This window comes from Sinohyriopsis cumingii, unplaced genomic scaffold (assembly GCF_028554795.1).
Source record: "Sinohyriopsis cumingii isolate HCF-2022 unplaced genomic scaffold, ASM2855479v2 utg000229l, whole genome shotgun sequence".
Taxonomy (NCBI): Eukaryota; Metazoa; Mollusca; class Bivalvia; order Unionida; family Unionidae; genus Sinohyriopsis; species Sinohyriopsis cumingii.
Window position 1 is genome coordinate 7,153,700 of NW_028315879.1, and position 243,793 is coordinate 7,397,492.

Genomic DNA, 243,793 nt, shown 5'->3' on the forward strand with positions numbered 1-243,793 from the left:
ATAATAGTCATGGATTCCTTTAAATTTATATATTCAATTTCAGCACCATTACTTACTGAATTTTACTCAACATTTATTTTATGCTGATGAGCAATAAAATAAAATGTGATTTGACATGACTCTGTATCTTACTTTTGTGCTTTTATGATTAGATGTCCAATCTGATAATGAAACATGTAAATTATATCCCATGGAAAAAATATTAATATTAATTACCATGATATTGAATTGTTTTCTATTGAAAATGTTAATTAATATTCATTGCAAAATGACAATATTTCATACTCTGTGTGTGTGTGTGTGTGTGTGTGTGTGTGTGTGTGTGTGTGTGTGTTTGAAGTTTAAAAAATGGAATATTTCTACAACTGAGTAAATGGATCTGATAGCCAAATGGTAAGAAAGGATTTGATTCATGGCCCATACATATTATACTACCTACTCACAATGTATGGTATCCTCCATTAAATCTGTACTGCTGACCTGGTCATCATTTGACTCAGACAGGGAATCCTGCTCTAATGTATAATACATGTCAGTGCTTCCTGCTTCATCCAACATCCTCACACCGACCTCCTCACTGACTAATAAAGTAGAAGCAATACCAGAATAAACTTACTTAAAATTTGGAAAAGAATATAAAAATGAATGAGAAGACAAATTCAATTGAGAAATCATACTAACCAAAAAAGAACATTTTCTCATGGGTTTACCACAACTGACAGTGTTAATGTATTTCTTATACAATACCGAAGAGTGGTAATTTCAAATGAATCTATCATTTGCATATACGGAACTAAATTTGTATTCATAAATCCATTCATAGTACAAATTTGGTCTTATGCAGAAAACTGAAAGTAACAAAAACGATTGAATAATAGAAATAATTTAACTACACGCATTACAAAATAATGAATGCTTAACAATTGTGGTAACTTCACACAGATTTAATTCTCCTCGATAAATACTACCTATGTGGTGGAAGTGGATGATATTATCAATTCAGTTATGTAATGCAAATTTATGTTCCCAATTAATAATGATACCTACAAGGCTCATCATTGTCAAAAAGGCGTCTCCTGGCTTGTGGTGCTCTGTCTGTCAGGAGTGACTTCTGCTGCAGGAGGTCATCTGCATACTGCCGACGGATCATGTCAATGCATCTCTTGAGTGCATGTATGCTCAGGCATAGTCTCTTATGGTTCAGTCTAGCAAAGGCCTGTGAACTATAAAAAGGTTATTAATGCATGGTTATATATTTAACATTTAACTTTATGTCTTTATTCTTGTGATCGTTTGCATTTCTTGTTAGAATATACCAAAGTCAAGTAAAGAATAAGTTTATTACAATATCTATTTATTAAATCTTGTCTGATAGATATACAAGATCTAATGAAATTAGACAACTGCTTCAGTGTGAGTAATATTTCCTACTGTTTTTGGATCAGACATTAATTGTTTTTTTATGGTGACTGAGATTCACTTTTAAAAATTATTGCCCTGAAAATGTATCCTTTCACAAATCTGTTGGCATGATATTAATATTGTTAAAAACAGGAGCTCAAGTGATTCAAGCGATAATCTCAGGTTGACCTGCTCTACCTCCTGAAAAATAGATGGTTTAATCCTCAGCAATTATTACTTACTTCTCTTGAACAACCAGCAAGCCACATCTCCACCCCAACCATCTGTTGCAAAAGCTTCATGTGACCAGGATTCCTCATGAAGACTATCTGGCCTATGATAGCTCCTATGTTTGGAGCAAGCCAATGAATTCCACAGGCAAAGCTTTTTTTCGGTCCTGCTTTTACTTCCTGCTGCTTTCAGCAATGACAACAGCACAGGGCATTTCTCTTCACTTTCAGCAAGGACTTTCTGCCAGTTGAAGCTGCTTGTCTGTAAGTAAGGGTCACCACTTGCTCGCCATACTGACTTAAAGGCAGGGTGGCATACTGCTTTCATCTCCTTCTTAATTATGTCCCCCACTACCTTCAGAAGGGCCACCTTAAATGTCTTACTTTTCTGCAGGAGAAGATGAAGTGCAGTCACATGTCTGCTTTTCTTTATGAGGCTGGCTGCATTGGATATACGCTTCATCTTCTTATTTATAGTAACCTTTACATTTGTCTGGAAGTTAAAAAAGGAGAACTTTTAATTGTGAAATATTTATTTGAAAATTAGTAATTCCTATCAAGTACAGTAAGTTGTTGTGTGAGATTAAAATTTTATATGTTAATAACAGCATGTAGTTAAACAAATTGTTCTAAGTGATAGTCCACATAAATACATTTGAATATGTGCAGTCTAAAAGACTGTAGAATGTCTAGCAAGATTATATCATAACAGTTAATAAAGCCAAACAAATATATTAGTGCCTAGTACCATTTTCATGTTGAAGATGTGTGAGGCCACCTAGCATCAGTAGTTCTGGATTGTAGCAAGCAATATTATGTCTAAAAATCTAATTCAAGCTTGATTAACCTAAGCCAGGAGGTTATGTTTTAATATATTCTGAATAAATGTCTTTAATATAAATTTTCACTGATTTATTAGGTGCATATATCATCAACATCAGATCCCAGGGTAAAAGGTATACAATAGAAAGAACAGGTTCGGTGTGATAATAAAAGTTAAATTTTTGTAGTTATTTGAAAGGAAAAACAATGACAGTTTTAATCCAACCTAAAGTTCATATATTAAAGAAATATAATTTCCAAATGGGAAATGTAGTAAAATCAAAAGATGTGGAAATTTAATAAATATTACCATTATTACAAATCTCAGTTTATTCTTATCTCTCTCTCTTAACTTTCAATATCTCATAATTCTCATTATAATATAACTGTGCTGCAAGAACTCAATGACATTTATAATTATTCTGGTTACCTTGATTGGGGTGCTGGTAACAATTTTTCTTCTTTTGCTCTTCTGGGGGGTGGAAGGGGCTGTAGCTAGTACCTTCTGTCCAACATATCTGTCCCTCTTAGACGATGACTTCAGGTCCTGGATAGCCTCACTCCATATTCTCTTGCCAGCAGAAATCTGTTTTGTTTCAACAAAATGCACAGTATAATGATACTTGTATTGTAAAGGTTTAAGTAATTACAGAAGTCTAATGTAACTGATGTATATATTAGACAATGCTCACATTAATTTGAGAGGTTGAACTGCACTAATGGTATTATCACTTATGATAATGCATTTAGTACATGTTGACATGAATAAGCATATTATGTTGTTAGCAATATATTGCGTCCAAACGCATCAAATTTATTGGCAATCTGTGCTGTATCCATCACAGATAACAATTATCTGTTAAAGAACTAAATGAAAATATCTCATTTGAATTATAGTATTAATTAAATAAACTGTATGACATATTTTTATTATTTACAAATAGTTAATTCAAGATATTAAAGTTCAAGTCTGTTATCTTTATTTATTGATCTATATAATAATTATTAAAATATCACAAATGTGTTGATAGTTTTTATAGGAATTGGGCAGTTCTTAAAACCATACAAAACTTTAATCAACATTTTATCTTTCTTTCTTTTCATGCATCAATTGATACCTTTCACTACTGTTTATTTCTCTAAAAAAATATATGTATCTGAAATTTACTGTCAAAGGTTACAAATAACATTGAGAGAGAGAGAGAGAGAGAGAGAGAGAGAGAGAGAGAGATGTTTATGATATGGAATCTGCATTGACATTATGATTTAGGGTCAACATTGTTTAATGAGATTTTCCTAATGTTGGGTGTCATATTGATTATTAAGTGAATATTTAATTATTTAATTATTAATTTCACTACTATAGATTAAATAAAGAAAAAGTGGCACCACTTTTTGTAAACAAGTGCTGTAATTTTTTGATATTCTTGTTTTGAATCTCTAAAATTGGATTTAAATGCACCATTATTGGGACCCTTATAACTTGGAAGTTTGTCATTTCACCTTGCTAATCACAGCAGAACAAGCATAACATATATATGCACTTCTGTCTGGAGTAAATGTTAGCCCCAAATGATCATGTAGCACATCTTGAGCTGTTTCTGTCTGTCTCTTCAGTTTTCCATGTAAATTAACTTTGTTGGATCGATTTGCGCCCAGGTGAACACCACAAAGCGAGCATGTATTTTCCGCCATTATTTAATTTTTTGCATTCATTTCGTTCTAATCACGCGTTAACTTAACTGTACGAGAATGGTACCTACAAAGGATGTTTCTTACCTGTCTTGTTTCGGAGTCTGCTTAAATCACGTGTTACATTCACGTTGCTACAGCCGAGTCACATGACCAAGCGTACTGAGTGTTTCGAATGAGCGAACGAGCGGAAGTCGCATCGGATTGGTTGCTCTGTGTAGTATGGTGATCACGAAACTTAAATGTCAACGGTATTTTAGGGTTGTGTTATTCTGCTTGGATTTACAAGTTGTCAAGCGTAGGATTTGATTCGGAAATATACTGTACATATCGCAAAAAGAACTCTTCAGCCGACGGGAGCTCAACAGAAGCGAAAAATACCGGTAAGTGTGTGAAATATACACATATATGTGCAGCCAAAAGTGTCTGCTGATAATTGCAGAGTTCAATGAATACAAGAAATCAGCCCCTAACCCCAACATCGAGATCGTAACGGGTGAAGGGCTGATTTATCGGCCTAGTATAGTACCTACTTAAACTATTTTCAGACTTGGAAAACATTCACACAGCTCAGCGTAGCCAGATGGCACATATACTTAGAAGCTTTGAGATACATGAGGGGTCTGATATGCTTCCAGACAATGACATATACAGGACAAATTCCTCGGATTATTCTACGTTGAATGGTAGCCAAGACAATCAGAATGACAGTTCTGACGATTATGTTGAATTCTTCTACAAATTGCATGATTTTGAAGAGAAGGTATATGTCTACGTCTGGACGTTCCTGGTTATTTTAATGGCTTTTGCAAATGTGCTGATCGTAGCCGTTTTCGTCCGAAAAAGCATGCGAACAACCACCAACCTAATCCTTCTTTTCATTGCAATATCGGACTCTCTAACTGGACTTGTGACCTTACCTACGTATATACATGTCTTCACCAGTGGAATGCACGGATGGGTCAGTCTGAATGAGGGCTGGTGTGAGGAATTTATGATCTCTAAGTTTTACATTTCTAAGGCTTTCCACACTGTGTCCATATGGCAGACAGTGTTGCTTGGATTTCAGAGATTTTTTTGCGTGTGGTTTCCATTCAAAACAAAATCTTGGCTTACGACTCGCCGAACTTTCATCGCAGTCACCGTCATCACTATCTGTGCGTTCGTCATCCATACTTAACATCTCAATAAGAAAAAAGCATTCAAAACACAAGGTTTCTGTCAGTGGGCTCTGGAAGTTCCCTGTGTGGAATCTTGCATATTTCTGTGGATAACTTTGCTTCTTGTGAATATATTGCCATGCTTATTATTACTTGTCCTCACAATCCTAATGATTCAAAAATTGTTTCATCGAGACATTCCAAAAGTGGTCCATAAGTGCTGAGAAAAGTCGAGAGAGGGACCAACAAAATAAGAGAGTCTCCATTATTGTTGTCTGCATTGCCATCATCTTTCTGATTCCAGAAATCCCATACGGTATTGTTCTACTGGCATAGCGGTCAAAAAATACTGGCGCTAAGAGAAAATCGTATTTTCCATGTTGTATACGAAATTGTCTTGTTGATAAGTTTCCATGCAAACTTCTGGGTCTATATAATTATGAACAGACATTTCAGGGACGGGTTGAAATCGATGTTCTTAGATAGTATCAGAAAATTGCTACCAAAGCGTACCACCGTCCCCGTTACTACTCTTTCCATGGAAACGAGCCAGAGTCAATCCACTAGCACAAAAGGAACGGATGTGAACGAACAATCTACCTTTGTGTAGATCTACATTTATATTTAGTTAAAAATATATGGGCAAGTCTGTTTTTGAAAACTACAGTAATCTAAACGTTCTTTTCTAGAGATGTGGGTGGTCCTCGATACGGTCTTTGGGGTTTGTTAACTGAGTTAACATAAGTGGCTTCACGCCGGTATTATCTTCTTCCCCAAACATCGTCTCACAAGTAATCCATACAACAAGAACCTCGTCAGACTTGTCTCTCGCCATAGATTGGTCCCTTTCATATAGATTTTCTCTGTGATGCGAATGATCGAACATGATGATCTGACATACATCAGATAGTGTCATGGTTAAATGCATCTTCGAAATAAGTGTTGATGCCTCTATGCTAGCCATTGTGGTGTACATCTTCACCGTGTTGAGAACATATGAAATAATGGGACAATGCTATTGTGTGTGTGTGTGTGTGTGTGTGTGTGTGTGTGTGTGTGTGTGTGTGTGTATTGGTGTACTTGCGACGACCTGAGTTTGGGATGCACACCAACATTTCGAGGACATTACTGTATTGTGAGGACTTACCAGTCCTCGAAATGATACTTCGGAAACTGGTTGAGAATGGTCATAAGAGATGTACGTGTTATTGTGAAAGTCCTCACAAAATCGGTAATCGTTTGACAGACAGTTCCACTTCGTGTTTCTAGTACAAACAATTTCCTTTCTTACTTTGGCGCTTGATTTGTGTGTAAACGCTTAGTCAATCAGAAGGCGTGTGATTCCTGACTGTTTGTTATCCAATGAGAACATCATTTCTGTGCAGTATCACTTTAAATTTCGTATACCGATAAATAAGACTCATAAAAATAGTTACTAGTATTTTTAGTGATTTTTAAAACAAACAGTTTTGCAATAATGGTAAACAGGTGATTCCATAAGAAAGTACTATATTTTAAGCCAGGTGCGACTGATATAGTGCGGTGATTTTGGTGTGTACATGGATTTTATTCCTTCGAGACTTAATAAACTAACTCATGGAAGATGGCAAGATGTACTGGATCAAACTCTTAAGAAACAAAAAGAGTATTTAAAAAGCTGTTTATTATATTCGTCCTCAACAGCTGTTCGTTCTTCCATTCGTTATCATCTGTGACAACTTGAGTGTGTTCCGTTCCACCAATAAGCTTTATGCACAGAGCATCGTATCATTACTCATATTTAACTATCAGTTATACACATAGTATACCATATTATTATTTTATACTAATGTAGGACTGGCATTTAAATTATTAGCAACGTTACGAGCCCTGTGCGAAGGTCTTGATTATTAGATTCACATCTCACAAACATTTCACATTGATGTCATAAGAGCGGGTTAATGAAGCAGTGGATCTAGCTCTCTCTCTCGCTCTCGCTCTTGTCCGTTTCCTTTTCAACTTGATGTTTGAGAGAATGAGAGAGAAACAGAGCAAAATAAGCTTTGTAGTTAAGTAGAGGACTATTGTGTTTTCTCTTGTTCTTTTGCTATACAAAGTAAGAACATTTAAATAGTCAGATAGGCAAGGAAAAGAAAATTGAATACCTCAGTGTCAGTACCTGATACCCTCGTAAAATAATCAGTTGGTCCCTTTCAAGCTAGTACAGTTCTCACTCTTGATGATACAATATATCCCCCAATCTAAGATAAGGCTCTGTACATGACAGACTCGTTGATTAACAAACTTGGTTACTATAGTCTGAATATACCTCCCCGTATGTTTGTACTATGCCACCGATTTAAATAAAGGAAATCTTTAATGTGATAAACAGTGCATATAACCTAGTCATTTCCTTCATTGAATATCTAACCTGACTGTGACAAGAGTGGCAATAACACTAGCATCCTCCGCACCTTTCATGAGTAACGGTCTTTCCTTACTATCACGGCGGCATACTGCGTACACTATGGGCGAGCCTCTTTTGCTCAGACAACTTTGTGACGTATTTCTTCCTATTTGTAAGTGTCAGATAATTCCGTAAATCAACATAATTTTGAGAGTTTAATTTTGAATCTTTTTGCACACATGAGTATTGAAAGTGCATCGCTTCTTAAATCCATGCGAAAGGCAAATTTGTAGTTGTCATTCATTTATGTTGCTTGATTCGGTATTGTAAATATCGGAAGCAGACAACATAGTATTTTCCTCCTATGCACAGACTAGGGTTGAACTTATAAATCAGGAAATAAAACGATCAAGTTCTGAGTATGTTTGATCTCATTTGTGCTTTCTATTTTTTTAAATGGGGGGGGGTACAATCAAAAGGTGAGGTATATTCAGACTATAGTTTAAGCTCGAGTTAGTGCACCTTGATGTTGTTACTAAATGTGATGGCCATGTCAATACGTTATATATCAGAGCACATTCAAATTAATATGAATATTCCTGCGGAAAAATTAATTCCCAAATTTGGAAACCTCTGCATATTGCTATATATACCTCTACACTTCCACACAAAGCCCTAACGAATGTTATATTACTTAAGACTATCCAATACATATATACGGTAATCAGTGGCAACTGGTTATGAGTCAGCTGTGATACTTCGACTGTAATTAGCAGCCACCATATTGCATACATCAACGTACAGTGTTGACCATAGCTGTCTTGGGCAAATAAGTCTGTTTTTATATTTGTTTCACTTTGTGCTCTGTTACAGTGATACAGAACTATGGAATATTACATGTGCTATCTCCCAGCTATTATTAACACACGATTAACAGTTGGCCTAGATTAGGCATCTTAAAACGTCATTGTCCTGTGCCATAAATATGATATCCGCACACAGAGCTAGGTAACGTTTGACCATAAACATATGTTTCCTACAGACAAATCTTGGTTACGTCGTCCATAAATATATGGCTTCCGAACTACCCGAGATATGATTTGTCACACTTCACACCTTCACACAAGTCTACTACTCCACGCGCCATCGTTGTAATATATGCTCCAGTAGAAAACGATGTTTTAGAGTAACAACAGTAATACGTAGGAAACGCAAATTTACAAGCAAAATGACTCCAAAAGATCACTTTAGCATTTCTAAAGGTTTTCTTATATTTATCATAATTTTGATTGTGGAAGAGATTGTGTCTTGAAAGCAAAAATAATAAAATTTGCGGAAAATCCTAATGGCATTATAATAAATTGCTTACATGTTAGTGAAAGAATAGCCTATCACATTTTGCTTTTGACTCGTTTTTAAAAATGTAATGGATAATGTGCATATGCAACTCATTTCTCTAGAAATGCAGATAATCGTAGGTAAACGACAAAGTTACAGGAGAAGATTTTAATTTCAATTTATTATCATTCTTACCTTTATCTTCAAATGAACTAAACTGTGTAGGTCAGATTAAGTTTAATATCAAGATTCTTTGAAAAGATTATTGAAAATTTACTTGTAAAGTAACACTACTTATCGTCAGATTTAAGATAATACCACTTTCATATGAAAGAAATGTAAAGGACGCTGATACAGCTATGAAATATATCATAACAGTATTTGTTTCTTGTAATATGCACACATTACAGTAAGAAAGAACCACCTCAGAAAATCGGTTACAACAGCTCCTCATGGGACCTGAGAATTCATTACAGTATTCTAAACAGTGTTACTGATGTGGGTGTTCGTTGTCTGTCCATTGCCATCACATGTTAAGTAGATGACTGTTTTAGGCAGAGGTCGGTTTTCCTCATCGAAATAGTTATTATGGACTTTGATGAGAGCTGTACTGATTTAAAATAGGATATTTTGTGAAATTGATTTTTTATGGCAAGTAACTTTTTGTCATTTAGAGATCCATTCTCTATAAAACTGGAAGTTTATGACTTTGGGTCAAAACAGTGCACCATCAAAATGGTGTAGAATGATACTGTTGTAGTATCTGCTATTTCTAAACTTTAATTTCTCATATATAAAGCATATTAATACAGATGCATATCGAAACTGATACAGCATAGTGTTAGGGACGATTTGCATTAGACACGTATAATAAGATGCCGTTGGGATTTTAAAATTACAGCAATTGTCAAATGTCTCTTTAGTATGAAAACCAATTGGGAACCGTGCCTCTGTGTAAGGAGGGCATGCCTTGTCACGTGTAAGGATGGCATTCCTTGTCATGTGTAAGGAGGCCATAGCTTGTCATATCAATAACATGACTGTTTCTACCCATGATGACCGTACTGGAAAATGATACGAGTTCACATATTAAGGATATCCACTTAGTAATATCGATAAGTTTAAATTACATGATTATATCATGTTATCTAAATGTATTATACTCGATTGCTGTGAGCTTTTGCTGTATCAAAATAATTGTATTTCAGAGCATTAGACCGTGAGCAGAAATATATTTATACAAAACCACAAGTTTTTCACATGAAAATAAAGAAATCACTGTTATTGTTAACATCTCAACTTTCAAGATCTTTAAAATAAAAATCGAATATAACTTTATCCCACAACATTATCATGAGTTCATTTTTATGTCAAAACGTATTGTTCCAGTATATCTAAATCAAATTTAGTTAAAGGCACGGTATTCCTGTCTTGATTGCATGTGTTTCTGGAGATGTTAACAATTGAACTTGTTTACTTTCTTTTACTTTATACAATTCATATACTATAGGGCTATAATGCTGAGGTTAAAATTGTACATGATGTTTACTATGCTTGGAGATGATAGTCACTGGTAGCTGTTGCTTTTATACAAATTATTAGCATGTTACAATAATATATTTGTCAGTGTGAGGTCATGATCCTAATGTTATTGTGTCCTATTATCAGTATTGGTTTCTTTACATTGATTAGGGCTGTTCCATTTAAACATACACGATACACAGGGAAGGCAGTTTTTTAAAACTATATGCCAGTATACTTTGATTTCACAGAGTTAATATTAAAATAAGAAAATTTTAAATTGCATCTTTTTGTGGAGAACCCCACTTTAAAACTATCTTCCCTGGGCTCCATGTATGTTTTAATGGAACAATCCTTACATGGTAAACAGTAGAAAAATTCCTTTTTAATATGGTATAAATGTTTGGTGAATGTAAGATCTGAAAGTAAAAGGGATTATTTTTTAGGTAAAAACTACAAGTATGAAAGCAAAACAGAAGAAAATGACTATAGTACCATGGTCTAAGGAGGAGTAGGCAACTGTAGAAAGACAACCGGGACAATTTACAAGAACTGCTTCACTACCAGGAAAAGCAACATGTGAAGAGACAAAGAGGAAGGAACCGATTATAAAAAAGTGCCCACGAAGCCAGATTAAAGTCATATTTAAAAATTTAAACTCTAAAGCTATGTTAAAGCAAAAATGCTAGAATATGTACCTTCAAAATCCAAAAAGAGGATAAATATTTTCTGGCCTATCAGTTGATACGTTTTTATAATAATGTCTGGTCTTCGTCTTATACTCCAAATCAACATGTATGTGGATTATGTCATTCAAATCATGTTATCGTTCATCGTTTATTTTATTGTTATGTAAAAGAATATTTTTCTCCAAAAATATAGAAAAAAATATGCAAACAATTATCATTTTGGGAAGAGATAGCACACTAAACAAATTAGGACCTGACATTGAGAAGGATTTTAAAATATCTACATGATTTTCGGTATTAAATTAAAGTACATCAGATGTAATTGCGCTTAAACAGCATGTACTAGTAATAAATGTTGTTTATATTTGATTACATCTTTGTGCATTAGAAAATTAATAACCATGTAACAGGTATTCTTTCGCAGTTTTCTCCTTGCACCTCATGACCAAATAATATATGCCTTGATATGAGAGAGAGAGAGGTGTCAGGACAATTGTGATCTGTATTGTTAAGATAGTTAACAATAGTGAACATATTCCTGAACAAAGGCAATGCTACATTCCATTATCAATTGAAACCACTGTGTCAACAATTCCTGCTAGTTTTATTTATGATATCCATTGTCTCAAGAACAAAACAGCTTAGCAGTGTGATTTACATGCTAATTAAATACACTAATGCTTGAGTTAAGTCATTACAGTTAAAAACCTGTTTGAGGTCAATGTTTGGCAGACAAGATCAAATTAGAAAATGAGACTACCCATATGGAATTATGAATATATTCCATGTAATGCCAGGTGCTTTCTAGTGCAAGTTTCTCAACCAGTGACTCAGTTTGTACACGTCGACAGAAATGTCATTCCGATTAACAACTAGCATGAGTAAATATGAAAACCACATGCCACCTAACCACCGGAATACGTATGTGCACTTATTCTTATTTGTTGGGATTGGACAGGTCGTCGTGCATACAAAGAAAAATACAGATTATGATTAAATGGTCCTTTGAGGGATTTGACCTAAATAAAGTACATATGGATATATAAATATTGTAAATATTTCAATTTAAAACTGAAGGATAATGGTAGGTATTTTATTAGTTTACATTTATTGTTTAGTTTATTATTGTTTTCCCTTTCACAAAAACTTCAGATAAACAGGGCAGTAATGTAGAAAATAGCATGAAATGCGATGGAATGAACTTGCTTATCATCAAAACAGAACTCTGGAAAACACATTTTAGCATCAGTGATTCAATTTCCCTATTGCCGGTAATCTGATTAGCATACCATTAATATTCCTGATAATAGAAGTTGCTAAAGTGCATTTCACACATCATTGCGAATTTTATCCTATATGTAACTCATGAAACTTTCAGGTCATCTGTAGGTAACAATACCTAATTTGTTTTAAATAGTTTGTGTGAAACGAATTAGATACTTCCAGCTACATTTGATCAAGATGATATGCAAATTTATGGAAAATTCACGATGCTTTGTGGAACAAACAATATTGAAAAAGACAAAATTGAGGTATTGATCTGGCCTTTTCTTACGCTCAGCATCTACTTATATATGGATGAAGTATAGAAACTGTACAAAATTCACAGTGAATAGGCCGACAAATGGGGTAGATTTTTCTGTTGTGATTACAATGTTTTCTTAGATTTCGGTTTTTTAATTTGATTTATTTGTTTTCAGTCCAAAGAAGTTTAAAATGGTTTTCAGCTTTATTGCTTTGTTATTTGTACGTTTTCATATTTTTCCTAAGCAAATATTTTCATGGCAGTGAAGTAGTTCTTATATTTTTGTCATTCATTAAAAAAATTTGCAAGTATTGCCATGTTTCAAAAATGTGAAGCTGAATATTTTGATAACAAAAGAGAGTGTTGTATCTGAATTCATGATTACTTCGGTCTGATTGTTCATTACGGTTTCTTAACATGCTGTTTAAATGTTGCTTCCTTTTACAATTATTCTCTTCCTGTACATATTTGTCATACTAGTTTTAAAGACGTTTGAATTTCAATTTGTATACCCATACTAGATTGAGACATGAATACTTTGGTGAAAAATATACCACAATTTTGAAATGGGACATTGCATACTTTAAATGCAAGTCTAGTGCAATGTCATTGTTCCAACTTAAGTTATTCTGAATATTTTGAAGGCAAAACTTTTCAAACATCTTTCAAATGAATCTATTTATGCAACAGTTCTGTTTGTCAGATGTTTACAATGTCAATAAACGAAATTATGTCGCATCTATATTCTAGACTTGTATTTTAGAACCTGTGTAGTGTGTTTAAAGGTCTGCTGCCCACTCTCATTTTTATCAGTTTTTTGGAGTTAAGGGAAAAATCTAACTGGAATTATAATACAGATAACTTAAATTTCGGTTGCTTATTCCTCTGAATAAGTAAAGATGCAATAATTTTAATTACGCAAATACATTTACGCTTTATAAAATGAAATTGTCTTGCTTCTTGATGTTCTTTCCAATAACAAATTGACAATTTTATGTTGCAACAAGTTTGTAAGGAATTACCTCGTCTGATCATAATATAGAATTATTCATGATGACAGTAAAGATAACTACGATGATGTTTTCATGTAACAACGCAGTAGTACTGTACATGTGTGATGCCGTTTTTACCAAGATTCCTCCACCTTTGATGGAAGTTGATGCTCTTTCGTTCATCAGTCAAAACCCTAGATTACCATCCACGGTAAAGGTTTTTTATACTTTATTTCACTTTAATACCATTGTAAACAACATTTTGAATATTGTTTATGAGTGGGCTCAACATACAGGCTGTGGCCAGCTTCTTGTATTTATTCAATAATCACATACAAATTGACTCAAATAACTTTCTTTGGGTTGCATCTTTTATATTAAACATTTCTGCGGAGATGATGATTATACAGTCATTCACTGTACGCAGGGAACTATGTTTCATATTCATCCATGCTTATCTTGAGGACTTGATTAAATTATAATGCAATTTAATCATTTAACGTTTTTCTTTTTCTTCTCAACTTCTTACCGTTGTTTGTTTTTAACAATTTGGTTTCAAACATTATTGGGTAGGTGGCCATAGCAGCTCATTGGGTGAATCATTCTGTTTCGTAATCCAATGGTCATGAGTTCGCTACACATTGTTGAGGAAAAATAAAGCCGTACTCTCCGCCCTGAATAATGAACACTCTGACTAGATTGTTTCTCAGATACGGGCAATGTACTTGATAATAAAAGACTCTAAGAAGCTCCTGTGTCCCTTACTATTTTAATAGGGATACGCTTGGCAGAATTACCAATAGGTGATATAGAACCTTTCAACATGAATGGCTTATGATTCTCAACAATAAAATGGGACTGATTTGTTTGACCCGACAAATTTATTGTTTTGAATACTGGACTGACATTGACTGCTTAAAATAAGAGCATTTGGAAAGGCTGTCTTTATTATGTTACTTACTTTTCAATCTGTAGCAATCAGAAATAACATACAATTTCTTGTTGCAATAAGTGGACATAGGAAGAGATAAAGATTCCTTATATACCGTGTTATAAGTATCCTATCTAAAACATGCGCCAGACTGAGATTTGAGAGTACTCATACGAAACTGAGATGATTTGTACCAGGAAACTGCTGACAGGAAGACTTACAGACAAAATAAACTTTTGAGTCAAAGTATAATCATCATCTGCATGAGCAGTATTTTCTAGCGTTTCAATCTTTTACTCGCCACTGTAGGTCTTGACGTCACTATGGACAAAATTCTTGAACGTGTCAACTAATATAAGTTGTCTGAAGTTATAGTAATCTTGATCAACCTTTTTGGCCGAGCATCACCGATCCAGCATTGGTTCTTTTTCTCATGTCCAGTTTCCTCTTTGAAATTCCTAACCTGTGCTGATCTACGTCAGGTACCAATTGATAACCCATCTTCTTTTTGTTTCCATTTTCATATCGACAGATCCGGTGGCCTAGTGGTTAGAGCAACTGCTCAGGATCCAGGAGGTCGCTGGTTCATCACTATATACTGCCACACTGTAGAAATCCTAGCGATATGACTCCATTTGCCTACCATCTGTCTCTCTCTCTCCCTCTCTCTCTCTCGTCTTTCTGCAACTCTCCTTTTCTGCAGTTGCATTTGTCCTTCTCTTCTTCAAATTAATTTCAGCATTGCTCCTAACAAATTCCAATATTGAACTTGATTATATGTCAATATCATTGAATGTGATAATGTGCCAACAGTCTTGGTGTATCACGGTGATATAATCCTAAGCGTCTTTGAATGAATTCAGTACAATTCCAAAATAGTAATTTAGTCCAAGAAGTAATTATCAGCACCTTGAAATTCCAGTGAATAATGTAAAGCAATGAATCCACTGAAATATTAAATGAAATACAACCTAAATGGAGTCCTCAACATCTGATGTTAAGACATGCAATAAAGTGATTCTGTTTACTTCACATCGTAAAAAAACTTAGAAATCCTAGTGATATGACTCCATTTGCCTACCATCTGTCTCTCTCTCTCTCTCTCTCTCTCTCTCTCTCTCTCTCTCTCTCTCGTCTTTCTGCAACTCTCCTTTTCTGCAGTTGCATTTGTCCTTCTCTTCTTCAAATTAATTTCAGCATTGCTCCTAACAAATTCCAGTATTGAACTTGATTATATGTCAATATCATTGAATGTGATAATGTGCCAACAGTCTTGGTGATATAATCCTAAGCGTCTTTGAATGAATTCAGTACAATTCCAAAATAGTAATTTAGTCCAAGAAGTAATTATCAGCACCTTGAAATTCCAGTGAATAATGTAAAGCAATGAATCCTCTGAAATATTAACTGAAATACAACCGAAATGGAGTCCTCAACATCTGATGCCAAGACATGCAATAAAGTGGTTCTGTTTACTTCACCCATTGTAAAAAAAAAACTTAGGACATATTACAGGAATCAGGTTGAATGTTATTTTGAGAATATTTTAAGTTTTAGACAAGGTCAGGTCTCTTACTAATGCTTCAGTTAAGAGCATGCAATGCAGCAGGTACACAAGGAATGCCTAAGAGGAACACCAGAGTCCTAATAGCTATGTATACTATCGTTTACACAACAATAAGAGTTTTCAGGTAGTCATTAAACTCAATTACTGACCAAGGTCAATCACACAATTTAGATATACATAACAAATAATCATGGATAAAGGCCAACACATTACAAATTAAATATACATCACAAGCGTTGTTACATGGATTTAAAGTTTCGCTTTTATATGTTAGTAATATCTAGAATATCGGCTACTTCCCACGTAGATATTAGGAGAAATAATCCTTGCATTGTCCACCTGTTTAATATGTACAAGGAGAGACAACCACCAGTTTTCCATTTATTGCAAAATACCGCTGTATCAATGCATCACTTACGAACAGAGAAAAGGAAACTGAAGTTCACAGCTATATGGGGTTCCATTGCTACCATTGGTCTAAACATGTATTCAAAATTGAAATAGAGTATGACGTTGATCAAGGGGAACTGAGAAAGTAAATGGAAATTTACAACTGTACTGAACTCCGCTCCTATCCTTAGTCCAAAAATGTTAGTGAAAAATTTAGACCAATGAGTAGGGAATCTCTAGCACTTGTCATATCCCTTTCAGGTAATGCCTTGTAAATAAGCATTATCTTCTGCTACAACTCAACCTTGAGGATTGCCAAGAAATTTCTCTACACATATTCCAATTGGTTCTAAACGATAATGATACCACTCAAATAAACAACATGGCTAACCAAGCATATATCTTGAAAATATTGTTCTCGCTACTCCTGAGTGGATAGTCGCACCAAAAAGAGTTTCTCACCAACAGACTTCTTGTAATGTCTTGGTCCTAAATTAAAATGGTGTCGATCTAATATTAAGATTGGCTACCATGATAGGCATCTATGAAATCATTAATGATTAGCGACGTATGAAAATAACGAAAAAATGTATTAATAATCTCCTTTTTTGTAAATGAATTTAATATGGTACAAAATTTCATCGTAATCCTTTCTGCTTTCCGCCCCCACCCCATGCATAAGGGAAACTAAATATTCAGAAACCTGGAGTGAGAGGAAAAATAATTTGTGCTGGAAGAAAACCTTGAAATTGAACTTAGACTATGTAATCTACAAGAATATGGTTCGTCATAACTTTATACGTCCACTTGTCTTGTGATTAAGCTGCACTGTTTACATAATCAATGATAGAATGTTGCAAAATCTGTCGACATTATGCGATACATTTCTCGGTTACGCGGATCACATAAATATACTTTATATGTGTGTTTGTGTATGTGATCTGGATTTTTAATGTAGCTTTAACATTTTATCAGTCATATAAGGGGTTTCACAGTTAGTATCTTCCCTTGAAAACACCAGAGGGCATATGGGTGCACCTCACTTCCGGATAGTTCAATCAAATAAGATGGCAGATGTAGATCAAGAAAATGTGACAGACCGCTCCCATTCTGCAAGCAGGATCAATATCACTATCTTAAAAAGAAATTCTATCAATATTTGATCAATTGTTTCTACATCTTTTATTTCATCCCTCACTAACTTGCGTTGCTCCCAGCTTTCAAATAAATATTCTCTGCCCACTGAACTTAGATACAAATACACATCACATTCAAGAGTGCTCTCAAAACTCACTTATTTCGACTGCAAGAACAAACTTAAAGACCTAATAATGTTTCCTACCTTAAATATTCTCAGCATGTTTTTTTATGTTTTCTAGTTTCATGTTGTTTGTGTTTGTAATCATATCATTATACATGTCTTTCATCGTATAGGTGTTGACTAATGTTGTAAAGCGCTTAGAGCTTCTAAAGATTAGGCGCTAATCCTCATTATTATTATTATTATTATTATTATTATTATTATTATTATTATTATTATTATTATTATTATTATGGTTATTATTATTATTATTATTATTATTATTATTATTATTATTATTATTATTTCAGAAATTCATTATCTTTTCATTACTACCTTATGTTCCAATTGGTATTATTTGAGTGTGCGAAAGTGTATCGCTGCGTAAACAGTTCTTGCAATTTATCTCGCTTGAAGAATAATGAAAATATGTTTACTTTATACAGCTTCAATCATAGCAGTTAATGGAGGTTGAACGACAACTTCTGAAGGTTCTTTTATTATTGAATTAGACTGATGATTTTCTATATAACGTTAATTATATTTTTCAAGAAATATCTTGAGTCTTTTCAAAATGTACAAATGTCAACCAGGCCGACCAGTCCTAATACTAACCTGTTAATGCTGAGCGTCTAGCGAGGCAGTTGTTAATACCATTTTTATAAGTCTCTGGTATGATTCGGTCGGGGTTCGAACCACCGACCTCCGGCATCCGAGGCGGACGCTCTAACCACTAGGCCACCAGAGTGGTCCATGCAGATGTATTTAATGTTTAGTTATTGTTTCTTAAACCTATTATAATGTTCTAAAATCGATTTTTATTAATTAAGTATGAAAATGTCCAAAGTCCCCGTCTCTCTTCACACTGTAGCAAGATACGCGCGAAAATGTATGAAGAGACGAGCGTAGAGGATTTACACTTGTGTCATCCCACAGTTTCTCTGGACTTATGAATGATGGTAAAAGTTAATTCAAACCGACCAAAGGATGAGACAGAGAGAGAGAGCATTTTATGGTCGTTAGTTTTGTTATTAAAGTAGAATAATGTCTTAGATCAACTGTAAATATATTAAAATATTTTAAGTACCTCTTGTTTGTTCGTAATATCAATTAGTTTCTCTTCTACGCTAATTTCCATGCGTTGGTACTTGAAGGGCTGAGCGCTCATATCAATAATTGAGCTAACCAAGTGTTTGTAGTGTTCTACTGTTTTCATTAAAGCCATCTTTCATGTTTTAGCATAACTGAATCTTATATTGATTGAATCAATGTGAATAAAAACAGAAACTCGAAAATAAAACAATCAACTTACCAAATTGCAAAGGTGCTTGTAAATAGCAACAAAAGGCACAGACTGCATTTGGTAGCGGATACACTTGGACGTTATATAATGAGTTCATTTTTTTGTTAGTTCAATACATAGTTGCCTATAATCAATCTTAAACTTCATTCAAAGGGCAAATATATGTATTTACATGTGATGTAAGTAAAATATATGTACGCTGTATCAATGATATATCACTCAAATACATTCTTCATGAAAATAAAACTCAGCAAGCCTCGGTTCCTTTTAATGAAACAATTATACATCTCGTGGAATATTATAGATAAAGCGTACATACTATACGTCTATATATAAGGGATCGCGGACTTCAAGACCTAACACAGCCATTGAAATTTTGTGGGCTGCATTATATGCCGAGCTTGCAAACTGTCTGATGTGTTGTTTTCGGCAAAATAACTTAAAATTATATCTATATAGAATTTAAACATGTATTTGTCTGTCCATAGTTTTAATTGCAGATAAATTAGTTCCTACTCTTTTAAATACATATTTTTCCATGTTTTAGCAGGGCAGGCGCAATAAGAACAAAATAGTCAGGTTCTCAGGTTAATGGTAGTCTTTGATTGTGTTTACTTAGTCCTCAAAATGACGGCATCACAAGGAAGGTAAAGTAAGAATAGTTCTCATAATGTTTAAAGAAATGTACGGCAAAAAGGAAGTGATACAGATATATTCTGGATTGCAGTTAAGCTTACTTTCAAATTTCTAACCTATACTTTCCTTCCTTCTTATGGTCCTTGAAATGTAGAGAGATAGAAGGAAAAAATAGAGTCCGTTTTTCATCAGCAGAAATAAACAGGACAAGTATTTTTATTCAACTTCAGTAAGAAAAGGAAAATGAAGAAAAGACGAAAACTTTAACATGTGAAAGAAGGCAAAATGAAGAAAGTGAACACACAACGTTATGTGCTCTGGAAAATACCTTGTCAGGGTTTCCAGGACTTTCAACATCACTATGTGCATGCTCACTGCCAGCAGAAGAAGCAGCAGATACTACTGCTACCAAAGCGGCAACAGTTAGAGGGTGGTGGAAGACGAGGACTTGGTCGTGGAAAGGGCTTGAGACAGTTAACGCTTTAAATTAAGTCAAAGAGTTTGTCAAAACAAACCCCTTTTCGGGGCGACCTACATATCTTAGAAAAGTGATCGTACTCAATGATTGTCAAATCAAGTTCCATTTAAACCCCATTTCCCATGATTGAATGAATAGTGTGTTTGAGTGCGTATTGAGGTAACTTATCAACAGTACTAAAAACTTAAGACAAAGATACACTTCTTTGGTATATTCTTGTTTTTGGAATCACAATTCAAATTTGAAACACATAACACAAGTAAAATTTCCTTAAATTCAGAATATCCTTTTTATTTTTGAGTATAGTTGTATTGATTAAGTTCTGCCACGTTCCATTTTCCTTTTCCAGCAATCTTTTAACCCATCTTATCTTAATATACCTAATGAATGAAAATATGTGTATCATATTTAGTCCTCCCTCGTTTTCTGGGGAAACTAGTATATCACGTTTTATTCTTTCTACTTTTCCACCCCATACAAATTTAAATAACGTGCGATTTAGTTCTGCTTCAACTTTTGCTGATGGGTTAGGAAGTGCTGAAAAAAGATGTATGAATATGGGCAGAACAAGAGTTTTTACAACAATTACTTTACCAACTATTGACAGATGTCTTTGACTCCAGCTTGCCAGTATTCGTTTTGCCTTTATTAGTTTCTTCATATAATTAATTTCCACCATCTGTTGTAAATCTGGAGAAAATTCTATGCCAAGGAGTGTAAAGTTAGAAGAGGACCAAATTAGCCCCATTTCAGGACATATTCTTTCGTTAGAAAATTTCCTGTTTCCAATCCAAATAGCTTTTGATTTTGTTATGTTACATTTAAGTCCAGATATTAGAGAAAAACCTTGCAAGATATTCATAGTTGCTTCAAGAGAAAAACTAGATCCATCAAGAAGAATAAAAGCGTCATCGGCATACTGACCCAATTTATATTCACTGTCGTCAAAGATTACTCAGCGCACATCCACGTTTTCCTTTAAAGTTATAGCTAAAATCTCAACCCCAATGATAAACAAATAAGGTGCAAGGGGATCTCCTTGACGACATCCTCTTTCAAGTCTAGAAATAGATGACATATGGCCATTATTTATAACACAACTATTAGAGTCATTACAAAACAGTTTAAACCACCACTTACAAATGGAATCACCAAAATTAAAAGATTGTAGAACTTCCTCCACAAAGATCCAGTTAATTGAGTCAAAGGCTTTTTCAAAATCTATTAACAATAATAAACCATATCTGTTTTCATTCTCAAGTTGGTCCATGATATCATATAATAGTCTGGTGTTTTCTCCAATGAATCTACCCTTCATATATCCTTTTTGAGTATCACTGATTATTGATGGAAGAACCTTTTTAATCCTAGCTGCAATTGCTCCCGAAGCAATCTTATCATCAATATTTAGAAGTGATATAGGTCTCCAGTTTTTAAAATATCTTCTGTCTTTTTCCTCCTTTGGTAGACATGTGATGACTCCTTGAGTCTGAAAATCTGAAAGTTTTCCTACAGTATGTCCGTAATTTATTGATCTACATATAAATACCCCCAGAGACTTTCAAAAGAATTTATAGAACTCTACAGTGAATCCATCCGAGCCAGGACTTTTTCCATTTTCCATCCGTTTTAGAGACATACCGAATTCATTAATTGTAAGCAGACCCTCGCATGATTCTCTTTCCTCTTGACTAAGTTTAATATTGTGATTTAAAAATCTATTTCGAGTTTCTTGAGTAGCCTCGTCATCAAGCTGAGCAATTCTACTTTTGAACAATTCCATAAAAAACTGTTTTTGAGCTTCTAAAATATCTATTTGGTCAGATATATTTGTCTCATCATCTAAAATAATTTCCTTTATGGTCTTATTAACATAGTTTCTTTTTTCAAGATTTAAAAAGTACTTTGTGCTTTTTTCCCCAAATTCATACCATCTAGCTTTAGATCTTAATATAACACCTTCTATGTATTTTTTCCTAGATTCCTCTAATTCTGCTTTTTTCTCTCGAAATTTTCCAGAATTTCCCCATTTATATTATTCGACATTCCACCCACCCCCCATTTCTATTATTTCCTGCTCAATTTTCTTTAATTTTTCCCGTTTCTCTTTTGTTTTCCTAATAGAATAACATAAAGTTTCAGAACTTTTTTTTCATTTTCAAAATTTCAAAGAATATTTGGGCATTACGGGAAAGAGAAACATTAAGAGAGTTATCTTTATTTCCCCCTACATAATATTCATTTACAGTGTCAGTTATACACTTTTTGACAAATCAGTATACTCAATGTTCCTCAACAGTTGGGCATTAAATTTCCAATACCCTTTTCCCCTTGGAAACGTTGAAAACGCCACACTCAAAACAATAGCTGAATGATCAGTCTTGTACCCTGGTAAGATACATGCATCAGCTGTATTCATATGAACGTCCTCCGATACAAGAAAATAAACTAATCTACTTTGTTTCAAGGGAGATTTTTGCCTCCAGGTATACATCTTTAAGTTTTGGTTGGAATTTCGCCAGGGATCAATTAATTCCAACTGGTTTTTCAGGTCTTGAATCGCTGCCCTAGACTGTTGGTGTTTGTCATGTAAAATATTATAAGTATCCAAATCTAAGTCCTAAACAGTATTCCAGTCTCCGAACATTATAATTGATGAGTTCTCAAAAAATAAAGTCTCCTCCTTTAACTTTCTAAAAAAGCTAGGATTATCATCATTATAACCATACAAATTCACGAGGGTTATTCTGTCGCCATTAATTGTAATATCGAAAATAATAAATCTCCCTTGACTGTCACATCTTTTTCTATGAATTATAAATTCAAAAGTATTTCTAAAAAATATTGCAACCCCAGCACTCTTACTAGAGCAGTGGCTAAATATACATTTGTATCCCCATTCAGCTGCCCAATATATTTCTTCGTTCTTTGTACTATGAGTTTCTTGCAAGCATATTATAGATACATTCTTTTGTTTTACCCAGTGGAAAATATCCCTTCGTTTTAAAACTGAACCTTGCAGGCCTCTAACATTAATAGATATAATTTTTATGTTATTACCCATGAAAAAAGCAGAAATTTTACACATACATGTTCTTGTACAGGAATGTAAGAAGTAATTATCACCTTGAGTTTATCATATGCATGGCTTTCAAACTCACACTCACACAGAATACAAACATCCATAATAAAATCATCCATGGTGTTACAGTAAATGCTGTAGCTTTGGCTGCGTTTAATATTGATACAGTATACTATGGACAACAAGTGAAACAACTCCATTTGCAATAACTCTTATGCACCTCTGACAGACCTTTCCCGAGCTAAGACAGTTTTGCAAACCAAACGGCACAGATTAAAAAGAATATAAATTACAAATTAATGAATGAAAGAAGGGGTAAAAGGGAAGAAAAAGAAAGTGTGAATGAGCGCATACATGGAAGTGGTGGGTAATTGAATGTATGAGCAAAAATGTGAGACAGAAATTTATCGTGGAAGGGTAATGTTGAGAAAGTGAGTAAACGACTGAGTAAATGTGTATATTAGAGTATAAGAGTGAAAGATGATTTATAAACTAGTGAGAGAATTTATTAGGGAGAGATATGACATCGGACCAGCGAATAAACAAACATATTAATTAAGGGCAAAATTGGTGAGGGATAGAAATGTCTTATAAACAAAATATTAAAACAAACTAGAGTAGAAAAAGAAGCATCAAAACGAAAGTTCATCTACCTATTCGGTCAATTTTATAAGTTCACAGAGTTGCGTATTACACTTATAATCTAATTTTCTCATCAATTTCATCATAGATGTCAAATTTTATCCTTTTTCCTGATTTGGTTTTACCATACACAGATCCATTAAAGTACCATGCACTGTCAATTTCTTGATGCCTAGATAATTTAGTGATAAGTTCAGTATTCATCCTGGTTACATCCTCTACCAGTCTAATTCCTTTGTACTGCAGAAAATCCTTGCGCTTCTTGATAATTGGAAGTTTACAATCCAGACTCCAAAATTTGACAATCACTGGCTTTGGTTGTCCCTGTCGAAATGGAATCCTATGCACAACCACTATGTCCCTGTTGTCCAAATTAATCTTTGTGACTTCCTTCACCAATTTCGGAATTCTCTCTCTCAGACTTTCATTTTCCTCCTCCTCCAGCCCTAAAGCTTTTATGTTCAGCTTCCTTGAATATTGTTCGATTTGGTTTGAAGCTGCACTTGCTTGCTCTGATCTCATCTCAGAATCTTTCACGTCACTCCTCATTTTATCATTTTCCTTCTTTGCTTCTTGTAATTTTTCTCGCAATTGGTGGTTTTCGAATTCCAGTGAATCCACCCTATCCATCAACTCTCCTGTCCTCTCCTTTACTGCCCTTTCACTTTCTACAACTATCTCCTTTCTCAGAACTTCCTTCACATTCTCTAACAATTTCCTCACTATAGTTGAGACAATTTCTGTTAGGTCATCTTTTTTCACCAAGTCAGCAATAGCAGATGTGAAATTAGAAGAATTTAGTAAGTTCATTAAAAACAGTTTTTGGAGAGATGTAGTTTTGGCAGTATCTAATTGGAAAGAAGAACCGCAAAGTCCTAACGAGTATCTATCCGTGAGTATTTTAAATTTTGTCCCCCCTAAAATGATCTATCAATACAAATCCTGGACAGAAGCTGGTTTTGAATTTCTGAATGATCTAGTAGATGATCATGGTAATTTAATACCTTTTGAGATAATAAAACAAAAATCTAGAAGCGATGATTTCTTGAAATACTTCTCCTTAATATCCAAAATTCCAAAAGCGTGGAAAGATGCCATAAAACCATCTAGTACATAATAATTTTGATAAGCAGGAGGATAAAATAATGAAATTGCGAAAACAAGATTCACTCAAGTTTGTTTACAAAGATCATTTACAGGAAGCTAAAAGGCATCACACTGCGAAGCAAGAAACTTGGATGCAAGTATTTAATAAAAATATAAGTAGTGAGGAGTGGTCTGATATTTATAGCCGGGCAAAATGCTGTACCAAGGATACCAAGTTGATCTCTTTTAACTTTAAATTAATCCATAGAATAATCGCTACTAACGATTTTCTTAAAAGAATTAACATATTAGATGACAACAAATGACTGCAGTATTACTTCACAGTTTTGGTACCGTTTTATTGAAGTTTTTGCACCTTTTTGCCCAAATATTGTACATCTGTCCAAAAAAGAAACATTCTTAGGAAGTGAACAACTGGACAGTTTGGGTAATTTTCTGCTTATTTTGGCAAAATATTATATTTATACTTGCAGATTCAATACGAAAAATCCTTTTATTTTTGCTTTTAAGCAAATAGTTGCAATGCATAAGAACATTGAAAAATACACTGCTAAGGAAAAAAAAAAGAGGACGAATATCTACAAAAATGGACCTGAACAATGAACATTTAACTTGTCTCTGACTTGATGGTAAACAGGAACAAAATACTGTAATATCACAAAGGCCATGTCACCTAGATTGTGTCATATGCATCTGTGTATGCGTGTGTGTGTGTATTTTTTTCTTTTGTTTTCTTTCTCTGTAGATTATCTGATAACCAGAAATGTTTGATTGTAAGTTGACCCTGGGATGGTTCCCCGACCCATTGGTCAACCTATTACGGGGTTAGTAAATAAAATAAAAAATAAAAAAAAAGAAAAAAATATTTCCACATTAAAAAAAGTAAAATTTCCTTTGTTTTCTTTGTTTCATTCTGTGTGTCTCCTTTTGCTTTTGAATGTCTTCACTGGCATTGGATCATGCTCTGCTGCTGTGTCTCTGAGTTGTCTTGACTCCTTTTGGTTTTCTTGACTGGTCGGGTATGGGTTCTTTTTTGTTTCTGAAGACTACTCCTCCTCTCTCTTCTTCTATCTGTGTTCTCTCTTTTCTTTGGACACTGAAGAATAATGTCCTTATTCCTGACAATTATCATTGTCATATATCTTTGCCTTTGTCTTTCCTCTCTCCTGTCTTTCCTTTGTCTTGAGGTTCTGGGCATTCTGGAGCCCAATATCCATCCTGCTGACAGATTTATCAGATATTTTGACTTTATCTCGAGAGGAGGAGTATTCCGTAGTCTTTGTTACGTATACTTTAGAGCGACGCACTAAAAATCTTCGAGAAAAATGTTAATCTGTTTTGATTCCCTCTTCCTAGTTTGCAATCTGAATGAATGCTATTTATTCTAAAGGCAAGAAACTCGCCTTAAATATATATATATATATATATATATATATATATATATATATATATATATATATATATATATATATAGGGAGCAAATGTATGTAAAACTTAGTCAAATCAAATGTTGGAATCAGATGAAACGATCACACTATTCCTGTGAGAAACCAGAAGAAGACGAAGAGTCCAAAAAAGGAATACGACGACGACTTTCCGGGTCGCCCAATACTTCTGCTGAAATGTCAGACCAGGTACATGCTAGTGATTTAGGAGATGACATGGATGAGCTTGAACCAACACCCGTACGTTCTATCACAAGACTCAAGAGAGTCCAGATACAGAAACTCCATAAAGATGTTCATAAGCGGCCGATAGTTATTGTCACATAAAAAGATGCAAGAATGACTTCCGGAAAAGAAAGTAAAGAAGGCTATCGTTTGAGAGTCTCCATTACTCACAACAGTATGAAGTTGCCTGTCTGTATCAAGTTTACTAGCACATTTAAGAATCCAATGACGATTTGAACACGACCTAAGGAAAAGCCACACTGCACATGGCCAGAGCGGCACCTCCTCAAGTTAGCGGAAGACGCAGAAAAGTATTTTCATTGGATGACATTCGCAGCACCAACCGCAGTATATCGTCCGAAGCAACAACTCCCAGAACCAGATGTGCTTAACCCGTGCCATTGTCATGGGTCTCACAAAAACAATAGCGCTGCATGGAAAAGAGCATAGAAATATATTTGACAATCGAACAGAGTCAAACGACGAAGAGAGCTAGAAATTTTATTTTCAGCAAGCATGCATATCTAAAGATATGGAGTGTGGCTTTCCCGAATTGCAAAGATATAAGATATATTGGGTCTTCGCACGACCTTAAAGGTGCATCATCACTCCTGTTTCGAGGAACCATGTTTCCTAGATGTAAAATACATTCTAGTGTGTCATAAACATTTCGATACCATTACAAGTAGCACATGGTGTCTAATATACCTTTATGTTTGTGAGAAATGAGACCAAGGTTTCTGCGGATGAGAGCAGCAATTTAACTGCGGATAGAGATGCTGAGTTGTTTAGCGTCCAAAATACACATTCCTGAAGTACAAGAACGAATGCATTCTTTCAACTTTCAAGTGAACTTTCGCCAGCCCTAAGTGTTACGAGTAACATCACATGAAACAAGTTAACCAACAGCAGAAAAGTTTTGCGAATTATTGAGATTGTGAACCACTTGTGGACAATTTGAACCAATAGCTTCAGGGCAAACGATTGTGCAGGAAACACAGATGCCGTTTCGTTGAACTAATCGTGGATTTCGAACGTCAATGTTACACCCAGAAATATGAGAATGAACTGGAGAATGACATCGATGAAGACCAGATCAAGACCAAAGAAAGTAAATTTTGTATTTAATGACTTTTATATACACAAACATTTGACACTCACTTCCATGATTGCTGCGTAACTCATCGGACTTGTGAGAAATGCATACAATAACATATAATGTTTCACTGTTCCACTTGTAGGATGTAAATAAATATGTCTCCCCGATTTTGTCCAAAGGATCTTAGACCCTACCGACAACTCATGGGGCGAAGAGGCACGACGTTGCCGAACCTCTACTACCATCGCAAAAGATGCCGTTCGCGTACCTTATCGCTCTACTGGCTACTTTTCTGTTTTAGCGGTAATAGTGAAGTCGTACGTGTACCTATCCACGAATCCCATCCGTGGACTTGATAAGCAAATCAAAGAAGAATACATGTTTTATATTTCTTTCCCTAACTAAAGTGACTTTGAAAGTCAATTCCATACGTTTTAAAAAATGTTCTCGAGTCTGGAAGTATCTATTCCCAAATCTTTAGCCAAAGACAGGTTTGTCTAGTAGGAGGAATGAAGGTACGGTGTTTCTGTAGTGATGTGACATTTCACGAATGTGTGTATACAAGACTCGGCTACCCTGGAACATGCCCAATTGTTTTCGCGGTGAATCTACCTTTCATTGGTCGGTCAAAGATAACATGATCCACTTGGATACTGTGAAGAGTACGTTCGTAGAGTGCCACTTGAGCTAAGAGAACGCATTTACGTATATATTGTCTACATAAATGTAAAACGTAAAGCACAATTCCATCCTTTACGACACAGATTTTTTAACCACTGGTATATAAATGGAATAAGATGATATATTTTTCGAAAATGTTCAACTGGTCAGACACAGAACAACACTTATAGGTCTCCTTAATATAAAACACTTTCCAGTACTTATCACATCAATACCTAATTCCTAGGCGACTTGTCATGTTTAGTGACATACTAATTGAAATGTTTTGATGTCCTTTGCTATCAAATTCCGTTTTGGAAAGTGTGTAACAATTTATTCGAAAATAAAGATATATTTGTGAAAGACTAGTTTAGAAGACTAAGTTGCGAATCTGTGTTTGGAACTAGTGGACAATATTTACAAAGAGTATTTCAAGATTCAAGCGAGGCGCAAACTCAAAATCATTTCTCGAGTTTTAAACTGTTGTTTTTTCCACAGTATACAAAAACTGATTCTTTGGAGAAACGATGACAAACACACAACTCGACTTTGATACAATCTTACCATGCTACCGCATTGGTCTTTAGTGCTGCAATATATTCCTTGGAAAGAAATCGAAGATTGTTCAGAACTTTGAAGATTGCCAAAATCTTTTATAACAACTGTTTCCATCGCCCAAGATTCCACTGAGTTTTGGATGACGTGTAGTGTGCGAGTTATAGATTACTTTTCTCGATTTTGTTTCGCAGCAGATTATTTGTGTATTATTCATGTAAAGAGATCAGGAACACTCAAATTTAACTAAACGTGGAAGTAAAATTGTTAAACCTTTCAGTATACATAAAACATTAGTAAGTAACCCTCATAGCTTTACAGCTGAATATATGCAGATCCTTATGTAGACTGCTCACTGACAAGACGTTCCATACAGTAAATATTTTATCCTACGGTGAGGCATGTATACAACGACAATGTAGCCCTACATAGTCTGTGCGCTTGACGAATCGATTTTCCGATCGAAAGCACTTCGCAAGTGTGGCATAGGATGAACCGATGCTTGGTACCCCATTTAGTTTCCCCCATTGCAACCAATTGTCAAAAGTTTTCATCATAGTACCTCCAATCAGTACGTCTCTCCTCAAATTTAACCAGGGGATATTTTTCACATAGGACACTAGTGAACCTGCTCCAAGCGAGAGTCCACTGTCCTAGTGTGAGTTGGGAGTTCCTAATTTTCGGGACAATGCTACTTTCAGGGCCAGTGCTGTGCGTATTTAACTGAAGTTTGAAACTCGCATCACGCGAGTTACTCAGGAGGGTAGAAAAATCAATGTATGAGCCCGTCCATATGTTTGCCTTAACTTTATAAGGGATTAGAGTGGATGATGTGACCGACGAGCTTACAAATTGTAATTGTGAAAGTGCCCCGGAGGCAGAAACGATTTGGACAACGTTACCTGTTTCCACAGCTGTACTTGTAAGTGAAGCCGTGGTTTCCACAATTGCATGGGATACCATGGATGCTGCTGGTGTGCTGTCTGCTCCTACGAAGTGTTCAAGTTAATAACCAGATTGTGGACTATTTTCCGTGGACGGCTTGAGCATAGCTACCAACTGATCAAATTTGTTATGGATCTCCTGTGTTACTTGGGTGGTAAGCCTGTCGGAGACATCTTGAGTTATAACATTAAGAAGATGGGGATCCATCCAAGCCCCTTCAGAGTTTGCGGCCGTTGGTGTAGACAATAGTGCCTTCTATCTGGTCCTCTTCACCGTCTCTTGGATTTTGGACCTTGATTGTCTAGCTCTCTTCACTGCCATTTGTGATGCTTTCTTTGTAGGAACATTCTTCTAAGTAATGCCACAAAAAGTTAATAATTATATAAATTTCAGTGTATTACTATGTAGCAATCGTTGCAAATGCATATCCCTTAGTGTAATATTATGAACATCACTGCTCACTGTAGCAAGATGAGACACGAACTTGGTAGTAGTAAGAAAGAAATTGTAAGACGGACCAAAATTGTATCATTATAAAAATTATGGGTCATTGTTTTGAGGTGAGGAATGCAACATAAAACCAGTACTAACAGACCAATTACAGGCCATTGGGCCTAAACTAACTGGGCAACACATAAATTGTGGAAGCAGAAAGCATAAATGACTAATCAAGTTTCAAGTAGTTATGTGCGGGACCCAAGTACGCCAAGCATGAAATTCCTATCAAACGTAAAACGTAAGGAGCCAACTGGTAAGCTCACATGCCACTGATACGGAATCAACTGGTAATAATAAAATCAAGTGGTACGGAACCAACTGGTAAATACACAGGCCAATGATACGAATCAACTGGTAATCATAAAATCCAGTGGTACGTAACTAACTGGTAAATACACAGGCCAGTAATACGGAATCAACTGGTAATCATAAAATCTTAAAATCCAGTGTTATGGAACCAGCTGGTAAACACAAAGTCCAGTTGGACAGAACAAAGTGGGAAATGCACAGTCCAGTGGTACGGAACGAAGTGGTAAACACTTAGGCCAGTGATACGGAATCAACTGGTAGTCATAAATGCCAGTGGTACGGAGCTAAATGGGAAACAGAAGTCTAACATAAAATCCAGTGGTGCGGAACCAACTTTTCTAACACACAATCCAGTGGAACGGAACCAGATGAAAACACGATCTAATGGTATGGAACCAATTGAAAGAAAACAAACATGGAGTCGTTTCCAAATCCTGTTCGAAAGTATTTTAACAGTGTAACAAGGACAAGAAAGTGAACAAAGCACTTTTAGGCACATATGTTGATGAAATGAATTTATGCAAGAGACGATGGGACGTATATCTACATAGAGCCTTATGGTTCTCTGGTTTAATGCAGCGTACGACAGAGAGATCGAGCCCGATAATTGTGTCGACTATTCTGCCCCCAACCACATACATATAAATTCTAGAATAGCGCCGAATAATAAAGTAATTTCATAGCTCAAAGGCTTACATTCAGTTGTGAGTAATATGCTTAGTTATACAACATAACGGTAAGATTCGGTATCTTTAAGATTATATTTAATACATTGCGTTAATTGTTTGCCATTATTTAGGGATGTGACTTTCCAAAGTGTTACCCCATACCGTGGCGAAAGATTAGTATTATTTGATGTCATATGTCATACGGCTCATAAATTAGAGCAATATATGATACATTTTCATCCCGCGAGTTTATACATTTAAGTATTGTACAGCACTATTTACAACTCTATCATTTTTCTGATAATGATTTATTTTAGGGCACTGTGTAGCTGCTTTGTCTTATTTCCGTTCACTTTGCGCGACTAATTGTCGTTTCTTACAAACCATTGCAATACCAGAAAAAAAAAATTGTATCGATGTACCAGAAATAAGAGAATCAATGTCATCAGGTAGCTCTACTGTGATACGGATGAGTACATGTCCAGTTTTCGATGGACGTAGAGGGCTTACTTTGCATTTGATGTCACAACCTCTTAACTCGTTCATTCTGTTCAATTATATGTCAACGTCTCGTTTCAAAACAAGACAAAACTACTCAAGAGTAAATTGCAAATAAAACAAAAGACTCGATTGCCAAATAGACGATATCAAAGAGAATTCAAAGAGAAAAATATCTAGTGCTCATGATAAATCATAGAACAAATAAGTATATAGAGATTTTGTAACGACTCTTCATAATTCAGTTGTCACTAGCTTCAATACCGCTGGAAATTGTCGATTAAAAACCAATATTTCTTTCGTCAGTTCAGTACAAATGTTATAATGATAGAGCACTGATTCATAACGAATGATTGAATCTCTACTATTCTCCTGAATTAAAATTGTTTTCTTGTAATTGTACGCTTTGGTTTCAACAGATTACAAAGTAACACTATTGTGTTCGATTCTACTTTAATTAATCTAAAAATAATTTCAATTTCATTAATTTTAATGACCACCGTTAACCAAAGACCATAAAACAGAAGTCGCCAAACAGGACATATCCGAAAGGAATGCTAAAACCCATATATAATTAACAGATGCAAATAGAATAATAAATGCAGATAAAATAGAATATACCCACAAAATGGAACAACCAAGAACGCCATCTAGGTAAATTCTCCACATCAGAATCAAATATGAAAACAGCAAAGGAATGAACACTAGAGAAAACGGTTATATCAGATCAGTAAGTATACTCTTAAATATTAAAAACAGCATAAAGTGGGATCACGAACTATTTAAGTTCTGCAAATATATAAATAATTTTTTTATTAAAACATCAAACACTTCAGTTGGGGAGTAAAATTGCAATATTCCCCAAGATAATATATATGCAAACCAAAAAGAGAAGGGACCAAGCATTCCACACCTAAAATATATCAAAGAAGCAAATATAGTAAGGCTAAGAAACCTAATAGGTAACACGAATTATGCACAGATTGTAATATGCATATACTAGTTTGGGTATACAGTTAAACATGTACCTCAATATACAGAAATTATAGATATATGAAAGTCATAGAACTGCCATACATCTGTAAAATACAAGAAAGATAATGCTTAATCATAGACAGAGAGAATGAAAATGGAAAAATACAGAAGATTTGTACATATATTCAATAATCAAACAAAGCGACAATAGACAGACACGTTTTAAAGTTGAGTTTAATAAACTAGACTGTCAATGGACACGAGTTTGGAAAAATGGGGCGAAAGGCAAATCAAAAACAATTCAAAACAAGACATATACAAATATTTACATGATGTTTGGGTTACACGAGAAACAGCTTTTAACACTTATGGTGCACAAAAGTACCCTATGTGCCCTGTTCGAAAGGGAAATATGCATAAAAACATGTAATAACAAAATGTACAGAATCAGAAATAGTAAGAAGCAAAATCATACACAACTTAAACCCAAAATCACCAATACCGCAAAATAATGTATTATATACAAACAACATAAATAACAAATTACTACATCAGCAGATAATCGAATTTATATTAAATATCATGATATGGTGCGGAAAGGTAAAAATAGTTGATTTCCCATAACTAATGGAATACATTACAACACGTATGAATAAAACATGATAAACGTACAACACAACATATGTATATGGGCATGATATATGAATATCTAATATTTGAGTGACACGCAATGGTATATATATATATATATATATATATATATATATATATATATATATATATATATATATATATATATATATATATATATATATATAAGGCGAGTTTCTTGCCTTTAGAATAAATAGCATTCATTCAGATTGCAAACTAAACAGATGGAATCAAAACAGATTAACAATTTTCTCGAAGATTTTTAGTGCGTCGCTCTAACGTATACGTACCAAAGACTACGGAATACTCCTCCTCTCGAGATAAAGTCAAAATATCTGATAAATCTGTCAGCAGGATGTATATTGGGCTCCAGAATGCCCAGAACCTCAAGACAAAGGAAATACAGGAGAGAGGAAAGACAAAGGCAAAGATATATGACAATGATAATTGTCAGGAAAAAGGACATTAGTCTTTAGTGTCCAAAGAAAAGAGAGAACACAGATAGAAGAAGAGAGAGAGGAGGAGTAGTCTTTAGAAACAAAAAGGAACCCATACCCGACCAGTCAAGAAATCCAAAAAGAGTCAAGACAACTCAGAGACACAGCAGCAGAGCATGATCCAATGCCAGTGAAGACATTCAAAAGCAAAATGAGACACACAGAATGAAACAAAGTAAAAAAGGAAATTTTACTTTTTTTAATGTGGAATTTTTTTTTCTTTTTGTTTTATTTTTTTATTTACTAACCCCGTAATAGGTTGGCCAGTGGGTCGGGGAAACATCCCAGGGTCACCTTACAATCAAACATTTCTGGTTATCAGATAATCTAGGGATAATAAATATAATCTACAGAGAAAGAAAAAAAAGAAGAAAAAAACAGACACACGCATACACACATGCATATGACACACAATCTAGGTGACATGGCCTTTGTGATATTACAGTATTTTGTTCCTGTTTACCATCAAGTCAGAGACAAGTTAAATGTTCATTGTTGAGGTCCATTTCTGAAGAAATTGGTCCTCTTTTTTATTTTCCTTAGCAGTATATTTTTCAATGTTCTTATGCATTGCAACTATTTGCTTAAAAGCAAAAATGAAAGGATTTTTCATATTGAACCTGCAAGTATAAATATAATATTTTGCCAAAATAAGAAGAAAATTACCCAAACTGTCCAGTTGTTCACTTCCTAAGAATGTTTCTTTCTTGGACAGATGTACAATATTTGGGCAAAAAGGTGCAAAAACTTCAATAAAACGGTACCAAAACTGTGAAGTAATACTGCAGTCATTTGTTGTCATCTAATATGTTAATTCTTTTAAGAAAATCGTTAGTAGTGATTATTCTATGGATTAATTTAAAGTTAAAAGAGATCAACTTGGTATCCTTGGTACAGCATTTTGCCCGGCTATAAATATCAGACCACTCCTCACTACTTATATTTTTATTAAATACTTGCATCCAAGTTTCTTGCTTCGCAGTGTGTTGCCTTTTAGCTTCCTGTAAATGATCTTTGTAAACAAACTTGAGTGAATCTTGTTTTCGCAATTTCATTATTTTATCCTCCTGCTTATCAAAATTATTATGTACTAGATGGTTTTTATGGCATCTTTCCACGCTTTTGGAATTTTGGATATTAAGGAGAAGTATTTCAAGAAATCATCGCTTCTAGATTTTTGTTTTATTATCTCAAAAGGTATTAAATTACCATGATCATCTACTAGATCATTCAGAAATTCAAAACCAGCTTCTGTCCAGGATTTGTATTGATAGATCATTTTAGGGGGAACAAAATTTAAAATACTCATGGATAGATACTCGTTAGGACTTTGCGGTTCTTCTTTCCAATTAGATACTGCCAAAACTACATCTCTCCAAAAACTGTTTTTAATGAACTTACTAAATTCTTCTAATTTCACATCTGCTATTGCTGACTTGGTGAAAAAAGATGACCTAACAGAAATTGTCTCAACTATTGTGAGGAAATTGTTAGAGAATGTGAAGGAAGTTCTGAGAAAGGAGATAGTTGTAGAAAGTGAAAGGGCAGTAAAGTAGAGGACAGGAGAGTTGATGGATAGGGTGGATTCACTGGAATTCGAAAACCACCAATTGCGAGAAAAATTACAAGAAGCAAAGAAGGAAAATGATAAAATGAGGAGTGACGTGAAAGATTCTGAGAGGAGATCAGAGCAAGCAAGTGCAGCTTCAAACCAAATCGAACAATATTCAAGGAAGCTGAACATAAAAGTTTTAGGGCTGGAGGAGGAGGAAAATGAAAGTCTGAGAGAGAGAATTCCGAAATTGGTAAAGGAAGTCACAAAGATTAATTTGGACAACAGGGACATAGTTGTGCATAGGATTCCATTTCGACAGGGACAACCAAAGCCAGTGATTGTCAAATTTTGGAGTCTGGATTGTAAACTTCCAATTATCAAGAAGCGCAAGGATTTTCTGCAGTACAAAGGAATTAGACTGGTAGAGGATGTAACCAGGATGAATACTGAACTTATCACTAAATTATCTAGGCATCAAGAAATTGACAGTGCATGGTACTTTAATGGATCTGTGTATGGTAAAACCAAATCAGGAAAAAGGATAAAATTTGACATCTATGATGAAATTGATGAGAAAATTAGATTTTAAGTGTAATACGCAACTCTGTGAACTTATAAAATTGACCGAATAGGTAGGTGAACTTTCGTTTTGATGCTCCTTTTTCTACTCTAGTTTGTTTCAATATTTTGTTTATAAGACATTTCTATCCCTCACCAATTTTGCCCTTAATTAATATGTTTGTTTATTCGCTGGTCCGATGTCATATCTCTCCCTAATAAATTCTCTCACTAGTTTATAAATCATCTTTCACTCTTATACTCTAATATACACATTTGCTCAGTCGTTTACTCACTTTCTCAACATTACTCTTCCACGATAAATTTCTGTCTCACATTTTTGCTCATACATTCAATTACCCACCACTTCCATATATGCGCTCATTCACACTTTCTTTTTCTTCCCTTTTACCCCTTCTTTCATTCATTAATTTGTAATTTATATTCTTTTTAATCTGTGCCGTTTGGTTTACAAAACTGTCTTAGCTCGGGAAAGGTCTGTCAGAGGTGCATAAGATTTATTGCAAATGGAGTTGTTTCACTTGTTGTCCATAGTATACTGTATCAATGTTAAACGCAGCCAAAGCTACAGCATTTACTGTAACACCATGGATGATTTTATTATGGATGTTTGTATTCTGTGTGAGTGTGAGTTTGAAAGCCATGCATATGATAAACTCAAGGTGATAATTACTTCATACATTCCTGTACAAGAACATGTATGTGTAAAATTTCTGTTTTTTCATGGGTAAAAACATAAAAATTATATATATTAATGTTAGAGGCCTGCAAGGCTCAGTTTTAAAACGAAGGGATATTTTCCACTGGGTAAAACAAAAGAATGTATCTATAATATGCTTGCAAGAAACTCATAGTACAAAGAACGAAGAAATATATTGGGCAGCTGAATGGGGATACAAATGTATATTTAGCCACTGCTCTAGTAAGAGTGCTGGGGTTGCAATATTTTTTAGAAATACTTTTGAATTTATAATTCACAGAGAAAGATGTGACAGTCAAGGGAGATTTATTATTACAATTATTGGTGACAGAATAACCCTCGTGAATTTGTATGGTTATAATGATGATAATCCTAGCTTTTTTAGAAAGTTAAAAGAGGAGACTTTATTTTTTGAGAACTCATCAATTATGTGCGGAGACTGGAATACTTTTCAAGACTTAGATTTGGATACTTATAACATTTTACATGACAAACACCAACAGTCTAGGGCAGCGATTCAAGACCTGAAAAACCAATTGGAATTAATTGATCCCTGGCGAAATTCCAACCAAGACTTAAAGATGTATACCTGGAGGCAAAAATCTCCCTTGAAACAAAGTAGATTAGATTACTTTCTTGTATCGGAGAACGTTCAGATGAATACAGCTGATGCATGTATCTTACCAGGGACTGTCGAATAACATAAATGGGGAAATTTTGGAAAATGTCGAGAGAAAAAAAGCAGAATTAGAGGAATCTAGGAAAAAATACATAGAAGGTGTTATATTAAGATCTAAAGCTAGATGGTATGAATTTGGGGAAAAAAGCACAAAGTACTTTTTAAATCTTGAAAAAAGAAACTATGTTAACAAGACCATAAAGGAAATTATTTTAGATGATGGGACAAATATATCTGACCAAATAGATATTTTAGAAGCTCAAAAACAGTTTTATATGGAATTGTTCAAAAGTAGAATTGCTCAGCTTGATGACGAGGCTACTCAAGAAACTCGAAATAGATTTTTAAATCACAATATTAAACTTAGTCAAGAGGAAAGAGAATCATGCGAGGGTCTGCTTACAATTAATGAATTCGGTATGTCTCTAAAACGGATGGAAAATGGAAAAAGTCCTGGCTCGGATGGATTCACTGTAGAGTTCTATAAATTCTTTTGAAAGTCTCTGGGGGTATTTATATGTAGATCAATAAATTACGGATATACTGTAGGAAAACTTTCAGATTTTCAGACTCAAGGAGTCGTCACATGTCTACCAAAGGAGGAAAAAGACAGAAGATATTTTAAAAACTGGAGACCTATATCACTTCTAAATATTGATGATAAGATTGCTTCGGGAGCAATTGCAGCTAGGATTAAAAAGGTTCTTCCATCAATAATCAGTGATACTCAAAAAGGATATATGAAGGGTAGATTCATTGGAGAAAACACCAGACTATTATATGATATCATGGACCAACTTGAGAATGAAAACAGATATGGTTTATTATTGTTAATAGATTTTGAAAAAGCCTTTGACTCAATTAACTGGATCTTTGTGGAGGAAGTTCTACAATCTTTTAATTTTGGTGATTCCATTTGTAAGTGGTTTAAACTGTTTTGTAATGACTCTAATAGTTGTGTTATAAATAATGGCCATATGTCATCTATTTCTAGACTTGAAAGAGGATGTCGTCAAGGAGATCCCCTTGTACCTTATTTGTTTATCATTGGGGTTGAGATTTTAGCTATAACTTTAAAGGAAAACGTGGATGTAAGGGGAGTAATCTTTGACGACAGTGAATATAAATTGGGTCAGTATGCCGATGACGCTTTTATTCTTCTTGATGGATCTAGTTTTTCTCTTGAAGCAACTATGAATATCTTGTAAGGTTTGTCTCTAATATCTGGACTTAAATGTAACATAACAAAAACAAAAGCTATTTGGATTGGAAACAGGAAATTTTCTAATGGAAGGATATGTCCTGAAAAGGGCCTAATTTGGTCCTCTTCTAACTTTACACTCCTTGGCATAGAATTTTCTCCAGATTTACAACAGATGGTGGAAATTAATTATATGAAGAAACTAATAAAGGCAAAACGAATACTGGCAAGCTGGAGTCAAAGACATCTGTCAATAGTTGGTAAAGTAATTGTTGTAAAAACTCTTGTTCTGCCCATATTCATACATCTTTTTTCAGCACTTCCTAACCCATCAGCAAAAGTTGAAGCAGAACTAAATCGCACGTTATTTAAATTTGTATGGGGTGGAACAGCAGAAAGAATAAAACGTGATATACTAGTTTCCCCAGAAAACGAGGGAGGACTAAATATGATACACATATTTTCATTCATTAGGTATATTAAGATAAGATGGGTTAAAAGATTGCTGGAAAAGGAAAATGGAACGTGGCAGAACTTAATCAATACAACTATACTCAAAAATAAAAAGGATATTCTGAATTTAAGGAAATTTTACTTGTGTTATGTGTTTCAAATTTGAATTGTGATTCCAAAAACAAGAATATACCAAAGAAGTGTATCTTTGTCTTAAGTTTTTAGTACTGTTGATAAGTTACCTCAATACGCACTCAAACACACTATTCATTCAATCATGGGAAATGGGGTTTAAATGGAACTTGATTTGACAATCATTGAGTACGATCACTTTTCTAAGATATGTAGGTCGCCCCGAAAAGGAGTTTGTTTTGACAAACTCTTTGACTTAATTTAAAGCGTTAACTGTCTCAAGCCCTTTCCACGACCAAGTCCTCGTCTTCCACCACCCTCTAACTGTTGCCGCTTTGGTAGCAGTAGTATCTGCTGCTTCTTCTGCTGGCAGTGAGCATGCACATAGTGATGTTGAAAGTCCTGGAAACCCTGACAAGGTATTTTCCAGAGCACATAACGTTGTGTGTTCACTTTCTTCATTTTGCCTTCTTTCACATGTTAAAGTTTTCGTCTTTTCTTCATTTTCCTTTTCTTACTGAAGTTGAATAAAAATACTTGTCCTGTTTATTTCTGCTGATGAAAAACGGACTCTATTTTTTCCTTCTATCTCTCTACATTTCAAGGACCATAAGAAGGAAGGAAAGTATAGGTTAGAAATTTGAAAGTAAGCTTAACTGCAATCCAGAATATATCTGTATCACTTCCTTTTTGCCGTACATTTCTTTAAACATTATGAGAACTATTCTTACTTTACCTTCCTTGTGATGCCGTCATTTTGAGGACTAAGTAAACACAATCAAAGACTACCATTAACCTGAGAACCTGACTATTTTGTTCTTATTGCGCCTGCCCTGCTAAAACATGGAAAAATATGTATTTAAAAGAGTAGGAACTAATTTATCTGCAATTAAAACTATGGACAGACAAATACATGTTTAAATTCTATATAGATATAATTTTAAGTTATTTTGCCGAAAGCAACACATCAGACAGTTTGCAAGCTCGGCATATAATGCAGCCCACAAAATTTCAATGGTTGTGTTAGGTCTTGAAGTCCGCGATTCCCTTATATATAGACGTATATTATGTACGCTTTATCTATAATATACCACGGGATGTATAATTGTTTCATTAAAAGGAACCGAGGCTTGCTGAGTTTTATTTTCATGAAGAATGTATTTGAGTGATATATCATTGATACAGCGTACATATATTTTACTTACATCACATGTAAATACATATATTTGCCCTTTGAATGAAGTTTAAGATTGATTATAGGCAACTATGTATTGAACTAACAAAAAAATGAACTCATTATATAACGTCCAAGTGTATCCGCTACCAAATGCAGTCTGTGCCTTTTGTTGCTATTTACAAGCACCTTTGCAATTTGGTAAGTTGATTGTTTTATTTTCGAGTTTCTATTTGTATTCACATTGATTCAATCAATATAAGATACAGTTATGCTAAAACATGAAAGATGGCTTTAATGAAGACAGTAGAAAACTACAAACACTTGGTTAGCTCAATTATTGATATGAGCGCTCAGCCCTTCAAGTACCAACGCATGGAAATTAGCGTAGAAGAGAAACTAATCGATATTACGAACAAACAAGAGGTACTTAAAATATTTTAATATATTTACAGTTGATCTAAGACATTATTCTACTTTAATAACAGAACTAACGACCATAAAATGCTCTCTCTCTCTGTCTCATCCTTTGGTCGGTTTGAATTAACTTTTACCATCATTCATAAGTCCAGAGAAACCGTGGGATGACACAAGTGTAAATCCTCTACGCTCGTCTCTTCATACATTTTCGCGCGTATCTTGCTACAGTGTGCAGAGAGACGGGGACTTTGGACATTTTCATACTTAATTAATAAAAATCGATTTTAGAACATTATAATAGGTTTAAGAAACAATAACTAAACATTAAATACATCAGCATGGACCGCTCTGGTGGCCTAGTGGGTAGAGCGTCCGCCTCGGATGCCGGAGGTCGGTGGTTCGAACCCCGACCGAATCATACCAAAGACTTATAAAAATGGTATTAACAACTACCTCGCTAGACGCTCAGCATTAACAGGTTAGTATTAGGACTGGTCAGCCTGGTTGACATTTGTACATTTTGAAAAGACTCAAGATATTTCTTGAAAAATATAATTAACGTTATATAGAAAATCATCAGTCTAATTCAATAATAAAAGAACCTTCAGAAGTTGTCGTTCAACCTCCATTAACTGCTATGATTGAAGCTGTAAAAAGTAAACATATTTTCATTATTCTTCAAGCGAGATAAATTGCAAGAACTGTTTACGCAGCGATACACTTTCGCACACTCAAATAATACCAATTAGAACATAAGGTAGTAATGAAAAGATAATGAATTTCTGAAATAATAATAATAATAATAATAATAATAATAACCACAATCATAGTAATAATAATAATAATAATGAGGACTTTGTATAGCGCCTAATCTTTAGAAGCTCTAAGCGCTTTACAACATTAGACAACACCTTTACTATGAAAGACATATATAATGATATGAATACAAACACAAACACCATGAAAATAGAAAACATAAAAAAACATGCTGAGAATATTTAAGGTAGGAAACATTATTAGGTCTTTAAGTTTGTTCTTGCAGTCGAAATAAGTGAGTTTTGAGAGCACTCTTGAATGTGATCACTGTGTATTTGTGTCTAAGTTCAGTGGGCAGAGAATATTTATTTGAAAGCTGGGAGCAACGCAAGTTAGTGAGGGATGAAATAAAAGATGTAGAAACAATTGATCAAATATTGATAGAATTTCTTTTTAAGATAGTGATATTGATCCTGCTTGCAGAATGCGAGCGTTCTGTCACATTTTCTTGATCTACATCTGCCATCTTAATTGATTGAACTATCCGGGAGTGAGATGCACCCAGATGCCCTCTGGTGTTTTCAAGGGAAGATACTAACTGTGAAACCCCCTATATGACTGATAAAATATTATAGCTACATTAAAAGTCTAGATCACACACACATACACACATATAAAGTATATTTATGTGATCCGCGTAACCGAGAAATGTATCGCATAATGTCGACAGATTTTGCAACATTCTATCATTGATTATATAAACAGTGCAGCTTAATCACAAGACAAGTGCACGTATAAAGTTATGACGAACCATATTCTTGTAGATTACATAGTCTAAGTTCAATTTCAAGGTTTTCTTCCAGCACAAATTATTTTTCCTCTCACTCCAGGTTTCTGAATATTTAGTTTCCCTTATGCATGGGGTGGGGGCGGAAAGCAGAAAGGATTACGATGAAATTTTGTACCATATTAAATTCATTTACATAAAAGGAGATTATTAATACATTTTTTCGTTATTTTCATACGTCACTAATCATTAATGAGTGGACAGCACACAGTTGCAGGGGCGCCTTTGCAAGAATGTTTATATATGCGTATTATTGCGCCATGGGTGGATCACAATTTGAAAAACCAATATTTTTGGCATATCAAATTGCTTTATACCATCAGTTTAAAAGCCTTGTTATTTTTAACACACACACACACAGATATATTTATTGAAATGTAACTGACGAGTAAAACATAAATATATGGTACCTGTTTTTCAAAACATGCTTCAGATATTCGTGTTATGTCACGGATTGCAAAATGGAAATTATGCACTCTAACAGGGGTAGACTGATTTTAAAAAATTCGGACCATGGCGTTCTATGTAATCATATATAAATGTGATGATATATGTACTTTGGGGAGATTGCAAGGTAGGAAAATTGCAGAACATAAATCATTACGAACTGTTCACGACCTCTCTTAATTTTTTAGTATTGCTCACGGGATAATGCCCGAAACTAATATGAACTTCTTCCTGGCATCAGGCAAATAGATTTTTATAACCCTAATAGCAATAATACAAGAGTCTATTGTTCTGCATCAAATTGAGAACCTGTACTAGTAACTGATGACGAGATTTACAACTATAAAAAGCGTACGAGATAGGGGAGAGGGGAAACATAAAATCATATTCTGTAATTTTTTTATTCCTACTTGTTGAACATCTGACAGCATCAATATTAAATCGTTTAGATGTAATATTTTGCATTGCAATAGTTGCAGACCACATATCGTAAAAATGTGATCCCTCCTCCCTCTAAAAAGATAAAACTAATAGAAACAAAGCAACACTGTTGTGTCCATATTAGACATCAGATCAGCACTATTTTTTATTCAGGACAAACAAGACAACGTACGTTTTACCGTGAAGACCCGATGGCTATAGAACTTTATATTATGGGGGCAGCAAAACGATTTCATAGATGCCTATCATGGTAGCCAATCTTAACATTAGATCGACACCATTTTAATTTAGGACCAAGACATTACAAGAAGTCTGTTGGTGAGAAATTCTTTTTTGGTGCGGATATCCACTCAGGAGTAGCGAGAACAATATTTTCAAGATGTATGCTTGGTTAGCCATGTTGGATATTTGAGTGGCATCATTTTCGTTTAGAACCAATTCGAATATGTGTAGACAAATTTCATGGCGATCCTCAAGGTAGAGTTGTAGCAGCAGATAATGCTTCTTTACAATGTGTTGTCTTCACATTTTTCTATGATAAATCCAATGAGCACGATTCACTTAATGTGATCGAGCATGTAAATGTCTAAACAATTTCATTGGATTTTTAATGCAAAATACCACCGTCGAAACAAGGCATTACCTGAAAAGGATATGGCAAATGCAAGAGATTCCCCACTCATTGGTCTAAATTTTTCACTAACATTTTTGGACTAAGGATAGGAGCGGAGTTCAGTACAGTTGTAAATTTCCATTTACTTTCTCAGTTCCCCTTGATCAACGTCATACTCTATTTCAATTTTAAATACATGTTTAGACCAATGGTAGCAATGGAGCCCCATATAGCTGTGAACTTCAGTTTCCTTTTCTCTGTTCGTAAGTGATGCATTGATACAGCGGTATTTTGCAATACATGGAAAACTGGTGGTTGTCTCTCCTTGTACATATTAAACAGGTGGACAATGCAAGGATTATTTCTCCTAATATCTACGTGGGAAGTAGCCGATATTCTAGATATTACTGACATATAAAAGCGAAACTTTTAAACCATGTAACAACGCTTGTGATGTATATTTAATTTGTATTGTGTTGGCCTTTATCCATGATTATTTGTTATGTATATCTAAATTGTGTGATTGACCTTGGTCAGTAATTGAGTTTAATGACTACCTGAAAACTCTTATTGTTGTGTAAACGATATTATACATAGCTATTAGGACTCTGGTGTTCCTCTTAGGAATTCCTTGTGTACCTGCTGCATTGCATGTTTTTAAATGAAGCATTAGTAAGAGACCTGACCTTGTCTAAAACTTAAAATATTCTCAAAATAACATTCAACCTGATTCCGGTAATATGTCCTAAGTTTTTTTTTACAATGGGTGAAGTAAACAGAACCACTTTATTGCATGTCTTGGCATCAGATGTTGAGGACTCCATTTCGGTTATATTTCAGTTAATATTTCAGAGGATTCATTGCTTTACATTATTCACTGGAATTTCAAGGTGCTGATAATTACTTCTTGGACTAAATTACTATTTTGGAATTGTACTGAATTCATTAAAAGACGCTTAGGATTATATCACCAAGACTGTTGGCACATTATCACATTCAATGATATTGACATATAATCAAGTTCCAATACTGGAATTTGTTAGGAGCAATGCTGAAATTAATTTGAAGAAGAGAAGGACAAATGCAACTGCAGAAAAGGAGAGTTGCAGAAAGACGAGAGAGAGAGAGAGAGAGAGAGAGAGAGAGAGAGAGAGAGAGACAGATGGTAGGCAAATGGAGTCATATCGCTAGGATTTCTACAGTGTGGCAGTATATAGTGATGAACCAGCGACCTCCTGGATCCTGAGCAGTTGCTCTAACCACTAGGCCACCGGATCTGTCGATATGAAAATGGAAACAAAAAGAAGATGGGTTATCAATTGGTACCTGACGTAGATCAGCACAGGTTAGGAATTTCATAGAGGAAACTGGACATGAGAAAAAGAACCAATGCTGGATCGGTGGTGCTCGGCCAAAAAGGTTGATCAAGATTACTATAACTTCAGACAACTTATATTAGTTGACACGTTCAAGAATTTTGTCCATAGTGACGTCAAGACCTACAGTGGCGAGTAAAAGATTGAAACGCTAGAAAATACTGCTCATGCAGATGATGATTATTCCTTGACTCAAAAGTTTATTTTGTCTGTAAGTCTTCCTGTCAGCAGTTTCCTGGTACAAATCATCTCAGTTTCGTATCAGTATTCTCAAATCTCAGTCTGGCGCATGTTTTAGATAGGATACTTATAACATGGAAGGAATCTTTATCTCTTCCTATGTCCACTTATTGCAACAAGAAATTGCGTGTTATTTCTGATTGATACAGATTGAAAAGTAAGCAAGATAATAAAGACAGCCCTTCCAAATGCTCTTATTTTAAGCGGTCAATGTCAGTCCAGTATTGAAAATAATAAAATAAACAAATCAGTCACATTTTATTATTGAGAATCATAAGCCATTCATGTTGAAAGGTTCTATATCACCTATTGGTAATTCTGCCAAGCGTATCCCTATTAAAATAGTAAGGGACACAGGAGCTTCTCAGAGTCTTTCATTATCAAGTACATTGCCCGTATCTGAGAAACAATCTAGTCAGAGTGTTCATTATTCAGGGCGGAGAGTACGGCTTTATTTTTCCTCAACAATGTGTAGCGAACTCATGACCATTGGATTACGAAACAGAATGATTCACCCAATGAGCTGCTATGGCCACCTACCCAATAATGTTTGAAACCAAATTGTTAAAAACAAACAACGGTAAGAAGTTGAGAAGAAAAAGAAAAACGTTAAATGATTAAATTGCATTATAATTTAATCAAGTCCTCAAGATAAGCATGCATGAATATGAAACATAGTTCCCTGCGTACAGTGAATGACTGTATAATCATCATCTCCGCAGAAATGTTTAATATAAAAGATGCAACCCAAAGAAAGTTATTTGAGTCAATTTGTATGTGATTATTGAATAAATACAAGAAGCTGGCCACAGCCTGTATGTTGAGCCCACTCATAAACAATATTCAAAATGTTGTTTACAATGGTATTAAAGTGAAGTAAAGTATAAAAAAACCTTTACCGTGGATGGTAATCTAGGGTTTTGACTGATGAACGAAAGAGCATCAACTTCCATCAAAGGTGGAGGAATCTTGGTAAAAGCGGCATCACACATGTTTAGTACTACTGCGTTGTTACATGAAAACATCATCGTAGTTATCTTTACTGTCATCATGAATAATTCTATATTATGATCAGACGAGGTAGTTCCTTCCAAACTTGTTGCAACATAAAATTGTCAATTTGTTATTGGAAAGAACATCAAGAAGCAAGACAATTTCATTTTATAAAGTGTAAATGTATTTGCGTAATTAAAATTATTGCATCTTTACTTATTCAGAGAAATAAGCAACCGAAATTTAAGTTATCAGTATTATAATTCCAGTTAGATTTTTCACTTAACTCCAAAATCTGATAAAAATGAGAAGTGGACAGCAGATATTTAAACACACTAAACAGGTTCTAAAATACAAGTCAAGAATATAGATGCGACATAATGTCGTTTATTGACATTATAAACATCTGACAAACAGAACTGTTGCATAAATAGATTCATTTGAAAGATGTTTGAAAAGTTTTGCCTTCAAAATATTCAGACTAACGTAAGTTGGAACAATGACCTTGCACTAGACTTGCATTTAAAGTATACAGTGTCCCATTTCAAACCTGTGGTATATTTCTTACGAAAGTATTCATGTCTCAGTCCAGAATGGGTAAAGAAATTGAAATTCAATCGTCTTTAAAACTAGTATGAAAAATATGTACAGGAAGAGAATAATTGTAAAAAGAAGCAACATTTAAACAGCATGTCAAGAAACCGTAATGAACAATCAGACTGAAGTAATCATGAATTCAGATACAACACTCTCTTTTGTTATCAAAATATTCAGCTTCACATTTTTGAAACATGGCAATACTTGCAACTGTTTTTAATGAATGACAAAAATATAAGAACTACTTCATTGCCATGAAAAATATTTGCTTAGGAAAAATATGAAAACGTACAAATAACAAAGCAATAAAGCTGAACACCATTTTAAACTTCTTTGGACTGAAAACAAATAAATCAAATTAAAAAACCGAAATCTAAGAAAACATTGTAATCACAACAGAAAGATCTACCCCATTTGTCGGCCTATAAGTCACTGTGAATTTTGTAGTTTCTATACTTCATCCATATATAAGTAGATGCTGAGCGTAAGAAAAGGCCAGATCAATACCTCAATTTTGTCTTTTTCAATATTGTGTGTTCCACAAAGCATCGTGAATTTTCCATAAATTTGCATATCAGCACCATCCAATGTAGCTGAACGTACTTAATTCGTTTCACACAAACTATTTAAAACAAATTAGGTATTGTTACCTACAGATGACCTGAAAGTTTCATGAGTTACATATAGGATAAAATTCGCAATGATGTGTGAAATGCACTTTAGCAACTTCTATTATTAGGAATATTAATGGTATGCTAATCAGCTTACCGGCAATAGGGAAATTGCATTACCGATGCTAAAATGTGTTTTCCAGAGTTCTGTTTTGATGATAAGCAAGTTCATTCCATCGCATTTCATGCTATTTTCTACATTACTGCCCTGTTTATCTGAAGTTTTTGTGAAAGGGAAAACAATAATAAACTAAACAGCAAATGTAAACTAATAAAATACCTACCATTATCCTTCAGTTACAAATTAAAATATTTACAATATTTATATATCCATATGTACTTTATTTAGGTCAAATCCCTAAAAGGGCCATTTAATCATGATCTGTATTTTTCTTTGTATGCACAACGACCTGTCTATTCCCGGCAAATAAGAGTAAGTGCATGTACATATTCCGGTGGTTAGGTGGCATGTGGTTTTCATATTTGCTCATGCTAGTTGTTAATCGGAATGACATTTCTGTCGACGTGTACAAACTGAGTCACTGGTTGAGAAACTTGCGCTAGAAAGCACCTGGCATTACATGGAATATATTCATAATTCCATATGGGTAGTCTCATTTTCTAATTTGATCTTGTCTGCCAAACATTGACCTCAAACAGGTTTTTAACTGTAATGACTTAATTCAAGTATTAGTGTATTTAATTAGCATATAAATTACACTGCTAAGCTGTTTTGTTCTTGAGACAATGGATATCATAAATAAAACTAGCGGGAATTGTTGATACAGTGGTTTCAATTGATAATGGAATGTAGCATTGCCTTCGTTCAGGAATATGTTCACTATTGTCAACTATATTAACAATATAGATCACAATTGTCCTGACACCTCCCTCTCATATCATGGCATATATTATTTGGTCATGAGGTGCAAGAAGAAAACTGCGAAAGAATACCTGTTACATGGTTATTAATTTTCTAATGCACATATATGTAATTAAATGTAAACAACATTTATTACTAGTACATGCTGTTTAAGCGCAATTACATCTGATGTACTTTAATTTAAAACCGAAAATCATGTAGATATTTTAAAATCCTTCTCAGTGTCAGGTCCTAATTTGTTTAGTACGCTATCTCTTCCCAAAATGATAATCTTTTGCATTTTTTTCTATATTTTTGGAGAAAAATATTTTTTTACATAACAGTAAAATAAACGATGAACGATAACATGATTTGAATGACATAATCCACATACATGTTGATTTGGAGTATAAGACGAAGACCAGACATTATTATCCAAACATATCAACTTATAGGCCAGCAAATATTTATCCTCTTTTTGAATTTTGAAGGTACATATTCTAGTATTTTTGCTTTAACATAGCTTTAGAGTTTAAATTTTTCAGTATGACTTTAATGTGACTTCGTGGGCACTTTTTTATAATTGGTTCCTTCCTCTTTGTCTCTTCACATGTTGCTTTTCCTGGTAGTGAAGCAGTTCTTATAAATTGTTCCAGTTGTCTTTCTACAGTTGCCTACTCCTCCTTAGATCATGGTACTATAGTCATTTTCTTCTGTTTTGCTTTCATACTTGACTTGTAGTTTTTACCTAAAAAATAATCCCTTTTACTTTCAGATCTTACATTCACCAAACATTTATACCATATTAAAAAGGAATTTTTCAACTGTTTACCATGTAAGGACTGTTCCATTAAAACATACATGGAGCCCAGGGAAGATAGTTTTAAAGTGGGGTTCTCCACAAAAAGATGCAATTTAAAATTTTCTTATTTTAATATTAACTCTGTGAAATCAAAGTATACTGGCATATAGTTTTAAAAAACTGCCTTCCCTGTATACCGTGTATGTTTAAATGGAACAGCCCTAATCAATGTAAAGAAACCAATACTGATAATAGGAAACAATAACATTAGAATCATGACCTCACACTGACAAATATATTATTGTAACATACTAATAATTTCTATAAAAGCAACAGCTACCAGTGACTATCATCTCTAAGCATAGTAAACATCATGTACAATTTTAACCTCAGCATTATAGCCCTATAGTATATGAATTGTATAAAGTAAAAGAAAGTAAACAAGTTCAATTGTTAACATCTCCAGAAACACATGAAATAAAAAAGGAATAACTTGCCTTTAACTAAATGTGAATTAGATATACTGGAACAATACGTTTTGACATAAAAATGAACTCATGATAATGTTGTGGAATAAAGTTATATTCGATTTTTATTTTAAAAATCTTGAAAGTTGAGATGTTAACATTAACAATGATTTCTTTATTTTCATGTGAAAAACTTGTGGTTTTGTATAAATATATTTCTGCTCGCGGTCTAATGCTCTGAAATACAATTATTTTGATACAGCAAAAGCTCATAGCAATCGAGTATGATACATTTAGATAACATGATATAATCTTGTAATTTCAACTTATCGATATTACTAAGTGGATATCCTTAATATGTGAACTCGTATCATTTTCCAGTACGGTCATCATGGGTAGAAACAGTCATGTTATTGATATGACAAGCTATGGCCTCCTTACACATGACAAGGTATGCCCTCCTTACACGTGACAAGGCATGCCCTCCTTACAAAAGAGAGGCAGGGTTCTCAATTGGTTTTCATACTAAAGAGACATCTGACAGTTGCTGTAATTTCAAAATGCCAACGGCATTTTATTATATGCGTCTAATGCAAATCGTCCCTAATACTATGCTGTATCAGTTTCGATATTGCATCTATATTAATGTGCTTTATATATGAGAAATTAAAGTTTAGAAATAGCAGATACTACAACAGTATCATTCTACACCATTTTGATGGTGCACTGTTTTGACCCAAAGTCATAAACTTCCAGTTTTATAGAGAATGAATCTCTAAATGACAAAATGTTACTTGCCATAAAAAATCGATTTTACAAAATATCCTATTTTAAATCAGTGCAGTTCTCATCAAAGTCCATAATAACTATTTCGATGAGGAAAACCGACATCTGCCTAAAACAGTCATCTACTTAACATGTGACGGCACTGGACAGACAATGAATACCCACATCAGTAACACTGTTTAGATTACTGTAATGAATTCTCAGGTTCCATGAGAAGCTGTTGTAACCGATTTTCTGAGGTGGTTTTTTTCTTACTGTAATGTGTGCATATTGCAAGAAACAAATAATGTTATGATATATTTCATAGTTGTATCAGCATCCTTTACATTTCTTTCATATGAAAGTGGTATGATCTTAAATCTGACGATAAGTAATGTTACTTTAAAAGTAAATTTCCCATAATCTTTTGAAAGAATCTTGATATTAAACGTAATCTGACCTACACAATTTAGTTCATTTGAAGATAAAGGTAAGAATGATAACAAATTGAAATTAAAATCTTCTCCTGTAACTTTGTCTTTTGTCTACGATTATCTACATTTCTAGAGAAATGAGTTGCATATGCACATTATCCATTACATTTTTAAAAACGAGTCAAAAGAGAAATTTGAAAGGCTATTCTTTCACAAACATGTAAGCATTTATTATAATACCATTATGATTTTCCGCAAATTTTATTATTTTTGCTTTCAAGACAAAATCTCTTCAACAATCAAAATTATGTTAAATATAAGAAAACCTTCAGAAATGCTAAAGTGATTTTTTGGAGTCATTTTGCTTTTAAATTTTAGTTTTCTACGTATTACTGTTGTTGTTACTCTAAAACATCGTTTTCTACTGGAGCATATATTACAACGATGACGTGGGGAGTAGTAGACTTGTGTGAAGGTGTGAAGTGTGACAAATACTACCTCGGGTAGTTTGGAAGCCATATATTTATGGATGACGTAACCAATTTATATGTGGGAACCATATGTTTATGTTCAATCGTTACCTAGCTCTGTTTGCGGATATCATATTTATGGCACAGAACAATGACGTTTTAAGACGACTAATCGAGGCCAACTGTTAATCGTGTGATGATAATAGCTGGGAGATAGCACATGTAATATTCCATAGTTCTGTATCACTGTAACAGAACACAAAGTGAAACAAATATTACAACAGACTTATTTGCCCAAGACAGCTATTGTCAACACTGTACGTTGATGTATGCAATATGGTGGCTGCTAATTACAGTCGAAGTCTCACAGCTGACTCATAACCAGTTGCCACTGATTACCGTATATATGTATGGGATAGTCCTAAGTAATATAACATTCGTTAGGGCTTTGTGTGGAAGTGTAGAGGTATATATAGCAATATGCAGAGTTTTCCAAATTTGGGAATTAATTTTCTGCAGGAATATTCGTATTAATTTGAATGTGCTCTGATATATAACGTGTTGACATGGCCATCCCATTCAGTAACAATATCAAGTTGCACTAACTCGAGCTTAAACTATAGTCTGAATATACCTCACCTTTTGATTCTAACCCCCCTCATTTAAAAAAATAAAAAGAACAAATGACATCAAATATGATCAGAACTTAATCATTTTATTTCCTGATTTATAATTTCAAACCTAGTCTGTGCATAGGAGGAAAATACTATGTTGTCTGCTTCCGATATTTACAATGCCGAATCAAGCAACATAAATGAATGACAGCTACAAATTTGCCTTTCTCATGGATTTAACAAGCGATGCAATTTCAGTACTCATGTGTGCAAAAAGATTCAAAATTAAACTCTCAAAATTATGTTGATTTACGGAATTATCTGACACTTACAAATAGGAAGAAATACGTCACAAAGTTGTCTGAGGAAAAGAGGCTCGCGCATAGTGTACGCAGTATGCCGCCTTGATAGTATGGAAAGACCGTTACGCATGAAAGGTGCGGAGGATGCTAGTGTTATTGCCACTCTGGTCACAGTCAGTTTAGATATTCAATGAAGGAAATGACTAGGTTATGTGCACTGTTTATCACATTAAAGATTTCCGTTATTTAAATCGGTGGCATAGCACAAACATACGGGGAGGTATATTCAGACTATAGTAACCATGTTTGTTAATCAACGAGTCTGTCATGTACAGAGCCTTATCTTAGATTGGGGGATATATTGTATCATCAAGAGTGAGAACCGTACTAGCTTGAAAGGGACCAACTGATTATTTTACGAGGGTATCAGGTACTGACACTGAGATATTCCATTTTCTTTTCCTTGCCTATCTGACTTTTTAATGTTCTTACTTTGTATAACAAAAGAACAAGAGAAAACACAATAGTCCTCTACTTAACTACAAAGCTTATTTTGCTCTGTTTCTCTCTCATTCTCTCAAACATCAAGTTGAAAACGAAACGGACAAGAGCGACAGCGAAAGAGAAAGAGCGAGATCAACTTCTTCATTAACCCGCTCTTATGACATCAATGTGAAATGTTTGTGACATGAGAATCTAGTTATCAAGACCTTCGCACAGGGGCTCGTAACGTTGCTTATAATTTAACTGTCAGTCATATATTAGTATAAAATATTATTTTATACTATATGTATGACTGATAGTTACATATGAGTAATGATGCGATGCTATGTGCATCAAGCTCATTGGTGGAACGGAACACACTCAAGTTGTCACAGATGATAACGAATGGAAGAACAACAGCTGTTGAGGACGAATATAATAAACAACTTTATAAAAACTCTTTTTGTTTCTTAAGAGTTTGATCCAGTGCGTCTTGCCATATTCCATGAGTTAGGTTATTAAGTCTCGAAGGAATAAAATCAATGTACACACCAAAATCACCACACTATATCAGTCGCACCTGGCTTAAAATACAGTACTTTCTGATGGAATCACCTGTTTACCATTATTACAAAACTATTTGTTTTAAAAATCACTAATAATACTAGTAACTATTTTTATGAGTCGTATTTATCGGTATACGAAATTTACAGTGATACTGCACAGAAATGATGTTCTGACTGGATGACAAACAGTCAGGAATCACACGCCTTCTGATTGACTAAGCGTTTACACACAAATCAAGAACCATAGTAAGAAAGGAAATTGTTTGTACTAGAAACACGAAGTGGAACTGTCTGTCAAACGATTACCGATTTTGTGAGGACTTTCACAATAACACGTTCATCTCTTATGACCATTCTCAACCAGTTTCCGAAGTATCATTTCGAGGACTGGTAAGTCCTCACAATACAGTAATGTCCTCGAAATGTTGGTGCGCATCCCAAATCAGGTCGTCGCAAGTACACCAACACACACACACACACACACACACACACAATAGCATTGTCCCATTATTTCATATGTTCTCAACACGATCAAGATGTACAACACACCGGCTAGCATAGAGGCATCAACACTTTTTTCGGAGATGCATTTAACCAGGACATTATCTGATGTATGTCAGATCATCATGTTCGATCACTCGCATCACAGAGAAAAGCTATATGAAAGAGACCAATCTATGGCGAGAGACAAGTCTGACGAGGTTCTTGTTGTATGGATTACTTGTCAGACGCTGTTTGGGGAAGAAGATAATACCGGCGTGATGCCACTTATGTTAACTCAGCTAACAAACCCAAAAAACCGTTTTGAGGACCACCCACATCTCTAGAAAAGAGAGATATTACTCAATCATTTCCATCTGTTTTTGTGTGTTTTATATGTGGTTCTTTATCTCTCTTTGTTAACAACAAAAACTGGAAGTGAAAACCCCTTAAGCCTTTACCCCATTTCCATTTTAACATTGCCATTCTTTTTGAGTCTATGAAACCGTTTGAATTCTTGGCATGCATGCTTGAGGCTCTATGTCCTCACACCTACTACGTACAAGGTCAGAACTAAACGTTGCTAAATAAACACACACACAAACACACACACACACACACACACACACACACACACACACATATATATATATATATATATATATATATATATATATATATATATATATATATATATATATATATATATATATATTTATTTATTTATTTATTTATTTATATTCGTGTATTCATGTGCTATAGAAACTCACACTTTTTATTGAATATTCATGGTTAACATTATAATGACAAAATGTCATCTGCCATGATGACAATCGCTTTATACATTGGAATGAAATATGTAAGGCAAGAGAAGCAAGCTCGAATGCCACTGCGAACTTTATTTTTTCCATTTTGTTTCTCAAATGAATGTGCTTATTTTTTCATCGGATTATGTAAAGAAATTATGTTATTATTCATATTTTTCTGTGCAAATGTACAAATGTACAAAAAAAACAACAAAATAAAGGATAAAAATCCGACATTATCGTTAGAGATCAGTTACTTCATTATGCTATACACTTTAGCACTCCAACACGCTTTTAAGCATAAAATAAAAATAAATTTTCATTGTTTCGAGTAACTAACGGATATAATGTGTTAACATACTCTACGAAATATATCTGAATAATGCGGATTTCATGTACAATATAGTTAGTTATTCTACCGCAAAAGATTATGCATATATACATACATGTTAATGTTTGTGTTTTGTTCATTGTGAACATTGTAAAACACAAATGTGCAGTATACATACAGACATATATACATACATGCATACGCATGCATGCATACATACATGCATGCATTGGTGCGTACGCTCGCACGCTCGCACACACACACATACATACATACATACATACATATGCACGGATTTTTTTAATTACAACAATTAAGGACAGGTATAATTCATTGCTTGCAGAGGCATGATCTTAAGATTTTCCTAAACCAGACCCATCTACGTTTATGAAATAATTTCTTATATTTGCCGATTTTTAATTAAATGTTTCCATTTATTTTATACGGCATGTAAAAGTCCATAAACTTAATATTAATTGGCATTTTTTTTGTGTTTGAATTTTGCATTTTCGACATTTTCCATTTTATCCTGTATTAGTCATTAAAATATATTCCACATTCAATCCAGTTGTACTAGAAAATTAAACGTTCATTCATGTGGATATGTTTCCTTGACCACAAAATTCTTATAATGCATACTCTGCGGAGTTATCTATTTACAAACTATTTCAAGCGGTTATCACATTTATCCATCTGATTAAATTTTAATATCAGTAAGATATCTCGATCCCTTGTTAGAAGCCAACTCTATATCCTCTTTCATCCGTCCACATGTCTAGAAGTAATGTTTTCCAATGTGAATTATTTTGGAGGGTCAAGCAGCATTTTACAGAAAGATAAGACATTGAACCCTGCGCATGGATGTTTTCAGAAGAACGTTTACATTACTGTAGTTTTCAAAAACAGACTTGCCCATATATTTTTAACTAAATAAAGATGTAGATCTACACAAAGGTAGATTGTTCGTTCACATCCGTTCCCTTTGTGCTAGTGGATTGACTCTGTCTCGTTTCCATGGAAAGAGTAGTAACGGGGACGGTGGTACGCTTTGGTAGCAATTTTCTGATACTATCTAAGAACATCGATTTCAACCCGTCCCTGAAATGTCTGTTCATAATTATATAGACCCAAAAGTTTGCATGGAAACTTATCAACAAGGCAATTTCGTATACAACATGGAAAATACGATTTTCTCTTAGCGCCAGTATTTTTTGACCGCTATGCCTTTTGAGTACAGTCACCAGTAGAAAAATACCGTATGGGATTTCTGGAATCAGAAAGGTGATGGCAATGCAGACAACAATAATGGAGACTCTCTTATTTTGATGGTCCCTCTCTCGACTTTTCTCAGCACTTATGGACCCTTTTGGAATGTCTCGATGAAACAATTTTTGAATCATTAGGATTGTGAGGACAAGTAATAACAAGCATGGAAATATATTCACAAGAAGCAAATTTATCCACAAAAATATGCAAGATTCCACACAGGGAACTTCCAGAGCCCACTGACAGAAACCTTGTGTTTTGACTGCTTTCTTCTTATTGAGATGGTAAGTATGGATGACGAACGCACAGATAGTGATGACGGTGACTGCGATGAAAGTTCGGCGAGTCGTAAGCCAAGATTTTGTTTTGAATGGAAACCAGACGCAAATAAATCTCTGAAATCCAAGCAACACTGTCTGCCATATGGACACAGTGTGGAAAGCCTTAGAAATATAAAACTTAGAGATCATAAATTCCTCACACCAGCCCTCATTCAGACTGACCCATCCGTGCATTCCACTGGTGAAGACATGTATATACGTAGGTAAGGTCACAAGTCCAGTTAGTGAGTCCGATATTGCAATGAAAAGAAGGATTAGGTTGGTGGTTGTTCGCATGCTTTTCCGGACGAAAACGGCTACGGTCAGCACATTTGCAAAAGCCGTTAAAATAACCAGGAAGGTCCAGACGTAGACATATACCTTCTCTTCAAAATCATGCAATTTGTAGAAGAATTCAACATAATCATCAGAACTGTCATTCTGATTGTCTTGGCTACCATTCAACGTAGAATAATCCGAGGAATTTGTCCTGTATATGTCATTATCTGGAAGCATATCAGACCCCTCATGTATCTCAAAGCTGCTAATTATATGTGCCATCTGGCTACGCTGAGCTGTGTGAATGTTTTCCAAGTCTGAAAATAGTTTAAGTAGGTACTATACTATCAAAGCTAGATTTCGTTCCATAACGTACATGATTCTAATAAGCATTTAGACGATGACAGCCCATTTCTCACGAATGGGCGTGATAATAATCATTTATTACATTTCTGGATACAGTGTTTCCCCTATTAGAATGTATGACTTTAATTTCCCCAGCCAAATACATATTTATTATGTATTCAAATAGCTTTGTTATAATGTTCCTTCATTACAACGTTTAATTGGTTATGTCGTTTGATCTGTGTGTCCGCCTAAAACAAACTGCATAGTTATAACTTGGACAAATACATAACCATTTTGAAAAAAGACGAAAAAGGATATTAAGTGCATCGGTTATTGCTTTCTAAACCATAGCAGTCTCCTGTAAAACTTTATATATATATATATATATATATATATATATATATATATATATATATATATATATATATATATATATATATATATATAAGGAGAGACAGAGATTACCTTGGCATGTGATATTTAACAGATTTATATAGTGTATATCTAATAACTATCAACTATGCACGTGACAATTAATACGTTTCTATGCAAATAGTAGGTTCGTATGTATTTGGTAATCATAATATTCATATGTGACAAGTAACAAGTAGCTATCAGTATGTACTTGATGACTGGTATGTACATCATCGCTATTGCTTTGTTAACATGTACTTACGTTGATAATTGTCAGGCATTTACTTGATAACTGGCATGTACTTGATAACTAATACTTTTCAAGTGTCTGAAATATTATTATTAAAAGTCTAACCTAGATTGATGTTTCTTTGTTTGGGTGCTTAATCTAACACACAGATTTATATGTGTAAGTGTTTGTGAAGTCACGAGGAATGTCGTCATTGAATGGTGAGGTGCGTTGGTGTAGGCTTAGATGGAAGTCCAAGGACATAAAGTCTTGCCCTGACGTTTCTAGCAAATCTTTACATAAAGAAACAAAATAAACCCACCAAAATTAAAACTAAAAGTATTAAATGCATATCAAGTTGGTTTTAAATATTAGTTGATTAAAATAATTGCCAGCAAATCACGCAAACATTCATTACCAATAGAGATCTTCATGAATATTAATGTATCGCGAAAACGAGGCTAAGATAGGAAGATTGAGAAAAAAATATGGCGTCCTACTGTACATCGAGTAACGATTTGAGCCGTTTGCCAGATATTTCTTTTACATTTGAGAATTTCATCACGGGTGTCTCCAGCAGTTCAGGGAATGAACAGATGACAAAAGGATTCAAGTATTACAGTGAGGGATATGTCCATTCTCTTAAACGTAAGTTGATTTACGTCCTATCTTGAGTGTCCTTTTTCTCTACAGCACACAGCTTATCAGACTCATTGTAAATGTCAAAACATGGAATCTCAAATTCTTCCAAAATGTTGTTATCCACCTTCTCTGCAATTGGTTGTCTCACTGCAGATGGTTTTCTTGCTTTCCCTTCAGTTGTCCACGTAAAAATTGATGGAATAGCATCTCGTTTTAAGCAGCGTCTGTTGGGTGTCCATCTATAGACCTGTTGCTTAAAGTGTCATGAACAGACAACTGTATTTGTGACAATCTAACAAAAGGAAAAATAAACCATGAGTTAATTGCAATAATTAGTTGTAAAAAAAAAACAGTTATTTCAGCACAGGCCGTTGAAATTATATCACTAGTAAATAAAAATGCCAGAATATGAAAACAAAATGGAGGGAAAAAATCACACACACACACACACACACACACACATACACACACACACACACACACACACACATATATATATATATATATATATATATATATATATATATATATATATATATATATATGCTTCCCTTTTAAGGGGGATTCTCTGACATTAACTTACTACAATAATAGAATTTCAATGGCCTGTTATTTAAGTGTGATTTAAGTGTGCGTTTTCCCTTACATTTACACACATCAATATGTTTTATCAACAGTTTCATTAATTCTTATTCTCTCTCTCTCTCTCTCTCTCTCTCTCTCTCTCGTAATTTCATTCAGCTTGTACTATCATCATTTTCATTATCGTGGTCATTTACATTCTACTTTCTATTTTTTTGACAAGGTAATAAAGTTCACTTTTTCTGTACTTACTACTACGTAAATTCATAATTTCCTATATAAATGCGCTGCTTGGAGGTACGCCCAGTTTTCGATGACGCCGTTATGTGGAATGGGATTAGGGGTAACATTGTTAGAAACCTGTCATTATAAAACACACATACATACAATCATTTGCTTCATCAACAGAATCGATCTTGCGTTTGGATTTCTCTTTCTTACATCATTCAGTTGCAAGAAAATATAAACACACCAACAATCATCCAGTTTCTTACCTTAAAATTTGGCTCATCATCATGACGTATTGCAACAATTCATTTTCTACGAAGCTACATCTTCTTCACTGATGGAATATGGTGGAAGCTTAAATCTATGTGAATTATAGCATTCCCATTGCACAACAGAACACAACAATAATTGTCACGATTTTTTCCGTTGCCGGTATCAACTGTAGCAATCATGGTTGCGAGGTAAAATAAAGCTGGTGCCTATCTTAGCCTCGTTTTGGACTCGTTGACCCAGGGTCACATGAATACATGAATACATTCTGAGAATGGTGTATTGTCGTACACTGTAAGAGACTTATAGGTGTAGTAATACGATTAACCTGCAAAAAGTGTTGACACAATAGAATATATAAAAGAGAGGGAAATGGACGTTAGCCGTCTTTAAATACACATATTCAGGAGAAAATCCACGTTGATTTAACATCGTATCTAGTATTTGTATAGTGTCAAGAGAGACTTCGCCACCCATGACAATATAATGTTTCGACTTATTTATTTTATTATAGTTCATAGCACGTATATATCATCTAATTAGCAAAGAACACTCAAACAGTGGCATAATTCTAACGCACGTATTATGAAAGCATTTCATACTTTACCCCGGTTAGAAAGTTTCTGCTTCTCGGAATGATGTGTCTTCTTTTAAATAATTTTGCAACAGTTGCACGTTAAGTGAGGCTCTTTGAATCATCGAATCTGAAGATCTCACAGTGTGTCCAGCTGACACATTCGTTTGTATATATGAGAAAGTGTTTCATTTCCTAAAGTACGTGTGTTTAACATGCGCGGTTCCATGCCTGAAATATTAAAGTGGCAACTCCCGCTCAACCTTTCTCTCAGTAGTTAAAGGGATTTGTATGACTACGTGTTCTTGGCTGAAAGGGAAAGTTCCCACTGGGGGAGCAAAAAACCATAAGGAGAAATTTAACAATTATTACCACTGTTACCACAAGGAAAATGTACTAACAGCATTATATTTTTCTTGAATGTAGTTCTGAAACAAAAAATCTAGCCATATGCGTGGGGATGTAACACAAGGACATTTCGACCTGTTGTCAACAATCTTCGCTTTTGCATCACAACTGGCCCAGAAATCGCGTTACTGTGTTGCCGTCGGCTGTTGATACCTGTAGAATCTTTAGTCGGAATACGAAGGCCATAAAGCTGCCAAAAATAAAAACAAGATTCTCTTTCTGTCCAAAACCAAGTTCAATATGATCCTCGATCACCTGACAAAGGCGATGTAAAACAACGCGATATCCAAGGAATAATTTAAGCTCATCCTAGACAAGAGTGACAAATACGTAGCTGTCACAGACAAGATAATATCCTCGAAAAACAAGGCGCCTTCGACGAAAATACAGAAAACGAGCTATTTCACCCGTCCCCAGCGTGTCCCAATCAAATCATGCGGACTTTCAATAACAAATGGAAAAATATGAATTTAAATGACTTTTTGTTATAATCGTGTGCAAACGGAAATGAGATGATACCATTCACGCACACCGGCATATTTTGGATTGACTAATAAGAGTCACTCTCCCTGAAGAACGTACGATACCAACATATATTACATTTATTGTTAATTTGCCAAGTATATTATAAACATCGGACAGCATGTTTAACCGTGTCAGCTCTTGTTCAAATTATGTACAGGTACATATTAATTGGGTTGTTGAACCGACCTCTTGGACGTTGGAACAGATGGCAAGAGCTCGGCAATCAAACCACTCCACGAGCAGTCAGCATGCATGTAATCCGCTGATGGTGACTGCTGTATTTTGCTATCACCGTAGAGGATGAAGTTGAATGTTGCTACCAATTTGAATACTTGTTAGACCAAGAAATATATTTGTTCTGCACAGAAATATATCATTAAAGCGTGCTATAAATCATTTATATATATATATATCAATATTTTTGCAACTTTGTTACAGGACTGTGCCCACGCTGTGTACAATTTTTGTTCATGATTGTATATTATAGTAATCTAGTATAAACAAAATAATACGTAGTTAATTGTTATCCATTGGTATAGATTCTATTTTCATAGATATTAAGCTAGAAATAGGTGTAGAAAATTTAAATTCAAAATATATATTAAACCTGTTGACAAGTTTGGGGCAATTTCTCATTAGATGATAAATTCTGAAAATCGATGAGTTAGGTCACCTGAGTAGATATTGTGAAATTTTAGATTGAGTAGGAAGTTCTGTGACGTGATGGATATTGTGACATATATTCGTAATAGAGATTTAAAGATGTATATACAGAAAAAAAACTGAGTAATCAAGTCTTTCCTGTTTTGGATTCATACGTACTTCGGATTCCTATTTTGGAGTCATCTTTATTATATTCTTATTGTAGTAGTTTTTGTTGTTCAGAAGCATTTAATCTTGTGTTTACATATTACCTCAGAGGAAACATTTGTTTTTGCAGTATTCGATGGAATCACAATGCGCTCATTGGACCAAAATATTGTTCTAGGATTATTGTGAATTATACAGAGAAGATATGGACAATGTCATATTAATATATCAGGAGACCGCTCCGGTGGCCTAGTGGTTAGAGCGTCCGCCTCGGGTGCGGAAGGCCGCGGGTTAGATCCCCGGCAGAGTCATACCAACGACTTACAAAAATGGTACTAACAGCTGCCTCGCTTGGCGCTCAGCATTAAGAGGTTAGTGTTAGGACTGGTTGGCCTGGTGTCAGGATAATGTGACTGGGTGGGACATCATGCTACATGTCGTAGCGATATGACTGAAACATTAAAGATACGTTAAAAATCTAAATCACACAAACAATATATCAGGACTGTTGGCAGATCAGTGCTTTCGAGGATCTGAAATTTATACCGAACATTCGATTCGTTTGAACTTGAATAGATAATTTTTAACTTTTTAGGATTATTTTGAATTCAATTCATAATACTATAAGTTTCTCTTGATCTGGATATTGCTTTTATAAATGCGATTTAGTATGAAATACTTTATGAAATATATCATTAGAACGCGGGACTATCTGCTCATGACACATATCACAGTTGTTTCATTCGATTTTGTCACTTATAAAATGGAAACCAAATCACGTTTCCCGTCATCATTATCATCATATGAGAAAAGGATTGCATACTACCGCATTATTTTCACTATTGTTTTCATTACTATCACTCCAAAAGCGGCACGAATTGTTATTTCCTTTTAGGTACTCCATTGAACCTCATTTAGCGGCTACTAGTCACGCACAGCGGTAAATGCGCATGCAGAAGAGGTAGTTATTCTCTTGTCTCGAACCACACAAGTATCATTGCGTGTTTGTTTTCATTTGTTTAAAGTAAGTGATATGTGAAAAAACAAAAATATAATAGTATTAAGTTTTGTTCAGTTTATATATATATATATATATATATATATATATATATATATATATATATATATATATATATATATACCCTCTAACTGGTGTCTTGCTGATATAGGCAGTGGACATGCAGAAGCATAATTCAAATGTAATAACATATCATAATCTTGAAAATACTACACAAAATAATTTGTATATAGGTATACAATGTATTAAAACTATAGACACCGATGCATAATGGTATATGTTTGGTCGTTCTTTCATTATTTTCATATCCCACCGATATTTAAGTACAGGAAAATAGCATGATTTTGCAATGCCACAGCCGTGATGATGAATAAATTTTTCTTTTTTAATAATGAAAAGAGATTATATCCATTCTATCGAAGGGCATTAATTATTTGATCTGGTAGTTATACATTTGATAACATAATAATAAATTTATGTATAATGCATCTGACAAATATTCTCATGGTTGATTTAGCATTAGATGCAGATAACTTCCCATGGATACAAACATTTAGCATGATGCACAGACGAACTGACAGTGACTGATTTATTTCGTGACTTAAGGCTCTTTAGGGTTACAACAAACATTTACATCAGTCCAATTTATGAAAGTGTGCCAAGAACAATCAAGGATAATACTTTTGCAATAGCTAAATGATCGCGATAAAGTTTACCTCCACATACTCGTTGCGTGGCTATTATTGGTTTAAGATGTACAACATAAAGCAAGATGGCTACAAGATGAACTCTTGCGTAAGTTGGTCATCTGTCTCTCTCTTTTCACCTGCTGATCTCCGAGCATCCTCGGCGAGATACCAGTTTAAAGGGTTTCGATAACGGCTCTTCCAAGCCTCGCTTGGCTGCGTTTGCTTTTCGAGTTCCGCATTGCAGCATTTCAGAAGTTTCTACTTATTATATTCATACCTACCAAGAGAGACGAAACTACAGCGGAAGGTATATTCCAATATGACATAATCCTCACATCAGTGTAAATTGCTAACTATCCTAAAAGGAATCACGCTTAAAGTAACCTTACCATACGAGTTATCTGTTTTTGTATTATATAACTGTAATCACAACCGTCATAAATAAATATAGATATACCAAAATATGCAATTATTTAGAGTTAGGATTGAATATAAAGGGGGAAGAGTCTGATCTTGACAGCTTTCGGAGTTCCACATTTTCACGCACGAATCAAACTTAACCGAAGTGTGCTCGATGACGAATGAAAGTTGAAGAGAAATCTTTAGTATAATTATAGACTGAAACCTCAACGGTACATTACTATCAGTTATTTTAGCAAATGGCGTTTCCTCTTGCTTTTCTGAGCAAGAAGAATTCGTAAACAGAAACTAATTGTCTCGGATTTAAGTAGTAATGACTTTGACCCCACTCTTTTCACTTAGGGCTCAATAGTTTTACTTGAATCTTATTACGTTTACGGGTGAAAAGCAACATCATGAATGCGTTAGAAGGCCTATGCACTTTTATTCCAAGCTGGTATATTCGCCTTGATTTGCGAGCTTTCGCAGTCCCTTAGAGACCGGTTACATGACCGAACCCTCGAAACTAAATGCAATCACAGCGCAGAAAATGACAACAATAACAGGAAATGGTTATTATTAACTCTGTGGCAATGTTTTTTTTTACGCATATATCAGTTAAAATTTGATACACAGAAAGCAATCAAAATCACCATCTCTCCTGGAAAACTAGTATCGAAACTATCCCGAAACGGCAGATATCGATATTTTAAGCAACAAATTCAAAATGACGTCTTTACCGCTCCAAACCAAATTCGGGAAGTTCATAACTTCTTGTAACTGAATTGCATAGATATTTCCATTTGTTTGAATTTAATTTATTCATTGCATTTTTGTGTTGTTTAAATCACGTTTTTATCTACGGAAACACGGACAGGTCTGAAGTCGGGTTGCTCTTCGTGGAGAGTGATTTAAAAAGAAAAACGCGAGATTAATCTTATTCGAACTTCAAATCCGACTAAAACATGTTTTGATCTCAGTTCGACATACTGAGTTTAAAAATCATTTATATATTTTCTCAATCGATTCTTTACTTTTTCGAAATATACCATGGCTGTTAAATATATTTACAGGATTGTTCTTGGATGAAATAAACATGTACACGTATCTATCTGTCTCTGTCTATCTATCTATCTATCTATCTATCCATCCATCCATAGATCCATTGATCCATCCTTCTATCTATCTATCTCTCTGTCTATTTATCTATCTATCTATCTATCTATCTATCTATCTATTTCCTTCCACTGATATATTTCAAAATCGCATTATTAAATGTAAATAAAAACCTGTGAATATTTTCATGCCTCGAAAAAGGAAGAACTAGAATTTAGTGAAAGTAGTGTTCAGTGTAAAACAACGTTGCAGAATACATCGAAGTTCATCACACGACATTCTACTGGGATCAAAGTTCCCAAAATTATAGTGGCCACTGTAAGTGAAACACGATGTTTTCGAGTATGTCTACTACTGGCTTGAAAACAGTAGCGCTTGATTCTGGACATATATATTTAATGTGAACTCCATGAAGTATATAATGATGGACTGTGAGAGAAATCGTGGACTTTTGTTTTATATCTAGCTATGATAAACAAGCATGCTTTTCAGATGCAATGCCGATTACCAAACAGACATAGTATGCACCGTCCCATGGGCCCCACGCCGTTTAGAGGCAGGCTTAACCAGTATCGAACCGATGGTCATGAGAGCCCAACTCCGGTGGACGTGTCATGTTATCCGTATGGAGGAATCTCGAATGCCACGTCAGATTTTTATGGAGCTCTATATAGTGGACCAAGAAAAATTGGCTGCCCGAAGAAAAGATTCAAAGACTCCATCAAGGACAGCCTGAAATGCTGCTCGATATCTGTGGCAAACATCGAGTCCTGCGCCAAGGATAGACCTGATTGTCGTGCAACTGTTAGTAATGGGTGTAACACCTTCGAGAACGCTCGCAGAACAAATATCGCTGACGCCAGGGAACGTAGCAAGGACTCAGCCTCGAGAAACAACCCATAACTCCAGTGTACACAATGCTGCAGGACATGCGCATCTCGTTTCGGACTCATTAGCCACATGAGGACCCATCAGCAAAGAGCAGCGCAGGATTGACTTCATCGAGCCCGATGGTCAACCAACACCCATATATATTTATAAAGAATTTCAAATATAAACTGATGATGATAGAGATATCCCTGCATTTTTCACTAGGCAGAATTGTTATTTTAATGCAAATAATACTATCTTACAAGTTAGAGAATTTTAAATTTTTAGTTCTTTTTTTACGAGATTCGAGCCCAGGACGGCGGATATACTGCACTCATCTCATGGCCTGCATGCCCCAGTCCTAAGCCATCACGACTAAGCACACATCACCGAAAGATAATGCTACAAAATCGGTAGTATGTGCACTCGTTCGTGGCAGACACACTTGCATATCGACATAGTAATAAATTCTCATCTAAATACAGAGTTATTTCGGATTCCTGTGACAGAAATCTAGGTATATAGAATTAATTATAGAGAATTAAATATACACCAAAGAAAACGGAGACAGAACGGAAAGCGCTATCGCTGGATTCTAGGTCAGAATGCTGGAAAAAGCAAGGCAGAATTATTATTCTAATACAACTAATAATATTATACAGGTTAGATAATGTTTAATTCTTATTCTATGGAGATTCGAACCCTGGTTCGCGTGTAAATGGCACTCATAACTTTCCTGCTCAACAGTCGCATAAGAACACGACTAAGCACACATCAACAAAAGATGATGCTACAAAGTATAGCCACTCTTGTGTTATATATATATATATATATATATATATATATATATATATATATATATATATATATATATATATATATATATATATATATATATATATATACATACATACATACATACATGGATAAGTGCACATTAAGTAAAGGGAGTAATCACTGTATACTACATGAATTTTGTTGTGTTGTTTTGTTTCCCATGATTCTAGTCAACTGAATAAATCTTAAAATGTTGACATGACAGACAGTTTGTGTCATTTGTAGGGCGGCGGGAATAACACAAAGCATGATACTCATAACCTATTACTACACTGGCAACCAACATAATAGCCATCATCATCATCATCATCATCGTCATCGATGTCGTCATCGTCGTCGTTGTAGTAGTAATAGTTAGTAGGAAAGTTACAGTTATAACTAAAACAAAGAGTATACATACATACATACATATATACATACATACATATTTACATACATACATACATACATACATACATATAGACAGTTTGTGTCATTTGTAGGGCGTGGGAATTAACACAAAGCATGACAGTCATAACCTAATACTACACTGGCAAGCAACATAATAGTCATCATCGTCGTCGTCGTCGTCGTAGTAGTAGTAGTACTAGTAGTAGTAGTTAGTAGTAAAGTTACAGTTAGAACTAAAATAAAGAGTATATATAATACATACATACAGACAGACATGCATACATACATAGACTCTACATACATACGTACATATATGCATGCATACATAGATGGATAAGTCACATTAAGTAAGGGAAGTAATCACTGTATACTACATGCATTTTGTTGTACTGTTTTGTTTCCCATAATTCTAGTCAGCTGAATAAATGTTAAAATGTTGATATGTCAGACAGTTTGTGTCATTTGTAGGGCGGGGGTGGGGGGGGGGGGAATAACACAAAGCATGATAATCAGAACCTATTACTACACTGGCAATCAACATAATAGTCATCATCATCATCATCATCATCGTCGTTGTCGTCGTTGTCGTCGTCGTAGTAGTAGTTAATAGTAAAGTTACAGTTAGAACTAAAAGAGTATATATATCTATATACATACATTCATACATACATAAGTGCACATTAAGTAAGGGGAGTAATCACTGTATACTACATGCATTTTGTTATGTTGTTTTGTTTCCCATAATTCTAGTCAACTGAATAAATCTTAAAATGTTGATATGTCAGACAGTTTGTGTTATTTGTAGGGCGGGGGGAATAACACAAAGCATGAAAAAACACGGCAAAGCTATTTCTTGATCAACAGTGTATTGTTGTGTGTGTTACACACACACACACACACACGCGCGCGCGCGCTCGAATATTGGCAGCAAAGTCTCCTCATTCATTCATGCCAACTTCGATATTGAAGGCTGAAATTGCTACCTGGACAAAATAGTGTTGTTTTGTTTTGCTCTCTTTTAGTATCTGCTTTTAAAACATTACGGTTTACATCATGCCAAATAAATGAAGCGAAAAGCCTTTCCCAAGAACAAACCGAGACTACCAGCTCAGGTTCAGGTGGGCAGGTCTCAAACTCGTAAGCCTCGGAATACGAGTCCTACTCTCTAAATAAAACTTAGAATATCGTTTCTCATTCCAGAAAAAGTAAACATAATGTAACAGTATTAGGCTCCTATAGAACAAACTTTAAATACCCCATTTAATCCAATGAAGGCCTTATAAGGACGGTTTGTTTTATACAGTTATCTTACACACTTATTTAGCATCCAACCTTATTCGATGAAGACACTTACCTTACGGATAAAGACAATATATTATTTGAAACAAATGGTTTGGAATAATTAGCCCGAAGCACGCTCTAAAGAAAACAAAAACAGTCGTTCATAAACAAATAAATCTAATGTTTCATAGCATGGAAAATGAAGTTAGAAGAGAAAACATCAATTTAAACTAAATGTCTACCAAACATATTTAATCAGTACTGCAGTGGATATGACTTAACTCTTTTTTCACATAATCTGTGTTAAGTCTAAGTACGGTAAGATTTCCATTTTATGATTCTTACCTGGTATGTTTTATTTAAGATATTTTTAAATATTTATATTAATCGCAGGTAGATTGGTAAGTCGGTAGTAAGGGTCCATTTTTAATCCAGGATAGTCCATGATCTCCCGCCATCATTCAGCGTGGCTGAGACTAAAACTAGAAGAGGTAACACGTTCACTTTCATGTACGTAGTCCTTGGTTTGATCCGCGCTTTCAATGTGAGCAGGTATTTGTGGTATCTCAAGGGTTTGTTTTCCATTCCTTGGTTTTCAGCACGTCAAAAGACTACAGTGCACTAGCGTCAAACCCACTTTGAGCGTGTCATCAGAGAAGACACATCAATTACGTCACATGAAATTTCAGAGGTTGTCACAAAAAGAAGAAAAGAAAGGAAGAAACAGACTGCTGCTATGAAAGTGCTAAAGTTTTATATGTTTTGTAAAAGGTTATGTTTATTGTAAAATTGAAGCATATTTAATATTTGTGCATTTCTCATTTTCTTAGGCCTTTGAATGAAAACCACCAATGAGAGCACTGCTTTGACCCACCTCCCCCCCCCCAATGATTTCTGACCTATTGCAAAAGGACGTAAGTAGTGAAGGGGGGCTGTTTAGCGTCAATTGAAAACCCATTGAAAAAGGTCGTGGGCACATTTAGTGTCAAGACTTTTACTGACTCCCTGAGCAAGTTTAGTGTCAAGGGCATTTTAACATGGGTGGAACGATAGAGGGACAAAAACTATTGTGAATGTATAGGGACAATATGAATGGAACAGGTGGGGTGACGTCACGAAACTGGATATTGGCAACAATGTAGCAAGTGGCTGACCTGAATAAGTGCTGCCTTTGATAAACACGTGTATAACACTAAAAGAAAGCAAATCTTTTCGAGGCAATGGAGTGTCCCTGAAAAGGGCCCTTGGGTTTCTTTTATTTTCTAATTCCTTCTTTTCCTCCTCCAGCATCTCTATTTTTGCATCACATTTTTCTCTACTTTTTCTCATTTCTTTCCGGCTCTTGTTTCTCTTTCTCCTCCTCCTCTTCTTTCGTCCTTATTCTCATTCTCATCTTCTTTTTCTATTTTTTCTGTTCCAGGCTATCATCCTCTTCTTGTACTCTTAATTCGCCTTCTCCTCCTTGTCTTGTTTCATCAGCTCCCTTAGTCTTTCCTTCGTCTTTCTCAAATTGTTGATTTCCATTTTGACTCTATGTGGGCAATAGGAATAGCGATCATCATTCAGTTTGACCAGCATCTCTTCCACCATACCCTAATCGTCTACTGCTTCTTGCAACGTCTTCATTTTACCCATTGTCTTACAATCCATCTTCTTAGATTATTCAATGTTGAATGGCGCGAATGATGAACACTTGACTGCATATTTGTCAAGCACGGACGTGAAGGAAACCATCCCTTGCAATAACTTCACATATTACATATTATCTACACACAAGGGAAGGGTAAAGAAACCAATATACTATTTAAAAAAACAGCATCTACTCAAAGATACAAACGTACGGGCAAGCATACAAACACACACTCGCACACAGACACATCAGTAAAGGGGTGAGTGTTTATAATCACACTACTCTAGATTCACACAAATTGGCAACTTGAATAGTCTCTTTTCTAGAGATTTGGTTTGCCCTTAGAAGGCCTGATTTTTAAGCTTCAGATACACAGGCTTAATGCTGACATTTTCTTGGCCTTGTCCCTCACACGCAGCGTCTACTCCAGTCCTGATCCCAAACTGATGTTTGTTCTTGGGAGCGCAAAGGCGGGTTGAGTGGCCTCATCATCCCAGTCTTCACTTTGTGGGATAGTGAAAACGTCCCTCAGTTGTCGTGCTTGTTCTGGTGGTGGAGCCGTCCTCACCTCAGGCTTGACCTCACACAGAGGTCTCAGTATGATGTGAGGCAGGATAGTTCTTTTGTTTTCCGTCTCCTCTTTTGTCTTTCTGTCCTCTTCCTCCTCCTCTATCCTAGCACTTTCTGTTACGGCGTCCATGGCCAGTTCGTCCGGTATGCGCCTGGCTTACTCCAGATACATCTAAAGTTCCAACAGTTTTGCGATTCTACTAATTTTTCAATGAATCAACGATGGATAGCCAGACTGACGAGCACTTCCCTTTATATTTGTCAAGCCCGAAAGTGGAGGAAAACATCCCCGTGATGCCAAAACTTGCAAAACCCATATCATTACCAAAACAAATATGGAAAGGGCGGACTCAAAAGAAACACTCACCTTTTTACCTACAATCAGAAACTACAAACAAAAACACACTGACTATTTGACAAGACTGGGAAACACAGTGTTGATAGACACACTTCTATACCAAATAATATGATTCGCAATTGAAATAATATCTCTTTTCTAGAGTATTGGGGGTAGCCCTCAAAAAGGCTGTTTTGTGGACGGGGATTATGGCAATCTTTTATCGTCTAAGATTGCGTCCCAGTCTGGCTGCAGGCTATCCCACAGGATAGGGTCTGCTACTTCAAAAAGAGGAGAACTCTTTCGTGTCCATACGACAGTCTACAAAACCTCTGTCTGGTTGCTGCTGCTGTTGCTGCTGTTGTTGCTGCTTTCTCTCTCTGCTCTCTTTGCTTCTGAAATCTGTATTTCTCTGTCCATTCTTCTTTCTCTTTCTTGGTTTTCTTTCCGAAGAGCTCTTCTATCAGGTCTTTGGTCACTTACAACATTAAGACATTCTCTATCTCGTCAGGCTTGGGTATCAGACTTTGCCTGACACGGTGCAAATTCATCTAAGCTTCGTTCAGCTTGGCTAGTCTTGAACTCATTTTCATAGGAGGATCAGTCAACAATGGATGGTCAGACTGGAGTTCAAATGCGGACATGATAGAAAACATCTCTACGATTTTTTGTTGGGTCGGAACGCTATGAATGTTGATTTTAGAGAGAGGGATAGAGAGAAGTCAATTAGCATGTATAATGATAAAAATTGAAAACAAACGACAAACACAATTTTTTCAAAACACAACATTTTTTATTCAAAGAACAAACAACTAACAATTAACCATAAAACATTTTTTCAAACAAACAAACGAACAATTTTTCAAATAACAAACTATTTTTGACAAGGTTGACAACGTTGTGGAGTCAACTAGACTTCCACTGATGAAAGTCATTGGCCCATTGATGTGCACTACGTTTCCTAGCAGAAGTCAAAATATATAAATAATGGACAGAAAACCTTCGATCTACCTTGTCATCGTTTCTAGACGAGTGACAATCAAAATAAGTCACTAAATGTTTAAAGAATATCCAAGACTGTGTTGATGAAGAAATACACACAACATTGTCCACACACCATGGAATCAGTCCCTTGTAATTTCATTCTATTGAATCGTGGCGTCTGGGCACCTCTTTTCATAAAATCGATGATGTCGTCTTGTAAATGGAGGCAATCCATTCGAATCAAAATACTCCACACAACCATATTTAGGAAAGTAGACGGCTACCCAGTGGGTTCCTGGGAGATGACTGTCGTCCGTGTTGATGACATAAGCTTGATGGTCTTGAGGTTTGCGATGAGGTAGTTTATCCATAGCACACACGACAGGATTCCAAGAAGCAGTGTACGAACTGATGTTGAAAAGGTAACAAATTTCCCAGGTATGCATTTTTTCGTGTTGTTTTCTTTCTTCACAGGTAATGATAAGTGATCAATTCAATCATGACTTTTTCTCTAAAAATCTCTGACAAGTAAACGGCTCTTAGCTCAGTCTTCGTACCCTGGGCCAAGAGAGTTTCGATGCAACGGATCTCCAGATTCGATAATGGAGGCCAAGAATGTTCACGCAGGCCTTTATACCACTGATGAAACACGGCTTCGTCCGAGATGAAGCCCCAAACATTGTCCAGATACTCGTCCAATTTTTTTCTTGCCTCAGCATCAGACATTTATCTTGTTCAATTTGACTGTGATGATCGTTTTGACAGCCATAGCAATCTTTCTAAATCAATTCCGTAATTTTATCCGCCATGTGTTAGGCAAAACAGGACACTAAATGTTGTTCTTGTTCTCGCCATCTGGACCTCATCACTATATCCTTTTCTTCTTAGTCTTGGAGTTCTGCTTCCACGGTATCCTCCCATTCCGTTTCAAAAGAGTATCCACTATTCAAAGAGGGATTACAGTCTTCCATTGCTTCTAATAGTCTAGAATGAATTCTCTCACACTGTTGATTTATATCGTATTATCAAATTCGGCATATAGGATGATGTTCACTATCTCAAGTTGAGCCTTACCAAACTGAAGTTCCACACGAATCTGGGGTGATTTTTTAAGGTGGAAAAGTCCCTCGTCGCTGCCTTGGTCTAAAGTGAAATCAAAAGCCCACAACGCGTAGCCTCTTGAATAATATTTGTAAGCAATTCCGTGACTGGTGTTGGTCCCTAACTGTCCGGTGGCTTCGTACAGGGATACGTAGAACCTCAAGTAATTCATCTTGACACTTCAGTCAGGTTCGAAGGGTCTGGTACACAAGGTCTTGCCATCGCGAATGACTTCCATCTTGGACACACGTCGTAGTGCCCAAACTCGAAAGGATTTTGATTGGGGGCTCCGTTGACGGCTGCATTGTTCACGATATCAATGATTAATTGCTTGGGTAACTGTCCTTGGAACAGATGGTCTTCGATCTTGGATCGGAGTCCAGTGACAATGATGAAGGTTTTCATTTCCACGCGTCGTATCGGATACTTGGCGGTCATTCTGTTCAAAGTGTGACTGATGTCGTTTACCACTTTAGGTAACATTCCACGCGTCGGACGTAGAGTCTGGCTTCCTCGATGGTGGTTTTGTAATCGGCAGTACCAGCCATAAAAAGGAAAGCGGTACTGCTGCGATTAAGTGTCCAGCTGAAACTTCTCTTGTAACCACATGTCCAAATGCAAGCAGTCCATCAGTTCTAAACTTCGGCTTCCAACAATTTTCTTTTGACGTGCGTCGAATCCCTTATTGGTGCAATATTTATCTGCCACCTCATCGAACTTGCCCGCTTTGTCAGGTGTCCATACCTCGCAAGTATCCATATGGATTTTTGTGGCTTCTTTCCGTATTTTAAGAGATTTTCCAGGCATTGCTCGATAAGGGTAAGTATCCATGGTGCTGCTGACCAGTTTGTTATTCAAGTACAAATCCACCTCGCTGAACAAGAAATGCATGAAATTGTTGACGGAAGCAACTGCCTTGTCGACATCTAGATCGCTACCATCCGTTTCGTTCACTTTATATTTCAGGTACAGGTAACTGTTGTTCAGATCAATATAATCTTCGGGTTGTCCTTTGATTTCAAACCCGATTGGAGTTGAGGTCGTCAAAAAGTAAATGGGATGAAATTCGACCCATTGATTCTTGCATCGTCATCGTGGGTGGCATGGCAAACAGATCCAGTTCTGACTTGGAACAGAAGCAAGACTCTCTGTGCATCATTTTCTTTCTTTCTATGTGATTTTTTTAATAGTCAAAAACGTCTAAGTCTCGGACAGTTCTTCTTTTCTTAGTCTTTCTAGCTCTGGATGTGTGAAGTCTTCTGAAATGGTGTCTTCCTCGTCTCGTTCTACCTTGTCCTTCCTTTTGCGTCAGGAAGCAGGAATGCCTAACTCGGCACCGTCCAGGGCATTTATAGGAGTTTCTCGCCAACAAAATATCTCTTTACCCATTTGAATCAAGACATTTTTGCTTGCTCTCAATAAAGCTTCTTTAGGGTTTTGTTTGTCGATGTTAAATGTTTGGAGAAATTCTTTGCCGTGGGTCAATGCGACATCAGTCAAGGCGTGCATCCTTGTGTCACCACCTGTTTCAAAAAGGGGACCACCGAACGAAAGGCCAAGTTTAACATATATCCTAAATCATGTCCTCTCTGTCGAGCGACTCTTCGGTGCACTGGATACATGACTTACAACCCATTAAACAATCGTTTTCCAAAGTGGAGTTTCACCGTGACCTTCCCTATGAAGAATGGAATATTTTGTCCCAGATCTCCTCTTATAGCAATGTTGGCAGTGTCTAAATACGACTTACTGACGGACAAATAGTATGGATGTACAAATTTGCTGTGAACGTGATAGGTGTTTCCACATTTGTCGTCAATGACGGTGGTAGAATTCACTTTGAAAGGAATGACACGCAGTAACGGTACAGAGGTGTGTCCATCCACGTTGAACTCCACCACATCGGAGTACACACTGATCAAATTGAGTCCTTCCTTCAGTTCTACAAGGGATCCAAAAGCCCTGTAAAAATCCATATTACTCTTAATCTTCGGGCTCAAATTCTGTGCTACCAACTGTTGAGTCCACCCAAAAATTTAAACAAACTTACCATTAACCCTGATGGACAACGTTTCGGTAACCTGAAATTTCATCAGTAGGCGACAAGCCACTTTATGGTACTCAATCTTAACACCTTTATTTTGCTCTGCTGAGGACTTTGACAAATGTTGCCTCGAGCCTGTCAGCAATTGTGTCCACAAAATTTTCACCGCTAGCATAATAGCCTGCCGAAATTTTCACAGTATATATGCTTAATAATGGATTGCTTGCTGACTCTGAGGCACCTGAAAACCCTATTTTATTCATCTTTTCTTGCAAGTGGACGTTCAGGATTTCGACCTGGAAAGTGTTTTAAGTTTCAATGATGGTTTTGATTTGTGTATGGTAAGTCATTTCCACCAAAGCCACTTCCCAATGGACTTCGTGATCCAATTGGATGGCCTGAGGTAATTTGGCAGTGTAACTACACAAAGTATTGGGGGAGACACCTCTGTGAATTGTCACTTGGCAACGTTAGGTAAAATTGGTTATTGTTGTTCATAATTCCAGAGTTCTTGTGCTATCCAAAGGGTCACTCGAAGTCAGAGGAGAGTCTTAAAGAGGATTGTTGTTGGAGTGGTTATTTTTGGAGTGGTGACTGTCGTTGGACAGAAGTCTCTCGTTGTTCCCGTTTGAGGAGCATTTCAGGGAAAGACTCTTGCAAACTCAAATTGGCAACATCAGGACATAGGACACAATGCACCCCAAAGAATTGACAGAAAAAGACGATTTGCGTTTTAGGCACACGTTCTCCACACCACACCCACAAGGGTTGATTTTGTAGATCTTGCAGAGAAGAAATGGGCGAAGGGATGATAGTTATAGTGGCAGCCGAGGCTGTGTTGAACGGCATGATGGTCACTTCTTTTTATAGTCGATGACTTGCGAAGCGTCGATCCAAGAATCAAAACTGTGTGGATATCATTTCCAACGTACTTTGTTTACTTTTACACTTCGTTTTCCAACTTTTTGGATTCTTAGTTCGAGAATGCTTTTGATGTCGTACACTTCGTCTTATTTTTGGTCACACGTTGTAACTTGGGCAAGTGAAACTTTCCTTTTAACACTTCCCCATTCATGTCTCCTAATTTATAGACGGCAGGATGACTGCCACGCATTCGTCCAGTGACACCAAACAATTCGGTGGACCAGTTGGGTAAGTAACCTCTGTCTAAAGTGCGGTCGGTTTTGCCAATGGGCACCCAATCTCCTGCTGGCATAACTCTACCTTTTTTGGGGACAGTCACCGTCGGGGACGTACCAAACAGGCGCTCAAAAACAGTCACTTCGTTGTCGGGAGTCATTTTTTGGGGGGCACATCCGATGCTCCGATGGTAAGGTTGGTTGTACGCTTGAACCAGGTGCGGTAAGACGTTGATGTGCTTATGTTACGTGTTTAGTCTCTAATAAACAGTAACAAAAGAAAGAGTGAAAAGAACAAGCTTTGAAAAATTTAAAAATTAATTTATTTCCCAGGAACAACACTGTAAAAATGAAAATAAATTTAAAAGATTATGGTTTTAAGAATCAAATTCAAAAATAATCCAAGAATAATTTTATATGTCCTAGTAATGAAAAGTTCTAATGAAATCAATTTTGAGTCCCGACGAAAAATTAAAAATGGAAGGCGATGACGTATATTGTAGTCAGTATGGCGCTGATGTGTTTACAGTTCTTTGTGAACCACAGAAAATAATATTCCGGTGTTTGAATTCCGAATAAATTTAAAGAAATGTCCTTGTCCAAGAATTCTATATGAGCACTCAAATATTTCCAGGAAAAATAATTAATCTTTTAGAATCCAAATCATTTGAATAAAATTATACATAGCATTGTATTTGAGAGTTTGTTGATGCGTAAAATATTTCCACATGCGTTCTTTCAAGGTGCGCTAAAAATGTTCCGCGGTGCTGGCTTTTGTTTACGGATTCTTGGCGGTGAAAAAATGAATTTCACGTTTCTTTAATTCTTCTACGAAAGCTTGTTCAGAAATTTGTTGCCTTTGTTGGTTTCCAATCGAAGAGGGTGACGACCACTTTGTTTTAACACCAGTTGTAAGGCTCGCACTAACTTACTGCTTGATTAGGAAGTCATTGGCACGACCCAGGAAAATTTAGAAAAAAAGTCGATGACACAAAACAAATATTTGTAGCCACGATTATAAATTGTCAAGTGAGAAACATCGGCTAAATATGCTTGCCATTGATTATAGATGCCCACCACTCGGGTGGGACTTCTGGAAAACTTTAGTCGAATGGGTTTTTGTAAGGTGTAGGTGGCTTGTTCTTGTAACCATCGCTGCACTTGAGGTAAACGAAGACTTTTCAGACGGGTTGTGGCAGCACGATACAATTTCTGAACTCCTCCGTATCCCACTGGATGGGATGGATCGTAGTAAATGCTGGCTAACATATTCTCTAATTTTGTTAATAAGTCAACCAAGCTTCAGTGATGCTACTATTTTTCGATTGTAATGCTTTGCGTTCTCCGAGAGCGATAGGTGTCGAGGATGAGGAGGATGTCTGAGCAGGGGTAATCGGTTCTTGTTTCACCTATGTCTTCATCTCCCTTTTGTCTTCTGTGGAAGAAGAGGTGGCGACCATCTGTTTCATCCATCCAATTCGGGATGTAAGAGGTGCTTTTAACTTGCGTACTCTTTTAGGTGGAGTTTGAAATTCTTCTTCTTCCCATTGTTTTGTCTTGGTCATTGTAGTAGTGGTGGTGGTGGACCTTTCATCAGGATCAGGGTCTTAAAATCTTTCAGATTTGTCTGAGCTGTTTCCTCTACAGATTTCTGGCGAAAGAGTTGCACTCGTTGCAATAGCTGACCGTACCTTTGCGATTTTTCTGTTTCGGACAAATCGTTGCGGTCCATCAACGATTGCAATTCGTGTTGTGATTGAGACATCTCGGTCAATTGAGGATTGGGAGGCAAATGCGGGGTCCGTTGTTCTTACCAACGATAGTATTCCATATATCGTTTAAAAGGCACTAAGGCCAGTTTTCGTCCTTTCATTCAATTCCAAAGGTCACGTATGAGATATTTTGACTCCAGAGGTCCCTTTTCTCTTCTTGGTCCTTTATTCTTGGACCCATGAGTAAAACACCTCCAAACAGTCCTCCCACCATGGATCCCACCATTCCGTTCACAAGAGGTCCTAAAACATCAGCTCTTTTTCATTCTGCCATGACGTTCTTGTCGGCATACATTCGTCCCACCACGATGGCACGGGCTAAACACATTTTGTCTTGAGGATTGTTAATTTTGACTAGACTCTTTTTGGTGTTGATAAGGTCGTCCACCAATAACACCTTTTTCCGTCCTGTCCCTTGGGGAAGAGACACGGGGGTCATGAACCGTGTCGCTTTTCCATTGGTGATGTGAAACTTGTTGTTGGATTGTTGCACGTGTTGAATCTTGTCGATCACTTTGGAAGGTGTCAGTTCTGCTGAGCTGCTAAAATAGATCCAAACGGGGGACTTCACACTGTTGTGATGAATTGAAAGTCACAAGCGATCGTATTCTTTGTCTTCACATAGCTGTTTCATTGTGGTTAGCAAAGAATCCCACACATCGGTGACGAACCCCTCTGCTTCGAACTTGAAATCTTTAAACCTCACTGAGTACGTGTAAGCCGTAGTTCTAAACTTTTTAGAGTAGCGCTTTTCCATATCTCGAATGTAGTAGTACTTCTAAGGAGTTGGTGGTGTAATTTGGTTGGGTGGAGACTCTCTCGGTCTGGATTCTGGCTCACTCATGTCATCTTCAAAATCACTGGCATGAATCTGAGTTAAGACTTCAGCTACTGTGCGAGGCGATAAATCACTCTTCTGACTCTTACATTCTACTCCTTTCTCCACGAAATGATGTGATCGTTTCATCTTCACTGCAAAAATTCAAATGACTACATTTAAACGCCATGGTCCCTTATATCCATGTCAGACCAGTGTCTTCTCTATATAAAGGGTCTGTGTCTTCCCTTCTAATGTTCATTTGACTCCCAACGATGGAAGAATCAACACTGATCTAACTTCTGATCAGAGCTTTGCGAGCTGTCATACGAAAGTTTTCTTCAGACAAGCCGACGGACTAATCCCCCTCCTTTCGAGATAAAAGTCAAGATACTTGCTATATCTGTCAGAAGAAAGGGCATTGGGCTACAGAGTGTCCAGACCGTCAATAAAGCAAGACAGGTGACAGAAGAGACAAACGTCAAGATACATGTTTTCATTGTTAAGAGAAACGACATTGGTCTTCAGAATGCCCTACAAAATAAGAGGAACAAGAGGACGAGAGTGGTTCAGAACAGGAAAAAGAGGTACCCTTCCAAAAAAGAAGAACCCAGACACGTCCAGAAAGAGAAAAAAGAGAAGAAACGAAAACGATGAGAAAGTGAGGGAGAGGAGGTTTAACCCGATGAAAGTGAAAAAATTAAAAAAAACAGAGAAAGTGAACAAAGATACAGAAGTCTATGAATTTTTTAAAGTGTTGTGTTGTGAATTGTGTTGTAAAATTTGTACCAGAATAGATCAGACAGAAAAAGTGTCTCTTGGTTTTGGTTTATCTAATCATGAAAAAACCTACACTCGCGCACTCACACACACACACACACACACACACACACACAGAGCAAAAAAGGGATTTCAAGTTTTAATTGATTGGCAATTGCTATAATATCTCTTTTCGAGATAGGTGAGTGGCCCGTTCGATGTTTGCTTTAAAAACAAGAGAAAAAACTCAGGAACATGACGTAATCAGCTTTAACTGGCTTATCCGTTTCCCACGGCCAAGGCCTACTTCTGGACTTGCCCCTGTCGTTGAGTTGGTAGAAATCACTAGGATGGGTATCTCAGGTGTAGTAACAGTGTTGGGCTCTTTGGCTCGGGAAGGTCTTTTTCTCTTGGGTCGTATTAAAGAAGTCTGATGCACTTCTTTCAGACTCCTTAATTCTGCTAAAATGTCTAAGAGTACCGTCACCGTTTTACTTTCACTGTTCTCCTTCCCTCCTAGACCTTGCTTCTTCTCTGCTGCTTCTTCTTCTTCCTGTCGTTTCCTTCTTCTTGTCTCTTCTTCGTCTCGTTGTTGCTGTTGAAAGGGAAAAGCTTGTTCTGCTTCTTTCTACTGCTGTAAAAATTTCTCCAATTCTTCTTTCTGCCTCTGTTTAAAATCCTCGTCGTGTGGTAAAGAAGGAGAAGGTGGTGAAGGTGCTGGTAAGGAACAAATTCTTGCGAAGAAGAGAGAAAATCTACTAAATCCCAATTCAAATCGGTCTCTTCTGGAAGTTGGACTATGTTGACTTTGGTAGCCAATGCTATGCCATGCCTTCTCGTCTCCACGGCCGGTACACCCTAATTTATCGTCTTCTTAGTTTCCGTCATGTTATAACTCTGTCGCATTGATTCACTGCTCACAGACGCTACAGCATCAAAACAGGGAAAGTGACGTCACATGTAGCTCTCTTCGGATTGGAAGACAGACTCCGATCTGTGAATTTTGTCACGCGTCTTTGGATTGGTGAAAAAACTCAATCCGTTTCGATCCGCTCTTCCACTTAAATAACAGCGGTTCACTACATTCCCTTCACCGGTTCTCGTCACATGTGGACTAACGTTAAATAATCTACCCTGGTATGGTCGATGATGTTCCATACAGACTTACCCATGTATGTCAGATCATCATGGACAATCACCCGAATGGCTGATACGAGCGTTTGGAAAAGAAGAATCTATGTGGAGATACAAGGTTGTCTGAAGAGAGTCCTCATCTTCGGTCCAGAAGTCAGAAGATGTTTGAGGAAGAGAAGAAGCCCTATCCGTTACCCTCTATGCTACGGAATGATGTTAACAAAAAAAACTAAAAGGCCCTTTTAGGGCCACTCGTTTGCCTCAAAAAGATATTTATTCCCTTTGCCATATATGTGTGTTTGTGTATTTGTCTATTTCTCTTCTGTATTTGTCTCTCCCTAGAGTATCGCATATTCAGGTAAGCCCCTTGCTACATTGTTACCAATGTCAAGTACCGTGACGTCACCTCACCTGTTCCGTTCATATTATCCCTATGCAATAACCCAACATTCCCTTGTCGCTATACAGGCCCATTACTCCCGATGTTAAATTTCCCTTGACGCTAAAAGTGTCCTGGAGGTCAGTAAAAGTATTGACGCTAAACGTGCCCACTACCATCTTGACCTGGAGTTTCATTGACGCTAAACAGCCCCGACCCCTTCCCTACTGACGTAACTTTCAACTCGCCTTGGAGATTGCTGATTGGGATGCAAGCTGGAGAAGTTGATGTGTAGTCGACGGCCGAACGGTTTTGATGGATACACTATAGCGAATTGAGAAACGGACGAACAGCCATATATAGTCAGAGTGTATCACAATATCTGCTATCGAAAACGTGATAAACAAATAAACGTAGACAATCATTGAAAGAATTCTAAAATTTGTTTACAATCAATGAGAACCAGTTCGCTTTTCATACAAAAATCACTAATTCATAGAATAATGGAACGATATTTAATATTCGATTCTGTCAATTAATTATGTTTTCACAATTTTTCAATATGTCACATCGAAAATACATGTAATGCTGTCTGATAGAATCTTTGACCATGCATCGCAGCTATAAAGCGCTTTTGGAATAAACCTTTTCTTAAAAAAACTTCTAGTGGTTAAGGGATTTAGTTTATATTCCGTTTTCCCAATCCTGATAAAGGACTGTAACAATTTTCTTCCTTTAAGCATGCCTTTTCCACTTTTGCTAGGTAGCTCGTATCAGCTCATATGAATACCGACATATTTGGTAGGTCGCTTTAAAGGTGCAGTGATTGTCGTTATATGGTTGATAACGTAGGGTTTCCAGCAGACATTGATCCAACGGTTATTTCTGATTTGGAATCTTCTAACAATTTTTAAACATCATTGACAAATACTAGGTAAAGAAGAGCGGAAAGTACCCCACCTTCATGAACACATTGTCAATTGTTATAGGCTCAGATTTAATATTATTTATAGTTACTGATCTATAGATATTAGAGTATTATTCCTTAATTACAGTTAGGAGTTTGCCAGTAAATCCCAATAGGGCAAGCTTTATGAAAACGGTCTCGTGCCATCAGGTGTGAAACGCCCTCCTTATGTCCCACAATTTTGGCTTAGACTTTTCATTTCAATTCCAGGTTAGCCCAGATAGCTTCATGTAGATTCATACGGGATTAATGCTCGTGATTTAAACGTGGGCATAATGCTGGAGACTCAATGTTGGATTCATTCCAAACATCATGCAGAATAGTACTTCCCGAATTAGATCATTGATTTTTGCTTCATAATTGAAGTTTCCATTACGATGGAATATATAATACACATACAACAATTTATAAATGCAATGTTAAAGAACACATTTTCACATTTTCAGAACTTTTACTACGCACTCTAGATGGCTTAAATGTTAGTGTAGTGCGCCTTTCTCGTGATGGAGAAAATGTGACACCTAGGCTAATGTCGTTGATTATGTGTGTGCAATTACATTATTTATTTGAATGTTTGAGCTGGGTCTCGAACACGGGATCGCAAATGGTGAATATATCAATACAATATCGACTATTTAGGACTTCAATATTCATGTTGTTAGGACAGGACGCGACCGTTATGGATTGTAAAACACAAAGTTACCATTAAAAATAATACTTATGAGCCAAAACTCAGATAGATTGTCATTGATATAGTAACCTAATATCAAATACGGAGGTTTCAGCATTGTATCAATGCATCAAAACGGTTGATATTTAAGAAATTAATACCTCCTGTTTACACTTACCCTTAATTATTATGCCATCTTGTTAATGATCTTGACGACACGTCACATAAAGACAAAACACAATACAAGTAAACCACAATCATTCAATTTATTTCAATTAAAATTTTTGGTTTGGTCAGGGGAGAAATTAACGTATGTTTTCACTGTCCATTGATATATGTTCAATTAGTCCTGTATATCTGATAAATAGCTAATGCGTGAAATATCCATTACTTCGATTCCACCTTTAAAGAATAAGTTTAATGGATTTTAGAAATGATTAGAAAGTGTATCGTGTATTAAACAGATTTTCAAAAGTAATCATTTTAAGTACTCTCCCTTCCATGTCTCGTAATACTTTCTGCATTATGGATCCATAATAACTCTCGTAAAATCGTATCAAGCTTGCCTATAATATAACATAATTGAACGACAAATACATAAGCACCTGAAAGTGATTTTGTTTTAGGACCGATCCCAAGTTTGCCAGGTTAACGTTTTTTGGAAATGATCCCAAGTTTGGTAACATATTATTGGGATTGATCATAAGATTTATTGCTAAGCCTGGTAAAAATAGTGGAATCGATCTCATGTTTGTATGGAAAGATAGTTTCCTTAAAGTCATTAGCAGTTCGCAACTTCATGGACCATACTACGGATCGTACCTCGAATGTATGTCGATAGCTGCTATTCTGATTATCTAACGTATTTACGAAGTAAGGATTGCTTGAGAGATTAAGAATGATCGAACATGTTTTTGAGTTCGTAACTTCTCTGTCAATCCTACAGTCAATCAAATCTTAGAAATAGCCGAGATTATCCGAATAGATTGAGTTTCTTATGTTTGGAGAATTTCCGGCGAACGAGACGAATGTGTCGAGTCGAACGCCTCATTATTTAATAATTAAGACAGCGAGACCACAAAAGCCGGGCGTAAAGCCGGGCGTAAAACGTTGACATAAAGTGTTCCTAGGTAAAGGTTTGTATAAATCTCTATTTAATTTCACTAAAATTCCGATTATAAATCAGTTAAACCGTCTTATGATACATGTTTGCTTAGGTGGTGCTATACAGTTTCGTATTTTGCATAGGGTTTAGGATTTTAAAGAAAAAGAATTTCCCCGGCTTTCCTCACTGGTTATACTGGCTATTTAAAAAGACCTTGTATATCTTAGGTATAATTAAAAGAACCTTTAATTCCTTTTATTTTGGTGTATGATTGATGGGTGTACTATGGGTTATAGAGTATACAGCTTGGCCTTATTTCAAATGTGCACCTTTCAAAAAAGTGCTAGCTCTACATGGTCATTTTCACATCCTGAACTTCAGAGGTAAATAGTAGAAAAAAGAGCAGATAACTTTTTTTACATTTTATATATTTGGTAATTCATTCATTGCACTTTCAGAAGCTGGTATTGTCTAGCCTGGCAAAATTCATTTTCCCTAGTTTAATAGCTGCTATGTATAGTGTACTTTAGACTAATTCAGGCTGATTTTTTAACACAAGGGAGCAGTCATTTTAGTTAGTAGTGTGCTTAAATCATGTAAAATTTCCAAAAGTACAATATCCAAAGAACTATCATCCACATTACATTACTGTAGCATATAAGTATGCCAACATTCTCTCCATTGTGCATGTTTTAAATGCAAACAACTTCACCTTACATACGTCACTCACTCTAAAGTACATATTAATTGGTGAGGGCCCCTTAGACCATGTGCGTATAGCCCTTTTCGGTAACCTCATTATCTGCCCTTTCTTTCCAAACTCTTTAGTTTATGGAGGTTCGCTAGAAGCATTTCCGGATAGGTATTGCCACTTGTTGACATTCACTGATCGCGACACAGAACGAAGTGAACGAAAATATATTTCACGCCATGGGCTAACTTTCCAATTAGACTCCCTAAATAAATGCGCGAAAAAATAATTATCGAATAATTGTTAGGCACAATGGATACAATCATATATCAAATGGTTTGTGTATAACCCGTCGTACAGATACTTGCAATTGAATATGCATCTGATGAAGAAACCCTTCTGTTAAACTTCGTTATTAAACAAATCACTTACAAATAAAATAAATAATTTCCACGGCGCACTTTGTTTCCTTTGCACGAAAGCTTTATACACTCAAAAATACGGCATTTAACATTATTTTATGTGATCGTTTCCATTTGCACACGACAACTGCGTCCTTTCTCAAAAGGGAAAGTTTCATACAATTATTATCGTCAGATTTGAAAATTAATTATATTTTCTGTTGTGCAGTTCACGCATATATGTATGTATGCATCTGATGATTTAAAGCTTCTTTTGGTTTTTGTAATGGAACAATAAAAAACAAAATAAATATAATTCCCATTGCTTACTTTATTTCCATTGCGTTCCATTTTTTTCATTGTGTATTTTAGACATACTTATCTATAATCGACTGATCACGTTCCACAACAGCTAGACCATTTATCAAAGTTATTCTACAAGCGATGAACAGTATGCTGTTTTCTTTGTGGTCCTTTACGTCCTTTACCTATATAAAGCTTCTGGTCTTTGAATTTCCTCCCCACCCACAGCCATCCTAAACTTTTAAATACTTTTATGTGTTTCTGTATCCCCCATAGTGTAGATGCTTGTTTTTCCTATACAAATTGAAACAAAATGGAAGAAAAAAGTATGCATTATTTTTGTTCAGGGCTTGATCTTTGATATTTGCATTGTATTACCTTACGATAGGCCGTACTTATAAGGACCTTGGAGCTGGTTCTTTTGTTTTCCTTATATTTTGATGACATATACTTCCCTCCTCAAAACACTTGGCTATGCGGCTGGTTTGTGTCATTGCCCCTAAGTTTTAGTGAGCTTGGCCACGGATCAATCTAATGTCCTGTGTGTGTGTCATATGTGCTTGCTATATTGTTACAATCATGCTATATCGTGCTGTTTTAGGAATGGACATTTAATCCAAAAGGCAGTAAATGGTAGATATTCATATAATTTCGAGGTAAGGTCAGTAACATTGACCGAAAAGTTGCGAATGCCTCTTCCGTATAGCGTTAGTAATTAGCAGTAACTCCAAGGAGTTAATAAGAAAGATACGAAATAAATTGCTCACCATTTCTCTCTCTCTCTCTCTCTCTCTCTCTCTCTCTCTCTCTCTGACAAACACACAAACATATAATTATAAATACATATTATTACTCACCAAAACTTTCTCGCAAGATACACAGCTTTCAATAACAATGGAATGAACATGAGCAAGACTATTTTAATTGGTCAGTATTTACTTTTAATTGATCTGTTAAAGCAACTACGATCACCTTAATTAGTCTAATATTAGCAAAACAGCACACATTACATTTCTAAAATAAATCTTTCCTATAGATCGCTTTATGTCATTAAGAAAACAAATCTCAACGATACAACTAGAAATCATCGATGCCCGATGCAAAAGGTTTCATAATGAATAAGAATATATTCGCTATATTGAATTAACTTGAGGAATAATACAACTAATAAGAAACTTGTCAGCTTGGAATAATGATAAACAACATAGAAAACAAATATATACAGTAAATACGTGATATATGCAGTTGATACTAGTCATACGTTGATGTGGAACTACAACATAAGAATGGGAAGGGAAGTAACTCACAAATGTTTTGTGTCACTTTAAAGGTCGTATCTATATAACAAAATATTGTGCATTGTGTTTGTGTCCACAACTGTCTTATTTTTTAGATGTGCTAAGCAGGGGTCAGAGCTGTACTATAACATTCTTTATAAAGTTTTCCAATTGAATCAGTGTAATCACATGATGACACCCACCCTACCAAATGACTAATATTAGACAGAACGTTGTGTCATTTCTATCCGCCACACTAACCCACCAAAATGACTTTAAGGAGACAGAAGGTTTTGGTATCTATAGCTCCCATCCATCAATTAAGGAGACAGAAGGTTTCGTCGTCTCTATCCTACAACCAACACAATTACTTGACGGAGACAGAAGGCTTTGTATGTACAACCCACACCCGTCCAGAATGACTGTTAGGAGACATAAGGTTTTGTCATCTATATCCCCATATCGACCAAGTATCTTGTTGGAGACAAAAAGTTTTATCATTCCTATCCCGCAAAACTTTAAAATGAGTATTAGGATATATAAGGTTTTGTCATCTCAGTCCCCAACCCCACCAAAATGACTGTAAGGAGACAGGTTTTGTCATCTCCGCCATCCATCCCACTAACTTGACTGTTAGGAGACGGAATGTGTTTTGTGGTCGTCGGTGCCCCACCCTACGAAACTGGAAGTTAGGAGACATAATATTATGACATCTCTATCATATACCTTACCACGATGATAGGAGACAGAAGGGAAAGAATTAACGCTTCACTGGGATTTAATGAACAGTTTGGGACCTTTACTCCAAAACAAAGTGCATGATAAATGGATGAAATGATAGATGGAAAAAAAAGCTTAAACAGTTTCGGGTTATGATAAAGAATGGAAAGTATGAATAACCGATGAATGTTTTGATACAGAGTACAAATATTGAAACTGAATAATTCCCGAAAGCAAAAGGCCAATTTTGACCAAATTTTGAAAAGCATATCAAGTTTCATAAGGACATTGTGTTCAGGTTGAAATTGTATTCCAATATTAACGGATATATGTATGGATGTACAGACGACAACAATCTGAATGCTACAGAAACTGTCAATTTGTCAAACAGTTAAAGGTATATCAAGCTTAATAGTCTGATACTTTACCATTTGTCAGGCACATCTAGATTACTAGTCTACTATACATAATTCTTATAATGTTAGTCTTTGATCTTTCTCCATCCAATCCCTATAATGTTAATCTTTGATCCCCCTCCATCCAATCCCTAGAATGTTAGTTTTTGATCCCCCCTTCCAATCCCTATAATGTTAGTCTTTGATCCCCCTCCTTCTAATCCCTATAATGTTAGTCATTGATCCCTCTCCTTCCAATGCCTATAATGTTAGTCTTTGATCCCCTTCCTTCAAATCCCTATATTTATTTGCCTATAGTTTTAAATTCTTTTGTAACGAGCCGCAGTGAAAGTGCTGTACAAAACAGCCCCCGGGGCCCCGAGTGACCGAGTGGTCTAAAGCGCTCTCCGTTACGGATCACTGCCATCTCACCTCTGTCTGCGTAAGTTCGAGTCTCGGATTCGGCCAATGTGGGTATGTGAGAAAGCTTGCCAGTAACTTCTCTCAGGTCGGTGGTTCCTTCTGTGGTTTTTCCGGGTTCTTCCTCCACCATTAATACTGGCCGCCATGTATAGTCTATCGTGTGCTGAAAAATGGCGTTAAACCCTACAACAACAACAATGAAACAGCCCCACTGTTCATCTTCGCAGATTTTGAGTTTTCCATCTTTATCAACTCTAATCAGAAAAGGAAGTATTTATCTTCAGAAAAATTATAACGATTTGTTATTTAATTCTATCAAATCAATTTTTTACATTTTATTTATTAAAGTTTCTAAATAAAATATATATCTACCGTTTCTTTTTGTTTTAAAGGCTTGCAGTGTGTATGCCTTCCGATTCAGTGTTTACATCAGTTACTTTGCAAATGACTCTATATAAAGGAGTAAAAAGTAGTTCTCCGCTTTGTTTATACAGAAATAAACGCAACTGGGGGCGATCACATGGTTATGTCCTAACTAATGGAAATCTTCCCAACATTTATCTGATGCAACTGCAATTAAGTTTGCTTAACCACACAATTCGAATAATACATCTTCTCGAGCTGTGGCGCTGCCTATTTCCAAACAATTTCAAGCTGTTATCACATTTATCCAACTAATGAAATGTCATATCAGCGACATATATCCATTTCTTGTTATAAGCAAAATCTATCTTCTTCTTCATCATTCCGTTTGTTTAGAACTCACGTTTTCCAAGGTGAATATATATTTTGGTGGGTCAATTAGTAAGAAAGGACGTTTAACCTAGCAACTGAATGGTTTCAGAGAAATTCCACATTATTGTACTTTAATAAACGGACTTGTCCATATATTTGTCGCTAATGAAAGGAATGCTGGCTGATTCGGACCGTGGCTGATTCGGACCATAGCTAATTCGGCCCAAAATGACGGTTTAATTCGGCCCAAATTACGGGCTGATTCGGACTTGAGAACGGGCTGATTTGGACCATGTGAACTGTTATAAGAAAAACCGTGTAACACACACATTATTTAGTTTAGTAGTTATTACTGTTTTTGCAGACATACTAAAAGAATATAAAAAATTGATATTCGGCTTTTAAATTTACGTAAGACAGTTGTTAGCAAATTTCTAACCGAAATCAGAACAAACTCATATTAACTATAACATTTAGATTTTTTTAACCAAAATAAAGAATATATATATATATATATATATATATATATATATATATATATATATATATATATATATACATATACATGTGTGTGTGTGTGTGTGTGTGTGTGTGTGTGTGCAAGCAATAAACTGACAACGAACAGTGGAAAAGTAGTATCTAACTTGCCTTAGCAATTACTACTCTTAACGAGTCTTTTTCAAAGGCAAATACAAAACATAGACAAGACAAACAAATAAAACAGAAAAACGGTTATGTTTGCAAAACTTTACATGGCTGTTTCTACAGGAATTAAACATTTAAATTTATATTGTTTCAACTAGTTTATTTCAACTTGTTGCGGATACTGGAAAGTATTTGCATTGACCTAGAAACCTATGAGCCATTACGACATCTGTTATTTTATGTAAATTTATGTCAGCGCAAATTATATCCAGGATATTTCATTGTTATAGTAGTAATTATAGGCTATTAAGCAAATTTTTGAGAATTATTTAAAAGAAAATTGTATTTGTGCATGGCTGTCTTTTTCTAGTCTTCTTGGTTTAAACCGCTTGGTTTCAGTGTTCTAAGGCGGCGTATCCAGTACGATTCCTTTTCTTTCCTGGTTTCGGAACTCTAAACTAATAAAATGCAGTCATTTTTATGTAATGTAAATGTCATATGTAAATCTCAGACGAAACTTATTGATATTTCACATGGTCCGAACAGCCAAAAATCTAGTCCGAATCAGCCAGAAATCTGGTCCGAATCAGCCCGTAATTTGGACCAAATAAGCCTGGTCCGAATCAGCCATGGTCCGAATCAGCCTGTTACCAATGAAAGATGCATATCTACTCAAAGGTAGACTGTTTGTTCATATCCGTTCCGTTTGTGTTATTCGATATGTTCTGGGTCGTTTGCATGAAAGCGGTAGTAAGGGTGACGGTGGCACGCTTTGGCGGCAATTTTCTCATACTATCTGGAAACACGAACTTCAACTCGTCCCTGAACCGTCTGTTCATAATGATAAAGACCCAAACCATATGAACACCGTATGGAAAGCTTTGGATATGTAAACCTTAGAAAGCATAGCTGCCTCAAACCAGCCTTCATTCAGAACGGCCGATCCTTTCTTTCCACTGGTGTAGACATATATATATATATATATATATATATATATATATATATATATATATATATATATATATATACGTAGGCAAAATAACTAGTCCAGTGAGAGAGTCCGTTATTGCGATGAAAAGAAGGATTAGGTTGGTGGTTGTTCGCATGCTTTTTCAGGCGAAAACGGCTACAAGTAGCATATTTACAAAGGATGTTAGAATAACCAGGACAGGCCGTAGATGTAAAACTCTTCAAAATCATATATTTGGAAAAATTATTTGTAATCCAGATAAGAATTGTACGTCGAATTTGATTCATAGACGAAATGATCTAAGATTTCTAAGATGTCATCTGAACCATTTATTGTAGAACCCTCGGAAAAATTTAGCCAGAATGTGTGATTGTCTAGCAACATCTCAGATCCTTCATGGGTTCCAAAGCTTTAACTTGTATGAGACAACTCGTACATAGAGGATATGTCAGTGTTTCAAGGAGAAATAATAAAATGTTTCACTCGTGAAGTCGTAACCTTCAGCCAAGTGAATCCATTTCAACTCTGAAAAATATTTTAAGTGGGTACATTTACTATATTATCAAAACAAGATATCAATCCATTACGAGCATACTTGATTGTAGCGGGCATTTAGATGATGACATGACTACACTCACGTACGTAATAATAATAATAATAATAATAATAATAATAATAATAATTAATAATAAGAAGAAGAAGAACAAGAGCAAGAAGAACAAGAAGAATTTATTATATGCTCGGATAGAAAGTATCCTCTGTTAGAACGTTTGACTTTAATATCCCCGGCCAAGGTTCTAATTATAATGTATTCCAATGGCTTCGCTTTAACATTCCTTTGTAACAAATTTTAATTGGTTATAGCGCTTGATTTGGGTTGTCCGACTGGAAAACATTATTAGCTCAATTGTAACGTTTGTATTGCCTGGCGCGTCCAAGCCAGATCAACAACTGTGTACTTTAGAATCACGGGTTGCAGCTTCAATACAATCATGAAGATAAATGTATCTTCCTTTTTTATACTTTATTAATAAATAAATTAGAAATAGCCTTTAGCTGGTATTATTTATATTTTATTGTAATTGAGTGATTGACCTTTGTCCGTGATTGAGGATATAGCTTAAACCTAGTTGACATTTGTTAATTTGTTTTAGAGATGTTTGTCTCGATTTGAGTTTAATGCTTACAATTATTTATGAACTTAGAATGATCTTGAAATGTAACCTTGTTTACAAGTTCGTGAAGTTTTCTAGAAAATACTATTGCGTCCTAGGTCAGGTGATAGTCTGTACATAATGTATGAGGTAAACAATTATTCATTCCTTTTTATGTTCAGCATGTGGAACCATTATTCTCGTGTGTTCTATATAATTTGGGAGGAATCATTTATTTAAATTATTAAATGGAATTATAACGTGCTCATTGACGTTTTCGTCTTAAACGCTGCTTTTGGATCAGTGTGAATCAATTCAAAGACATTCTAAATTATATAGATGTGATACATCATGACTGTTGGTACATCGACCTATTCAAGACTATTGGTACACAAGCACATTCAATATTGGAATTCATTTGGAAAACTCTACACGTTTGCACTTGCGATAGAACATTTACAATTATTTGGAATTTAATTCACAAGTTGCTCTTAAATTTTCTTTTTTGTAAATTAGAACAAAATCTTATTTCTTAATTAACTTGTTTGTTTTACTTCTTTCTGCTACTTAGTTTAGAACTATAGATTAGTAACAATGAAGTTATAGATCGGCAAGTTTACTAAGTAGGTGTGGCGCAAAGAAAATCTCTCGTAATTATCTTCAGTTCTGACTTTTGTGAAAATGCCTGAGAATTCGCCTGTGAGAAAAATAAAATTAATGTTTCTTAGACACAAAACTAAACTTAAAAAGATTACGAATATAAGTGAAAGTACCTACGTGCTCTAATCAAAAGATGCCTAGCGGACCACGACTGCAATAACCAGAACAAAATGAACAATTAATCATAAATTAAATGTACTGTCAGCAAAAATATGATTTATCGTTCATTGTGTGATGTTGTAGCTGACTGTGTTGCAAACCTTTTGCTAAGACAGGGATTAATGAGCAAACATGTGGTTCTGTTAATAAGGAAGTTGTTTTCCTGGATTATGCAAATTCTGAGAGTGACACCGTCACAACTGTGATACGAAAATGTGTTTTTTATTAAGACATTCCTTATGAAATAAGTAATTTCCAGCAATCAGCAGAGTCATTGAACAACGATGTTTTCACATACAAATGATTTTTATGATTCAACGACTGGATGTTGTTGTTATTATTATTCTTGATGTAATCGTAACGCCATTATTTCAACACATGATAGGTTCAATACATGGCGGCTATGGTAAATGGTGCAGGAAGACCGCGGGTTAACCGCATACATAAGGGAAGCTACTGGCAAGCTTTCTTCAATACCTACGTAGGCCGAGCCGCAGATTCGAACCCACTGGACAGAAATGAGATGTCAGTGGTCGGTAAAGGGGAACGCTTTAGACCACTCAGTCACCATGGGTCCATTCACCAGCTGGTACACGTACATGAATGTTTAGAATTTCATTCCGTAGCAGATTTTACTGATTTATCATTTTTGCTTTCGTCATGGCATGCATTTGTACAAATACATGTAGTTTGAAAATTTTATCACCACTAGTGATAATACCAGTATAAATTGTTTGCTACAAGCATAAGCAACGTCAACAACATGGAAATGTACATAAACATTTTGAAACAAGATGAATTAGGATGTAACGTTCCTCGGTTATGACCTTCTCAACTTCCAGTCCCCTGTGAACCATTATAAACAATATGTAACCATCATCTTCGAGTGTGATAAATAACAGGCACATAACTAATAGCTATCATTTGTGTACGTGATAATATATAATAATATATAATATATAGGTATATATGACAAACTAGTGCCGGATTAAAGCCTTCCAGGGCCCTAAGCACTGAAAATATTATGGTGCCCCTCCCTCCCCACCCCCGACATACCAATTAAGAAACTTAGAAAAAGGAATTAAAAGCTAAAAACAATAATCAGAACACTGGTAATGTCATATGAATTATTCACTCACTTTTATCATCACTAGCTAATTGCAATTTTTCTGGTGCCCCTGTTGCGCTGGTGCCCTAAGTACGTGTTTAATGGGCTTAATGGGTACTCCGGCCCTGAGGACGACCAATAGGTACTTATGTGTATTGTAACCACTACATTCGCAGGTGATAAATAACTGAATTATAAGTAAAGCAATCAAGTGTTAATGGTATGACTAGTACCTAGAGGATGGTTATTACATTGATAAATTTGATTTTATGTAATATTCCTGTAGTATTGTTGTTTCGCTCGCAGGCTTAACTTAAATATATATATATAATTCATAGTTGTATGTGTGCAAATGTTTCCAGAATCACAAAGTCTTTGACTGGGGACAGGTGCGTGGGAGTCGGAGTAGGATTCACGACACAGGGTTTCGAAGTCTTTCCATAGCGTTCCTGGCAAATATTTGCATACTATAGATCGTGTGTGTTAGTGATATTGTTATGATCATATAGCAGTGATATGATAAAATTGTTTACAAATATCTCTTCGCACTAGACAGCCTGTACTCAAACACCTCGAGAAATTGTAACGTTTGAACACGTCTGATGTCGCAATTAGGCACACGCCAATTCGGCAGCGACCGGCATGATCATAAGAATATTGTATTAAAGTATTCATCACTGTCCATTGTCGAAAATCGCAGCTGTTCCTGTTATTTGGAATCAACGATTAAATCATTTTGCGAGGAGTTTAACTACAAGAGCAACAAATGGAAAACAAAGAAAAATACAATTGACCAAAAAACGATAACGAAATGAAGAAAAGAACCAAACAGATTAAGCGAGAAGTAACCTATAAACCTACATAATGCAGGATAACGTATGTAGTAGGTTGGTGTGTCAATGAATTTAGTATGCATAATGAAATGTTTTATTGCGACAAATATTAACGCCACCTGAGTCGTAATGAAAGGAATATCGCCATTATTACGGAACGACTTCGGGGACTACTTTATATTGCCATATTGGAAATCCATCCGCCCATATATAATATATATCCTCCATATTTATTTAATTATTCTTCTTCTTCTTTCTCTTTCATGCTCTCCCTCCATATTTACACCACAAGATCAAATCTTCTTGCATTATTCAGTAATGATATAAATGTAATGTGTAATAATGAAACGTTTTCATTGATAAACAACAACTAGAAAAAAATACATCAAAAAATATTAAATGCGTGAGGTTGATTTTAAGTATTAATTGATTTACAATAATGTTCAGCACGCATAAGGCAAATTTTCATTATCTATACTTGCCATTGCCTGTTTGCATTCGATATACAGTGTCACCTATAATTGTATAAATTTAGCAAAAACTTTAATACAAACAATACAAAATGGAAGGAAAAACTGAATTAAATAATAAAAGCTGGTTTACAATCGATTGTACCTCTCATCGCACGTATGCCTAAATTTGTCAGCATTCGAGCAATCCTATACCGGATGAGTATTGATTGAAAACCGAAATCAAATGACTATCAAATTTTGGATAAAACATATGTTACTGAACTAGACTGCCAAATTCATAAGGCCACATTATTCAAGTTAAAATGCGGAAATACTAAAAATAAATAGGCTGATCATAACATTCAAACTCACAATCATAAACATATTCAGTTAATTAATTAAACGTCGTTACACTCGGAAAGCGTTCAAACTAGAGAGCTCCATGATAATAGGACCCCACCCAAAGCAATCTTTGACATATCAATATGCATCAGTTATGTATTAAGGTAACACTTTCTTGTGTAAAATAGTAATTATCTTGAACAAAAGGCACGATACAATGCATTACATAGAGGGTAACTATTGATAAGTCTTACCGTCTTGCTATATTTATATAGAATTATCGGTGTAGTAATATGGTTTATCTGTCTACAAAGTTAGCAACGTTGAAACACATATAATCATTGGAAAAAATCATGAAAAACTGACGAATGTCGCCGTTAATGATACATATTTAGGAGAAAATCGACGTTTATTTAGTATGACATTTAGTATCTGGATGTTAACACTGATTTCACCAAAAAATACAATACAAAATTATGACTTCACGAGTGAAATTTTTTATTATTTCTCCTCGAAACACCCACATATCCTCTATGTACGAAACAGCAAATAGTAACATGATTCTAGCACATGTATTGTGAAAGCATTTCATACCTTAGCCTGTTTTGGAAGCTCTGAAGTCGCACAATGCAGTGTCTTCTTTGAAATAATTGTTCAGCTGTTGCACATTCCACGACGCTCTTTGACTCATTGAATCAGGATATCTCACGACTTCATATAGGCGTTGTATATATGAGAAAGTGTCTCTCTATTTCATTATGTATTTGTGTTTAACATGCGCAGTTATATGCCTAAAATATTGTTAAAGAAATACACTAAAATCAGCCTTTCTCTCAGCAGTTAAGGGAAATGGTATAACCACGTGTTCTATGGATCCAAGATAAATGTTAACATTTAGCCATAAGGAGATATTTAACACCGGTGTCCACTATAAGCACAAAGAAAATATAATAATTGCGTTATGTTTTTCTCCTTTATTTTTCCTTGAAAAAATTTAGCCAGATAATAACTTAGTGGGGATGTAACACACTTATTGACAATTCAGCATTCATTGCTACCAATCCGATCACGAGAAAAGTCTGCGAAAGTACTAGGAATGCTGGAAAAATGAATACAAAAGTGAACGGATAAAGTTGCCCCCCCCCCCCCCCAGCAAAACAAATCCTGGCAAAATATAGAGTCTATCTGCATTGCAGTACCAGATTCTTCAGTTATAGAAAAGTTTGAATAATATTTCCGATAATATTCAGCCGTATCCAAAAATCGCATCCGTTCCGTTTTACATATAGGTACTCGGAATTAAGATCTGGCCATGATCTTAAATTCTACAGGTTTAACATAACAATATCCTCTATGTACGAACTTTGTACTAGTTCAGTGCTAATTTCAAGCACACGGTAGCAGCGATTGTATCAGCTGCCCCAGTAGATGTTTGAAAATCGTGTTATTGATGCTCTTCCTGAAGGGAAAGTCAGACTGACATCGGGTTTTCACCAGAGGACTTCTTATAATGGGGGCCCCGAGTGACCGAGTGGTCTAAAGCGCTCACCGTTCCGGATCACTGCTATCTCACCTCTGTCTACGTGTGTTCGAGTCCAAGGCTCGGCTAGCGTGTGTACGTGGGAAAGCCTGCCAGTACCTTCTAGTGGGTCGGTGGTTCTTCCCTGGGTTTTTCAGGGTTCTTCCTATACCAGTTATACTGGCCGCCATGTATAGCCTATCTTGTGTTGAAAAATGGCGTTAAACCCTACAACAACAACAACTTCGTATAATGTCTCGTTGGTTGTAAATGAAAATGAAGCCACTGAGGCCTCCAATATGTACATCTTGAACATTTTCTATTACTGCTTCTCTCGCATGATTTGTCATATCAGCTTGGAGTTAGATATTTTACGATGTCCACATGCTCTGAAATTAAAATGATACGGTCGGACATCCAATATGGCGAAAACGGTGCTATCTTGAAACTCCTGCTATGGATCGTCCTGAATGAATGGTCATATGAACGTTATTTTATTGTCGTTAATTCTCCTAGATGGTTGTCCATATCAACATTGTGCTTTAACCGGAGGGCTACTTATCATGTCTAGTTGTTCCAACATGGAGATGGTAAAAGAATGTTGTCAATATTGCAGCTATGTCGAAATTCTTGCTCATGATTTTCCTCCAAAACGAAATGTCATAACAACATTGGACTTTCGCCAGCAGATTTTGTATAATGTTATTGTTGTCCTAAACTAAAATGATGATATTCTGATGTCAAATATGGCCACCGTGTAGGCATCTTAAATTCGTCTTATTGCTACCCTACCTAAATGAAATGACATTTTGAAATGGGGTTTTATGGTATCTAGTTAGTATTAAAATAAATTGATACAAAATATTCCTCAATATGGCTACTATGACAGCCATTTTGGAAATATTCTTATCTCTGTCCCTCGCAGGTGGATGGCTATATTAACCATACATTTTCACCAATAGACTTGCTATGGTACCTAGTTGGTTCTAAATGAAAATGGTCTAAATTGTACAAGCAATAAAACTGTTACACCTTTTGTCTTGACAATCTTGCAGTGACTACCAGACCTGCTAGGATGATCATATTGACATATATTTTTCACCAAAAGATTTCTGATGATGTCTACTTCATCATACATGGAAATTGTGCCTAAACTAAATATAATATGGTGATCATCTTAAACATATCATTATCATTACTCCTTCAAAGCAAATGTCATAAATTTATGATATTTTCACCAGAAGACTTCTTATGGTGTATATTTGGTCCTAAATAAAATTGGTGTCAGTCTAACATCCAGTACATCCACCTCGGCAAATTTGAAAATCTTGTCCTTACTGAAGAATATCAGAGAATGTTTCAACGCTCAGAGTCAAAAGGAAGACCCAAAGATCTTATCTTGTATTCCAGGAAATTCTCTTCAAGCCATCATGGTATCAGTCCAGCGAAGGGACATCTGTGTTTTACACGGTCAGAAATAGTGCACTAATCTTTTGACAGAGATTACCAATGAAGGAAGATTCATAATTAAGGACAGACTAGGTTTTCCAATGACGTTTCAGTTTTTACAAGGGGTAATTTTTGTGTGTATGAATTAACTTTCTGTTTGTCACTGAAAAGTGTACAATTGTACAATTGTACAAATGGATATGGGGTAGAGTTGAACCCAGATTCCCTGTGGATCCACCATGAATTATACCTAATACTTAATCAGTCATAAGAACTTTACTCAGATCAAGTGGCATACGCAGGAAATTGAAAGTTGTAAATAGGAAAATGGTGAGTTATGATAGCAAGGAAGAATAACATGACTATATTATTGTGCCTTTCCTTCTTGACTAATCAGTACAGAGAATTCTTTCCTACTCTCAAGAAAAGCAGGAAAAGTGTTATTATGGTCCACAGTGATATGCTGCAGTTTGCTTAAAGGACGTGACACGCATGTTGTTAAACTGCTGTTTAAATACTGTTTAATATTGTATAAGCCTGAAACATGACAAAACTGAAATTGAATTTTACGAGAGTCAAATACGGTCCACACAATGAGTGCGTGTTTTCTTTTGGAGGATCTCTTTATTTGTTTTCAAAATAACTAATTCTTTATATTGGCATTTATAGCATTACTTTAGTCTTACTCTATAATATGTTTTAACAGATGATCGGTTACATCAGCAGCCACACAGCTTTGATGCGTTTTAATGGAAGCTTGGCATGAGGTCAACATTGTGATCTATTTGACATTTATGTAGTATCAGTCGTCAGCAGTTAAAACGAATAAATGGTTTTATCTTTAATTCAAAGAAATGCTCTTTTGGATGATTGATCATCAGTCAGATTGAGGGACCTTTGTAACAGGCATGATCAGAGAAAGTTTCACCTTTTGTCGGAGAATATCTATAACATTTCATGATTAAAGTTATATTAAGGGGATTATTTCATTTGATGGTTCAGTTTTGACAGAGGGTTATTTGGTTGGCTTCAAATGCTAAATTTTCTGCTGTCTACTGAGAAGCGTAGTATTTTAAAATGTAATTAGAGTTTCATTGAACCGAAACTCACCCTGGATTCGCAATGGATAATGCCTCATACAGTGGTTCCACTCACAATCCACCTTCTGCAGCAGGAAACAATCCTTATATGAGTAGGTGGTAATAACATGAGTCTTAACTTCATGTGAAGCAAGAAAGTCTTTAACATGTAATATTTTCGTTTAAAAATCATATGCATGATGTGTACGTAATGTAATACAAACTGTTAATAATATAATTTCAAGAACAAAATAATAATAATTAGCAATATCTTATTTTAGGTGTATTAATATTGCCTTTTCTTGAATCATTCGACCTGTAAAGTGTAAGCATCATATTTTCGACAAGAACAGTGCAAAACCATTTATAAACAAGTAACTTTAGATATTTGTGCAAGCATCTCTCGGCTCTAACCATCGTTCTTTCTCCGTCCATTCAATGTTCACATTTCTGGAGAATATTTTGGTTATCTTTTACGATTTTGTTTATTTGAGTCTTTCCAACATCAAATGTTTTGTCAAAATCCTTGACTCTCCTCTTTTCAGTGGGTCAAATTACTTTTAATCTTTTAAAAATAAAAGTGTTTGCCCCTCGACAACATGTCGAATTTTCTGCAATAGTTTATTCCAAATTTTACAACTTGATCACTGTTAAATTAAAATGAGCAATTAAACAAAATGCCTTGTGTTTATAAAGGAAGTGGTCTTGTCACTTTATTCGTTGTTCATTTTCTGGAACCTAGTTTACAATTATTTTATTTATTTGAGAGAATCCCAAATGGCTATCACACCAATTTTATATAATGCAAGCATGTGTTTAATAATACAGTGAATTATGTCGGGTAGATTTTGTAATCTTGAAAATTTTCGTGCTTTCTTGTGCTCATCAATACTGCACATTGCAGGTTTGACAAATATCGGCAGTAATAATAGCCAACAAATATCAAAGTGACACAACCTGACATTAGAGGGTCACGTCGATCGTAGTAACGATATTCGGAGTACTAACTTCTTTGTATGGATGGTAGTTTAGTTTTTTATTGGCATGTTTGAAAAAATGACGGGTAAATGTGAGTATGCATTAATATGTTAGCCTCTGGTCGCGTATAAATGGTTGCTGTAGTTCAGTGGCAGTTTCAAAAAGAAACTAGCCGCTAGACAAGGGACTCGAACAATACAGATCTGGTGACCGTCTGTGAAGTAAAAGGGGGACATTCAACAGGGAGACTATTGTACATGATACTTCACAACAAAGCTACTAAGATCAAGAGGCATAATCAGGAACTTACATGTTTTAAAGTTTGGTGCCTCAAATTTTAAATGATAATGGTAGGTCTAGTTTGTACAGAAAGGAATCAACATCTGTCTTTGTGACACAAGAGAAATTTCATTTGTTCGTCTACTACTTTACCAATCAGTAATTTAATTATTTCCTCCTATTAGAACAACAGGAAAAGAACACTTATGCTCCATAGTGAAAAGCCGCAGTTAGCGTAACGGATTATACACGCTCGTTGTTGAACTGCTCCACAAATCTTGTTAAATCCTTTTATCAAGACTATATGATCTTAAAATAGTTAACACAAAAGATGTATACCTCAAGAAGTTTTGTATAATTCAACGAATATTTTTTCCCCAGAATACAAAATAAACAATATAAAATAAATAAATCCAAGTAGTCATAGACTTTCGAACAGAAGTCCTAATGATTAATGGTCTGAACAAAGGTATGTGGTATTCTAAATTAAATCCAGTGATGGAAGTGTTGATTGCTGGTGGTAACCTGTGTCATAGTGATGTGCCAACAGTCTTGGGTGTGTGTGTGTGTGTGTGTGTGTGAGAGAGAGAGAGAGAGAAATTTGCATTAACAATTTTGCAGTCATATCACCATAGACATCAGTCTGCAGTGTGGCAGTTTATAGGATTGCCAGCACATGTAGCATGATGTCCCACCCAGTCACATTTTCCTGACACCAGGCCGACCAGTTCTAACACAAACCTCTTAATGCTGAGCAAGGCAGCTGTTTTATATGTCTTTCGTATGATTAGGTCACAGTTCGAACCCACTGCATCAAACATCTGACGTAAACGCTTTAACCACTATTAAACTGGAACAGTCACAGTCTTTTGTTGAAACACAATAGTAGAGTCCAAGAATATCTCTTTATTTGAACTTTCACTATAAATCCAAGTCTCTATTTATAAAGAGTGTTATTTTGAGCACTTTGTATTTATAGAGAAAAAGCATTAGAATTAAATAATTTGAATTAATTCCAGCCAGAATGATACAGAGAATATAAAAATAATACAACTGATTCTGGTCAGATCGTACAGCACGAATAAATAATTTTTCCAATATACAAGATTTTATATTCCTATATATGACCTATGTCACAATCAGTATTTTCTTTAAAAACAATTACCTAGTGGACAATTTGATTCTAGAAAGTTCCAAAATTTGATTCTAGAAAGTTCCAAATGTTTACAAGATAAAATCTTAGTTATGATTCGAAGGCAATGTCAATGACTCAGACCCAGATAAATATGCTAACGTCTTTTAATAATGATCTTTATATTAATCCCATACTCAAAGAGACAATATTAGCTATGTATTAGTTGTATACAGAATTATACAAATCAAATATTTTGGCAAGACACACAATAGACTTGATTTAGGACAAGGTCATCCACAAACTGCACCTGTAAATAACCCATAGCATATCAAGAAAATAAAGAAATATAAAAACCATGACAAGCATACAATGCAAATTAAAATACATAACACCACCGCTCATAAAGAAAAAAGATTTATGCAATAAAGCTTACATTTAACTAATAGTCAAATGTATTTGCCCTTTAAGCAAGTTTTCATCAGGTCGTAAAGTTATGTGAATAGAAAATTGTATTTATTCTTACTATCCGTATTATATGATATAATTGTTTTATATATTCGTTGGTTTCAGAATTGAACCTAAATTTTACAAATAGTCAGACATATGTCACGTATCGCCATGTTATAGTTTAGAATACAGTCCGTTTAAATTAGTCATTTTTATAACATTACGTCCATAAACTAGATAACAAGAAAATGTAATACTAATCACGTATTATATAATCCAAAGCATTAATTAATTTCCCTTAAATGTAAAGTCAAACAAAGTGAAAGTATTACAAATATCTTATAGGATGTTAAGCATTCCTAGAATTTCCTAAATGTGCTTTCATTTTCACAGTAATCCGGAAACGTTCCAAGAGTATTCCGAATGCAAAATTCTAATACGCCTATTTTGTAGAACCAGAGTAGAATCGCTGTCCTAATATTTGAAAGACTTTGCTGTTTTTAGGAAATTCTAATGAAAGTTGAATGTCACGAATGTCCTTGAATGTTTCATGGTAATCTAAATTGAACTATAATTGTAGAATAAGAACTATGTGCTTTAATTACCCCATATAGTCACCTAATGCCCAGTAAATAAACAAATATGAATTACTAGAAAAGATTCTCTAAGATTTAAATTATTTTGTATTGCAAAATACCTTGATCTAGTCTATCATCATGGCGCTTTCGATACTTCTGCTGCGCCAGTTGTAATTTTACAATTGCCTCATTACGTTTGTAAGCTCTCGTCCTTCGCCCTCAGAGTCAAACTGTGAAAACAAAAGGGCAAGAGAATTCATCATTGCTCCACCTATCATCATACCGACTTCTACTTTATATAAACAATTTATCCTCGAGGATGCCGTAATAAGCAAACTTATCCTGTCTCCCAGGAAGATCACTGTTTTAAAAAATAGACTTTAATGCAATTTGCGCATAGTCCACATGGTTCATTAGTTTAAATCAAACTATAAGCATAATCCGAGATTTCGAAAGAATCAATCAAAGATCCATGCAAAGGCATGCCCCTCACTTGCAAGGGGTGTGGATTCATTGGTGGATTATACCTTCTTTCAAGGTGTCCGCTTTATTCGGTTCTCGTTATCTAGGAGATGATCGCCCTTGGTGTTATTGCCCGCATCGAGTAAACGTAACGTGGAATAAATCGAGATCTGAGCAGATATATAGAACAGAATGACATGAGCCTCAGAACGAAAAAAGAATCAAAATTTAATCAATTACATGAACACAGGAGATAATACATTACATTAGGAAGATACACTTCTTTGGAATAAATATTCCACCGAATTTCAAAACAAAAATATATTTATAAAAATAGCCGATCTGTTTTACTGATAGAATTAATCATCATACGATCGAGTGAACAATCGAAGTCGTTGCATTCTACAACTGCATAACCTGCTTAGCTCTGGTTCCCTCCAATTTCACTAAAGCTGTTCTCTGTCCTTTCGCCCTTTCTTTTTGTCCCTTTTCTTTCCTGTCTACAACATTCCCACTGCTTCGCCTCCCTTCGGTCCTCATTCTTTGTGTGAGTAGGTGATTATGTAAGCATGTAGATACACAGCTAATTGATTGCGCCAGTGCGTAGAAACATCTGAGGATACGTTGAAAGAGCTATTTTCCCTGTGCAATCAACGTTTTTCTCTACTTCAACCAAAAATTGTAACCGTTGAACCTTCAGAACTCCGGTCCCTTGGATAAGTGTTTCACGAGAGAGAATATCTTTCAAATTCCACTCGGAGTTCACGTACGTTTACTCTTACAGCAAAGCTGAGACTAATTAGACATTTTCGATGTGGCGATATTTAAAACTAGAAAATATAGTGTGGGAAACACGCCCATTATTTAGCGTAACCAATCAGGATTATATGCATTTACCGCCTTTTATAACTAGGTGCCAAATCTGTGATCAGTTTGAGCTTCTACGTTCCGACTACGGTTTATGGAAATTTTCAATTTGTGACAATTCCACTATGAAATCGAAGTATAACCGTGTCCCTAATAGTCCGTCTAGCTGCCATATAAACAAAAGTGTAATTAGCCTCACTACCGTCCCCGACGAAACATTTAGAAATGTTTGCAATATAGTGATTAAACAAACGCCTGTCTCCATAAATCTAATTAATTGTTCTCTGGTCTCACACTAATATATTCTTCACAGATCGACATAAATTTACCCCCTCACATACGCCCCTCCTTGAAGAGTAAAATCAGGGATTTTTACTCTCCAAATTGTTGGAGGTCTAATCTGATTCCTTTACACGATCTCAGGCAAAACCTTCACCTCAGACGTCCCTAGTCTACTTAAGCAGTCAGCCCCTACATTCTCGTTGCCTTTAATATACCGTACCTGGACTTGGTACTGTTGCAGAAATAATGTCCATCTCATTAATCGTTCTTTAGTTAGCTTAGCGAGAGCTAAATAGGCGGGTGGTTGGTGGTCAGTTTCTAGAATAAATTTTCGTCCATACAGGTAACGTTGGAATTTAGATATCCCATAGATAATTGCCAAGCATTCATTCTCAGAGACCGAATAATTCCGTTCTGCAGTTGACAATTTCCTGCTACTGTATGCAACTGGGAATAGGTTTCCGTCGTGCTCTTGTAATAACACTGCCCCTAAACCTCAATCACAAGCGTCAGTACGTAAGACAAAATTTCGTGTCAAATCATGCACTTTCACTGCTACGTCTGACGTCAGTCTGTCCTTCAACGTCTGAAATGCTCGTTCACATGTGTCTGTCCATGTAACTTTCATCGGAGCCTTTTTCCGAGTCAAGTCAGTCAATGGTCTCGCAATAGCGCTACAGTTAGCAACATATCGTCGATAATACCCTGCCAGTCCCAAGAAAGATCGAACTTCCGTCTTAATGGTCGGTCGTCCTGCGTCCCTCTTGGTGGTTAACGTGTCTTTGCTGAGGGTATGACCTAGATAGGTTAGTTCCCTAAACCATATATGGCACTTAGCCGGTCGTGCTGTCAGTCCCGATTGTCGAAGTCGCTCTAAAGCGTTTTTCAGCAAAATGATATGAACGTCCCAAATAGCTGTCTCTAAGAGTAAATCGTCCATGAAGTTCTAAACTCAAGTCCCCCTTAACGGTTCAAGTAATTTTCTCATTTTCTCAAGACAATCGGCGCATTCTGGACCCCGAACTGCATCACTACCTACTGATAGGTCCCATCTGGAGTTGCGAAGTCATGTTGTGCTCCGTCTTCACTTCGAAGTGGAATTTGCCAGTATCTATTGAACAGATCATTTTCGAAAAATACTTCGCATTGGTCACCACGGCAAATATGGACTTATGGTCAAGTAACAGTTCTACTTGGAACTCCGTGATTCTGTTCAACTTCCTGTAATCAACGCAAAATCTGTGTGTACCGTCTTTCTTCTGTACCAACACAACAGGAGGGCTCTACGCCGACTCATTTGGTTTTATAGCTCCCAGGTCTATAATAGCCTGAATTTCACTTCAGAAAATTTCCAATTTCGCATAGGGGAACGGATATGGTTTCAACTTCACTGGCTTCTCATCCTGTAATTTAGCGTGAACTCCTCCTACTCCGTCTTGCCAGGTCGTTCTGTCAAGACGCTTGAGTAATCTAGAAGTAATGACTCCACTTCCTTACGTTGCTCTGAGTTAACGTCCCGTCAAGGACAACATCGACGTAGGTTTCTTCCCTCGTCAAAGGAAAACTAGGAGTACTCCCGCCTCTCCTCCGTGTCGTCGAGTTCTTGACTTACCACCGTAGCAACCACGAACTATGTGGATGTCTCTCTTTCACGGTAACGTTTCTGGAGATTTACGTGGTACATCTTCTACTTGTTTCCTACCGGATACGGTAGTTCTGCCCACCTTTTTTCTCCGTTACCACACATGGTCCCCTCCATGAAACTTGAAGTTTGTTGTGCTCTAACGGCAGCAACAACAACACCTTATCACCTACTTCAAAGGGACGTTCCTTCGTCTTTTTATTGTAATATTTGGCTTCATGTCCTGTTCCATCGGGGAGATTTTCCTCAGCAAATTTACAAACCTCTTCCAGCCTGTTGCGGAGGTTAACAACATATTGGTATGTTGTCCGCACTTCCTCGCATGCTTGTTCATCCGTCCATAATTGCTTTAATACAGCCATGGGTCCCCTGACCGTCCTCCCATAGACTGTTTCAAAAGGCAAAAACCCAAAGTAGCCTGTGGTACTCCTCGATACACAAACAGCATCGCGGGAAGGTATCGATACTAATCCCTTGGTCGACCTTCACAGAGCTTCTTCAGCGAATGTTTCAATGTTCCATTTAAACGCTCCACCAAACCATTGCAATGCGGGTGATACGGGGTAGTCGTCCGGTGTCTAATGGACAGCAATTAATTTACCTTTTCCATCAACTGACTCACGAACTGCGTCCCCTGGTTAGTCATGTATCTCCTCAGGGACACCGACTCTCGATCAAACTCCTAACAGGGCCTCGGCTACCGTGACTGAGTCGATGTTCTTCAAGGCCACGGCCTCCGGGTACCGGGTGGCATAATCTACTATAGGTAGTATATCACGATTACCACTTTCTGCCGCCGGCTTTATCGGACCTACCAGGTCCATCGCTACTCTCGAGAAAGGTTCGTCAATCAGTGGGGTGGTTCCTAGGGGCACCGTGCGATTGGAGCTTTAGGTGCCACCCTCTGACACTTGTCGCACCACAAACAAAACCTCCGAACATCACCGTACACAACTGGCCAGTAGAACTTCCTCACAAACCTATCTCAGGTCTTCGCCACGCCCATGTGGCTTCCAAGTAGACCCTCGTGTGCCAGTCTAAGCACTTCTGCTCGCTTCGCTATGGGCACAACAACTTGCTTCAACATATCAGTCCCTTTCTTGGCGTACCGTTGCAAAATACCGCGTTTCGTCGCGAACTTCACCTCGTCGTCTGGCTATGGACCCATCTTTTTCGTACCTGTGTACCTTGTTGAGAGACAAATCATCCTCTTGAAGTTTCCTCAACTCGCCAGGTAGCAAATTGTCTATAGGCGAAGTCGTGGATCGTAGCGGCTTTGACCCTAACATTCGCTTCATAGCCCTCGTCTCAATAGACCCGACGTGTACAGCGGTACACGTCATGGGTTAGTTTGTGGCAACACATACCTACACCCTAAGATAACGTCATGAGACAGTCCCGACAAGCACGCCGCTTGAATTCGTCCATTTACATAAGGCGAATCAAGATCAGTGTTAACGACCAGGAGGGAATATTTCGTCCGCTTAGCAAACTGGATTTCAACTGTCTCGTCTGTGAAAGCTCCAGGCTTGACATACCTACTATCCACCAAGGCCGGATAACTACAACCCGTATCATATAATACAGTTGCCATCTCACCATTAACCGTAGCTACTTCTGTATTTGTCAACTCCACTGTTTTCCGTTTCTTAACAGTATTCGGTGTTACCGAATTAATCTTTGTCCGACGATACTTCCTACAATCCTTAACAACGTGGCCTGGTTTGTTGCAGCCTTAACACACCGGCTCAACTTTCCTCCCCGTGGTATCCTTCTCTGCCTCCTGAGTTTTCCCCGACCCGCGGAAATGTTCACGGCTGAGATTCCAGCCCCTAGCCTCCGGCCATTCTGACCATTCCGTCTTTGGGGTGCCACCTCAGCGGTCTTTCTATACTCGTCGATTCCCGGTCAGTCCTAGGTTGACAATTCACGCTTCGCTAAGAACACTATCAAGTCTTTTATGGATGTACTTAAGACGTTCTCTTTCAAAATAAATCTTTCACCGAATTTCAAAACACAAATATATTTATAAAAATAGCCGTTCTCTTTTACTGACAGAATTAGTCATCATGCGATCGAAGACGTTGCCTTGTACAATTGAAAAACCTGCTTAGATCTGGTTCCCTCCAATTTCACAGTAGCTGTTCTTGTCATTTCGCCCTTGCTTTCCTCCTTTTTCATTCTCCTCTCCAGTTTTTCTTTAGCTTCGCGTCCCTTCGGTCCTCTTTTTGTGTGTGGGTAGGTGGTTACTTAAGCATGTAGATACACAGCTAATTGCTTGCGTCAGTGCGTAGGTACATCTGAGGATACGTCAGAAGAGCTATTTTCCCCACAAAATTGTGACCGTTGAACCTCCAGATCACTTGGACAAGTATTTTACGAGAGAGAATATCTTTCAAATTCTACTCGGACTCTACGTACGTTTCGTCTTGCAGCAAAGCTTACACTAATTAGATTTTTTCGATGTGGCGATATCTAAAACTAGGAAATGTATCGTGGGAAGCACGCTCCTTATTTAACGTAACCAATCAGGATTAAATATAGTTACCACCTTTTATAACTAGGCGTCAAATCGGGGGTCAGTTGGACCTTCCACGTTGCGACTAACGGTTTTTGGAAATTGTTCATATTTGACAGTTCCACTATGAAATCGAAGCTTAACCATGTCCCTTGTAGTCCGTCCGGCTGCTATATAAACACAAGTGTAATTAGCCTCACTACCGTCCCCAACCTGCCATTTAGAAATACTTGCAGTATAGCGATTTAACAAGTACCTGTCTCCATAAATCTAATCAATTGTTCTCTGGTCACAAACTAATGTGTTCTTCATAGATCGACAAAACTTTTCCCCCTCACTCACAATTTGATATATATACATATATATATAATGATGTTTGTCTTAGAAAAACCAATTCACCTTTATGGGCCTACTAGATAAAGGACACTAATTCTTGAAGTGTGATTATTGCCTGCATGTCACTGGAAATTGCACCGACAGATGTTACATAAAAGAAACTAGCTAAAATGTCAGGCAGGTTTTGGGGAAAGGCATACATAGAGAAGGGATGCAGCGATAACATGAGGGACAACTTGCAGTGTGAGGAAGGACAGGCTAAAGCGCAGTAAGTTGGCGTTTGCCGAGTTCCTGTGGGAAGTACATGCACGCTAGTGTGCAAATAAAATGTTTAAGTGAAAGATGTTGTAAAGTATACATTGGTCCTATTGTGCAGCACACTCTACATGAAACATATATTGAGTCATCATCACGATTTATGCCATCCAGAGCATGATCATGAAGAGTACAACCTTGACATGGATAAGGAGCCTTGCCCAAAAGCAGGCATTATAAAAACCCTTTGGAGTGATTGATCATCTGAGAGCAGCCCATGCAGGGCTTGCGAGGGTCAAGAAGGCAGCGTGCACAAAGAATGCAAGATAGGAAGCCTTCTGCCTTAGCGTCAATTTGAGATCCATTTGATCCTGACAAGCCAGCACCTTTCTTTTGCCATGTTTCCAGAACTATTTGGATCTGGGCTGGTAAAACATACAAGGAAGAGCTTGAGGTCAACAGGAATGTGTGCATTCTAAGCAGGGGTGGCTTTGAGGATGCGATCCACTCTGCGACGTGATCACAGCAAGATAAGTTAAATGCGCGAAATCGTATCTTCGCACCCACCTGGCTGGCAGATAATATTACATCCGCGTTAGGTTTATCATCCAAGTTCTGTACGTGGACAAGTGGACAGTAATGGACATGTTCGACCCAGTGAATGCATAAACGCCCAGAAGGTATGTGTTCTCACTTCTCATCGGTATTGACAAGCATATTAAGATACCTTCTCCTGTGGCTTCAGTGGTATACAACCTCTACGGAATGTATGAGCCCAACTGCAGCAACCTGTTCCATGGGAAGATAAACTGAGTCATGCGGCGGGTGTTGGAATTCTTCAAAACAGAGGCAGAGGGCAGAGCCTGACAGAGGTCCGTCGCAGAAAGCTGAAGCAGTGCGAAATGCAAATTTATGAAAGAGGCGTAACCATATCAATCATTTAACAAAGTCCTAAGCTTGTGATTATCCTGAGTGACATTCCTGCAAGAGACGTCTTCAAATGCAGAACTATCATGCATGATGCTAGCGTGAGGTGGAACTCACTGTTCATAACAAGAACGCAGTCAGTGACCCTCACCTTGTGGTGGTGCACAGAGTTGAATTCTATGAAGGTGATGTCCCGAGAACAAAGATGAATCACTGGCTACGGAGAAGGTAAAATATCAGACCTATGATGGTGGAGCAGTTTATTAAGACAGACGGCTTATTATTTGAAACCCAAAAGAAGCACCAGATGATCTTTGGGATCTACAGAGCTTACACATGCATCGCCAAAGTCTTCAGTAAATGTTTCTTACCAGATAATAAACAGAAATGCACTAGAAACTTTGTACCAACGCTCTTAGCCCTGATGCTCAAATTGAAAATGACTGGCAACATGCACTCACTGACCGCTGATAGTGCACCATGCGGCAAAGCTTATCTGATTTTGCCAGAACATCATTTCACATTCTGCATTCCTGAGCCTCAGAGGTTATAAACCTCTTTGGCCTCGAATGAGGGCCACATATACAAATGGAACAAGTCTGGCAAGTTGCTGTTTCTAGATGAAACGCTATTGTTAAAGATGCCGCATATGCAATACTTTGCTTCGGTATTAAATCGAAGTATTTGTGCAATATTATATCATAGTGTTTGAACGATTCTGGCCTGCTACAACTTTTTATGTGGAAGTGAATATTATATAAGCTTATTGTCTCATCATGATAGAAGCACCTATAAGCTCTTGATACGAATTTTAGTTGAAATCACTAGTTAATATACTGCGTACCCTTAGTCCCATCAAATTAAAAATAAGCACCATGTATTATTGTCGTTCTGGCTTCTTTAGCATTGGTGCTGCATGCATTTCTGTGAACATTATGTTAAAAACTTCATTCGTGAGGTTGTGATTCCTAGTACGGTCAGCGCAGTCACGAATGCCTACTTTAAAGATGGGACATATATCAAAACATTTTTTATAAATCTCTGTGTTTTTGCACCCAGCAATCAATGTAAACCAAGACTTAATCGTACATAATGGCAGTACTGCCTATCTAATGCCTCACACGAAAGCCTTTTAACTAACTATGCGCCGTGTTTTGCAGCATAAACTTTATTAATTTTGCAAAGCTTACAACATTCTATCAAAGTTTGGCATTTAAAATTAGAATTGACATATCTTAAAACAAGTCTAGGTGAGTGCAGTTAGGCATGGAATACAAATCATTGATGCCACCTGACAATCCTGACAACGGAGTATTGACACAACTTGCAAAACAATTTGACATCGACAAGGAATACAAGTGATTAGGTGGAAGAAAAATCTGTGCCAGCTGGGGTTGAAATTTGGAAAGCCATCACTTCAGAATGGGATGGAACGTAAATGTAAATCATAAAGACTATGAGCATTGGGTAATATCCAAGTGCCCTGAGCCATCCAGCTGTTATATAAGGGTAATATCACTTGGCATACCATCTAAAAGCACTGCCCTGATGGGGTTTGTGGGCCCGATTGCTACTACAATGACGTTCTGATATTTGGTGAAACTCACTTTGCAATAACATATCCTTAAGGGTATGTAGCGCCATCTATCACTTCTCTCACCGGCTGGATAAAAAGAGTTCTTTTCAAAAAAGATATGTTCTTTCATCTTACATTTATCAGCCAGAAAGAAAGGAGCAATCACTAAACCTGTGAATGGCAAGCACTTTTATTCCTGGCAGATTTAAAATCAGAATCCGAAATCTTCCCATGGATACTAACATTTAATATGATGCAAAGTATCAACTGACAATGACTGATTTATTCCACACAGGGCAGTTTGGGTTTCTATAAAAGTTTTGATCGGTCCTATTTAAAGAAGTGTGACAAGAACAATCTTACATATTAATTTGTAGTAGCTAAAATGTCAAAATAATTTTCACCATCTACCCATTGTGTGGCTTTTTTTCGTTCAACGTGTACAACTTAAAGCTATTTGGCTACTATCTGTATTCATTCTAACCAGTACTAGAAGAAATCTAAAGATCTCTGTCATCTAACTGCTCTACTTCTTATTTCTTCCATTTCATGCTTGGTACTATTGCCTTTGAAATAATAATAATAATAATAATAATAATAATAATAATAATAAACAACTGATAAATCAATGCAACACATTCTTGTTGCATTAATAATATAACATTAGGAAATAATCAAAAGGATCCAGGATTGTGCAATACCCCTCCTATAACCCTAAATATTGTGTAACATCTGCTATGTTCATTTATTTTTAGATCAAGTTTTGGGGAGATTCAATGACATATTATCAAATACAAGATGTAAATAACTAAAACTTATGGAGTAGAATTGCTTCATGTGGATGTTTGTGCGAAACATAAAAATATGTAAGATTATGATATGAAGATTAAAGCAAAGAATACAATAAAATAAGCATAGAAAGAATGAGATCAGAAATTTAAAAAAAAAAAACTAACAATGGTAAGATTGTCTGTCACGGCAGATATGTAGAGAAAAAGTCATGGAACTGAGATATGATATATTATTCTGACTGTAAAAGGAATATTATACTTCATGTGTATTGACGATTATTTGAATGATTTAAGTGTCTGATAAAAACTGATCTCTTCATATCTCTTCAAAGTACTTCCCTATAACCCTAAATATCATACAACATCTGTTAGTGTTAAAATATTTTCAGAACAAATGAAACAATTGGAAAAAGTGAAACTCAGACGCAAGGCATCATTATAAGCAAAATTACACCTAAAACACAATTAATTCCCAAGTGTTACACAATTCATAAAAAGCCTGATTAATTCTTCCTTCAATACCATGAATATTGAAATACTATGGATGACCCATGGAAGAAGATATCTATCACTTTTTGTTTGTGTGTGTATATATATATATATATAGAGAGAGAGAGAGAGAGAGAGAGAGTTGACATAAACGAAAATGACACGTATGTGCTGTGATGATGCTTAAGTATAGCTAAGGAAATAAAATTAGAAAAAAGTTTTTGGAGGAAAATAAATTTGAGGCAGAAAAGTTAGGGCTTTGCTAGATAATGAAAACTTTGAACATTATTCTACATAATTCAAACAATTTGGGCTCTACAGTAAGCAGCCTGCCCTTACTTCACCTATCGAAAGATTCTGAGCTCCGTTTGATCATTTTTTCTTCTTGGACCTAAAGATACATTTTAGAAAAACAAACAAACATACACACCTTTTCTTTTTAATTAATGATTGCCCAAAACCCAGAAGACTCAGGAAGAAACAACTAATCTAAAGTATTTTATTGAACGGAAGACATTACCAGAGAGCAGCGCGGATAATTGTTAAGATATATAATTGAGTTGTTAAATACATGTACTTTATTTTAATACAGAATGCAAGAAAGTATATAAAACAATGAATATGATGTGTCGAGAATTTGCTTCATGTCACAAGCTGGTAATAATTTATGTTATACTGTAAGCTAGATAAGGACTGCGTTGTTCATCATAATATTGTAAATTCAATAATTATATGAAACGATTGCTATCATTGTAAGTGTTCTTCAGTTTGTTAAATAAATATTTGCTTTACATTTCAAATTGTTTGTCTTTTACTATCCTATTCGTCATCCCTTATACACTTTTGTGTCTTCTTCGTCAATAAAAAAAACGAACACAGCTTATGTTTTAAAGTGCTTACTTATCTAACAGACATTCAACATGACCAATTTTTAATTAAATCTGTAATTGTCTTATCTACTGAGGGATGCTAAATATTTCATCTTCCCAGTAATCGTCTCCGGAATGGTGCTGTAAATGCTATATCTACGTCATTACTCTCATGCAATTTTGTTATTATCGGCAAGCATGCTTTTCTCGCAAAGCAAAATTTATTGTTTCATTTCTAATGTACAATAGTAGAATGTATACATTAACCATGTCCTCGACTCATGCATCTTAAATCCACCAAAAACAGGTTTATTCTGTTTTCCACATTTGTTCTTCAGTCTAATTTATTCCTTTTGCAAATGGGTTTTTCATCCTGGAATATACTGGAAGCATACAAATAGTATATTTAATTTGAATATTTGTGCGGTTAATTGAGTTTCCATCCTACCTGTGAACAAACGTCTTAATTGAAAGCTCTTTTTCTGATTGCTGCAAAATATTTCGGGATTTTGGCATGCATATGCTTGTTTTTTTCCTCTTGGAAACGGTTTAGTATCCCAGAATCTGGTAGCCACATACACCTAGCTAATTTCAACTGAAATATAAGAGCGCATGTCCACCTTTACAATCATTCTACCAAACGACCTCATGTTTTAAATAAAACCTTGACTTGTGGTAGGAAGCATAGAGCATGCCAAACTTTGATATGCAAATGCTTCGTCCTCTTTCAACAATGTATTATCCATCCAGGAATGTGAGGGGCTCACACTGCTAGTTATGTTCAATTTAAATATAATGGCAGGTAACTGGTGTTTCATCCTGTCAGTGATCAAATGTTTTCATTAAAAACTCGTGATTTGTGGTAGGAAGTGAGAAACTTCCCGAAATTGTAATTTTTGTGGTATTCATCTTCCTTTTGGCAATCAGCTTCCCGTTCGGGATTCTGGTGGACTCATGCAAACAGTTTACTTCAATTCGAATTTAACAGCAAATAACTACGTTTTCATCCTATTTAAAGTAACTTTTTTCAACAAAAAAAATGATTTGAGGAAGGAAATATGTAGCTTTCCTAATGTTAGCATGCATATGCTTGGATTGTTCCATATAGCAACCATATCTTCTTATCAATCACCTGTAATAAATGTGACAGGTGTTACGAGTATATCCACTTAAAATAAGTAACAGAAAAGACTGAAGGACAAAAAGCTTTACAATAATTTACTTAACTAGAACACCAAGTGAAAAGGAGAAAAAAGAACTTATAGTTTTGCAAATTAGATCCCAAATAATCCAAGAAGTACAAGCACAAGTCCTGAAAATTGAAGGTCCTGAATAAAACTCAGTACCAATCCCAATGAAATCCAAAACTGAAAGCAATCATGTGTCTGCTATAGCTTATAGTGTTGTGTCAACGTTCTTTCGTTGAATCAGATTAATATAATTCAATGTTTGAATTCAGTATAAATTCCAGTGAATGTCTTTATCCAAGTATTTTATCAGAGCACTTTTGTATTTCTAGAGAAAATCAATTAATTCAAAACTGTGAAGAAAAAGATTCATCCCAACTGGACACAACATAATACAACTTGAAAGTGCTAGATGTTAAAGCACAAATCACCACGTTCTCACAATTACATGATTATATAGTTCTCTACTTGACCTTAGGTCACAATTAGCATTTTCTATATATAAAAAATAACCTATTGGAAAATAACCTTCTAGAATTAGAATAATCCTGATGTTTACAAAATCAAAACCACAACCTGGGTTACACTGAGAAAATTTCAATACTCTGACCCGAATAAACATATTTACTTCTTCTATAATAATAATCATGATATTAAGCCCATATACAGAGAATAATTTACCTATGTATTACTTGTTACAATACAACAAAAAAAGTCAATCAGGTCAAGCAGAAATGAACTCAGTTTTGGACATGGTCAAGTCATGTATACAATGTTACATTACAATAGCATGTAATGAAATAAACCAAATATTTAAAATTAACAAACAATTAAATTAAATATACATAACACAGGAATGTCCCCAGGTGGTTGACATAAACACAACTCACACAGCTTAATTTGGCCAAACAAAATAATTCTTCAGTGACTTTGAAACTATCCAAATCAAAGGTGACACAGCAATTTCAGCATTGTTAGAAGCTGCTGATCCAGCGGTTGCGAAAGCTGTGATGTTAGGGGCTATCATAACTGCATCTGTTATAGCCCTGAAAAAGGCAGTGGTTCGTCGCATACAGCGCATCCTGGACCTGGTAGGTCTATAAAAAGAAAAAGGCTCTCCATTACCAGGACAAGTCGCCGAATGCCAGGTTAGATAATGCATTCTTATTAAATCTCTAAAAATCCGATGAGAGTAGACAGAATGTGTGGAGGGCTTGTGCTGACATTTTTTAAAATGGTTTTTAATGTAATTTAAATTCCACGTGTCTGTCCTTTGCTTTAAAGTTTAAAAGGGGTCATCCCGATAGCTTAGTTTGTAATGGAGACTTAAGTTTTAGGTTAAATAGGCTCATTCATTTTGTGTTGGTCCTACTAGCACTTGTAATACATTATTGACTGTAACATGCCAAAATAATGGCAATTAGGTACCATTCCTATGAACACATTGAGGCAGCAGAATCGATCTAGCGAGAGCAAGTAACAAACTTGTGACCAATGAATTATGAGCCCTGCATTCTTGCAAATTAGCTGCGGGTCCTGGCTGGTCAAAAGTAATTGTGTATCAGATCTTTATGTCTAGTCTTTAGTTGAATTATACCACTCTCCATATCAGGCTGTGTTTACTGCGTACAAGATATAATTGATGTGACTAAGTTTTAAGGCATGGTTGATATATTGTAATTATTTGTATAGGGCATAACCGATTTGGGTGTGTGTGTGACACTCTAACCAATACGCCACCAGAGCAGATGGGCATAATTGATATCATGTAACTACGTTATAGGGCATACTTGATATCATGTGTATTTGTGTAACTGTCTTGTAGGGATAATTGATATCATGTATTTGCATAAATATGTGCTATAGGGCATAAATGATATCATGTGCATTTGTGTAACTACTTTATTGGCATAACTGATATGCCCATTTGTGTAACTAGATGATAAGGTGCAGTTGATATCATGTAATTATTGATATAGGGCATAATTGATATCGTGTAAGTACATTGAAGGGTATAACTGATATCATGTTATAGGGCATAACTGATATTACATGCATCTATACAAGATGTTGTTCATTAGTTGAAAGTTCAAAAGGAATATCTAAATTGTAAATTGTGTGACAATGAATCTTAATTGTCGGTGTGGTTGACAGTGTTAAAACTTGCACCTCATGTAAGAAGCAGCATAGTGCACTTTCCAAGGTGATTCATGTATAAGCTGTAGGGAAAGTAATATACTATGACATGTGGCATATGAACAAATCTTTCTTTCTTGCCTTCAGCAGTCACACAATATTTCAGTATTGTTGGCCATAATTTTTATTGGACCAGTATCAACTAATTACATGTTAGAGAGATCCATACCAGGATGCAGCAAGTAAATTTTGATTTAATTATGTATAGCAGTGTTGAATATGAAAATCAAAGAGTTGTTAAATGACATGCATTAAAACAAGCGCTATACTATGATCTTATTGCCAGTTTAACTAAAACTTACAGCTTATATTGTTATGTACAACTATCACAGAATAATCAACATTAACACGCACTTACATGTCATGTAATCAAAATCGAGTATATTTAAAAAAGAATAATTTCAGTTTAAATAATTTCCTAAACAACCAACATTAACATTTACCTATCTGTCAGGCAATCAAACTGTATAAAAATAATTTCTTCTTATATAATTATGTACAATATCACAGAATACCAACCTATCATCCAATGGAAATTAAATATATTCTATAAAACAATACAATTTTCATGCAATGAAAATCAAATATATTTCTGAAAAATAATTTCAACTTAATTATGTACAGTATCGATGAAAAACCAAATTTCACATATGCCTGTCGGTCAATATAAATAAATAAATATGTGTAATGTTAATCTCAGACTATTATACACATTTAAAACATCAGAGAATAATCATCAGTAAGATAAATTATCTTCAGCAAGAGTTTCCAGTGCACTATATTCATGCACACTGATATTTCATTAGGTAAGCTGTATTTCTCTGATAGTTTATGAATAATTAGCATAAAGATTTAACTGAAACGATTAATCTGCAATTTTAAGAGCTCCTTCTGCAGTCTTAACACTTCTGTCTCTTCGATAATTTTCTTATATTTCATCTTGATAAATTCAATTTCCAGCTTTAATTTTTCTTTCTCCAGTTGCATCATATCCCACTCCAGACTTCTAACTGACGACATTCTGGAACTTGAGGGATCCTGCGACTGGATAACTGTTTGGCCATTGTCGCCTGATAGATGGGATTGCACTGATTGTTCATCTAGTCTCTCAACACTTGTATCTAAGGTGAAATAATTTATAGCTATAAAGATATTACTTGTTAATTCAAGCAAAGTACACAAATATAAACATATAATCCCATAGTTTCTCAGACAGAAGAAATCTAAGCCTTATGGGGCTACATTATTAATTATTTTACTAAATGTAAAATGTAATATTATCAAGACACAGCAAAATATATAGGTATAGGTCATGTTATAAAATAATCAAGTGTTTTACTCACAGTAACTATAATTGAACGTATTAATAACAGCAATTTTAGTATTGCAAATGAAAATATTATGTCACAATGATAGTATTTTAAGTAAATACAATGTTGATTAATAATAACTGGCATAACTGGCATAAAATACATTTAATGTTATTGGATATGTTATACAGCTTCAGTCAGTAGTACTGGCTAAGATTGTGTTGCCTCCGTTCTCCGATTGTGACACAATATTTTCATTGTGTTCTGAACCAACCAACAACCATCAGTGATGAAACCATTTGTCATCTGTCCCAAGTGCCAGTCAATGAATCACTGGAAGACCAATCAGCTAGTTAGAGACCGAGAAAGCAATAGAACTGCTCTCTAGTGGAAAGGCTCCTGATTCATATTCATCCTCAAATCCAACAGAGATATACAAAGAAGGCAGTGCAGCTCTGACTCAAAAGCTTTATCAGTTCAGCTCCTATGGAAAATGAATCGATGCCACAGGAATTCAAGGATGCTACTAATATACAACTGTAAAAGCACAAAGGAAATCATCAGGTCTGTGACAACTACCAAGGTATATCTTTGCTCTCCATAATACTAGCTAGGATTCTCCTCAACCATCTCACACCACACTTTGAAGATGGACTCCTACCAGAAAGCCAGTGTGGCAAGTATTTATGCCCAAGGAAATATATCACCATGGTGCAGCAATTCCATAATGGTATGGAAGCTAGAGTCCAGGACAATGGTGAGACATTAAAACCTATTTCCTGTCACAAATGGAGTGAAGTCAGGCTGTGTACTGGCACCATCAGGTTTCCATCTCATGTTCTCAGCCATGTTCACTGATGCCTTCAGATACGGTGATGTGGGAATTGGCTTCAGATACTAGACTGGTGGCAAAGTGATCAACATCAGGGTCCAGACAAAAACCAAGGTTACATAAGAACAGACATTGTCACAGACATTCTATTTGCTGACGACCATGCCCTTAACACTGGCTATGAAGCTGACACACAATGCAGCATTGACATGTTCTCTCATGTGTACACAAATGTTGGCCTTATGATCAACACAAAGAAGGCTGAAGTAATGTTATCAACAAGATCCAGGAAAACCATATGCTGAACCAAACATCACAGTCAACAGTTACAAACTGACCACAGTAAACAGTTTCATCTCTCTTGGCAGCTCTCTGTCCCAAAATGACTTAATCAATGACAAAGTTAATGCCAGGATTGCAGAGGCCAGTGCAAGGTTCACTAGATTTTAAGTCTGTAGGATTTTCATGCATTTTAACTTTTCTTTCATTCTCTCTCCTTTATTTGATTCAAAAGACATAATTAATGTGATAATATAAAGGAGGCCAACCTTTAATTCAGTTCAACAATACAATAAATACTTACGGAAGACAGTTATCAAAACAGTCAGCACTTAATTAGGTTCTCAGAGAAATGCTTGCGGATATAGCTATTATGGTATATTGACACATTTTATGTTTAATTACAAGAGGAAACATTGCATTTATGATGATTACACTTACAAGGAACATAAAAATAGAACTAGAACACAAATTTCAATTGATAATTTCTTTAATTTAATTTGCATTTATTTGTTAAAGTACTGTCTCCACTTGGCATAAGTGACATTATCATTATGAGATTTCCTAGGTGTACTAGGAATGTCATTTGGAAAGAAAATGTACAAAAATGTATGAAATATTTTTAAAATTTATATTGCAATGTGCTGACTAAAAATTCCAGGTCCTATCTATCCATTTCGACAATAAAATGAGTGATACATCACAGTTTCCATTACTAATTTTGATTGCGATTTTCTTCAAGTTCAACAAATAGGGATTCATTTTTATGGTATTTTCAGTTATCAGGGCATGCATTATAAAGTTAGTGGTATATATTGGATGTGCTGAGAGTGTTTCCTTGGAACAGATCAAAATATGACACTGTTCAGCTTAGTGCTTGTGGAAGAAACATGATGGCATTAGTAAATTAACCCCATTACTACACTGCAATTATGATAGGAGAACGTTTCCCCATACAATGTCTTACACGAGTCAAGATGATGACTTATGACATAAAAATATAAAAACTATAACTGGAAATTCATTTGTTTTGGGGGTCTATTTTCCCTGTTCCTCTTTTTTGCATTCTTTCTAATTCATTCCTCACTTTTTCCTTAATTCACTCATGCATCTTCTAACTGTATCATTCTTCTTGATTTGTTCTTTTATCCATACACAGTCTTTCCTTCCTTTATACATTCTTTCCTCTCATTAGGTTGTATTAACTATTCCTAACAGATGCAATCATATTGTGCACTTTAACAGGCAGATATGATAGTCATTGCTAGACAGGTGTACAAGTTATTTAAGTTTCTGGTTGGGATGGAGAAAAAAAAGCAAGTTTGGTTGGCTACTCTGTGTTCACAGTTTCCAAATTACCATATATACTCACTCGTAAGTCAAATCCAACTGCAAACTACACAGACCCTGACCTGCTGGTGCATAATGCATCAGCAGATCTGGGTCTGTGCAGTTTGTTAGGAATAATCAGTAGAACAAACAGCATAGACCCTGATCTGCAGGCACATGATGCTATTGCAGATAAAGATCTTTGTTGCTTTGCTGTTAAACTAAACTTACAAGCAAGTACATATGGTAAGAAACAATTGGCTACTGTGTGTTCATGGTAACCAAATTAGAAAGTATGATTTGCCACTGTTCTGTGTGTTCATGATGTCCAAATTTATGAGCATTACTGAATATTGTGTTTTCATAGTATCTAAGTTAACACATTAACCCCTAGCGATGACTTTAATGGGCAGGAGGTAGTAGCCCACTGCCAAGCTCTGTAGCGTCATGGTCATGCAAGATAAACTAGTGTGGATGGTATTATAGAAAGCTAGGCAGATGTAGCTCTACAATGATACCAAATAATCTGGAATATCTAGTTACACTACAAAATACAGATAAAAAAAACTCATTTTTTGGACCCAACCTTTTTAATGCAAAATTCGCCTGTGGTCGGAATCCCATTTTGTGTCCAGATTTTAGACTTTTTGGTCTCAGATCTAAGGCAAACCATTATGAACTGCAAACAGACAGATGAGTCTTTGCAAAAAGTAGGATAAGATGGGCATTTGGAATAAAGCGTTGTCTCCATACAAAAATAATGACTCCGTTTAGCAAAACAAAAAAAAACAAAAAAAACAAGTCCAACTTTTACCCTTCTGCTCATGCGCGAGTCAAATAGCCAATGAAAAATGATGTTTCTAACACAACTAGGCAGTATGTTATTGAAAGATGACCAGGAATTTGGTGTTTTCAAGTCTATTCAGAAATAGCTTTCAAAATGTGTTTCCTACTTGATTTTCAGGCAAATATGGCGAAAACCTCCAGGGGTTAATGTGTTAAGAAGCATGATTGGTTAACATCAAATAAGGAAGTGTGATATGAACTTTTCTGGATATTATCTATTGGTGAGGTAAGGTTTAGTCCCTAGAACTGTCTATTTATAGACTCACAGAAGAGTGATTAATGAATTCTACTTGATCATCAAGCTGTTATAAATTAAATGTATCAATCAGTACCATAGATAGGGTGCCAACTTCCTCATGAAATAATGAGACCTGTACTTAAGATACTCTTGATAGCTGTCTTTAGTTCTCACAGAATCACTGTCACAATGTATGCAAAAACAAACACTACTAAAGAAATCTCATTCAATAAAGAGTGTTCTGTGGAAAAAAATTTAGAACATTTTATGAAATGGCACAGAAATAAGACCACATAACTTTAGGATAGCATTCATTATTTAGGCATGATTTGTTTTTCAGTATCAAATTCTAAGACAGTTAAAGTGAACTTTCTTTGCTGCTTAAAGGTTACTATGTGTCTTGAAAATGTTTTGGCGATAACATTTAACTTTAGATGAAATATTAATGGATGATTAAAAAGCTAATGTTTGTTGTACCTATTCAGTGACATTAGCTACAAGACAAAGAAATCCCCAATCTTATGTATCAGTATCTTTCTATTGTTGTATCTATTCATTGACATTAGCTACAAGACAAAGAAATCCCCAATCTTATGTATCAGTATCTTTCTATTGTTGTATCTATTCATTGACATTAGCTACAAGACAAAGAAATCCCCAATCTTATGTATCAGTATCTTTCTATTGTTGTATCTATTCAGTGACATTAGCTACATGATATGTATCAATATCCTTCTATCGCTTACACAATGAAACAACTACCGGTATGATCCAAAAACTTTCTTGTCATACTTTTCACCCTGCAATACTACAGAAACAGATTTATACTTCAGGCAATAAATACTCCCCTTCTGACATAAATTAGTTCCCACTTTCTAACAATAAATGGTATGAACTTTCTGGAAATAAATGGTACTTTTCCTGGAAATAAATGTACTCAATTTCTGGCAATAGTACTCAATTTCTGGCAATATATGTACTCAATTTTTGACAATAAATGTACTCAATTTCTGGCAATAAAGGTACTCAATTTCTGACAATAAATGTACTCAATTTCCGACAATAATGGTACTTACTTTTTGACAATAATAATATTCAATTTCTGACAGAAAAAGATACATTTTGGCAATGAAAATTGTATTCACTTTCTGACAATAAATGATACTCACTTTCTGACAATAAATGGTACTCTTTTTCTGACAAATAAATATTACTCACTTTCTGGCAATAAATGGTACTCTCTTTTCTCATGGGTTCTGACTGGTGGTAAATCTGGCATCACGAGAATGTGGTTTTGTTCTTCTTGTACCTCTTTTCTATAAATCTGATCAGGGTTGTTATCATCCTTTCTTGGCAGACACTTTTTCTGTAACTATTTATCATTTCAAAATTAATGAGACTGCATCTCCTGATATGGTCTGTGTGGTCTTGATTATCACCAAAATTTTCCAGTTTTGTTGGAAAATGCACAAATTAAAGCAAAGTTTAAATACCTCAACTAATCATTATTCATACTTACAAAGAAATTAAAATCTTTTCAATACAATAAATATAAATTAAAATTCATTGCCATCTATATCTAAATCACTAAAAGGTATTATGTGAAAATCTGAGATAGACCCACTTAATAGCACAGCCAAGGTTAACCCCATTTTCTATGATGACACTTTACACCCTAGTTCATATGCTCATAGTGAGCTTTCCCATCTACATATAACTAAGAACAAAGTATATGTATGAAACTCACATGATGAAATCCATTTCACTACATCCTATGAGCACACCAACTCCAATACTCATGGATGAATAAGCACACAAATAAACTATCTGTTCTTCATGGAAAATGGAGACAATATTTGAAGAAAAGAGATAAGCACCATAATAATTTTTGACGGAAAAAACAAGCAATTCCAGTAACTGTGTTCTCTGCTTTTCATTGGAAGTAGGGGAGTAAATATTGGTTCAAGAATGGGAAAGGTGACGATGGTAATATAGTATAGAAGTTAAATTATATGTGCCAATGGAAGACACAGTTGGTGAAATAGAACAGTGACAATGGAACACTGACTATACAACAATGACAATAGAGGCAGGGTATACAACTGTAGAGAAACTGTGGCTCAATTATTAACTCAAAGCTGTCCAGCCAGTAAATCTACATATAGGAATATACAAAGCAAGTTCTGTAAAAAGAATGTTGTCTTCTTAATCTTCCTGTTATGAAGGTGAAAGTCATTGTCAAATATATTCATAATCCCATTCTATTCTGGAAAGCCTGACAGAAGTATTCTTCTAATAGAAAGTAATGCTCATTTATATTTTTATGACACAGACTTGGTAACACATGCCAGAAGAAATAAACAATACTATTTCAAACTGCATTTGACCCATATATTGTATACTAAATATTTTCTAAAAGACAACATCATTTTTATTGAATATATTTCAAGCAGCAAACAATGAAGTTTACTGAGATAAGAAAATCAAGGCACACAAATGGATGTTTATTTCTGAAAGAACAAGTTGTTTTTTGTTTGCAAAGAATGACTAAAAAACTTCTCTCTGATCATAAAATATACAGATGACATCAAAGTCTATAAAAATGCGTGTGGTAACAGCAACATCAATGCCATTGGAAAAGAGATTTGTATCTTTTGCCCCTGCCATGCTGGTGAAACATAAAGAAGTTGAAAGACAAAATTAAATTTTACAATCCTGACAATGTTCCAAGTCATGTGTACTCTGATGGCATCGAATTCTTTCAGTATCCAAGAAAGGAAAAACAAACTGCACAACAACATTTTTCTTCGCAATGAAGGAACAAAAGGTTGATGGATATTTTAAAGTATTTCATAACCGATCAAACATTTGCTGTAGCTTTTCGATCTAGGTTCCATCAACGTTTGCTGAAAACAACATCCATTATGCCAGAAGATTTACAATAATATACTACAAAAATAAAACATCAGAACACTATACAAATTTGATTAATTAGTACAATACAAACTGTAAAGAGCCATCATATCAAGAATGGTGCACAGTATTGGAGGTAGGCAATCAATATTAATAAAGAATTCATAACATTTTTTTTGTGGAAAAGAAATGTAACACATTAGAGAGAACAGTATTATACTGGAATGAAAGACAAATAAAATGATCTAGTTGGCAAGGATGCAAACTATTTTGGCAGCAGTTTCAAAATTTATCACCAAATTTACCAACACTAATGACTGCTCTGGTGTGCTAGTGGTTAGACCGCCCTCCTTGGATGCAGGATATCATGGGTTCAATCCCTAGCCATGTCATACCAAAGACTTTTAAAAAAATGGTACTAACAGCTGCCTTGCTAGATACTCAGCATTAAGAGGTTAGTGTTAGGACTGGTCAACCTGGTGTCACGATAATGTGACTGGGTGGGACATTATGTTACATATCTGCGGCATGATGCCCCAGTGCTAGACACATTGCCACAATGCAGACATTGTAGCGATATGACTGAAAAATTGTTAAAGCCTCATTAAAAATCCAAATGACACACACACACACACACATACAGTAACACTAATAAGCACTAAATACCATCCTGAAATCTGAGTTTCATTGTTAAATAAGTTTGAAGTAGGTCTGAAAGCTAAATCTTACCACTGGCATGCTGACATGTGTGCCATGTGAGTCATTCTGTGCCAGCGGCATGGACATGACCTCTTGTGGTGCCGTGTAAAACATCTGGCTTGGCTGATGTTGCAACACTGGATAGCTTGGAGGGTGCATGCTGGACTGGTTAGAGTAGTACAGCTTAAACAAAAAATATCATTTAGAAATTAAAACTTGAGATCACTTAGAACTTACTGTTGTGTTTTGTTAACTTTTCCCAATTGACCTTGAATAAATTCCAAAGTCAGCGATATCAGTTAATAAGACACATGTTGAAATCCATGTCCTTCTCATGCATGCATGCTAACAGCAAACCCAATGGAAATTTAAATCAACTTTGGTGCTCCTCTGTGAAAAGAGGATGGCAAATATTTGTTATTAAAAAAGAAAAGATAAGAAAAAGTACTCATTTTTTATGTTGAAAAAGCACTGATATACAGAAAAAGTTAAATTGCAAAAAAGCAGGAAGGTTAAATGGCTGCTTACATTTGTACATGCAAAACAAGACACGAATGTTAATTTGAGCATATAATTAATCAGTGTTCATAGGAAATTTTGTACATAACATCATTCATATATATATATATATATATATATATATATATATATATATATATATATATATATATATGCTAATATTGTGATACCCAAACTTATTAGCAGTGATGTACATGTTCATGTATCATTATGATCAGTACATGTCTCTTTTCCTGACATGTACAAATTTAAGAATAATGGAATAACACTTTTTGTTCTCTATTAATATTGTTATGAAAGCAATGTGGCCCAATATATAAATTAATACAATGTTGCAGGTAGTGTGTTTCAATATATGTACTTTAACCACTCAAACCCTTGGAACAAAGCTCCTCAAGATGAATTGATCTTCTTCTCTGTCACAATTATGCTGATATTTATATTTGCTTGTCTTGACACACAACCATTTGTATGAAAGATGTAATTGTACCATTGATACACAACCATCTGCATGAAAGATGTAATTGTACCATTGATACACAACCATCTGCATGAAAGATGTGATTGTACCATTGATACACAACCATTTCCATGAAAGATGTGATTGTACTATTGATACACAACCATGTGCATGAAAGATGTGATTGTACCATTGATACACAACCATCTGCATGAAAGATGTAATTGTACCATTGATACACAACCATCTGCATGAAAAATGTAATTGTACCATTGATACACAACCATCTGCATGAAAGATGTGACTGTATCATTGATACACAACCATTTCCATGAAAGATGTGATTGTACCATTGATACACAACCATGTGCATGAAATCTGTGATTTGTATAATAATGATACACAACCATTTCCATGAAAGTTATGACTGTACCATTGATACACAACCATTTGCATGAAAGATTACAATACAGGGGCTAAAATCTTCATTGATCATTATTCTACAAATACTCAGTGATTACCATTATAAAATTAACAAATGCTGTAGTCGTGGTGAAAGTCTGTACATGGTGTATGATGTCATAATTATTTCCTGAAAAGGGACAGTGTCCTAAGGCTGGTCATTTTAACCTCATATAATGCAAATACACCTGAGAAACGGCATATATCAGAATCTGCATTAGGCCATGAGACAATATTCTTTATTAATATTGACACAATAGTTCCTCTTACACATCACACAATAGTCCTTGTTAATCATGACACAATAGTCCTACTTAATTAAGACACAGTAGTCCTTCTTAACTATGACACAATAGATTATTTTTGTTAAAGCTGGAATAACATTATACACTGTATCCAAATCAATGTCAATTTGTTTATAAATATTTTACTGCAAACTGTTTCCGAATTCACACCAGTGTTAGGGACATTCTTTAACCCACATCATCTAATTGTATCGCTTTTTATTTAACATGTATAATTATTGCACTTGGTAAGAATATAAGTAAAGGAAGAAAGTTTTCATACATTCTTTCTATATATAAACCTAAATAGAAAACACATTTTCACACCAGACACAAACTCTGTGCTCAATTTATTCTTAATCCAGTATAAGAAACATCATTTTCTCACATCTTCCTTGCAATGCTTAACCAAACTAATCCAGTATCATTTCAGAAAACTCACTGAATAATGAAACATAAATTATTGTATCAAACTGTATGTAAAACATGAAGCTGACACTATAAAAGGTTTGTTTCTGTTGTTGTAGAGGCTAGAGAATATTTTTTTCAAATAATCTATCCTAAAATATACCACTTCTCTTCACATCCATGTTCAAGAGTTTGTGTTATAAATTCCATATCATCTTTATTGCTACAAAAATAAATTTCTTGTTGACAAGGGAGGGATAAATGGTCTTCCATTTTGTATATACATCATACTTTATTTCTTACATCAAAATGTTACTAATTTAATTTGAATTTAAGATACTGAGAAAACTTGTATCATGCCCATATTTTGCATTAAACAATCTAGCTCAATAACAATTCCCAGATATGAAAGCATATAACCATACCAGTATAAGTAACAATGTGTTGTTGTAGAGGCTGTATAATATTTTTTCTTTCAAATAATCTATCTTAAAATTTTATACCACGTCTCTACACATCCATATTCAAGAGTCTGTGTTATAAATTCCATATCGTCTCTATTGCTATAAAAATATATTTCTTGTTGGAAAGGAACATCTTACTTTATTTCTTACATCAAAATGTTACTAATTTAATTTGAATAGAGGATACTGTGGAAACTTGTATCATGACTATATTTTGCTTTAAACATTATCTAGCTCAACAACAATTTCTGGATATGAAAGCATATAACCATACCAATATAAGTAACTATATGTTCAAAGCATTTCATATTGAAAACTGGTACCTTTTAAATACTTACTAATGCATTCGCCCATAGATTTGCTTTCATTAGATCTTCTATTTTAGTGTATATTTACTGCATATCAAAATATTGACAATCAATAAAACTTCAGTTTTTTTTCACATTTGCTTTAAGCTGTTATTTCCTGACTGACTTGAAGTGACTCCAAAATACATTGATAACCTCTCTGTGCATTTTAGCTTATATAAACTGTGTATCTTTCAAGCAGTGTGTGTGTGTGTTCCATAGAATATTCACAGTTATCTCACCAGTTCACAGTAACTATTTAAACACCAAAGCTATACATCTTGTAAAGGTATACATTTCTCATGCATATTTTCCTTTTAATGTATCTTAAATACAAATAATTTGCTGTTAACAGAAGGTGTGGTCACAAATACCACAGGAAACCTGGAATGGTCATCAGATAGATACAGCATTTCTACAGTGTTAACATTTTTTTCAACATGGTAAATACAGCATAAATGCAAAGACAAGGCAACTAGCACAGTTCTCACTGATGGCAACAAAGGAGACTGGTTCAGAAGCACAGTCAGACTCTGTCAGGGGTACCTCCTCTCACCCAATCTCTTCAACATCTACCTGGAATGGATCATGTCCGATGCCTTGAAAGACCATGAAGGCAGTGTTAGTGTTGGAGGCAGAGCAATCATCAACCTGTGCTCTGATAATAATGATGGCATAGCAGGAGATAAACAAGAACTGGAAATCCTAGTGAACCATCTCAGCCAAGCATCACTAAGGTATGGGATCGAGATCAGAGATGAAAGACCAAGCTAATGACAAACAGCACGAATGGCATCCAAAAGTAAATAAGAGTGAATGGACAAATGCAAGGCACAGTGACAAGATTCAAGTATCTAAATACTATAAACTCTGAAGAAGGTTCAAAACGTGAAGTTCTTTCCAGGACTATACAGACAAGAACTGTACTGGCTATGCTAAGGCCTATTTGGAAGGACAGCAATATTACACCTTGGTCCAAGATCAAGCTTATGAGCTCCTCATCATGTCCATATTCCTATATGCAAGTCTGAAAGTGGAACTTAGAAGAATCCAGGCATTAGAGATGAGATGTTATCGAAGGATCTTCAAAATATAATACTATGGCAATGTCTCTAATGAGGAGGTGGACATTAGAATTCATGGTGCAATTGAAAATCTGCTCACCACCATAAAGAAACACAAACAAACATGGACTGGTCACATCTCACACCCATCTGGCCTTTTAAACACAATCTTACAGGGCACAGTGAGAGGAAAGAAACAATAAGGCAGGCAGAAAAAGATAACATCAAAGAGTGGACAGGCACGGATTTTGTAAAGTCCCAAGCAGCAGTGGAGAATAGTGCCAAACGGAGAGAGATTGTGGCAGATCATCAGTTGTATCCCTACGACTTGCTTGGTTACAGGGAAAAAAATGAAAGTGGACTGTTGTATAATCATTAAGTAGATATGGTATCATCATGACCAAACAACTTTAGAATCAATACATGGTACACTTAAAATAAGTTAAAGGCTGCCAATTGTTGATACATATATATATCAATTACAAAGCTTATTGTTATCATTGGAATTTTGACCTGTGTTCCCACTGAGTTGTACTGGGCATGTGGCATGAACATCATCTGTTGCAGTGTGGTCGTCTGTTGTTGTTGTGGTGTGGTCATACTTTGGTACTGTTGTGCAGTCAACTGTTGGTGTTGTGGTGTGGTCATCTGTTGGCATTGTGGTGTGATCATTTGTTGTTGTGGTGATGTGTACAGCGTCTGTTGTGCTGCAGCATACACTTGATGAGGTTGTCCCATCAAGTAGCTTGTTGGTTGCATGTTCAGGTGATTGGGGTAACCTGACTATAAAGTATACAAGATGTTATGTAGAGAAAAAAAGAATTCCTAAACTTTGTTAACAAGGAACATTGATTTTCCTGATGGGAGGTTGGTGATTGGGGTAAACTGACTTTAAAGTGTAAAAGATGTAGAGAAAAAAGAATTCCTAAATTTTGCAAACAAAGAACATTCATTTCCTGATGGGAGCTTGGTGAATCAGAGGTGGTCAAACATTTTCAATACACTGGGCCACATTACCAAAACTAATATTCGTGGGCCATATATGACATATATTATAGCAATTATAGCTATAATTATCGAACTGACTTTTGTATGAATATGGTTCACAAAGAAATGAAATTTGTCTATCACTCAGATCCCTTGTTAATAAACAATTTGTAATATACATGATGCAGTTATCAATTTTCAACATCGAATTCACGGACATGTTTAGAATAAGAATAGAAAGTTCCATGAAATGTAGGCATTAAATATAGTTTCTCATAACATAATGGAAATTTAAGATTTAAATGATACAATTATTTGCACACTAGTGTGATATTTCATTAACTTGTAATTATGGGGGTGGACTGAAGGATAAAATGTGGGATACAAAACAAAACAGCCTAAATGTTCTAACTAGTTTTTAAAATAGAACAACCAAAATTTATATACTTTTCTTTGCTGAGAAAATAGGATGATCAAGATATAAGGAATTTTTGCAGACAAACTAAACTGTACATTAAAAGATACAATTTGCTGAAAGTTTTTAAAACAAAGTGCATTTCAACCTATTTCAAGGATGTAAACCCATTTCAATCTTATTATAAGGCAGAATATCGAATAAACTGTTACATATTGCTAAGTTTGCTTTCTGCATCTATAACTGGGTGATTTCACATACCAGTATTTTAACATAAAACATCCTAACACATAAAAAATATGACTTTGACCAATTCTTTCTTTTTTATAGAGACCCTTGCATTTCTTTTCTTCAGTTCATTTTGTAGTTCAAAGATCATCAAACTTCACTATTTAGATGTCCTGTTTACATTAACTAAATTTCCAAATGATGTCTTTCAATGAAATATAGCTCTGGGATTCAGGCAATGGACCTGGAACTGTGCTGCCTCCATGCCCACCACCAAGGTCAATAAAGGCACTTAACTTTAATTTCATCATATCACTGACACAAGTTTAGCAAATTTCTAAAAGAAGTAACTTTTATGGTAATGGATTTTCATTATATACTTCTTTTTATTCTCCATTAACTTCATATTGTCAGAATTGTGCAGTATTTTATGATACTGAACACCTTCATATTGCACACACATGCACGACATGTGTACACAATATTATTTTCTTAGTATTTTTTCTTTCTTAGTTGTGCAAATCCGAATTACATGAGTTATGTCATGGGTCTAAAACTTGATTACACGCAGCAAACTGTACAGCGATTGCAACTAAATTTCCAACTGCAATAAAATTCTTCCTACTGCACTCAAAATGAAATTAACATAATATTGCAAGCTCATGCGGTCCCAATGCTATGCAACACAAAAAATGAAACATAATAAAGTAGTGGTCACTTTGCCCCAAAACAATGAATCACCAAACCACAAATAGTGTGGATAACTGCCAAGAGATGTTAAGATAAATCTACCAAGAAAACTGTAGTCATGGCTGTTCTTGAAAGCATTAACGTATTGATCTGATCATTCATTCGTTTGGGGCCCCGAGTGGCCGGTGGTCTAAAGCGCTCTCCGTTACGGATCACTGCCATCTCACCTCTGTCTGCGTGGGTTTGAGTCTCGGATTCAGCCAATGTGGGTATGTGAGAAAGCTTGCCAGTAGCTTCTCGTGGGTTGGTGGTTCTTTTTGGGGTTTTCCCGGGTTCTTCCTCCACCATTAATACTGGCCGCCATGTATAGCCTATCGTGTGCTGAAAAATGGCGTTAAACCCTACAACAACAACAACAACAATTCATTTGTTTAATGTCTTTAGTAGAAAACGGAGCTTATGGCATTGTGACTATTTAAATATTGAACTATCATTCAAAACCGGTGAGTTATCATATCACAGAATGACATGACATTGTTTAAGCATGAATATTAGTTTTGGAAAAATTATCTTGCATATTAGTATGCGCAAATATGATTCAGTCCAATATTATGTGATGTTTAGAAACAAACTTAATGTTGGAGATCATAACCATAAAGTACTATCGAAATATAATTGTGGGGTCTTAACTAAAACCTGCATGTTGGTACAGCATCAGAATCATAATGTACTATGGCAAAACAAACCAGCCTTAACAAAAAAACATATGTTGAGGTCAGCAAACTCAGCCAATAAAACCAAAATGAATAATTTTTTAAAACAACAAATGTCAAGGAAAAACATTAGAAATTTTCCCCTAAATGTGTAGGCTACTTTTGGAAAAATCAATTATTATAACTATTATAAAAATATTACAGGAAAATACAAAAATTTTAAGGAAAACATAAAGGAAAAAAAGAAATATAGGAGACTTAAATTCTTAGCCCAAATTTAAAAATCAGAATGTATTCAAAGAATTGCCTTGAACTCTTAAATTTCATGCTAACACATTTCAAAGATACTGCAAAGCTGATTATTACCAATGGCATTCTGACATGTGTTTCAGTTGAGCTGTAATGAGACTGTGGCATGGGCAACATATGTTGTGGGGTGTTCATCTGCTGTGGTGAAGTTGTGTACATGCCCTGACCTGGCTGAGGATATACCACTGGGTAGCTTGGTGTCTGCATGTTGGGCTGACTGGGGTAGCTTGGTGACTGTACACTGGGCTGTCTTGGGTAGCTTGGTGACTGTATGCTGGGCTGTCTGGGGTAGCTTAATGACTGTATGCTGTGTGGTCTTGGGTAGCTTGTTGGCTGTATGCTGGGCTGACTGGGGTAGCTTGGTGGTTGTATTCCGGGCTGACTGGGGTAGCTTGATGGCTGTATGCTAGGCTTAATTGGATAACTTGTCTGAAAAAAAAACAAAAGATATAAGAAGAAGCAGAAAATTCTTTTAATGTTGAAAACAATGAAAATTGATTTTCCAGATAGCTGCATACTGGGTGGATAGAGAGAGTATGGCTCAAACACACAAATATCATGCTGAACAGACAAAATGCTAACCAAAAAGAAATATACTTTCTTTGTCTTTTGTTAAATTTTGTCCATAATTCATATACATATATATGTAGTTGTCTGCATATAACTGCACAGATAGCACAATCCAAGCTCACAGTGCTAGTGAAAATGAAATATTACAAAACATGCTGATAAAACCTGGACATAACTTTACAATAATACCTGCCAAATAAATGTGAACATTAAGTCATAACAAATAAAAGACAAAAAATAAAAATGTAAGATTCTAAAATGGAACATAAAAATATAAAACATAAATTCCTGAAATTATTGGATCATTTTTTATATATAACAAGAATGTGCTTTACTCTCAATGGACAGTCCAAATCAATATTTGGAATATTCCTTTAGGAAATGGTTGACAAAAGTACAGCTTTGCTGCTTGGTATGTCCTTTCATTACTGGCAATACCAATATGTCTAAATAACTAACATTTGAGACTACTTTTTCCAGATGTTATGAACAAATCAAGTTTCTATGATTCATGGTTTGTCAATTTTAAGGTGTGGCAATACTTTCAGTATAGAAATGGAATACAACATGTTGTTAATTGTGAGTTTTGAGAGGTGCATATATAGTTCAAAGATCCAATTGTGACTAATTTCTGAGGTAAAAAAGAAAGCCTTGTCATGCAAATGGATTCAGATGATGCCATTGCATGTTGTTCTTGCAGGTGACTGTGGTACAACGAGAGGGTTTATCCAGCAACTGGCTTGAGATGATGCCATTGGGTGTTGTTATAGCAGGTGCTTGTGGTAAAATAAGAGGCTTTATCAGGTGACTGGCTTGAGATGATACCATTGGGTGTTGCAATAGCAGGTGCTTGTGGTAAAATGAGAGGCTTTATCCAGTAACTGGCTTATGATGTTGCCATTGGGTGTTGTTATAGCAGGTGCTTGTGGTAAAATGAGAGGCTTTATCCAGTAACTGGCTTGAGATGATGCCATTGGGTGTTGTTATAGCAGGTGCCTGTGGTAAAATGAGAGGCTTTATCCAGTAACTGGCTTGAGATGATGCCATTGGGTGTTGTTATAGCAGGTGCCTGTGGTAAAACGAGAGGCTTTATCCAGTAACTGGCTTGAAATGATGCCATTGGGTGTTGTTATAGCAGCTGCAGACTTGTCTAAATCTTTTGAACTATTGGTATACAGGAAAGATTGACCAAGATAGGAGGCTGTGATTACAATGAAGAAAAAATGAGGAGATTAGTAGAAAATCATTTGTAATGAAAGATAGCACATATTATTGGTAGGGGAGTAAAATCCAAGGCAGCAAGTTCAGAGTAAAGAATTTTGTAGTATTAGTAAGATTGAATTTGCTACTTTTAGAATAGGATGAATTTATATTCCAGAAAGATGAATGAATTTAGGTTCCAACTTCAGATGCAGGGTTAGACAGATTCCAATCAATCAAGGTTTGGTATTATGGCTAAAAGACAATTTCATATACATATAGCCTCCCGCGTCTACCCAGAGTCCCAGTGTGGATTTCGAGCCGGCAGGTCAACTGTAGACATGATCTTCTCACTACGTCAGCTGCGCGAGCAGCGGATGCCCCTCTACATTGCCTTCATAGACCTGATGAAGGCGTTTGACATGGTTAGTCGGAGTGGACTCTTCAGACTCCTGCAGAAGATCAGCTGCCCCCCACGTCTGCTTGCTGTCATTATGTCGTTCCACGAGAACATGCACAGCACAGTGTGCTTCAATGGCGCAACATCTGAAGCATTCCCAGTCATTAGCGGAGTCAAACAAGGCTGTGTCCTTGCACCGACGCTCTTTGCCATCTTCTTCTCCATGCTTCTCCAGTACGCATTCAAGGACTGCAGCGAGGGAGTGTACATCCATACCAGGGCTGACGGCAAGCTGTTCAACATCGCCCATCTCCGTGCTAAGACTAAAGTCACAGAGGTACTCATCCGTGAATTGCTCTTTGCTGACGATGCAGCCTTGACATCACACACGGAAGATGGACTTCAGCAGCTGGTATGCTGCCTCTCCCATGCATGTAAGGAATTTGGACTGACCATCTGTTTGAAGAAAACGAATGTCATGGCACAGGACACAGACTCCCCTCCCTCTGTCTCCATCGATGGGTACAATTTGGAAGTTGTCGAGAACTTCACATACCTCGGGTCTAACATCTCCAGCTCACTCTCCATTGATTCTGAGGTGGGCGGCAGGATTCCCAAGGCAGCAGCAGTGATGGCCAGACTTAACCAGAGGGTCTGGAACAACCCCAACCTCACAGAGAAGACCAAACTGCGTGTCTACCAAGCGTGCGTGCTCAGCTCACTTCTCTACAGCAGCAAAACATGGACCACCTATGCAAAACACGAGAGGAAACTCAACAGCTTCCACCTGAGATGTCTGCGGTGCATTCTGCACATCCAGTGGCAGGACAAAGTACCCAACACAGAGGTTCTAGAACGCACCAACATGAACAGCATGTTCTCCATACTCAGCGAGAGGCGCCTTCGCTGGCTCGGCCATGTCAAGAGAATGGACCCAGGTCGCATTCCCAAGGACCTGTTATATGGGGAGTTAGCAGAAGGTGCACGACCAACTGGACGACCACATCTGCGCTACAAAGATGTTTGCAAGAAGGATATGAAGACAGCAAATATCAATGTCAACGACTGGGAGAGCTGTGCAAACAACCGTTCCAGCTGGCATCTAGCTGTCAGGCAGGGAGTTCAAAATGCAGAGGAAAAGAGAAGAATAAAGCAAGCTGAAAAGAGAGCTAAAAAGAAGGATAAGCAAAAGCGTACTTTGGAGCTATGCCATCGTCTCCCGTATATGGACGGATGCCAAAAAGAAGAAGATATACAGGGTTAAATGAACAGATGTTAGCTTTGTATTATAATAAAGTGACAATTCGTTCATCAAAGTGGGTGTTTATTTGCCTCAGTGCAGAGGTCATCTGATTGGGACTTTCTAACTGACTGCAATGTCCAAAGTCCTGATACTGTATCTATTCAAGCTGATTCACACACAATCGAACTATAGCCAAATTTAGATCTTATGAAAGTCATCAATATGGCCGTTCATACATAATGCACTCACTGCCCATGGATTCAAGACAATATCAGTCTCCATGGAGATTAACAACAACTGAGTGCCACAGTGTGTAATGACAGTAAGGATTAAAAGTGTACTGGTGGTAGAACTGAGAGACAAAACAATGAATCTTTACCTGATTTTCAAAAAGCAAATAGAAAACTAAAATGTCAAATAAAATGTACAAAATGTAGCAATGTTGGCAAAGGGGCCAGTGTTCTTATATAAAGATTTAAAACAAGACAGGAATTCGCATTGTTTGACCCAAGGTAATGCTGAATCAACTCAGTGATGAGATTCATAATGGTTGCCATAGTTTGGTAGCAGACTGGCATCGTCTGTATAAACATGAAAGTTCTTCTCACCACAATGCTTGGTAGAATTCTTTTAAGTGGATTTTTATGTTAATTAATGTCAGTTACACCTGATTACAGAAAGACGACACTGCTTCAAAATGGAAATCCTTTACTCCATGATATTCTTTGATAAAACTGGCTGTAATAGGTGCATTTTCTATTAGAAAGTCACAATCATGATAGCTAATGGATGATGTCATGCAGTTGACAAGGCATGATACATGCCAGAAGACAGGTGCAGGTCTATACTATAGGTTCAAATGGCCTTATTGCCAGATGAGTGTTGACAGGTGACATCACACAGTTGACAAGGCATGATGCATACCAGATGACAGGTGCAGGTCGATACTATAGGTTCAAATGGCCTTACTGCCAGATGAGTGTTGACAGGTGACATCACACAGTTGACAAGGCATGATGCATGCCTGGTGACTGGTACAGGTCTGTACTACAGGTTCAAATGGCTTTATTGCCAGATGAGCTAAAGCCTTTGACCATAACCTTAATGCACTTGACGATGCCACCAATGCCACAACAAGGGAAAAATAACTTCCACGTGTTGTTTTACCTCTACAACAGGCTTGAAAAAAATGCTAAAGGACAGTCTCATGATAATGCATGTAGCTTTTTAAGAAATGGAAGTTCTAAATCCTCAGATTTTACACTAAATATCTAGACAGTTGGAGAAAGCTAAATGCATAAGGGTCCTAATCTCTTTCAGTTGTATGTTTAACAGTTGAATCTGAGCATTATACACATAGCAATCATTGTTTACAATACCCACTTACATGAACTGCAAAGCACCTGCATCAATTTATATCAATTATACATGGGTGAATATATTGTCTTCTCAATAAATGTACAGTAAAACCTGGTATTGGTCACCTCTACTAAGTGAGAACATCTGTCATGTATGACCCAAATCAGTATGCATAATTATATGGAATTTCTGATATAAATGAACCATCTTGAACAACCACACAGTGATTCTCAACTGCAGTAATGACTTTAGTCAACACTTTCAAACACTAGTTTTAATGACTGAATCACAATACATGATATAACATCACTAGCCTTTTTGTAACTGTTTGTAACCATAATCCCTTAAATGGGTCACGTCTGCAGGCAGAGTGCAGATTGTTGTGAATTCAGATGGAGAAAAAGAAGGAAAAAGTTGAGCCTGTTAAGTCTGGCTGCCTTTAAACAACAGGTAGTGACAGAGGCCATAATCCAACTGAATGTGTATGTCACTACCTCCATCGTAGTGCTAGATTCATGTAAACTAAACATCCATTCACTACTTCCATTATGGAGCCAAAGCCATGTTATTATCCCCATTATGATGATCCAGACCATCCTTAAAAAAAATATTCATGGACATAAATATTTCATATGTTTATATTGTTTGTTTGTTGTGAAAACCTGTAAAATGCGAATAACATCAAACAAACTTTTTCTCTTGGTTTTTAGGTCTTTTTTCAAGTTCATATGTTTTATACTCAGTTAATATGTGTTGTTTTGGGTGACTGAGGTCGTTATCTGTGTCTCTTGATAATGAATGGCATTTTATGGTCAAGTTAATTTTATAGTCATTGTAAAGGTCTCCATTATTTCTTTCTACAGTTATTAATATCCACACACCACGCCAAATGTGCCACAGTAACAGATCTCATAACCTGTCTACTGCAAATGTGTCAGTTACATCGTTTGTTTATCGACTTAATCCATTTCTTGTCGGGATAAATTAACTCCCTGACTTGAATTACGGTTTTAAGAATCAAATCCAAAAATATTCCAAGAATAATACATCAATTAAATTTTAGGAGTAATTAATGAAATGTTCTAATGAATTCAAGTACAAGTCCCGACAAAAAATCCAAAATGGAAGGTGACAATGTATACTGTAGTCAGTATAGTGCTGATGTTTACAGTCCTTTGTGAACCACAGAAAATAATATTCTAGTGTTTGAATTCCAAATAAAATTTAAACAAATATATTTGTCCAAAAATTCTGTACAAGCACTCAAACATTTCCAGGAAAAAGCATTAATCATTTAGAATCCAAATAATTTGAATAAAAATTAAAATGTAAATCCAAACTGTCAGAACAAAATGAACACCTTACGTTCCAGTGTTTAGAAGCCCAACTGCTGAATTTCTCTATAAACAAGGGTCATACAGTAACTTGAGACACAAAACAGATTCCTGGATGAGGGTCATGTCATCACATTCTAGAATGGTTTGTAAGGTATCTACAAGTCTAATGGCACGTAGTCCAGTACTGCCTGGATTTCACGATTATCATTCACACATTAAAAATGATTTTTAAAAAAGAAGTTGTTTACTTGATTCTCAATCAAGGCCAAGAACAAGGTCAGCATAAGATACAAAGTTTGGTGTTTATAACTAACAATCAGATCAAACTAATTTCTGGAAAATATCAAATTCCTAGTAAACAAAATTACATTACTTTGACATATAATGAAATTCAAAATAAAAATATTTTAAAACTTACAAACAATTAAATTAAATCAAATATACATAACAACTGAAAAGTATATTGAACAACAAAAAGGATGTAATTACAGACAGCAACATAATACAGTATCCACAACTAATAAAATTGGAGTAAATTTCCTGCCATTCACAGTATACTGATATATTTTGATGTGCTCTACATACTTCATTCTTCTGCACCTTCCCTTCATTCTGCCACTTATCATCCTTCTCTTCCTGTGGGAATTTTCTGGCATCAACCTCTGCCTGATTAAGACTCAAGTTTTTCTGTACTAACAAGTTTTCATTTTTCTCCTGGATTATGCTCTGTCCTGGGCCATCCTTGTCCTTGTGTCTGCCCTGCAGCTACAAGTTGAAAATAATTTACATTTGTAACAATTTACAATAGCCATAAAATTCTAGGGCATATCAAAGTAAAGAATTACAATTGCCAATAGCAAATTACTGTTGTGTGAGTACCAAGTGCCTTGCAGTGTTGACACTGCTCAAATATCCTCTAGAAGATACTGCAAGTTCTGAATATTTCTGGACACTGTTTATTTTCCAATACCATAAATTATGTGCTAAAAATAATATAATAAGCACTTATCCCTCAACAACTTGCACCCTGATAACTTGCACACCCGCTTATAACATGGGCTCAGTGGTGGAACCTACATTTTTACCAGAAAGTACAAACAGTTTTACCCCTATTTGTTAACAAGAAGACACGATCAACTGTAACCTTGATATATCGCTCGTTTTATCATCAAATTCTGTTAATATGACCTGGAAATTTTAAACAATATCATAAAATTATAAACTTTTATTAAGAAGTCATGTATTTTGTTCAAATTTCTTTCCAAACAACATTCTTGATACACTGTATAAAACAGTATGCAATGAAATTTTGATCAATGACAATGTCACTATCACCTAGTTGAAGCAGCGCTTTAATAAATAAATATCAATTAAATCAGTTGTTGTTCTTTTTATCAAGTGAAATGCACATTTTAGCTATATCTTTTAGTTTGGTTTAAGTGTAATGATAATAAATACAATATGCCCTGTTGTATTTAAATGGGAAATATGTCAATCTAATTAAGTGCAGGCGGTGTTTTTATACCTAATTTGTGTAAGTATTTGTTATATTGTTGCATTGAATTAAAAGCTGATCCCCGTGTACTATCACATCAATTGCGTCTTTTGAATCAGATAAATTGGGTGGCCAAATTGAAAAGTTAAAGGGCATGCAAACCCAACCTGTATAAGAGCTAGCAACTCCGGTCTAGTGTCAGGTCAACTCATTTCAAGTGATCAATCACTGATAAACTTTTTTGGGTGAACATAATATAATTAAACTACCTTAATTTAGCATACTCATTCACAAATGTGATCAATGATAGCAAGACAACCCAGTGAAATGAATACTTGAAGATGTAAAATTTTGTTTCACAGATACATTTTATTAATGAACTTCAAGTTTAAGATTTTGTAGTTAATTTGTAATTTCTGAGTTGGCACTTGGAGATTTCCTCACAGATGAGAAGTTTCACTATTACTTGCAAAGAAATCATTGCATCAATATTTTATTATAGAACAATTTTTTAAAAATTACTTTCAATGATGATGGCTGTTTTACAAACTAAATGCTACATCTTTTTTAATAAAAGGAAACATGTTTGATTGTGAATTTGAATCAGAAACTAGTTTGGTTCCCTGCTTAGTATGCTCCTTTTATTGCATTCCACAAGAGTAGAGAACAAGGCAGGGAGCAGATGGATCAGGGAACCAGACTACTCAACAATAACATAAAGTAGTGATGTAATAAACAATATTTTCATGTACACATGAAAGTTGTGGAAACCAGTTAGAATAATACAGATGATCTGTCAGTGATTGGATGTTTTGAAAATAAAGGTCATTTCTACATAAAAGCAAATAACTTTGTTAGGAAAAGCACTTTTAAATTATTGACAATTATTCCCAAAGCGATTTTAAAATGAGTATTCAACCATTAAACAGACCAGATCACCACACCCACACACAGTTTTCTGTCCAGCAAGGATGGTATCATGTCATATTGTTATGGAGGTCCCTTTATAATTTGTGCCCTCACATATAATGTTGTCTATGTTTTTGGACCCCATTGTGTGTGAGTTATCAAGGGAGAGGTTTAATATGAAGAAGTCAGCAGTCTATCGAGCCATACACAGTAAAACACAACATCAAAGTATCACAGTAAAAATTATTTCGTTCTGGAGTAAATTCCCTCACTCAGTTTCAGCCATTCAAATTGTCAATAGCTTCATTGAAATTCTCAGGTGAAAAGCCTTGAAATTCAGCATCACTGCAATCAACATTATCCATGTCCTGTAACAACTTTCCAATTTGAATCGGTGCATTTTCATTGCCACTCAGATGGACACTTGTACCACACATGATGGAAGACTTTATTTTCAGTGTATGCTTTCCTTTCCATTAATGTGTCCCATTAAACAATGGTCCATTTTTGCAGTGGCTTAATCTGTCCAGTACTGCTTTAATCCTTTGCCATGCTGCATCCATCTGGAGGCTTAACTGCCTAATTAAATAATTTGGCATCCCTTTCGAGTTTACTTCTTCTGCAATAATATTCTTTTCAGTGGTATATGTGTTGTGGACACTGGATGGGTATTGGGTATATTTATTTCAGCACGCTGTGGATGAAATGGTTGTTTACCATGGCAACCAAATCCAGCCCAGAATGTGTAAAAATAATCACAAAATTATATATTTTTCAGCATTCATTTATGTTAAGTTTACTACCTTCTTGACAATTGAGTCACATTTTCAATTTTTCAAATTTAATTGAGAGCAGCAAGATATTCTAATTATTTGACATTAATTGTCCAAGTTCCACCTACAAGTAATTTAGGCACAACATGTGTTTTGTTTTCAGTACAGTGGTAAGATTCAACACTAAAGGTCAAGTTTTGGTTGTATATTCTGCCTTTATATTTTTCTTGAATATACTCACATGTTCTTAAACATCTAAAATATAAAAAGGTATGTTGGTATAACATTTAATTTGTAGAAATTTATACCAAACAGCTCAGTCACTATTAAAAACAATTAAACCATGCAGTGATAATATTAAGGTAATAAAGATGAATTTATACCACATCTCCAAATATACGAAAGCCAATATTCAAGTTCAAAAGAAACTGAAAGAAAACTGAAGAATTACAAACAATTCATAAAAGCATGAAAATAAAAGTAGCATAATCAATCTTATATATGTATGTATGTATGTATGTATGTATGTATGTATGTATGTATACACACACACACATATGCATGTACTTAGTACTGCATTATTTTGATTCAGACACAAGGAATATACAACAATTACCACTTATAATGAACCAAGCTCTTGTATCCTAAGATGATAATTTAATCAAGAAAACCAAGATCAGTTAAAAATAAATTCAATGATTTTTATGCTGTTGCAAACTTTAAATAGGTCTAAATTATTGTATAATAATCATGCATTTGTTGTTTTACAAGCAAGCATATTTTATGGTGAACAATTTAACTTTACATACAGAAGAACCACATTAAAATTTATTGAACAATCCTCAAAATCCATGTGTGCTCCTCTTTTAAATATATTATTAATAAAAACCGCATTTCAATCCATCAACTGTACAAAATAAATTTGCTATTTAACTCAACACACTTTAAGTATGTCATTCCATTTGGTATTTCTGTACACAGTATTTGACAATCTTGCTGTTGTGTAGAAGATTTTTTTATATATAAATCATTTAAATGCATGTGTACTTAAGATGTTAGAAAGCAGTACAACCCAAGTTCTAAAACCTTGTCATCAGTACTAGTGATTAACAGGGCATATAAGTGCATAAATTGGCAACTATAAATATTAATTAAAAGCTTGAAGTCAAAAATATGTTTTGGGTACAAGCCTCTAACTGTTGTTGCTTAATGACTGCCTATCATATATTTATTTCTATTCTCAATAAAAAGTAAATCCATTTATTTCTTAAAATATCTCCAAAATCATGATTCTGAAATCATTTTATTATTATTGTTTCTTATTTAAACAACATTAAGTGTTTGTGGGGTAGACTTCTATACTTACTGATTATACAGCCAATGATGAAAAGTGGAGTGTGCGATTAAAAATAGGGCAGATGGTTAAAAGTGGAGTGTAAGGTTACAACACAAATGACTACATTATAAAGTTATGGCTTTACAACATGAATGGCTACATTATAAAGTTATGGCTTTACAACATGAATGCCTACATTATAAAGTCATGGCTTTACAACATGAATGGCTACATTATAAAGTCATGGCTTTACAACATGAATGGCTACATTATAAAGTCATGGCTTTACAACATGAATGGCTACATTATAAAGTTATGGCTTTACAACATGAATGGCTACATTATAAAGTTATGGCTTTAAAACATGAATGGCTACATGATAAAGTCATGGCTTTACAACATGAATGGCTACATTATAAAGTTATGGCTTTACAACATGAATGGCTACATTATAAAGTTATGGCTTTACAACATGAATGGCTACATTATAAAGTCATGGCTTTACAACATGAATGGCTACATTATAAAGTCATGGCTTTACAACATGAATGGCTACATGATAAAGTCATGGCTTTACAACATGAATGGCTACATTATAAAGTTATGGCTTTACAACATGAATGGCTACATTATAAAGTCATGGCTTTACAACATGAATGGCTACATTATAAAGTCATGGCTTTACAACATGAATGGCTACATGATAAAGTCATGGCTTTACAACATGAATGGCTACATTATAAAGTCATGGCTTTACAACATGAATGGCTACATTATCAAGTTATGGCTTTACAACATGAATGGCTACATTATCAAGTTATGGCTTTAAAACATGAATGGCTACATGATAAAGTCATGGCTTTACAACATGAATGCCTACATTATAAAGTTATGGCTTTACAACATGAATGGCTACATTATAAAGTCATGGCTTTACAACATGAATGGCTACATTATAAAGTCATGGCTTTACAACATGAATGGCTACATGATAAAGTCATGGCTTTACAACATGAATGGCTACATTATAAAGTCATGGCTTTACAACATGAATGGCTACATTATAAAATTATGGCTTTACAACATGAATGGCTACATTATAAAGTCATGGCTTTACAACATGAATGGCTACATGATAAAGTCATGGCTTTACAACATGAATGGCTACATGATAAAGTCATGGCTTTACAACATGAATGGCTACATTATAAAGTCATGGCTTTACAACATGAATGGCTACATTATAAAGTCATGGCTTTACAACATGAATGGCTACATGATAAAGTCATGGCTTTACAACATGAATGGCTACATTATAAAGTCATGGCTTTACAACATGAATGGCTACATGATAAAGTCATGGCTTTACAACATGAATGGCTACATTATAAAGTCATGGCTTTACAACATGAATGGCTACATGATAAAGTCATGGCTTTACAACATGAATGGCTACATTATAAAGTTATGGCTTTACAACATGAATGACTACATTATAAAGTCATGGCTTTACAACATGAATAGCTACATGATAAATCCATGGCTTTACAACATGAATGGCTACATTATAAAGTCATGGCTTTACAACATGAATGGCTACATTATAAAGTTATGGCTTTACAACATGAATGGCTACATTATAAAGTCATGGCTTTACAACATGAATGTCTACATGATAAAGTCATGGCTTTACAACATGAATGGCTACATTATAAAGTCATGGCTTTACAACATGAATGGCTACATTATAAAGTTATGGCTTTACAACATGAATGGCTACATTATAAAGTCATGGCTTTACAACATGAATGGCTACATGATAAATCCATGGCTTTACAACATGAATGGCTACATTATAAAGTCATGGCTTTACAACATGAATGGCTACATTATAAAGTTATGGCTTTACAACATGAATGGCTAGCTACATTATAAAGTCATGGCTTTACAACATGAATGCCTACATTATAAAGTCATGGCTTTACAACATGAATGCCTACATTATAAAGTCATGGCTTTACAACATGAATGGCTACATGATAAAGTCATGGCTTTACAACATGAATGGCTACATGATAAAGTCATGGCTTTACAACATGAATGGCTACATTATAAAGTCATGGCTTTACAACATGAATGGCTACATGATAAAGTCATGGCTTTACAACATGAATGGCTACATGATAAAGTCATGGCTTTACAACATGAATGGCTACATCATAAAGTCATGGCTTTGCAACATGAATGGCTACATCATAAAGTCATGGCTTTACAACATGAATGGCTACATCATAAAGTCATGGCTTTACAACATGAATGGCTACATCATAAAGTCATGGCTTTACAACATGAATGGCTACATGATAAAGTCATGGCTTTACAACATGAATGGCTACATTATAAAGTTATGGCTTTACAACATGAATGGCTACATTATAAAGTCATGGCTTTACAACATGAATGGCTACATTATAAAGTCATGGCTTTACAACATGAATGGCTACATGATAAAGTCATGGCTTTACAACATGAATGGCTACATTATAAAGTCATGGCTTTACAACATGAATGGCTACATTATCAAGTTATGGCTTTACAACATGAATGGCTACATTATCAAGTTATGGCTTTAAAACATGAATGGCTACATGATAAAGTCATGGCTTTACAACATGAATGCCTACATTATAAAGTTATGGCTTTACAACATGAATGGCTACATTATAAAGTCATGGCTTTACAACATGAATGGCTACATTATAAAGTCATGGCTTTACAACATGAATGGCTACATGATAAAGTCATGGCTTTACAACATGAATGGCTACATTATAAAGTCATGGCTTTACAACATGAATGGCTACATTATAAAATTATGGCTTTACAACATGAATGGCTACATTATAAAGTCATGGCTTTACAACATGAATGGCTACATGATAAAGTCATGGCTTTACAACATGAATGGCTACATGATAAAGTCATGGCTTTACAACATGAATGGCTACATTATAAAGTCATGGCTTTACAACATGAATGGCTACATTATAAAGTCATGGCTTTACAACATGAATGGCTACATGATAAAGTCATGGCTTTACAACATGAATGGCTACATTATAAAGTCATGGCTTTACAACATGAATGGCTACATGATAAAGTCATGGCTTTACAACATGAATGGCTACATTATAAAGTCATGGCTTTACAACATGAATGGCTACATGATAAAGTCATGGCTTTACAACATGAATGGCTACATTATAAAGTTATGGCTTTACAACATGAATGACTACATTATAAAGTCATGGCTTTACAACATGAATAGCTACATGATAAATCCATGGCTTTACAACATGAATGGCTACATTATAAAGTCATGGCTTTACAACATGAATGGCTACATTATAAAGTTATGGCTTTACAACATGAATGGCTACATTATAAAGTCATGGCTTTACAACATGAATGTCTACATGATAAAGTCATGGCTTTACAACATGAATGGCTACATTATAAAGTCATGGCTTTACAACATGAATGGCTACATTATAAAGTTATGGCTTTACAACATGAATGGCTACATTATAAAGTCATGGCTTTACAACATGAATGGCTACATGATAAATCCATGGCTTTACAACATGAATGGCTACATTATAAAGTCATGGCTTTACAACATGAATGGCTACATTATAAAGTTATGGCTTTACAACATGAATGGCTAGCTACATTATAAAGTCATGGCTTTACAACATGAATGCCTACATTATAAAGTCATGGCTTTACAACATGAATGCCTACATTATAAAGTCATGGCTTTACAACATGAATGGCTACATGATAAAGTCATGGCTTTACAACATGAATGGCTACATGATAAAGTCATGGCTTTACAACATGAATGGCTACATTATAAAGTCATGGCTTTACAACATGAATGGCTACATGATAAAGTCATGGCTTTACAACATGAATGGCTACATGATAAAGTCATGGCTTTACAACATGAATGGCTACATCATAAAGTCATGGCTTTGCAACATGAATGGCTACATCATAAAGTCATGGCTTTACAACATGAATGGCTACATCATAAAGTCATGGCTTTACAACATGAATGGCTACATCATAAAGTCATGGCTTTACAACATGAATGGCTACATCATAAAGTCATGGCTTTACAACATGAATGGCTACATCATAAAGTCATGGCTTTACAACATGAATGGCTACATCATAAAGTCATGGCTTTACAACATGAATGGCAACATCATAAAGTCATGGCTTTACAACATGAATGGCTACATCATAAAGTCATGGCTTTACAACATGAATGGCTACATCATAAAGTCATGGCTTTACAACATGAATGGCTACATCATAAAGTCATGGCTTTACAACATGAATGGCTACATCATAAAGTCATGGCTTTACAACATGAATGGCTACATCATAAATTTATGGCTTTACAACATGAATGGCTACATGATAAAGTCATGGCTTTACAACATGAATGGCTACATGATAAAGTCATGGCTTTACAACATGAATGCCTACATGATAAAGTCATGGCTTTACAACATGAATGCCTACATGATAAAGTCATGGCTTTACAACATGAATGCCTACATTATAAAGTCATGGCTTTACAACATGAATGGCTACATTATAAAGTCATGGCTTTACAACATGAATGGCTACATTATAAAGTCATGGCTTTACAACATGAATGCCTACATGATAAAGTCATGGCTTTACAACATGAATGGCTACATGATAAAGTCATGGCTTTACAACATGAATGGCTACATTATAAAGTTATGGCTTTACAACATGAATGGCTACATTATAAAGTCATGGCTTTACAATATGAATGACTACATTATAAAGTTATGGCTTTACAACATGAATGGCTACATGATAAAGTCATGGCTTTACAATATGAATGACTACATTATAAAGTCATGGCTTTAAAACATGAATGGCTACATTATAAAGTCATGGCTTTACAACATGAATGGCTACATTATAAAGTCATGGCTTTACAACATGAATGGCTACATTATAAAGTCATGGCTTTACAACATGAATGGCTACATGATAAAGTCATGGCTTTACAACATGAATGGCTACATTATAAAGTCATGGCTTTACAATATGAATGACTACATTATAAAGTTATGGCTTTACAACATGAATGGCTACATGATAAAGTCATGGCTTTACAATATGAATGACTACATTATAAAGTTATGGCTTTACAACATGAATGGCTACATTATAAAGTCATGGCTTTACAACATGAATGGCTACATGATAAAGTCATGGCTTTACAACATGAATGGCTACATTATAAAGTTATGGCTTTACAACATGAATGGCTACATTATAAAGTCATGGCTTTACAATATGAATGACTACATTATAAAGTTATGGCTTTACAACATGAATGGCTACATGATAAAGTCATGGCTTTACAACATGAATGGCTACATGATAAAGTTATGGCTTTACAACATGAATGGCTACATCATAAAGTCATGGCTTTACAACATGAATGGCTACATCATAAAGTCATGGCTTTACAACATGAATGGCTACATCATAAAGTCATGGCTTTACAACATGAATGGCTACATCATAAAGTCATGGCTTTACAACACGAATGGCTACATGATAAAGTCATGGCTTTACAACATGAATGGCTACATTATAAAGTCATGGCTTTACAACACGAATGGCTACATGATAAAGTCATGGCTTTACAACATGAATGGCTACATCATAAAGTCATGGCTTTACAACATGAATGGCTACATCATAAAGTCATGGCTTTACAACATGAATGGCTACATCATAAAGTCATGGCTTTACAACATGAATGGCTACATCATAAATTTATGGCTTTACAACATGAATGGCTACATGATAAAGTCATGGCTTTACAACATGAATGGCTACATGATAAAGTCATGGCTTTACAACATGAATGCCTACATGATAAAGTCATGGCTTTACAACATGAATGCCTACATGATAAAGTCATGGCTTTACAACATGAATGCCTACATTATAAAGTCATGGCTTTACAACATGAATGGCTACATTATAAAGTCATGGCTTTACAACATGAATGGCTACATTATAAAGTCATGGCTTTACAACATGAATGGCTACATTATAAAGTCATGGCTTTACAACATGAATGGCTACATTATAAAGTCATGGCTTTACAACATGAATGGCTACATTTACTGGATGTATGGCTATATTCTGGTAGGGGGACATATTACAAACACAATAAAAACTGGCAAACAAAGTCTGTTCTTCATTTGCTACCTATATGTGAATATGTAAAATTTTATCTTTTTAACTTCAATTTTGTTGTTCATGTGATCCTTTTTGTCCCCTGGTTGTTTTCAGACAACAAAAAAATGAAGTCCTTGAATATGATTTCAGGCATCAATATAAAATATTTTTTGCTGGCCAGCAGAAATTACAGTGAGCAGAATATTCCAGTGTTTTATGTTTACCATTTACAAATTAAATGGACTGTGAAATAATCTGGTATTTTTAATAAATCAATGTATAGTCTTTGTTCAAAATATACAGAAGTATATGCTGCTAGTCTTTCATTGTAACTTAACATCTAGTGAAAATGTGTGAAACTATCTTTGAAAAACAACTATCTTGGAAAGACAATTCTCTTGGAAAGACAACAAGTTATGAAAAACTACTATCTTAAAAAGACAACTATCTCTGAAAGACAACTAGTTATGACAAACAACTACCTTTGCAAGACAACTATCTCTGAAAGACAGCTATCTTTGAAAGATAACTAGTTATGAAAAACAACTATCTTTGAAAGACAACAATCTTTGAAAGACAACTCCTTATGAAAAACAACTATCTTTGAAAGACAATTATCTTTGAAAGATCATTAGTTTTGAAAGACAACTATCTTTGAAAGACAACTATCTTTTAAGTTCCTCATTCTAAAGCTTACCAATTGACCAAGAAGTCTTGATGGACAGATGCCAATAGCATTCTCAACACCCAACTTATAAAACAAAAACTTAAAAGTAAGGTACATGCAGTTCTTTTTTACTGGCATTTTCTACATACTTCATTGTTCTGATCCTCTTCCACTTCCACCTCTACCTCATCACCTTCAGCCTCTTCCTGTGTGGATTTTCTAGCATCAACTTCCACAAGATTTAGACTGGTGTCCTTCTGTATTGACAAAATTTCATTATTCTCCTGGTTTGTGCTCTGCCCAGAGCCATCATTATCCTGGTGACTGTTTTGTGGCTGCAAACCAAAAACAATTTACATTTGTAAAAATCTATGTAAATAAGGAAAACATTTCAAGGTATATTCATTGCATGTACTAGGCAGTCTTCATATACTGTTGAAATACCTTACAGAAAACAGCACAGTGTATGTCTATTAAATTAATATCATTACACAAGCATTAGCAAACTGCTGTTGTGTGGTAATAACATCACTTTTCATACTCCCTCTATCATGGCCGTTACATGCATTGGTAGATTTTGTATACTATACCAGTCAACATATTGTAAAAAATATAAAAAAATAAAAGCTTCAGGATTATAATACAACAAGGTATAGTCTGTTATTCAAACTCTACAGAATTATACCCTGATCTTCTGGTAAATTTCACTATATGTTTTGGTTTGGTTTGGTTGTTTTAGAGCATAATTACATGAGCTAGTCATTTAGAGCTCAAGGAAATGGACTAAATGGCTTTGTCCAAGAAGACATAAAGCTAGCTGACCCAGGATGAAGTTTATCTTCTCAGAATAAAAATAAGGTACACACAGTTTTCTGCATACTTGTTTGTTATGACGCATTCTACATACATCAATTTTCTCTAGCTCCTCCTTTTTTTCTTCCTCCTCTGCCCCTTCCTTCTCCTGTTGCTGTGGGGATTTTTTAGCATCATCTTTTACTTGAATTAGAATGTTGTCTTTCTGTATTGCAATGTTCTCATGTTTATTCTGGCTAATGTACCACAGAGAGCCATCCTTACCTTGGCTGCTGCTTTGAACCTGACAGGTCAAAACAATTTACATTTGTAAAAATTCACAATAGTTATGCATAGAATTCTAGGGCATATTAATTGACTGTATAAAGCATAATCTATATATACACCCCATAAATATCAGAAGACATTGTATTTCTAGTTAAAATTATTGCGACTGCTTGTGTGGGACACAAAGTGTTGTGTAAGACAAAAAGTGGTGTTGTGTGAGACAATAAGTGTTGTTATGTGAGACAATAAGTGTTGTTATGTGAGACAAAAAGTGATGTAATGAAATCAGTGTTCACACACCACCTACACCATAAGTGCTTTTCATGGTTTGTATCTTTAATTTTAAACTCATGTAAGACTGCATATTTGAAATCCTGCCACATTTGGAATGCACAGTAAATCAAGAATACCTAGAATGTTTTGGTGTACACAGGCTATTCAGGAAAATGTACTAAATTTTGGTTACACTGTCAAGTCAGGAGCACTTACATGTAGCCTGTATGTGTACATAGGCAGGTCTGGAATACCTGGCATGTTTGGGTTACACCATCAAGTCAAGAATACCTGGCATGTATACAAGGCTCAGATAAACAGTATTCTCTTTACACACAAGGATGATTACTGAAGTTGTTCAGTGCAGAAAAATTATTCTCTTCAAAAACAAGCATGAATATTAAAGTTGTTCAATGCATTAACATTATTCTTTTCACACAAAAAATTATACCTATGTATCAACATTCAAAGACAACAATAAATAAATGCCAATATTTGATTGTACTAACAGCTCTAGAGTATTATATAATGTCAAATAATATCTGATATTTTTAACAAAAATTGTCTAGATTATTAACACTGAAGAGAGCATTTCAAGAACTGATTTACTTTGACACTATTAACATGGAAGAGAGCATTTTAAGAACTGATTTACTTTGACACTATTAACATGGAAGAGAGCATTTTAAGAACTGATTTACTTTGACACTATTTAGATGGAAGAGATCACTTCAAGAACTGATTTACTTTGACACTATTAAGATGGAAGAGAGCATTTCAAGAACTGATTTACTTTGACACTATTAAGATGGAAGAGAGCATTTCAAGAACTGATTTACGTTGACATTATTAAGATGGAAGAGAGCATTTCAAGAACTGATTTACTTTGACACTATTAAGATGGAAGAGAGCATTTCAAGAACTGATTTACTTTGACACTATTTAGATGGAAGAGAGCATTTCAAGAACTGATTTACTTTGACACTATTAGGATGGAAGAGAGCATTTCAAGAACTGATTTACTTTGACACTATTAAGATGGAAGAGAGCATTTCAAGAACTGATTTACTTTGACACTATTAAGATGGAAGAGAGCATTTCAAGAACTGATTTACTTTGACACTATTAGGATGGAAGAGAGCATTTCAAGAACTGATTTACTTTGACACTATTAAGATGGAAGAGAGCATTTCAAGAACTGATTTACTTTGACACTATTAGGATGGAAGAGAGCATTTCAAGAACTGATTTACTTTGACACTGTTAAGATGGAAGAGAGCATTTCAAGAACTGATTTACTTTGACACTATTAAGATGGAAGAGAGCATTTCAAGAACTGATTTACTTTGACACTATTAAGATGGAAGAGAGCATTTCAAGAACTGATTTACTTTGACACTATTAGGATGGAAGAGAGCATTTCAAGAACTGATTTACTTTGACACTATTAGGATGGAAGAGAGCATTTCAAGAACTGATTTACTTTGACACTATTAAGATGGAAGAGAGCATTGTAAGAACTGATTTACTTTGACACTATTAAGATCCTGGGAAGAGAGCATTTCAAGAACTGATTTACTTTGACACTATTAGGATGGAAGAGAGCATTTCAAGAACTGATTTACTTTGACACTATTAGGATGGAAGAGAGCATTTCAAGAACTGATTTACTTTGACACTATTAAGATGGAAGAGAGCATTTCAAGAACTGATTTACTTTGACACTATTAAGATGGAAGAGAGCATTGTAAGAACTGATTTACTTTGACACTATTAAGATCCTGGGAAGAGAGCATTTCAAGAACTGATTTACTTTGACACTATTAGGATGGAAGAGAGCATTTCAAGAACTGATTTACTTTGACACTATTAAGATGGAAGAGAGCATTTCAAGAACTGATTTACTTTGACACTATTATGATGGAAGAGAGCATTTTAAGAACTGATTTACTTTGACACTATTAAGATGGAAGAGAGCATTTCAAGAACTGATTTACTTTGACACTATTAGGATGGAAGAGAGCATTTCAAGAACTGATTTACTTTGACACTATTAAGATGGAAGAGAGCATTTCAAGAACTGATTTACTTTGACACTATTAGGATGGAAGAGAGCATTTCAAGAACTGATTTACTTTGACACTATTAGGATGGAAGAGAGCATTTCAAGAACTGATTTACTTTGACACTATTAGGATGGAAGAGAGCATTTCAAGAACTGATTTACTTTGACACTATTAGGATGGAAGAGAGCATTTCAAGAACTGATTTACTTTGACACTATTAAGATGGAAGAGAGCATTTCAAGAACTGATTTATTTTGACACTATTAAGATGGAAGAGAGCATTTCAAGAACTGATTTACTTTGACACTATTAAGATGGAAGAGCATTTCAAGAACTGATTTACTTTGACACTATTAAGATGGAAGAAAGCATTTCAAGAACTGATTTACTTTGACACTATTAAGATGGAAGAGCATTTCAAGAACTGATTTACTTTGACACTGTTAAGATGGAAGAGAGCATTTCAAGAACTGATTTACTTTGACACTATTAAGATGGAAGAGAGCATTTCAAGAACTGATTTACTTTGACACTATTAGGATGGAAGAGAGCATTTCAAGAACTGATTTACTTTGACACTGTTAAGATGGAAGAGAGCATTTCAAGAACTGATTTACTTTGACACTATTAAGATGGAAGAGAGCATTTCAAGAACTGATTTACTTTGACACTATTAAGATGGAAGAGATCATTTCAAGAACTGATTTACTTTGACACTATTTAGATGGAAGAGAGCATTTCAAGAACTGATTTACTTTGACACTATTAAGATGGAAGAGAGCATTTCAAGAACTTATTTACTTTGACACTATTAAGATGGAAGAGAGCATTTCAAGAACTGATTTACTTTGACACTGTTAAGATGGAAGAGAGCATTTCAAGAACTGATTTACTTTGACACTATTAAGATGGAAGAGAGCATTTCAAGAACTGATTTACTTTGACACTATTAGGATGGAAGAGAGCATTTCAAGAACTGATTTACTTTGACACTGTTAAGATGGAAGAGAGCATTTCAAGAACTGATTTACTTTGACACTATTAAGATGGAAGAGAGCATTTCAAGAACTGATTTACTTTGACACTATTAGGATGGAAGAGAGCATTTCAAGAACTGATTTACTTTGACACTATTAAGATGGAAGAGAGCATTTCAAGAACTGATTTACTTTGACACTATTAAGATGGAAGAGAGCATTGTAAGAACTGATTTACTTTGACACTATTAAGATCCTGGGAAGAGAGCATTTCAAGAACTGATTTACTTTGACACTATTAGGATGGAAGAGAGCATTTCAAGAACTGATTTACTTTGACACTATTAAGATGGAAGAGAGCATTTCAAGAACTGATTTACTTTGACACTATTAAGATGGAAGAGAGCATTTCAAGAACTGATTTACTTTGACACTATTAAGATGGAAGAGAGCATTTCAAGAACTGATTTACTTTGACACTATTAAGATGGAAGAGAGCATTTCAAGAACTTATTTACTTTGACACTATTAAGATGGAAGAGAGCATTTCAAGAACTGATTTACTTTGACACTATTAAGATGGAAGAGCATTTCAAGAACTGATTTACTTTGACACTATTTAGATGGAAGAGATCATTTCAAGAACTTATTTACTTTGACACTATTAAGATGGAAGAGAGCATTTCAAGAACTGATTTACTTTGACACTATTAAGATGGAAGAGCATTTCAAGAACTGATTTACTTTGACACTATTAAGATGGAAGAGATCATTTCAAGAACTGATTTACTTTGACACTATTAAGATGGAAGAGATCATTTCAAGAACTGATTTACTTTGACACTATTTAGATGGAAGAGAGCATTTCAAGAATTGATTTACTTTGACACTATTTAGATGGAAGAGAGCATTTCAAGAATTGATTTACTTTGACATTATTAAGATGGAAGAGAGCATTTCAAGAACTGATTTACTTTGACACTATTAAGATGGAAGAGATCATTTCAAGAACTGATTTACTTTGACACTATTTAGATGGAAGAGAGCATTTCAAGAATTGATTTACTTTGACATTATTAAGATGGAAGAGAGCATTTCAAGAACTGATTTACTTTGACACTATTAAGATGGAAGAGAGCATTTCAAGAACTGATTTACTTTGACACTATTAGGATGGAAGAGAGCATTTCAAGAACTGATTTACTTTGACACTATTAAGATGGAAGAAAGCATTTCAAGAACTGATTTACTTTGACACTATTAGGATGGAAGAGAGCATTTCAAGAACTGATTTACTTTGACACTATTAAGATGGAAGAGAGCATTTCAAGAACTTATTTACTTTGACACTATTAAGATGGAAGAGATCATTTCAAGAACTTATTTACTTTGACACTATTAAGATGGAAGAGAGCATTTCAAGAACTGATTTACTTTGACACTGTTAAGATGGAAGAGAGCATTTCAAGAACTGATTTACTTTGACACTATTAAGATGGAAGAGAGCATTTCAAGAACTGATTTACTTTGACACTATTAAGATGGAAAGAGCATTTCAAGAACTGATTTACTTTGACACTATTAAGATGGAAGAGAGCATTTCAAGAACTGATTTACTTTGACACTATTAAGATGGAAGAGATCATTTCAAGAACTTATTTACTTTGACACTATTAAGATGGAAGAGAGCATTTCAAGAACTGATTTACTTTGACACTATTAAGATGGAAGAGAGCATTTCAAGAACTGATTTACTTTGACACTATTAAGATGGAAGAGAGCATTTCAAGAACTGATTTACTTTGACACTATTAAGATGGAAGAAAACATTTCAAGAACTGATTTACTTTGACACTATTAGGATGGAAAGAGAGCATTTCAAGAACTGATTTACTTTGACACTTTTAAGATGGAAGAGAGCATTTCAAGAACTGATTTACTTTGACACTATTAAGATGGAAAGAGCATTTCAAGAACTGATTTACTTTGACACTATTAAGATGGAAGAGAGCATTTCAAGAACTTATTTACTTTGACACTATTAAGATGGAAGAGATCATTTCAAGAACTTATTTACTTTGACACTATTAAGATGGAAGAGAGCATTTCAAGAACTGATTTACTTTGACACTATTAAGATGGAAGAAAGCATTTCAAGAACTGATTTACTTTGACACTATTAGGATGGAAGAGAGCATTTCAAGAACTGATTTACTTTGACACTATTAAGATGGAAGAGAGCATTTCAAGAACTGATTTACTTTGACACTATTAGGATGGAAGAGAGCATTTCAAGAACTGATTTACTTTGACACTATTAAGATGGAAGAAAGCATTTCAAGAACTGATTTACTTTGACACTATTAAGATGGAAGAGAGCATTTCAAGAACTGATTTACTTTGACACTATTAAGATGGAAGAGAGCATTTCAAGAACTGATTTACTTTGACACTATTAAGATGGAAGAGAGCATTTCAAGAACTGATTTACTTTGACACTATTAAGATGGAAGAAAGCATTTCAAGAACTGATTTACTTTGACACTATTAGGATGGAAAGAGAGCATTTCAAGAACTGATTTACTTTGACACTATTAAGATGGAAGAGAGCATTTCAAGAACTGATTTACTTTGACACTATTAAGATGGAAAGAGCATTTCAAGAACTGATTTACTTTGACACTATTAAGATGGAAGAGAGCATTTCAAGAACTTATTTACTTTGACACTATTAAGATGGAAGAGATCATTTCAAGAACTTATTTACTTTGACACTATTAAGATGGAAGAGAGCATTTCAAGAACTGATTTACTTTGACACTATTTAGATGGAAGAAAGCATTTCAAGAACTGATTTACTTTGACACTATTAGGATGGAAGAGAGCATTTCAAGAACTGATTTACTTTGACACTATTAAGATGGAAGAGAGCATTTCAAGAACTGATTTACTTTGACACTATTAGGATGGAAGAGAGCATTTCAAGAACTGATTTACTTTGACACTATTAAGATGGAAGAAAGCATTTCAAGAACTGATTTACTTTGACACTATTAAGATGGAAGAGAGCATTTCAAGAACTGATTTACTTTGACACTATTAAGATGGAAGAGATCATTTCAAGAACTTATTTACTTTGACACTATTAAGATGGAAGAGAGCATTTCAAGAACTGATTTACTTTGACACTATTAAGATGGAAGAAAGCATTTCAAGAACTGATTTACTTTGACACTATTAGGATGGAAGAGAGCATTTCAAGAACTGATTTACTTTGACACTATTAAGATGGAAGAGAGCATTTCAAGAACTGATTTACTTTGACACTATTAGGATGGAAGAGAGCATTTCAAGAACTGATTTACTTTGACACTATTAGGATGGAAGAGAGCATTTCAAGAACTGATTTACTTTGACACTATTAAGATGGAAGAGAGCATTTCAAGAACTGATTTACTTTGACACTATTAAGATGGAAAGAGCATTTCAAGAACTGATTTACTTTGACACTATTAAGATGGAAGAGAGCATTTCAAGAACTTATTTACTTTGACACTATTAAGATGGAAGAGATCATTTCAAGAACTTATTTACTTTGACACTATTAAGATGGAAGAGAGCATTTCAAGAACTGATTTACTTTGACACTATTAGGATGGAAGAGAGCATTTCAAGAACTGATTTACTTTGACAATATTAACTTGCAAAGTTTCATTTTGAACTCATGCACATCATCAATAGCTAAATGTCAAGACGGATAAACAATCGTTATGGATACATTTCAGCATAGCGTAAATCGTATTAAGATTAGGCTTCTTAAAATGTCTGTGTCGAATATCACTGATTTAATTGAGATAAAAAAGATCAAGATCTACGTAAGTGCCTCATCAAGGTTTTTGAGAAAACTGCAATTACTTTTTTAAACAAATCCATATAACATTTGCAAAACTATTATTTATATTCAGATTGGAGTGAAATTTTAGGATGTGATTCATATCTACATGCAAGTTGTCAATATCTGAGAATTATGTAAACCCTGCTGTGCGTTATTTAAATCAAGTGACAAGTTGGATGTCATCATGCAACTTCAGAATTTCAGGTGCACAACAAAATGCAGCAACAGAATACCAAATATTTCCAGCATAGCTTGATTCCTAATCCAAAATAACATAACCTGGATAAAATTTAGTATGACTCATATCTAATGCAACTGGAATGTTAGCAAAACTGATTATGGTTGGTGAAGAACATATATGAGGAGGTGTGATTAAACCTGGGTTGATATGAGATATAAATGTTGTATATTCCTCTATGAACCAGTTAAGACCTGAAATGAAAATCACAAGACAAATGGGACTAATGATGCTGCAGGGTTTAGCTGCTTCATTTAATTTCTAAATATGCATCAAATGTTATGATCTTCTCAATGGAAACTCATACAAACCATGACTCTGATATTTATGTTATAGATAACTTTGTAATAAATTTGGAATGGACTGCATAAAAGTGAGTATACCAGAAAGATGTTATTATTTTCTATATTTAGTTTCTTTACCTGTCATCTGACATACTAGAAACTGCTGAAAGCATCTTCATGGTTACAATTTAGGTGTCATAAATTTACTTGAGTTCTGTTTTTGGGGATTCCACACTTCTTTTGAATTCAAAATGTCTCCTGTTTTTTCCACACTATCTTCTAAATTAATGGTAGAAAAGTTTGCATGAGTCTGGAAAATACCCATTATGTTCCCTTAACAAACAACCTAAAACCCAGAATGCAATAAAAGCACATCTAGGCCAATCTGAGTACATCTTTTGGGAAAAATAAAGGTGTATCTGTCAAAACGGATGTTGCATTGTCAATACTGTAGACAACAATCTTAACAAAAATAAATACACACTACTTGCAGCATATAATAGTTACATTTTATTACATGCATTCATTAGTAAAGAAATTATAATCAGTAAAACAATGAATACTTACTATAAAGAAAATGATCACAGAAATAGAAGACATTAGGTTTATAATACAGTGATCATAAACTTTTAGCTTTATGGTATCAATATTTACCAAAATCACAGAGGGGTAATTAAAGCCTGAACTCATACTGTATGCATTTAAACACACCCAAGGGATGAGAAGGCAGAGATTGGTAATAACACATACCAGAATCCCAAATGGGTCAATGAAGCCTGAACCCAAGGCACAGGGGCTTCAAAACATCAGTGGGATTTGGCAAACATTGATAAAAGAAAAGATGTATGATCAGTATATTTCAATAAAACTTTGACATTTCCAGAAGGTAATAAACAGTTCCATAGTTTGACATTTCCAGAAGGTAATAAACAGTTCCATAGTTTGACATTTCCAAAAGGTAATAAACAGTTCCATGGTTTGACATTTCCAAAAGGTAATAAAAAGTTCCATAGTTTGACATTTCCAAAAAGTAATGAACAGTTCCATAGTTTGACATTTCCAAAAGGTAAAGAACAGTTCCATAGTTTGACATTTCCAACAGGTAATGAACAGTTTCATAGTTTGACATTTCCAAAAGGTAATGAACACTTCCATGGTTTGACATTTCCAGAAGGTAACTGACAATTCCATAGTTTGACATTTCCAGAAGGTAATTGACAATTTCATAGTTTGACATTTCCAAAAGGTAATTGACAATTCCATAGTTGAATGAGGTGATGCATTTTTGATGAGCTGTAAAACAGATAAGAGTTTTGCAAGGCAGCCATCTTCTAATATATATTCTGATATCACCATTTTAATGGATTTGTGTATTATAATATCACTTCTGTGCAATAAAGCAATGATCAGAGAGTTGATAGGTAATTGCATGAAATTACACAAATTATGTGCTTTAAAGCAATGATCAGATGTCTTATTGACAGGTAATTGCATGAAATTACACAGATTATGTGCTTTAAAGCAATGATCAGGTGTCTTATTGACAGGTAATTGCATGAAATTACACAGAATATGTGCTTTAAAGCAATGATCAGATGTCTTTTTGACAGGTAATTACATGAAATTACACAGATTGTGTGCTTTAAAGCAATGATCAGATGTCTCATTGACAGGTAATTAAGTGAAATTACACAGATTATGTGCTATAAAACAATGATCAGATGTTTGATTGACAGGTAGTTATATGAAATTACATAGATTCTGAACCTTATTTTTATTCATATGCAAATCATATTATACAACAGTTACTCTTGAGCACACAAGTTGAAAAATGTACATCGCATGCATCATTATTTTTATTGCTTTGAATGAATAAGATGCAACAAGGCAAGACAACACTTCTTAATTCTGAAAATCAGACAATTTCTCTCTTCTCTGGAATTTTTAGACTGTAAAAGCATTGCATGTTTTCAGTCAATACACACCATGTAAAATAAGTCTTCGACGTGGTCTTGAAAAAGGATAATCAGAACAAGACACATTGGTATCAATGCTGCTGTTGGTACATGAACATACCCAAAGTGATATGCCTTGTCCAACAGTGACGTGCACATATTGTACGTCCTATTCAGTTAAATCTGGGTAGCTTGATGTTGTGTTTTCAATTTTTAACATAGCTTTAACAATTTTTCAGTCACATCACTATGATGTCTGCAGTGTGACAGTTATAGTGATGTCTAGTACTGGGGCATCATGCCACAGACATGTAGCAGTAAGACCGACCCAGTCACATTATCCTGACACCAAGCCAACCAGTCCTAACACTAACCTCTTCATCTGAGGCGGATGCTCTAATCACTTAGGTAGCTTGAAATAAATTATGTAGAAAATAATAAACAGGCATTTTACCTCTGTCAGTAATAAATGTTAGCAATGTTAATTATTTACGTCCCATCTAATATTACACAGTAAGTCAAATTTAGCCTCAGCTTACCACCTCATCCTCAGCTTACCTCATCCTCTGCCTCTTTAAGCCATTTGAAGAATTGAACAACTTGTTTCAGTGCCATGCTTTTGCTCTCTTGCTCCTGAGGGTCCTCATTTTTCTCCCATTGAATAAAGGCATCCTCAGGAATAATGTCTTCATCATAGAGTATGTCAAAGAGCTCTTGCAATACACCTGGTTAACATAGAAATAAGGTGAATATAAATGTACAGCTTCCATTGTTATGTATACCTGATTTAATTTATTTGTTTGTCTGATGTTTTAATTTTTTTATTTTATTCCATTACATGCTATTGTGATGTAATATTGTTTATTGGACAGAATAAGTTCAGTTCTGTTTGATCTGACGTTTTTTTTAAAAAGAAATTTTAAATTGATTCAGAACCAGTTACAGTTGTAAACAACTTTTTAAAAAAAATTCTTTCTCAGAGTAAGAATTATTAAGTTAAGTCAAGGCCAAGGCCATAGGTGGATTATGTGATATGAAACATGTTTATTGTTACATACTTCTAAATTTTTTAGAAGGTTGACCCCCATCCAGGAATCTGTTTTGCTTCTTAGTTAGACTTATTACTGATATATTGAGAAAGAATTCTCAGTCGTGCCTTAACACTTGAGACATTAAAGTGTTTAAGTTGTGTCCTGTTTGGGCTAATTATTTTATTTTCTTCAAATTATTGGATTTCAAATACTAGTGCTCTAAACAAATTCTTGGACAAGGACATTTATCAAAATTTAAACAGAATTCAAAAACAAGAGACTGTTGACACTGTAGCAGGTTACAACAGATGTTTTCATCTTCCATTTTGGATTTCATTCAGGACTTTTTATTACCAAGACTTCTATTGTTTGATTCTTCGATTATTTTTGGATTTGATTTGGAGAACCATAAGTTCTCTTTTTTCTCATTTGTCACTTGACAGTCTAGGGAAGTAAATTATTTGTTGAATTTTACAAAGCTTGTTGTCTTCATTTTTTTCCTGTTACTTTTCGTAAGACCCTAGACTCCCAACACAGACTTCTACAAAGGACTATCTACATTATTTTGATATGCTTATAACACAGGTCATTCAACATGTAAGCCGAGTTTATTTTTAAACATCTGCATATGTAACATGCCCTCTGATTGGTCACACAACGATTTAATGTACAAAATGGTCATGTCTTGGCTTTCTTTGTGTTATGTAGGTAATAACATTACCAAAACTTCTTTAAAATGTTGATGCTAAACGCTAGCATTGGGATGACAGCTTTGCTGAATAATTTGAGGACACTGATGATGTTTTACTTTAAATAAAATTTGTTACATGAACAAAACTAAACTTTAAAAGCCTTACATGAGATTTGCTAAAACTTATTAAGATATGCGGCAATTTCAAAATTTAAAACACTACCACTTGAAAATGTGCTATTCATGCAAATTTTGCTAGAAATGACATCAATAGAGATGCTATTTACACACAGTACTAGTCTGCTTTGCATGGTCAATATGTCCATACTGATGACAGATGACATTATAGTATCATCTACCCTTGCTAACCTCACATACATTTATCTGATGCAATGCATACATGAAGTGAAAGACCTAGTGCAGAATTGGAAATATCATCTGTTTAAATGACAGTTATGATAATCTGACAATTTCAATTGAAACGGTTAACATGATCAGCTAACTAAATTACTACAATGAGCTTCACTTAAAATAACACTGGACTGTGGTCATTTTTACCTGGTGGGTGTTGAAGCTTGTGTATAAGTGCCTGCAGGGAATACAGAGCCTGAAGCTCAAACTCCAACTGGTGATCCAGGTACTTCTGCAGCAAGTTATTTCTTTTTTGTATTTGACTTTTGTCCACCTTCATCATGTTGTAACCATCAACTGCAATAAAAAGAAATTAGGGTTACCTCCCTTAGAAACAGACAGAAAGATGAAGTTAATTATCAAAAGGAAACTTAAATGAAAAGAAATAACTTAGCTGCATTATTTTGTTATTTCAAGCTAAAATCAAATTAAAATGCTCTGTATATATTTATCAGTTTCATAAAAACTCTTACCAACAAGTCCTCTTGATATCATACATGTGCTAGTTTATGTTTTGTAATGATTCTTCAATTGTATCTATGTAATTGAAAATTATCTTTACCTATATAGAAAAAATTCCAATATATATATATATATATATATATATATATATATATATATATATATATATATATATATACATATTAGATACATAAAATGAAAAGATTTATTTTTATTTTGTTGTACCTCTGATCGCAATTAAAATTGTTTCAGATACTACTGCTATCCAGATGGCACTTTCATAGATGAATATATGCCACATTTGAAGTTCAACTGCTCTCTCTCTCTCTCTCTCTCTCTCTCTCTCTCTCTCCACAACATTAAGTTAAATGACAGTCATGGCAATATTCCAGACAAATATAAGCCCAATTGATTGTTACTACAGTTTCTAAACATTGGGAATGAATTCCTTCTGCTATGCATATATGGCTGCAGACAAAGAATGATATGACTGTCTCTCTCTCTCTCTCTCCCCAGCACAAGTTCACTAACATATCTAGATTCTTAAACCTGATATAGCACTCCTACAAACAGCTGACATCAAGGCATCGATGAAATCTTTGTCCTTTGTCATGGGTTTATCCACATGTCTGTTAATCCAGTCAAACACTTCCTCATTTGAGCAACTCAAGATTAAACTGTGCAAACTTCTTTTGATATCATCGATGCTCATGCTAGTGGATGACAGGTTTGTGAGAACTTTGATGTATTCCAGTTTCTGTAAAAATCAAAAACAATCTCAGCAAGGGACAAGAAACTATTCCGCCATGTCACAATTGACACACTTAATCAAAAACAATGTAAACAGCAAACTTTTCATTAGGTAATTTCATTTCACAACAACCATGGTGATGAAAGAAATGTTGAGGCTTGTTCTGTTTGTCAATTTCAGCATAAAGCAGAGTCACTGCTAACCATTAGCTTATGTATTGTTTTTTGGTTTGCATTAATGGGATGATGTGCACAGCACTCAAGTTGAAACCATCTTGCGAAAATGTATAATTTAGCATCAAGCAAATATTTCTTAGATTCTAATGAAAAAATGACCTTGGATAGTAGCCTGTTGTGTTGCAGGTCTATGTCCAACTAAGTCCAACCAAGTCCTCTTGGGATTAAAAAATAGCTGATGTAAAAGCTGGAGAAAGTTGTCTCTGATCACCATCCATCAGATTAGATGCTGTTAGGTAACAGGTGTATTTAAGTGCTGTGTTGGTGGCAACTGCCCTAAATTCATAAGTCCATACAAATAAGAAATTAATCTGGTCTTGTGATAGTTCCTTGAAGGCAGAGTGGACAACCCAACATATCCAGCACATCAGAACATTATAGACTCTAAGAAGATTTATTGCCCTTTCCTCACCAGAGTGGTCAGAACAATCAAGATATTACTCTTCTGATAAACTTAGTTCACTTCTGAGCCCTAACACGTTCACATAGAAAATGACGCACCTGACAACATTTTCTTAAGTCCTGATTATGGACTTTTTTAATTCAAATCTAGACTATATCTGGACTAACATAAAATATTCATACTAATATCTGACAGAATTCATATTCATATCTGACAGAATTCATACTCATATCTGACATACTTCATACTCATATCTGACAGAATTCATACTCATATCTGACAGAATTCATACTCATATCTGACATACTTCATACTCATATCTGGCAGAATTCTCTGACAGAACTCATACCAATTTCTGACTTCATTAATGCCAATTGTTACAGAACTGAGTATTCCTAAAGTTTGTGCACTATATCCGAATAAAAATTTGCTCCTGTTTTGTTTCCTTGTCCAGATTTACCCAAGAGTGGTTTATTCAGGTCAAACATTATTTTAAAATACTAAGTTTGGTTCACCTCATGTAACAAAAGCAAGGTTCTTGCAATGATAAACTTATAAATTTAAGCTCTATGGCCATGGATTGCACCATAGCAAGGGTACTTATAGACAAGAGTTAGGCAATAATTGTGGCTTCTTGATCATCTGACAGAGTGGTGAGAATGAAGACACTCTGTGGTCATCAAATGATCTTATATGTTGTGTTTGTTGTGAATTTATCAGTATCACTATCTGAGTGGAAGTCATATATATTTGTATATGTCCTACTTGTGGATCAAATATTATCTGTACTTTTAAACATTTCATGCTTTATTCACCATGGTGAGTAATCATTACACAGTCATAACTATTTAAATCCATCATTTGATCAGCCAAGTGGTTGTTGTTGTTGTAGGTTTAACTCCATTTTTCAGCACATGATAGGCTATACATGGTGGCCAGTATTAATGGTGGAGGAAGAACCTGGGAAAACCCCGGAGAGAACCACTGACCCACGAGAAGCTACTGGCAAGCTTTCTCACATACTCACATTGGCTGAATCCGAGACTCGAACCCATGCAGACAGAGGTGAGATGGCTGTGATCCTTAACGGACAGCGCTTTAGACCACTCAGCCACTCGGGGCCCCTCAGCCAAAGTGGTAAATTATTGCTAATTTGTGTTAATTTCTAAATATTGATCATACATGGTATTAGATCCTTTTTCTATTCATCAGTTCTTGATTACTTAAGTTACTTGCTATGATTTGTTCAAGTTATCAGCAGTATATTATTCTTCCATATATCGGTCTTTTAACATAGTGCACATCATTTTGTTCAATCCATTGTTAGATTTTATGTTTACAAGTTTGGTGTCAGATTTAAGTATTTTTCAATCACATTATAAATAAAGAAAACTTCATTCCCAAGTATGTGCCTTTCAACTGGTGGACCATCCTGTCCAAGTCATTCTGTCCACCACTTGTACATTTATTGTACCTAAATGAAATAGTATATGGACAGATTGATGGACAGATACCACCATGCCATAATACACTTTACCTTAATGGCAGGGTGTATATAAAATGATGTAAGATTAAACATACCTTGTCTGCAAGAAACTGATCAATTCGCTTCTCAGGAACGAAATCTGACCAATGCAGTCCCGATTCAGCCCACAACCTCGCAACATTTTTATGACCCTGAAACAAAAATGGATTTGGTTAAATATGTTAAAAGTGTTAAAACTTGACATCGTTCATGGATCTCAGGCACTGCAATTCAATAACATCCAATTCTGTTACGCTTTTGGACGGGTAGCTTTTGCATTAATCACAGCTTTATTATTTGCTCTCTTTTCAAGTGTTATGACAATATGCAAAAATCATGATAAAGTAAAATGTGGCTTGTAAGCAAATATGTGAAAACAAAGTGTTTATCAAACATAACTACACATATATGCCTTCATGAATTTTTGTCAAAAAAACATAGCAAAATGCACCAGATCTAAGAAAACTAGAGTACATGCAGTAAAATTCATTCTTGTGATCAATAAGGTAGCAGTGGAAGTAATGGTAAATGAAGGATTTAAGGGCACATTAGCACAACACTGGCTATATGGTGCCAACAAATCAAATTTAAAAGCATAAGTACAATAGCTAAAAGAGATTAGGCCTTCCAAATAAATGCAAACATTAAGTACCAGAGGATAAAAAGGTAAAAGCTATGGATTTTAAAAACCTAAACAACACATATCATCTAAGAGATTGTTGTTGTTGTGGGGTTTAATGCCATTTTTCAGCACACAATAGGCTATACATGGAGGCCAGTATTAAGAGATAAAGGTTAAAATGTAAACTCCTTACAAAAGATGGCCAAATACAGTCCACATCCCTCCAAAGATTTTTACTTGTCGTACCATTGATCAATTTACAATACCTAAGTCTTGTATTGCCGATCATTTCTGGCACCATGGCGTATAGCTCTGACTAAAAAATGTAATGAATTTTTTTTCAAAAGTTGTATTGTGTTGCATATATTATTAATACAACTAATAAGCTTCACAACCTTCAAAAATACTTATCTGTTAAATATTTATATTACTGGAATACTACTGGAACACTAATAATTTTCATGACTTCATCTGTTACATATTTATATTACCGGAATACTAATAATTTTCATGACTTCATCTGTTACATATTTATATTACCGGAATACTAATAATTTTCATGACTTCATCTGTTACATATTTATATTACCGGAATACAAATAATTTTCATGACTGCATGGATACTTATCTGTTAAATATTTATATTACTGGAATACAAATAATTTTCATGACTGCATGGATACTTATCTGTTAAATATTTATATTACTGGAATACTAATAATTTTCATGACTGCATGGATACTTATCTGTTACATATTTATATTACCGGAATACAAATAATTTTCATGACTGCATGGATACTTATCTGTTAAATATTTATATTACTGGAATGCTAATAATTTTCATGACTTCATCTGTTACATATTCATATTACTGGAATACTACTGTAACACTAATAATTTTCATGACTGCATGAATACATATCTGCTAAGGGCTTTTCCATTTAAACATACCACTACCCCACAGATGGCAAAATAAAAAACTTCCATGCATGGTCATCAATAAACAATAATCACTTCTGTGCCATGTCATATCAAAAGAAAAAATGCTTCTATCGGTGGTGCCTACTTTATTTTAATAATATGTTTCTATAATGCCACCATTGTGTTTGTTTTCTCTTCTGCCCCCCCCCCCCCCCCCCCGTTGTTAAAAAAAAATAATGTCATTGCGGATTACTCATCGTAATTCACGGTATTTCAGGGAAAAGAAACTAACTTGGCAATTTCCGATGAATTGTAATGGAAATATGGAAACAATGGGAACGTGGATATCCGGAAGTCTTCAGATGTAGCCATATATGATAAGGATGCTGCAGCCGAATATTTAGAACATGACATAAAATGGCGACAGAAATACAATGCAACATATGGTCCGTCGAAGATGTGGGGATATGGCTGACTTTTAGAGGTGAGAACTTGACGATAGACAGACACAAGGTTGAGACATTCTTCAGCCTCAGAATTAAGCTTGAAAATCGTACATTTGAAACTCCGCAAACTTGGAAAAAGTCCCCTTCTCTTAGCTTCCATTTGATTGGTTAGAACTATTTGTATGACAAGTATGTGCTTCCAAAAACAACACAACCTTGAAATAAACTGGATTGCGCACTTTCTCACACGACTTCATGTGATCTTTTAAGTTAAACTGCATGTAACATAATAATTTTGGTACCTATGTTTTGCTCTGACAGGCATTCGACTTTGTATGCATACTAAAACTTCGACGTACTGTTGTTCATTTATGGAATGCCAGGCCATTTTCCCTACACTATAGCTCAACATGGCCATGATCGCACCTACTTAATATGCAAGTGCACCGCACAGAACGGAATGCTGTCTTCTCATTGGTTGACTGAAAATGAGGTACTGAACCTAGGCATAAACTGATTTTCAGTTGACTATAACGGGGACAGTATTCCATTTTTTGCGTTGCATGAGCACATTAAATGGGCGCGATCATGGTCATGTTGAGCGATAGCGTGGGAAAATGGTCTGGCATTCCGTAAGTTTATAAATACTACGTAAAAGTTTTAGTAGGAGTATGAAGTCGAATGCCTGAGCAAAACCTTGCTACCAAATTTATTATGCTACATGCAGTTTAGCTTAAAATATCAGTGTTGATTCTTCAATAGTTAGTAGCAACAGGGGACGCCGCTAGAGGGCACTGGCGATCAAGATTAACGTTTTCTCAAAATGTTAACCTCATTACACCCAGTACTTTCTCAGCTTTAATATGTAAAAAGCCGATATTATTACATCAGAATGTATTCATGGTTGAAAAGTCAAATGTCTATATTTAGCGTATATGACATTGGGTCATTTCTACAACGTATTCAGCGGAGGGAAAAAACGAAAAAGAAATTTTTCAAAACGCTGGAAAACTAAATAAATGACCATATACACTCACCTACGCCTACTTTTTAAATACTTTGTAGTTCTTTTTATGAGAATAATGGTAAAATGTGTGCGAATATTTGTGGAAAACCCACCAATTACGCCTATTTCAAAGGTCACCCATGCTAGCAAAAATGGTAACTCTTCCCGGCACATGGGTACGTACAAAATGTAAACAATGACAACAATACGACATAATTTGGGTTCAAAAACACACAAAAACGATTGTATGAAAAGGCAGACATTTATACCAAGGAATCAGATTATACAGACGTACTGTCATTCATTATACCAAACTTATTACAAAATATTTGTACAACTTTTGTTGTGTAATATATTTTCGAGGTTAGAGACTCGACGGGAGTATCACTCACTGACTCAGTGATACTAGACGTATTGATAATATGTATGTGATTGTGATCACTGAGATATTATCGATGTTAGGTCATCTGTTCTAGGTAGGATTTTTATCTAGAGACACTGGTGTTACAATTAAAATGTTCATGTTTAGTAAGGACAGAAAAGAGGTACAAGTTCAAATATCTTTCAGAATTTTGAAGAATGAAAACAAATTCATTTAAAATTTTCATGCCATTATTTTGTGAATATCAATATGAATATTGTCATCATAAGCCAAGAAATAGAGAATCAATCTGTAGTATTTCTCCATTTAAACAAATACATAATCATAAATGTTTCTTGAGAACCAACTTAGTGCCAGTTTCTTCTCTATCTCTGACACCACAGTTTTCTTTACTTCACGAACTGTGCAAGATTGCTCAAAACAAGGGTCAGAATTATTATGAAAATATGCAAATTTAGGACATCCAAAATTTAATGTCGCACCATCCAAGAACACTATGATGAATATGCACTATTGGTTTTAAGTGTAACATACAATTTCAACTTGGTATGACTCATGATTATGCTATTTCATGCAAAAATGTTAGGGGGCGTGTGATAAAAAGGCAAGAAAGTCTTCAGAAGTACATGGAACATAGAAAAAGTGAATTTATTCTTGAAGCTGAATGTTCATGACACATTTATATAAAACGATATGTAAAAAATATGCAACTTTCAGCATGAAATAACATGAGGTCAAGAATTTTCAAAAAGTGACCAAAGAGCAATATTAAAAATGGTGGACGGTACATGTGTTTGAACGCTTCCTGTGAATTTATTTGAAAAGCTCACACTTTTCTATATAAGCCGGAAATGGACTGGTTCCCAGCATGTTGTTCTTATCTTATTACTCACTGTGGGTTTGCCACTGGCTGGCCAAATACAGTTTGGTACTCTCCATAAATAATGCACTGTTACTTAAATCTGTTGTGAGTTGTAAGATAAAAGACCAATTCCAGCCAGTTAATGTAAACATTCATAGAAAAGTCACAAGTTTTGAAGTATTTCCTCTAAAACAATGATATTTCTGCATTCTCACTGATTTGAAGAGAGCAAAGTTTAGAGATGAAATGATAAATTATTGAAAATTGGACAAAATATTCACAAATCACTGTGAAAATAATGGTTTTTATGGTTCTGCAAATATGTCGACCTTGTAAAAAGTTACCATATTTCAAAATATTACTCTTTGTCATGGGAAAACTGTATTGTGGAATTGTTTTTGGTTTCTGAACTACATGCATCTGCTGATCCAATGAGTTTTGTGTGGTTGAAAATTGCAGAAATTTTACAGGTGTTATAGTTGACTAATTAAGGCAAGATACAACAATAATGCCTGGGAAAGACAACAACCTTGTATATATATATATATATATATATATATATATATATATATATATATATATATATATATATATATATATATATGGTAATGTTTTTGTTTTGTAATGATTGTTTGAACATATAAACATGTAAAAACTTCAAATGGGTTGGCAGAGTATCCAATGATACTGTGTGTAAAAGGTGTGACACGAGACATGTGTCATCTTTATATAAGACAATTAAAGCTGCATGTTCGCAGTCTGTTGGGGAACATTTTCCATGTTTACAGAAAATAAAAGTAATTCAGGCATCTTGTGGTTTTAATATTTCTTTAATCCCTTCATATAAAATACATAGTACCTTGTCTAACCTGAGAATAATTTTTAAAACTTACATGTATGGCCCTGCTATCCAATTTCATATATAATTTCTAGGTACTATTGTTTAGGTGCTGTTAAACATATTGATCTTAAACTATGTAAATATTGTGCTTTTAATCCAAAATAAACTGTCATGGCAATGTTTCATCCTTAAACTTGAAAACCATAAATACCCGGTTGATCAAAAATGAACAACTCATTTTATTATTACTATTCACAAAATATTTTTTATTTATCATATTATCTTTAATTATAAATATTAATTAGATCAATTATGTTTTATTTCTGACTATTAAGTTTAATACTTCTATTCAAGTTAAAAATAATAAAAATTAACACATAATTCACTTTTATTAAAGTAATTTGTATGCATGGTAATGAATTTCCAAAATTTGCTTCTATGCATGGGCATGGGTGTCCCAAATTCACTGCTATGACTGGTGGTGGTAGAAAAAAATCACTTCTATGGGTGGTCACCCATTTTTGAATGTGCCTTCCCACCCAGGGGTATGTTTAAATGGAATAGCCCTAAATATTTATATTACTGGAATACTAATAATTTTCATGACTTCATGAATAATTATCTTTTAAATATTTATATTACTGGAATAATAATCATTTTCATGACTTCATGGAATATCTATTAAATATTTATATTACTGGAATACTAATAATTTTTATGACTTCATGAATAATTATCTATTAACTCATTCGGCCCCAGAGGTTTTTGTCGTTTTTGCGAAATGTGCGTAGGAAAGACATTTGGGGGGCTGTTTCTGAATACATCATAATACATCGGCTTTCAACCAATTTTCCATGAGACTAAAGCCTAGTTGTATTAGAAACATCCTTTTTCATTGGTTATTTTGCTTGCGCATGAGCAGAAGGGTAAAAGTTGGAGTTCTTTTTTTTTGTTGCTAAACATCATTTTCGTATGTAGACCACAATTTATTCAAAATGCCCACCTTATCCTAGTTTTTGCAAAGAATCACCTGTCTGTGTGCAGTTAAGACCAGTATGCCTTAGATCTGAGACCAAAAGGTCTCAAATCCGGACACAAAATCGCATTCCGACCTCGAGTGAATTTTGGGTGAGAAAAAAAAACGGGTCCAAAAAATGAGGTTTTTCCCTCTGTATTTTGTAGTGTAACTAGAACCTCCAGATTATTTGGTATCATTTTAAAGCTATATCTGTCTGCTTTTATTTAATACCACCCACGCTGGTGTATTTTAAATGACCTGGATGCTCTAGAGCTTGGAAGTAGGGTACAGCCTCATCACGCCTACAGACAGGATCGGGGCCGAATCGGTTAAATATGTATATTACTGGAATACTAATAATTTTCATGACCTTATCAATACCTGTCTATTAAACACTTCTATCAGTGGAATATAAATATCATTCCATTGTACCTGAATATCAACCCAAAATCAAACCATAACTGGATAGATAGGCACACAAGGACAGTACCATATGCCCAACCACTATCCTGTTTGGCATAGAAATATCAACTGTCCAAAGGTCGATGCCATGAAGAAAAAAAATTAGTTTGTGGTACATATGACCTAGAGAACTGACCTTTCTATGGCTGGCATCGTGGAGAATTTCTGCAATGAGAATGCCTGACTTGCCATTGGCTCTGAGGGGTTCACAGACTTGTTTGAGGAAACTAAGGGGCATGCAGCCATCCTGTACCATGGGGCCAATAAGACGACCCAAGAACTCCCAAATCTTTGGAATTTTGATCTCCATGTCTTCTGCATGCATCAGGATCTCATTCAACCTGCAGGATGTGAAAAATGCAGATTTCATGGAACTACAAATTGTTGGATTTTATTAAATAGCTGGCAAATTTAAATACTAACATAAAGACAACACACACACACACATACACAGACAGAAAAATGCCAATTGCTTTTCATCTCCTTCAGTGGCATAAAATAAAATAAAAATGTAACATGCACTCCTGATGTTCTAGACAGTATTTCTCTGATGTCAGGACAAGGTGTTTGGCCTAATAAATACATCACAACAGGACAGAACGAGTGTATTATCAAACAAAGATTCCCTTGGTAATATTCATCAAAATATTATATAACATGTGTGAGTGTAATTACCATTACATACATACAGTAATGTAATTGTTATACAATATGTGTGGGTGTAATTACCATTAGATAAAACCAGTAATGTAAATGTTATACAACATGTGAGGGTGTAATTACCATTACATACATATAGTAATGTAAATGTTATATGTAATGTAAATGTTATACAACATTTGTCGGGTGTGCTAATCATTGAATAAATACAGTAATGTAAATGTATATGACACGTGCATGGTGTCCTTATCACTGAGTAAATACCGTAATGTCAGTGAGTCAACTATCCCAGCAAATCTGATATGAAATAAACCTTGATACCTACTCACCCTCTGACATAAGCATCCACCAAAAGGACATTATTTTTTACAAGATCATGCAGGAGAAGCCCAGTCTTCCTTTGATCGAACTCTGACCTTTCAACAACCTGATTCAGTGCATGGTACACAAACAAGTGAAGACTACCTGATGAGCTAAGCTCCTGGATGCATAATACGGCTTCCTGCAAAACCAATAGTAAGATATTGGAATGGAACTAAAATCCTCACATTTATTGTGAACTCACTTCTCTATTTGTGAGCTACCAATCTGAATGGATTGTTCAAAGAATTTAACTATTCTCAAGACAAATATTGTTTGCATTTTTACGAATGAATGATCCAAAATGCATGCTTTCTATGTTTATGTGCTGTTGCCAGGTGACAGATCTATGGTGATGTGATGTTAGGCAGCAATAAACTTATTAGGTTCTAGGTGTGCATTAGGACACCCAATAAAGACTTTAAAAGGTCCGATTAGAGGAAATATACTGGGCCGTCTCAAACAATACATCTGCATATGAAACACAATAAGATGATACATTATAATGGCATATCAATCTGGCTTTGCTGCCAAGAACAAAAGCATGCTGCAGCATATAAACTGGTTTACCATAAAACAAATAAATTTCTTCTAGTAAAATATGTTTCTTCATGAATACCTACCCAATCATACCTTACATCCTCGATTAAAGTGGATTATTTGCTCTGCAGAATAAGAAATAACTCCAGCTCAGATGAATAGGTTATGCATTTCAGTTCACAAGGTTAGAGCAGCCACCACAAGCATAGCCTTTGACCAGAACTGCTCTCTGACATTATCCATGTGGTGGGAAATTTTTACCCTTTTGGAAACCTCTCCTCAAGAGATGGAGTTGCCTCTAGTCAGGTTACCTCACATACCATCGGGGACTGGAAGTAGTACCTCTGAGGTAAGTGGATGTCCCTCCATCTCTTACCTCATAAGGTATTGTGATTGGGTAACGTTTTGAAGAAAAAGCTGATCTTTTATCGTAACATATGTCACTTCATGAACACTTGCCCAATCATAATACACATACACCTCCTGGCCATCCCCACAGTCATATCTATATAGAGTATGTGCCTTATGTTCCAGTATTAATTGAGATATTCATGGATTTTGCTGTCAATCCCTATATCAAGAGGAGAACATGTTGGCAGATAACGTTTAGCTCTTTTAGCTAAACGAGTTCCCTGGGAGGGCTGGATTTGCAAGGTAGTAGTAGTTCTCCAAAGGTTTTATGATTGGGTAGCATATTTATAGAAGAAATTTGTAGTTATATAGCCTATGTCCTGACTATAATTTAAGCCAATTCCCAAAATGTTTGCTAATGTCTACACACTGATGTAATATCAAGTTTCACTGTACCTAACTGAGTATTTATGTGGCTATGTTCAATAGATTATCTAAATAAGCATACCCACCTACCCCCTCCAAACTGCTGTACCATATCAATTCTACTATTGACTGAAAAATCACAAATTATGGTAGAAATTGGCATTATCTTTTGGTTGCTCCATGTGGTCACTGCTTGAGATTTCTTCTTTTCACACCACTATATGACTACACACTAGCTTGGCATGATCAACAGTCCAAACATATAGTCATACAGACAGTTAGAATAAGCAGCTTAGAGCAATGTAAAACACTTGGCTGACGAACTGAATAAGCCTAAAAGATGGAAAGAACCTGTGGAGGCTTTATCGTTATGGGAAAAAACAGTCTGCCCCTTGAATCTGTACTTTGAATTAGTCCTTATTTTGGTGCAAACAGGTCCACTCTAAACAACTCAAGGAAATCATATGTGTCTGGAAACAAATCCTATGTTCAAACAACCAATTTAACACTTCAGACCAACCCTGGCCTTGATATTTTGTACCGTCTTTCCCAATAAGACTTAAACAGCTTTTACACAAGTTCATTCTTTACTCCCTTTTGAACAATATCACAAAAGGACATTACCGTGACATCCTGTTTATGCAGATAATTATCCATGATAGCATGTGTCTTGCTTAAAATCTGGTCATCTTTGAGCTCTTGGACAGGAGTGGATGGTTTTTCCATGGTCTTGTCATGTTCAGATTCAAGCCTACAACTCCAATCTTCAGACAGTCTATGAGCAACAACAGACCTGGAAGGGACAACTATTGCATTGAAACTTTCTGACATGTAAAATTTTAATAATCTCAAGACCAAATGTAAACTCTGGCTAATACTTGTCAAGATAAAGCGCATGCATCACTGAGGTCATTACCCACATGTTTGTCTACCACCCTCTTGTCAAGACTGAACATTATGTATATTTATTATTGCCTTCTCAGGCTCAACCAATGTGGATATGTGCCGGTACCTTCTCGTTGGTCGGTGGTTCTTTCCGGGATTTTCCCGGGTTCTTCTTCACCACTAATACTGGCAACCATGTATAGCCTATATTGTGCTGAAAAGTGGCATTAAACCCTATAACAACAATAACAACAGCCTTCTCTAAAGGAAAATGTCCTACTGAGGTGTTCAGTGTTAAATAAATAGTCATTTGTAACATCGACTATTAAGGACTGACCAACATTTACACCAAGACATGCGTGTGGGCAATAATATTTTTTATAGGGATAAGTCACTTATGATACTCTGATGATCTGAGGAGTCTTTACAGGAACCAATTTTCAGTGGCATCTCCCATAATTTCACTTTAAGAAAAACACTACAGCTTGCTTTAGGAACACATGTATTTTATTCTTAGTCTTTCTTAATATATTTTACTAAACAAAGTATTGCCAGTCATGTTGTATTACAACAAGAATTGCAATAATTTTCCTTGATAAAATATTACCATGACAGTATCACATATATAAATAAACCTTAGATGCAACATGACAGAACTATAGATCATGAGTTGTAAATCTTGGATGCAACATGACAGAAGTATAGAGCATGAGTTGAAGCCATGAATGCAACATGACAGAAGTATAGAGCATGAGTTGTAAATCTTGGATGCAACATGACAGAAGTATAGATCATGAGTTGTAAACCTTGGATGCAACATGACAGAAGTATAGATCATGATTTGTAAACCTTGGATGCAACAAGACAGAAGTATAGAGCATGAGTTGAAGCCATGAATGCAACATGACAGAAGTATAGAGCATGAGTTGTAAATCTTGGATGCAACAAGACAGAAGTATAGATCATGAGTTGTAAACATTGGATGCAACATGACAGAAGTATAGAGCATGAGTTGTAAAACTTGGATGCAACATGACAGAAGTATAGAGAATGAGTTGTAAATCTTGGATGCAACAAGACAGAAGTATAGATCATGAGTTGTGAATCTTGGATGCAACATGACAGAAGCATAGATCATGAGTGCAATCCATGAATGCAACATGACAGAAGTATATAGCATGCATTGTAAACCTTGGATGCAACATGACAGAAGCATAGATCATGAGAGCCAGCCATGAATGCAACATGACAGAAGTATAGAGCATGATTTGTAAATCTTGGATGCAACATGACAGATGTATAGAGCATGATTTGTAAACCTTGCATCCAACATGACAGAAGTATAGAGTATGAGTTGTAAACCTTGGATGCAACATGACCAAAGCATAGATCATGAGTGCGAGTGATGTATGCAACAAGACAGAAGTATAGATCATGCATAGTAAATCTTGGATGCAACATGACAGAAGTACAGATCATGAGTTGTAAAACTTGGCTGCAAAATGACAGAAGTATAGAGCATGAGTTGTAAATCTTGGATGCAACATGACAGAAGTATAGATCATTAGTGCAAGCCATGAATGCAACATGATAGAAGTATAGAGCATGAGTTGTAAATCTTGGATGCAACAAGAAAGAAGTATAGATCATGAGTTGTAACCCTTGGATGCAACAAGGCAGAAGTACAGAGCATGAGTTGTAAATCTTGGATGCAACATGACCGAAACATAGATCATGAGTGTGAGCAATGAATGCAACATGACCGAAGTATAGATCATGAGTTGTAAATCTTGGATGCAACATGACATAAGTATAGAGCATGAGTTGTAAATCTTGGATGCAACATGACCGAAGCATAGATCATGAGTGTGAGCAATGAATGCATCATGACCGAAGTACAGATCATGAGTTGTAAATCTTGGATGCAACATGACATAAGTATAGAGCATGAGTTGTAAATCTTGGATGCAACATGACAGAAGTATATATAGATCATGAGTGAAAGCCATGAATGCAACAACACAGTAGTATAGAGCATGAGTTGTAAAATTTGGATGCAACAAGACAGAAGTATAGAGCATGTGTTGTAAACATTGGATGCAACATGACAGAAGTATAGAGCATGAGTTGTAAACCTTGGATGCAACATGACAGAAGTATAGAGAATGAGTTGTAAATCTTGGATGCAACAAGACAGAAGTATAGATCATGAGTTGTGAATCTTGGATGCAACATGACAGAAGCATAGATCATGAGTGCAATCCATGAATGCAACATGACAGAAGTATACAGCATGTGTTGTAAACCTTGGATGCAACAAGACAGAAGTATAGATCATGAGTTGAAAACCTTGGATGCAACATGACAGAAGCATAGATCATGAGAGCCAGCCATGAATGCAACATGATCGAAGTATAGAGCATGATTTGTAAATCTTGGATGCAACATGACAGATGTATAGAGCATGATTTGTAAACCTTGGATGCAACATGACAGAAGTATAGATCATTAGTGCAAGCCATGAATGCAACATGATAGAAGTATAGATCATGAGTTTTAAATCTTGGATGCAACATGACAGAAGTATAGATCATGAGTTGTAAATCTTGGATGCAACATGACAGAAGTATAGAGCATGAGTTGTAAATCTTGGATGCAACAAGACAGAAGTATAGATCATGAGTTGTAAATATTGGATGCAACAAGACAGAAATATAGATCATGCATAGTAAATATTGGATGTAACAAGGCAGAAGTATAGATCATGAGTTGTAAACCTTGGATGTAACCTGACTGAAGTATAGATCATGAGTGCAAGCCATGAATGCAACATGACAGAAGTATAGAGCATGAGTTGTAAATCTTGGATGCAACATGACAGAAGTATAGATCATGAGTTGTAAATCTTGGATGCAACAAGACAGAAGTATAGATCATGAGTTGTAACCCTTGGATGCAACATGACAGAAGTATAGAGCATGAGTTGTAAATCTTGGATGCAACAAAACAGAAGTATAGATCATGAGTTATGAATCTTGGATGCAACATGACAGAAGCATAGATCATGAGTGCAATCCATGAATGCAACATGACAGAAGTATAGAGCATGCGTTGTAAACCTTGGATGCAACATGACAGAAGCATAGATCATGAGAGCCAGCCATGAATGCAACATGACAGAAGTATAGAGCATGATTTGTAAATCTTGGATGCAACATGACAGATGTATAAAGCATGATTTGTAAACCTTGGATACAACATGACAGAAGTATAGATCATTAGTGCAAGCCATGAATGCAACATGACAGAAGTATAGATCATGAGTTGTAAACCTTGGATGCAACATGATAGAAGTATAGATCATTAGTGCAAGCCATGAATGCAACATGATAGAAGTATAGATCATGAGTTGTAAATCTTGGATGCAACATGACAGAAGTATAGATCATGAGTTGTAAATATTGGATGCAACATGACAGAAGTATAGAGCATGAGTTGTAAATCTTGGATGCAACAAGACAGAAGTATAGATCATGAGTTGTAAATATTGGATGCAACAAGACAGAAATATAGATCATGCATAGTAAATATTGGATGCAACAAGGCAGAAGTATAGATCATGAGCTGTAAACCTTGGATGTAACCTGACTTAAGTATAGATCATGAGTGCAAGCCATGAATGCAACATGACAGACGTATAGAGCATGAGTTGTAAATCTTGGATGCAACATGACAGAAGTATAGATCATGAGTTGTAAATCTTGGATGCAACAAGACAGAAGTATAGATCATGAGTTGTAACCCTTGGATGCAACAAGGCAGAAGTCCAGATCATGAATTGTAAATCTTGGATGCAACAAGACAGAAGTATACATCATGAGTTGTAAATATTGGATGCAAAAAGACAGAAGTATAGATCATGCATAGTAAATCTTGGATGCAACATGACAGAAGTATAAATCATGAGTTGTAAATCTTGGATGCAACAAGACAGAAGTATAGATCATGAGTTGTAACCCTTGGATGCAACATGACAGAAGCATAGAGCATGAGTTGTAAATCTTGGATGCAACAAAACAGAAGTATAGATCATGAGTTGTGAATCTTGGATGCAACATGACAGAAGCATAGATCATGAGTGCAATCCATGAATGCAACATGACAGAAGTATAGAGCATGCGTTGTAAACCTTGGATGCAACATGACAGAAGCATAGATCATGAGAGCCAGCCATGAATGCAACATGACAGAAGTATAGAGCATGATTTGTAAATCTTGGATGCAACATGATAGAAGTATAGATCATTAGTGCAAGCCATGAATGCAACATGATAGAAGTATAGATCATGAGTTGTAAATCTTGGATGCAACATGACAGAAGTATAGATCATGAGTTGTAAATCTTGGATGCAACAAGACAGAAGTATAGATCATGAGTTGTAAATATTGGATGCAACAAAACAGAAATATAGATCATGCATAGTAAATACTGGATGCAACAAGGCAGAAGTATAGATCATGAGTTGTAAACCTTGGATGTAACCTGACTGAAGTATAGATCATGAGTGCAAGCCATGAATGCAACATGACAGACGTATAGAGCATGAGTTGTAAATCTTGGATGCAACATGACAGAAGTATAGATCATGAGTTGTAAATCTTGGATGCAACAAGACAGAAGTATAGATCATGAGTTGTAACCCTTGGATGCAACAAGGCAGAAGTACAGATCATGAATTGTACATCTTGGATGCAACAAGACAGAAGTATAGATCATGAGTTGTAAATATTGGATGCAACAAGACAGAAGTATAGATCATGCATACTAAATCTTGGATGCAACAAGACAGAAGTATAGATCATGAGTTGTAAATCTTGGATGTAACATGACAGAAGTATAGATCATGAGTTGTAAATCTTGGATGCAACATGACAGAAGTATAGATCATGAGTTGTAAATCTTGGCTGCAACAAGACAGAAGTATAGAGCATGACTTGTAAATCTTGGATGCAACATGACAGAAGTATAGAGCATGAGTTGTAAACCTTGGATGCAACATGACAGAAGTATAGAGAATGAGTTGTAAATCTTGGATGCAACAAGACAGAAGTATAGATCATGAGTTGTGAATCTTGGATGCAACATGACAGAAGCATGGATCATGAGTGCAATCCATGAATGCAACATGACAGAAGTATACAGCATGAGTGCAAGCCATGAATGCAACATGACATAAGTATAGATCATGAGTGCAAGCCGTGAATGCAACATGACAGAAGTATAGAGCATGAGTTGTAAATCTTGGATACAACATGACAGAAGTATAGATCATGAGTTGTAAATCTTGGATGCAACAAGACAGAAGTATAGATCATGAGTTGTAACCCTTGGATGCAACATGACAGAAGTATAGAGCATGAGTTGTAAATCTTGGATGCAACAAAACAGAAGTATAGATCATGAGTTATGAATCTTGGATGCAACATGACAGAAGCATAGATCATGAGTGCAATCCATGAATGCAACATGACAGAAGTATAGAGCATGAGTTGTAAATCTTGGATGCAACATGACAGAAGTATAGATCATTAGTGCAAGCCATGAATGCAACATGATAGAAGTATAGAGCATGAGTTGTAAATCTTGGATGCAACAAGAAAGAAGTATAGATCATGAGTTGTAACCCTTGGATGCAACAAGGCAGAAGTACAGAGCATGAGTTGTAAATCTTGGATGCAACATGACAGAAGTATAGATCATGAGTTGTAAATCTTGGATGCAACAAGACAGAAGTATAGATCATGAGTTGTAACCCTTGGATGCAACAAGGCAGAAGTACAGATCATGAATTGTACATCTTGGATGCAACAAGACAGAAGTATAGATCATGAGTTGTAAATATTGGATGCAACAAGACAGAAGTATAGATCATGCATAGTAAATCTTGGATGCAACAAGACAGAAGTATAGATCATGAGTTGTAAATCTTGGATGTAACATGACAGAAGTATAGATCATGAGTTGTAAATCTTGGATGCAACATGACAGAAGTATAGATCATGAGTTGTAAATCTTGGCTGCAACAAGACAGAAGTATAGAGCATGACTTGTAAATCTTGGATGCAACATGACAGAAGTATAGAGCATGAGTTGTAAACCTTGGATGCAACATGACAGAAGTATAGAGAATGAGTTGTAAATCTTGGATGCAACAAGACAGAAGTATAGATCATGAGTTGTGAATCTTGGATGCAACATGACAGAAGCATGGATCATGAGTGCAATCCATGAATGCAACATGACAGAAGTATACAGCATGAGTGCAAGCCGTGAATGCAACATGACATAAGTATAGATCATGAGTGCAAGCCGTGAATGCAACATGACAGAAGTATAGAGCATGAGTTGTAAATCTTGGATGCAACATGACCGAAGTATAGATCATGAGTTGTAAATCTTGGATGCAACAAGACACAAGTATAGAGCATGAGTTGTAAACATTGGATGCAACATGACAGAAGTATAGAGCATGAGTTGTAAACCTTGGATGCAACATGACAGAAGTATAGAGAATGAATTGTAAATCTTGGATGCAACAAGACAGAAGTATAGATCATGAGTTGTGAATCTTGGATGCAACATGACAGAAGCATAGATCATGAGTGCAATCCATGAATGCAACATGACAGAAGTATACAGCATGCATTGTAAACCTTGGATGCAACATGACAGAAGCATAGATCATGAGAGCCAGCCATGAATGCAACATGACAGAAGTATAGAGCATGATTTGTAAATCTTGGATGCAACATGACAGATGTATAGAGCATGATTTGTAAACCTTGGATGCAACATGACAGAAGTATAGATCATTAGTGCAAGCCATGAATGCAACATGACAGAAGTATAGATCATGAGTTGTAAACCTTGGATGCAACATGATAGAAGTATAGATTATTAGTGCAAGCCATGAATGCAACATGACAGAAGTATAGAACATGAGTTGTAAATCTTGGATGCAACATGACAGAAGTATAGATCATGAGTTGTAAATCTTGGATGCAACATGACAGAAGTATAGAGCATGAGTTGTAAATCTTGGATGCAACAAGACAGAAGTATAGATCATGAGTTGTAAATATTGGATGCAACAAGACAGAAGTATAGATCATGCATAGTAAATATTGGATGCAACAAGGCAGAAGTATAGATCATGAGTTGTAAACCTTGGATGTAACCTGACTGAAGTATAGATCATGAGTTGTAAATCTTGGATGCAACAAGACAGAAGTATAAAGCATGAGTTGTAAACCTTGGATGCAACAAGACAGAATTATAGAGCATAAGTGCAATCCATGAATGCAACATGACAGAAGTATAGAGCATGAGTTGTAAATCTTGGATGCAACAAGAAAGAATATTGATCATGAGTTGTAAATCTTGGATACAACAAGACAGAAGTATAAATCATGAGTGCAATCCATGAATGCAACATGACAGAAGTATAAAGCATGATTTGTAAACCTTGGATGCAACATGTTTCGGGACATCTAACTGCAGACGTTTGTAAATAAAATACATCTTTTCTGTTGGCAAATATTTACACTGAAACAATAATGATGGCCATAACATTTTAGCAACATATGTTAATTATAAAATCCAAACTTTGTTGGCATTTGTTTAAGATTACCCCATAAACAACTGGACTTTTCTTGCAAGTTGTTATAAAAGACAAGGTCCTATCAGTATTTGTTGATAGCAGCCTAATATGGAAAGACGATATCATATCCAAATATACCCAAACATTACTAAGAAAGAAAACCATTCAACTGATTGCATCTCGAAAACCACTCAACACAATTCTGAACAAATTAGAAAGAAAGCATCATCACATAACATCATTAAAAATGTTTACAAATAATTGATACAGCATCTTAAAATATGGCCACAACTACTAAAAAGACAAACATTTGACAACTTTTTCTTAAAAGATGTTGAAAAAATGAGAGAAAGAATGAGTATAATCTGTACAAATCTTAAAGCTCTACAAGATGTTTTCTGTTAAATTGTGTCAAATCTTGTTAAGCAATTTTTAAGAAGCTTAATGTTCTTCTATTCTCTGAAATGATAATTGCAGTGGATGGTAGATTAGTGTTATTTGTACAAAAAATTTAAGATTTACATGCAAAGACGTTTTTAGTCAAGTTTGGTCAAAGTTCAATATTAGTTTTTAAATTCTTTTTTAAAAAAACTATTATTATATAAGCTGCATATATTTTTAGTAACAGCTGCCATCTTTGATTATGGATCTGTATATTCTGAAAACTACTTAAAAGGCCTTACCCGTACACTAAAATTCTTTTAAAAAATTTGGTATACTTCTACCTAACATTTTGTGTTTAGATGCTGATGAAATTTCTTTCTGTTTAAGTACCATTTAATATTTTGACATGCTGATGTTATTTGTGAAAACTTAAAATGCATGCATGTAATACTTTCTACCAAATTCTGAGTGATAAGCATTAATTAAATTTGGTCAAATTATCTTTCAGAGATGATGTTTTTTAAGTTGTAATATTTTTTACTCAAGATGACCATATATAATCACAGATCAGCATCAAGTTTTAAAATTTGTGAGGTACCAATGTTTGATTCCAAGCCTGGTTAAAAATAGTGCATTTTAGCAAGTTTAAACAGCAATGTTTGCTGGACCGTCAATACAGGACCATACCATAAGCTCATGAAGCTCTATGAGACGTGAGTCATTTATAAATATGATCAAAACAAATGAGTCTATTTCCTCAGGACAAATCATAGGTTTAGCATGGCTTCATGTCTTCTATACAAACCATAACAGACTGCTTTGGTCAACGACCAATTTCACTAATACCTCTTATACATTTATGCTGTTTTCTAACTACAACAGTAGAATTGAAAGGGAAGTAACTCTCACAAGTGTTTTGTGTCACTTTAATGTTGATGTATAAAGCAAAATACAGTAAATTCAGTATGGACTGTGTGGGGTTTGTGAATAAAAAGACAGATTAAACAGGATGTTTCTCGTAACCATTTACTTAAGCATTTTTTAAAAAAAAGACATTTTTAATTAAAAAAAATTACAAACTCTGCCACAAATATAAATCAATTTGAATCCCACACAAATATAAAATTTCCTCATTTCTGCTTTCATCCAAAGTTTTAAGCTGATGAAGCTTACTTGGCAGCTTTGGTGGATTTCTCTCTCTGTCCATCTATGTGACTGTCTTTGTCATCAGTCATGTGTGCCTTACTCAAAGCAGAAAACCTACAGAGGTGAAACATATAATACAATACATGACATGAATGATCAAACCTTACCATTGTGTTGGTATCCATTACTGTCTTGTTGTTAGGCAGAGGTCAGAAAGGTATTTAAACATACTTCTAAAAGTTTTCCAATTAAACATACGGAATCAAATCAGGTGTTTATTAGAATACTGACACTGTCATATCATATAAATAATGCATTCACCTTTTCTCATTAGTGCTGACTCGATGTCTGTAATAGTTACTACTACCACAATCACAATGAACAGTGTGGGAGACAAAAGAATCAATCAAAATCTAGTTAAAATCTACTGGTATTTCAACACATTGGTTCTTTTATCCGTGTTTTTTTAAAATCATTAGCATAAACATGTCATCTATATCCACTCACCCTGCCAAAAATGAATCTTAAGAGACTGAATGTTTTGTCATCTGTTTCCCCCATACCGCCAAAATGACTGACTGTCAGGAGACAAAGGTTTTGTTATCTATAACCCCCATCTACCAAAATAACTTTCAGGGGACAGAAAGTGTTATAATCTCCATCCCAATACAACCATAATTTCTGTTAGAATACAGGTTTTGTCATCGTTATCCCACCACCACCACCACCACATAAAAAACATATAGAGTATTAGGAGAAAGAAGGGTTTTAGTCATCTCTGTAATAATTATCATCGAATTTCCTCTAAAAAAATTTAAATGATAGTGCAATGGTTGCAAGCAAGAGGTTTTCTAAACTCTGAACTAACAGAGCAAGCAAACAAAATGAAATCTCATGCTTTTTACTACAAGAAGCAATTCAAATAAGAATAACACCCATTAAAAACTAACACAGAAGTTCTGAAACTTGCTTATAAATATAAATAAATCAAACTAAAATATACAGTTCCTATATATAAAATATTGAACTCTGACATGCTATCTATATATAATGAACACTAAACATAGACTTGTACCTGAAACTTTATTAACATAACTTGAAGAAAATCAGTAAAAAGGTATTAATGCCGACCACACATGCTATTTAACAGATAGAGGTGAAACTTTAACACACAGTTCCTTCTTACAAGTAACAAACAAAACCATACACACAAATAAATGCCAGAATCATGATATAAGCACTTGACTGTGTACTTTGTACAGGCAATCTATAAATGAGGCATTTTCATAAATGTCCTCATAATAATTGGTGTAACAATGTAAGAATGTTTACACATTGATTACCACTCTGGAACAAATGGACACCTAATTTTCAAGTTCACTGACCAAATAACTAGCATGAATACATTCTCAAACCAGAAAGAAGAAAGATGATTGTGCAGAAGCACAAATAATTTAGGAAACAAATATATACATGTGGAGTTTTCTGAAGAAGTAAATATGCAACACCATTCAAAAACTGAGTGCATCTTTCTTAATTTTGATCCATTTGTAAAGTATATCAATGTACCTTGCAATCTATATTACCTATTGATGGGCAAATGTGTTTTCTCTCCCTCCTGTGATCTGGACCTATCTTCAATACTGCCCCTGCACCAACCCAACTGTCCAGTTCCACCCCCGCAAATAAGGCTAATGCGATCACTGTTAATCAGCTGAAATCATGATGGAAAAGAATAAAATTGAAGAAATCTCTTTCTTAGTACACAAAAATTTAAATGCTCCCCATACATGCCAATTGTAAATTCAAACTACAATGGCCTTTAAATGACTGAATGCTCTCTAGATGTGTTGAATGATAATATAAACTCTTATGCTCCCTAGATGTACCAACTGTAAATGCATACTGTAATGGTCTTTAAATGAATGAATGCTCCCTAGATGTACCAACTGTACATGCATACTGTAATGGTCATTAAATGAATGAATGCTTCCTAGACGTACCAACTGTAAATGCATACTGTAATGGTCTTTAAATGAATGAATGCTCCCTAGATGTACCAACTGTAAATGCATACTGCAATGGTCTTTAAATGAATGAATGCTTCCTAGATGTACCAACTGTAAATGCATACTTTAATGGTCTTTAAATGAATGAATGCTCCCTAGATGTACCAACTGTAAATGCATACTGTAATGGTCTTTAAATGAATGGATGCTTCCTAGATGTACCAACTGTAAATGCATACTGTAATGGTCTTTAAATGAATGAATGCTCCCTAGATGTACCAACTGTAAATGCATACTGTAATGGTCTTTAAATGAATGAATGCTCCCTAGATGTACCAACTGTAAATGCATACTTTAATGGTCTTTAAATGAATGAATGCTCCCTAGATGTACCAGCTGTAAATGCATACTGTAATGGTCTTTAAATGTTAGTTATGCAAACTTGAATGCTCTGTAGATGTCTTCATTGTAAAAACAAACATGCACAAGTTATGAATAACAATACATATTCTGTTCCATTGGTTAGCAAGAGTTTATGTTTCAATCTTTCCAGTAAAATTACTTCAAAGAAACCAAAATGCTGACATATGGACTGATGGATTTGATTAGTATATGACTCCATGAAGGGGACATATCCGTTAGAGATCTCAGCATGAAAATATCAGGGGGTTTTTTAAGGTCAGATACAGCCAATGTCAGAAAGGTCCATAAAATGAACATCAGATTCAATCAAAATATGAAAGTACAGGCAGGACGCTGACATTTATTCAACAGATTTTTAGATGGTACAATTTAAACATGGTTTGATCTGTCTTCATAGCCAATTATAATGCAAACTCTGTGTGTGTGTGTGTGTGTGTGTTTCCAATTTTTAGTTTATAGTGATGTCTAGCACTGTGGTATCATGCCACACACATGTCCCACCCAGTTATATTACCCTGACACCAGGCCAACCAGTCTTAGCACTAACCTCTTAACGCTGAGTGCCAAGTGAGGCAGCAGCAAGGACCATTTTTATGTCTTTGGTATGACTCAGCCAAGGTACGAATTTCAACCTCTCACATCCAAGGCAAATGCCCTAACCACTAGCCCACTAAAGCAGTATGTCTACATTTGTGTATGGACTCTAGGCAAAGGAGAACTACAGTTTAGCCAATGCTTCATAGGTATTTTTGCATATTGTTTCATGATGGTTTTAATGTTTCTTCAGAGAAATCCAAGACATTTTGGACATGATTTATTTTGGAGATATGGTGGTTCCAGTTCAAGTTATGACTAATATCTACACCAAGGTATTTAGCAAGACTGACTGCTTCCAATTTCTCACCAAAAAGTATAATGTCCAATTCGGTGTCTAGTTCTTGAGATAATATGTACAATTTGGCATTAACTGGTGATAAAATAAATTTCCCACAATTTCTCCCCATTTAAAACTGAAGAAAGATCAGGCTGGAGTCTGAGCTATTACAAATAGAGAATTACAGGGCTGTATTATCTGCAAATAATCTTGTTGTTGAATGAATGTTTATAGGTAGGTCAATGATGTATAACAGAAACAGGATTAGGGACCCAGAACAGAACCATGCAAATCTCCTGATACAACAGGTGCTTCAGAAGAGAATACACCTTCAAGTATTACTGACTCCTTATGTCCTATCAGAAAAGGATGCACTAAATTTAATAATTATTTCTGAGGCATGTGTGTGTGTGTGTGTGTGATTTGGATTTTTAATGTAGCTTTAACAATTTTTCAGTCATATCGCTACAATGTCTGCAGTGTGGCAGTTTATAGTGATGTCTAGCACTGGGGCATCATGCCACAGACATGTAGCATGATGTCACACCCAGTCACATTATCCTAACACCAGGCCGACCAGTCCTAACACTAACCTCTTAATGCTGAGCACCAAGCAAGGCAGCAGTTAGTACTATTTTTGTAAGTCTTTGGTATGACTCAGCCAGGGATCGAACCCATGACCTCCCACATCTGAGGCAGATGATCTAACCACTAGGCCAATGGAGCGGTCTTAATTCTAAGGCAATAGTAGTATAATTAATAATTTACTTTTAGGTGAATAACTTTGACAAATGCTTTGCTGAAATCAGGCACCATGATAAGACCTTGTCAGTGGTTTCTAGCTAATTTTTCAAATAGTTTAAATTGAACTTGTTTCTATCACAACAATATTACAATGATTCAAAAAGTGAAATCTGTAAAAATTGAAAATAAGTTGGGTTGAAAACAGACTTTATTTGCCATTGAAATGCAAAACTTCAATACTCCTTAAAATTATATTTGTAAAACTTCATCTCTTTTGAGCTCAATTACAACAAAAACCCAATTATGATCACCAAGATCAGGCTTATGTAGATTGGTCTTAATTGGGAGGTCATCTGATAACAGAAGATAATAGGAAGATAAGTTTGGTCTTTAATACAGAAATGGGTCTTAATACTATGATCTTTATTTGGAGGTTGTCACAATCAGAGGTTTTACTGCACATATAATTACAGATCTATGTCAAGGCTATTTGAATTTTATGAACTGATAAAGTGAAGAAAATACCGTTTAATCCCACTGAAGCCACACAAAATATATAAAAGTCATGACAATGCAATGAAATGAATTACAGCAAATCGCATGATATCATATCATCCAGTTAAACCATCAGTTACAGGAGTCTTGCATTAACAATAAAGTGTCAGAGTAGTTACATGAAATGATTGCCACATCTAGACCTGGAAATAAAACTTACCTGACTTTTGACGGTAAATATATATCCTGTTGTAAAATTAGCAATGTTTCCTACATCTGCAAAATCTCTAGGAAAAAGCTGGGAATTGGGCTGGAAAAAGTAGAATACAAACAAGAATAACTGACAACTGACATAAATATGTAACAATATTTATATATGCATGAATCTACCTACCTATATACCTATATACATACTGACTTTAGGTTCGCAAAATTTCACCTAATAATTGCACACTTGAATCTCAATATTGCGAATATACACAGCAATACAAACACACACAATGATAGCCAACCTGGACTGACCTGATGGTGGGATTCAAACATACACCCTTCCAACCTGGACTGACCTAATGGTGCAATTCAAACATGCACCCTTCCAGCCTGGACTGACTTGATGGTTCAATTCAAACATACACCCTTCCAACCTGGACTGACCTAATGGTGCAATTCAAACATACACACCTCCAACCTGGACAGACCTGATGGTTCAATTCAAACATACACCCTTCCAACCTGGACTGACCTGATGGTGGGATTCAATCATACACCCTTCCAACCTGGACTGACCTGATGGTGAGATTCAAACATACACCCTTCCAACCTGGACTGACCTGATGGTGGGAATCAAATACATCCTTCCAACCTGGACTGACCTTATGGTTCAATTCAAACATACACCCTTCCAACCTGGACTGACCTGATGTTGGGACTCAAACATACACCCTTCCAACCTGTACTGATCTGATGGTTCAGTTCAAACATACACCCTTCCAATCTGGACTGACCTGATGGTGGAATTCAAACATACACCCTTCCAACCTGGACTGACCTGATGGTGGGAATCAAACACACCCTTCCAACCTGGACTGACCTGATGGTTCAATTCAAACATACACCCTTCCAACCTGGACTGACCTGATGGTGGAATTCAAACATACACCCTTCCAACCTGGACTGACCTGATGTTGAGACTCAAACATACGCCCTTCCAACCTGGACTGACCTGATGGTGGAATTCAAACATACACCCTTCCAACCTGTACTGATCTGATCGTTCAATTCAAACATACACCCTTCCAACCTGGACTGACCTGATGGTGGGATTCAAACACAGCCTTCCAACCTGGACTGACCTGATGGTGAGATTCAAGCATACACCCTTCCAACCTGGACTGACCTGATGGTGGGAATCAAACATACACCCTTCCAACCTGGACTGACCTGATGTTGGGACTCAAACATACACCCTTCCAACCTGGACTGACCTGATGGTGGAATTCAAACATGCACCCTTCCAACCTGGACTGACCTGATGGTTCAATTCAAACATACACCCTTCCAACCTGGACTGACCTAATGGTGCAATTCAAACATACACCCTTCCAACCTGGACTGACCTGATGGTGGGATTCAAACATACACCCTTCCAACCTGGACTGACCTGATGGTGGGATTCAAACATACACCCTTCCAACCTGAACTGACCTGATGGTGGGATTCAATCACACACCCTTCCAACCTGGACTGACCTGATGTTGGGATTCAAACATACACCCTTCCAACCTTGACTGACCTGATGGTAGGATTCAATCGTACACCCGACCAACCTGGACTGACCTGATGGTGGGATTCAATCACACACCCTTCCAACCTGGACTGAGATGATGGTGGGATTCAAACATATACCTTTCCAACCTGGACTGACCTGATGGTGGGATTCAAACATACACCCTTCCAACCTGGACTGACCTGATGGTGGGATTCAATCATACACCCTTCCAACCTGGACTGACCTGATGGTGGGATTCAATCACACAACGTTCCAACCTGGACTGACCTGATGGTGGGATTCAAACATATACCTTTCCAACCTGGACTGACCTGATGGTGGAATTCAAACATACACCCTTCCAACCTGGACTGACCTGATGGTTCAATTCAAACATACACCCTTCCAACCTGGACTGACCTGATGGTGGAATTCAAACATATACCCTTCCAACCTGGACTGACCTGATGGTGGGATTCAAACAGTTACAAGTCAATTGAGACCAACCATGGCTTCTGCCTTTATTTACCACCTCTTAACAATGTGAAGGGGGTTGCACTGGGCCTATTCTACATCCCAAGCTGACATCAAGGCATTATTCTTGTGTATTGATGAGCAAAATTTCCAGATATATTTTAGGTAATGATTTAGAGATACTTGGGTAAAAGATTGATAAACAGATTTATAATTGTTGAACTTGCATGACAGCCTACTGAAGAGTAGCCTTCCAATGAATGTTGGTGAAATCAACAAAAACAGATGATGCTAAAATGTTCACAAGCCAGTTGGCAGCCTATTTTGAGCCAATAATGGGCAATGTCTCTGTAATATTAAGGTTAAAATATGATCATTATTAAACCTGTTTGTGACACAGTTAGGACAAAGCTCTCAGCATATTTGGCTGAAATGTAAAATGTGAATGGCTTGAGTATTCACAAGCAAGTGGGTTGCATATTTCATTCTGATCAGGAGTCACTCCAAAATAAAAGTTGGTTGCCTATTTCTAAGTCAGTCAGGGGTCATAGCAAAATAAAGGTGGTTTGCCTATTCTAAACTGACCAGGAGTCATGTCTAAATAAAATTTATTCATCAGATCATCTTCAAACACATCTAAGTTTTTAATGAGATGGTGTTTTGCACCCAGTCTGAGTGCAGACAAACAAAGGTTGTAATGCTTGAAACTACACAAGCCACAAGAATGACTATTCAAACTACACAAGCCACATGAATGACTATTCAAACTATACAAGTCACATGAATGGCTATTCAATATACACAAGCCACAAGAATGACTATTCAAACTACACAAGTCACAAGAATGACTATTCAAACTACACAAGCCACATGGATGACTATTCAAACTACACAAGCCACAAGAATGACTATTCAAACTACACAAGCCACACGAATGACTATTCAAACTACACAAGCCACACGAATGACTATTCAAACTACACAAGCCACATGCATGAATATTCAAACTACACAAGCCACATGAATGAATATTCACACTACACAAGCCACATGAATGAATATTCAAACTACACAAACCACATGAATGACTATTCACACTACACAAGCCACATGAATGACTATTCAAACTACAAAAGCTGCATAAATGACTATTCAAACTACACAAACCACATGAATGACTATTCAGTCTGTATACAAGACCATATTCTCTTTTCACAACTGTCTTACCTTTTCAATAATGATTTCTGGAATGTCAGGAAGACCAGCAGGTTTCATCATGGACTGGCGAGCATTCTGTAGCTTCAGTAGAAATATTCTGTCATACCTCTTCTTAACCTCTGGAATGATTGGGGAACACTGGTCTGGAAGGAGATTAAATTAGGAAATGCTTATCTAAAGTAAAAATCAACAGGAAAACTAAATATCTGTATAAGAATGACTGCGAATCTTGGAATAGTGGAAAACCCATTTGTTTCACATCCTGATATGAAAAGCATTGCAGAAATATTTTACCTTTAATGTCCCAAATTTGAGTTCTCACCAGCTAAACCATTTCATGCCCAAAACACGAGGAAGCATCATCCATAACATTATGAACAACATCATTCACTTTCATCAGCTATCAAAACCATCTTCAAAAATATATATAATTTTATTTTTACATAATAATAATAATAATAATGCTTTAATTATAGAGGGTGACTCATTAGTCAAGGACTATTCTCTCTTGAGGACCTCTTAAGGAGAGTATTACAATGCACATTATATGAAGATAACAATAATTACTGTTTATTTTAACATGTTTAGTATTAAAATACTCAATTCCATTATCTATTAGAAGCACATACATGCTCATGATATCTCTTCTTAAATACTCTAATATTTCCAGCATATTTTACATGTAGTGAAAGCTCGTTCCACAAAACTGTACCAGAGAATTGGAAGCTTTTTTAAATTGCTCTGTTCTTGGTTTTGGTGCTAGAAGGTTTCCATGTGATATTGATCTCAACTGGTATTGTATTGAAAAACGCCTGAATAAGTTCTGACGATACTCTAGTGCAGTTACATGTAGACACTTATATAATAGAACTGCCTTGTGAAAATCTATCCTTTCACATATTATGAACCATTTGAGTTATGAAAACAATGCTTTTGAGGGATGATCAATAGATGCATATTTATGCATGTTGTTTGTTTCTGAAAATTATAAATTCTGCCAAGCTCAGGTTAAGCACAGTTTCCCCATATATTTGAAAAATAATCCATTGTTGAAAGAATATATGACTTGTAGTATAGATTGCGAGCTTGCATAAGTAAATATTTCTTGATTCTGCTGAGTAGGGCAATTTTGGATGACAGTGTTTTACAAAGTTTATCAATATGGTCATCCCATAATAAATTATTATCTACGGACACACCTGCTAGCTAATTTTCATCTTTGACATTTTCTAACAGATGATTATTTATTGCAGGAGATAGTTCTGGGTTCCTTGACTTGTATAGCTTTTTTGATGTCCCCAAAATCATACATTTTGTTTTATCTTCATTAATTACCATCCTATTTTGTTTTGCCAAGATTTGGACTCTAATAAGGTCTGGGTTTAATCTAATTTGGATAACTTCAGTATCAGAACTAGATGTATACAAGGTTGCACCGTCTGCAAACAAACATGTACGTGTATTTGTGGATTCATTATTTAATGGTAGATCATTGATATAGATATGGAAGAGGAATAGGCCTAAAACTGAGCCCTGATGGACCCCTGAATGAATTGTGTGAGTTTGAGAGCCAATATTGCCAACGCATACATATTGAGACCTTTGGTTTAGGGAACATCTGGTTTAGAAAGAAGGATTGTCGAAGCTTTAAGTTCAACTTTTGCAGCAGAATTTCATGATCAACAAGATCAAAGGCTTTCTTGAAGTGAAAGAAACCAATCCTGGTCATGTGTCCATTATCCATTTCCTTCAGCCAAAGATCAATTAATTTGGTAAGTTCTGTTTGGCACAAGTGGTACTTTCTAAATCCTGATTGCGCTTTATGAAATAGAGAGTAAGTTTCAAAAATTAATGGACCTGAATGGCTACATGCTTTTCAAATAATCTTGACAATACTGGTAGAATTGATAATGGTCTGTAATTCCCTGGCTCCTCCTTTTCTCTTTTCTTAAAGACAGGTGTAAGCTTTGCACATTTCAGTGTTTCTGGAAAATTACCACTCATTATACTTAAATTTATGATATGCATTAGTGACTTTATTATTACTGGTGCAGCAATTTTAAGAATTCATGGACCAATACCATCCAATCCAGAGGACTTATTAATATTCACCTTAATTAGCATATCAAAAACATCAGCTTCACTAACATTTAAGCTATTGGAAAATAATTATTGTCAGGAATTTTATCTCTTATAAATGATAGAAGAGCATGAAGTTCAATTGAGTTGTTACTGGAGATGCTTATGAAGAAATTGTTGAACATTTCCACAATGTCTTGTTGTTGTTGTTGTTGTTGTTGTTGTTGTTGTAGGGTTTAATGCCATTTTTCAGCACACAATAGGCTATACATGGTGGCCAGTATTAATGGTGGAGGAAAAACCCAGGAATACTCCAGAAAGAACCACCAACTCATGAGAAACTACTGGCAAGCTTTTTCACATACCGGCATTGGCTGAATTCGAGACTCAAACCAACAAAGACAGCGGTGAGATAGCAGTGATCCATAACGGAGAGTGCTTTAGACCATTCGGCCACTCGGGGGCCCCTCTGCCCATCTAATACCTGAAGATGAGTCATCTTGTTTAATTGGTGAGGTTGCATCTGTTTATGTGTACAGTGTATAATGATTTTTTTCTAACAGCTGCCCTGAGAGGCTCTTGTATATTGGTCCTTTGACATGTTTGTGTATAGTATTGTCTCTGTTTCCTGGCACACTATTTTTGTACCTGGTTCATCCATTTGAATGCTGTATAGACTCTTTGATTTTAGTGCAGTGAGTTCCTGTTCTAACCTTTTTACTTTGAGATTTGTGAGCTTTAGGGATGGGTGTTGAAGCCCTTGGCAGAGAGGTAATTAATTTCAAACTGGTCTTATCAACCATTTGCTGACAAGTGTTGATAAAATAATTTACCCATTCTGTATAGTCTGTCCCTTGTACATGAATTTTACCAGTTCTTATGCAGAGAAAATGCATTAACTCCATCAAATTAACCCTGCTCAAACTGTTTGCTGATCTCATGTGGCATCCCAATGGTATTTGTCAGTAAAGGTAAAGAACAAAATATACTGGCATCCCAGCAGGAAAGGAGTACAAAGCTTAGCCAATCAAATGCAAGATCACCTTGGTAATAAATGTGGATCTAGTTCATTACTCAGCTTGAGCCTAAGACCATGATTAAAGCTTATATTCCAAGTCAGGTCAGAAATATGGTTACCATTATGGGGAAAAGGTCAGCTAAGCAGATGTATGAACACATCATTAATATGTGTGAATCCTATTCTTTATGGAAGTCATCCAAGATCTTGATAATATAAAGCCTCTATTCTGTGTTTGATCTAAATTGATCAGAAATAAGATCTCCAGATTGGCATGAAACTCAGCCTGTCTGATCACCTCATTAATATGCACAGAATACTCTAATTATTTAATGTTTTGGAATCTTAATAATACAAGTATATAATGCATGCATGATCAAACTGTGACAAATATGACCTCCAAAGTGTTAACAAGGTCATCAACTCATATGATGCAAGTTCATATTCCAGGTCTGATCAAGATTCAGTCAGAAAAAAAGGTTTCTTGAGTGCAAAAAGTTCAATCAAGATTTCACTCCAAAATGTAAGGTATTATTTCCCATTTGATAAAAATCAAATCAAAAATATGGCCAAAAGAGTACCAGCAAGCATTTTGTTGGCAGCTAGACATGTCACAAATTTTTAAATATGGACAAAGGACACTGGACAAATAGCTGTATCAAAAACTCATCTGGCATCACTAGTACAGCACCCAGGGACTGAGAGTGAAATATGGACAATGGACATTGGACAAAAGCCATATCAAAAACTCGTCTGGCATGACTAGTACAGCATGTAGAGATGGTGAGTGAAATCTGGACAAAGGACAGTGAACAAAATGCCATATCAAAAGCTCATTTGGCATTAGAAGTACATCATGCAGGGATGGAGCGATGAAAATGAGAGTAATATGTCAGTATTCCAGTACCGAGAAAAAAAATGAAGCATTACTGACTGCTGACAAATAAATAATGTACTCTCAAATTTATTCTGTGGTTGTTTAATTATTAATTAACAAGAAAAAGAATGCAGAAAAACGCTTTCTTAAATGAATGTAAATTAAAACAAGAAGTGATCCAGATGCAGAAAAATAATTACAGGAAGTTAAATGGACAAAATGTTATCTTCTGAAATCATTCATTATGTGTTTCTTTTTTAGTGTAAGTTTACTTTGCATATTTAATATTTTCAAACTAAAATCTAAAATATAATGTGTCATTTGCCATTTTTATGTCGTCAATTGCAAGTTGTGAATATATGCTGCACAAAATAATTTTCTATCTAATGGATGGTTGGTTCATTCTGGAATGATGTCATATCAAATGGCAACCAAGCTTTAGTTAAGGAAGGTAATATGACAATCCACTAGACAAAATTACAGGAGGAAATGGAACAATCTACTAGACAAAATTATGGGAAGTAATGGGACAATCTACTAGACTAAAATAAGGGAGGTAATAGGACAATCTACAAGACTAAATTAAGGGAGGTAATAGGATAAGCTCCTAGACTAAAATAAGGGAGGTAATAGGACAAGCTACTAGACTAAATTAAGGAAGGTAATGGGACAATCTAAAAGACTAAATTAAGGGAGGTTAAATGGAACAATCTACTAAATTTACGGGAGATAATAGGACATTCCACAAGACTAAAATAAGGGAAGAAAAAGGACAATCTACTAGATTAACTTAAGGGAGGTAATAGGATAACCTACTAGACTAAATTAAGGGAGGTAATAGAACAATCTACTAGACTAAATTAAGGGAGGTAATGGGACAATCTACTAAATTAAGTTATGGGAGATAAAGGGACAATCTACTAGACTAAAATATGGGAGGTAATATGATAATCTACTAGACTAAATTAAGGGAGGTAATAGGACAAACTACTAGACTAAATTAATCAAGGTAATATGATAATGAAAGATGGTTACATGATGAAATATGCATACCAGATAGATGATGGTTACTAAATGATGAACTGTGCATACCAGGTGGGTAATGGTTGCAAAATGATGAAATATGCAGACAAGATGGATAATGGTTGCAAAATGATGAAATATGCATGATGGATGATGGTTGCAAAATGATGACAGATGCATGCCTGATGGATGATGTTTTCAAAATGATGAAATATGCATACCAGATGGTTAATGATTGCAAAATGATGACATATGCAAGGCAGATGGACAAGGTTTACAAAATGATGAAAGATGCATGGCATATGCAGGACATTCCAGATACTCCCTTGGTCTTATGGCCAGGTAAAAGAAGATTTGAATCTGAACAGTATTATAAGAAACACATGATACATCTGCATAAGATGTTGATATATAAAAGCCTTAAAAGTGCATAACCTGAAGACCCTGTAGCCGCAACAACGGATGTGATCAAAGAGCAGAAATCCTACAGGAATTGATAATAATTATAGTGTCCTATACCCATAAATGGTGTTTGATGGTGGCAAGTGGGGCGAATGCTCCAGGCCCTGCTCTTGAGGGGGCCCCGTGCTTCAGGCCTAAGGTCATTCTTATGAGTTTGTCAAGCTACATTCTCCGGTAAATTGGAAACACTGATATAGGCCACATGTAATGCACGCAAAGTTGCAACGTCAACTTAGTCAACTTCATAATGCAATTAACAGTTGATCTAGTCTAGACATAAGCAGTGTTTGCACTAGCATACCAAGCGAGATTCCAATACTCTGGCCCCGTGTGGTCATGGTCAACCCTATGCCCCATGTACTCCTAACGCAGCCTCTGCCTATACTTAGATGTCATGGTATGATTTTGAACACAACCCTTGAACATAACCCTGACACATGTCTGGGACACAACCCTGGGACAAAAATGGTAGATGGAGGCAGAGAAGTATGGGATAATATATTATTCCAAACTATTCAGTAAGCTGAGTGAAGGGTTACATGAATGCAAGAGAAAAAGAGCCAAATGTTGTAATGATTCTAAACCCAATGGACCCATCCATGGACAGAACCCAGGGGACAGCAGTATAGGGTAGAAGGGTAGGTTGGTAACATACAATATTCCAGACTTACAGTAAATAGGACAAAATGTTCACAATAACATATTGTGGGAATCACAAATGTAACCAAATGGTGTCCAGCATATTCACCCTATGGTCCCACCCCCAGGGCTCAGACTTGTGGGTAGAAGTAGTCAAATCCATAAGGTTAGTGTATGATTTTAAATTCTGAACAGGAAGTGCATTGATTATGGAAATTAGAATAAAAAAACTTCAACCAAAATGTGTCCCCAGTATAACGCTTGGCCCATAACCCCACACAGGGCAGAAAAGGTATTAATGATGGGGTGTAATTGATGATTTCATATTCCAAAGAAGAAGTCAAGTAGTGAAGGGTTTTTAGAAGGATTAGTGAAGAAAAATAAATTTAAGCAAATTTTTTGATCAAAATATGGCCCCATTATAATTCCCACATCCTGGGATAGAGCAAAATTCATAGGTCATGGGTGTGGTTTTGTATTCAAATCATGAAGTGAATTGTTTATAAAAATACAAGTAAAGAAAAACTTTGAAATATGTGGCTGCAATATAATTCCTGAACCAATATCACTGTCCAGGGACAGAACCTAGAAGCAGGAGTGATACTTACAGAAATGGAGTATGTGATGAACTTATATTCCAAATAAACGTAAATCAAGCAAGAGGTTACTGAAATATATGCCACAAAAAAAAACTTTAACAAAAAATGTTTTATCAAATGTGTCAACAATTAAATATGTTAGAAATAATTAATAAAAAACTATAACACAAAATGTGTTTGGAATATAATTCTTGGCCCTGTAACCCCAATTATGGGCAGGAGTGCTATTGACAAGAGGGACATATGAAATTAAGTTATATACCAAGCATAAAGTTGTTACGAGTCTATGCTCTCAAAAAAAGTGACAGAAAAGAGTGAAGACAACAAGCTTTATAAAATTCAACAAATAATTTATGTCCCTAGAATAAAAAGTGAAAAATAAGAAAAAAGAATGTATGGTTTTACAAACTAAATCCAAAAATAATCCAAGAACTGAAAAAACACAAATCCTATCAATGAAAAGTCCTAAGTGAAACACAGTTCAAATCCCAATAAAAATCCAAAATGGAAGGCAATGACATCTGCGATAGTCAGCATTGTACTGATGTGTCAACAGTCTCTTGTTGAATCAAAGAAAATATTATTCCAGTTTTTTAATTCTGTGTAATTTCCAGAGAATATCTCTGTCCATGAGTTATCAGAGCACTTTTGTATTTCCAGGTAAAATAATCACTTTAAATTCAATAATTTGAAGAAAATAAAAACCCAGCCCAAACTGGACATAACATAAAACAACCTGAAGACTCAAGTCTTATGGCATGACTGAAAGAATTCTTATCATAAAATCAGTTATAAGACTAACTAAAACGAAAAATAGGTTCCCACATGGGTGTCAAAATTGTATTCTTCTGAAAGAATAGAAGTTTGTTGCATGATAAATATCATGTCGACCAAGTATGACCTTGACTCAACTTAATACTGATAAAGAATTTTTAAAAAAATTAAAAAAGAAGTTGTTAACCAAAACTGTCATTGATAGTGAAACAAGGTCAGCAACTAGATACAATGTTTCAATTATTAGATTTTTACAACAAAAATAAAAAAAATTAAAAAAATCAGTCAGGACAAACATAACTGAACTCTATTATGGACAATATCAAATCCAGTAAACAATATTACATTACAATAGCATGTAATGGAATAAAAAAAGATTTAAATCTAACAAACAAATAAATAAACTAAATATACATAACAAGACAATTGGTGAACAGTTGATGGAAAGATTAGCATTGAAAGAATCTCTAACAAAAATGTGTCTCCATCATGAATTCTGAACCCAAGTCACACCAGAGGGCAGCACAGATTGAAGGGAGTATGTGATGACATACCAAATATCAAGTAAATCTGGTAAAGGTTACAGAGCTACAAGTGCTGGATAATGGCCTTAAACAAGCTGTCCATGTAGATAAACACAGACAAATATATAGCCCAATGTGGCATGGCCACACCCTGAAGGTATAAAAATTGCTGTAATGACCTGACAAGCAACTGACCTAGATAAAAGGTTCAGAGCTACCAAAAGTCTGGGTACACAGATGTATTGACTGTTATGACACTGTTGTCTAACTGGTCCAATATGTTAAGCTTCCCTGTGGCAGAATTAACAAAAATCCAGTCTGATCTAAATTTGAATACAAATATGACTAACAAACTGTATTTATCTATTTCAAATATTTTGTATTTATTTATGCAAGCAAAGTTTATGCATAAAGACAATATCTAAGTCAAAACATTAACAAATATTTGGAAACTTTCAACAGTTCACTTAATGGCATTTAACAGCAATAAAGTAACCAACATATGAATACAAATATGTCTACCAAATTTAACTTGTCAACATCAGTGTAATTTGCTTAATTTGCTTGAACAGTTTTAATACAAATTTCAAAAATTGCTGCAATGGCAAAAAATCTAATCAGATCACACTGCCTGTGCAATGTAAACATGCTTGCCAACTCTTTCTTGTCTATATTGACTGGTTTCTATAGACTATATTAACTAGAACTAATGCAAGCGAAATTCCATTGGTCCTAGCTGACTGGTTTTTATAGAATAAATATTCTAGATGTAATGCTAGCCAAACTGCATTAGTCTATGCTGACTGGTTTCTGTAGATAAAATATTCTAGAGGTGATGCTAGCCAAATTTCATTGGTCTTTGCCGACTGGTTTTGATGGAACAAATTATCTAGAAGTAATGACATCAACCTAAACATGTACACATATGGTAAGAAGCATTTTGACTTGGTAGAAGGGGTTGTAACTACTTTTGCATTGTTATTTGTCAAATCTGAAATGTATTCTTTTGTAATCAAGTTAATTACACAAAATGAAAATATTAATAAATGTTTCATTTAATTTTTAATTTTGCACATCTGCAAACATTAGTTTATGAAGGGCATGCAAGAAATGTTTAACTTTCAAAATACTTGGCTGGAAATATGCCTGCTATAATTTCTTACCTATGAGTCCATTACAGATGAATGCTTTAAATTTATTTACAAAATACTGCCAATCATACAGTATTATACAGTTTACTTTTACAGATTGCTCTCTGTGCAGAAGTGGTGGCAATTATTGATGGTTGTTGTTGTGGGGTTTAATGCCATTCTTCAGCACACAATAGGCTATACATGGCGGCCAGTATTAATGGTGGAGGAAGAACCCGGGAAAACCCCAGAAAGAACCACCAACCCACGAGAGCAATTATTGATGGCTGATATATAAATATATATATATATATATATATATATATATATATATATATATATATATATATATATATATATATATATATATATATATATATATATATATATATAACTGTAAGCCTTTAATGTGAGTGATTTCTGTCAAATTAGGTCTAACTTTCTTGAGCCATATTGAGGATGTGATACACCACTCCCTCGATAACTCATGCCCTGATAGCGTGCGAACCCGCCTGTAACGCGGTGTCAGGCGTGGATCCCATTTTTTAAACCCGAAAATACCCAAAAAATTTATCCCTATTTGTTGAACATGAAGAAAATCGCGATCAAAATTGGTAATGGAAACTTTGATGTATCGCTCGTTTTATCGTTGAAAACGGTAGATAGGACCTGGAAATTTTAATCAACACTATGAAATATCAAATTTAAAAATAACTCATAAAATTGTTTACATTTTCTTTCTAAACGACATTCCTAGTACATCGCAATTAACGATATGTAAGGAAATTTTGATCAATGAAAATGTCACTTACGCCGAGTGGAGGCAGTACTTTAATAAATAAATACAAATTAAATAAAATTTTTATCAATTGAAATTTGTGTTCTAGTTCCATCTTTTAGTTCCTTTTAAGTGTAATCATCATAAGTGCAATGTGTCCTCTTGTAATTAAACGTAAAATGCGTCAATCTACCATAACAGCTATGTCCGCAAGCATTTCTCTGAGAACCTAATTAAGTGCCAACCGTGTTTTGATAACTGACTTGCGGAAGTATTTGTTGTATTGTTGCACTGAATTAAAAGCTGGCCTCCTTTATATTATCACATTAATTATGTCTTTTGAATAAAAAAAGGAGGTGGAATAAAAGAAAAGTTAAAAGGCACAAAAATTGGACTAACTTAAAATCTAGTGGCCTCGGTCGTATGTTGGGTGAATTCACTTCATTTGATCAATCGCACACTGTAATAAATGTTATTGTGTATGTAACTGAAACTACCTTAAATTAAGCGACTCTTTCATAACTGTGATCAAAGATAACAAGGCAGCAAAGTGAAAAGAATGCTTCGTAAAATAAGGAGCTAGATTTCACAAATACCAACCATTGTGGGCAAGTGAGTTTCAGAGAATTCTTGAACTGGCATTTTGAGATATCCTCAGCGATGATAAGAAATTTCATTATTACTTCCAATGAAATCACGACATTAACATTGTACTAACTGAACAATAAATAATTGAGTTTTGACGTAGATGTGTCACGAAATAAATGTCGCATGTTTTTGAAAAAAAGGAATCTTGTTTGGTGGTGTAAGAACATATAGTCTAGTTCCCAAATTGTGGACTACCGATTTGGCAAGATACTATTAAATACCACTATGGGAACCAGACTCAACAAGAAAACAAAAAGCAGTGACGTAATACACAGATTTTTCACGTACACGTGATGGTTGTTCAAACCAGTTGGAATAATCTATCATATGTTGGATATTTTGAGAGAAAAAAAATGTTATTTAAACAGAATAACGAACAACTCCATTAGAAAAAGCGCATTATTAAAAATTATTATCGACGTGATTGTAAAATGAGGATTTAGTCATTAAACAGCCCAGTTCCCTAAAGCCGCCCGCCCCCCCTTACGGTGTTCTCGATGTGAAAGCAATATTTTTTCAATTTTTGGAGGTCCCTCGGTAACTCGCGCCATGCTTATAATGCAGTCTATGTTTGTGGACTCTGTTGTGTGAGAGTTATCGAAGGAGAGGTGTACATCAAAGGTTTTGCTTGTATTTTTTAGTTTTAGTAATGCCTGCCATATAGGAAAGCAGATCATTATTGGTATCAAGTTAAAGGCCCCATATGCCTGGATACATACTACTAATTTTTTTATAAAGTAAAAGGCCAAGATACTGTCAATTAAATGTCGTATCAAATTAAAGGTCCCAAATGCCAAGATGCATTCAACTAAATTTGGTATCAAATTAAAGACCCTATGCACCATGATACATTCTACTAAATCTTGTATAAAGTTAAAGGTCATACATGCCAAAAAACTTTCAATTAAATTTCTATGGGAAGTTAAAGGCGCTATATGCCAGGAAACATTCAATTAATTTTTGTTTCAAGTTAAAGCCCCAACATGCCATGAACATTTCTACTAAATTTTGAATCAAATTAAAAGTAACCCATATGCTATGATCCACTCAACTAAATTTTGTATGAAGTTAAAGGCCCTATTTGCCAGAATACATTCAACTAAATTTTGAATCAAATTAAAAGTACCCTCTATGCTATGATCCACTCTACTAAATTTAGCATCAAGTTAAAGGCCCTATTTGCCAAAATCCTTTCAACTAAATTTTGCATCAAATTAAAGTCCTATTTGCCAGAATACATTCTACTGAAGTCTGTATCAAGTTAAAGACACTATATATCATGATAATTTCTACTCAGTTTTGTATCAGGTTACAGGCCTATATATATCATGATAATTTCTACTCAGTTTTATATCAGGTTACAGGCCCTATACATATCATGATAATTTCTACTCAATTTTTTGTCAGGTTAAAGGCCCTATATATATCATGATAATTTCTACTCAGTTTTGTATCATGTTACAGGCCCTATATATATCATGATAATTTCTACTCAATTTTGTATCAGGTTACAGGCCCTATATATATATATATCATGATAATTTCTACTCAGTTTTGTATCAGGTTACAGGCCCTATATATATCATGATAATTTCTACTCAGTTTTGTATCAAGTTACAGGCCCTATATATCATGATAATTTCTACTCATTTTTGTATCAGGTTACAGGCCCTATATGCCTGATACTTTCTACTCAGTTTTGTATCAGGTTACACGCCCTATATATCATGACAATTTCTACTCAAGTTTATATCTGGTTACAGGCCCTATATACCATGATAATTTCTACTTAGTTTTGTATCAGGTTATAGGCCCTATATACCATGAATATTTCTACTCAATTTTGTATCAGGTTACAGGCCCTATATACCATGATAATTTCTACTCAGTTTTGTTTCAGGTTACAGGCCCTATATACCATGATAACTTCTACTCAGTTTTGTATCAGGTTACAGGCCCTATATGCCTGATACTTTCTACTCAGTTTTGTATCAGGTTACACGCCCTATATATCATGACAATTTCTACTCAAGTTTATATCTGGTTACAGGCCCTATATACCATGATAATTTCTACTCAGTTTTGTATCAGGTTATAGGCCCTATATACCATGATAATTTCTACTCAATTTTGTATCAGGTTACAGGCCCTATATACCATGATAATTTCTACTCAGTTTTGTTTCAGGTTACAGGCCCTATATACCATGATAATTTCTACTCAGTTTTGTATCAGGTTACAGGCCCTATATGCCTGATACTTTCTACTCAGTTTTGTATCAGGTTACAGGCCCTACATATCATGACAATTTCTACTCAATTTTGTATCAGGTTACAGGCCCTACATATCATGACAATTTCTACTCAATTTTGTATCAGGTTACAGGCCCTATATGCCTGATACTTTCTATTCAATTTTGTATCAGGTTACAAGCCCTATATATATCATGATAATTTCTACTCAGTTTTCTATTAGGTTACAGGCCCTATATACCATGATAATTTCTACTCAATTTTGTATCAGGTTACAGGCCCTATATATATCATGATAATTTCTACTCAGTTTTTTATTAGGTTACAGGCCCTATATGCCTGATACTTTCTAATAAATTTTGTATCATGATAAAAGCCACATATGTCAAGATCCCTTCAGCTTAAGTTTGTATCTAATTAAATTCCCTATATGCCAGGATACTTCAAACAAAGTTTGTATCAGATCAAAGGCTCTATATGCCAGGATACTGTCTGTTAAATTAGTCAAATTCTGTCAAGCAGATATGAAGCAGAGGTGATTTAAAAGTGATTACATTTTAAGTAATTGTACCATCATTTTACAGAAGATGGTATTATTTGCACAAATATGAAGGCCATTTATATAGAGATGCTTTCCGTTAAAGTTGGTTTATTCTGGTGAGTAGCTTTTTAGAAAAGTTTTTAAAGCATTTTCTATTTGTAGAGACAGCAGCCATATTTAATAATAGATCTGTATATTTGTATAAAACGTAAAGCCCTTTATAAATGAATGTTATCTAGAAATTAAGTTGTAACTGATCCAGTAATTTTAAGTGAAATTCAAAATAGTGATTGTTGTAGGACAAGGTACATCTAAACTACACAATATTTAGCTCCGAAGAATCACAATGCAAATCTTCAACACATAAGCAAGCAAATACACAGTCATGCCATACAACTAATCACACTGTACAAAAACACACGCAACCAAATTCAATCTTGTTTAGCATTACCTTCCTTGGGCTTGGGCACTGCTTTCTGTTTTTTATTCTTTTTAGTTTTCTTTGTGTGGCTTGCAACCTGTGCTTGATTGTCCAATTTTGCCACATGTTCTTGTAATGAAGAGCCTGACCAGTTCTTTTCTCCCTCTTTAAGGGTTGATGGCTTGCCCACAGTGCCAACCTTCTTGTCAAGAGTTTTAGCTTTTATGGTTTTCTGCTTCTGGTTTTCTCCTTTTGCTCTGAGTGTTGAATTTTCAGATTGAGAGGGCTGAAATTATTACAGAGTCAACGATAAGTTACTAATAATCATCTGCTTTTGTAACTTTATGCTTTTGCAGGAGGAAACCTTTATAAATTTCATTTTGTTCAAGTCTTGAAATATGTAAGCATATCAATGCCATTTTAAAATATACATACAGATTAATACGCTCTATATAAAATTGATGTGAAACACATGTGAAAAACTAAATTACATTACTGTACAGTCGAGGGTTTTCTTCACTTCAAAAGTCATGATTACTATTATAGTAATGCAATTTTACACAGAATATATAGGATATATTAATGTCTTTGAAAAATATTTTAAATTTTGTGTAGCCATATACACAATAAACCCCAGGATATAATATACTGCATTCACCTTTGTATGGAATGCAATTACCTACTGCATTCACCCTTGTATGGAATGCAATTACCTACTGCATTCACCCTTGTATGGAATGCAATTACCTACTGCATTCACCCTTGTATGGAATGCAATTACAAAAGTATTTATTATAAAAGCATGTGACAAAATTCTTATAATTTTTCTTATGTGAACTCTGTTATGACAACATTAATTTTAAAACAAGCCTATAATTAAGCACTAAAGAAAAAAGAGGGTAATAACCAGTAACAACTTTTCATCAAACTTTGTTCAGATATTTAAGTTTAAAATAACTTGGGTCAAACTGACTGATCTTAAAGAATTGTGAACATGACGTAATTGAAAGGTTAAAGTATCTTCTACAAAGTTTTAATATTTCATATGACAAATTAGTAGTAACTCTGCTGAAAATGTAATCCCAAAAAACAATCAAAAGTTCTCATGCACATTTGTACGGTATTTGGAAAATATTTGTGTGACATTTGTTCAACTTGTGATTTGTTTCAACCACATCAAAATCCATCATAATTTTTAAGTTGGGACAAAGAATTAAAGCCATCAGTGGATAGAAAAGAAATTGGCCAGAAGGTATGATAGGTCTTTATTCTGGTGCATATCCTCCATTCTTTAAACATGTCTTAGATGTGATAACTGCAAACCCTGATTGTCAATGAAGCTAACTTCTCCATGAAAAGCCACTGATGCTGCAATCAAGAGAAACTTCATCCAAACCTGACTTTCTATTGCTTTTTCCCACAATCACTTGCTCTGAAAAACTGGGGCATCACCAAGGAGTAAGTTCTTGAGGATGGGTTTATTTTCTTGTCTAGTTTGATTTACAGATGATCCTTTCTGTTTAACTGGTCCCTAATGAATGAAGACTGGGCTCTGTGTTGCTGGGCTTGAGTACGGTTTGTCTCTTTGGATGACTTTTTCTTTTAATCTCCTCTATGTGGCAGTGGGCCAATAGAATGGAATGCAGAGGATGATCTCTTAGTGGTCTTTCAGTTGCACACATGTGAACAGGAATGCATTTCCCATCTTGAGATGCAGGTTAATGAAGGCTGCTATATAACTATATAACTGGAAAGTAGGTGCTAAGCTGACATTTGGTTACAATTAAGCCATGCAAGAGACAGACGCCCAGACTTGTAATATATGTTCTGTATGATGAAATGCAGCAATGGAGACCAGGTCTAGCATGCAGGTGAATAGCTTCTAACTTCTGAGACAGAAGATGTGTGCCATGGAATGGTTTCTTGTCTATGCTTATTAATGGATATTAAGTTCAAATTTGTAATATAACTTTTGATTGATGAACATTTGTGAGGAAAAGAGGAATATGTTTGTCATAAAAAGCTAGATTGGAGTTATATGTGTTCTTGTGGCTTGAGTCTCAAAGTTTCCTTTCAAAGAAATGAAAGATATGAGCAACTTTACCAGATTTCACTAAATGTTTGAAAGATGGCTGGATTTTATTGGTTAAATGGTCAATGAAGATAGAATTCTGTAAGAGGCAATTAAGGGAGCAGAACAAGGTTAACAGAACTCTAGCAGCAGAAACATGAAGCATTTTCAACGGATATGTAGAATCTACATCTTCCTTTTACCCAGTATTATCAGGTAGAGAAGATGGGACTTGCAAGTGTAAATTTTAAAGCTTAGATCCAATGGTAACAATGACTAAGCTGGCTAAGCAAACAATCATGGTCGATGAACAAAGCTGTGAGTCCATCCTGACACAGTGATATCTCAGTGTTCACATCAAAAGTCTGAGGCATGTACTAGGTGTCTGGAAAGGAGAAACTTCAATAGCCTGAGGACTGGTTCTTGATCGAGCCAGAACCAGCAATGGACCTGTTCTGTGATTTCATATGTCTGAAAATGCAAACTGTGGGAGGCTTGTTTACCAAATATGGTGCTGTTTCAGTTGTGCTTTAGAATTTGGGACCGAAATGGGGCTTTAAGTAGTGTTACTAAATCTGGATGCTGCCAGCAGGGACTGTGCATACCAGGAAAACAACACCAAACCCAGATCCACTGGAAGAGGATTAAAGGTCAAGATTGCTGGAGCAAGGACATATGAGGTCTGGGACTGGTTGAAAGCTAGATCAAAAAAAGTTCACATAATAAACTGGCAAACTTTCTGTTTCAAATAACTGAGACAGGAGAAAGCTGGCAACTTAGTTATTGTAGGCAATAATATTGGTGGCATCCACATCCTTACTGAATCATTCTTGGCTCTATCATGAGCCTTTTTTGTGAGAAAACTGTCACCCATATCTATTCAGACCAGTGCAAATATATATCACAGGTATGGTTTGAATGACACTACATGCAGTTGATAGAAGCTGGATGATTTTATTCTGCCAGATTGATTTTATTACAGGTGAAACACCTAAACCTGCCATTGTTACCGTATATACTTGCGTATAAGCCAAATAATTTAGGAAAAATTAAAGGCCTGGAAGTAAGGGGATTGGTTTATCCGCGGGCCAATGTCTAAACTTGACAGTTTTTAGATATTTTTGGTGACTACTGTAATGTAATGTAATGTAATGTACAGTTGTAAATCCTGGGACACAAAACAGTAATTTTTTTCCATATGATAATACAAACAGTAAAACAATGGCATATACAAGTGAAATCAGTCAAGTCTTGTACAGTAAAATGGATGCTACACATTCATGTAACGGCTAGAGAAAATTAATCAAAGAAATGTATATTATTGACCTTAATATCTGCACATTAAGAAATAATTATTTATCTCTCTGTCCAGATCATTTGTGTACTAATGCAAATTATCAATATGGTGGGATATTGTACATGTGGGTAAATTTTTCTGGTGTTTTTGGTATAATCCCTGTTCTGGGGTTAGGATACTGCTCTGATAAGCTAGGAAGGGCATTGTTTGAGAGACTAATGGCAATAACTTGCAATCTGGAAAAAAGATCATACAAAAAGCATACAATTATGCCAAACCAGGTAAAACTGCCCTGTTCATTTATGAATACAGCTATAAGAAAAATGACTATAGCCCATGAATCTATTAAACTAGTGTTAATAACTTAGAATTCATTTATTTTCAATTTTGATATTTGTGCAAAATATTACATTTTAATCAGTACTTAAATATCTTGACTGGTGTCTGATCTGGAAGGTAGTTCTAATGTCTTAAGACAGGTCTCAAATGTGGAAGGGAGTCCTAATGTCTTTAGACAGGTCTCTGATGTGGAAGGGAGTCCTGATGTCTTTAGAAAGGTCTCTGATGTGGAAAGGAGTCCTAACATCTTTAGACAGGTCTCTGATGTGGAAGGGAGTCCTAACGTCTATAGACAGTTCTCTGATGTGAAAGGGATTCCTAACATTTTTAGACAGTTCTCTGATGTGGAAGGGAACCCTAATGTCTTTAGACAGTTCTCTGATGTGGAAGTCCTAACGTCTTCCAATATGTGTCAGATGTGGAAGAGAGTCCTGATGTCTTCAAAAGTAAATACAGTTGTATATTAAATTTATGGACAAGTCTCTGATGTGGAATGGAGTCCTAGTGTCTTTAAAGGTAGATCGGGGGAGGGGGGAGGGGGCTATAAATTCATGGTTAGCAGTAAAATGATATTCATTAAAGTTAGAAGAAAAAAAATGTATGCCACTAATTCATATGTCTTTTGATAAGAAAGACTCATCTTTCACAATTCCACTAGGTTGGTTGCTAATGTCAGAATATGTCTCAATTTTGGTTACTTAATCAATAACCATTTGTCTACTGTGGTAGTGAATAAATCGGCAAAATGAATATCTAAGAAATGTCATTTTCCTAACTTATTCGTAACGGCAAGCTGTATGGCTTCTGTTGGTGCTCCATATTCTAAATGTTTTGAGCAAGAAATTCAAACTCAAGATGAAAACCTCAAAATTATTGTGATGCTTGTAGGAGTCCACAGTAATTCAAATTTAGCTTGATAGCAGATAGACTAAAGTTGAACAAATCCTAAACATTTTAGGATTCATACTTCATTCTAATCAGTGTGTCAAAATTTTTGGAACAGGAGCTTGATAGCCTTACTCAAAACATTTTAGGAATATGGGGCCATGACAGACAACTTTCTCATCAAACTGTCAAATGATGCTCTAAATGGTATGCCTTTGAAGTGTGTGTGTGCGTGTGTGTGTGTGTGTGTGTGTGTGTGTGTGTGTGCACATGTGTGTCTGTCTGCATGTGTGTGTGTGTGTGTGTGTCATTTGGGGTTTTAATGTCGTTTTTAACAAAAATTCAGTCGTATCACTATTATGTCTGCAGTGAGGCAGTTTATAGTGATGTCTAGCATTGAGGCATCATGCTGCAGACATGTAGCAACATGTCTCACCCAGTTACATTATCCTGACACCAGGCTGACCAGTCATAACACTAACCTCTTAATGCTGAACACCTAGCAAGGCAGCTGTTATATTTTTATAAGTCTTTGGTATGACTCAGCTGGGGTTCAAACCCACAACTTCCTGCATCTGAGGTGGACGCTCTAACCAACAGGCCACTCGAATAGTCGTAATGCCTTTGAAACAATATTGTAAATAAAAGGAGAAAGAAAAGGATCGCTAGAAACCAAACCCATTAGGTCATTGCAAATAAACAACACACAAAACTGAATCCTAGAGAATTTGACCCTAGATAACCAAGCTAGCACATTGGGAAAGACCAATTTTATTTTGAGGGTTTATTACATCATTCTGGAACATTAAGTAAAAGAAATTGTTTCAACTCATAATATGATATGTGGGGTACAATAATAACAGAGGAAGCAAACTGCTTTTGTTTTCATCAAAGTTTGCTCTTAAAGAAAAGAAAAAAATCCTAGTGTTTCTATCCCATTAAATGTTTAGTGCCATGGTAAAAGAATCATACAAGTAAATGGTCTGAAATGTCACAATGAAAATTCCACCTTTTCGATCATTCTCTGTACTGACTTTAATTGATGACTGCATAAGATTGTTCTTATTTTAAAATGAAATGAGTGCCAAACCCAGAAAAAGATATGCTGCAAGTTGGTGCTGTTTTCAAGGTTAAAGCATTTGGACAATTATTTATAAAGGGATATTTTTTCAAATAAAGTGCACAGTTTTCTCATGTAATTGACAATCTCCATCAACAAAGATATAGAAAGTAATGTTGCAAATGAAAAACCATGAAACAGAGTCATGAAATATTCATGTCCCTTCTAACAGCAAAAGATGATACTGAACTCATCCACAGAACTTGAAATAACACCTGCCCCATTGTTAAATTGTACAATAATTAGGAACCAACCACTTATTCTAGGTACAATGCTTTGAACTGCTGCAATCTGGAACATTAAGTGCAGGAAATTCCATAGCTATTAATTATGCTACAAAGACCTTGTAAACAGAGGAAACAAAATTATTCTTGTTTGTATTGAAATATGTATCAAGAAACAAAATCTCAACACTCCATTTCTCATAGAAATACACAAGCATGCACTGAATGACATGTGGTCTGAACTGTCATGTGAAAATTTCATATTTTGATTTCTTCTCCATTCCAGATTTAATTGTGAATTCCACAGAAGTATTATTTTTATTTCAAAATCAAATGAGTGCATAAACTGTGCAATGAGTGGCTGGAAGTTGTTGCTTTTGTTCCAAGCCCAAGGCACAGGCTGAAATGTTCTATAAGGAATTTCCTTCCTTCAAAGTACAAATTTTAAATGTTATTCAAAACTCACGTTCCTTCATTCTCTATTAAAATGATGAATGATCTAATTGGAATATACCTAACTGAAATCCATCTATACAGAAGTATGTAGATGAATAAGATGCAGAAAATATGAACGCCTATATGTAATATTCTGATAAAAAGTCATGGCAGTCATTATTAGATATCTTAGAAAATAAGAGTTACTTTTCTTTCTTCTTTCATCTCGGTGTGTTGACAAACTGATGTCTTTTACTTTAAAAAAATTATCTCCTGCAATCTTGAAAATTATATCAAAGTCACCATAATAAATTAGGTCTTGTGACCTACTCAGGCATCTAAATAGCCAATTATTAAAGACTGTTTAGTGTCACTGCATATAGTGTATATTTCTAAGGTAAACAACATTTCATACATTGAGAACAGCAACATGACATTGACTCCGTAGGTTAATAATTCATACAATTACATACACATGCTGTCATTCATATACAGTCAAACCTGTCAATATCATGGGAAAATGCAAAACTGGCCATTGCACAGAGGTGAGTGCATTACAAAGGTTAACCTCTTAAATTGGTTTTTGAACAAATACCATAATTATTATTAATATTGTCATTAAGTTATCAAGACTTTCTTATGTACACTGTGATACAAAAAAATAAATTACAGGTATTTGTTGTTCTCTTCCAAAACTATGTTCCACACAAGACTGCTGTATCCAGCTCAATTTAAACCACTGTATAATGGAAATCAACACTGACTTAAAATTTATACTGATCTGAGTTTGTTCAAGCTTTTAAAAAAATCTGGATTATTATTATGATTCTATGGTCTTAAACTAAGTAATATAAAAGAGAGCAAAACCAACAAGATTTTGTAAATTCAACAATTTATTTCCCTAGAATACAAAGTGAAAATTTAAAAAGAACTTACAGGACTAGAAATGAAATCCCAAATAGCCCCAAAAGTTATATTACCAAACCTAATGAATAAAGTTCTAACTACATTCCAGTGATGTTCAAAATATGATCCAGCACTAATGGCATCAATGTGCCTGTAGTCTTGAATGTACTAAAGTTCCAATAGCCTGAAGTGTGCTCATGTACTAACAGTCTTCCAATTAATCACAATAATATAAACCAAGCTATTCCTAAGAATAACAATCTGAATAAATATGTCCAGCAAAAATCAAAATACTGAACACAACAATACAAAGTACTCTTTTTCAACATCTATCACATGAATGAATAATTTTTAGACAAGCAAGAATATAAAGCACTCTACTTGACCTAGGTCACAGTTAGCCTTTTCTGTAAATACTATGACTTAATGTAATTTTCTATTCTAGAACAATCTGTTACTAAAATCATAGTATAGAACTTGGTAACCATCAGGTAGGCTATGTATTTTTATTGGGGAATTCTAATAACATGATCCAGACTCAAATAAATAAGATAATTTCCATTGATAACGATCCTAATATTTAAACCAAACTTGTAAAGAAAATATTAGCTATGAATTATTTATTTACCAAAAATAACATCAATGTTTCTAGTCAGGAACACAGTGAACTTGATTATGGACAAGGTCAAGTATGAAATACAATTATAACTTATAATCATGGAAAAAGACTAACACATACAAATTAAATATACATAAAATTAGTCACTTCTCAGCTTGCCTAGAACAAAAGACTATTGGCTTATGTGAGAAGCCTGTGATAAACAGAAAATCAAAAGTCATATATGGCTATTCATTGTAACCCATGAACCAAATATTTACCTACATTTACAGACATGTTTTGAATGACCCCTGACCCTAATGATGGGATGTAACTCAAATCTCTTCTCAAAGACAAACTTGTTTCTTCAGTTTTATTTCACAGGAAATTAGATGAAGATATCTAACTAAACCTGTTATACTGGTACAAAAGGTGACTTTTATTTCTGGTGTGATAACACAACTTTTCCAAACATCCAGCAAACAAATTGCTTCAATTCCCTCCCCTAAGAAAGGAACATTGCTCAGCCATTTCCAACAGGTCATTCATTTCTCAGTTTGACAAAATATGTAAATGATGGTCCCATACCAGACAATAACAATGTCTCCCATATTGAACAATATAAATGTCTTCCATAACCTATATACAATATAAATACTACCCATATCAAACAATATCAATCTCCCTCATACCAGATATTATACTGTGCAAAAACATCAGGATTAAAATATAACAAGAGTTGTCAAGATTGCTATGTGTCACTCTCTTCAAGTTTTCATAACTACACATACAATATTATCAGAGATACGGAGCTAAATGCAAACATTTTATACTGATTCCTGCAATAACAACAGTGATTACAACATGAACAACAACAGCGCTGTTGGAAAATGAATGCCTATGTCCTGCCTATGCTTTGCAGATGAGACAATAGAAGGAATAATGTTTTGTTCAAAAATATAAATAATTATACCCCAATTTGCTCTTGGCTCAGTCAATGTGGGTACTTGAGAAAGCTTGCCAGTAGCTTCCCATGGGTTGGTGGTTCTTACCAGTTTTTCCAGGTTCTTCCACCACCAGTTATACTGGCCACCATGTAGAGCCTATCCTGTGCTGCAAAACATCATTAAACCCCATAATAACAACAACAACACCCCAATTTGCATCTATCATAACCTAACGTAATACTTTTTACAAATGTGTATGAGTGAACCTTTGTCAAAACTACTCATTCAAATTCTATTAAGTGGATAAATGTAATAGTTAGAAGGACAGAAAGAATATGAAAACACATCCAAGTGATGAAACAGGTATAATTTATATGCAGCTGTATGTATAGCTTCTGACAAACTTAACATACTTTCTTTTTCTGTTCCTCATCCAGCCTTGTGGATTTTCTAGAGCCATCTGTTGGATGAAGACTGGTATCTTTCTGCATGGACAAACCAATATTCTTCTCCAGGTTTATCCCTCTCCAAGGGGCATCCTTACCCTGGTGACTGTTTCCTGACTGAAAGACAGAACAAAGTGTGCTGGATAGAGAAACCAACTTTGTAATTTTTATGATATATGAATCTTACAACTTTTTATATACATGTAAATATACCAGTGTTTCGATGTCAGTGTTACTTTACAGGCAAAATCTATGCACACAAGAGTGCACTGGAAGTACCCCTCTGAAAGAGGATAATGGCTATTTTTCCATACAGATTTATCCAGATGATAAACTAAATCTACTCTTGCCTTTAAATTGCATTTAATTAAAACTTTAATCTCACAGAGGCAAACCATGAACACTTAGCATATCCTAATGACAGCACAAAAATATGTCATGACACACAGTACAAATCAACAATGTTACAACAGTGCAATATGACAAAACTGCTGACAATACTTACCTGACTTTTGACGGTCCATTTATATCCTGTTGTAAAGTCAGCAATGTTTCCCTCATCTGCAAAATCTCTGGGAGAAATCTGGAAACTGGGCTGGATAAAAAAAGAATATGAATGATAACAATTGACATAAATATGTATAATATGTACTTTTGTGTGTCTACCTACTTACATACACAAGGACTACATGCACATAATGTATCACCATATAACTGTACTTTTCAATATTCAAAATATGCAACAGAGACTGAATAAGCATCATGCCAAACATACATTTCTTGATCATGTTTCTGAAACAGTTGTCATCAATGGTAAATAATGCATTCCATGTTTCTGCAACCATCATCATCAAAAGCTGATAATGTTTTCCATGTTGCTCAGCCATCATCCTCATCGGCTAATAATACATTTTATGTTTTTGAAGTCATCATCATCATCAGGGGCTAATAAAGTATTTCATGTTGCTGAAATCATCATCTTCAAGGGCTAATAATGAATTTATTGCTCAAGTCATCTTCATCGAGGGCTAATAATATGTTCCATGTTTCTGAAGTCATCATCATCTAGGGCTAATAATATTCTCCATGTTTCTGAAGTCATCAACATTGAGGGCTAATAATATGTTCCATGTTTCTGAAGTCATCATCATCAATGGCTAATAATGTATTTTTGATGTTTCTGAAGTCATAATCATCAATGGCTAATAACATATTCCATGTTTCTGAAGTCATCGTCATTAAAGTCTAATAATGTAGTCCATGTTTTTGAACTCATCATCATCAAGGGCAATTATTTGTGTCACATGTTTGACAATATTTGCATTATAATCTGAATACCTTAATATCAAAGCATCCTCAGACAACAATCTCTACTTGTAAAGATAATAGTAACAGCAACAACCATAATAATAATTTACAATAATGTACATATTCTCTATGCATTGTTCAACTGAAGGGTCGAGAATAAATTGTTCACATTATGTCAAAAAAATACATGAGCTACATAAGATTAGTACCACCAAAGACTGGATGCAACAGGTCACATCAAGTTCACAAAAAAATTAAAATTATTTTATCAGTTAAAAACTTTTTTGATGTTCCTGTTTAAAAGCAGCAAGGACCGTACATGATTCACCTTAGATATTATATTCCTAATTAAAAAACAACTGTATGTAATGTTTTGAACATTTCAGTCTGGTGTTCCAGTTTATGTAGTTAATTTTTAGCTCATGGTTCAACTATTTACTTTGGGGTACAATTATTCACAAATGATTTGGTGAACTTTCTACATGAAGACTGATTCAGTATATTTTACCCTATCTTTGATAGGTAACCATTTGAGATTTTCAAATAATGTTTCATTATGTGTTGCATATTTTTCATCTAAAAGGTGTTCTATCCACACTCTTTTGCAAGTGTTCAATGTGTTGTTGTTGTTGTTGTTGTATGGTTTAAGACCATTTTTCAGCAAACGATAGGCTATACATGGCGGCAAGTATTATTGGTGGAGGAAGAACCCGGGAAAACCCTGAAAAGAACCACCGACCCACGAGAAGCTACTGGCAAGCTTTCTCACATACCCACATTGGATGAATCCAAGACTCGAACCCACGCAGACAGAGGTGAGATGGCAGTCATCCGTAATGGAGAGCACTTTAGACCACTCAGCCACTCGGGGCCCCTCAATGTGTTATAAATGACAACATTAATAATATCCTCAAATAATGAAGCAATATTTCAAATCGAATCGCTTGACAGAAATGTTGCTACATACAGAGTTGATGTTTTTCTTCACTAATTGAGTGTCATCAACTATGACACCTGAAAGTTTGTATCAGAGTTGCATTCAAGCTTATCATATCTGAAGTAAACAGATTCCTTTGTATTAGCCTTTTATTTTGAGTAGAGACAATAAAACCATTGTTTTTTTTAGTTTATGCAGATATCATTATTAGAACTACAAGATGAAGAAGTTTACATGCCGAATTTTGCTTACTCTCAATTGCCTCAACATCAGTACCTTCAGCTAAAGATGCCATGCCATCTGCATAAATAATTTTATTAGTATCATTAGATACCAAAGGTATGGGATAAAGTCATTAATAAACAGTGAAAAGAAAATGAAATCCTAGGGGCACTCCAACAGTACCATAAGATGGATCATTTAAAATGCCAATTAAAAAAGTGGCTTGAATTCTGTTGTTTAAATATGACTGCTCCAGTGGCCTTGTAGTTAGAGCGTCCGCCTCAGAGGCGTGAAGTCATGGGTTCGAACCCCAGCCAAGTCATACCAAAGACTTATAAATATGGTACTAACAGCTGCCTTGCTAGGTGCTTTGCATTAAGAGGTTAGTGTTATTACTGGTCAGCCTGGTGTCAGGATAATGTGACTGGGTTGGACATCATACTACAAGCCTGCAGAATGATGCCCCAGTGCTAGGCAAACTGCCACACTGCAGACATTGTAGTGATATGACTGAAAAATTGCTAAAGCTATGGTAAAAATCCAAATCACACACACACATACACACACACACATACATTGTTTTAAATATGAGCTAAAAATATAATATTAAATCTGAATATCCATAAAATGTCTGCTTTCTGTAGTATAACCTTGTAAACCAAAAAAATAAATTTCTTAAATCTGACAGCAATACAACAGTACGGTTCCCTTTATCTATTTTGGATAACAAGAATTAGTTTGCTTAGGTGTGAAAATTTCTAAAACCTGCGTGAATTGTGGATAAAAGGGAATAAAATGGGCATAGATATTCAATCAACATAGTTCTAACAGTATTGAAAAAAAACTGAACTATACATGTACTTTGATTTATAAATTTTTGGACGATAGATATTGACATGAGAAGATATCCACTGGTCTGATGAAGAAAAAAACATTTTAATATCATTGTTCATAAAGGTAGTGTTTTAATTCATATTGTCTGAGTTCATTTTTAAAAATTGTACTTTTGTTTCATCTAGTTTAAATAGATTCTTTTATAATGAATGGATTTCAAAACCTTTAACAACTGAAAATTGGTACGCTTTGAGAAATGTAAGAAAGAAAATAAATGTTTCTAAACTGAAGTGACTGCATCACTTAGATTCGTGAACACTTCTTTTTATTATATAGCAATAGTGGAACTCATTACAAAGACTTTCCATTCCTTTACTATCTGAAATGTCTAACCTATTTACTCTTAAAAAGGTTTGCTACATTTTAGTTTAGTGTAATATCTTGAGAATATTTCCAAATCTCACTTGCAGTGTTATACAGTGGTATAGTACACTGTTGTAGAATACTTTCCATGCTGTTTGAAAATGACTAGTTACCTCATTATTTTTAAAGAGTTAAGTTTTTACACTTTGGTTTATTTCTGATTTCGATTGCAATATGTATGTCTTCTTTCCACCAATCTGGTGTTTGCAGATATTTAACCCTTTCATATCTGGTGCATGTCTGTTCAAGAATAAGTGGTGCATGTCTATTTAAGAACATAAGCAATGTATGTCTATTCATGAATAAGTGGTGCATGTCTATGGAACAACATAAGCAATGTATGTCTATTCATGAATAAGTGGTGCATGTCTATTTAAGAACATAAGCAATGTATGTCTATTCATGAATAAGTGGTGCATGTCTATGGAAGAATAAGTGGTGCATGTATATTCAACAGTAAGTGGTGCATGTATATTTATAATAATAAGTGTATGTCTATTCAAGAATTAGTACATGTATATTCAACAATAAACTATGCATGTCTATTGAGAAAAAAAAAACCAATGAACGTGTCTTGGACACTGTGTTATGACAACATTCTCAGCAAATTTGTGAACAAATACAAAATTTGAATTCTAAAGTGTTCACATGCCAGTGAGATGCCTATTCAAAACTGATAAAGAGTCCTGACTATGAAAGTGAGATGAATATTCTAAACTGATCAAGAGTCCCGACTATGCCAGTGAGATGCCTATTTTAAACTTATCAAGAGTTCTATGCCAGTGAGATGCCTATTCTAAATTGATCAAGAGACCTGACTATGCCAGTGAGATGCCTATTCTAAACTGATCAAGAGTCCTAACTATGCCAGTGAGATGCCTATTCTAAATTGACCAAGAGTCCTGACTATGCCCGTGAGATGCCTATTCTAAACTTATCAAGAGTTCCAACTATGCCAGTGAGATGCCTATTCTAAATTGATCAAGAGCTCTAAAAATGCCAGTGAAAAGCCTATTCCAAACTGAACAAGAGTCCTAACTATGTATGTCAGGTCATCATCAAATCTAAGCTCTTGAAAAAATGAAGCTTAACAGCAAAATCTCGCTGAAATTGAACAAAACATTTGATTGCCCGAGTCTTCCCATCCCTCTGGAATGACTACTTATCTTTGAGTCTTCAAAGACACAGGGATGACTAAGACATACAGATGACTACTCATGTATGAATCTTCACAAGAAACAGGGATGACTACTCATGTGTGAGTCTTCACAAGAAACAGGGATGACTACTCATGTATGAGTCTTTACAATCCACAGGGATAACTGTTTAAGTTGTATATCATGTCAAGGAGCTGGAGTCATCTTCACAACCCACACTGATGACTATTCATGTTTGAGTCTTCAAAATCCATAGGGATGACTACTCAAGTTCTATATCATGTCAATGAGATTGAGTCATCTTCACAAGCCACAGAAATGACTACTTGACAAGCTTATCTCATGTCAAGGAAATAATAAAAATATTACAGCTGTCTTACCTTTTCAATCATGATTTCTGGAATGTCAGGAAGACCAGCAGGTTTCGTCATGGACTGGGGAGCATTCTGTAGCTTCAGTAGAAACTTTCTGTCATACCTCTTCTTAACCTCTGGAATGATTGGGGAACACTGGTCTGGAAGAATATCAAATTTGGAAATGTTGATCATAATTAGAAATCTGCAGGAAAAACTAAATATCCAGAAAAGAAATGTTGCAAATCTTTTAATAGTGGAAAAGTAACTTGTACATCTCTTAATATGATACAAATTGCAGAATTGTGTGAAGTAGCAGATCTGTTTTTTTTTTGTTTGTTTTTATTTTGAATGTCCACAAGCTCAAGTTTTCATTTTTAACCCCCATAACTGGAACAAATACCATCCATAAGCTTGTAAACATTATCATTCACAATCACAGACAATAAAAACCCTCAAGCTATTTTTAGTATAAAATTATTATAAACAAAAGTCCCAAGTGGGCCTGATATTGCTCATCTTGCTTATATAACCTTCAAGTTGGCCATTTCATGAAGGAGGGTTATATAGTATTGCTAGAACACAACACTTATGCTGTTGAATTTATCTATAATAAAATATATTACCAAAGAAAAGGCATAATTAATATGGCTAGTTCTCACAGAAAATTAACCTCATGCAAGAGTTTTATATATAAACTTAATTACCAAGTTTTATCAAAAGTGGATGGAAAATAAAGTCTCTAAAGAGGTAATACTCTCAGTCAAATAAACGCAAGATAATTTCATTAACATAAACTTCATTTGAGATCTTGATAGGTTAGAATTATGTTCCATACAGTACATGTGACAGAATAGAGAAGTCAGCTTAGGATAAGTTGTAGTATTTGCATTTGTGTTTTTTAACTTTTAGTGATGCTGGCAATATTGTAATGGCACATCAACATGAACTGTACAATTTTAAAAGGCTTTCCTTTAATATTTTAAAATGCCTTACTATACAATTTCAAATGGCTTCCTATAAATATTTAAAAGACCTTCTATACAATTTCAAAAGGCCTTCCCAAGCAATTTCAAAAGGCCTTCCTATACAATTTGGTCAAATGGTCTTTGTCACATTTGTGAAAAACACTGTTAAAAGTAGTTTTTTCAACCATTTGGTAACGGCAGCTCAGGATGATTCACAAACATCTAAAAGATGCTTACTGTAAAATAATGTCAAATCCTATTCAACAGTTTTTGAGGGAAAGTAGTTGCTTGATTATTTATATTTTTTGGCAATATATGGCAATTTTTTATGTCAGATCAGTATCATTTATACAAATGTAAAAATCGAAACCTCCTGTCACAGCTATGCATCTCTTTATACAGATTATTCAAAAGGTTGGGACTGTCATTGCATCAAGACTATACATCCATGTGTACAAATAGGTTCAAAAGGTGTAGACAAGGTTGGGAGCTTTCATTACAACATCATGTGGCAGCATCTTGAGCCAGTTACCAGATCGAGCCTCCAGTTTACTGCTGAAATTACAAAGACCTTCTGAACTACAATGAACCCACCCCAAAAGCAAATTTTGTCATCTTTTTGGAGTCCCTTTCCACATTAAAAGCCTTGCAAAACCTGAAATTAGAGCACCCATTAATATCCTTGTCTTTAAAAACATTATGATAGTGAAACAAAAAGCAGCCGAAGCTGCCCTGAAGTCACCCATTTCTGAATGGAAGATTCCATATAGGACCTCAAATATTATACAAATCAGCAATAGTCTTTCCACTTAGAAGTGCACACCCTGCTAGAGTCCACTGAAAGTGGAACATATTTTTTTCAAGTATGTCAGCCTATATCTTGTCAGACATTAGTTTCTGAGAATTCAGTGAAGAATAATTATGATCATATACCCTCAAGGACAATCTTGAATTTTGTTAAGGTATGTGTAGAATATAAGAAAGTTTTACTAAATGTTGAAGGATATCATATGATCTTTATTTTATGTATACTCAGCAGAATTGAAACTTGCTTAAGTTGCAACATTTAGTATTTATTGGCTCATGTTGATGTTTGTTTGACAGGATTTGTCTCTGTCTAGGTTGTTTCCTTTTAAGTTAGAATATTTTGCATCTAAACTGAACTTTCCATTAATACCATATAGTCAGTACTGTGCTGAGATACTGCTTAACACTGCTGCTACTACTACTACTACTACCACTACTACTATTACTACGTGTTCTAAAGGCCTTTTGGTCAGGATGTTCTTTGCCAAGCTTGCCTGATATGGATTAAGGAGCTTTTTTAGAAGCAGCTAAAAACACAAACTGCTGACTGATGAAGGACAATGCGCACTAGACAAAGGTCAGTACTGTAAGATTACTTGGCCTTATGGAAAAGTAAGGTAAAATTTCAGGCATGGGTACATCAGATTTATAAAATGTTATGCAAACCATCACTGTACCCATCTGCAAAGCATCACACTGAATCCTGCTATAAACTATGGCAGATAATATTCTACAAAAATTAAACATACAGCCAAAATACACATACAGCCAAATTTAATCCTATCCTGTACTACCTTTCTTTCTCTTGAACATGTGCACTGCATTTTGTTTTTCATTCTTTTCAACTTTTGCTGCAAGGCTTGCATCCTGAGCTCTATTCTTCGATTTTAGTTCATCTTCCTCTGAAGAAGATCGTAACCAGCTGTCTTCTGTCTCCACATGGGGTGATTGCAGGCCCATGGTGGACAACATCTTGTGGGAGGTTCTAGCTTTTTTGTTGTTCTGGTCCTGGTCTTCATTTTCTGATATGAGTGTTGAAACTCCAGACTTAGTGTGCTGAAATGATCACAGCGTCACTGATAACTATGCAACAGCCTTCATTTTTCACCTTTTGATATAGGTGGAGGAAACATTTAATGAAATTAATAATTTGAAAATTCCTGAAATATGTAGGTATATAAAGACAGTTTTAAAATATACTTAACACATAATACATTTTACATAAGTTTAAATTAAATATCTATAAAAGACTAAACAACATATCTGTCTAGTACCATAATGATTCGAGCGTTTATTTGGACATAATTTTAAATCAGATATTCCTTCCCTTAAAGATCATGACTTGCAGACTGCTCAGGTGGCCTAGTGGTTATAACATCTGCCTCTGATGCAGAAGGTCACGTGTTCAATCCCTGACCGAGTCAAATCAATGACTTATAAAAATGGTACTGACAGCTGCCCTGCTAGGCTCTCAGCATTAATAGGTTAGTGTTAGGACTGGTCAGCCTGGCGTCAGGATAATGTGACTGGATGGGACATCATGCTACATGCTTGCAGCATGATGCCCAGTGTTAGACAACACTATAAACTGCAACACTGTAGTTATCATAGTGATATGACTGAGAAATTGTTAAAGCTACATTAAAAATCCAAATCACACACACACACATACACACACACATCATGATTTGCATTAAAGTTAGGCAAGGTCTAATAAAGTATATATTACATTTTAAATATACTTAAAGTATTTAAAATGTTTCCTAATCTTAGACAAAGAACACAGAATTAGGTATACCATTTTCACCCTCATAATGTTTGATGTTTTGTGGACTTAACGCCATTTTTCAGGACATGATACGTCTTACATGGCAGCCAGTATATCTGGTGAAGGAAGAATCCAGGATACCCAGGGAAAAAACCCTGACCCACAGGAAGCTCCTGGCAAGCTTTTTCACTTACACATGCTGACCAAGCCTGAGACTCAAACCCACATGGACAGAGGTGGGATGCCAGTGATCAGACCACTTGGTTACCCAGGGCAACTAATTCTTATAACATATTTTCGCCCTTTTAAATATGCATAACTACCAAACGTTCTCCTTCAACTACACATAATTACTAAGTGTTCCCTTTTAATTACACATAATTACAAAGTGTTCATTTTTAATTATGCATAAATACTAAGTGTTCCCTTTTAATTACACATAATTACTAAGTGTTCCCTTTAATTACACATAATTACTAAGTGTTCATTTGTAATTACACATAATTACTAAGTGTTCCCTTTTAATTACACATAATTACTAAGTGTTCTGTTTTAATTACACCTAATTACTAAGTGTTCTCTTTTAATTACACATAATTACTAAGTGTTCCCTTTTAGTTACACATAATTACTAAGTGTTCCCTTTTAATTACACATAATTGCTAATGTTCCTATGCAACTCTTCTTATCATTTTTCCATGTGAACCAAAACACTATGTTATGACAACCAAAACACTTTGTTATTACAATTGAAACACTTTGTTATTACAACTTCAAATTTAAAAGAGGCCTACAAAATAAGCATTAAGGAAATTAAGGGACAATCTAGCATCAACAATAGTGAAGATTTTATCAAGATATGTTGAGAATTTGTCTGGATATTTAAGATTAAAATATTTCAGTGGAAACCACTTTGTCAAAGACAACGGTCTTAGACAAGTCTAATCATGCCATAGAGAAGCTGAAATACTTTGAGACAACACTGAACATTTCATGAGACAAATTAAAAGATATTTCACCTCAGTTTTAAACAACAATATAACAGTGTCAATAAAAATAGCAATATATAATTGGAATATGATATTTATAAAAAAAACAACGAACAATAAAATTTGAATGACACAAACAATATTATAAAAAAGTTCATTTCTTACCAACTTTACCTTATAAATAACATTATTTTTGCATCCAGAATATTCTTGAGAATATGGTAAATTCAGCATCTCACTGACTTAATGGTAGAAGAAATTTCATTAACCATAATATGAAAATGGAATAAATGTTTTGCTGTGTGCAATACTATTTAGCACGATATTTGGTATCTTAAAGAAAAAAAACTTTCAATTTTTTCTTAAATCAGAAGGAAACAGCTTTGCCCTCAAAAATAATGTATGGTTTGCTGTGTAAAATACCGTTTTGTGGCTACCTTTTGTACCTTACTTTTTCCATATTGGACGACAACAGTCCTACTCCAAAATCAAGCAGAAAATTTATATTTTACTGTGTGGTTTGCAACACTATTAAGGGCATGATTTTGTGCCTTGAACAAACTGGGTCTTATTTTTCTTTTTTTTTTAAAGTCATACTCTTTAGCCATGCCTTTGTGTGTGTGTGTGTGTGTGTGTGTGTGTGTGTGTGTGTATGTGTGCTATTATTTCACACTTTGTGGGCTTGTAATTATGTATACATACACATACGCAGAGTACATATATTAGCTTCATCACAGAACTTGATTCTCAAAACCCTATTTCCTCCAAAATAATTTTCTGACATATGAAAGAGAATAAAACCTTATTTCATCTTATTTCATATCTACACTAAACCCTCATTATGTACCCAAAGTACCAACAGATGATACAAGGAGTGCCAAAGGAAAAGCAATTACCAGCTTCTTTTTGACATTTTACTTTCAAAATACCCCCATTTTGCATACATTTTTCCAAACATTTGCCCCAAAATGGACCAGATAAATAATCTTATCATTTATTTGCCTCAACCACTCAACCATGTCAACCACTCAACACCACTTAACCATTCAACACCATTTAACCACTCAAATCCACTCAACCACTCAAACATTCTACAAATTTCAAATGATGTTAAAAGAGTATCAATGACAACCTTCTTCTCGACTCCTGATTTTTACAATTCCCTATTTCTTGATAAACTCTGCAGAAATGTACCAAGAAATGAGCTAGTAACATACTGCACATGTACAACAAATCATTACTAAATCAAGAAAATTTTAATTTAATTATTCGGCATAGAAGAGAATCGATAAGGACCTTCTTTCTCACTCTTAGTTCTTGTATTTCTTCTTTTTCAGAAATCTACCAGCATTCTTAAAATAGCCTGAGAAAAATAACCCATACTTTGCATATAAAGAACCCATCATTTATCCTACATTTTCAATAAATATCAAAATGGTGTGAGAGAGGAAGCAATGAAGAGCTCTTTCATGGACAGACAGACAGATTGATGCACAAGGCCATTCACAAGCCTTCATTGTGGGTAAATAACAAAGTTTAAATAATTCTGGAGAGCCTTAAACTCAACTCACATAAACATGAATATGGGTTAAAGTTAAATGTGATGCTATAATGGTCATTTTCAGGAGCCACCTAACCATGAATACCTTGTTAAATAGGTGATGTTTGGAACTATGTGAATTTTCAATTTACCATGGATGCTTTCGACTAAGTTCCTTGTTGCTCCTTTATGCACAAAAAAAAAATCTTTTTTCAGTGTTGAAAAGATTTCACTACAAAATCAATTCAATTCACAACAGCAATAATTAATTTCACAACTCGGGATGATTACAATCCAAAACAAAACTAATTACTAATAAGCATATAAGCAACCCAACCAGAAGTCTTACTCAATGTAAGCAGCCCAACCAGAAGTCTTACTCAATGTAATCAACTAAGAAGTCTTAATCAGTGTAAGCAACCCAACCAGAGGTCTTACTGGATGTCAGCAACATATCCAGAAGTCTTACTCAATGTCAGCAGCCCAACCAGAAGTCTTACTCAATGTAAACAGCCCAACCAGAAGTCTTACTCAATGTAAGCAGCCCAACCAGAAGTCTTACTCAATGTAATCAACTAAGAAGTCTTAATCAGTGTAAGCAACCCAACCAGAGGTCTTACTGGATGTCAGCAACACATCCAGAAGTCTTACCCAATGTCAGCAGCCCAACCAGAAGTCTTACTCAATGTAAACAGCCCAACCAGAAGTCTTACTCAATGTAAGCAGCCCAACCAGAAGTCTTACTGAATGTAATCAACCAAGAAGAAATCTTACTGAATATGTAAGTGACCCAAAACAGCAATAAAAATTCTTGTTTGTAAGATTGGATTTCTTTTTTTTTAATAAAGAATTTGTATTTAAATCAGTAAATTAATGTTCTTCAATGAAATGCATTTGTCTTAAAATTAACATACATTTCAAGAACTACTGAGTATTTTCAAATACTTTTCCAGTACCTTTTGGGTCTCAACTTTTTCAAGGTAGTCACCAAACATCTGGCACTTTCTAACACTGTGTGAACCCTGAGATGGCAGATCAGCAACAACTGCACAAATGTGAAAGATCTTCATGCCAAATTGCTTTCTCTCAAATCTTGTCAAATTCTGTTCAGCTGTTTTAAAGAACATATCATCTAAAGATTTTTATGTTCTTTTGCAAAAAGAAGCCATATTTGATGGTTGCTTGGCAGAATTTCTATAAACTTTAAAGGGCTTTATGCCAGGATGATATAAGTCACATGTTTTTAAAACTGGTCCAGTGGTTTCTAAGATGTTAAAAATAGCAATTTTTGACAGACAATGCATTTAAAACTGGTCCAGTGGTTTCTAAGATGTTAAAAATAGCAATTATTGACAGAAAATGCATTTAAATCTGGTCCAGTGGTTTCTAAGATGTTAAAAATAGCAATTATTGACAGACAATGCATAACACATGCCTGACAAATGACAATACCAGAAACTCACTTGACTTTGGCAGAATAGCTAAAAGTGGTACAGCTTTAGGAAAAATTAAGCTAGAACTGTCCTTTGAAAAGGACATGAACATCCAAGAAGAAGCCGATCAAAGAAAACGTCAACAAGCTATATGTGCGCTATGAGGAAAGTTAAAAAATTACAGCAAAATCTCAATGAGGCTAAATCTTTTTAACTTTGGACAATAAAATGGTAAATGAAAACAGAAATGTATGCAGACATTAACTTTACAAAACTAAAAGAAAAAAAGACCAGTTTATTACAAAGGGTACAGCATCAAATATAATGAAAGGATGCAATGTTATGTTGGTGTTACAAATATCTAAACATTCAGATTTAAAAAAGAAATTAATCAAGGACAATAACTCTATTAGCCAAGGAAATCAACTTCGCACGGCATGGTTACATCAATTAAGAAGATATCAGATCGACTGGAATTATTGAAAATCATTATTAGGACTTGAAACATATGCTGAAAACATTGTATATGAGCAGTCAAGCAATAAATATTAAAACACTTCAATCTCACCTCCTGATCACTGGTAGATGTACTGTGTGACCCCAAGATACTGCATGAGGGAGGCATACTTCGTGCCTCCTGGACCTCTTGACAAATATCTTTCCCACTATTTGGGTCTATTATCTGTAACACTGTGCGCTCTCGTTTCTTTGCTGGCGGCTGTCCTGGACCACTCATGCCCGAGGCAGAGGGTGGTCTATTCTGCTGCTGAGCTGAATTGTAAAAAACAGCTGGAGGGTTGTTGTAAGTGTGAGTGTGAGCATGAGGAGTAAAGTTTGTTGTGTTCTGTTGAGGAAGTTGAAATAATCCCTGCTGCGTGGTTGGCATGCTGTTTTGATAGGCTGGAGAGGACATTCGTTGAGGGTAGTTGGCAGCAGTCTGAAAGCATAGCAACAAATATGCATATTTAGTAGGAGAGTAGCCCATCCAAAGAAGTGACACTCTACTTACTAAAAGATCCATCAAAAGTCCATTCTACCCTCGTTTTAACATTTTTATCTGCTAAGTATTAAAGTGATCTCATATATGCTTGATAATTTCCAACATACCAAATTTTGAAATAAAAATATTTTCCAAAATGTTCAAATTCAAACTCTTAAACTGAAAAACAATGAAGCACAAAGTCTGATTGAAATTCCTTTGAATATATACAAGGATAGTGATAACAAAATATTTTTTTCATTGCCATTTCGATTGTCATGTTTGAAGTCTAATCAAAACCATTTTTAATCAGAATCTGTTACATAGTGTTATAGTGCTACAGTGTAAAACTAAATTACTGTCAACACAAGCATTCATTCAGAAGTAGACATCAGCTAGGTACCAACAACTGGGTACTGCAAAAAATATTTTAGTGACAACCGCAATTCAATATGACCGTTTGTTCAGCAGCATAGTCAAACTTGTTCAGCAGTAGTCAAAAGTTGTTCAATAATAAAATCTTGTTAACTAGTATTTGTCAAAACTTATTCAGCATTAGCCAAAGCTTGTTCTACAGTAATCAAACTTTTTCAGCAGTAGTCAAAACGTGTTCAACACTAGTCAAAACTTGTTCAGCAGTAGTCAAAACTTGTTATACAGTAGTCAAACCTTGTTCAGAACTTGTTCTACAGTAGTTAAAGCTTGTTCTACAGTAGTCAAAACTTGCTCTACAGAAGTCATAACTTGTTCAGCAGTAGTCAAAACTTGTTCAACAGTAATCAAAACTTGATCTACAGTAGTCAAAACTTGTTCTACAGTAGTCAAAACTTGGTCAGCAGTAGTAATAAGTAGCCATATAAAGACAATGGTATCTGACTTAATCGTATCAAACCACCTCTATTCAGTACCATGTCAAACCACCTCTATTCAGTACCATGTCAAACCACCTCTAGTCAGTACCAAAGAGAGCATACATGTCAAGTTTCAAGACAGAAGAAATAACAAGCAATTGTCTAATAGCTGGAGAAAAGACAATGTGGTGTCATAATATTGAGACACACAAAAGATAGTTCCATTAAATGTCATCAGAAAACGGTCCAATACATCCTATAGCTGATGTCAAATCTAGAAACAATTTTCACCCATAAACGCACATCTTCTTTACAGTTTGTTCATGAGGATATTTAAGTATACTTCAATGTTACTTCATCTCCAAGTCCATTTACATTACGTTATACAGTCTAGAGTTTACATACCATTGGCATGATGACTTGTGGTGCACTAGAACTGAACTGGGGTGGTGGCATGAACATGATTGGTTGCTGGGTGTATAATCCTTGGCTTGGCTGAGGTTGACCCATTTGGTATCCTGATGGACGCATGTTTGGCTGATTGTAATATTGCTGGGAAAAAAATGCTAAATATAATCATGCAAATCAAAAATTCCTTTAGAGTCAAAATCAAGGAAAATCTTCCAATGACTTTTGAATATACAAATGACTGGATGGCCATAAAATATATACAGTAATAGGACTATATAATAAAATGAAACCAGCATCCCAGCTATTCGACCAGAGTCAAACTCTATATGGTCTATTTGCTCCTCCAACTCAAATAAGGGTTCAAATTTCCGCAAATTTTATGTACAGACAAATAATGGTATACTTGATGTTTGAATCATTCTTGCAAGATTCTTGAATACTTTTCTATTGTTTAAAAAACTGGTTCATAAATGGGTACCCTTTTTTTTAATATTTTGCAAACATACACTCTGGGGAACAAATACTGAGATGATACTAGATTTAAAACCAGAAGGATATGATATTTACATTAACATGTCATGATGAGCATGGAACTGGAAGATTTCAGACATAAAAGTTGAATGTCTCGTTTTTGAATGAGGCAGGAGAAACAAAATGTATTATCTCAACCCTGATTACATTTATGTTATGTAGAGCTCAGACCTCTTCAAATAAAAATATTAAATCATGAATTACACATGTACACAGTGAATTTATAAAGTAGGAACATTGAATAATGTAGAAATTGTTATCCAGTCTCAGCAATGAGGAATTCAGATGTTCTTAATTTTTAAGTGTCAGGGAACACATCATCACTGAATGACAGAAAATGTAGAGTACTTCACGTTTCATTAACACATTAAAACATAAGTTATTGAAAGCAAGACTGTAATTTGAATAGACAAAATCTTGTTATCTCAACCCTAACCCCAACTACATTTTAGCTTGGTAGAACTTAAACTTCTTTAAAAGACAAATTTTAAATCATGTAAAACATGTGCATAGTAAATTTGTAAAGTGGGAAAACAGAAAATGTTGAAATTATTATCCAATCTCAGCAATGAGGAATTCAGATGTTCTTCACGTTTATCTGACAAGGTAACATCATCATGAATTGGCTGGAAAATGTACAGTACCTAATTTTTCAAGAATAAATTAAAACAAAAGTAAATGAGAGCAAAAAGATTGTTTGATATTGTAAAAACATCAAATATGTGATATTTAACTTCTCAGTTTTGAGGCAATCTAATTATTATCATGCTTTAAAAGACCTGGTATGGTGCAAGTACTCCTACTCACTTGGAAGTACATATGGAACAGTGCTTCAAACATAAAACTTTCTTAAATACGAGCCAAACTAATGAAAGTACTAGTGGTAATTTCAAATAATACAGCTATGGTCCTTATTAATTTGGTCACTATTGACACTACTTGCACAAAACAAACAAGAATGATAGACAGTAATAGTTATAGGAAAATTAAAGAGTAATCTTTATAACAAGAGTCCCAAGCATAGCTGCCAACCCTCACGAATTTGGTGTGAATTTCACGACTTTTTCAGCGATTCACGAATTCACGCCGTAAGACAAAAATTCACGAATTTTCCGATCCTCAGTTATTTTAAATCTTTAATAAAATAACCGATTTCCCGTTAAGCGCTAGTCATGATATTCGCAGTTGCCGAAACGGTCCGGTACCGCTGGTCACGATATTAGTAGATCTACAGCCGATTAGTACAGTTGGCCCGGTCGCAAGCATTTTAGCCTATTTTAATCTATATGTATAAGAGTAGTTTTACAAATGCTTTTGAGAGAAACTGGGGCCTAACCGGAAATTTGCTCCGCCCATGCGTCAAAACACTGATTCGAGTTACCGTTCAGCATTGCATGTAAGATATTGAAAATGTCTTCACCGCCAAGGAAAAAGAAATGTATTACTCAAAAAGTGAAGTTTAATTTGGAATATATCAAAAATTGGCCGTGCATTCTGCCATTAAACATTGATATTCATTCATACTTTTTGCACTCAGTGTGTCATCACAGAAACGATGTGAGGAAGGATGTCGGTTGCAAAAAACACGTAGAAGTTGGGAAAATTAAGAATTCGCATATTTCAGCTCTGGAATATTTTAAACCATTGGTGGAAGACCCGCAGGCTACCAACGCTTAAGCATTATTTGTGAGTTTTCTTGTGTCGAACACAATCTACCTTTATCAGCTGGAGACCATGCTAAACATTTGTTCTGACATATGTTCCCGGACTCGAAAATCGCTTCCAAATTTTCCTGTGGAAGAACCAAAAATGCTGCAGCTTCTGTGCATTCCTCACAGCAACAGTGACAGCGAAAGAGTATTTTCTTTAGTGAGGAAAAATAAGACAGACTTTAAGGCCTCCTTAGCTGCAGAAAATTTGGCAGCAATTTTAGTCCCCAAGATCAACCAGCAGGCAAGAAGTCGGAATTGTTTAGAAAACAAATTTACGATCAAGCAGTTGAGGAAGTTCAAGTCTGCCACATTATCATGTCTTGATAAATAAATATTTCTGCATATATATAGTGTTTTATTTTTATTTTGCGAACTTGATATAGTGTAGTATTGACGGTCGGAGTAGTCAGAGTGGATAGAGTTATTGTCATAGTATTATTCACGAATTCGTGTCCAAATTCACGACTTTTTATCCCTATTTTCACGAATTATGAGCCTGGAAGGTTGGCAGCTATGCCCAAGTAGGGACTTGCACTCCATTGGCTGAAAAGAATCTGCAGGAATTCAAGAGAAGACCATTTCTTCATTTTAGCTGCTGAATCCCCAGTGTTTTTTCAGTAATAACAAGATGTTCATAATGTGGTTGACATAGTGAATGTCAGATTGGCATCATTTTCAATTATCACCAACAAGGCATCAAAGTAAGTCATTGGTAGAAACCACATGGTCATGTGACTTTCTGTTCTGGAGGAGTAATGACAAGATTTTCAAGATGTGTGCCATGGATATCAAATCTACACCATTTTCAATTAAGATCAACAAGACATCATAAGGAGCCTTCTTGTTAAAACCAAATGTCCTTTGGACTTTTTCACTGAAAGAGCAGTGATAACAAAATTTTCAAGATGACTACAACTGTGGTCATGTTAGACATCTGATTGGCATGATTTTCATTCTGGTCCAAGTAAACATTATATGAAATCTTCTGGTAGAAACCACACATCAATATGACTAACACTGAGCAACAAGAAATGTCTAAGATAGCTACCATGGTGGCCATATTGGATGTCATATTAGCACCATTTTCATTTAGGACCAACCAGACATGATAAGAAGTCTAAAAATTACTATGCTGACATGATCATCCAAGATGAGTAGCAGTAACAAGAAAGATTTTCAAGATTGCTGAACTGGTGGCCATACTGGAATTCTCAGCGACACCATTTTCATTTATGGTCAATTAGACAAGAAATCAATGCATGTGTAAAGTTTTAAGTCAATCCTCGAGGTAGATTAGGAGGAACAGTGATAACAAACTGGTTCTAAAATATAGCTGGACATCAGAAGAAAAACCATCACATAAGCTCTCTTTGGTAATAACCTGGAAATTTAGATGCTCCACTCAATACAGTATTACCAAATTCATGCTTCATTGCATTACATTTATGTTATCTAAAATTTAATCAGAAACATTTTTTTTTAAAACATGTCTGCTTGTGAGGGGTTGACTGCTGCTGGCACACCAGGAGCTGTGTATGCTTGCTTGTTTAGATTATGGGCATTAGTGTAGCCAAACTGGGAGACAAACTGTTGAAAAAATGATAACAGAATGCATGTAATTAAAATTTTCATTTATCTTATTTGTAAAAAAAAAACTAGAACATGTGGCTGCAGAATTCGCATGAAACAAAAATCATGCTGAAAAGCAAACCAGGATTCCTGCAGACTCTGCAAAAACAAATTGCATGACTTTTACAAACTTTTCCAGGGCCATTTAAAAAAAACACAAGGACCACAATACCTTGCATTGTGAACTGTTTATCGATCATATTTGTGTCATGTTTGAAACAAGTTATTTTAATCGGTGCTTGGTACTCTATAAAATTAGCAGTTATCAATTTGTTGAACTCTACTGTTCGAAATTCCATGACTTTTTCAAATGTTTGTATGGTTTTGAAAATTTCCATGACTTAGAAAGGCCCTTGAAATTTATTTTTTTTTAATTCCAAAACTTCTTCATTATTCCAGGACCTGTGGGAATCCTGGCAAACAAATGCTTGAAAATTGTACACAGTATGTATTAGTCACCATTTCAAATTTCAAACTTCAGGTCTCCAATCCCTAACAATTTGGTCACCATTGACACTGGGTGCAGAATAACAAATGGAGAGTCAAGGGCATTATAGATTATACTACAGAGTGGTGGGCAAGGGCATTATAGATTATACTATAGAGTGGTGGGCAAGGGCATTATAGATTATACTACAGAGTGGTAGACAAGGGCATTATAGATTACACTACAGAACGGTAGACAAGGGCAAATTGAGATATGACTATGGAGACTGCAACCTGATACAGAACTTCCAGGTACAGTCCCTATTCATATGCAATGAAGGCACTTTGATCTTGAGATCACATAAATAAACTCAATGATTGTGCCCTCTAGTTATCAAGCCAATTCATGTTTACAAAGTTTAATGATTTAATTAGCATTTGCAGGTTAGGGAGAGTTATTCAAGTTACAGCTGTTTTCACTATTAAAAGAAACATTTTGATATAACAAAATGTCCAGCTAATGGGCTGGACATCAGATTCTGGATAAGAGACCATCACATAAGGTCTTCTGGTTTATGACCAAAAAAGCTCACCATTGACAAAACTTAAATGTCAGGATGGTTTAACTATGTTCTGTGGTTTCTGAATATAAAACCTTTAGGGTTAAAATGTTCAACACTTTAAAAGGCATTTAAAATTGTAGCAGCAATGGGCATGCTTGATGAAGGATTTTAATATTTGTTTATAAACGTAAAAGTCCATGAAACCTTGATGTTTTCTTTTGAAACTGATCATATTTTTTTCACCCATTTTGTGGATAACACCACATAAAAGTGTTTCTTTTTCAACAATGGTGTCCACATTATGACATTTACGTCAGGCTGCTTTCTATTAAATTTAGTCCAGTTCTCCTTAACAGGTTGTGGTGGTTATTGGAAGTTTTTCTGTCTTCCATAATTGCTCTGCACATTTGCAGAATGCTGATGGATCAGTATAATTTCAATAACACTGAGAGATCTTCATGTCATGATGTTGTCTACAAACTTAAATTTCTAAGTTTTTTTCAAATGTAACAAGTTCCACAAATTAGATTCCAGAGCCCCAGGTAGCCATGCAGTCTAAAGTATGTGTGCTCACCTATGCCAATCACTGCTGTCTCACCACTCTCCACATGACAAGTAATGAGTTCCGCCAATTATATTCCAGATCACCTCATTCATAAAGCACAGATAACTAAATTTATCCAGATTTTCACCCAACTCCGAAAAACTGTCTTTCTTTGAACAGTGGAAACCCTGCCAAACATTAAACAGAAAAATGAAACCACATCACTTGGCCTTATCCAAACACTACTTACCTGTTGTATAATGTTGTGGTACATGGCTGTTTATACTAGACACTGTACATGTATGCTTGCTTGTTCAGTTCATGGTGCTAGTATAGCCAATGTGTGTATGACAAACTGCTAATGCAACCAAGTCTGTGTGACAAATTGCTGAAGAAAAAAAAGAAGAAAAATTCACTTTCACAACAGTGTACCAGTCTTTCATTTCATGTCCATAAAAAAACACTTAGGGTTATGAAGGAAAGAAAAAAGGTACACAGAGCAAATAATTTTAAAATCAAATATTTTCAGTGAATGATCAGCATTGCAAGTTGTTAACATCATGTTCCCACGTATCCCCAACTTGTCTCTAATTGACTCAAGCTTGAGGAAGTATGTATAAAGTACAAAAGAGGGTTCAAATTGAATAAAACTACTAGTTACTCAGAAAAAATCAACTATGTTGACCAGTTGGGATATAATTGACAGTATCATTGAAGAAAAGAAAACCTGTGAACAAAGCATCTGGAACTGAAGTTTAATAGAGTAAAAAATGTTTTGTTAAGTTGAATTCTATAATTACATATCAAAAAGACCCATTTTACAACAATAAAAAAATTAATCATTGAATGACATTGACAAAATTTGAATTTATCATGCAGCAATTTCATTGGTATGCTTCTGTCTACTTATGGCAGTGGAGATTTTCTATTTTTATCTGTAAGTTTACTAATCTTTTATATGTATATATATATGTTTCCCTCTTCAGTTTTCAAATGTACATGTAATTATGCAGGATTTTATCATATCAGGTTCAAAATTATCATACCAACATCAGTCATGTATAAATATGCAAAGTTGCGTATCAGTTCCGATATTTATATAGTTGATGTACCAGGAAAGAAAAGAAGGATCAAATACAGTTTATCGGGATACAACAGAAACGACATTAGACCAACCAGGCTTGGACCTATTTCTAACCACACTGTGTTTGCAACTAAATCCAGATGGTGAGCAGTACCCACTTTTTCAAGTTTATTTTGAAGAAATAACTGTCCATTTTTATGTTCAGGGGTGGGTGTGGAATTCTCTGAGTGTGTTCTAAGTTAAAGCATCCAGTATTTATTCCCAAAATCAACATTATTTATTTTTCATCATTCATAGGAAGATTTTTCAACCTAAGTCTACATCAGATTGTAACTTTCCCAAGTTGATACATTCATGTACCAGGACTTGAAGAACCTTACAGGGATAACATTAAAAAGCACTACTTTTGAATTTAAATTGGAATTTGCAGTAAGTTGTTCCAAAATATTATCCCAAACCTTATTGCACCACAGCCAAAAACAAATTAATCTAGAATTGTTTCATGAACTTAGTTGAAGTTTTTATACAAAGCAATTTCTGAAGAGATAAATAATTAACTTTTGTAAAATTAACAAATATTTTTTTACCTATAATGCAAAGTGAACAGTTAAGAGGAACTTATAGTACTATGAAATAAATAATATAAATTCCTCAGTGTCCAAAATTATGGAATGTTCTGAATGAATTCCAATAGTCTTGAATATCTTGATGTATCACAACAATATAGTCCAAAATGTCTTTGAATGAATCCACAATAATTCCAAAGAAGTGTTTTAGTTCAAAAAGTCAATGAGCACTTTGTAATTCCAATGAATTATTTAAAATTCCTGCTCAATACAACCACAAACTCTGCTCATAGATTCTAAAAGACTGTTACAAAACATGAATCAAAACTTTGTTTACAAAACCTCTATTAATATTTCACTTGACATAACACACAATAGAATTTCCCTGAGAAAACCTATGTCTTGAATGCAAACTCATGTAAACATATTTAAAAAGATTACAAAGTTAGGTAGGCCAAAACTTTACTCTCAATCATGGGCAAAAGTCAAGCACACAATACAAATTAAACATACATAACAAGAGTATTATTATTTTCACACACATCATTGGGGCTGTAAATTTGTAGTTTGAAGTAACAACAAAAATCAAAAAATGTTTGTTACTGCACAAATATTGTGAAATCAGCGTATGCAATGCTCAAATCATCAGTTTTGTGCTGTATTAATTTTCAGAAGAACTGTAGCTTCACTCTGACACCCCAAGTTATGCGTTATTAAGAGAACGTAGGAAATGATAATACAGTTTATGTCCCAAATTAGAAAACTATTGACAGTCATATGCAATAAGCACCAGCTGATTGGACCTCTGTTAAAATTACTGCATTATTCAAACTGTAAACCCAGTATTAATTATGGCCTCCCCAACCCAATGACAACTGAGTGCAATTTCCTTTACAATGACCCAATAACTTGAGTACATGGCTGCTTTCTTACAAATTTAGGGTCAGGTTTCATGGCCGCATTGGAGGTGGGGGGACCATACAAAAACATAGTCAATTGTAACTTGAAATTTGACCATTATTTTATTCTTGCATGTGTTTACTGGGTATTATGCACACTTTGATTAAAAATATACATCATTGAAAAGCCTCCTTTTAGTCTTTTTACCCTCCTGAAATTTTGGAGAAAATAAAACATCAAACATTTGACTTGATTTGGCCCTGAGATCTACGTAGAAAGGGTGGCTTTTTCCCCCTAGTTATATCCAGGCTGTTCCCTGATACCATGATGTTTTCAGACTAAAAGAAACAAAATATGGTTTTAATTTGAAACAACAAGAAAAACAATTTAAATCTCAACACAGTTAGTACAAGCCTACTTAGAAGCAAGCTATAGGAGTACAAACAAACCAAGAAAACATGCCACACAACATATTATTTTATATACATAGCAGATGTCTATAGAAAACAAACTTGCCCAGCCTCCTGGCACAATTTTAACTATGAACTTAGAGGCGGAACACTGGTATATTCATGATGACTTGAAGCTATGCCAATGGACTGTATGTACTGAGTTCCTAAGACCCACCTGAAAAAAACGTTCCCATAGATGCAGTCATAAAATATAGCATTTCCAAGATAGTTCCAAATGAATGATAAAACGTTGTTTTAGTGGAATTTTTCAAATATTTTCTACCTTGGTAAACACTTCTGGAATTATTATATCTGAGAATTTACTTTTATCTATAAATCAAGAAATTTCAAATGTGTTTTCTTTCAGACCTTAATCAGCCAGAGAGGTAAAGAGGTGGTTGCAGAGCATTTACCTTAATGACATCTACTGCAATAGGTATGAGGTGTAAAAACTTGTGGCAGCATGGATTTAGCCATGTTACCTGACAATTCTATTAGCATCATTGGACAAACAGATTTGCAAGTATGGATCTGCTCTTTCCACTATTGCATCCATCCCTATATCAGACCAACAAGTTCCCTGCTCAACTGCACTGTCATCCCTATACTATACCAACAAGTTCTCCAACACATTGCACTATGCATCCTTACACTGGACCAACAAGTTTGCCACAATGCACTTCTGCATCCCTATATCAGATCAATAAGTTATCTGCCACAAAGCACTATTAGATCCCTAACTGGTGAATTGGCAGTCCCTAGACCAACAAGTTTTTACCACACTGCACTATTGCATCTCTACAACCTCTCCAAAATTGCACTAATGCATTCCTATTCTAGACCAAAATGTTTTCTGCCATTCTGCACTATTGCTTCCTTTGTCTAGACCAACAAGTTCTACCCCATTTTGAACTATTGCATTCCTCCTCTAAGCCAACCACACTACACTTCTGCATCTCTGCATTAGACCTCAAACAGTTTTTTTTTAATATTTTGTGATATTACTGCTTGTGGTAGAGAATAATTATACAATTGTTGGATTCAATTTGAAAATTTGTCCCACAGAAAATCTTGTTTTCTGTTGGTTTACAATAAATCAGTTATGTGCACTGGCTACAGTACTGAAATGGTAAACAGAATTCATCTTCTATTGATCCATTGTGTGAAATCTGATTTAAAACATTAGATATTTTATTAGCAGTAACTTTCTATTTCTCCAGCAACTTTTGAGCTGCTGACACTAGTATGTAGACTGTCCAGAAACTGTTGAACTGTCAACACTAATATGCAGACTGTACAGCAACTGCTGACCTGTTAACACTAGTAAGCAGACTGTCCAGCAAATGTTGACCTGTCAACACTAGTATGCACTGTCCAGCAAATGTTGACCTGTCAACACTAGTAAGCAGACTGTCAAGAAAATGTTGACCTGTCAACACTAGTATGCAGACTGTCCAGCAAATATTTACCTGTCAACACTAGTAAGCAGACTGTCCAGCAAATGTTGAACTGCTAACACTGGTATGCAGATTCTCGGGAAGTTTTGACCTGCCAACACATGTAGCATGTAGACTGTCGATCATCTGTTGAATTGCTAACACTAGTATGCACTGTCCAGTGATTAACTGGGTAGTGTTCTCTGCCACAGCCAGTAATGACAAAAAATAATAACAAGTGGCAGATAATGGTCTGTTGTTCTATCACTTATACCTGCTCAACATAATACAACATGTTTCTATAATAATAATAACTTCTTGACCTACCAACTAATTGATCTACCAACTACATATACCCAAAATGCAGCAATAGGTTTAAATCACTGTTTACCTCTTATCTACATTGTGCAATGCTCTACAAATATGTCTTACGTGATGCTGATGTCAGTAGTAAAGAAACGAAAGTAGGAACAGAGAAAACAGGGAAATACGCAGGATTAAAGAGGTCACTTTATTTCCGTTAACGAAATGAGTTGGGATTGTAGAAACCATTCAGCTTACTCGACACAAATGTTAGAGCGTGCGCATTGTAAAGTTTATTGAAGCTGGAAGTTACCGTCGATGGAGTGTTGGGATCTATAACGGGTTTGTATTATCAGACTATAGTATGGGTTTTATACCGATTCGTTCATCGCATTCTTCTCTTTGTACTAAACAGCACAGTTTACCTGTCCAACGGTAAACTTTGATCATTACGTTTCAAATAAAAATCTTACCCATACAGGACAGTACTGAAACAAAAATAACGCTACATTTCGTCAAATTTTCCATTTTTAATATTTTATCAATGCAAGAAGAAAAAAAATTGGGAATCCCCGCCTGCTAAAATGTATATATAGCACAACAGCGAGATGTTCCGATTGAGATTTATCGGAACATATCCTCGAGGAAGTTAAATAATCTCGAAAGTCTCTGCAGGAATAGAAATCAATTCGATGTATTGGTGATTCGCCTCAAACTATGTGCACTTCATATGTTAGAACAACAAAAGCCGAGATTAATCATATTGTATTTTTTTTTTCATCCGCGATGTACTAACGTTATATTAACGAAAGTACCTCTGAAAATAGTTATCAATGTCAATTACATTCTTTATATATGGGCCCAACGCAAGCTCCCAGCCATGTTAGTCTGTATTATAGTGTTGTTTCTTCGTATAAAAAAAAATATTAAAAAAAATCATACATAATTTAGATATAAAATTTATTTAAATAGCTTATTTTGAAATTGTGGTTATCTTTCCCTAGCATTTTGGTACTTGTCGTACCCGGTCTGGTTCTTCAACATTCCAAATATCTGAAATTTGAGTACGCGATTCGTATTTCCTGCCAGAGGCAGATGTTTTTCCCCGTTCTGCATATTTTTGATCTTTTGCCAGAAGATCTCACTACTGTCCTGCGTTTGCTACGTGTTCTGAGCTAGATTGTGTGTTTGTTCCTGTGTTTGTGTTTGGACTGGCATCTACATAAAATTTAGTTTGGGTTGTCTCTTCCTTTATTTTTATTTTGAAAAGTGGGAACGGATAAGTGGGAGATTTTACATTTATTCTTCTCTTTTCCAATGTTCTTTTGGTTCCAAATAAAAAAAAATCCTTCATCAATGCGAGACATTTCTTGTGTGTTATGTGCAAGACGTAAAAACTAAAATTAAAATTAAACCTTCCTTATGGTATTGTCTATTGTCTTTTTTTTAATTACTATTGTCCAGTCTCATCAAA

The 243,793-nt window shown here is 35.1% G+C and overlaps 2 protein-coding genes and 1 pseudogene across 13 annotated transcripts; 1 reads left to right on the top strand and 2 right to left on the bottom strand.

The window, feature by feature from the left end:
• The first annotated feature begins 4,728 nt into the window (after positions 1-4,728).
• LOC149774500 (uncharacterized) lies at positions 4,729-5,915 on the top strand (annotated as a pseudogene).
• A 49,168-nt stretch (positions 5,916-55,083) lies between these two features.
• Positions 55,084-57,633, bottom strand: LOC149774501 (sex peptide receptor-related protein 2-like). The gene has a single exon (XM_089945138.1). It carries the CDS (start codon positions 57,618-57,620, stop codon positions 56,418-56,420), a length of 1,203 nt encoding a protein of 400 aa, XP_089801264.1. The 5' UTR covers positions 57,621-57,633; the 3' UTR covers positions 55,084-56,417.
• A 57,692-nt stretch (positions 57,634-115,325) lies between these two features.
• Positions 115,326-242,909, bottom strand: LOC149774502 (uncharacterized). Of its 12 annotated transcripts, XM_089945240.1 has the most exons (29): positions 242,793-242,905; positions 242,050-242,219; positions 237,829-237,966; positions 232,168-232,314; positions 230,501-230,869; positions 224,997-225,258; positions 222,455-222,588; positions 217,699-217,788; positions 217,161-217,310; positions 207,956-208,211; positions 194,170-194,303; positions 190,921-191,010; positions 187,742-187,869; positions 186,183-186,269; positions 176,704-176,872; positions 174,732-174,904; positions 173,879-174,083; positions 167,237-167,332; positions 164,815-165,022; positions 163,951-164,100; positions 162,229-162,395; positions 151,810-151,998; positions 151,052-151,237; positions 139,996-140,175; positions 133,359-133,730; positions 130,473-130,742; positions 125,982-126,134; positions 123,558-123,711; positions 115,326-118,626 (listed from the first exon to the last, which is right to left on the bottom strand). In XM_089945240.1, the coding sequence occupies exons 3-29, from the start codon at positions 237,850-237,852 to the stop codon at positions 118,358-118,360; spliced, it is 4,812 nt and encodes a 1,603-aa protein (XP_089801366.1). In that variant the 5' UTR covers positions 237,853-237,966; positions 242,050-242,219; positions 242,793-242,905; the 3' UTR covers positions 115,326-118,357. The 12 variants fall into 12 exon arrangements, with proteins under 12 accessions (XP_089801366.1, XP_089801367.1, XP_089801369.1 ...); XM_089945241.1 differs by lacking the exon at positions 242,050-242,219 and having other exon boundaries at positions 242,793-242,909; XM_089945243.1 differs by lacking the exons at positions 242,050-242,219; positions 242,793-242,905 and adding an exon at positions 242,408-242,719.
• Between the last annotated feature and the right edge of the window lie 884 nt (positions 242,910-243,793).

What these genes read in the sequence shown, in the direction of transcription:
- LOC149774501 (XM_089945138.1), bottom strand. Translation starts at nt 57,620, where the DNA reads ATGGCACATATAATTAGCAGCTTTGAGATACATGAGGGGTCTGATATG.
- LOC149774502 (XM_089945241.1), bottom strand. Translation starts at nt 237,852, where the DNA reads ATGTACCACAACATTATACAACAG. An exon ending in AGGAGCTAGAGAAAATTGAT is followed by an intron (nt 151,238 to 151,809) that starts GTATGTAGAATG and finishes TTTGGTTTGCAG; the next exon opens with CCACAAAACAGTCACCAGGA. An exon ending in GGAAGGTGCAGAAGAATGAA is followed by an intron (nt 133,731 to 139,995) that starts GTATGTAGAGCA and finishes TTTTTTTTTCAG; the next exon opens with ACAAGTTATCCAATTAAGCC.